At 38.8% G+C, this 259,565-nt stretch overlaps 1 protein-coding gene across 1 annotated transcript; it reads right to left on the reverse strand.

Annotated features, from left to right (window-relative positions):
* Positions 1–25,780: 25,780 nt before the first annotated feature.
* LOC113132990 (NT-3 growth factor receptor-like) lies at positions 25,781–194,575 on the reverse strand. Its single transcript, XM_026311483.1, has 18 exons — positions 194,298–194,575; positions 146,939–147,013; positions 146,558–146,629; positions 130,148–130,219; positions 103,676–103,830; positions 102,526–102,668; positions 101,207–101,351; positions 91,694–91,806; positions 91,087–91,270; positions 89,349–89,372; positions 88,106–88,152; positions 87,678–87,780; positions 56,721–56,909; positions 49,354–49,484; positions 43,160–43,332; positions 39,258–39,501; positions 29,272–29,430; positions 25,781–26,463 (listed from the first exon to the last, which is right to left on the reverse strand). The coding sequence occupies exons 1-18, from the start codon at positions 194,573–194,575 to the stop codon at positions 26,278–26,280; spliced, it is 2,493 nt and encodes an 830-aa protein (XP_026167268.1). The 3' UTR covers positions 25,781–26,277.
* Positions 194,576–259,565: the final 64,990 nt, after the last annotated feature.

Consider the following 259,565-nt stretch of genomic DNA (forward strand, 5'->3'; position numbering starts at 1 on the left):
TTTTTGGTATTGGGGCTTTGAGGTGCAAAAAACTGAGTTCCAAATGCTATTGTAGATGTATTTTCACATTTTCAGTAGTGGTAACTATTTCCTGCAGTGCAGCAGTTTTGTGGATGGTGTCACTACTTACTCCTATAGTTACTGGCTTTTGTCTTTATCATCACTTATTATCTTTCATTTCAGACCCAGCTCCTCCCATTGAGCACAATAGAACATCACGACAAATATTACAAGACTCATGTTTTGATCATATTCATACCATGGACAAAGTGTTACAGACATGTTTTAAGGCTTGTATCTCCCAGGCTGTCCCTTTAACTGCACAGTAAGCATGCCCACAGTTGTAGCATCTCTCTTGTTACAGTAGCAGTTAATTAGGTTGGTCAGGAGGGAGCTTTATTGATCATCCCAGTTAATTGGTCGTTTAACTGCCCTGTCCCACAGGCCTATTCATCAACACAGCTACTGTTTCAGGTTGTGTGTGTTTGTAAATGTGTAAGGCAGTAAGCATGCACAAAAACCACAGGACCAACAACACACTAGCTGCTATCAACCTATTATTATTCACTACTGTAGAAGTAGTATAACCATTGTACAACATCATTTGAAATGGTATGTGAACCTTAAAGGGTAGTTAAAATATGACCAGTTTTTTTAATCAGATCATTAAATTCCTAAATAAACAATAGTCTAACCTCACCATTTTATTGATGAATTGCATCAGATTGCTGTCAGAATTGATAAACAATGTTCAAAACCCAGCAATCTTGGGCCTTTTATTTCAGTAGTGTTAAAATAAATGCTCCAGGAAACTGGTAAGATTTGGATCTCAGAAATGTAAATAAATTTATCTTTGGATTTCTTGATTTTGTCAAAACATGCAAAAAGACATTCTTTTGACCTCACTTTAAATAAGAACTCAAACAGTAATCAGTAAATAAGTTCATATTTGAAAAGCGATGAAAGCACTTATGCCCTGAAAGTGTCTAAAGATCAGAAAACAACCTCACAGTATATGAGATGTGTGTATGGGGGGGGACACAGTAACAGAATCCGCACAACATGCTGCACTACTTTGAGCATTACATTACCGGGGCCAAACAGTCTGCAGGAAAAGGACAAAAACAGAAAACAGAGAGAAGGAAAAGGGGGCGCACAGGGTAGAAGGCAACTCCTCAGAGGCTCAGTATAACCTATATCAGGTTTTTAACAAAACAAAATATGAAACGGGAGTATATAGTATGAAATCTGTGCTGTGATCTCTGCTATGATTTGTGATTTGTAAATTATTTAGTAGTCTGAAAGCCCTTCTACCTACGGTAAGGCCTATTGCCAAGGGGCATAGTGAGTCATGGAAATGTAATTCTGTCTAACCCTAGTGACACAGTCACTGATATGAAGGGAACTGTGAAGTCATTCTTATAATGGTTATCAAGTCATGTCTCACTGCTTAGACAACCATTAGATGTCCCTAATTTTAGTAAGCAATCAACCCTGCAAATGAATGCTTAACTGTTCTATATATCTGTTCAGACAAAGTGAGTACAAATACAGAAATTCTGCTCCCAACTAGGCCCAACGTTGCAATGTGACAACGTGTCCCTAAAAACGTACTAAAATGTAAAAAAATTGAAAAACCTTTCATTTCAACATCAGAGGCCTCCTAAAACAATGTCTGAGAGGTCAAAAAAAATTTTTGCTCTTATTTTCTTAATTTGGGCACCACAGGATTAAGGCCTGTGCATACAGAAATTTGCTCTTGGTCCCAGGGACCTCCCAGAAGTTCGGCAGTTGAGTTTCTCGTGGAGTATGAAATGTCCTCTGTGAGAAAACACAAATTTCTCGCTTCTCGTGGAGTGTGCATCAGGCTTTAGGCTAACATCTTCTAAGCATGAGACTAATTTAGCTGATCTGCAAAGAGACATAAGCTGCATTTTCAACTGAGGACTAGACTGTGGTACATCAACAAATTATAAAGTGAGGAGTTGGTTTGATGATATGGTTAGGGTTAGGCAAGTAGTGATTATGTTTAAGACTAGGGTAAGTCTTCAGGAAAGTAATGTACTGTAAGTCATTGTAAAGTCCCCACAAAGAATAAATACTTGTGTGTGTGTGTGTGCAGGAGAGGGGGTTCAGTTCATGGTAGATTGTGTGTCACTGATACAGAGACTCCCATGAGATGATGTAATGAAAGTGGGAGAAAGGCAGAGATTAAAAAGACTGACAAGGCAGACATAGGCACTGATGGGTGATGGGAGATGAGAAGATAAATAGGCCTATGGTGAATTGATTTAAGGACCACAAAAAGGGAGAGAGCAAAAATTATGGAGCTAGAACAGTGACATTTAAACTTTGGCACTGGAAAATAAACTTTGGCAATGAAAATTAACATTTGGCACAGACACATAATTGGAACTGAAAAATATATTGGCATTCCACAGGTTCCAATCCAAAAAATAGGCCCACTGCGAAAGGTTCCGGTCTGGAGCGGAAGTAAATATAGTAGGCTTGGATAGTGTGATGTTGAATTAGTCCGTGATAACGCCAATAAAAGTTTTTTCTAAATGCAGGTAAGCTCTTTTCGTCAATGTGGATGTTAATACGATAAAATAGATATTCAAATTATCTATAACTGAGAATGAGTTTATTTTTCTAACTCAAATGCAATAGACGAGAGGCTAGTTTACACATAACGTTAGGAATTTGGTTTATCGATTCCTCACAATTAACAATTTTAGTTTGCAAAATAGCAAAGCAGACAAGATCAACTTGCTATGCCTTGTGCTTGGTATATCAACATGCAGATCAGCACAAGAGGCATTTACTCCACGATCCAAAGAATCATGAATCAGTGAACAGCAGGCAGCTGAGTTTTTCTCCCTGGTGCCAGCACGCATCATTGGACATGAAGGTTGGAAAAAAGGCCTCTGTCATTGTCCAGGCTTAGATGACACTACAGTTAAAAGGTATGAACTACAAGTACTAAGTACATGTGTCTGTGTGGAACTTGAAATGGCACTGCTGTTGTACTATATCATTGCAATAATAGCTTTTGTGTAATACCCATACCTCATGTAAAACAAGTCTGTTCTATTATTCGATACCTGTTGGATGCAGACATCACTGATGCAGCAGCTTTCAGAAAATATAAACTCACCAGACCCTTCCAGCTGAAAGACATGATCCACTCCATAGCATTTCACCCTCTACCAGAGTCAAAGAATTTCTGTCTGATTTGGAGACACTAATCCTTCCCAGTCAAGCAATGAAATGGATGTTAAGATGATGTACATTCACATACAATTGTGAATACATGTTCCTCGGCAAGATATAGAGAGAGATAGTTGGAGTACACTCAAGTAAAAATGCCAGTACTTCAAAATTTGTACTCAAGTACAAAGTAGTACCATAATGATATATCATAATTTATTAATTCATACAATTTTCTAAGACTCTACATCTGCAAAAACTACTTTGTAACTACAGCTGTGAAATAAATGTTGTTGTGTCAAAGTACAATATTTCTGTAGTGGGAAAAAAGTAACATAAAAACAACAACATTTTTTGGTTTAAGCAACGAAAGGGTTCCATCACATGTTCTGTTGTGGCTGTGTGTAAGTCAGTGCTATGGATTAAAGTATGAGCATCTAACAAACCACCTCGGAGCAGCATTAAAAATGGACAAAAGAATGAAGAAAGGGCGTGAAGGAAATAGCTGGAAAAAAAATAAAAATCCAGTACTCACAAAGATGTGGAAATCTGTAAACATGGAATGATTGTTTCACCAGAGGAACCATACCTTCGGGCTAGTCCAGATGGAACTGTAGAGTACCCCAAAAAGCTGCTTGAAATTAAATGTCCACTCAAGGCCAAACATCAAACTGTTGCTGAGGCAGTGCGTTCAGTGGATATTGATTTTATTACCCACAACAGAGCCTACCAACTATGCAAACAAAAAAGGCGGTATTCCATGGAAGTAATCACAATTCCCTTTGATGCCAGCTACTGGAGAAAGGTGAAGCATTATCTGCATGTCTTTTTTCGAGACCACCTGCTACCAGCCAACGTCCAGGGTCTGCAGTGTGACAATCCACAGCATCCTGTTGTGACCAGTGATGAGGACTGTTTTTCTCATGAGGACTTATGTGAGAACAGCTTTCAAAAATGTGACAGTGATTAATAGTTAATGCACTTAGTGATAAACTCTGCTTTCTGCCTTACTAATTGCTGTCCTTGTCATGTTAACTAATTAAAGTTAATTAGCACAGGTGGAAATTGTCACTGACAAGTGTGTGGCTGGCTGTTGACTGTTTTGAAGTACTTACAGAAAATGTATGTTTTATTAATCCACTTGTCCACTTTTATTGCTCCACTTGTCAGACCAGGTCTCCAGAAATTCACTCTCCCTATGGCTTCAAGGGATGGACCCTAACTAGCCACCACTCATTGTTTAGTGTTGAAACACACCAGGTGTCCGATAGCACTGCTAGACATAAGCAATAATAAGCACTCAACAAATGTTCACAAATCAGATACTTTTTACTGTTGGTTGGACAAATAAAATGAACAAAATATGGAAATCTCATTTTAATTTAAAACATTCTTCAAATTCATTTCTGTACAATGTAGTTAAGTATACATGTTGAAGTATGTCTGTGAATATTCTCTGTTGTCCAGGTGGAGTTATCTAAAAGCTGAGTCATGGCAACTATGGGAAAGAATTCATGTTTGTTTTCCTGTGGTCTGGTGAGTCTCCCTTAGTGCGTGTGTGAACCAGACCCTCATGTTGTTTGTTCCTAGCCCTGTATTCTTGCTTCTTGCTTTGTTTTGGTTCTTTGTTTAAATAAAGTTTCTTTTTGCACCTGAGGTACCAGAGTGGGCGCATCATTGGTCCTAATATTAATTACAACCCCGAAACATAACAGACAGGGTGCGCTCTCTGTCCTCTATGTCTCTGTCACCTGTCTTCACAGACACGTAAATAAAACAACCTGAATCTCAGTGAATACTTGCCTCAAAGACATGAGCAGTATATACATAGAAAACTTGCAATATCTTCTTTTAAATGAAACAATTCAAGTCAAAAACAAACAATCTCTTTTTGTGTAATCCATATGAAAGTAAGGAGCAGTACGTTTTCTACTGTCTAACCTCATCATAGCTAATGTGATCCCGCATCGCACTGAGTGCACTGTTCATATGGAAATGATCTGAGGTGAGCCAGGTAATTATGTACACGCCACAGAGAAATGGTATAAAACATTAAGCTTCATCATAGAATCTACTCACTTTTTCTGTGTATTTGGATGATGGCATGCCACATGAGTGAAGAAGCATTTTAGATGGTTCTGGACAGTGTTGAAGAGTTTACTTTCTCGTAAGAGGAATAACGGGACACAAACGTTTGCATCTGCATTTCATTGCAGTAATTTCCTCTCAGCCACATTCCTGACTGAAATGCTCATTATGCAGGTCTTTGTTTTCTCAGATGAATCACGTAATTATTCATGATCAGGCACGCCTTCTTGCATATACCCTTTCTACATAAAAGTGTCTTAGAAAATTTAAATCAGTGTATTGTTTTCTGTGAATGAGTAAACAAGACATCACACACATCATTTTGAACCAAAAACTCTAGGCTACAAGATCCAGTTCTCAAAATTCTTGTGAACCAATGTTCTGTATGTGTTTTATGGCTTTACTTCAGTGACTTAAAAAGTTGTTCACTAACCATGTGTGGCACTGTGTGATTAAACTAAGCAGGGAAACAGTTGCCCCCCCATTTAATTTTGATAGAAACATCTAGTTAACTTAAGTTTATCCAACTATCATCTCTATAGCCTGTGTTGCAAAAGGGGTATTCTCAACCCTGCCAACAGGGTGCGCCTGATGCCCTAAGCATCAGTAGCCAACACTAGCCGAAGTTTTGTATTTTCTGCAGGTAAGCTGATTAAAAGCAACATAAAATGTAAAACCAGTAGTAACGTTTTGTAAGTAACTTAGTCTATGTCACATGTTGAGCTAAAGAGGAATGTGGAGAGTTTGAGGATCGATGAAAGCGAGCCACCAAGTGGTGTGAGTAGAATGGCGGACACAAGTTTGTGGGTACCATGAACATAAGATGAGAAGCTGTTTGAGAGTGGAATGAGCTAAAATAACATGAGTAGTGTGATTCAGAGATACACAGCTAAGCTAAAGTGTGCATGTTTGAACCACTTCAGCAAAGGTAAAAGAGAATATAATACAGTACAGGATTTAATTTTAGACATGTTTTGGTAATGAATACAGTTCATAAGAGTAATGCATTGGTGATTAAAATTGTCTTGGAGATGTAGTTAAACAAACAAGTTAAAAGCGTTTCGTCTAAAACTGATATTTTCATGTGAATTGATAAGTGAGTTGAGAAACTGTGATTTCAGTAGCCAACACTAGCCAAAGAAGAACGGTTAGTACGTGGTGAGGAGTTGGCAGACTACATACACAAGTGCACTCCTGCTAATCAATACTTCTTTGTATTTTCTGCAACCTCTGCAAAAATAAATATGTTGCACCGCGAGTGAGTCGGCCCATCATTCATAGACGTGTTACACATGCATAAACACAAATATATTTCACAAATATCAGGGCGTGTCAAAACTTGTCCAGGGCCTCAAAACACCCTTAGACCCCAGAGGGTTAAAGTTACAATTTGAGTTTGTTGAAAAGGGGTTATGTGTAGTACTGGATTGTTAAATAGCTTTTGTGAAGACACAAATTTGTGCTAAAACTGTATAATAATTTAACCACAAAAGACAGTAGTCCAAATACCTGGATTATATTGTCAACATATTACAAACCTAAATTTGTATTGAAGTAGGACCCTACTACTACTGACAGAGCTGGTCAACTGAGCTGTTTTTGAGGCAAGTATTCACTGAGATTCAGGTTGTTTTATTTACGTATCTGTGAAGAGAGGTGACAAAGAGAGAGAAGACAGAGAGTGCACCCTGTCTGCTTTCTTTATTTTACAAAAGCGCAGTGTTTTGTTATTTGGAATGTATAGAAATAAAAGTAGATCCTTTACAGATTCAAATGCTATATTGCAATTATCTGTACGATCAAAACTGGCAAAGTAATTTAAGTTCTTTTTCAGGCATTATCAGGAGAAGATGCCACAAAACCCCCCAAAGGGTTATAATGTTTTAACAGGCAGCACGGTGTTAGTGTTTAGCACTTTTGCCTCACAGCAAGAAGGGCCCGGGTTCACAAGCCATGAGAGACCTTTCTGTGTGAAGTTTGCATGTTCTCCCCATGCTGGCGTAGGTTTTCTCCAGGTACTCTGGTTTCCTCCCACAGTCCAAAAACATGTATGTCAGGTTGATTGGTCACTCTAAATTGCCCATAGGAGTGAGTGTGAGTGTGTGTGGTTGGTTGTCTCTATGTGTGGCCCTGTGATGGACTGATGACCTGTTCAGCGTGTACCCCTGCCTTTCACTCCAGCAGATCCCTATGACCCTAATTAGGAATATGCAGGTATAGATAATTGATGATGGAGGACTCACAGACAGGATTTCTGTTTATTTGCAAGACGATACTGGACGTTTTGGTTATCTGCAGCTTACAATACCAAAAAGACTTGAGATGTTCTGCTGTGAGATGCTTCCCTGTTGATAGACCAGGAGTCTGTCACTGTAAACAGCAAAGCAGAATCCTGTTTGGATGTGTGACTTACCCATCAGACACACAGTGTGAAGCCAGTTGTTTTTCACGGTCTGCCTATGTGCCCACAGGTAGAGGACAAAAACACTGGATATTTGAAACTTTACCTCTTTTTTTAATGCAAATCATGAGGACTTTACCACTTTATATAAAGATTTGTTGTTACAAATCAAACTACTCTTCTGCTATATGATGTCCTCATACTCACCAGCTAATATTATATATATATATTTCACAGTATTTGATTAAAGCTGTCATGCTATGTCAACTGTTTTGTGAATCCAACAATAAAATAGATACTACACACATTTTTCTCATTATAACTGAATGTGCTGAATTTTGCACACAGTAATCAGGTTGGCAGCGGCTACCACATGGAGACTAACAAGCTTGCACAGATTCCATAGTGACTGACCCTCATCCTTAAATTCAGAAACTTCTGCAGGAGTGACAGATCACACACTGGAGAAAGGTACGTTTCAGTTATGGAAGAATAATTCTAAAGCATAACAAGGTGTAAGAATGTAATTCCAATAATAAATTATTTTAATAATTGTAAAACGAAATAACTATATCTTATTCATGCTGGAAGTGTTAATTCAGCAAAATATATGGAAACGATCCTGAGGAAACCTGTCCAACCTGTCCATTCAGTCAACGATTGGTCTGCCTTGTGCATCAGCAAACCCCGGATGTATGTGCAGAACCACACAAGCAGAAATTAGTCTGCTTAGTCTGCCTAGTCTTGTAATGTCTTCCAAAATCACACAGATCCACTATTACATATTTTATCAAGTGGCTGAGCCATGTCAGAATTAGTTGTTAAGAAGAAAACTTCTACAAAATGTATATTTTTTGTGTATTCTTTTTACTATTTTGGTGTAAATAATGTTACACTATGAAAATCTTTTGAATGTTTATACTATTTAAATTAACCAATTGCTGATTGCTCTAATCATGTTAAGCAGTTAAGATACAGTATATTATTTTATGTATTTGTGCTTAGTTTGTGAGACAGTCCATCTTATTCATTGAAATTTGTTAGATATAGATATGTCATTAATGAATTTCTAAAACATTTTTAATCATATAGTTTCCAAAGTATTGGTAATAACAGCATGTCAGACTTATTGATTCAATCCTCTTAGACACAAGGAGTCACTGTCAGCCTGATAAGTTTTTGAATGCCTTCTGTGACACATTCATACACATTTTCCTGCCCCAGGTGCTCACCATGATGGTAGGTCTGGAAACCTGTTCAGCTGTCTTGTGACCTAGTTAGTAAAAAATTTAAAGACAGTATTACCCAGATAATACATTTTGTAACAAGTAGCCAAACACACCCGTCGTCAATAGTTCAACAGTGTCTGCCTTGGCACATAGGAAGAAAGATACAGTATAATCCATATTTACACGCTTTGACTTTAATATCAGCCTATAAATGTGATATTGACAATGAAAGAGCACAGTGTCAAATATTCATGCTACACACTTTGAAATGCATCATGATCAATCTGTTGTTTTTACTTATCTAGCTAAAAATTAGACAAAGCAGCAGACACTTCCTCAAAGAGGTGTGGGGGCCACAAGCTCATTCTTTTAGAGGAACAAGCTAAAACCAAGTCATTTTTTTTAAGTACCAGGGACACATTTTCAGACCTGCCAGAAACTATAATCTGAAAGGTATTTGATCATGAATATATACAGACGTGTTTTGGCGACATCCAGGACCTATTTTTTATTTCCTTACAAGTGTATATGACCAGTATAAATCAATGTTCGATCAAATTGGTACAGGGTTACGGGAAAACATTTGACGTAACTTAGCGGAACAATTCACACAAAACTCGGACTTTGGCATATCCCCTGCCCTCTGCTTCACTGAGACCTGGCTCAGCAAACACATCTCAGACAGTGCACTACGGCTGCCTGGATTCCAGCTTTTCCGAGAGGACTGCTGCACAAAGCACTCAGGGAAAAAGAAGGGAGGTGGAATCTACTATGTAAATGAAAGTTGATGTACGTGACAGTGTTGAAACAGTCATGCAGTCCTCACTTGGAGACGCTCTTCATAAACAGTTTTGTTCACTGCAAACCTGGTGCCATGTGCACTGATGGCCACCCTTGTGCCTGAACATGGTGTTCATTATGGACATGCTGTGACTAGCACACACAACAATAGTTTAACAATAGAACACAGTTCGGGTACAAATCGGGGAGGCTGTTCCTCCCAGTCACGCCCCTCCAGGTTTCACTGTCGCTGCCCACGCGAGCATTGAAGTCCTCCAGCAGAACGATGGAAATTGGAGCACCTTTCAGCACCCCTCCCAGAGACTCCAAAAAGGCCAGGTACCCTGCACTGCTGCTCGGCCCATAGGCCGAAACAACAGTGAGAGACCTGTCCCCAATCCGAAGGCGCAGGGAAGCGACTCTTTCATTCAGGGGGGAAAACTCCAACACGTGGCCTCTGAGCTGAGGAGCTATAAGGAAGCCCACACCAGCTCGCCGCCTCTTACCGCGAGCAACTCCAGAGTAGAAGAGAGTCCAAGCATGAGGCCGTAACCTCATGCTTGCTGTGGAACACCAAAAAACTGTTACTAGGTCCATGAGCAACATGATAGTACAAGTAGGCAAACAATATTAGTCACTAAACTAGGTAGCAACCCATATTTTAGACTCCTAAAAGGATCTAAATCGAAATTTTAGTTTAGTTACATCCACTGAGCTCTGGTAGAGAAAGGCATTTTTATTGACACAAAGGGGAGTGTCACACAGGTCCCACAACAATAACACAAGATGCCTGCAGATACGCCTGTTAATCTGCATAATATGCTCAGCCATTGGCTGATTAAGTTAAAAATGGCAACAGTTGGCCCGACTATTGGTGAATCTCTATTTCAGAACAGAAAGTACTTACCCTGCTCTAATACCTCCGTTGGATCAGAGTTTCAGTCACCATTTCATTCATTATCCAGTTATTCCTTCTCTTAACTTGACATTTGCTCAAAGCTGTTGCCATCAGTTTGGAAACACAGATTTATTCCTGTAAGAAATATGGTGAGAGAGGAGGCAAGAATATGGGGTCATGAAGTTGGCTCTCTTAATAATAATGTCTTCTTGAGTTAGGCCCATATTGAAAAGAATCAAGTGTTGTCCAATGTTGCTGAACCACCCCCCTCTTTACCTGAACCCACACCCCCAACACATTTGCCAAACAAACCAATCAGCAAGGACTACTCTATTCAAATACTAGGCCAAGACAAACAAAAACAAGTTCACTTCTACACACTTCAGATAACCCACACATACAATGCTATAATTTACAATTCAGTTAACTCCTCTAGTTCCATCTATTGAACTACACACTTTTCTTTTTCTCTTTCCAGAGCCATTCAGTGCCTGCTTTAGGCTCTACCCTCTTATACACAGCTCAGGTAACTGAGCCCAGCTTCCTCTGGGCAGAACCTAACTTTCCACCCATGCCTCTCTGCTTTTTACTCTGAAAGGTCATTTCTACATCCTCCCAGGACCACAAGATGTGGTCCCACATTAGTGTGGTCCGTCTTCTGAGGCACTATGAGCTAACTTACTAAATCTTAGTCTAAATTTCCAGCCTCTCCCTGCTTTTTCACCCTCCCATTCAACCCGCGAATCCCCCCTTCCCTCTTTGTTTCATCTTTACATCCATTAAGTTTGCCTCTAGGCATTTAGTAGCCGCTGCAAGATACTAAATTTGGTTGTGTCTCCTGGTATATTGCCTTTAAGTCAGACCAGACTTTTTTCGCTCTGAAAGGATGTGCTGCAGTGACGCCACCCCAGAACACACCCTGAACACAGAAGACATGGTGGGTCCTTATCTCGCTATGCAGATATTGGGGAGATGGTAACATGCCCTAAGTTGTACCTAGCATGAATCTAAGCATGCCTGCCTCCACATCCTACACTTCTCCACAACCTTGTTTATTCCTTTCTACATTGCTGCACCTAAGAGACCACTTTAGCACATTTAACGGCCTCTCTGTGTCTCCTAATCTCCTCAACAATCAATACCCACCTGTCAGCTGCTAATGTGTTAGTCTAAGTAACCTCTGATGCACTTGGACTAAAGCCATTGCATCCATACTGTACATCTTAAAATGTGTCTAAGAATTGCCTGAGCCTGCAAAACTGCCTCCTTTGGTTCTACTTCTTTCCTGTTCCTGTGCAATCTGCAGTACTACTAGGAAAATATTTCTGGACTCATGAAACAAAAGTTGAATTGTCTGGGAAGCATATTTGGCACCATGTATGGGGCAAAAATGGCACAGTTTACTACCATCAAAATCATCATCCCAAAGGTAAAGTATGGCGGAGGGAGTGTCAGGAACTTGCTTTGCTGCCTCAGGCCCTGGACCACTTACTATCATCAAAGGGAAAATTAATTCCCAAGTTTACCAAAATATCCTGAAGTATAATGTCAGGGTGACTGTCTGTTGGCTGAAGCTTTTTAGAGCTTGGATGATGCAGCAGGACAATAACTCTAAGCACCAAAGTAAATCAACCACAGAATGGCTTCAGAAAAATAAAATTGGCTTTTTGGAGTGGTCCAGATAGAGCCCAGAACTTAACCCTATAGAGATGCTGTAGATGTTTAGTTCATACCAGATATCTTACATATGTGTCTGACCTGAAGCAGTTCCATAAAGAAGAATATCCAAAAATTCCTCCTAAATATTGTACAGGTCTGATCCAGAGCCAATGAAAACACTTGCTTCAAATCACTGCTGCCAAAGGAGGTTCAACCAGGTGTTACTCCACTTACATTTTCCACCAGCATTGTGAATGTTTGATGGGTCTGTTCAATAAAGACACAAGAAATTAGAATTGTTGGTGTGTTATCAGTTTAAACACATTATGTTTGTCTATTGTTGTGACTTAGATGATCAGGCCATATTTTATGTCAAATTAATGCTGAAAAGCAATTAATTCAGACCACAAGAGGTTATTTGTGGTTGTGGTCGTAAACACTATTTTTTGTCAGTACAGTCACAAATTTGGCCATAAAACTTGTGAATGTGATGGATAAATTTGCACTTCCTAGATAATGTGTTGCACACAAACTACAGATTTGCCATGACTTGGTATATTTTGGAACAAAATTTAAAAAAAAGAATAAAAGTTACAGTCTCTCCTCCCCCACCATCTGTTTTTCTCCTCTTTTTGCCTAAATCCTATTTGACACTCAAAATGTTAACACCATCTCTTCTGTCAGACTAGTAACATCCTCACTTCTTGTCACCTCTGTTTCATTTCCTTTCCTCATCCCTTCTGTGACTTTCTTTTATTGTTCATCACCTTTTCTCTCATACACAGATACAGACACAAACACACACAAACACACAGTTCTTTGCTGAGCAAATTGGCCCACTTGCCCTGACAAAGGCCCATTTCCCAGAGGTCACTTCTTCTGTCTTTGTTGTCTAGAGAACAACACACTAACATAAACACACATGCACACACTGGCATAATCACCCTCCAAATCTCATTTCTAGGCTAAACCCTCCTAAGCACTTGTCCAAATGACTACAGCCTGTTCTTTAGGTAGGTAGGAAGAGAGAGAGAGAGGGAGAGAGTGAAAGAGAGAGAGAGAACAAATAAGAGAGAAGGGGAAGTGGGCAGGAGAAAAAAAAAAGAGATGAAGATTGAAACAAGAGAATAACAGGGGATAGTAAAATGCCAGCCTGTGAATACAAATTAGCCACAGGAGCTCAAAGCTGCTGTATTAAGATGAAAATACTAGAACGTAAACAACAAATCTACCAAATGATCTGGCAAAATAATAATAATGTGAAACCACCACATTTTCAGAGAATGAAGTCTAACAGACCACTTTGGAGAATGTTTAGTAATCTGCTGTTTTCCCGCTTTTCCAAACCCTGTGGTCCATTTAATCAGTGCACCATGTAAGATTTACACATAATTACTCATATTTTCCATGCAAACACATGCATCAGTTTGGTGGTGGGTCATTGACGGTCTATAGGGAAGCGTATCATCCCAATAGAGCAATATGATCCACACTATTATAAATTATCATATGATTTTGAGATATTAGGTGTTGTCCATTTAAAGTTGACCAATACAAAGTCTCAATCATGTAAAAAGTTACTGCCAAAAGGATTCTGTGATTTCACCAGTGGCACTCGCTTGGCCCTCCAAGGATATTCAATTCAATGTTCAATTCACTTTATTTGTATAGCACAAAATCTTAATGCAATCATCTCAAGGCACATTACAAAATCCAACCTTATGACCAGCACATGGTGACAGTGGAGAGGAAAAATTGCCTTTAACAGAAGAAGAAACCTCCAGCAGAACCAGGCTCAGTTCGGGCGGCCATCTGCTTCGACTGGTTGGGGTGAGTGGATAGAGGAGAGAGAAAAGGAGGAAAGGAGAGAAGACGAGAGAGGAGCTCTGTGCATGATTGGAATCTGCAAGCAGTCTAAGCCTATAGCTGCGCAACTAATAGGGTGGTTCAGGGTCACCAGGAGATGAACTTGATAGCTAAAGGGTCTACCTCCCGTTCTACTTTTAGAAACTCTAGGAACCACAAGTAGACCTGCACTCTGAGAGTGAAGTGCTCTATTGGGATGATACGCTTCCCTGTAGACCATCAATGACTCACCACCAAACTGGTCATGCTTGTTAATGTTACAGCCAACATAACATTAAATTCTGGTGTTCTCTGGCATGATATTCAAGATGTACAGTGCAGACCAATTTGGTCTCATCCTTGCTGGACGGGGAAAATTAAGCATTTTTACAAATACAAAATACATTCCTTCGTTTTGCAAGATTCCTCAAGGTTTCACTCTTGTGTCATTCTATTCAAGCAGGATATCACCTCGATATCAACAATGAGAGGCAGCAGGGTCACACTGCATATGTGACTTTTCAAATGTTCTGCAGCACTGGCTTTTGATTTGCAGACAGGATTTTTCCTTCGCAAATTCAATATTTGAAAAAGTAAGCACTATGTGGGTCAATCTCAAATCTGTATTACCATATGATAGAATGAGTGATCATAAAAAGAAGATATTTATAGAGTAGTACAGTGTGCCGTGAGGGTTTAATTTGCATAAAGAAAGCAGATGTCATGGTTTGAATGTTGTGGATATGTTGCAAAAAGCATGAATGATTCATTATGACACTGTCATCAAGTGCACAGAGCTTAATCTGTTTGGAAAAAACAGGACCATTAACATATGATGATGCATACTTAGAGCAGCACAAGACATACAACATTCAACCATTCAGTGGTTGGAGTATGTAGCACCTGTAATACTAAAAGAATAAAATAAACACTCTATTGTGTTATGGTTAGCATGTGCTCTCAAAGATATGCTGAATTTGCAGGGTGTCTTTTTTATGGCGGTGTGAAATATTAATAGGCAGATTTGAAGTGTCTCAGTATATTCTACCATCAACTTAATCAAAAAATTGGTAACCTGCCTCACCTCGCATCCGATTGGTCAGGAAGGCAGGCCAGCTTTTGAAACCTTTGAAATGCACTTTGGGAAAAGATGACAAGATGTCAACTCCTGCAAATACATGGACATATCTGTAATTTGACATCTTAATATAGCACATTCACATATTAAGAGCATTTGCATTGGTTAGTCTGTGCTGTGGCACAAAGGGATGTGCCGACAGTGTTGTACACCCAAAAACCAATCTGATTTAGATCCGCTCCTTGAAGTGCAGTCAGTGGGGCTGGTGTATTCACAGCGAGGGATCTCTTCTGGCCACTAACTGGAATGATGAGCTAATGACTTTAGCTTTAGAGCTCTGATCTTTAATGTCATTAATGAATTTATTTTCCAGGGGAAGACAGCACTGAAGGATTCATGGATCAAGTGCAATTATTGTGTAACATGGACACTGGGTAATGAAATGTAATTAAAATTGAACATTTAATAGTATTTCCCCAAATCCCTCTTTTATCTGAACATCCTGTAAAACTCCATCCACATTTACTTCTATGCCAAGTGCCAACACAATGGAGGGCAGCTGCCTCAATCCTACTCCCTACCAAGTTTATTCTCTTGTTGACATATTAAATGGCTCGCTATAAAGCCAGAACTGCATATTATTCCTCGCTAATAGAGAAAAATAACAATCTCAGGTTTCTTTTCAGCACTGTAGCCAGTCTGACAAAAAGTCACAGCTCTTTTAAACCCAGTGTTCCCTTAACTCTCAGCAGAGATGACTTTATGAGCTTCTTTACAAATAAAATCATAACTATTAGAGATAAAATTCAGCAGATGCTTCCTGTAGCTGCCACAGATTAATCTTTTACTACAGTACCTCTTGAATCATCTATAAGTCTTCAGTCATGTTTAGACTGCTTCTTTCCCATAGATCTCTCTGAACTAATGTCAACAGTTGCTTCATTTAAATCATCAACATGTCTCTTAGACCCCATCCCAACAAGGCTACTGAAAGACTTCTTTTCCCCCAATGAACACATCTTTATTAGACTTGGGCAATTTGTCTTCAGTAACAGGTTATGTACTCCAGGCTTTTAAGATTGCAGTAATCATTGTCAACTGCCACTGCTGTCAAGATAAGGACATAAAGGGACATACCCTCTTCATACTTCCTTTGCGAGAATTGAAGCATATGCCAGACTGTACAAAGGCTGTTGGATGTGGCAATGTGGTGGCTCCAGCCAGGTAATTTAAATGATGCACAGATGGGCTGGAGGACTTTGTGGAGGGACTTCTGACAGGGACATCGGAGTGGGTCCACTACCATATCCTGGTGGACCTGGAGAAGGTGGTGTAGCTTGTGGAAGACTACCTAGTGGTGCACTGATCCAGTGGCACCACCAACACAAGCAATTGGCAATAGTTGATTCAGGTTGCACACAATTTTTTAATGACTTATGTCTTTTTTTCCTTTTCTGCCCCTCTCTCCTATGGAGTCCCACAAGAATCTGTTCTTGGCCCGTTTTTTTCTGGTATACATTCACCATGTTATCAGGAAACATGGATTGTCTTTTCATTATTTTGCTGATGATTCATATAAATGATGACATTCATAAGCCATATTGTCCTAATAGACACTTTAGAGGTATCAGGTCACTCATTACAACCAATGGCAGGTCAAATGGGTATGAGAAAATGATGCAACATGTGAGGATCCAATTTTATTGGCTAGGCATCCCAGAAGATGTATGGTGTTGGTGTTCAGCCTACTTGGAGTGCCATTTATTTAATCAGCCGGTCATTCCAAAAGTGCCATTGCATCTACTACCATTAATTGAGGTGATCTCATCTTCCAGTTCTAAATTACTCACCCACTAGCAAGGACCCTTTTTCGCATGATGGGCAAGTGATGTGGATTATGAGGTAGCATGAACAGATCAGAATGGAGCTATCTCAAAGCACAGAGAGAGATGGAGGGTGTCTCTCTGCCAAGCGTAGTGAATGACAGGGATGAGCTGGGGGCAAAATTTCAAAAAGCTGGAAAAACATCTCTGCTGTTTTGTGACAGCTCACCTGAGAGAGAGATCACTGACTTGCATCTACACTTTGAGGGTGTGTTAATTCCCTGGCCCAGCTGAACAAAGCTCATACAACACCACATTGTAATGCAGCCAGTTGACAATGTATTCAAGGCTGTATAGACTGCTGGAGCACAAAAGAAAAGTCCAGGCAGAATTGAAGGCGATGATCGAGATGGGAATAGCGTAGGTTTCCAACAGTGCCTGTAGTGCCATTGTTCTGCTGGTAAAGAAAGATCAATCTATTCAGTTCTGTGCAGATTACACACAGGTCAATTAAATAATACAGTTTGATGCTTTTCTCATGCCCTGGGTCGATGAGCCTCTGAGGCCCATTCTTTGTACATGAATTAACAGGTTAGCTGGATCATTTTGTTGGCAATTTGACACGATACTGGATTTGTTGTTTTTTCGAAATTTCCAGTCGTGTTGAGATTGTTGTCATAAAAACAGTCATAAACGGTCCACAAGAAATGTTGAAATAGGATGGATCCACACTAAAAACAACATAACAAAACAGTGCAGAGATTTTAAAATCAATTTATGTCCTCAGTTTGAGTCTGAGGTATAAACAGCAGTTTAGGAGGAAGCCCTAGGTAACTATGGAGACAAACTGAGATAAATGTGAAACAATCAGCACAGCCATGGGTAACTTTTCTTGAGTTTACTGAGGCTCAGCCACTCTAGTGTGGGCTGGTCCAACTGCAGTCCAGCCGACGGGTTTCCAGGAGAGATGTTGGTGTTCCCTGAAGTCTTCAGCTGCAGGCCTGGACTCTGTTGGTCGCCTTTTGTCACTCATCATCTGGCTGCTGCAGGGTTGTGGAGTTTTGTTGATGTGAGACAGTCAGCTGGAGGTGATCTGTTTGAAAGACTCTAAGACTCTAAGAAAGTATTTGTTTTTTCCACAGAGAGAATCCAAAAAACATCCTGAATGTGATTTTGAATTTGATGTTTAGGACTTTAAACTGAATTCACTTCTGGCAGACATCTCTATTGAAGAGATATTCTGTACAGTCAAGCTGCCAGTTTTGAGGTTTTACAAATCCATTAAGTGTGAAGTCTGAGGATTATGACTGTGATGCCACCCCCCTACCCTTAGTGGTAGATAAAGAACAACCAGTAAATGAAAGTACAATGCAAATAAATAATCAGCAACATTCATCAAACATGCTTCCAATGGTGTCTATTCTTGCAGAGGACATGAGCAAAGGGTCTTCAGTAAATACACATATAATCTCTAATGGTTTAGCAACATTTGTCATTAATGATTCTATGGCTTTTCACTGTGAGTACTGATTACTGTCAGCACTGAATGCAGACACTTCTGACCCTGAGATTACTTATGGACAAGGAGCAACAGGACTCCCTCAGTGACACACTAATTTACCAGTTAAGATATCCCTCAAAGTCCAGTCAAAACAAACATGTAGGGAAAAAAATAAAAAAAGGAAAGTTTAGTCATATAGTGCAGAATCTAATTCAAAATACACCTGGACAGGAACAGGTGCAAAAAAAAAAGAGTTACACAAACTGTGATAGCTTCATCAATCCAAATGTCACAGTGCCTTTGGCTGTCTGACATTGTACTCTCTGCATTAGAGGTGCCATCTTTCTTCAGAGGTCAACCCCTTCTGGATCCAAAGTTTTGAGTATAATCCCCATTGTTTCTTGTGAAACAACAAAGCCTTTTTGGATAGCTCGCAAGTGTAACCACCAATAGCCCTGCAGTTGACCACTTCCAGCAAGTTCCTCCTCTATAAGAGGCTATTTGCTCCAAATCTGTGTGGTTCTTTTGTCGGAACAGACACAAATGTTTGCAAAGTCGCTTCAAAGTCCTCATACTGATGATAATGTGGTGATGATGGACCAAAAGCTGGAGTATTTTGCTATGTGTGAAACCTAAATAAAAGTATAACTCTACAAAATGCTACACATCCTCCATAACGCAAACAGTGAGGGACCAATTAGGCTATGACTTTATTCTCAAAAAACTGTGACTTTAGTCTCATAGTGTCTATTTTTTTTCATTTAGTGTGGCCCTAAAATGCCATTATAGCAAATAAAGCACAAAAACCAAACCAAAAACACTGGTGGAGTCTCAGGAGGAAGAGAAAAGTGCTAAAAATGAAGCCCATTAAATAGGGTGAGACCTAGATTACACAGGGGTACTGTAAGTAATTTGCTGATGTTCTTACCTGCTCTGCATACTGTCTTTCCTAAATCCAAATAAACCACACAAAAAACAGGCAGCAAGAGGCAGACATCACATGACATCACATGAGTGAGAGCACTGGATGTGAAAGGTCAGGGTGTCACCACAGAGTCTTTCTGTAGAGACCAAGATATTTTTTATTTCCTGCTTGGATGTGAAGATGGCTCTGTAAACTCTATAAAGTACTTTATAAGCTGATTTCAAAGTCAGTTTTACATACAGAGCAAATTAAAGGTTTCACTCATTTCTTACAGGATAGCAGTATAATAAATAGTGTGCTTTATGTTCTGATAAGTTGTTCTTATTTAAAAGGGAACTAGAACATTTGGCTTGAACCTTAAAACACCAGTAATATAGACAAAAATTATTACAGAGGAATGTTTCCAGGCAGAACAAGGAAGAGGACACTTCTATTTAAAGATGAAGTAACCTTTAATGAATCAGAATCATACACAGAACTGCCTTAAAAGTTCACCACATCTCAGCTTTTTAAAAAGACATATAAGATGTTAAATTATTCTAATACATAGAGTTATAAATGACAGCGTGGAGACAGATATACAACGTTACCCAGAGAGAGAGAGAGAGAGAGAGCAAGAGAGAGAGCTGAAGAACTTACACTGAATTATTATAGATTAATGATGGTTTTAACATATTCAGCCTAAATACATTGTATAAGACACATGATGCATGAAAACACTTAAGGGAGAGAAAGCACATGAACAGGTCAGACTGAACGAAGAGCATAGAAAGTAGAAAGTGAAAACTGAAATGAGAAAAGGAAAAAGAGGGATGAATGTGAAGTCAGATTCTAACAGAGCCAAATACGATGCCATTAGAGGTACTCAGGTCTACAACTAAATTGAAATGTTAAGGTTGTCATTATACAGGACATGTTTTTGCAGTGTGATGAGTTTGAGGTGTTTTGCACATTGATGTCCTCCAGGAAGTTTCCATGTACTAGGCACAGAATGATTATAGTGTTTCAGAAAAGTGTTCTGCACAACCAGAAATGATTGCTGCAGTGATTAATGCTGTACACAGCAGCAAAACAAACTAAAAAATTTATAGGTTATAGGTTTGTAGCCTAGATCTAATTTATTTGTAGTTCCTTTACACCTAGGAGGATTATCTATCTGTCTATCTATCTATGTTATCATTAACTATGACAGCTAACTGACTGGCTGAATGGATGTTTCCACTATTTTACACTGCTATATGTAAGCAGAGCTGTGGGACTGTCCATTCTAAGCCTGTCCTGTATGTTTAAGAAAAACTTAAGCATTGTGATAATCTGTAAAGGGCAACTCCACTATCCAAAAATCCCCTTAAATGAGGTCACCTTGCAGCATCTAGCGAGTTATGTCTATCAATGGTGAGGTTTACCATGTCTGACTGTACTATTTCAGGAAATTAATCTAGGTGAGTCCGAACAGTGGAGTCTAGATTTTGCTCATAATTTGTCACTTTCCATCTAAAGAGATGATATTATACCATCAACAGTACTGAGAGTGTCATTAAATATGACAAAGGAAAGTTTTATTTACTGCTTCTAACTCAGTGAGGATGAGATGAGGTTGTAGTTTCACTTTGTGATTTAGACTGATAACACACAAGGGGTTTTCTTGCTAGGTGCAGCTTAAATAACCAACACTTAAAGTCTGTGAGACATAAAATGAGAATTTCTAATGTATCCACTGTGGGTTATTCTGTAAATATATCTTTTCTGTGATTACATCAAATAAATGAACAGTAGAAAAACCACCATGGGGCACTGTTTTAACTTTTTTGCAATATTCTTATAATGAGAAGTGAGAACCCCACATGGAGAATCTATTAAGTAGATATTCAGGTTGCTAAAAAAGAATTCTCAGTGTGGAGAAGCAAGGTGAAAAAATTGTGGACAGAAAATTATTGTCACTTTGCCTTTTTCCAGCAGCAGTATGTAAACATAAGGAATTCATGTTATGATATTGAAAAGTAATTCTGCAAATACACAGCAGGATGACACAATACAAGGAACACCTGTGAAACAAAGGCCACATAATTTCAGATCAATTCTTCATATATAGAAAATATATTTGTTGAATGGCTAACATGGGTTGCTTTTTATTTACAGGTATTCTTCTTCATGTGTGCACTCTGTATGTACTCAATTTCTGTTTAAAGTGAGAACACAATACAGTAGGATCATTTGGTAACAAGCTGGATTGTAGAGACAGTTTAGGCAACAATGAATGATGGAATGGAAATGTTGCTAATGGTTGAAAGCTACATGATTTTATCTACATGCTCAGAAAGCACTGTATACTTACCTGCATGAAAAACATGAAAACACTGAACAAAATTAACTTTGAATAAAAATGATGCTTAGTTGATTTAAGCACACACCACACTCAGATAGACAGCTAGACTACTCAGACTGTCTTTAAAGACATGAAGCTAGTCAGTTATTTACAATTATGTAGAACTACATGGGATGTGTAATTACATAAGCATTCTGCCTAAATTGAGACGTTTTTAAACTACAAAAGCTACTAATGACCTAGCTAGTTATTCAGTCTAAATATTTAGAAAGATGTTTTACTGATGGATGTAGCAGTAGCAGGAATTGGCAAAGATACACAAATAGAAAACAGATCTAATCAGGAGGAGGACAACATAAAAAGGTTAATGACATTATGGTAGTGGTGATGCATGATTTATGTTTAGAGGGATAAATTGTTGCCAAATAGGGATAAGAGGTAGTTCCTACAAGACATTGAGCAAAAGCAGAGAAGCTAATCTACAGTTAACATCTGTATGGCTAGTACTGTTTGGGGCATACAGCTGCCACTGTGGTAGTCAAATTCTAGTGAATATACCAGTCTAAGATCAATATGTACAGTGGATACTGTATGTACATACTACCTGACCATTATTAAGGCTCTTATAGCTCTATACCACAAGCACAATGTGTACACTTTTGCTAAGCCACGTCCATGGAAAGAGCTACATTTAAGTAAGTGCGTGCATAAACCCATGAATATGCAGAGCAAGGTTCTAATAAAGCTGCTGCTCCTACTGAGCACCTGTAAGATGTTTTTGGTGAAACATAACTTCCTGGAGGACTTTCAGAATAAAAAAAAACAAAAAAACATTCACAGTGAAAAAAAGTACAGTAAATGACACAAAATATTGATCAACCAGATGTGTTTTTACATTCTTGACTTTTCAGTTTTTATGCACAATACACCTTTTCTTTAGTGTGAAAGACAAGAAGCTGTAAGTTGTTGTACATAGGATTCAAAAGTTACTGTAGTTTACATGAGTTTTCTGTGCCCACTAAAACGCCATCTTCATTAGCTTGTGGAATATAATTGTTTAATGTGATTATAGTTAAATCAGAAAAGAGACACTTATAATTACAGTAGGAATGGTATCATAGAGTAGTTCTTGGAAAGATTTAGAAAGAAAGACACTTGAAAAGTGTACACTCTGGGTGAGGTTTCGCAGAAGCACCTCTGCTAAAGTTAACTACTTTATCCTGACATTGTATTGCAATTTATACATGAACATATACTTTTTTGCAAACCCAAGGCTACACAGAAGTGTCTGTAGAATTTAGAAAGTCATTGGGATTGTTGCTAAGTGCATCCCAAAACATCCAAAACTTTTACAACGTGATGACAGGTAAAAAATTGGAGTTTAATTATTTTAGCACAATGGTGCTTTTGAGAAACTAGTTCTTAGACAACAACATCAGATATATGTCAATCAAACATCAGTACACTGAATACATGTGGATATCTCACAGCTATCAGATCACACTAAACCTTTCTAAGTCTTTTCACCCTGAGGGACAGAAACACTGTGGGCCTGTCCTTACCTTAAGACAGATGACACATTTGTACAGTTATGGCTATCATTTAGGACAAACACTGACCATAGGTTTGTCATATTACTGTTGACTATTCTAGCATCAGTTTAATGTGTCAAGCTAAGTGCTGCCTTTCGGTTGTTGCTTTGAGTTTATAAGTAAAAGAAACATACAGTATATACATACAATTTTTATTCAAGGTGCCTGCCGAAATGTTTGAGCTACGGGCTGTTAAATGCAGCTTTTGCTCACCTAGCTAAAGTTTTGCCATTGATAGAATATTAAATCCAAACATGTCCAATCAAAAACCCCATGGTGAGACTGGATAAGTGGCATTGTTTGTAAATCATGATTCTCTGTCTTAATGAGCAGATCTAATAGGTGCGATGGGTTGAGACAGATATCTGGATTCTCACATATATATATATTTATAAGGTTAAAGAATGTTTCTGATTCTACAACAATTTTTGCACTCTAAACAGGTTAATAAAACACTGGGCCAATAACTTTACATATTTTCTCTGCTGTGCTGACTCATTACCATCAAATGATCAACTAAAAGTACAATGAATTGAAATCATGTAATTGTATTTTAAGGTAAGGTAATAAAGTACAATGGAACGAAAGATTATCAAAATATCTGTTGGCTTTCACTTAAGCATATAACAGCACATCAAGATTCTAAAAATAATCAAACTTGAGAAATAAATTAATATATCTCAAGATGTATAGATTTACATTATGTACATTATTTTTTAAAAGTAACAAGATTGTATTTCTTGACTGGTAGTGCCATTCTTCTCCTTTCAGTTTAGTAACGCTTTTGTCATGTCCAGGATCCAATGTCAGTTTGGATCCATCACTCGATACAAAAACCCTTCCTTTAAAGTGGTCACAGTCCTTAAAGGTTTCCTTCCAGCCAGATGTCTGTCTTTTTAATGTGTTTTCCTACCCAGTGGCAGAATATTCCAATGGCTTTAGAGCATGGCAGACATCCACTATTTGATTCAAAGGAATAAATAAATAAATATATATATAGAATATGTTTTAAAAAACCGTAAATGTAATGTCATTTTGGGTAGTTAGACATTCTGGTTAAGCTGTAAATAATACAAAAAGCTTTTTTGTTTACTTTTGTTTTTTTGTTTTTTTTTTTCCAGGGGTTGTATGATTTGAGAGATTTTATTCCTATTTTTGAGTATTTTTGCAATACATATATCTTTAAAGTAGGTTTGTTTGTAAAAAATGAAATATTACAGCTAGTATACATTTTAAGCAGGTAAACAAAATGTAAAAGTGCTCTTATTTTGAAAGACTATTTTTGAGTTCCCAGTGTATAGAAAGAAGTAGGAGGCACTTAGGTCCATATCTATGGTGACAGTCGCTCAGGCAATGCTTCCAGGCTCATGATTGGAAGGTCTGGTCGGGTTCTAGTAAAAGTGAACAGCTCAGTGGCCGGAAGGTATCTATGGAGGCTTTTCAGATGAAAACTTTGGAGCATGCTTACATCGGACTGCACTTTAAAGCACTTAAAAACACAGTGCCTGCTGTACATGCCATATTTGTTAATGCTCGCTCTCCTTTCTTGTTGAACTGCATCCTCGTTTTGAGTGAGGAAAAAAAAAAGTGAAAAAATTGAGTGTGATTTTACAGATGAACATGTGAACAGTGCATTTCCTCAAGGTTTATGCAGAGCTGCCTGGTCCTCCTTTCATTAATTGCTATCTTGAATTGTGGCATTTTTTTTTTTTACATTTTTTCACTGAAGTCTCTATCAGGATAATTCTGATCAATCCGTTCAGTAGTAAGGAGCAATTATGGCTGACAAAGGTTGCATTATGAAAATAATGCGGCGGTCCAGTTCCTCTCTTCATTTTTTTTTTTTTTTTTTTTTTTTTTTTTTAAGAGGCACTCACATCACTTTGGAAAGAAGAATTTCATCAGATGCACACAAGTGTTTCACATTCTACATTGAATAAAAACTGAATTTCAACCCTAACAGATTTAATTTGCAAACATATTTCATACTACAAAATTGGAGGGAAATCAACAAGCCTGTGTATGTCTCATCCAAATGGCTCCTTCACTCTGAGGGAAGTTTGGTTGTAGACCTCACTTTAACCTCCAGGTTGGTTTCACTTCGTACCTAGCCTGAATTGGCTCATTAGGTGGACGATGGAAATGAGAAAGATGAGAGTTTTTACAATGTAAGTCAACTCTTGTGACCCCTCTGATCCACAAACAGGATGTCCACGTTGAAGGACATATGAAGTGTTGCATGAAAGCCTGTGTAGGTATCCTGGATTACACAAGCATCCAAAATTAAAAAAACAAAAAGAAGTGCAGAAATGTCCAAGTCAAATAAGGTCAAATGGCTCTAACTGAGATTGAATTGTCTAGTTGTTCAGTCAAACCAACCCATGCTTTTCTTACCAAGTATGTCCCTTGGTTAGAGTCAGAAAAATATATTCAAAGACAGGATACTTGGCATATAGTGCCAAGCTAAGCCAAACTGTACCAGGCTAGGTCAAACTTCATCAAAAGTTCCACCACAGCTGCGCTGCCCTAGACAGGGTGAAATGAGGATGCATAGGCTAAAAATCATGGTACCTAAATTATTAGGATAGAAAATATCTTCAGCAGACCAGTATAATCACTTCAGTCCAATTTGATGCAGTACATTCAAAATGGAACAAGACTGGACTACACAAACCCAGGCCTAACCATGTATTACAGGTCAGGTCCAAGACATTCCTCTGATTATGCAGTGCAACATTGTGAAGTTTAAAATACATCTCAGAACAGGAATTTAATTACACTGTATGTCAGCCAGTTAGATGCATGGTACAGTCCATTCCTAATCCTGATTTGGTTCCATCACTGACTATGTTGCAAGTACTTGTCTTATTCCATCTAGTCCAAAATAAAACACATCCCATTTCTATCTATTTGTATCCATTTCTATCCCAGTATGTCCAGATAGACTGGTGTGGCTTTCATTAGTGTAAACAGCATCTTCTGAATGTCCTTAATGTTGAGACGCTGTTGTGGCTCTCTCTGCCAGCAGCCTAGCATAATATCATAGACTTCCTTGGGACAAAGCCTGGGCCGCTCCAGTACCCTGCCTTGAGTAATACACTCTATCACCTGCGAAGACAGAGAGACAGGGTTAAAAAACACATGGCATATTATGTTGTTCAAGGAAAACTTTGCTTATGCAATATACATTGCATGTAAAGTGCTAAACTTCATTTGACACATGGCCCACACTGGGCACAGACATTATGACTGGTGATCTAATAAATTTATTAAGCACTGTATATCTACTAAAGTATATTTATTACAGAAGCAGGCCAGCTGGACCAGTGCAAATATTCCTACTTGAATTTTTAACTCTGACATATCTTCTTCTTCTCACATATCCATTGCTACCTGCTGTTATAAAGGGTCTATTATGTTTTCTTATGCTCAGCACTTTTTGAAAGCTTCATTTCCCCACAGTTTTTCTCTGTGCAGTCATTTTAAAAAGCCTTACTGTCACTTTCCATGTGAAGATGTTTTCCCTTGGGCTGTTTGACCAGGAGCTGAGCATATGAAGACAAATACACTCAAAACTATATATTATAGTGACTGGAACAATCCCAGCCACTAATGATCTTGGATGTTTCAATCACTGCTTGTTCTTTGTCTTTATATTCTGTGTAGCTTTCTGAATGATCTCAAAGCAGCGAAAGAAAGTCTATCTACTATTGGGATTTATGAAGTATGATCAAGCTTTTATCAGTGTTTTTCTAATTCAGACTTACTAGTTTGTTTATTTAAATAGTAGATTAGAAAAAAGTATGCATGTTTCTACCGTTCACATATAAACACTGCTTAGTGTTGATTTAACACTGGTGATTTTGCTGTGTAGCCTATACATGTACAGATTGGTACAGTAAAATGTTTGGTATCAGTAAAATGTTTCCAGCCAACATATTTTTTCTTTCTCCCAAAATATCTGATACTATATATCGTATAATATTGCAACGAAGATTGAAACAAAATGGGATTTTTTGAAAAGTATAAATGAAATTTGAAAGTTTAATCCACAGTAGGTTAACCTTGTCATCAGTGGGCCTTGAACACACATGACCCCGTCGTCTGTTCACCGTTTTTATTTCCTTAGACAACTTTTGGTCAGTACTAACGACTGCAGACTGGGAACACCCAATGAGATGCTCTGACCGAGTCATCTAGCCATCACACTGGCCCCTGTCAGAGCCACTCAGATCCTTACACGTTTTTACTGCTTCCAACACATCAACTTTGAAGACTTAATGTTCATCTGCTACTTAATATACCCAACATGCTGGCAGGTGCCACAGTAATAGGATAATCAGTGTTATTCACTTTACCTGTCAGTGGTCATAATGTTATGGCTGATCGGTGTATAATTAGACCATCAAACACGTTCCTTACAAAACACATCTACGTTTGCAATTTAATTGTACAGGAATGTTTTAGGAAAGAGGGTTGTATGACCATCCTCATGAAGTCAAGAGAAAATTTACAAAATATTAAAGTGAAGTAACAAAGATCCACACACAATAATCACAGTTTGCAGCAAACCCTGACCACAGTCAGTTTCTAAGTAGGCCTATGCATTCATTAGTTTATCATGGACTATGGTCTATTCATGTGCAGGGTGCTGCATGTGTGAGTGATAGACATGGTGTAACACATAATGCTACAAAAAACGAAGAGTTAGTGAAAGTTGCGCCTTATCACAGCAGAGATGGACACTTTGAACTGCTACCACTGTATCATGCATCCTGTCTTGTAAAGCATTTCTCCACTCTTCTGGGTTAAAAGGAGATATTACACCTGTTGCAATATCACACCTTTCCAACTTGCTGTACTCGTACTTTAACTGAATATATTAGCCTAAATATAGAGATGTATGTAGTGTTTTTTGCAATCACTGAGGTGAAGCTGGGTAAAATTTATGTATTGGTTACACTCACAAATGTGGCTTTAGACAAACAGAGGCAGACTAAATCACAGGGTTTCGTGAGGTTATAATACAATATTTAGATGTCTGTAATATTTTTTCTGTCTCTGTGCAGGTGAGCATTTCTGTCATTTGTAGTTTTCAAAAATAGACTCTACTAACATTCACATTTTGAAATAAAACAGCAGAAGCCAGAGGGTGCATGAATATGAGAACAGGACCTTTGACATCTGCTAAAGATAAATAGCTATTTCTCCTTTATTCCTAAATTCACTTTTGTTTGAAATTACAACCTGAACACTTTTTTATTTTCCCAGAGCACTAATGAGCCATAATGAAATGGCATTGATTTAAGCATTGCTTAGTGCCCACTGACTCAACTGTTACTTGCATGTGCTGAGCTTTCTGCCTTTCTGGTCTATGTTTTGGAACAAAAAATTCCCATGAAATGAAAAATCAGGGTTGTCTTTACACTCGCTTGACATGGTAATAAATCATTCATTCATTGTATTATTATCTATACCCACTTATTGCTAATTAGGGTCACGGGATCTGCTGGAGCGTGTCTCAGCTCTCTTTGTATGAAAGGCAGGGGTACACCCTGGACAGGTCACCAGTCCATCACAGGGCATTGTAACAAATCCCTTACCTCAATACCTGTGCTTCTAAATGAATACCAAGACCATGTGCTCAGTCAGTTTCACCAGAAAAAGGTCTGGAAACACAATAGTGCTTTTGATAAAATGGTCACAAGGTAACAGGTACCACAATCACACACTGGTCCGCACACACACAGATTAAAAGCATGTGGGACTTAGTTTATCATTCAGATTATGAGGGTGCAACATCTTAAGGGGACAAAAAGCAAGTCCCCATGTGATTAGGGTTAGAGTTAGGGTTACAGCTAACAGCTAACAGTCTAACCCCCTTCTCTCCTCAAATTTTTAATGAAATTGAATTGCCTCATTATTTGCGAGCTGGAACCATGGCTGTTTGCCGTAAGTGAAGATCTCCCATAGAATGACTCCAAAGCTCCACACGTCGCTCTCTGTCGTGAACTTCCTGTACATGATGCTCTCAGGAGGCATCCAGCGTATAGGCAGCATGGTGTGACCCCCCACCTGAAAACACACACATGCACACGCACACAGACACACACACACACACACACACACACACGCAAAAAAAAATAAATCTTAATGATATAGACTGTAATTTATGAAGAAGATATAATCAGCATTTCAGTGAGTTCCACATTTATAAAGGGTCATAGTAGTTAATTAAGACTGGCATTGAGAAACGTTACGAAAAAGTTTGTGCGTATGTGCAAGGTTTGTTTAAATCTGCTTGGATGACTGCAGCATAAAGACCTCCCATTGCAGATAAACAGCTGTGATTGCCCCTGGTTTTCTTTAGGTTGGATTCCTGTGCTCACAATACAATTCAAGGCTGAATTACCAACTGGGTAAAGAAGGCCCAGGAGCCTTAAAAGGCCTAGGTTTACAGCACATAATCAGAAATCTGTATCACCAAATGTAAGAATTGTTTAAATGGTTGATCAGTTGTTGAACATATTGTCACTTTTTAAAAAAAACTTTTTTCAGTTAACTGATTAATCAAGTAATCAATTCAGCCAGAGAGTACTGGTTAGGTTTTGGGGGACATAATGGAATTGACTGAGTTTTTAAAACATTAGCCAAGTCATTATTTTACAATTTATACAAAAAAGAAGTTTGAAAACCCCATCCTTTCGCTTGTTGAAACCCAGACAAATCAATAGCATGACATCTTGTTATGAGTATTATAAATAATGATAATAAGGATATAATAAAAATCCAATGCAACTGACTCAGTTACACAAAATATGTCAGTCTTATCTGTGGAATATGTCACTGGGAGGGTTTTTATTAATTGCATATGACTAATGGTGAGGATATAAGAAGACACTATTAAACCCATAGTGTCTATTATAGGACAGCGTGTAGACAGTTAGTAGAATCATTATTCATCTGCTCTTGCCTACTCTCTAGCTGCTGTGAAATCATAAAGTAGCTTGACTAATTTAATCAAATATGTGCTTCCTAATCAAGACTCACATAATGAATGACCTCCAGCGGGCTGCTGACAAATTGTCCTTCAGGCACCCCTTTTCTCCCATCTTTCTCCATCACCTCTTCACCATTTATACCTGCTTTTAGCCATTTCTCCATTATATAAATAGTTGTTGCCATTTATAGTGAATGAGTAGCACTAAACTCGTTCTCTGTCATTAGCATTTGTGGCCTGTCCTAATTTCTGGCATCAATTTAACTGGTGTTTGTCTAATTTTCCTCTTTATGAGTTTACATGCAAACTACTTTTGTCCAGTACATTTCTGTTGTTGGTCAGCCTGGTGAAGATGGTTTTAAGACAATTCTAATGACCAGCCAAAAAAACTAACCATTTGAAAGTGTAAAAGGACTGACAAACACCAACATAGGCAAGGCAAGGTAATTTGTATAGTACAATTCACACACAGAATAATAATAAAGTACTTTACAGAAATAAAGTTAAACGTACATAGGCCTAAGAATAGAATAGAATAAAAAAAATAAAATATAGAATTCAATAGATTTTAAATAGAATAAAAAATTAACTTAAAATTAAATTAGAAGAGAATCAGTGCAGATAAAACACTTTCAGTTGTCATGTGCAGAGCTAAAAAGAAAAGCTTTTAGCTTGGACTTAAACATTGTAGCTCTTGAATCATCTATAAGACCTCAGTTATGGTTAGACTGCTTCTCTCCCATAGATCTCTCTGAATTCACATCAGTAGTTGCTTCATCTAAATCATCAACGTGTCTCTTAGACCTCCCGACCAGACTGCTTAAAGACACCCTGCCATTAATTAACTCATCTTTATTAGACTTGGTAAATTTATCTCTAGTATCAAGCTACGTAACACAGGCCTTTAAGACTGCAGTAATCAAACAATTAAATTCTTAAATCAAACTCAAAAAGCCTAGTCTTGATCCAGGAGTCTTGGCTAATTATAGACCAATATCCAACTTACCATTTATTTCTAAAATCCTTGAAAAAGCAGCTATCAGGCCACTTACACAGAAATGAACTATTTCAAGATTTTCAATCAGGATTTAGAGCACATCATAGTACAGAAACAGCATTGGTGAAAGTCACCAACGAGCTTCTCTTAGCCTCAGATAATGGACTTGTTTCTATACTTGTCCTCCTAGACCTTAATGCTGCATTTGACACTATTGACCACAGCATCTTATTACAGAGAGTGGAGCATGTGACTGGTATCAGAGGAACAACATTAAAATGGTTCCAATCCTATTTATAGGACAGATAAAGTTTTTTCATGTCCGTGATGAACCTTCCACGTGCACAAAGGTTAGTTATGCAGTTCCACAAGGTTCGGTACTAAGACTGATTCTATTCACCTTGTACATGCTTCCTTTAGGCAATGTTATTAGGAAGCACTCTGTTAATTACCACTGCTACGCAGATGACACTCAGCTGTATCCATCTATGAAACATGTTAACACAAACCAGTTAACCAGACTTCAAGCGTGTCTAACTGACATAAAGGCCTGGATGACCAGTAACTTTCTACTTTTAAATTCAGAGAAAACAGAAGATATTGTATTTGGGCCTAAATACTGCAGAAATAGCTTTTCTAAAATTATAGTTACTTTAGATGGCATAGTCCTGGCCTCCAGCACTACTGTGAGGAACCCTGGAGTTATTTCTGACCAGGACATGTCCTTTAACTCATACATAAAACAAATCTCTAGAACTGCCTTCTTTCACTTGCACAACATTGCCAAAATGAGGAACATCCTGTCTCAAAATGATGCAGAAAAACATACATTTGTTACCTCAAGGCTAGATTACTGTAACTCATTATTATCTGGATGTCCCAGTATCTCCATAAAAAGACTTCAGTTAATCCAGAATACTGCAGCCAGAGTCCTGACAGGAACTAGCAAACGAGATCAAATTTCTCCTACATTAGCTTCTCTTCATTGGCTTCCTATAAAATCCAGAATAGAATTTAAAATCCTTGTTCTCACATACAAATCCCTTCATGATCAAGCTCCTTCATACCTTAAAGAACTCATAGTACCATATTATCCCAATAGAGCACTTCACTCTGAGAGTGCAGGTCTACTTGTGGTTTCCAAAAGTAGAATAGGAGGCAGAGCTCTTAGCTATGAAGCTCCTCTCCTGTGGAACCAGCTCCCAGTCTGGATTCAGGAGGCATACACTCTCTGTACTTTTAAGGCTAGATTTAAAATCTTCCTCTTTGACAAAGCGTATAGTTAGGACTGGCTTCAGGTAACCCTGAACCATCCCTTAGTTATGCTGCTGTAGGGCCTAGACTGCCCGAGGACCATCGGTACCACTGAGCTCCCCTACCCTAACCCTCCCCTCCCTTCCCATCCCCCCATCCCCAAATCAAAGTGATTCAGAAGTGTTTGTTCAGTAAAAAGGGTTATATATAAGGGCACCTAAATGGGAGAATATATAGAAAGAACAGCATCGGTCCAAAAGTCAAACCCTGAGAAAATCTATGGGAGAGTTACTCAAGTGGACACATATCACTTGATCAGACAGATAAGATCTGGTACCAATCCAAGGCAGTACCTTTAATACTCTATTTAGTTATTTATTTATTCTATGTGTCAAAGGCAGCTGTTAGGCATAGGTCTAAAAGGAATTACATAGTTCCCAAACTCTGTAGCTAAAAAAAAAAGTTCCTTAAAAGCTTTAACAGGTTTCAGTACTATAAAGATCCAGACTAGTACACTCATATTGCTGAACCTACAGAGCATTATTACCTCACCACTGAAATGAGTTTGAGCATTTTGAGCATTCTTTAGATATTGTTTCTACACACCCTAAGTATCCAAAAATTAACCAAACCCTACCCATAACAATGTGTCATCATAGAAAGGTTTCAGTTTAACTATACTGTATGATCCGACACTACTTCTTGCACTAGTACAAATATTGCCCTGTTCACAGTTCACTAATAGGGCACCTTTATCTATGCACTAGAACTGAAGCTTTTGCTTTTTGCCCACTGCACAAATTGGAGCTTAGCTCATTCTAAAAAAAATAAAACATAAGAATAAATCTCCCTATCTCATCAAAACATAAAAATCTCATCTTCCTTACCTGCACAGCTCACTACAATTGTCTCAGTCCCACTGTGGTTTGTGTTGGTATCTGTATCATGGTTAAATGTTCAGGCAGCAGCGAACTGTTGCTGACTCTCTTTACACGAATAACAAACTTTATTATCGAAAGACCCAATGATGGAAGAAAAGCTACTAAAAATCAAATATGCTGTCCAGCTCAAATTCTAATCTCACTGTCTCTATAGGCGAATAACTTTTAGTCACAGTGGAAAGTGCTAAATAGAAATGCAATTTCGCACAATTCAAAGTGAATAGTAAATAACACATACTTCTCTTACTCGTTTCAGTTTTTAGTTATTGGTGTGTCCACTCAGTTATATGGTTATGCTACAACCCCAATTCCGAAAAAGTTGGGACGCTGTATAAAATCTACATAAAAACAGAATGCAAGGAAACATATAAAATGTTTAATCTGAGAAAATGTACCATTTTAAGAACAATTTTAAAATAGATGGCAGCAACATGTCTCAACATGAGACCGTAATATCAAAAGGTGTGAGTTTTTTTTCAAAAAAGACAAGAATGAAATCATCATAGATGCTGTAAGTGATGTGTGCGACTATAACGTTACGTAACAAAAGAGAAATAAAAAACATATATTTCAGGGTTTCTCCTGTGAACCCACAACCCTCAGGAGGAGCAAGAGGCCAGTGCATTGCGTATTGGGCAGTGGTTTAAGGCAGGGGCCTCAACGACCTGATCCCTGGACACTGAAACTGGCTCTAGGGACATGGAATGTCACATTGTTATGCACGGGACAACCTGTAACCCATGGGCGGAACGGGTCAAGAAATGTTTACTTTATTGGTGGTGGTATTGGCGAGTTGGGGCAGTTCATTTAAGATTAAATATTTTAATTAAAAAAATAAATAAATAATGTCAGAATATACTTGTTTACTATTTGCTCTATAATCTAGGCTAATAGAGCATTTATTATTTATACTAAGCTTAGGATTTAAATCTGTTATTGCCATTTCCACTGCCAATCTAAGGACCGTTTTCAAGCACCTTTTTCAAACTGAATAAAAGCTGTATTCAAAGACATATTTAATGTGTATTTAATGGCAGCACAGTGGGTTGTGGATAAAGATGTGGTGGTATGGGGAAGGTCAACTTATTTCATAAATATAGGACCCATGGGTTGGAAAAAACCAGACCAGTGCATCACGAGTACCCGGCCTTTAACTGATCACCACTTGGTGGTGAGTTGGATCCACTGGCGGACGAGGAAGCTGGACAGATTCGGCAGACCTAAATGTATTGTAAGGGTCTGTTGGGAATGTTTGGCCGAACACTCTGACAGAGGGGTCTTTGACTCCCACCTGTTGACCTCACCTAGGGACATTGTCAGATGGTGGAAGGAATATTTTGAGGATCTCCTGAATCTCACAACGCGCCTTCCACAGAGGAAGCAGAGGCTGAGGACTTGGTAATATGTTGGAAACAAGTTACCTAAAAAGGTGAAACTATAAAATTGGTGATTATTTTATACCTAATGCTTTATAAGCAGTCAAAACAAAATGGGTAAATTTGACAAAATTTGGGGCCACACTCTTCAGCCTCCCTGGGAAAGTCTATGTCAGAGCACTGGAGTGGAGAATTCAGCCAATAGTAGAACATCGGATCCAGGAGGAACAATGCCGTTTTTGTCCCAGTCGTGGAACACTGGACCAGCTCAATACCCTCTCCAGGGTGCCTGTTCCCAATGCAATGTTGTCACTAGTTATGTTCAGTATTTTTATGGACAGAATTTCTAGGTATAGCCAGGGGGAGAGAGTCCAGTTCAAGTACCACAGGATTCTATCTCTGCTTTTTGCAGATGATGATATCTCGTTGGCTTCATCGAGCCAGGACCTTCAGCATACACTGGGGCGGTTTGCAGCCGAGTGTGAAGTGGCTGGGATGATAATCAGCACCTCCATGTCCGAGGCCATGGTTCTCACCTGGAGAAAGGTGGCTTGCCCTCTCCAGGTTGGAGGAGAGATACTGAATCTGAGTGTCTTTCTTGTCAGCTCTGTGATAAACTAACAATTTGGTCATGATGTCCCCTGTCTCTCACCCAGTGTCAGCTGGGATTAGCTTCAACCCTGTCACCCTGTCACAATACTGGATGTTCCAGAATAAGCGGCAGATGATGGATGGATGGATAAATCAACTGCAGGTGTTTCCACTTTATGTACTCTTCTATAAATAACTATAGTTAAACCTTTGGCCTATACATTGTGACATAGACAGAATCTAATGGTGTATCATCAGATGAGTTTTGGTGATCCAGTCTGAATAAAAAGTCCCAGGTTGATTTTCATTCCCACTCTGACCCTACTTTGGAGCTATTCTGTTTTTTTCTACAACTAATGTCTAAGAGAAATTGTGTGTACATCAAAGCCTGATATATCTCTCTGTGCCATACAGCTTTGTTGTCCATAATCTATTAAAAACTCAGTCCTACACACTGTCCTACTGGTACAAATATTCACTAGGGCATTAAATGTACATTTTTCGTGCTGAAAATAATCCCCCAGCAAATGCACTACTTCCTTTCCACTTTTGAATGTTTGTTAAAAGCCATTTTTTGGAAATACTGCAAAATTATCTGGCCTTTTGTGGCTTTTGGTACTTTCATGATATTTATGGAATATCAATAAAGTTTTTATTAAAATATTTGTTGTTTGCATGGCACAAATAAAAGCTTTAAAACTTGTTAAGCTGAAGATCACATCCCCTGCAGGGAGCACTCTCTGCTCAGGCCATAATTGTGCTCATAATCAAGTGTTTTGGAGAAAAACATAATACTCTATCCTTGATTGTCATAATGTGAAAAGACTAAAAATGACTCAGTCTCCCTGCACTTGCTAGATGTCTACTTTCTGAGTCTCAGTGTGTGTGTTTGTCTTTGTTTACATTCCAAATTTACTTCTTTTTTGTATATTTTACCTTTCAGATCCTGTGCTGACAGCATCCACACTGACAGCCTCACACACTATATATACAGCAAATCTAATCTGAACATCTCAACATTATGCCACATTAAGGTAAAGGTGAGTGTACCTTGAGCAATATAAACAAGGGACAAATAAAAATGAACCATTGAACCAGTTCACTATGGTTAAAATTAAAAGACAGTCAGTCAGCCCTTTCTGCTATTATCTACAAGTGGCCCTGCTGGGACACTGAAACAGCCATTAAAAAGAAAACAGTCCACAGAAACTACTTAGGCGCATGGGGCTCAATGGAGTCATTGACATTTACTGCTAAATAAAAATTATTTCCCACCATGCCAATTATAGTGCTGAGAGTCTCCTGAATCTCCCTCTGAGCCATTGCTGCCATCATCTATGAAGCCAAACATTTCTCAGACAGGCGAGAAACATACTGCCTGACTTTTTCATTTTCTTTATGAGGAATTCAACATCTCATTTGGAGTCCAGTTCTCATTAAACCATTAAAAATTCTTAAAAAAAACAGCTGCCGGCTAAATAAACCAGGTGGCATAGAGTGGGATTCGATGAAACCCTCCCTAATCAAAAGTGCAAGTACTCATAATGAAGAAAGCATCCCTTCTATTTCTGTCATGCTGCTTTGTAAATATTATTTTGGCCATGAGCATAAACCAAAAAATATAGTTTTCAAATATTTTTTAAAATCATTGGACATTCACTTCATACAAGTACTATTAATTTGTCTCCTCAGATTTGATGTGTCTAAGCACTGTAGACAAATCAAATAAACTGAAGGGAGGGACATTATTACTGTAGGAGCACCTGGCTTACACCGATCAGCCATAACGTTATGACCACTGACAGATAAAGTGAATAACACTGATTATCTTGTAATGTGGCACTTGCCAGTGTGTTGGGTGTATTAATCAGCAGATGAACATTAAGTCCTCAAAGTTGATGTGTTGGAGGCATGTAAAACAGGCAAGTGTAAGGATCTGAGTGGCTCTGACATGGGTCAAAGTCTGGTGGCTAGATGACTGGGTCAGAGCACCTCGTTGGGTGTTCCCAGGTGTTCCCAGTCTGCAGTGACCAAAAGTTGTCTAAGGAAGGAAAAATGGTGAACAGACGACAGGGTCATGGATGTTCAAGGCCCACTGATGACAAGGTTAACCTACTGTCGATTAACCTTTCAAACTTTGTTTATAGTTTTCAAAAAATCCCATTTTGTTTGAATCTTTGTTGCAATGTTTGAAATAATGTATATTGGTCTCTACAGCCACATTCAGTGGCTGCAACAGTAATACCACAAGTAGAGTGGGGAGAATGTAGAATTTGTTTAAAAAAAAGATCTCTAACTTGTCCTCATGATTGCAGTTTTCACTCCTTTTGATATGTTTTTCACTGAATAATGGAAAAATGTGTGCTCTTCATAGTAGAACTACGGAAGCAAACAGATTCAACAAAGATGCACAGTGAGCTGCAGAGTGACATAAGTGTCAATCTACTGCTGCATTGACTCCTGTGTACACAGTGTTAGGCAGGTGGTCATAATGTTATGGCTGAGCGGTGTATAAAAGCTACAATGTATATGTGTATATGTAAATAAAGCAAGGCTTGACCTAGCATATAGTCAGTTCTTCTTGGATTATTGGGTTCCCCTGTGGCCAAGCCAGGATGAACAGTAGTGACTAAGTCAAGGCAGGTGTAAGCAATTCTGCATGTCCACAGTTTCATAAACCACAAGATTGAACAGATTCATGTCTGAAGAGATTCTCACCATTTGAGCAGCAGCTTCTCATGGAATATGAGGCAATAAAGCTTAAGAAACATAACATGTGAGGACCTAAAATATACTGTATCTAAAAAAGGAAACAGCCATAGTAATTAAGCATCAAGAAATCACCTTGCACCTTGCAATTCATTGAGTTACTTGTCATTTCCACTGATTAACTTTCGTACACTTTATCTTAAATGTGATGAGTGGAAGGGTTATTTTATCATGAAGATTAACTATAAACACTTCACAAAGCGCATCTATCTATCTATTTATCTGTTTTATCTATATGCAGTTGTCTATTTTTATCTAGGTTATTTTATCTATATGGTATTTTCAGATAGAATAAAGGAACATGCCTTTTGCTAAATATAGCAGTGTTATACAGACCATCTGTGGGACTGTACCCTTTTAGGTACTACTTCTTCACTTCATGGCATTCCACAAGGCTCTATTCTTTGCCCTTTATTATTTTGTCTTATCTCCTGTTAGTAAGATCATTAGATGCTATAATAATAATGTTCACTGCTTTACAACTATATATTCTTTCTCCCTGAGCCGTAGTTTGAACTACTGGCTTTCCAATGTAAATTGGCAATTTCGCCCTCAATATTCCTTATTCTTAAATAATGAGAAGGTTGAATTCTTGCTGATATATCTCCCAAAATTAAATTTAAAGATAGTTGAAATCTCTCTATAGACACATTATTTCATGTGTCTATTCAGTAAAAATCTTAAGTGTCATCTATGATCATTAACTTACAGGGTTGATGGTACCTTAAAATCTGTGTCATGGGAACAGATGCCTGCAATGGGTTAATGTTTCCATATCTCTTTTGGATGCTTTCTCTATGTTTTGAGAATTCTAGATTGTTTATATATAATCTGATTACAATGTAAAAGATAGATTGTTTCTGTGCAGACAAAGAGATATTATAGGAGATTTGTACACTGTAAATTACGTGTTTTAGAAAAAAAAGAAAGAAAACATTGTGTGTAATATATGGAACAAGCAGACATGTGCTTACCCTATAATAATCTGTGCTGTAAATGTCCCTGGACATGCCAAAGTCTCCTATTTTAACCAGAAGCCCATTTCCCACTAAGCAGTTTCTGGTTGCCAGATCTCGGTGCACAAAGTGTTGAGATGCCAAGTAGATCATCCCAGCTGCAATCTGACTTGCAATGTGAAGCATCTGAGACAGACCCAGCTCCCCATTGGTCTGCAGAGGTTGTCCATCCACCAGGATCATGGCATCTGGCCCATGGGCTCTAAAGAACAATGTACAGAGTCAGTAAGTTAGTCAATTAGAACCTCAGTAAATGCATTGTCTCCTAAAGAAGCTGCCTGACTTCATGAAAGCAGTGCTAACATCAGTCAGTATAATGTAACTTGACATTTTTGATGTAAAGGTCCTGACTGATTTTGTGCGTTGTGGCAGATTATTGTAAACTGTTTCCTTCACATGACCGATGACCATTTTCAAAAGCATACACCCAGTTTTATGATTAATGTCTTTCCTTCAGGCAAACATTTATTTCAGCTAATTTTAGTACAATATAAATATCAACTTGTGGACTCAAGGTTTGTAAGCATAGATAATCAATCACAGTAAGTGTTTAGTAAGGTAAATTAGTTTTACTTTTAGCACAGTGTGGTAAGGAATGTTTTTGTTTATTCAGAAACACATGAATTTAGGGTCTGCACAAGCAGTGATTAAATTTACATGATCCTTTTCATAAGTCACAATCCAAAACTAGCACTGGTTATTCATAAGGGGAATTCCTTTCATATAGCTTAACATGGTTTGATCACACTACCCACGCATTTAATGTTGTCTTTCAACTGTATCCCACGGCCTTCTTTCAGGAATTGAACTTGCTCAAGTTTCAAGAAAACGGCTCCTTGGATCTGCTTGAAATCTCATAAGTAAATCTTCACTTTAGAATATTCCCAAGAATGGAATCCCTACACAGACATGTTCTTGAATTTTTTTTTTTTTATTGCCTATGAATGCTGCTGATACGAAGGCTTTCTGTTTAAACTTTACAGTGCAGTTGCTTTAATACTATTTTGTTTTAAATACTATTTTGCACAGTATGATGTCCCATGCAGAATTTCAATCAAAATTCTGTCCAAAATAAGGGATCCTTGTCTATTATGTCTGTCAGTGTACATAAGTCAATATCAAATTACAAACATTGGTTTAATTCTTCAATTGGCAAAAAAGAAAAAACAAAAAACATTGAGCACCTATTTTAATGCAGTGTTTCATAATTTTCTTCCAGACACAGCGTGTCCTGGGCTGGTGTCACTTTTCCTTCCAACTTATTGTTTTAGGTCAGTGTGTTAGGGGTAACTGGATTTTCTAGCTGGAAGATAAGTGTTCTGGTACCAAAGTGTTTTGGTTGCATTACTGAGTTTTGGATTTGAGATTAACTGTTGTGGTGAGCTGTGTACTATGTGACAAGGTTTGAGAAAGTGAAGTTAGTGACCAATTATGAAAAGTATATGTATTTAGAAGCTAAATGTCCCCAGTGATTTACATCACCCACAAATAACTGTCCCACTGGCCCAGTGGATTATACTACATACACAAAATATTGACTGTACTGTATGATGATGTATTAAAAAGTAACCCTCTTACTACAGTTCAGTGTTAGACTTTAGGCTTAATCAGAGTTAGATAGTAGAAAGAACAAAGTTTGAGTTTAGCTGTGATAACGTGTAGTTAAATGCAAAGTTTAGGTAGTATTCACTGCTATTTCTGTGTGTGACTGAAATTGGTGTCTTTTCCGCTTCCCTGAGTGTTAAGTCTCTAATTGAGAAAGTTCAGCAATGCAGGTTAGTGTGTATCAGTTAATTGGTGCGTGTGTGCGTGTGTGTTGGAGGGCAAATGGCACTGGCTATATTAACAGTGTGTCCTGGATGAATTGATGCCAGCACTTTAATGGAAACACAATTACTAAGCTCAAATTAGCATCTGAGGCACAGAGAGACTCACTACAACACTGTCCCATACAAGCATACACACAGACACACACACGCACACACACACACACACACACACACACACGCATAGACTCATACATAAGCACTGGCAGGCTTCACTTCCTAGAGGCAGAGTAAGTACCAATGTTCTATTCTGCAGCGCAAAGCAACCTGGGAGTAAATAACATCTAATCACAGCAGACATAATGCAGCTCATTAGCTTACTGACTGCAATTTACAATTTAGGCATTTAGATTGTGCACTTATCCAGAGCAGTTCGCAGAGAATGGGCAAGTAGGTAGTCTGGCACAGTTTGGGAATATCAAGAGATAAGTGAGGTAAGAACCTCAGTATCAAAAAAGTCTAATGAAATCACTTACGTTTGTTCTTTTACAAGTGGACTAATACTGGTATTAGTGTTAATGTTCAAAGGGTTAAAGCTTGGGTACTAATAGGTGATTATAAATTGGATTCAGTCCTGGGTGGCAACATAACTAGATTCTCAAAGTTATGAAGTATAAGGAACCTCTTATCAAAGTTTTATTTTCTCCTCATTTCTTTAATTAGCAAACAGCAATCGACAAAACAAAATTTAATTTTCACTTTTTTCAGCTGAATGAAAAAACATCAACTGCATATTATATTGTTTGTAGTATAGTAATGTTAATTTGAATTAGATATACTGAAACTTAAGCTGTTGCTGCAAGCAGGAGCTTATATTTATCCAAAGATGTTTTGTTAGGGAAAAGGAACACCACTCTGACATAACTATATGGTGGTGACTAATCACTAGAAAAACTATCCAGATTACAAGTTCAAATGCATTTTAAGAGAACGCTTAGTACTCCATGTGCTTTTGCCTCCACTTAGGTGGTGACAATACAGTGTGAAGGTCTGCAGGCTACATCTGTTCAGTTTCAGTTTCTTATTTAACAGACCGTAAACTCTGATTATTGTGTATACATTTTGTGTTACCTTACTACTAAAATGCAATAGATGTTTTGTAAGGAACATATATTGCATGTGTAATTCTATACCAATATAATGTACAGTAACAACCAGGTAAGATAGGGAAAGTACGGAGGAGGTGAATAATGCTGCACACGCAGGAGACTGGAGTTCTGAGATGACAATTACTTTGAGTTTTCACTGTGAGACTCTGCACATAATAAATCTTTAAGTAAAGAAAGTTTCTTGGCGTCCAGGTTATGTTTTGTTACTCTTTCTAGTTTGATGTTCTACATTTACAAGGACTTTGTGCGCTAGCTTGTCACTCTAGTTTTTGTTAATTGCTTTCACCTTGATTAATGAACCACATTCTCACTTTCTGTGTCTGCATTTTTGTCTTCTGCCTTGAAAACCCTGAGAGTTTAGGATGCTCATGGATGAATAAAACTACACTAAGATGAAAATTCACAGAAGTTTGCATGACTTCAAAAATGACTGTTTACTGATCAAATTGCAATCATGAGAACAATTACAGATATAAACATTACTGTGACTTTTTTATTATATGCCCTGAATGAGTAGTGCCAGTAAGTCAGACATGTTCCCAGTGCATGTTGGACTCTGGCAAACTTTGCCCTGAACAGCAATGCCAGGCTCTGTTCCAGCCCCGAGACTGTGGGAAAGCCCCCTAATATCAGATTGGACACCTGCAATTTGATATTAGCGATAGCACACGACTACGAACCAATGAGACAGAACACACCCCAACAAGGCTCTTACAGGCATGCTGTGGTGTTAGTATCTGATGTCGGGGCCAGAACAAAAAAACAGTAATTAAAAAGAAGGTGGTCATAGACTGGTGACAAGTTTCAAAATAAGGCATCAACATGCAGTAGTTGGTAGAGACTAACGCATGTCTCTGGCTTTGTCATCAAAAACAGATCTATTCAGCTCCTTTTCCATCACCTGTTGCTTGTCTGATGAACTCACCTGAGAAACTTATTGAGATCGCCATGCTTCATGTACTCAAAGACCATGATAAGAGGATCTCCATCCACACACACGCCATAAAACTTCACTATGTGCTCATGCTGGAGATTGGTAAGCAACTCAGCCTCACGCTGGAAATCCTTTCTTGCTGCAAGAGTGGGGTCCTTCAGAGTCTGGAGAGAGAGCGAGAGAGAGATTACATCACCAAATCATGAACAGATCAAGGGTTACACTTTGGTAGCCTTGGTGACAGTCTTGGAACACTACTGTAGTTTGCTATAACCACAAAGATGTGAAGCAAAAGACAGAATAAAGGTTTATTTTTTTAACAATAAAAGCTACAATTTAATATGGTAGACCAGAAAAGAAAATGCACTATTCAGTTTGTTTTGTGGCTTGTCTGTTGATTTCTGGTCAATGACCTTTGACCTCTCTTTGACCTTGAAGTGGTTTTAGTGTTCACAGAAAGTTTCCAGTCTTGTAGCCATAGTGAGATATACTCATACATAAGGTCAAAAAGAACTTTCGTGACCAACTGAAATGCTTCACTATCCTATTTTTTAAATCAGTTTTAAACAAGTGTGAATTTGCATGTACATACAATACACACAAATATATTTACTCCTGCATGGTTTTCCTTTATTTTTCTTGTTTCCCTCCAAATGTATTGTTACTCACAATTTTATTCTTATTTATCCTCCTCATTTCTTCTCCTAACACTATAGTATGCTCTGATTTCTTTTAAAACATCAGAACGTTTGTGGGGATCACAGCACGCTAAAAAATCAACATGCATTTATGATACAGAAAGGATGAATGCACTGAGAGAAAAGCAAAAATATTCTTTCTCAGTGGATGACAATAATAGGTTGAAACACTTGGATTATTGTTAACAACTATAATAGCAGTACCGCTGCCATGGTTACCTTTTTTTGTATATGTCACTCAGCTTTTATTTTGGTCCCTGAACTCCTTCATCATTGTACTTGTGAATGCTAAGGGGTCTTTAGCTGATGTAATATTCCCACCTTGAGCTGCTCTGTTGTTAATGAAGGACCAATACAACATAAGTGAAATACATTTTCATGGCTTTTATTAAGTCTTGTTGTTTTAGTTTTTGGAATGAATACAATGAATACACCTTCACATTTGGGTGAGTAAATGTTGCTATTTTTAGCCATTTCATTACAGTTAGTTGAATCAGACTTATGTTGCATTAATCAAGCTGTTTCTGTTTGCACTGTAATCATTGATAAAGTCGTCAGTTACTGGATTATTTTCTCACTGAAGGCCATGTAACCATTATTAGACAAGGACTGAATTGTATTATATATATTATATGTATAACATGTTATAGATGTTTGTTCTTGATTGGCATCATACATATAGATACTGTATATCACACTAATTGCAGCATTGAGTATGTAAATATGACATTTAAATAAATTCTAGGGGCATTAAACAAATTTTAAAAAAAGAGCATTAATGGCAGTAAGTCTCTCCCACACTGTTAGACACATGTTCTTGCAAGCCTTTTGGTCACACATAATTATTCTGTTGGTGCACTCATGATCTCAATAAGCAACATTTTGAAATGAATCTTTAGTCACATATGTGCTTTTTGGCCTAAACTAAACAACCTGAAACACCAATTGTGAGCTGTTTCCAAACATGGACAGGTTGTATCCATGTGCTTGTTTCTGCAGCTTTCTAAATTTTGAGTGAATTGTGGAAGAAAATAGACTTTGACACATAGATACATAGATACTGTAATGTGGCTGGTTTGTGTGTGTTTGTGCTGCAGATACTCAAAATCCATTTTTGTGGAGCCTTTTATCGCTAACTTCCTGCCCTTCAGTACTGAAAATAAATATTGAAGATTCAAAATCTTTGTGAGCACAGACGTACTGATTTACTTGCAGTAAAAACGTGCAAACCTCCGTGTACTTACAGTATGTGTGGATCTGGAAAAAATTGAAATGTGTGCCCATATGAACAATAAAAATGGTTTTGTTTGTTAAAATCCTTCCACCTGCTCATACTGACTATTAAAATATATATTGTGTGGGCATTTCCACAAACTGTCATTCACCATTCACATTCCAGATGTTGGTGACTTTTCCTACACCCCCAATCACCTGACTCTGCCCTGCCCACCAGCACACCTGCACCCCATTTCTCCACCACAGCCTTCAGTGAACCCAGCCTTATTCCACTCACTGAACCAGCTTTTTTCACCTGTTTGTCCAGCTGACTTGCATCCTCATGCTTTATGCTGCCTCCCCAGCAGACTGCAGCATAAAAGAACACATTTGCTACCATAGTTTGCTAAAACAAGTGTAGCATCTTCTTGCAGAAGTCTAAGGACCTAAGCTGCTGTAGGAGGAAAAGTCTTCGCTGCCCCTTTTCTATATTGTTTTATTGTTGTATTTTATATGTGTGTTCAGTGACCAGTCCAATTTATTGTCCAGGTGCACACCTAGATTTTGTATGATGGCACCTTTTCAAAAATCCACTATCTCCTTGAGAGGTGTTCAGTCGGAGGAGGTTTTTTGCGACTCCAGTCACTGCAGGATTTTATTAGACCTCTGTACTCCTCTTTCTGTCCATTCCTAATACACACAACAAACATAGTATCATCAGAATACTTCTGAATGTGTCAACACTCAGAATTGTACAAGACGTCTGCTGAGTGCAGTGTGTACAGGAATGGAGCCAAAACAATCCTCTTTGAGCTTGTCTCTGAGGATGATTGGTTGGTTGGTATTGAATGCACTTGAAAAATCAAAGAACATAATCCTCACATAACTTGCATGTTCTTCCAGATGAGACAAAACACAGTGAAGCATGTAGAGGACAGCATCATCCACACCAATGTGTTCTCTGTAAGCAAACTGCAGGGGATTTATTGTGTGTTTGGCTTTAGTCTTAGTGAGTGGAGAAACATTCTCTTTAGGACCTTCATAATATGGGATGTGAGAGTGACTGGCTTGTAGTTATTTAGTTTAGCTGGACAGTTTACTTTAGGTACCAGAACAATACAAGATGGTTTCCACAGAGCCAGGACCCTCCCCAACTGTAGACCCCAACTGTAGGCTGACACAGTTGAGCAGCACAGTCGTTATGCAAAAGCCAAAAGCTCCTGTCCTTGATAGTAATGTGACCAGGGTTACACCATCTCTTGTTCACAAATAAAGCCAGTCCCCCACCTTTTGTCTTGCCATGTGCCTCAACATCTCTGTCTGCACGTACCAGGGTGAAGTTAGGCCCAGGTCTCAGTACCAGGGTGAAGTTAGGCCCAGGTCTCAGTAAAACACATCAGGCTACACTCACAAAATGCTCTCTGGGTCTTAACCAGTGCCTCCAGCTCCTCACTTTTGTTCAGCTGAGTTTTGACTCTCCTCATAATGATGGATGGTAGGAAATGTTTATATCTCCATCTAGTAGCCTTTAGTTTAGCTCCAGCTTGGGATCCATGGAGAGACCTCGTCAGTTCAGTTGGAATAGGGTGATATATGCCCCTGAGCACCACCTCTGGTGGCAAATACTTTTACATAGTTTTAGCTAAAACATACTGTATGTCCAGGTGATCCTGTTTAACCTCGTATGAGATAAAATAGACTTAACAAGCTATTGATAAAAGAGAAAAACCAGACCAAACCAAAAATCCAGACTCCTGTCAAATCCCCAATACCTTAATCTGTATAACTTCGTTATTCACATTAAAAGAACTGGGCCAAAGTCTCTATAGGCATCTCAGCATTATCTAAACCACACCTGCATTGCACTGCGTGACTCAGCAGAAGTTAACTGTCTATGCATGAACACGTCCTTGATGAAAACTGTTCTTTACAGATACAATGAGTGTATGTGAGATAGATGGTGTTTGTGCTTTATGCATGACTCAGTTAGAGCAGGTTGTAAGAAAAAATAGCATAAGGCACTAAATCCTACTGGACTGAAAAAGGCTACAACTGTAATCCCTCTGTATCCCCACTCTGACTAAAACCTGTCTTCTGCAGCTCCTCTGTCCTCAGCATATATCTTGTTAATAATGAAATAGTAATAATAAGCCATAGTAAGCTTTATTGGAAGTGTTAATCTCATATTTTGCTTTGATGGTTTGGCATTTTCGTTCACTGTCTTTGCGTACATCACATTTCAGATTTTATCATATTCTATAAGAGAACCTGGTGCTAATTGATAGTGACATGAGGTTTGACAAGCTGGTGAATAAATGTTAAATCTGCCTTTTTTCTTAGATTACTAAGTAATTTTAATTGTTTTCTGATCTTGCCATCCATGCTTTTTTTACCTCAGGACTTGATTATTGCAATGTATTTTATTTTGGAATTAATTATTCTTGTCTTACTCTCCTTCAGTTAGAGGCAAAATGCTACAGCTATCATGCTGAGAAATGTCACAAATTTGCCCACATAACCCTTACTTTAGCCTCACTTCACTGGCTTACTGTGTAGTTTTGTAATAACATTAAACGTTTAATCTTTGTTTTTAGAAAACTGCACAGTCTGGAATCTGGGTATCTTGTAGTGATGGGAAGTCCAGCTCTTTTCAAAGATTTGCTTCTTTTGGCTTGCCTCCCTTAAAAGAGCTGACCCTTATGGCTTCCAAATGGCTCCCAAATTGGTCTTCATTTAGTATCACCCGGAGCCTTCTATTTTAGCCTAATTTAGCAATTATCAATGGTTTGTGTGTTGGTAAGCAATTTTTTATTCAGCGTTTTCATAAAAACCTTATTTTTATAAAATATGTTACCATTGTTTAATATTTTAATCAAACCTTTAAATAAACAACTGAACACAGAGTCACAGCACACTTGCTCTCTCTCCTCCAGCTGCATGGACGGGTGGGCAGGTTGGTTGTTTACCCTGCTCTGATGGATATTTTAATAAATTCTTCACTCAGCTTTTCACTCTCCAATTTAACTTAAATGTAGCCAGATGCTGCTTCTTTTTCATTTTTAAATATCTTTCACGTTTTCTGAATGTGCTCCCATTTAAATCCGGCTCCCATGCCTGCCTCTGTCACTCTGTCCACCTGGCCAGTACCACTTACACTCGTTGTCTTCAGGGCATCCGCCCTGAGAAAATCCTTCAGTGACTGGAGGCAGCATAAAGCAGAAAGATGCAGGGCAGCTGGACAAACTGGTGCAAAAAGCTGGTTCACTGACTGAAGAGTGACTCACTGGAGGCTGTGGTTTATAGTCAAGTCAACAGAAACAGGAGGTTCCAGCCAGTTTCATTAAATACAACCACCACGTGAGAGCTTCACCAGACTTTAGTATCACGAGGGCTTCGAGGTTCCTGCTGTATGTAAGAATCCATGTTCATAATCCATAAAACATTTACATAATCCAAATCTCCTTATTGTCATTAGATTGTCATATTCTTTAAATATTTGAACATAGAAGTATAATATTCAAAACAATTTTAAATTAGAAAGACTTTGGATTATTAGAAGTGTGGACCTTTACATCTTGTGCATCAGTACACATTATAATATATACAACTCAAGAAAAGAACATTAAAAGAACATTTTCACTGTTATGAAATATTATTAGAGGCCTTTTTTGGGAGGACTGTACAATTTGAAATTTGAAGTAAACCCTAGGTAAAACTGCAGGATAGAAAAATGAGTTTGTATGAATGTGTGCATTTCAGTGATAAAGGAAAACTGTTATAACTTTATTTCTTTCCTTCTGTCCACTTTTTTTAAATGCTTAGAATAGAACTCGTATCTGGGCAGACAGTAATTCTAATGTAATACTAAATGTTAAAATAATTTGTTCCTCCACTGATATTAGACCATTTTATTTTGTTTTTCAAATTAAATCAAAATTGTTTAAAGAGACTGCAATAGGACGAATTTTCTGTAGCCCCTCCACAGTCAAGAGCTTCCCTGAGGCAGCAGGTATTTAAACAGCAGGAGCACTGGGGAGGTGGAGTGTTAACACTCACACACTTGCAATATTTCACCAGAGCACTTTAGATATGATTCTAGCATGATTTAAAGAATGTCCAAGAGAGAGACCGGCAAATAGCCACAAAGGTTCCCACTTCGTGTGTAACAATGCTCTTAAATTAGTATATGAGAACACAGACACACTCACACAGACAGACAGACATACACACACACACACACACACACACACAAACAGTGTATCCACCGCTTACCTTTACAGCAACCAGCATCTTGTCCTTGGTGGGGCTGAGGTTGTAACATTCAGCCAGGAAGACCTTGCCAAAGGCTCCTTCTCCAAGCTCCCTCTTCAAAATAATGTCCCGCCGTTTAATATGCTGAACATCTGAAAGAGACAGAGAGGCACTGAGTTATCACCCATTACACCCATCACTTCATAACACAGCCAAATAAAAAGGCTTCCCAATATCGCTTCAAAATGGTCCCAAACTTAGGGAAGCCTGCTCCTTTAATTTCCATAAATCTTTCCACATCACTTAAAATGCTCAGTTCAACCAATTTGCAACCCTTCCTGGAGGAGTACTTGAAAGCATAATCACCAAATCTGGGGTATATCACCCTATTCCAGCTGAGCTGAAAGGTCTCTCTGTGGATGCCGAGCTGGTGTGAAAACTAAAAGCTAAGAGATGGAGATACAAACCATTCCTACCATCCATCATCATGGGGAATGTCAACTCTCCACTGAACAAAAGCGATGAGCTGGAGGCACTGAACGATACAGGCGATCCTTCACCTCAACTGTGATCAGGGTCTACAACACCTTAAACAATGGAACGCTGACAACTACTCTCACTACTGACTTACTTATTAGCTACAAGAATACCTGAACTTTCCTTTGGGGATGAATAAAGCTTATCGTATCTTTTTTTATCTTAAAAACTACAAATATAGATGTTTTCAATCCGTTCTGTAATTGTGTACTGTTACATTTTGATAGACTTGAACTGAGACTTTAAGTTTTTTTCTGCAAAGTAAAAAGATGGAAGGGGTGGGGGTAATGACATAACTAGGGGGTTGCATGAATAGAGTTGAATAAAGTTGTACTGTATTTTGATGTCAGTGTGTGTTTTACTGCTGACGGGTAACTGTCTCCTTTTCTTATTGTTAAAGACTGGTCATTGTTACAGCACTAATTAGCCTGCATGGTATACACACACCATAACAGACACTGTCTATCAGTGTGCCAACAAGTGTGTGCTAAGAATATATTTAGATTCACACCATAATTTATAAGGGTGATTGTGAATGGGGTGTGTATTCATTATGTTTCCATGACAACCTGCAACTCAGCATGACAAACTGCAACTCAGTATTAATTTTAATTAATTTAAATTTTGTTTAAATTCATCAAATTATTTTGATGATTTTATTTTTAAGTATTTATTTATTTTTAATTATTTTTAGCTCAAAGCACAACTCTGCTAGAACTCGACTTTTATTCAAATATCCAAAAACAAGCATTACACACTGACTTAATAAGCTCATGCTAAAGCGAATAGTGTTCACTGTGTTTTCCTGTTAATTACATTATGTACTGTAATATGATCTTAATATTTCAATAAACTATGGTAAAGAGACTGAATAATGCCATGTAATACAGAAACATCAAAGACCCCTAAATAATCAAAAATGGCTTCATAGTGATGTGGCCATTTAAAATGTTTTTGGTTCAACATTTGGTCATGTATATATGAAGTATCTCAGAATCACCCCTAGGAATTAAACCAGATTGTTATCTTAAGATTAATAGCACTTATAGTAGGACTTAAAAAGGTATTTATGAATGTGACATCATTGTTTTACGACACACATCTGCAAAGTAGACAATGTAAAGATGAAATGTATTTTTTCTGACAGTTGAGAGTTAGATTAGATTTAGTGGATTTAGACAGTGGGAAATCTGAAATGATGAAATCAGTTCCACTTCAGGTCAAAGTAAAAAGATTAATTAAGATAACACAATACTTAAAGGCTTTAAACAAAATCAATTTAGTATATAATAGCAATTTTCTGAAAAGCGATTTGAGACGTATGTGGATCCAGGCCTTTTTGCCACTAACACAAAGATCACGATCATAAGCTCTGAACTGCAATGCTACTGTTAAATATAATGCAGTGTAAACATAACACAAAAATCCATCAATAATTTTAGTAAGCTTGGGAGAGCCAAATATGCTACATTCATACACCTTAGACAAAATAGCAGTGAAATGTCAAATTGTAATAACAGTTACAGCCTGATGTGTGTACTAAGGCCGCTAGGGTAAAAAGGGTTAGGTCTATCTACTACACACAAAGCTGCTGAAACCACTGACAGCTTCAAAAACATGTTTACTGCATTGACTGATACTGTCTCTGTGATTTTGCCTTGTTGAAAGCCTCTGTGTTTCATTCTCTGGTTGACTGCCTTTGTGTCATCTACAGGTCACCTTTTCATTATGATTGTGTCAGGGGTGAACTTGATAGTAGAAATCTGACCTTCATGGCTGATCTAACTGCTATTAAAACCCTTCCTTAGCTCGCTCTCACCAAAGCGTTTATTGCTGTTTTCTCAGGCCGTTTGTTGTGAACACAGTATATGGTTCACAATGAATTGTGAACATACTCAATCTGAGAGAGGTGCAGCCTCCTCTCATCACCAGCAGCTCCTCAACATGTAACACCAGTGCTGGTCCACTTCCAAACCTCCATCACTAGAAACTCCAATCATTCAACACAGACAGTAGTGGCTCATTCTCCTCTAATGTTAAGTATAGCTGCAGCTATAGTTAACATATAGCACCTGTGTCAATTTGTCAACTACCTCCCTCTCTGAAAAGGAAGGTAGTGAATCAGAGACTAACTCCATGGTACAGTTCACACATTCATACCTTAAAGCAGCCATCACAAATGCTGGAAAGGAAGTGGCGTTCCACAAATTTAGAATTTTATTTATCGACAGTCACTCTTGAATCATCTGTAAGACCTCAGCACATCATAGTACTGAAACAGCACTATTAAGTCACCAATGATTTTCCCTTAGAGTTAGACAATTAACTCATCTCTGAACTTGTCCTGCTAGACCTTAGTGCTGCATTTGACTCTGTGCTAGGATTCTTTTCACCTCATTCGTGCTTCCCTTAGACAATGTTATTAGGAAGCAATGCATTAATTACCATTGCTATGCAGATGACACTCAGCTGTATCTATCTATGAAACCTGATGACACAAAACAGTTAACCAGACTTCAAGCATGTCTAAAGGACATAAAGCCTGGACGACCAGTAACTTTCTACTTTTAAATTCAGAGAAAACAGAAGTTATTGTATTTGGGCCTAAAAGCCTCAGAAATAACTCATCTAACAATATAGCTACTTTAGACGGTATAGCTTCGGCCTCCAGCACTACTGTGAAAAACCTTGGAATTATTTTTGACCAAGATCTTTCTTTTTCTTTTTGTTCTACTGCCTCTTGTCTTTTTCTCAGTGCCACTGTCTCTAAACCATACAACACTGCTGGTTTCAACACTGTCTTGTGCGCCTCATCCAGGGGGCATCATGTCCCACTGGCAGTAGTCCCTGTAGAAGACCCACGACACACTGGAGGGACTATATCTTGGTATAACACCTTGGTATCCCCCCAGATGAGCTAGAGGTTGTGTCTAGGGAGAAGGAAGTCTGGGCATCTCTGTTTAAGCCACTGCCCCTGTGACTCAACCCCAGATAAAACAGAAAAGGATGGATGGATGATCCAGTTAGCCCTTGTTGCATTTGGAGTAAGATCTCTGAGCATGTAAACATTTAAAATGCTCCTAGAGCTCTTACCGATTCAGTTTAAAATGCTGCTTTTTTTTTCAACAAAATGGAGAATGGTAAAATTTAATTCTGAAGAAACTGGGAACTGTCATGGGAGTCTCATTTATTGGTTGTATATGCTGAACATGCATGAAAATGAACTTTAAACCTCTAGCAGCTCTCACTTAAAGATTGTATGCTCTGACCAAAGTTTCAACAGTTTATCAATGCTGTGCTTTGTTTTTAATGTTGTTGCTGAGCCTGGCCCCTTACCCTATATCACAACTAAATGTCTAAATTAATCCCTCACCGTAATCCTAAACTACACCTGTATGAGGCTATTCAATGATTTATTATGAGGACTGACTACAATGTCCACACAATGTAGCAAGGCTTCATTATGCTTCAAAATTCAAACTGGTCTTTACTATTTCACCCCCACCGCCCAATACACACACATACAAGTTGCAATTAGTGAGATTGTTATTGTTCTGAGCTCTGGGTCTCACATCATCCAGCAGAACACAGGGGTTCTGAAGAAAAAGAGGAAAGCAGAGCAAACTGCACTACAAATGGACAATTCAATTAACATTGCAACAGACAGGGCACTGTAATGCAGTGGCTTGTGCAGTCCTTCCCCACCTGCTCAGTTCAGGTTGACTGCTCAGCACACTTTTGATGAAGGAACACCCATAAACCTCTATTCTTGTTTGAGTACTAAAACAGCAGCAACAATTAATAAATTAAATTTTTTGTGTGGGTATTTTATTGAGTTGAGCAAGTGCAGATAATGAAGTTGATTAATTTATGACCACTGACATGTAAGAAGAAATGCAACTTACACACACACTGACACATCTTCATGTACACATAAATAGCAGCAGTGGAGATATATAGCTGGTGATAATCACACAAGGTGACTCTTGTGGTGGATCAGTATCGCTATTGGCAACAACATCAGTAGTGTGAGGATATGTGTGTGCATTGAAGTAGGGCAGTCAGTCTCTGTGTGTGTGTGTGTATATTCCTTGCATATGGACATTTCATTTTGTCACACACCTTCACCTTTGAGGGTTAAAATTGAGAGTTTTAGGGTTAAGTTTAGGATGAGGCTGAGTTTAGGGTTGGGTTTGACATTTAGTTGTGATGGTTAGGGTTATGGTAAGGGGCTATGGGCTACGGAAAAGTTTTTATCAGTGAGTGTCTTCACAAAGCTAGCACACATGTATGTGTATGTGTGTGTGTGTGTGTGTGTGTGTGCTGCCTCTGAGGGGATTTGCAGAGATTTATGTGGCTATAATGACAAGAAGCTATTTGCTGTGCTGCTGAATCCTATCTGTGTTCGATACATACACACAAAGGGTGGGGAGAGAGGACAGGTCAAATACATACAGAAAAAGAGGGAAAGAGAACGAGCCAAACAAGGCAAAGACAACAAGAAACAGAGATGTAGGTGTTAGAAACAGAAGTAGAATACACCGCTAATCTCACAGCTACTCCTATGAGTCAGACTTTAAGGTGAAGGCTCATGATATTTTATTGCACATATGTATCAAATAAAAGTAAAAAGCTTTGACATTGTCAAGAAGAAGCTATCATAAGAAGTGAAAGAACTTTGACCTTCTTTTAGTCAAAGGCAAGGTATGCATGCATGTATACAGTGTATACAGTATCTGTGTCTGGGAAGGTGGTGCCATATACCTGCCTAAAAATATCTAGAAAGCCATACTAGTGTCTCTCTCTCCTGGTTGGTGTGCCACATGTTTGGATATTCCTCTGCCTCCTTTAGTGATAATGATACCTGTAATAAGTTGCTGAGTGGAATGTAAATGATGATTTGTGGTCTTCAAGTCCAGCAAGATCACATCGCTGCTCATAGCCAAATTTCCTAAAACTGGTGGGAGATCTGAAGTCTATGTTAGTTTAGTAAAAAACAAATCAGCAACAAATGATTTGAAAAAAAAAAAAAAACGAAAAAAAAGGGAGTGAGCCAACTCGGTGGAAACAGGGGGAAAGGTCCTCTCAATTCCCCCACACATGACAGGAAGGAAGAGGAATTCACAGAGGTCGCTGGAGCAGTTGGAGTCCACAGATGGTCTTAAATTACTTTGATGTCTTCATGTACCCAGCTGTTTTGTCCCTCTCACACCTTCTTTTGTTTTTCAAACACATAATAAAATAGTCTCAGACTACTCAAATTGACTTCACGTTTGTCTCTAACCCATTTTACAGCATACACAATCAGTTTCCACTGAGTTGGCTCACTTACGTTTGTTTTCCCTATGAGCAGCGATGTGATCTTGTTGTATTTAAATGACACCCGCTTATGCCAATGGAAGATTGTTTTGTCACTGGCTGTCTAGCTGGTGTCCAGCCAATGATATGTGCTTCATAGACAGGCAACTTTCTGGGGAAAACCTGGTCTGACAGCGAGAGACAGTATCCATCCCACTTTGGATGGTGCAGTTCTCATCTCTAGAAAAATGGCTGGGTTTATTAGACAGCCTAAAGTTTGACAATCCAGAGTGGGGATTAAGACTCGGTCTTAAATGACTCTCTGTAGTTTCTTTAGAGCTTTAACTGAATTTCCCGACTTCCTATCTGACCTAGTACTTAGTACAGATAAAGTCAACACTGCATTTAAATTATTATAAGATGTCTCTATTAGATAGAATGTCTTCTGGAGGTTTCTTCTGTTAAAGGAAGTTTTTCCTCTCTGCAGTCACCAAGTGCTTGCTCACAAGTGATTTCTTGATTTCTATGTAAAGTGTCTAATGACTTTTATTGTGATTGAAGTCATAACTGGCAGATTTATGGCCAGAGTTAGATAAACAAAGTCCAAGTTGTCAAAAAGGATATAAACCAATAAGCACAGAGCACTGCTACCTCAACTAGAGATGACAGCATCGATTGGTGTTCTGGACTCCAGAGATGTCAGTGATTTTGTTTGTAATACATACAACTCACACAGACAAGGTCGCATGGAAGCCACAATATACTCACCTATTAAGAGATCGCTGCACTCCTTATAACACGTAGGCTGACTGTGTTAAGCTGAGCTGTATTTAATTCAAAACACTTCACAGCATTTGAGAATGTGTCTATTTCTATAGATCAGTCCTATGATAGACTAGTACAGGGTGTACCCTGCCTCTCATCCAATGTCAGCTGAAATTAGCTCCAGCTCTCCTTGCAACCTTCTATAGGATAAGAAGTATAGACAATGGATGGATTTCAGGTACCGTCATCTCCACTGAAAATAAAAACATAATGCATTTTTCATCCACCAATGAAGAAGGTAAATCTCCACACTAACTGGCCCGATTTGCACATTTCAAATAGACACCTAATTATCGACCTACAGCCTGTTTCAAGTAGGCCATCTTTAGCTTAATCTTATTTAATGGGAATGCATTTTTTTCTGACCTTTTTCGGTATTTATGTGGATTTTTGTGGATTTATGTGGATTGGACAGTGGTGAAATAAGAATTTGTTGTTAAATACACATTTTTAGTGATCAAGGTCCCATTGACAAATGCAGTCTGGATCAAAAGAAAAAAACAAAACAATAAATTGCATATATTTACTTTTTAATTAAAAACAAATGCATTTAGAAGAACACAAACACCTCCGCAAGGAATATTTTTTTTTCACATCCTGCAACAGAGAATATATATACAATGTGCACCCAACTACTCCTTTTAACATTTCTTGGTATGAAACCTGAAAAGCATCTATAAATATACGACATACAAAATGTGTAGGTTCATCTCCATGTATGTACTTACATGTGGTGGGTTTGTTGCAGTTGTGTCCATGTCTGAAGTACTGTGGGTTTTCTATGACAGGGATCCTGGTCATTCCAATCACCACAGCATCTGATCCAGCATCCAGGGTACAGGGGCTGATAATCCCATGGTTCACATGATGAAGGGGGCTGGCAGAGTCTTCCTCACCACTTATCACTGCTACTGGTCCTAGAAAGACAAAGTGATACAGAATAGATTTGACTGTCACAGACTGAACATCTGTAGATGGAAAAAAAATGCAAGATTTGTGAAAACATATCAGATTGTGTACAGGTAATATTCATAATTCTCAAATGGTTAGTTCATATGAATCCTCTGTTGTGGTTGGAAAAATTCTATGGAAGGTTAAAGAAGGGGACGAATATAATGGCTTAAGGCTTGATCTCAGTTTAGGACCAACAGACAATCAACATTATCCATTAGCAAACCACTATCTAAGCAGCTAGTTAACCAGATGTTTGGCCAATCATCAACACAGCCAAACACTTTCACTGCCACACATCATGATTGCAGTTAATGATTCCCTCAGGGAGTCAGTAGGCTGCTGTGTAGTTACTGTATTTCTCAGTTCTATCAACTAATCATGATTATATTCAGAAACACTCTATGTATAAACATGAAAATTATTTTAACCTGTTAGGCACTGGGCCCTTTTTAGGACTACTGCTCAAAAATGACATAACCGAAACCTTTGCTTATATAAAAACAACTTTTGATCAGAAAGCCACAAATGTAAGACAAAATTTATAATCATCACTTAATAATTTGATATTTATTTCTGCAATTCTTTGGCTGATCAGTGAGTTTTAGTGGTAGACAAATAGGATCTGCTTGGTGTTAGCCTTCATGTCGCATTAGCATGTGTTTTGTGGAATTTCCCATGATGTTTTAGGTTTTGCCCCTTCAGCTTGTTTTCGATGTGTGGCCATGTAACTGCTCGTTGTCTGAATTGTGTTTAGTTTTCCTAAAATTAGTTTTGATGAGCTGGTTATGTGGATGTATAGAATGTGTATATTGCTACAAACGTCTTGCATCTACCATCGTAAAAACACAGACACAACTAAAGGCTAAAGGGTTAATCAGTCTATAATGAGATAAGATTCATGTTTCTTTCTTTCTTCATTTTTATTTATTTATTTCAAGTTTTCCAAACCCAACTAAATAACAGACCTTTAGAAAAATGAACACGGTGTCCAATAATGTAAGCCCAGTGGTTTCTTGGTGGAAGCAGAATACCCCAAAACACAAACTATGCCAGTGTCAGCTTGTAGAGGTAGTAAAAAGAAACACTGCGAAGAGAAAGTATTAATCCTAATCACAGACATCAGCATGATCTTATAATGGCGCAGTAATTTGTAATCAACTCTTTCCTGTGATTTATTTTCTAGTTTTACAGTTTTGATAGGTCAGCAGCAGCTGAGCTTGTCACAGATTTAAATATCGACCGTCACTGACCACACTGTTTATTTTGTTGTAATGTTATTGTCACTCAAATTTCAGATTTAACTCTAGAAAATGAATTAACCTAAATACTAATATACAGTGGGTACGGAAAGTATTCAGACCCCTTTAAATTTTTCACTCTTTGTGTCATTGCAGCCATTTGCCAAAATCAAAAAAGTTCATTTTATTTCTCATTAATGTACACTCAGCACCCCATCTTGACAGAAAAAAACAGAAATGTAGAAATTTCTGCAAATTTATTAAAAAAGAAAAACTGAAATATCACATGGTCATAAGTATTCAGACCCTGTGCTCAGTATTGAGTAGAAGCACCTTTTGAGCTAGTACAGCCATGAGTCTTCTTGGGAATGATGCAACACACCAGTTTTTCACACCTGGATTTGGGGATCCTCTGCCATTCTTCCTTGCAGATCCTCTCCAGTTCTGTCAGGTTGGATGGTGAACGTTGGTGGACAGCCATTTTCAGGTCTCTCCAGAGATGCTCAATTGGGTTTAGTTCAGGGCTCTAGCTGGGCCAATCAAGAACGGTCACAGAGTTGTTCCGAAGCCACTCCGTTGTTATTTTAGCTGTGTGCTTAGGGTCATTGTCCTGTTGAAAGGTGAACCTTCGGCCCAGTCTGAGGTCCTGAGCACTCTGGAAGAGGTTTTCTTCTAGGATATCTCTGTACTTGGCTACATTCATCTTTCCTTCAGTTGCAACCAGTCGTCCTGTCCCTGCAGCTGAAAAACACCCCCACAACATGATGCTCCCACCACCATGTTTCACTGTAGGGATTGTATTGGGCAGGTGATGAGCAGTGCCTGGTTTTCTCCACACATACTGCTTAGAATTAACACCAAAAAGTTCAATCTTGGTCTCATCAGACCAGAGAATCTTATTTCTCATAGTCTGGGAGTCCTTCATGTGTTTTTTGACAAACTCTATGCAGGCTTTCATGTGTCTTGCACTGAGGAGAGGCTTCCGTCGGGCCACTCTACCATAAAGCCCCGACTGGTGGAGGGCTGCAGTGATAGTTGACTTTGTGGAACTTTCTTCCATCTCCCTACTGCATCTCTGGAGCTCAGCCACAGTGGTCTTTGGGTTCTTCTTTACCTCTCTCACCAAGGCTCTTCTCCCACGATTGCTCAGTTTGGCTGGACGGCCAGGTCTAGGAAGAGTTCTGGTCGTCCCAAACTTTTTCCATTTGAGGATTATGGAGGCCACTGTGCTCTTAGGAACCTTGAGTGCTGCAGAAATTCTTTTGTAACCTTGGCCAGATCTGTGCCTTGCCACAATTCTGTCTCTGAGCTCCTTGGGCAGTTCCTTCGAGCTCATGATTCTCATTTGCTCTGACATGCACTGTGAGCTGTAAGATCTTATATAGACAGGTGTGTGCCTTTCCTAATCAAGTCCAATCAGTTTAATTAAACACAGCTGGACTCCAATGAAGGAGCAGAACCATCTCAAGGAGGATCAGAAGAAATGGACAGCATGTGAGTTAAATATGAGTGTCACTGCAAAGGGTCTGAATACTTATGACCATGTGATATTTCAGTTTTTCTTTTTTAATAAATTTGCAAAAATTTCTACATTTCTGGCTTTTTCTGTCAAGATGGGGTGCTGAGTGTACATTAATGAGAAATAAAATGAACTTTTTTGATTTTGGCAAATGGCTGCAATGACACAAAGAGTGAAAAATTTAAAGGGGTCTGAATACTTTCCGTACCCACTGTACCTGTGCGAGCAAGCTGATGCACATCTCCAGGGCTGAAAATGTGTTTTTTTTGTGGAAGTAGAATAACATAATCCATGAGAATAATTATATTCATCATCCAATGTGAGAAATGTTGAAAGTATGATTAATATATTGTCAGTTACGCCACCATTTCAGGACTACTAAAAAAAAAAAATTTATATCCCTAGCACTGTAGACCAATTCCCAGTATCCCAATCCTCTCTGGAACACCATCCATGATAAATACCAAACTGGTTCCCACAGACAGCACTCAACAGAGACCAGCTTTCTTCATGTAACACACAACAATATGATGCAAGTGGTCACCAGTGTGTCTTACATACCGCTGCCAATTAACATTAACGTGCCCTAACATTAAAGCCACTGGTGAGTGAAGTGAATAACATTGGTTATGTTACAGTGGCACTGTAGTGCTGTAGTCTGAGTTGGGTATACTAACAGTTCTTTTGTTCTTAAAGTGGCCCAAGGAAGTACAACCAATGAAATGGTAACAGAATCATGGGTTCAAGGCTCACTGATGGACATGGTGAGCAAAGGCTGGCCTGCCTGGTCTGATCCCTCAGAAGAGCTGAAAAACTTTATGCTGGCTGTGACTGATGTGTCATATCACACACTGAATTGCATCTTGGTCAGAATCACAGATTTTTTGGTGGTGCAAGAGGGACTTACTCTACACAGTATCAGGCAGGTAGATAAGCCACAGCATTGAAACTATCAGTGCTGCGTTTCTTACTAGTTCTCAGACCGCTCAGAAGAATACTTTCAATATCTGGAGCCACAAATGAGCAGTTTTGGCCACCATTCCAATCGCTGAATGTACTTTATTTCTGGGCAAAGCAGCAGTGCAGTTGCTTTACAGTGTTATCAATTATTTATCAACAGCAAAAATGATGAAATCAGAATAGATCTTTAGAAGGATTTTTAGAAAGCTGCAGGGTAGATTTAGCTGTTGAGAAAACATTTGATTAAACTGAAAGCTTTACAGGTGAAAGGCGAGCTTCAGTGGTACATCAGTGGATTGACATTCAGAGGATGAGGTTCGCTTTTAAGAAGTGGTCGGAAGGCAAGCGTTGAGCCTCACAAGCTCAGCAGCAGGTTAGAGGACTGGCAGACTGGAGGGAACCAACAGGCTGAATGGAAATCGATTGTTAAAATAGCATGAATGTACTGTATTTATTGACTAGAGCTAGTGATGTAGCTGTTTGTGGCAGACGACACAAAAATAGCAGAAGCAGAGAAGAGTGAAAGTCATGTTTTCTATAATTAACCTTAACATTGTTAGGTGGATAGTGGTGGTGTCTTGTTCTAGTTTTTTTGTTATGTGGTCAGATAATCAACCAGTAAAATGTTTATGGTTCCCATGCCAACTGTAACTTGCAGAACTCACTGAGCAGACAGACTTCTGTTTTATCTGAACACTAGATCTGCTGTATGCAAACGTCAAGGAGGCCTATACCACTACTGCCTCACCACCACTTGGAAGATCAGATCACAACCTGGTCTTACTGCAGACCTGTTATAATCCCTGTGTACTGAAGCAACCTGCAACAACTGTCACAGTCATGAAATGGACACCTGAGGCAACTGAGTCTCTAAGGGACTGCTTTGAATGCACACCATAACCAGAAAAACGAGGCATTTAAAGATGGAGACAAAGAATGGCTCAAACATTCCAACATGAGCTGAAGAGAAAATAAAGCAGGCTAAGGAGGACTATAAAAACAAAATGGAGAACAGTCTACAATACAACAACATCAGAGAAGTCTTATCTTAGACCATCTCATAAGATAAGAGCATTGTTGAGAGCAAGACTCTGAGGACTTTAAATATCTGAAATATCTTCACATTACAAAAGTCTGACAAGAAGCAGAGTAGCATACACTGCAAAACAGACATATATTTGACAAGAATATACAAATGTTCTACTAAAAACAGGTAATACCACTTACTTTACCACCCAAAGCAGTGCCATCCTCTAGAGCACAAAAAAATGTAAGACTTTACAGTCCCAGACCCAAGAAAATGTTAAAACAAGAGTAACACTTTCTGCACAACAGACGTGAAGAATTTAGTTTCTGTTCTTGTATAAAACATGAAAGCTACAAGATATAAGAAATAAGAATGTTCTATTTCTTTGAATTTGCCCAATTTCAGTGTGCTCTCCTGTAACACTTAAGGCTTTTGACTGTGTAGACATGTACAAACTGCCAAAATATCTGATCCTCTAGCACAAGTCAATTTTCTGACTACAGCCTAAATTTTATTTACTAAAAATAATTCCTATCTTGAAGTGCAGCTTCAAACATGATTGAACTCTGGTCTCCTGCACAAAAGTGCATCGCTGTCCAGCTCCACTAAACCTTGCCTTCCCATACAACAGGCTACATCTCTGGGCACTGGGAAGTCTGCTGGTGTGTTAACACTCCAGCTGACAACTACCAATTTGTTGTCGTCTATTCTCTGATGAATAAAATCAGCCTGCTGTTAATAGGGCTGACACAGTCAACCTTCACAGCTGACAGAAAACAAGAAAGCATTTGGCCGTGAGGTGGTCGTGTGGGAAGGAGGATGGTAATTGAAATGGGAACAGGAGGACATGAAGAGAGTCAAAGAAAGGAAATAGAAGACAACCTATGATAGCATGAATAAAAGGATAAAGTAGAAGGCAGGAAGGAAGGAGGCAGGGTGATTAATTTTAATGTGGGAACTCAGCAGGAATGTCGTACATGAAAAGAGCACCTACAAGGTTTGGGAGCACTGATTTTAATTACATAATTTATCCCAGATGCTACAATTACATTTCTCCTTCCGACTTGGCTAAAATATACTAAAATCTCAGTTAAAGCATTGATCCCAAACATTTCTGCCTAAGTATAGCTTATTTCTTGACTACAGCGTTAACTCATATGAGACTGACTGATATCAGTTTGAAAATCTCACTAAAATACCAAATACGAATATTTTACAAAAAAAAATGTCAGAATGTCCTTTAAAATCTAATTTAATTCTCAGGGAATTAAATACAGCGACTTCAGTTTCTTCAAGTACTTTCAATGACTAAACTTTACCCAGTAGTTTAGTGCCAAAACCAAAACAGTGTCTTTTAGTGCTTGTATCTACCCACATATTTTAGTATGTAACTAGCAGTTTTAGTGCTAAGGCCTGACCAAGTAGTTTTAAGGGCAAAACTAAACCAAATCGTTTTATAGTCAACACAACCAAAGTGTCTTTGCCAGATAACTTTGGGGTTGAAACGTAACAACTTAATTTTAGTGTCTAAATCTAATAGCCAAATACAAAAAAAGAGTCTGATGGAACAGGATGGTTACAGTTGTCTACAGGTAACCTTATCTACGGACAGTATTTAAACAATAAAGACAGTTAAGTTATGATTGGAATTTGCATTGAGTCCCACTTGATGCGTTCTATATGTCAAGTTGTGAGTCTTTTTACACAGTATGAAAATCTGTGATAATAGGACCACAGTCAATAGAAACCATTACGTTCAGAGCCCTATGATTATTGTGGCATCTATACTCAATCTCTCCCCTACCATCCTCTCAGTCTTTTGTCATCATCTTTCCAAAACCTGTAAATCACCTCTGACAGAAACATTCACTCCCACTCTGCCAAACACACAGACACACTTACACAGAAAACATGTCACAACACGTGTGAGTGTGATAGTTCACCTGCTCTCTCTCTCCCTTCAGCTGTCTCTGTAAGCCCTCTCCTTCACTTTCTCACATCATCTTAAAAGATGTAACCTAAGTAGAAGACTGACTACAAACATCCATCACACAGCAACAATCACTTTGCTCTCTCAATGTGTGTGTGTGTGTGTGTGTGTGTGTGGTGTGAGGCGTGTGTGACATGTTTATGTATCGTAGATGCCAGTACCCCATATTGTCATGTCACACACAAACATATATTATTGTTAGTAAAGCTTGCGAAGGGCAAGCTCGCTCTCTCTCTCTGCACTCTGACCATCAGTTCAACATGCCTGACCTTAGTGTAGATCGGATTCTTACATCAAAGTCTTGTTTTGAATTTATTCTTTTGCGCAGTAGTAGCATGTGTATACGATAAGACATCACAGCTACCTTATATTAGGGATAAACACAATTTTCATACTGTGTTTATTCTACTGGAGGTACTTTGCTCTCTATAGAGTGTCGGAGGTACAATGGCCTTGGCAAAGCAATGCCATTGATGAAGACAAGAGCAGCAGAAGTGGGGAAGAAAACTGGGCTATGAGTAATAATGTCCATCCAGTACAGACCAGCACTGTGCAGTCTGTTTCTTGCCTCCATGTCACTCCTCAGTGACATGAGTGTAATGATGTTCACAGAAGCTTGGCTGAGCCACTGTGTTTCTATACTGCTACTGAACTAAGGAACTGCCCTCTGTGCACTGGGCAGACAATGTCAGTGTGGTCATTGAGGCAGAAAATCACTAGGACAGACCCACAGTATTCCCATCTGACCTAAACTTGGAAAAAGAAATATTTTTTTCTGTTTTGAACACCTTCAATTGAAAAGGCTATAATAGATATTAGAAATTTAGATGAACTTTCACAGGTCTCTTTAATTTATATTATTAGGTAACATGTCTGATTGTGTTTGAGAGACAACAGGAGGATCAACACTAAGAATCTCATTCTCTTGAGAGGAGGGTACCTTAATCAGAGCCCTCCTCAATATTATCTTCAGGTGCGTCAGGCACATTCTCCTTTCTTACCTCTATTTTGTTTAGAGCGGGTTCAACTTGTGAACCTCCCAACAACCGGTTTGCTTATACGTGGGCTAGAGAGCAACATTGGGCTACATAATTACATCACTGTATATGTTTGAATATGTCTGTTTTCCCAGCAATGCTAATGTGGATCAGAATAACAGATGACTGTGAACTACTGGGCACTTCAGTATTTCCTTTGTAGTATTACTCCTGGGTTTGCAATCTTACACTGGCATCTGAACATGGTCACACTTGGTCTTATAATCTTCCCCCCAGTTTCTGTTTTCTACATTAGCAGAGATTTGGTGCAGAGAAGTTAGAACCAGTATTAATGGCCAAGAACCTGTCCTTTGACTGTCAAAATGCATAGAACTGGTTCAAAATTAGTCACTGGCTACAAACCAGCACAACCTAAACAAACAAAACACCGATGTGTACTGAACTGAACTGTAAAAATTATGTCAACCATTTATTACTTTATTAATTACTATTAATTACTATAATTTAAATAATATTAAATTTAATAACTTTAAATTAGAATAACTGCTGTAACAATGGAATTTCCCCTTGGGGATTAATAAAGTACTTCTTCTTATTATTATTTTTATTATTATTATTTTGAGATATTGCACAGTGATTTGGGTCAAACTCACCCCAAGGATAATAGGAGAGTTAATGGAAAAACGCTTATTCCTTAACCAGGGATGTGTGGATGTGCAAATATATAGGCACTGCCACAGATAAAAAAAAAAAGGTATGTGTATCTAGTCAAAGAAAAAATCTTAACGCACTATAGAAAGTAGGTTTATACCTTTTTTTAAAGTCCGAAGGCAGGGGTCCAGCAGAATAAATGGGCTACAGAATAAATGGGCTACAGAATAAACATGCTAGACATGCTAAGAATATGTGTAAGAATATAACAACTGCACAACTATTCAGTAAAATAATAACTACTCTCTCAGTTGCATCATTAGACTTAAAAGCAGAATTTTGCATAGTCTGAGGAAGGGAGGAGTAATCTGGTGCCACACATGGAGATGCATAAAATATTTACATAGTAGCAGATGTAGGTACTGTACATAGGCAGGAGAAGTCCCAGAGGAAAAAAACAGTCATCTCTTTATGACTTTTTTTCACAAAGTAAATCCTTAGTCATGCATAATAAACAATGAATGACACTGTATTAATGCAGATAAAACAAAGCTCTAGTGGTGAATCTATAAACAGACTTTATTACAGGCAGTATTTAAACAATAAACTGATCAATGGTCGATTCAGAATCAATACTACTAAGACAATCTATTTCTACTGACAGAAGTGCTAAATTATGCGCACATTATGTGTTAGGCACATACACTACCAAAATAGCCTCATCTCTGTAATGACAGTACTATACACTCTAGAGCCAAACTCAGCTCTTGTGTTCATTTGGACTGGTTGACATACAAACAGATGTGAACCACACAGCAAAACACCAGTGTGAATTTAACACTAAAAACTGTTGACATTCAAAAATTTTGATTTAACACAGCAGATGTTGCTGCACTGTGCTGTACAGTATGTACTTATATTGAACTGTGTATCTGTTTTTATTTTCTATCTTGCATTCAAAGATAGATAGATATTGTCAGATAGATAGATCTTGCATTGTATCTTTCGTGTTCATCCTTTGGATGTGTAAAATAAATGTAAAACATAAATGTTTACTTTTATCTTGGTTTGGTTGTGGTTTGGTTGTTTTCCATCCATTTTCTATACCTTATTCCTACGCTTATTCCTTAACCGGGGTCACAGGGATCTGCTGGAGCCTATCCCAGCTCTCTTTGGGTGGAAGGCAGGGGTACACCCTGGACAGGTCACCAGTCCATCACAGGGCCACATAGAGACACATAAAGACAAACAACCTCACACACTCCTATGGGCAATTTAGAGTCACCGATCAACCTAACATGCATGTTTTTGGACTGTGGGAGGAAACTGGAGTACCCAGAGTAAACCCAGGCAAGCACAGGCAGAACATGCAAACTCCACACAGAAAGGCCGGGTTGCGAACCCAGGACCTTCTCACTATGAGGCAACCACTCAACCACCATGCTGCCTAAAGTTGTTTTCCCTCATGGTAAATCGTAGTAAATTTCCCAAAACAAATTGTTCAACAGAGCAGTACAGGGTGGCAGTAGGGGTGGTTGCCATGGAAATGGTTTCCTATATAAAAATGTGTGAATATCTTTTGATGAATGCATTTAAATCTCAATGTAAACTTCCAGCCTTGTTTTGTTTCATTCAGGAACTAATCAGTTCTCAGGACAATGTCTATTAGTGTGTCTATTAAAAATAACATCCCTACACAAAATCCCCAGTGTTAAACTCTGAAAGTGTTCATTTAACACTAAAAAGTAGGGGTGGGATCCTGTATAAGAAAACATGTCATACAGTAATTGTTTGCCCGACTCAACTTAAAGTCCACTACCACTGAGTGATGTTCAAAAAAACAGCCTTAAAGGAGACATTCTAAAGACTATTTTATCTGTGAACCCCTGCTAACACTAAACAGGACACTATCCAATCTATAACTAGGCAAGCATCCATGAACAGGAGCGAAATGGACAGGTCCTCCAACCTGTGAACCTTAACAGACCTCAGAGGTTAGCCAGACATTGGTCATAATTCATTACTGTTTTTGTTAGAGGATTCAACTTAAAGAACTGATGGAGCACTCAGTGTAGTCAATTTGAAGACATTACAACACACCTTTTGTCCTCCCGGGTCAAATTTACCCAACCTGTTTTGACTGCTTATAAAGCATGAGGCATAAAATTTGTTAGTTTCACCTTTTGTAGTGAACTTGTTTCATCTTGAGTTAATTATATGGAAGAAAACCAAAGTTATCATATATTAACTTTTGAGAATGGGTCAAATTGATCCGAAGACAACAGGAGGGTTAAATAATCTGTGTCATCAGGTGATCAATTTACAACTGTCATTGAATTAGTATTATGATGAAACATCATCATAATACTCATCATTTTCTTGATTCTAAATATCCACTGGTGTTAACGTAGTCATGAGTAATAGGAAAGTACAACAATAGTCAAGGTGGCAGTGAAGTAATCACACTGTTTAATGAAATGCTCTGAAACCCAATTTTGAACAAAGGATTAATATTTTCCCTCTCTGTAGTCTTAGTAATTAGTTTTATGGCTTTGAATTCCCCCGCCTCTTGGCGAGAGCATATAAAAGTTGAGACCATTCTCTGTTTTCACCTTCTTCTTGCTTTTCTTCCTCCACTCTCCTTATTTTTTGCCCGTTTTTGATATTTTTCCCCATCTACTTTTGCTGGTTTTAATTGATTTTCTTAGTTCATTTTCTATTTAGTTGTTTAATAACTTTGCACACAATCTTTAAAATAGTTCATTTTTCGTCAATGCTCAAGTTACCAGTGACAAGTTAGAGAGCAAAGTTTTTTGCGTTTCTCCCGAATCACTGACGGCAGCAACCCAGCAGCTAACGCAGTCAAGGTATCTACGGACCCTTCTGATCCTCTGGGTGACGAAGCGGTGGTTCAGGTTCGTCAACCCGAAGCCCGCCTCTGGAACACCCACAGACTGCACGACATCGTGGGGTACCGCTAGCCAGCCTGGGCGAGACTTCATCAAAAGTAGGGTATACTTGCCTCTCTCTATTCTCTGAATCAGCTGGTGTCTCATTTACTGCCGCACCCAATAATTTTCCAAATTGTCCTCACTAAGTAATTACAGTCGTAGAGTCGGTGATCAAACTACAATGCCACGTTGACTACTAATAATCAAAATCACCTGGAGGTAGATTAGTTAATTTGTTATTCATGTTATTTGCAGTAATATCTGAAACATACGATTTTATCACTTATGTTCAGTTTTAATAAACGGCAGAAACCTCAATCCTTCTCTTCTGGTCTCTGTTGGTTGTGAAGCTATAAGGTCTGAGCTGGACAAACTGATCTCTTTGCAGCCGCTGTGAGACAAGTGCACAGGAACACTCACCAGTGTGGAAACAGCTTTTTCTGATGAAATTTAGCTGTAGCTTGTATACTTTGCAAAATGCATTGCATGTACTTTAACAATGTTTTGCTATTGACTTATTGATCCAGGAATTCAACATCACCAGTATCTTGGCAGTAGGCTATGTATTGTCATCACTTCTGCAGCCCTTGGGACATGCTGTAATTCACAGCCTGGGTAATAACCTTAGGCTATCATGCTTCAAAAACCTGCGTGTACTCATTTATGAGTAAATGTTCCCACCACTACAATATACATGTGTTTATATATTTTCACTGTTCACGTGTTTAAAACATTTTAGTGTTGATTTAACACTGGTGATTTTGCTGGGTATACATGTAGGCTACAAACTGTCAAAATATCTGATCCACCAGCATAAAGACAGTTTTCTAACTACAGCTTAAACAATTTACTTAAAATTTTATTGTGTGTAGTGTGCACTGTCTCTCAGTGAAAATTAAAAATAATCCCTATCTTGAAGTGCAACTTCAAACAGGATTGAACTCTGGTCTCCTGCATGCGCTGTTCAGCTCAGCCAAACCTTCCCTATCACACTGGGGTGTTACTGTAGTAAAAGCTTGAACATTCAAATACTATGTGATATTGAAATATAATCAAACAATCAAATACATACAAGTCGTATCTATGTTTTCAGTTTAGTTGTACAGGAATGTTTTAGGAAAGAGGGTTGGCTGATTGTCCCCACAAAATCAAGGGAAAATGTCCAAAATATCAAAGTAAAGTAACAAAGATCCACAAAAAATAAGTTTACAGCAAACCTTGACCACAGGGCTTTCTATTTACTTCAGTATGCATGCATTATAGTATGGGTTTCAGTATGGTCTGTGCATGAACAGGCTGCTATATGTGTGAGTGTAAACTGAGTGCAGTCTAGAGACATTATAGTGTAACACATGTCATGCTGTGGTACAAATGACAAACAGTCACCACCGCGACAGAGTGTGACACTTTGAACTACTACTGTATACACATTGCATTAAAATGGTAAATATGGTCTTCCTGAGATTAAACAAAACAGGTTTATTATTTCAAATGCTATTACAACTGAATGCATCCCATGTAAATCACAGGCAATTTGAAGAAAATTTAAAAAAACTTTTATAAACATTTTCTTAATAAAAATAGCATTTACACAAAGACAAAAAAAGTTTTCATCCTGTATAATGCCAATAAAATGATAGATAGAAATGCTGAATCATAAGAAAATAAGTGGACACAATGTTTTTATGCTGACAAATCCCCATCAAAATACTTTTTTTTTTTGAAAAAAGAGAAAAGATTGAATATGCTACTATACCAGTGAGAAAAGTGAGATAAATTTAATCTCTGTATATCTAGTTCAAGATCATGTTTGGGATATTATTCAAGAGCTATCATTATGATAGTGTCTTGTACTGTAAATTCTGCAGGAGCTTGCATCCACGCAATCCTCTCTGACATCAGTCCAGTTGGAGTCACTGTTCATGCAATGCGCTGTCAGGCAACACTTCACACACGACAATCCAAATGACTGACTGATCACAAAAGCAAACACTAGTGTTCTATTCAATGCACACAAACAAGATAATGTACACATTTAATATGACAGGTCTGTCAGGGTCATTATGGACTGATACGCTGGGGCAACAAAAAAAACAAACATTCATTTGGCAGGATTGGCGCAACCTCCTACCCCCAAAAATGAAAAGAAGGCATGTCCTAAATGCATTTTACTATCCTACACCATGATCATTATTTTCTCCTCTCCTAACCAAGGACTTACCCATGCCTCACACAATGACAGATTAGAACACAGACATCTAAGGTAATTCACAACCCTGTCCAGTTGGTGGTGAGTGTGCATATTAATTGTGTTGTTTTTGATGTCATGTACATGACCTTGTTTTGTAGCTGATTATTTCTCTACATAGTATCGCAAAATGTTACTGCAGCAGAGTGAAGTTTCTTTCTCAATAATTGTTATGACGTTTGTAAACAAGGTGAAAAAAAGAGTGGTTGATGTATTAGGGGATGAAGGACAAGCAAGTAACATTAATACTGATAATGTTTGCCATCTGTTTGAGGCAAAGACTCTTATCACAGTAGGTAGCCAGATGAGTTCATACTATTTTACCTAAGCATTAGAATACTGAACAAGGAACCAAATGAGCTGTTGCAGTTAGCAACACTAGTACCATCTCCAGAATCATAAAAGACCCACAGTACAAAAAATTATTGGGTCAAATATGTTGTCATACCACTCATCACCATTAATGACAATTAAATTTCAGACTTAAATCAAAAAGTTGCATGTTACTTTCATATTTAGTTAACATTGGCAAACTGACTTCTGAATTTGGGCCACCACTGTCAAAGTGCTGAATATTGAGAACCAAAGAGTCAAGAATAGGGGAAGCTATCACATTATGCCAACTTTTGTCGTAGTTTTCCTTCTTCTCTAAACATAAAACAGCATTTTTTTTAGCATTTAAGATTCCGTAATTATTTTTAGTCTTGTCAAAACATATTCACAACAACATCCCTCATGTGTTTCAGAGCTTTCTGTTATATCACACAGTGTTCCAAAAGTTTAAGAGAATTTTACTGCACCACTTCCTGATTTGACTTGGTACAAAAGAATGAATTCATAAACATGTCCTCATTCTGAAGGTCTAACATTTAAATTGGTTTCCACTAAGATAGCAGTGCAAGAACATACACAAGGGATGGGGGAGTGTGTAAACTGATAGCATGTCATTTATCCAGTATGGGGCTCTGTGCAGCATTGATAGCTTATAATTACTTCACCTTTAACACTTCCCGGTGTCCCTGGAGCAGAGAGAACTAAGCTTGCAGCTGACTCACAGTCTCTCACCCTATTTTCCTCAGTGCTCACTCTCTCTCTCTCAAATCCCCCTGCACATTGCTCAATGTCGCTCACTCTTCTGTCAATGTCCCTGCACTCATGCTATTTCCTCTCCCTCCATATGCTACCTGTCTTTTCCATGTGTCACTCCATCTGTGTGATTTCAAATGCAGGCAGCATGTTCCCATCTGAGGGCCTTTAGCACCAACCTGCCCTCACCGAAATTTTAATTGGTTTGCTGCTTGGGGCTTTGGGGGTGGAGGGTGTTGGAGGTAGGAAGAGGATGTTACAAAAGCTGACAGTAAAGCAACACCACGTAAGACAAGAGAAAACGATTAAACAGAAACAATTATTCTGATTGGCTGATGTGGGCTGCCATAGAAAGTTGTTGACTATTTTCCTCACTGACTGACTGTTACTGGAAGTATTATTAAGTATTTTAATATATATCTGTGCCATCTGTTCTATAAGAGGGGATGGAGATATCCTCACATTAAAACACAAAATTAAGTGTGTTCTTTCTTCCTGAATGATGTGGATTAAAGAAATGAAAACAGTTTTTATCTCCTCTCTCTTCATTTCATGGTGATGAAAACAGGGTGTGTGGCAATCCAAATCAATGTTCCAAGACATTTGGTGTCACATCTCCAAGTTACTCTAGTGACACTATGGACAATGGAAATGTTCGTTTTCTCATACCACACTGATGCTACTCAATGACAATAACTGCAATCTTGTTTTATGATACACAAATTGTTTTTATATGGTGATGACATTCTGGCCTTGGTAAAAGATCCAGATAGATAGTAAAAGATCCTTACCTTACTTGATGCAGTCCAATCCTATTCTAAAGTGTCTGGATATAAAATCAGCTGGACAAAGTCAGAAGCTACACCTATATCCAGAATATGGTGACTAAATTTGGCTTTAGATGGATTCCAAGGGGGATAAAATATTTGATTCCTATGAGATTCCTATGTTAAATCTGGCTCTACTTCTACCATAAATAAGAAGTAACTTCAGTTGTTTTATAAGGGAAATGAATTTAGGACATCTGATGGTCTTCAAGGTTACACCCACTTTTTTATGAGTAACACTGAATAAAAACATAATTTATGTTCTTTTGAAACTCTCCATCGGGCACCATTGGGCTCCTGACCATGATAGGAGCACTCCATCAGTCTGATCTTTTATAATAGGATGGCTCGATAGACACCACTGTGTGTAAAAGCTTGTAGTTAGCCAAACAGCATTTAAAGAACTCTGAGAGCATGAGGAATACGATTCTCTGCTCTGATGAGACTAACACTGAACTGTTTGGACAGAACACTAAGCACTATGTCTGGTGAACACCAGGTACTGCTCATCACCTCTTAACAACACCCCTACAGTAGAGCATGTGTGTGTGTACTTGTATTGCTATCTTTGTGAGTACCATTTTGAGCATATTTCTATCAAAGTAAGGACATTTTGACAAAGTCCTCACTGGTCCTCACTTTCCTGGTCCTCACAAGTTTTGGTTTTAGGATTAGGGTTAGAATTAGGTTTAGGTTAGGATTAGGGTTAGGATGAAGCATTTAGTTGTGATGGTTAGGGTCTAGGGAAAGCATTTTGTCTATGAGTGTCCTCACAACTATAGAAATACAAGTATGTGTGTGTGTGTCAGAGGGGCAAAGGGACAGGGAAACTAGTCAGTACCGAGGTAAGGATGAAATACAGAGAGGCCCTTAAAGAAAAGCCAAAGTAAACAGGTAAGACCACACTGGAGTGGGATCAGGACAGTTCTCTGAGTGTCCCCTGAGCTGCCCAGCCAAATCCCACAGGACATCTGTGAACAGACAAGGACATGGCAGTTCACTAATCCAATCCGATGAAAGCTCAAAAAGGGCCTGCCATGAAGAATGGGACAAGCTGTCCAAATCTAGGTAAAGCTTGTAGAGAAGACTGGAAAACTGTAGTTACCAAAATGGGTTTTTACAAATTAGGGGGTTTAAATTCTGCAAGAGATTAACCTTGCTAACCTTACTATTATGTGTTTTTAAATGTGGATCACTGTGCAAAAAGGCAAATTTATTCCCCTAAAAGGACTACTTACTACTATAGTGTATCTGTATTGCAACCGAAATTCCAAAACACATGGCACACTGTAAAATCTACAGAAAAACAGAATTCAATGATTTGCAAAACTCAAAAACCCATTTTTATTTACAAAAGAATACTGACCATCATATTTTTAAACTGAAAAAGAAAAAAGAAAAAAAAACTTGCAACAGGTCAATAACATGATTGGACATAAAAAGAGCATCGTAGAGTCAGAGTTTGTCAGAAATATGGATGATGTGGTTCAAATGGCACGAGGTTCACCAATCTGTAAAAAACTGTCTCCCCAAATTCTCAAACAATTTTAGAATAATGTTCCTCAACTTAAAATTGCAAAGACTTTAAATATATCATCACCTACAGTACATAATATCATCAAACGATTCTGAGAATTTGGGTGTAATCTCTGTGTGTAAGGGACAAGGCTGAAACACAATACTGCATGTCCGTGATCTTCATGCCCTCAGATGGTGTTGTATTAAAAACAGGCATGATTCCCTGATGGACATCACTGCATGTGCTCAGGAATACTTCCAAAAGTAACTGTCTGTGAACACAGTTCGCCATCCAAAAATGCAAGTTAAAGCTCTATCATGCAAAGAAGAAGCCATATATGAACATGATCTAGAAACACTGCCGTCTTCTCTGGCCCAAAGCTCATGTTAAATGGTCCGTGTCAAAGAGGAAAACTGTTCTGTAGCCAAATGAATCAATGTTTGACTGTCTTTTTAGCAATGATTGGCTCCACATCCTCCGGACTAAAGAGGAAAGGGACATTCTGGCTTGTTATAGGCGTTAAGTTCAACATCCCCATACCATCAGTTGCATCTCTGATGGTATGGGGGTGCATTAGTGCCTATGGAATAGGTAGCTCACACATCTGGAAAGGCACCATCAATGCTGAAAGATATATCCAGGTTTTCATGGAAGGCCTTGCATATTTCAGCAGGACAATGCAAAATCGCATACTGCATCTATGACAACAGCCTAAATATTTAGAAAACTGGATTATTTAATCCAGATGATTCAGTGTGTATTGCTACATAGTAAGTTGTTTAAATCAAATGATTAGATGTGTTGAGTTAAACTGAAGAGAAGCAGAGAGAAGGCAAAGAATGAGCTCCCACTAGAATCCTGTCGCCATTTTTATCTCAGCAATGAAGTTTCAGACTCTGACACATCCCAGTGTTCAGTGTTCTGCTCCATAACTCAGCAGAGAAAGAAAGAGAGAGGATACAGAGATGGACTGCTTATATGTTTCAATCCAGCAGTCATGGTATAATGCATTGGAAAGAAAGATTGGAAATTTTGATTTAATTTTCTTAATATAAACTGAAAATCCTTTTACACTCCACTGACAAGATTTGTTTTTGCTCATGAAAAAAATAGATAAATAGAGACAGCAATGCATTAATGGGATGAATAGCAGCAAAGTGACATTTGCAACAAAATATAAATGAGTTATCTGCCCACCTTGTAAGTATACAGTACATGATGTTCTCAACATCGAGAATGTTGAGATATTTTCGAAAAACAATGGTTAGTGTATGGAAATATACACAGAGGCATTTTAAATTGCTTGCTGGTCCGTGATGGGGCCTTGGGCAATCAATCCATGGCATGTCTCTGTTGGATTGCTTCTCTGTACATAGTTTTTAGTTCCAGAACAAATGATCAGAATTAGTTTAACTGGTGATTAGAGACTGAAGCAACCTTTTTGTCCAACAATTTCCTGCCTGGATTTGTAAAATTTAAGGAATATCAGGAAGAGCTTTCTTACTCAGCTATCAATTACCAATTAGGTACAATGTTTTTTCATATTAAAATTCACACTGAAATTCCTGATCCACAGTGGATGAGTGACCATTTCAACATTCCCTAATTTTTTTAGTGCCACCAACACGCTACAATTACCACTTTAGCTCATGAAGAATTGTCATAAAAAAGAAATGAAGCGGCGTGTCTGCCTCCTCTCTCAGGTTGTCTGAATGACATGAACTCCAAACTATGTTTCAGCTGCAGACTTTATTACCTGCACTTTGAAGTCTGCAGTATATCTCTTGCTTTTGGGTGGCATTTTCACTTGTTTCATTAAGAGTTGTAGTTTAGCGTGAACGTAAGAGTTTTTACTTTTTCAGGGGTAAAATATTATCTTCAATTAATTCAAGAGTGCAAAGAGTGTCATCTAATGCAAGTGAGTACTTGACAAAGTTACTGTAAATATACACATATAAGTCGCTTTGCTGTATAAGTCATAGGACAAGCAAGAGAAGTGCAACTTATAGTGGGTAATGTGGTTCAGCAGTACACATTTCATGGAACAAAACTGTGCAATTGGTTTTGAAGCCGACATGTCCAGAGGTTTCCACTGTAAATTCAAGACAAGAGATTTTGTGTTTGCTGGTTTTCATTTACACAACTTATTAGCCACAGGCCTGTATTAAAATGACAGAATCCCTGAGAGTTTTATAAGGTGCTGCGATGTGCCGGAAGGAACACAACGTGAACTTGTGTTCCTTCTCTCTGGACTCTGCTAATGTTCTTATCAGCTAGTTATGAAGAAAGATGATAACTCTTTATACTAATATCAATGAGCCAGTTTCATCTCCCATAGGGTTTTACCATAAACCACTAACCAATGAGTAGATGCTAGCTGTATGCATGTGTATTTGGTGAATAAAGGGGCTACATTATCATAGTGTAACAAAGCAATATTTAAATCTACATTAAAGAAGAACGGAGCTAAGAGAGTTATTATGTGTAGTCCCATTTTGATGGTAATGAACAGTGAGCATGAAGCGTTTTCCTTTAGGAAATGTGTATAGGAAAAATACCCTCATTTATCTGCTGTGTTTCATATAAAGGAGTACTCTTTCTTTTTTGGTGTTGATTTCACTTCTTGTAATTACCATTTCTCTTAAAGAGAAACTGAATCATTGAAACAGCACAAATATGTAAGAAGATAAGAAAGAATGTCTATATTTAAACATACAGTCTACTTCATGGCTGACTGTATACATATTTATTTATTTATATCACTATATCCTACAAATGTTAAGAAATTATTGATTTTTATTACCAACATCAATTAGATATGTTACTCATATGAAGGTTTGACAATAGCCAGTTTGGCGCAATGCCTATGACAACTGTCTACCCTCTTAGTTTTATTTAGTTGTTATCAATGATTCCCTCAATGAAGTTTTACCAGCTACAAATCCCATTAATAATAATTCTACTCCCATACAGGCATTGTTTGTTCATCCAAAACCCAATATGATTATCAGAGACGCACACATAATACTGAATGTTTCCTTCATTCCAAAAATCATGCTTTACAGAATCACAACACAACTACTGGATTTCTGAGAGTAGAATTTCATTGGGCAGATACCCTGCAGCTTGACAACCTGAGGCAGAGATGAAGGCAGATCAGATTTTATTAGCATTTTTTATTAACATTTTCCTTACTGTTGAGAAAAATAAGGAAAATGCAAACAGTGCCATTGCTTTTTCTTGCAACTGTACTTCAAGTAATACTGTCTTGCGGTAAACTCTCTCGATGTTAACATCTGCTAACATGAATGCAGACTGGGTGGAGATCAACATTAATATTAATCAACATTTTCTCCAAGTAAATGATTCTAATTAAGTATGGAAATCTAAAAATACATTTACGTAACAGAGAGAAAATTGACTTATGCAAACAAAGACAAAAACTAAAACCAAATTATCAGTCTGAGCCGGTGGACACAGAAGTCAGAAACTAGTCCCAGAAATGCAGTGCAGTGTTTGTGTGTGGAGCAGGCCCTGAGGATGCTGTTTTCAATAAAACACTAGAGCAGATGGTTGTATGATCTGGGACAGACTCAGAAATAACAGAAGAGAAGAAGAACAGAAGTGCATGAAAGAAAGCCATAAGAATATCCACCTTTTTTCAAGCTGCTCTGTGGCACCACTTGTCTTCAGAAGAGTCTCCTGTACATTAAGTGTTGGATATTCATATTTCAACGCTAACTGATTTCTATGCCTCTACTAGGACAATTTCAAACTCTAGCTGACCCTAAACAAAACACTCTACTTAAACTGTGACCAGTGAGCGAACACACAGATGTATTGTTTCAGGAAAACCCCATGGACTGGACGTTCTGACCTGTGCACCTCAAAGACCTCAGAGCCAGGCCAGAGACCAGCCATAAGACATCTTAATGCCCTTTAACAGGATCTAACTTGAAGGCGGTATTGGTGTGGGGAGATGTGTGAAAGTCACACACAAACAGATGTATAATTTGTCTGTATTAATCAATATAATTTAATATACTGTAATCATATTAGCCTAACTGGATTATGAGTGTTTGCACCATTCAAGTTATATGTATCTAAATCATCAACCATGTCACCAGGTAATTAATTTGTAACTGTGGACTTAAACATTGTCATTTAGTAGTGTTGATATAGTTGATCATAGTAGTATTTAGTAGTTTTGAAATCAAAACTAAATCAATACTACTAAATACTACTATGATCAACTATATCAACACTACTAAATGTTAACAAATTTCAGGATTTTAAAATCATTTAGTAGTTACGATCAGAACTGAAGCTGATTAACAGATTTATGCAAAAAAAAGTTGAAAAAATAAATTTTTACAGCAGTTTATTTTAGTGGATGTTTTCATTCTGAACGTACCGAAAGGGTAGTGTTTTCGAACAGTGCACAAGGTTTAAGTCCTATCTTGAAGACAGGAAGTGCTTTGTTGAAATTTTTAACTGTCTCAGACCAAATGGCCTTGAAATGTGGGGTTCCCCAGGGGTCCATCATGGGACTCCTACTGTTCAATCTTTACATATTTTTTTTAGGCCAGTTAATATGCAGCAATAATGTGTCCTTCCACTGTGTGGATGCAAAAAAACTTTCTCCAGCTAAACAGAGACAAGACGAAGTAATCATCTTTGGGCCACAGAAATAAAGAGAAAGTGTCAGCAATTGCCTCGAGTCTCTCTCTAAAATCTAGAAACCAGTTTAGTAATCTAGAAGTAACATGGACTCAGACTTGAATTTTAATACCAAGATTAAATTAAATCAATTACATCATCAGCATTTTACCATCTCAAAAACACTGCCAGAATCAAAGGACCATGTCTAAATCAGACTTGAAGGGACTCATCCATGCATTTATCTCCAGCAGGTAAGATTACTGTAATGGCCTGCTCACCGGGCTCTGAAAATGATTGGTAAGGGAGCTGCAGTACATTCAGAACGCTGCTGCTTGGGCCCCAACTACAACCCAGAAGTACATCCACATATCTCCTGTTCTCAGATCTCTGTACAGGCTCCCTGTCACTCAGAGAATAGACTTTAAAACAGCACTACTTGTGTATAAGTCTCTAAATGGCTCAGCACCACAGTCCATTTCTCACATTTTGGTGCTATTTGAAGTATCTTGGACTCTGAGAACATCAGGGACAGGCCTTCTGCTCGTGCCCAGAGAAGCAGCCTTTCAGTTTTGTGCACCTAAAATCTGGAATAGTCTTGATGATGTTAGACAAGCCTCAACTCTGACAATGTTTAATCCAAACTAAAGACTTTTCTTAGTGTTTTATCTGAACTCAGTCACTTTTAATGTAGTTTTGTTTTTAATGTTTATTATAATTGTTGTACTTTTAACTTGTCTTTTATTTCTGTAAGGCACTTTGAATTACTCTGTGCATGAATTATGCTATACAAATAAACTTGCCTTGTCTTACCATATACTATTGTGTCTATAAAGTATCAAGTAGGCACAGAGATGGACAGGGAGACCGATGTTGGCAGACAAAGACATCTCTTAGTTCTGTCTGGACATTAAAAGACTGTTGGATCTAAATGCAGATTAAAGTATGATAAAGATGATCATATTTTCTTTCTGAGGACAAAACAGAGATGTAATTTCCTCCTCAGGCAGAGGATTTACAGAGACTTAATCAAATCATCATTTTTGCTCAACTCCATCTTCTTTAAAAAGCATCCATTTTTAGAGGCAGAGACTCCATATCAACCTACTTCATCTGTGTTTGTGTCACAAGTCAAATCTAAGTGTTATGGGTGTGTGTGTCTGGAAGTGCACACTTACCCTGCATACAGTAATAAGGGTTGGCTGTAAGGCAGCACTAAATGAACAGATGGACGTCATCAACAGATGGTTAAAATTGTGTTTGTTGTGTGTGCCCTTAAGAAATAGGGTCTGTGTGCATGTGTATCTCCAAGTCAGCTTGTTAGATCTTCCAAAAGACACAAGCATTAAGACGGCTTTTACTAAAAAGGTTTTAAAATATATTAATAAGCATGAGAACAAGTGATGGCACAAACAAATAAAGGCCTATAACTAATAAATGATGGTGTAAAAAACATTGATGAGGCTTGAAATGACCTAGAATTCATGGTCAATTTAGTATTTGCGCAGTAGTGCCACTAATATGAAATACAACATACCAACACTGCATAAAGTGGTAGAGTCATAGCCTTGTCAATCACTGATTCCAAGTACACGCACAAAGGCACAAACACACAAACTAAACGAAAGCACCCAACAGCATTTAACCCATAGACACTCTGCCACATATCAAACACATATAACTGCTTCAAGAATTGTTGGTTTTGAGAAATAAGAGTTTTGTGAAATGCAATTTCAGGCCTAGGGAAGTTCAAATAATTTCTCCCCGAGCCAGTACAGGTTTTTCAAATTAAAAAAAAAAAAAAACTATTCCTTTTGTACCTTGTAATGAAGCAGCTGAAGAGTCTTTCACATGCCTTGGAAAAACTATTACCCATTAAAAAGTTTAATTATTCTCCCTTTAAGTATCATTAAGTATCAATTAGTTTTTTAAAACTTGCGAAGGGATGTTTTTATATGAGATCAGCCACTTCAGCCTCTGTAAATGAGCAAACTGTAATGCACCTGTACTTTTCCATGTTCAAGCTTAATAAAGGTGTATATCATAGTTAAAACACGTGCTATTTGTGTCTATATGAAAATTCAGTACAACTGTGCCAGATAAAACTCTGTCTAGTCCTTCCAGAGAAAACCTAATCCATCTTTTCTTTCTTGTATCCCCTTTTGTCTGTACGGATATGAGCCATCACAGACAAGCTGGGTTGGTAAACAGGAGCAGGATTAGAGGGGGGCTTGTGAGAGGCTGCAAGCTGATTTTATTCTTCCATTACTCTACTACAGCTGCTAGTCTCTCTGTGGATGTGTACTGATGCACTGCAGGTCCAGGTGCTCTGTCTACTTCCCCTGAACACACTACATTTCACTGGTGCAGGGTTGTGTAGGGAAGGTTTCACCCAGGTTCTTTGGACATTACAGCTACAGAACTCCTTGAAATTCACAGTTTGTACTATGCATTCCTGTTTCTATTCTAATGCTCTTAATTGTTGTATTGTAGTTTACTCCAGTTTAGCATTTTATAGTTTTACTTTATTGTTTTTATTATTTAGCAATTTATAATTCTGTTTAGAAAAGTGCTATTGAAACTAAAGATTATTATGATATGAAAATAATGGAAAAACATAATGCAATTGTTCACTATTCTTACACTGTGTGACACCCACCAATGGATTGTCACATTTGTTGAGCTAACGTAGCATTTTATGTTATTTTGTGAAGTCCAAATTTATGTTTTGGTAATTGATTTAAGTACTATGATTTTACTGTAAATAAATTACACCACTAGAGATGATCAGAGTAGTAGTCATTTTCCATAAAGTTTCATAAAGGTTTGCTTTATGAATGTGTTAAAAAGTATTGCTGGTTGTGAAACACTGGTGTGCCCGTCTCTCTCTAGACCGGAGCTGTTCCCTGTCATGCTTACAAAGTCTGTCTTTTTGCCCAGATGGATGTTTGTCCATGATCAAATGGAGTTCAGGAACCATCATGCCAAACTCACCTCCTCCTATGTGATGCAAATTGCTTCGCTCACTTTAAGCACAGCAGGTCACTGGTACTGTTCTTGATCTGTCTTAGTTATCAGTCTTGGATTGTAAAACTATAAAATTAGGGAGAAAAATTATTCTGCATTGGCTTGCTACAGCAGTGCATGCCCTGAGGGATGAAACACACGCCACTGTTGGAGATGTGTGGAAAATTGTTGTCTTTCTGAGCTTTCTCCAGACTGGCAAAAACCCATCTACAAGCTTCTGAAACAAAAGGTTCATCCAGAGGAACAGTCTCTATAGGCAGACATGGGGGGACAGAAAGGGAAAGGGTGCACAGTTACCATCTAGGACCCCTGTAGCATGGATAGTGAGACACCAAGAGGGTTTGTGTTGTCGAAATAATAATAAGAAGAAGAAGAAGAAGTAATTAACAGATATGCTGGCAAACCCTCCTGATTTCACCAATCCAGACTGTCATTCATGCTCCACAGGGATGCATCTGGTAAAAAGCTTGGAGCAGTCCTTTACCAGAACCAGAAAGACAAAGGATAATTTGGCAAGACGTGAGGACACTTGCTCTAGCTGAGAGGAATTAATGGCTACAATCAGATAAATTGCAATTCCTTGCACTGAAATCGTCTGTCTGTGAGAAATTCAGTGATTGCCTGTTCTATGCCCCGCGTGTTGCCATCCTCACAGACAATAAGCTCTTGGCATATGTCAGGACTGCAGCCAAATTGAATGCAGTGGGCTTTAGACAGGTGGGAGAACTGTCTGATTTCAGATTTGACATACGGTACCAACCTGTAAAATGATTTTGTTTCCATGTGTCTACTTGACATCAGCAAATATGTCACTAAGTGCATGGAGCAACTGTCGAGAGAAGCTGTCACTGCCATATGGGAAGGTTGCAGCACGGACAAAAGTCAAGTTGGTGCCTGGGTTGCTGCCATGGCTCTCTCACAAGGTGACCACCTTGAACCAAGAAGGGGGAGGGCAATGTGGTAAATTGTGTCAGAGGTCATCCATACACCCTCTGCAGAGTGGGAGTAAAGGTGAACAACGTGCTCTGGAGGCAGCGCAATCTGGACCCCTGAGGTAAACACCTTTGAAGACTGCATTTACATTTGAACTCCAGCCTTGTTTTGTTTCTGTCTGGGACTACGCTATACTACTGACACAGTTTCTAAAAAATTACATCCCTACACAGCAAAATTGCCAGTGTTAATAAAACTGTTAATTTAACACTAAAAAGTGTTTATATGTTTCCACTGTCCATATACAATCAGAGTTTAGTAACACTGGTGGTTTTGCTGTGTAGCCCATACATGTACAAACTACAACTGTCAATACAATGATACGATGTAAGATGTTTCCAGCCAACATATTTTTTTTGCCAAAATATCTGATTCTCCAGCACAAAAGTCAGTTTTCTGACTATAGCCTTAAAACGTTATGTGCAGCATCTCACAGCATAAATAAAAAGGAATTTTCATCTCAATCACAGTGCAGCTTCTAGTGGGATCAAATTTAGGTGAATGACAGCGCAGCACTGTTCACCTCCACCAAAGCCTCCCTAGAGAGCTTTACAAGGTAGAATGTCAATTATTCAAAAAGGAATATAATCAGACAATTAAATCCATTCCTTACAAACCTACATTTGCAATTTAGTTGCAGAGGAACATTTTAGGAAAGAGGGTTGGCTGATTGTCCTCATGAAGTCAAGAGAAAAATGCCTATGCATTCATTAGTTTATTATGGCCTGTACATGGCAGCATGGGGGCTGAGTTGTTAGCATTGTTGCCTCACAGCAAGAAGTGCTAATGTCTGTGTGGAGTTTGCATGTTCTCCCTGTGCTCGTGTGGGTTTTCTCCAGGTACTCTGGTTTCCTCCCACAGTCCAAAAACATGCATGTCAGGTCGATTGGTGACTCTAAATTGCCCATAGGAGTGAGTGTGAGTGTGTGTGGTTGTTTGTCTTTGTGTCTATATGTGGCCCTGTGATGGACTGGTGACCTGTCTAGGGTGTACCCCCGCCTTCCACCTGAAAGAGAGCTGGGACAGGCTACAGCAGTCCCCCGTGACCCTGGTTAAGGAATAAGCGGGTATAGATAATGGATGGATAAAGACAGAACAGCCTGCCAAGTAAACACAGCTTACAACTGCTTTCTGTTTTTCTTTTTTAAAAGAGGATACATCTGCATGCAGGTCACCAAAGTTTAAGCCTGTGACAATTGCATATGATTTTTTCTTCTCAGAGCAAAAAATTGTAAAAACTATATATATATATATATATATATATATATATATGTACACATGCAGTGTTGGTTATGATTTTGATTATTTACTTGAAAATGTAATGAGAAATGGGCATGAGGGCAAAGAGGGCCTTGTAATTTTAGTCCCTCTTTCTCTATATACATGTATATGTCAATCAAATATTAAGTGATTTTATTCCACCTAAGACCAGAAATCTTTTAATGGGCGTTGTGCCGAAAGTGACTATGGTTCTAGAAATCGCCCACAGCCTGTTAAATGCAATGGTGGCACAGCTTTTATCTGCATACAGCTAATTTTATCAGTCAAACCATAATAAAGTTAGAAAATATCACTAGTAGCTATAATCCCCTTTTGGCATTTTACTGGTTATACTGGGTTTTCACTTTGCTCACTTGTTTGAAGTACTGAATTCTACTATTTTACTATGAGCCAATGACAGCAACAGTGCCTGGTAAAAAGCAGGGAAACCTTTCACTGCTATTGTTTTGAAGAATGGGTTTTACACATAAAAACTTGAACCATACACAAGGCATCTGTATGATAACATAGAAGGGGTGTTTAATAGTAAAAGATATTTTTTAAACCGCCGAGTTCAGTATTTCCAGCAAGAAAAATTAAATCTAACAAAGAAAAATGTGATGGTTACTGTGAAGACGGGAGATTTCTCTTTGAGCAAGTTAGCACAATTAATTGGGTGCATCTAGAGTAGTTAAAGTTTATCTTATTTTATCTGATGGTTGTCTTGTTCCCTAACTTCCAAATCAACACATATGTTAGTGTTTACTGACTTTGGTGTTTTGTATGGAAGGATGATACTGTCATCAATGCCTTCTATAATGTTAGAAGTGACTGTGAAAGAAGTTTATATGACCATCGATCTACCACTGCTTAAAACCACTAAGATTTGTTGCTTGTTAGCAATGTCTTGCTAAAGTTGTTCCAGGCAGAGAAGAGTCACAAATGGCCACTAGAGGTGACTGCTGGGGAGAAGGTAACCATATAGACCATATGCTATAGCTTGTTTACGCAGTACAGCAAACCACAAAGGCTGTCTCTGTAACTGACTGTGGGTGCAGTAGCCAGCACAAGCAGTGATGCAGATGAAATTCTATTTGCATGTCTATGTATGCAAACAAAAGGCAGGATTAATATTAAATAATTGCATTCAGCTATATTTTTACAATCTGAGACTAATAAATCAAGGGAGCTGGATGAGATTTTCCCTTGTTACGGCCCGTGTGCTGTTAGTTTGTTTGTGTTGTGTGTTTTTGTTTTCGCCCCTCAAGTGACGACCAGCTGATCGGCACCTCGGTGTTCGCAATCAGTAATCAGCTGCAATCAGCGGAAGATAAAAGGCAGGAGGCCCCACCACTCAGTGCGCCAGGGGATTCCATCCACACGTCAGGACCTTTTGCCTGATGTCTCAGACGTAATGGGACACACGCCTTCCAAAAAGTTCAACTTTTGTCTCGTCAGTCCACAGAGTATTTTCCCAAAGGTCTTGGGGATCATCAAGCTGTTTTCTGGCAAAACTGAGACAAGTCTTTATGTTCTTTTTGCTCAGTAGCGGTTTTCATCTTGGAACTCTGCCATGCAGACCATTTTTGCCCAGTCTCTTTCTTATGGTGGAGTCATGAACAGGGACCTTAACTGAGGCAAGTGAGGCCTGCAGTTCTTTGGATGTTGTTGTTGGGGTCTTTTGTGACTTCTTGGATGAGTTGTCGCTGTGCTCTTGGGGTAATTTTGGTCGGCTGGCCACTCCTGGGAAAGTTCTCCACTGTTCCATGTTCCATGTCACCATTTGTAGATAATGACTCTCTATGTGGTTCCCTGCAGTCCCAAAGCTTTAGAAATGGCAACCAATCTTAGCAGACAGATAAGTACTTGTCGCTGTGCTGATTGTCTCAAACTTATCTCAGTTGGTGACGCTAGTTAAAAGGGCAGTAATCTTACTCCGCCAAACTGTCGTTTATACCTCAGACTTAAATCCAAACACAAAATTGATTTCAAACATATTTTTTCCATCACTGCAAAATCACCTACTGTCTATATCAGCATTTCCAAGATGATTAATTCATCCATAATCTCTGTTCAACTTTCCTTCTCTCTTAACTGACTGGACAATCTGCCATCAAGGGAACTAGCGCACCAAGGTATGAAAAAGTGTTTATGACATTAGTAATTCATAAAGCAAAACATTGAGAGTGGTGTTATGGGGGCCAGTTAAGTACCTCTTCAGTGTGCACTGATCTATAAATTAGCATGAGTAGTCCTTATAAATTCTCAAGTTTCTCCTTCAGTTCACTAAATCCCTGCAGTTGCCGATTTTACCTACCTTTGTGCTACCAAGATGGTACCCATGTTTCAACCCTTTTAGATTGTCTTCATGAGATTAAATAGCAAATAGCAAAACTGAGAGCATTATTTTCACCATATTTTCCGAGCTATAAGTCACAGTGGAGTATAAGTCGCTTTTAGCAAAAACAGCCTCATTGAAGAGAAAAAAAAAAACATATATAAATCGCTCTGGTGTATAGGTTGCATTTCTAATTATAGTCTAAATTAGCCTATGAAGAACGTAGGCTAGGCATAACAACAACCAGAAATGCAATAAAAAATTAATTTATCCATGTCAAGTAATGTTAAACAACTGTGCCAACATCGGGGTGGGGAGAGATGAAACACGGTAGTAACTCAGGAGTCCTCCACAGCTCTGGTTTAAACCTTGACCCTCTAAACCCTTTCCTTAAACCAGCACTTAAGAATGTAGAGGTTTAATGTAGAGGAATGTAGCTGCCTTAAATTTTTCAAATCAATCAATTCAGTCGTAAAGACTTAACCAGCTCATTGTGAACTGGCTGCCCATTTGAAGATTTTAAAGTTATATCGTTTGTTTTTAAAGTGTTAAACGTTCTTGCCCCAGATCTTGTATCTATTCAAAAGTCCAACAGTGTGCCGGGCCACCTGCCAGTGCTGTTTTTAGGCCCTCAGAATGATGTGTACTTGCTGGGGTGATCAGGCATTTACCATTGCTGCCCCCAGAAATTTATTCCATTACTCAATTATCAACTTTTAGATCCACATTATGACTTTTTAAGTTAGTTTTGACATTATTTCTAGAGTTAGGCAACATTATATGTTTTATCTGTGTGATTGTTTGAGATTTTTCTTACTTGTATTTTTATTTGGTTTATGTACTGTGCAAATCACTTTGGTGAACATATTCGTGTTTGTAATGCTACATGTTGTGATGATCATTAAAACCAAGTTGTAGCTCTCCATAAAGACAACAGGTACCTCATCCGACCAGGTCATGAGATCCAAGCACCACTGACACCACTGTCAGCTAGAATCCTTAAAACAGTTCTTTCCCCTCTTCCATACGAAAAGATTAGAGATGGCAAGAACAGCCAAAGCGTACCTCCAACACAAGCAGACCTCCAATATTCATCTTACTCATTCTTCCTACCAGTGGTATTAACTCTACTGACCTCACCTTGTTAAGGTGAAACCTTTTTACCCTTACTCATTTCCTTCATCTTTTTTGATCAATGTACCTATAGCTGTCTTATTGTGCTTTCTTTTCCTTCAGATATTACTCCTGTCCATTCACACACTCACATAAGGTAACAGAGAAAGGTATTGGCATAGCTGAGAGTTTCAGCCTTTTCACCCACAGGTACTTACCTCGCAGTTATTTAAGACGAAAGTCACACCACATTAGTCTGATTAAAGACATGCTAAAAATCTTCAGAAAGACAGATCAAACAGATTGAGAGATATTCTGGTTCCTTACCTTTCAAGCCAAACTTGGAGTGTCGTCCATACTTGTTAATGAGAAGGAAGAGGACCACCAGCATCACACAGGCAAACCCTGCCAGGCCTACTGCTATGGAGACCTATAATGAGGCAAATCAGAACTGTTACATGGTTTCTGTGTTTGCTAATGGTAATTATGTGACAAACACCTTAATGAAAGAAACAACACTGATTTAGCAGAGCAAGGATATTAACAGGCCACAGTCACCAGTGTCGGTTGACCTGGATCCCCTGTGGATCTCTGGTTGTAATTGGCTAAAATGCAGTCTGTTTAATACAATGTTCATCACCAATAGCTGGAGGGCTAGAGTTTTTTTCTGTTCCTGGGTGATCAAAGAAAATTAAAGAAACTCAAACCAGAATCTCATGCAAACACTCAAAACATTTAATATTTCAGTCACTCACCCCAAAAGTATCTTCCTCAGGTTTGTGAGTCTCTGCAGTTGGGGTTACTGGTAGAAAAAAAACAAGGAGAGACAGAAAGGTTTAAAAAAAAATTACAACTACAATTTCATTTCATGTGTTATTAAAAAACATTTACAGTTTTATATGATGTCGACTTGCCAACGGAAATTAATTATTTGAAGGTTGTAAACATTGTCTGCCTTCCCCCTACAGCTACTACCAGGTCCAGAAAACTGAACCTGTAAACATCTTTACTCATATCTTATTAATCAAATGTTATGTAAAAAAAATCCCTCAATTGCTAGGATAATTTTGTTATCAAGCACTGATATAATTGATAATTCATTGGCTAAATATAGAAAAAAATCTCATATAATTCAATACAGCAGCTCAGGAATTGATTCTACTCATAAAAAATACGATACAGTTAAGTTTTGATTGAGACTCTCAGACACTACAGTAATTCAGTCAATGTTTTTTTTTCCACCACCTCATTATTAGATTTATTAATGTTTTATTTCCTCTATATTACATTCATAGGCTGTGGAGACAAAGGAACCTTCCTATGTCTTACAATATCTGCAGTCATATACTGTATAACAAGACTGCACAGTAGAGGCTCTAAAATCATCAAGCATGTCTTTAACACAGTCAACAAAATTTTACATTCAAATACTTACAGTGTCTATATGCCCTTCAGGTCACGCCTGAGGCGTTGTTTTCACATCCTTGAATTTGATTCATGGATTATAGTTTTTTCAGGCATCTGAATCATGAATTACTTTCACGTTTATTTTATTTTTATGTATTCCCAGCATACAATATTTATACAATTACAATTTTTGGACACTAAAATGGAGACAGTGGAGACGCCATTGAAAAACAAAAAAAAAACCCCAACAAATCCCTTATGAGCAAGCACAAGGCTAAAGTGGAGAGGAAAATCTCCCTTTAACGGAAGAAAAAACCTCCAGCAGAACCAGGCTCAGCTTGGGCGACCATCTGCCTCGACCAGTTGGGGTGAGTGGATAGAGGAGAGAAAAGAATCATGCATTCTGCAAGAGTCAAATATTACTCAGGTCACTAGTGTTCTCTCATGTTCTACAATGTGCTATTTTATGACTATAAAAGCTAATCCTGTGAATGGCTGGGCCTTTAACATATGTAGACAATGTCATGATAAAGAGCTAACTGGCAATCATGGGAATAATACTATAATGACAGTCCCATAAAAAGCACTTACCATAATCATAATCTGTTTCTGGACCTGTGAAAAAGAAAAGACAGATCAAGACATGTTGAACAGATAAGTTAAAGTGGAGTACATACAATACATTTTACAGAAAGGGGTAACATGAGATGAAAACACAAATGCCAGAAGCTTAAGATTAAAGTTGAAGAGCAAGTGTAAGATTAGAAACCAAGCATGGGTGTTAGTAATGAAAAGAATCACCAGAAATAGCACTTAACAAGAATATTGCTTCATCTAAGAATAACCCTTATTTATTCTGCACATCTTATTTACACTTAGACTAAATATAAGCTTTGTTTCAGCACATAACTTAACAGACAGCCAAAGGGGTGCAGATAGGAGGGTGAGTTCACACGAGGAAGCTGATCCCCGTGGGAACATAGTGCTGTGACAGAGTGTCAGCCAACAACAAAGCCTGAGAAATGGGCATAAGCAGCCTGAAATCTGTGGTCCAGGTCTGTTGCTCATGTGCCCACAGAAGGCACTTTTGGTGTTGGACAGGGGTCAGAGTGGGGACGCTGAATTGTCTGCAGCTACATAGCACCATACACTGTGTTCTCACATGTCTATCACAGCCAGCACTGCATTTCTCAGCAATTTGTGTTACTGTACCTCTTCTGTGGGATCTGATCAGACAGGCTAGCCATTTCTACCCACACATATGCATGATATCCATCACACTGTCGCCAGTTCACCAGTTGTCCTTCTGTAGACAACTTATGGTAGGTACTGACCACTGCAGACACACCCCACAACACTTGCTGTTTTGGAGATGCTTTACCCAGTCATCAAACCATTACAATTTGGCCTTTGTCAAAGTCACTCAGATCCTTACACCTACAATGTTTCCTACTTCTAACACTTTAACTTCAAGAACTGATTGTGGATTTGTTGCCTAATATACAGTAAATGATTCAAAATAGGATTAGCCCTGCTGGACTTCTTCAGACTGCAGAAACAGCCCGGATTTTTAAGATAACTATGCAGAAACTAAGATAACTGTGGTTTTCATTACTGCAAAGGTATTATTTTCAAATTTCTCAGTGTTTTCTCTCAGTTAGGGTACCGCTGTACTCATTTGAGATGTAACAACATGTTCACATCACTTGACATTCTAACAGACAAGCACTTTGTTCCATGACAAGGTATCTTAAAAAAAAAACAAAAAAACTAGTGGCTGCATTTACATTCATCATACAAGGGAGATGAGGCCTTGTAATTTCTCCTATCTATCCATTATCTACCTCTTATACTAGTGCACCCAGGGTTGTGGTGGGGCTGGAGCCAATCCCAGCTGATGTAACCTCCCTTCTAACTACAGTAGGAGGGAGGTTGCATCCTAACCTTTCAGAATGGTTAGGATAAGGTGCTTTTACACCATGTTCAGGGTCAGTGTGCTGTGAGAAAATTCATAGTCTATCAGAACTTTTGCAGACTGAAGTAGATTTTCATCAAGGATTTCTCTACTCTGTCCATTTGTCTTCTTTCTTTATGAGCTTTCCAGGTCTTGAAGGTGGAACAAACTACAAACTTAAAATTCCATTATATTTTGGTACCAGGTTCTTCTTTGCATTCTGACTATGTTTTGCACAGTGGCCATGGACTGGGTAATTTTTGTGTGTTGTCTGCCAAATAGGGTGAGTTCATGTTTAACAGTCAATTACGTACAGGTCAAACACAGTCTCCTACCATGGTTGACCCCAGCATGCCCCTAAATGTCCAAACTTACCATCGAAGGGCTTGTCGAGGAAGTGTCCGTACACAGTGTTGGTGGCTACACCCAAGTAGTTGGAGGCTTCTAAAGTGTAGTTACCATTGTTGTGGTGTGTTGGGTTTTTAAAGGTTAGGCAGCCCTCTACGTAGTCTTGGTAAATATCCATATCAGGACGTACATACTCAGTGTGGGAAATTTCCTGTGTGGGGAATAACAGAAAAACAACAAATCAACAGGGACATCATGATGTGAAACCTTAAGCAATGCTAATAACTAATGCCATCTACCAATACAACCTTCCAAACATGATGAGATTGGTCATACTTCAAGGTATGAATACATATCACATTATGTGGTTCACAAACTATTTGACATATTTCAGGCCACCATACCTGACTTTACATATCTCATTTACAGCAGTTTGGAGATTATTATAATCTTTACTACACTACATTTATCTTACACCTACGGTGTTAGCAGTAACCACCTAACTCACTGTATTATTGTTTATTAGAATTACAAATATTTTTGAAATACATTTCTGCCTTGAGAATTAATGTACTGTTTTTGATTTGCATTTAAATCCAAAAATCATGTACGCTGATGTATGAATCAAACGCACTTTCTCTTTGTAGAACCATCGCAAGGTTGGGTGGGGAGAACCTCGAACAGTGAACTCTATGCATGTGTCATGGCGACGTTCTGGCTCCTTCAGTTTCACAATGGTTGGAGGAACTGAAGAGACAAAAGAGAAAAGACAGACAGATGAGCACTGTTCACTCTGAAACCCATGACACTATAAAAGGATTTTATTGTACTGCAGTCAAATGTACCGTCACAATGGGGAAGATTATATTTTCTGTCATTACTTTTGATGTATTCTTACAGTACATAAAAGGACCATCAAGGAAGACATAAAATAAGGTGACATAAAATACACATATCATTTTAATCATTTTAATGTGCTGCTCTCATCACAATCTGTTGCAATCAATTTGGAGTGTGTCAGTGTTTCTGTTTTTGTGTTTCTTTATGTTGACTGACAAAACTATCTGAATGCATCGCCTTACCACAGCTGACTGCAGGAAATTCAATATAGCATCAGGAATGCACCACAAATGGAATTTATTACACCGTTCCATATCCTACAAGACATATCTGAGTTGCCTGGATGAATTTTAGAGGCAGATTCTTAAAAATGCTATAAAATAAGCCCTGGATTGAAAGCCATCCTTTTGAGCAAAGCTGGGCTCAAAGGTGCAAACAGGTAGGTAAAATGTGGGGTAAGTCTTTGTACTATTTTATTAAAACTTAAAAAATAAAAATAAAAACTTAAGAAGTCCAGGGTAACACAGAGTAAATGCTAAACACAGGCACCAACCTGGAAACAAAGTCCAAACTAAAACAAAACTAAACAGAACTAAGGCAAGCAGGAATCCACTGGATGACGCTAAGAATCTTTAGTTGGTTTTTCAACACTGTACAGCTTCTGTAGCTTTAGGTATCTCAAACAAGTGACTTAGGAAAGACAATAATTGCTGTTATTACAGCATGGAATAATGTAATCTCTAATCAGTCTCTTAAAGTAAAAACACATCTGTTTATATTTTATTTTATTTCTTTTATGTGCTGTTGCTTTATTTTTCTGCTTCTTAGTTTATTTATGGTCATTCCTTTTTTCCCCCTTTTTCTAGTGATATTTATCTGTAAATGAGCATGAATGCTCAGTCCACCTACCTGTATAAATAAATGGAAAAAAACCCTAACGGGCTCTACCTACTATGTTTTTTTTTTAAATTATTCAACAATGTAGGAATTGTCACAATATGTTATGAACTGCATGCTTGCTTTTCTCCAATGAATCGATAAGCAGTACAACATTGGCTGCAAGCCCAAGACCTAGTTGAATGGGATGTAACCTCAACAGCTAGCTATCTGCTTGATGTCTGAAAAAGTACAGTGATATGGCCAGTGTGGGTGTAAGTATCGATCTATGACACTTATATAGGGAAAGCACAGTCAGTGAGGCAGTGAAGATGTAGTACAGGAGCATAATTTTCAGTGCTGAGGCTGTGAGGTTGTTTTGTGCTCAAAATAACATGAACAGCAAAGACAATACATTACAAGAACACACTCCCATACAAGTGATTTTTTCAAAGCAGACAAGTAACAAGAGAAGACAATATGACAAAAAAAATCATTGTCAAAAACACTGATGATTATTTACTCAAACAGTTCATTATTTGCATTATAAAATGTGACAAAATATCTATGCTGCTATTCTAAAGCTCATGCTGACATATTGATTGGTTTTCCCCAATGTGCAGTCAAAAACCCAAAGTTATGCTGCTAACTGTCATAGAAACTAAGACAAGAAGCAAATACAGAACCACAGAGCTAATAGACCACTGAGCTCAATTTTGGCCTGTATAAAACTTGTAACATGTCTTCATTATATTACAGTTACCAAAATACACAATGGAATGTGCCAAGTAATGAATGAGCTTTAATATGAAAGCTCCCCTTCTATATTGCCCTGTCATGTGGCCCCAAAGTGGGCCACGCCATCATAAATCGTCAAGGCCCCAGGACATGTTCATCCTAAACCTGGTCGCAAAATATATGCTAAGTTGCTTTCCGCCCTCTCTTCACTAACCTGCTAATGCTATCACTTTCATTAATGTTACTTCAAAATAGGGCCTCAGTGTAGGTGTGAGAGTGCAGAGAGCTCTACGGGGTCATAAGAAGGGCACCCACTTAATAATGGTGTTTCATTGAGTTGGGCCCACAACACTGGGAAGGCTCAACAGAGTGTTGCAGCATCCCAGAACCACCCCCCCTCTTTGCCTGTACACACACACCCAAACCAGTGCAGTAGGCCCTAAGCCTACCTTAGAGCAACTAAAGAAAAAGGAAAGAGAAACTAACCTCATACGCTTAACCTGGTACTATTAAATAAGCATTGCTGCTGGCCTGGACAGCCCACTCGGCAGCAGAAAAGCTGATCTGGTAGCATTAAGCTATGGTGGGTTATACCTAACCCTCAATCGCAACAGAAAGGAAATGTACATTGATTTGCATCATTTCTGTACTGGCATTTTAATCAGAAATATATCTGGAATCATAGCAAAAAACACTACTCTTACAAAAGTATGGTAAATATGAACCTGCAGCCAGCAGCTGGTTAGCTTACCTTAGCATAAACAATGGGAATGGGGAAACAGCTGGATGAGCACCATACAAAGTTAAGGCTGCAGTGAGGTTGCCATGGAACCAAGAGAGATAGCGGCAATGTCCCTGACCAAGAACTAGTTGAAGCCACTGAATAAAATGTTTACACACCACACCAACTAGCTTTCCATTACACTTCTCCAATATCCTTTTTTTTTTCAAAACCAGAACAATATTTATTAAGGTTTCTAATACCATAGCATAATATTTGCTCATAACATTACACGATTAAGAAACTCCAAAAACCCAGTGTAAACTAGGTACACCTGTTTATTTACTGTATACACGCATAGTGTGCATGCAGTTACAATTTGTATGTGTATGAAAAAGAAACCCACACTTATAAAGTTGCTGTAGGTACAAATCTATTTTCTGAAGCATCTATATGCAAATCAGTCCAGAGAGAAATAAAAATGCTGCTTTTCTGTCTTTACAGCTTTGAAACATAAGCAGGGTTGATTTAATGAGCAATATTACAAAGATATCAACATTGTACACACTGTATTTCTGCTTTACAGGTCAATTTTGTCAATATTGATTGCATTTCTGCGGCATCTTTTTGTTTTTCTCTTGCAGACAATTTTACTCATGTCAGTTAGCTAAATTAATTGCCAGTGTATTATTATCATAACACCAACAAACCACAGAAGTATTCACCACACCTCAATCAATAAACAATGAAACTGTGTCCAGATGCATAAAGGGACACATGGTTGTAAATAATGAATACGTTGTGTTCAGTCATCAATCATATCAGTCCTACCATTAAAACCATCCAAGCTTCAAATAGTTGTCACTATTCACAAAGAAGAATTTAATCAAATATAGTGAGCTTCTGAATACAGCTGAAGGCAGTTAGCACAGTTTTTGGCTCATGTTCCTTGCCTACAAAATTAAGTTCCAATATAGAGCAGAGTTTACTTAGAGACCTGGTGTTTCAAAGTCAGGCTTCTGGGTATAGTATGATGTGTGTATGATGTGTGGGTGAAGCGCTCGCACTGAAACCAGATTGTTGAGTGTGTTACATTATCCTGAATAGGCTTGAGGTGGTGTATGACATCTGTACATACTGAACACATTTCAAAACAGAGTACATTAATAAGTTAAATGCATCTTGCTTCTGCCAGCTTTATTTTGCTTTTATTGCTTTTCATTTATACCCAATGTTTTTATATTACATTTTTTAACATTATTTTCACTTTTTTAACTGGACTTGATCTGGCCTATTGAGTGACTACAGCCATGGATCATTTATTTTTCAACATGTCTGGGAAAGAAAACACAAGACATTTATTGTGCCAAAACTGCCACATATATCTTCAGGAAATCAGTGTGTTACAAACAAATATTTTCACTCTGGAATCTGAAAAAGGACTTCAGGACACACTCCTGTTCAGATCCAGAGGTAAGAAAGCAAAACCTACTATCAACAAAAAAAATGCTATGGTGACCAAAATGCTACTCTGGACCTGGACGATACAGCGTCTTTCCCAAAACTTTCAAAAGTGGGAATTGATCAGAATGAAGCCACCTGGCTAAATTTGGTGCCACACCAAAGCGTCACAGAATTAGAAAGAAAAATGCCGACACCCCAGAAACGATGTGATGTACCATCACCAAACATACAGCTCAGAAACAGGTTTCTACCACTGACTGACCTAAATTTTAATGATCAAAGAAATGTCTGCTCTGACTGAAAAACAAGTACAAGAAAGTAGTAATTTTCTAAAAAGCAGGAGCCATGAAACTATGCAAAGAGACAGACGAAAAGGGTTTTAAAACAGGACTTCTTTAAACTATTGGAGAAACTTGATAAACTGAAAATCCAGTCAAATCCTTTGATAATTTTCAGTCAGGTTTTAGGCTGCATCACAGCACTGAGACTGCACTTATCAAAGTGACAAATGACATTCATCTGAACATCGACGCTGGCAAAGTCTCTGTCTTAGTACTGCTGGATCTGAGTGCTGCTTTTGACACAGTGGACCATGTGATCCTGTTACAAAGGTTAGAGGGCTGGATAGGCAACTCTGGTACTGACCTTAAATGATTTAAGTCCTATCTTGAAGACATGAAGTACTTTGTTGAAATTGGTAACTGTGTCTCATGAAGCGGACCTAAGGCAGGAATATGTTTACATTCACATTCCAGTTTTACCCTTCGGGAATTTATGGCTCTAAAACTTTTAGTGACCTACTAAGGTACAGCCCTCTCCACCAAATATTGCACTGTGAGGACTCCATTTGACAAAAAGCAGACCACCAGCTCTTACTAATAAAACTCCTCTTAACAAACAGACTCCCCTGCTCACACCCAGCCATAAATACCTTACAACTACTCCCATCCAGAAAAGACCTGAAACATATACAAAGACTTATAAGTTGTTCTTGTTATATTTCTGATTACTAAATATGTAACATATGTGATCAGACTTATACAGAGCATCGCAGTCAGACTACGGTGTGATATAGAAGCTGTGCTATTTATCTGTCTCTCATGCTTGTAGTTAATCCATATACCTATGTTAAGTTTTATGGAGTTTGCCATGTGTTTGAACTTTGCTTGGTGGAAAAAGAAATTATTGTTCCCATTATAAAAACATTCTTAAAAACTTAAAGAAACACTTAAAGAAAAGATTAGTCTTTAAATTCACAGGGGCTGATTACCCGCCCAGCGCGGCAAGACACAAAAACAGTACAAACAGACACACCTAGATTTGCAGAGAGAGATTTCCAGGTTTGAAGACTCCTCAAGACCCTCTTGCTCTGAGGAGAAAGACCCTCAGAAAGAGAGAACCTACAGAACCCACAATGAGGTAAAGACGGCTTTTACTGCCCACACGGAGGAGAGACCCAAAGACATCCTCCCCCATGTGTAGCTGTCCTGTAGCAAACAGCTCACCTCCACCTGACTATCTTACATCTACCAAACTCCCTGGCACAACCCTGCAGCGGCCAGACTGAGAGCGAGGAAAGGCGATGAGCGGACCACAGGCCTGCAGCCGAGGACTTCGGGGAACGCCAACGTCTCTCCTGGAAACCGACAGACTGCATTCGGACCAGCCCACAGCGGAATGGACCAAGCCTCAGTAAATCTGAGGTCAAGCAAGTAAACCATGGCTGTGCTGGTTGTCTCACACTAATCTCAGTTGGTCTCCATAGTTACTTAGAGCTTTCTCCAAAACTGCTGTTTAGACCTCAGACTCAAACGCAGAACATAGATTAATTAAGATTAAGATTTCTTTCCCACCACTGCAAACAACCTGCGGTGCTGTTATGGTTTATTCATTAATTCATCAGGAAGTTTCTCTGATCAGTTGTCTCTCTGTTTCCCCCATATGAAATGGCATGTATCTACCATGTAAATAGCTTAATAAATCTTAAAAAGGCATCTGTGACTGCCATCATTGATTGATTTCACACAGTAAATACGTCACTGAATCAGGGAACTCTCGATTGTAGACTAATATCCTGTATTACTCATTAATTGACTGGTTGATCTGCCATCAAAGGATCTGGTGCCCCAAATTATAAAGATGGTTTATGATATTCATAATTCATAAACCAGACATAATAAACTCATTCGTGTTCAATACATATATATATATTCGCTACAGTCAGACCAAATGGCCTTGACATGTGGCGTCACCCAGGGTTCCATCTCTAGGGGTAATCATGGACTCAGACTTGGATTTTAACAGCCACATTAAAACAATTACAGCATCAGCATTTTACCATCTCAAAAACATTTCCAGAATCAAAGGGATCATGCCTAAAACAGACTTGTGGAGACTCATCCATACATTTCTCTCCAGCATGTTAGATTACTGTGTATAGGCCTCCTCATGCCTCAGCACCACAGTACATCTCTGACATGTTGTTGCCATACGAAGCATCTCAGACTCTGAGAACATCAGAGACAGGCCTTTTGCTGGTGTCCAGAGTCAGGACTAACACAGAGAAGCAGCGTTTCAGTTTTATGCACCTAAAATCTGGAATAGTCTTCCTGATGATGTCAGACAAGCTCCAGTTCTTGCAATGTTTAAGTCCAAGTTAAAAACATTTCTTTTTAGCTCTGCATATGACAGCTGAAAGTGTTTTATCTAGTGCATTCTCCTTCAATTTAAATTTATTTTTTTATTGTATTTAAAATATATATTTTAAATCCATATTTTAATTTTTGCCTATGTACTTTTAACTTGTCTTTCATTTCTGTAAAGCACTTTGAATTACTCTGTGTATGAATTGTACTATATAAATACACTTTCCTTACCTTGCCTATGTCCTTTGCTTATGAACACTTGGCAATTTTTTGAACATCCTATATAGTGTATGTATTTGCTTGAATATTATTATAATAATATTATTATATACAGTCCTCATGGACATTGTGTCAGATTGGAGCCTATGGTTTACAATACGTTTTTGTAAAGCTCTATGGGAAACATTGAGTTTATTCTCAGAATTCCAACCCGTTTAAAGGGCAGACAGAGAGGGTAAACCGAGAGCTGGAAGCAGCCTTGTGCTGTGTTTGTGAATACAACTTGGAGTTTTTTTCTTTACTGAATAGAGTATGCACATAAATCTTTAGCTTCCTCTGCTACAGGTTGGTCACCTTTTGAAGCATACCTACGTTACCAGCCTCCTGTGGGTGAAAAGGACTTGGTGTACTTGGTCCATCATCATATTCTCCGTTGTCGGAAGATCTGGAGGTAGAGGCTGCCCTGTTCTGAACCTCTGCCCGCAACAATTGTCTGACAGATGCCGATTTGCCAGCACATTATATTAATCAGGTCAGAAAGTTTGGCTCTTTACAGTCAACATACTATTCAAAACAATATACAAGAAACTGTCTCCCCAATATCTTGGGACTTTTGTTTTTGAGAAGATTATAAGGCCTTCTACTGCCTAAGACTCCATCAAAATCTATCCGGTCTTCCATGTTTTGCATCTCAAAACCATGGCCTCGAGCTCTCTCTGTTCCCCAGGGCAGCCAGTGAGGCTGTCTAACAAAAGCTCAACACCAATTTGTACGTCTGCCTCTCATTGTAATAATCTTTTTGCGTTTCCCTTTAGACAGTTCTCTCATGTTTAGTATCATTTGGTGATAATCTGTGTCATGATAATCTTGCCTGCTGCTGCCCATACACCTACGCACGCCAACACACTTACCTGCAGTTTCCTCTTCAGAGATTCTCCCAGAAATTTTCCCAGCCCTATCACATTTCCTGGATTCTTTTCTTAGTACAGCCTGTGCACCAACCACATTCCTGAGCATAGAGCCTAATAAAATTCTAAAAATTTGACATTTGAAGTGTTCTGCATTCTTGGTCCAGATTTACCTCATCCTTTAAACATGACAAATTTACATCCTCAGCAGAAACATATGCATCACACATTGTTGAATTTGGGGCTTGTTTTGGGATTTGGTGAGAAATATAATAATGACAAGTAATTACAAAATAAATAATGAGAACTGCTTTTTACATAAATACAAGGACAATGTATGATTTCAAGAAATGTCCACCAATGACCAAATTAATCCGCTGCTCTACAGCCTTCTCCTTACCCTCTTCTTTCTCTCTCCCTGTGTGTGTGTGTGTGTGTGTGCGTGTGTGTGTGCGTGTGTGTGTGTACTGTTTGTGTTTGTGTGTCCACATGTGCCATGGAGGAGATCAAACTAATGAGACGCACCTGCTCCTGATTACTCCATCAGAGGGAGCCCTTTATATACCAGAAGAGAACCAGATCGTACTTTCGCATTCGCCGTTACCCAGACTCTCCGTGGGTCGCCGTTACCCAGACTCTCCGTGGTTCTACCTACCTGTTCCCAAGTCAGCAAGAAAGCATCAAGCAGTTATCAATGTTCCTGTATCCCTCTCCAAGTCCTCTGTTTTCCACAGTTCGATACTGCTCCACTCACCTGAGGTTTCCCTGCCTGATCCAGGTTGTCTCCGAGGTCCAGTAGTTGGTACACTGACCTGCCTTCCAGCCACCATCTCCTGGTTTCCCTTGGTCCTCTGTTTCCCATTGTCCGGTAATCCACTTTTCTCACCGGAAGCTTCCTCTCCTGATCCTGGTTCTCCCCAAGCTCTCGTGCTCCGTGAACTCACCTGCAAATCTCCAGTCTACTCCTGAAAGCAACGTTTCCTGAATTCGATCCCCAAGCCAGACTGATGACATAACCCCACTAGCACTATGAACTGCTGCTATCTCTCTGCTGGTGAAGAATACTCTGTTATCTAAGAATCATCCTATCTGTTAATCAAGCTTCTTCTCTCCACCTTTGGGTCCAGCCTAACTTCAATACCACAAATTGTGACTCCTAGGTTGCCAGAAAGGTTTGTACTGCCAAATGTAAGAGCAACGTAAAGTTATTATCAAGTAAATCTTAATGAGTGTTAGGTTTATTGCATTTTGAAAGCTCATGGTTGGCAGGAAATATATCCTTGAGTGGTGCAGCAAGAAAAGATCTGCACTGACCTTGGCATTAACAACCAGAAACAACCATTTGATGGACTAGACAATTGTCACATTCTGTCAAAATTTAAAATAAATATATTAACTTAGAAGGTTTATGTAAAATAACAATTTGTTTCAAAACGGTAGTCAAAAGTGGAAATGTGACTTTTTAGCAATTGGAGCAGAGCTTGAGGACAATTACTCAGCAAACTAAGAGCTATTTAAAAGCAGAATCGAAATGAACTGAAAAGTTATAATTCGCTTATCTGTGTTGACACATATTCCTTTATAATGTACTGTAGATATGATGCTGGTGTGGCCCTTTTAATTACTGTCACAGGACAATTTATGAGGCCTTCTCTCCAGATGACAACATACATGGAAACAGCCCTTTTTGTAGTGTAGGTCATATGGATATAAATACACCAGTCTCTGATACTTACAATGAACAGTTAGCTGGACAGAAGCGTTGGTCATACCCACAATGTTGGTGGCAGTGCAGGTTAACAGGAAGTTGTTGTCATCTCTGCTCACATTGACCAAAGTAATGTTAATGGAATGAATGGTGTTGTTGTCGTACACTTTCGCCTGGAGGGGAAACAGTAGTAATAATAATAATGTAATAACAGCATTGATTGCACATCCAGGCTGGTGTTGCAGGTGTTGCTGGGGAGAGGTAGGTTAATTGAAGCACAAAGAAGTTATACACATATTGCACAACACAACCTGGACAGATAATATATATACAGTGTATATACCTTTAGCTCAGTATTTATTAATCTTATCAAGTCATTTCAGATTTCAAGTTTGTTCCCCCACAAGAGTTTAAGGCTTGTGATTGTGTTCAGGCACCCTTTTACTAGAAAATAACTGCTTACTGAATCTATTATACTATGTGCTCTGTACAGTATAATCAGCCCTGTTTCCTTTACCCACATGCCCATACCCATATTTTTTTGTCTGCAAGACAGTGATTTTATGTTAAATGGGCTTTATTTGTCACAGATATTTTTATGGTTTGCTGCAACAAATGACCTCTGGTCTATTGCTGCACCACCATTGGCTTTGTGTTTTGTTTTTGTTTTTTTGGGGCCTGGAAACCGGGAGTGACACAGTACATTGACCATAAGCATGCTGGCATGTTAGCTAACCTGCTCATTGAGCAAAGTAACACAATTTCAGCATTACACTCCATTCACATTGATGTTGGCCAAATTAAGTGAACATGAAATCCTTACCTTTTTTCAAACTGGGAGTGTTCACATATGGTTATCCCTGCTGTTAGCCTTGTATTTGCATCTTTTAAAATGCTTAACTGTAGTACTTTTTTACAACAGAAGAAGCCAGAGACAAACAATTGGTGTGCAGTCCTTTTAAATTAGTTAAATGGCATGTATAAATGTTAGTACTGGATTTCAACTACATCTCTATTGTGTTGCATAAATGAAATGCGACTTTTGTCAAGATGGGATATCTTATGATGTGTAAGCACAGACAGGTACCCATTAGCTACTAGCTTAAAAGCTAAACAGAGTCTGAAGTTTAAAACTCCAACAGGTGGAAAGGAGAGAACAGGTGAGGGTGGAAATTGGAAAATTTACAGAAATTCAAACTGGAAATGGACTTTTTAGCATTTCTATTATATTATATCATATTTATTACGCATGTAAACTCCATTTCATAAACTACAGCTTCATCACAACACTCAGCTAATTTACAATGGTTTGTTTCTGCTGGAAATCATATCAGTGATTGATCCTACCTCTTGTGCATTGACAGAGTGCAAGCCATTGACAGGCCAGTCCACTTCAGGTAATGGGGATCCTGAACCATTGCAAATTGCAGTGACTCGATCACCCTCAATGACTGTTAGGTTGCTGTGGCTGACACTGATATCCGGCAGGTCTGGATGAGAGAGGGAGAGAGAGAGAGAGAGATAGAACGTGAAATTTCCTCCCTTTGTAGTTACTATTGGGTTTTTAAAAAGTTAACTAAATAACTATATATAGTATATATATGAAAATGTAATCATCTGGTGTACGCAAATGAGTAACAGAAACTGCTTAGTCTGCTCAAATTATAGCGTAGGGTTTAGGTTAGGTAAGGAAGGGGGCCATGTCATTGTTCTTTCATCTTTAAGGCTTTTATTGGCTAGTCATGTAGTGGAGTACTTCGATGCATGCGATGGAGCATTGTCATACAAAATCATGATCTTCTTGAAAGATTGTCTTTTTCCTGTACCACTGCTTGAAAAAAGTCTGTTCTAAAAACTGTCAGTAGATCTGAGAGTTGATTTTGAGTCCATCTTCAACTCATAGAGGTCCAACTAGCTCATCTTTAATAATACCAGCCCATACCAGTACCCCATCTTCACCTTGAGTCGAACTAGAGCTTTGTGCTCGTTACTGATCCAGCCATGGACTCATTCATATGGTCCATCAAGAGTTACTCTTATCTCATCAGTCCATAAAACCTTTGAAAAATCTGTCTTCAGATATTTCTTGGTCCAGTCTTGACGTTTCAATTTGGTGGTTGGGTTTCAGCCTTCTTTGTTGACTATCTGCGACAAAACATTTTTGATGGCTCGGTGATCACGCCCCAATATCTTACTAATTTTAAGGGTGCAGCATCTCTCTGAAAGACTTTTTACAATTTTTCAATTTTCAGAGAGTCAGTTTTTTTGGCCCATTTTGCCTACAAATACACATCACCTGATATGCTTAAATCCAATAAGCATTCAAGTTTATGCAACTTGGAGTTGGAAAATATTGATAAAAATAATGATATAGTCGAAAAACTCACTTTGCCTTATAATTGTGTACACGGTATAAGTCTTCAGTAGGAATCTACAGACTTGGAGCTGAGAGCCATAGAGTCTAAATATGATGTCTATGTTTCTGTGGTAAACTTACCACAACTGCTAATGTTCATATCGTGCAGCAGTATCTTCCTGTAGCCATCAGTACAGTGTAACTGTTGGCTGCTGAGCCCCGCCTCTCCTCTCTGTTGCCATAGCTGCAGCCAGCGGATTTCACAGCCACAGGAAAACAGCACCTCCTCTAAATGACTGCAGAAATAGATAAATAAATATATACAAGATAAGATTCACTTTCAAACTGCTCTCCACAGGAACCAAGCATGTTTGTCACATCAAAACCCTTATTGGAGGTACAACTTAACAAAGCCAACATGCCAGAGTAACAAAGACATTTAAAGCAACTAGTAATAGCTATCCACATTGAGACAGCTGAGTGATCAGTAGGGGTGGTAGCTCTCTGTGGGCCCTGACTGTTTTATCCCAAAATACAGATCACAGAATTGTGCAGCAAATACGATGAAGACAGAAAAGTACAGCACTTTATCACACTCACACTCACGCACACACACACATATTGGAATCTAGAGAAGCTAGCAGCCTGGTGATTATATAATGCTGCACCCAAGGGGGTCATTTTTCTGTGTGAGAACTGTATTTCCATGATTCTGGTGGAATGACTCAACCTGGTAACTTCACAAATAAAAACTCTGTCATTAGTCAGCTAGCAATTCAAATATTTTTGGAACCTTCTGACAAAAAAAAAATCTTTGACAATGATTTACATGTTTCAAAACAGAATTACATACAAAAATTAGAAATAGACAGTAAATTTAAAATGAAATTAAATCAAAATGAGGTAAACATAATTAGCAAAAAACATATGACAGTCATTATTCACATAGCCACAACAAGCTGCATGTTAGGAAATACAGGCGTACCATGACCAGCAGTTCCAGTGCTCAGCATGTGTTACTCACAGCAGTCTGTGTGTCTACACAGTATTAAGTGTAGGTAACACATATTGTGGGAGTGGTTAATTCACAAGTACACAATAACAGACAGTTTACAGCTATTTTTAATCAAGAGAAAGTGGCAGAGCTGAAAGCTGAAAATCCTATTAGAGCAGCCTCTTTCACCAGAAGGTTCTGCCACAGATCCAACATGCTGACTTGGCCAAGTAGTTTCTGTTGGCAGTCTGAGAAATACCAACACTAATGGGACACATGGCAAAAATGTTGTATGTGTTAACCTAGTCATTTTTTTTTAATTGCCAGTGCTTGAATGAGGCCAGTGCTCACTTGTATGGAGTATACTGTCATTTTTTACCAATATGACTACCTGTAGTACAGGTAGTATTTATTGCATACACTGTTGCCAAATCTCACAAGAGAAACAAGCAACCAGGGGCCTGTTTCAGGAAGCGGGTTCAACAAACTTCGAAGCTAACACTGAACTCTGGGTTGACCAACCCTGACATGGGAAACTCTGTTTTTCTGGTTTCAGGAAACCAGATCAGAATTAGTTAAATCAACCCGGACTTAACTTAACCTGAGTAAAGCACGTGCCTGACAACATATGAAAGCCCACATCAGTGGAACACAGATACAATGACGTCCAACCATGGCAATGGAGAAGAAGACGCATTCCGCATATTTACTTCTTCCAGTGGAACTGGGAGTTTCGTATGCAGAACATAAGCATATATTTAAAAAAAAAAAAAAGCAATACCAATGCCGTAGCAAAAAAAAGTGAGCTGGCTTGGCAGAAAACTGCTGACCGTGTCAATGTGTTTTTTTTCTTTCTGTATTGCAAGTATTTTTTTATTAAAACTTTTTTTTAACACTTTTACAAACATTTTTGTAAACCATTAATTTTTTAAACCATTATTTAACATTACATATCATGGAGCAATGCTGAATGTGGTAATGAAAGGAGCCTTGACTATGCCTATGGTCATTTCGTGTCCTCCTGTGGGCTGAACTGAAATTGTGCTGTGCGTCAGGTACAGGATCAGGATAAGGTGTTTAAAGCTGTGACTGACAGGGGTATCCTTTGTCACCAAGGAGGTAACCATCAAACTCTCCTATAAAAAGGAGAGCATGCAGTTTAACATTTTAATATATGTATAGAGATACATGGATAACAGAACATAGAGAGGTCTGTTAGTACTCATTACGGGCAAATCTGTGGCTTAGTGCACACACATGTGAGTAATGCACAGATCCAGACCACTTTGCTTCATTTGTTATCACATGTGATGCACACAGGACAAAAAAATCTGCATTAGCTGTGATGGAATTATCTTTATGAATTATCTTGAATGGTAAAAGCCTCTATTTACCTGTACATTAATACTGTGAAAGGACGTCCTATTGACATAATCGCCTTCATGATATGAGTCCTATCTATGCAGCCGATCACGCCTGGAAACCCTCAAATATACAAATTGATTTGTGCATAAAGTGTCAAAGATACAAGCCGAATGTGCCAGTTATTGCTTGTAGTGACTGCAATTTTGTAGAATTCCTCTTTGATAAGATGTGTGGGTCTGTGATTGGAAAACACAAAACTGTACAGCAGATGTTTGAGCGCAAGAGTCACATTTCTGGCTGCACGACATGCCTTTGAAATGTGTTCTGCATCACAAATGTTATAAAAGAAATGTCCACTTGTAAAAACACGAAGAGTTACTGAAAGAATTTGTTCTGATTTTACAGCGTGTCCTTGTGAAGTCATATGGGATATGTGAGGGCGGAGGATATTATGAAGATAATGAAGTGAACTGGCAGAAAACGGTATCGCTCATAAAGCTATTCTCCAGCAAAAGAAAAGACGTCCAGACGGGGTTTGATTACCCTCTGGAATTCTGCAAAGCAAAAGGGCATGCCATGTCTCCGCCTCTTCTTCAGTCTGAATCCCAATTGTCTCAGAAACAACTCAGGGTTTATAAAACCTGCCAGCGTGCAAGATTGGTTTACAGAGTAAGTTACCACGGTAACTGACTCTTAATCTGAACCCCCTTTGTGAAACCGAAAACCCAGAGTATCCCTCATCTCAGGGTTAGCGAACTCTGGGTTTTCACTAAACCCGCTTTTACCCCAGGTCTATGAAAACAAGTCCAAAATAAGCGACTGCAGCCTTACACAAACCCAAGCCCAAAACAAGCGTCATTCGCCAAAAAAGAGGTTCAGCACAATGACCATAAGAGGGAGTGCTACTTAACTCAACTTTTAATCGAAATACGAAATACATACACAGTAAACCTCTGAAACAAAAATATGCTGAAATCACATATTTATTATTGCTTTTTAACTGATCTGCTCTGCCTCTGATTGGCTAGTGGGAGCGGGCGGGGGACATGTGGGCGGATCCCGCAAGAGGACAAACTACTCTTCTGGGAGCTGGGAAAAAAACAGCAAAATGCAGGTGGCTGCAGAAGCAAAAACTCAGGTGTGGGAGGAGTTCAGCAAGGCCATAGAACAAAACATTCAGTCAGCCTCAAGGAGATTCTGCTCCAGGAGTATGGGTTCCGAGGCCCGCTGCTGTGGGCTGTCCAGTCCCTGTACAACTGGATTGCACTGTCGGTGTTAAATCAGACTTGTTTCCGGTGCTTCCTGGACTTTGCCTGGGCTGCCCTTTGTCACCAATTCTGTTCATTGTCTTTATGGACAGAATTTTAGGCACAGCCAGAGGTCAGAGGGGGTCCAGTTCGGTGGTAACAGAACTAACCCCATTGTTCTCAGTTGGAAAAGTTGGATTGTCCCTGAAGAGTTTAAGTTTTTCAGGGTCTGTGTCATGACTGAGGGAAGGATAGTGCGTGAAATTGATAGATGAATCGTTGCGTCTGAGTCTGTAGTTATGCCGTTGCTGTACCAGTCCGTAGTCTTGAAGAGGGAGCTAAGCCATAAGGCAAAGGTCTTGATTTACTGGTCGATCTACATTTCTATCCTCATCTATGGATCATGGATACAAGCAGCAGAAATGAGCTCCCCTGCAGGGTGGCTGGTTCCTCCCTTAGAGATAAGCTGAAGAGCTCAGTCATTTAGTAGGGGCTCAATGTAGAGCCACTGCTCCTCCATGTCGAGAGGAGCCAGTTGAGCTTGGCTTGGGTATCTGTCTCAGATGCCCCAAGGGTCCCTCCCTGGGGAGGTGTTCTGGGCATTTCCCACCAGGAGGAGACCTCGGGGACGACCCAGGACAAGGGATTATATCTTTGGCTCTCCTTACCAAAATTAGTAACACCCTGTCTCAAAATGATGTTGCAAAACTAATCCATGCATTTGTTTGTTATAGTGACTATAGTGACTATATGCACAAGGTTGAAGTTTTTCTCAAAAGCATTAGATTAATTTTTCTATTATTTTCAGTGATGACAAGGTTTTAGAATATAAATCAGCCAACAAGTTAAATAGGATGTGGATTCTGCTACTCAGCACAGTTTGCTACAACTGCAAAGTTCATAAGCTCCTCTGTATTTACATTCAGTTGGAAGAAAGACAAGCTGACAAGAATATGAATGTTTTTGTCAAATTGAAGTTTTTTTGGGGAAGCTGTAGAGCCTCAGTCTGAATGTTTTTCTCTAGATAGATATAGTAATTTCCTTGGTTTTGAGTAGAAACATTATTTTAGAGACATTATCATGTCACAGTCACCAACATTTACAAATACACTGAACTTATCAGACTTTTCACTTTTACTTATAGCTCTTGTGTTATACTGATTGATTGATTCATGAATACGCCAAAGCATTGCTCTTCAGGTATCTCTGTTCTGTGTCATCACATACATCATCTCTAGACAGCTATTTCTCCATTGGAACCCATGCTGCCACTATTTGTGGATGATGGGAGATTTGTGACACAGCTACATCTGTAAGATTCACAGAGATGTGAAGGACAGGGAGTAGGAGCGATACGGCACCTCTTTTCACTGCAGTGAAACAAATAGTTACACTTCACTTGACTGTGCTGTTGAGAGGGGAGACAAATTGACAAATAACGTCTGGATGGTTTACTGGGGACAGCTGTAGGTGAAGAGCAATTTTATCACCATTTACACATAAAAACAAACATAAAAAAGCTTGTTTAAAATGCATGCAACACATGCTCACACATAGGGCTCATGCATGAAGCCCAAAAACTAAAAAAAAAAATTGTACTGATTTATGATTGATAAAATTATTATTATTATTATTATTATTATTATTATAAATTATTATTATTATTATTATAAAATTACTTAAACTTCTGCTTTAACCTCTAGCCAGTTGATAAAAAGAGATTTAAACTATACCATGCTTAGTCAAGCTCATTTTACTATGTATTTCTTAGTTTTCTTTGGCCTTTGCCCATGTTTGAATTATTTTTCCATTCACATTTGGAAAAGACTTGACGGCTGAGATGCTATGGGCTTACGCAGTGATGCTACAGTAGTACATTACACAGCACTATTAATGGTGTAGTTCTTTGACGACAGTTTAGGATTATGCTGCCATAGATTTTGTGAGTTAGCTGAATGTTTTGCCTTTGTTTACATATTATCCATGGACGTACAAACAACGATAACTACATGACTGAATTTTATACCAAAGAAAATTTTTACACTTGGGGGCTATCACGAAATTTTGTCTTTTTAACAATGTTTTTGATGCACATCAAAGCCAATGATGTCCTTAGAAAGTGTAAGTCTGAATGAATTTAACAATATGTTTTTGTTTTTAAAATTTGACAGTATAAGTATAAGTCATTTATACTGTTTTTGACACATATTAAAACATTATATTATCATCAGATAACCAATATGTATCGAATTTAAATATATGTGATACATGTATTCAACATGAAGGGTTATTATGTCTAGTATATGAATTATGAATATCATAAACCATCTTAATAATTTGGGGCACCAGATCCTTTTTTTTGTTGGATCAACCAGTCAATTAATTAACCATACAAGATATCAGTCTACAATCTGAGGGAGGGTTCTCCTGATTCTGTGACGTATTTATGTGTGAAATAACATTAATGATGCCATGATGCCAGTCAGTTGTCTTTTTAAGATTTATTCAGCTATTTACAATATATACATGCTATTTACATAGAGAAAGAACTGATCTGAGAAATTAGCTAAATTAACGAATAAAACATTATAACAGTCTAACAGTAGGTTGTTTGCAGTGGTGGAAAAAAAATCTTGAAATTAATTTATGTTCCGTGTTTGAGTCTGAGGTCTAAACATGGTTTAGGAGGAAGTTCTTGTCCTCGGGTTTACTGAGGCTCGGTCTGTTCGTCTGTGGGCTGGTCCGACTGCAGGTTGCCTTTGGTAGTAGGAGAGAGTGGAAGTTCCTCGGAGTTTTGGGCTTCGGGCCTTGATCCGTTCGTCGCCTTTTCTCGCTCTCTGTTCGGCCGCTGCAGGATCGTCTCATGGAGTTGGTTGATGTGAGATGGTCAGCTGTAGGACAGCCACATGCAGGGAGAATGTCTTTGTTCCTCCTCTGCTGGGCAGTAAAACAATCTCTACTTCATGGTTCTCCTGTAGCTCTCTTTCTGAGAGTCTTTCTCCTCAGAGCAAGAGGATCTTGAGAGTCTGGACATCTCTTAACTTTCTCTGAATCTGTCTGGAACTCTGTCCATTTCAGTTCTCTTCAGGGTGTTCAGTTCCCCAGAATTCAGTTTCAAGTGTTCATTCTCAAGTCTGCTTCAAGTTCCAATTCTGGTTCCAGTTCGCTTTTCTCCAGGTGTGTCTGTCTGTGTAATGTGTTTTTGTGTCATCCATCTGGTTTGTCCTTCATTGTGCATAACACGATGTGATTGGTCCAGGAAGTGCTCCATATTTGGTTCAGTCTCCTGACTGTGATGGACAGTCTCACTAATCTCTGTGAATCAAGAGATTACCCTATTCATGTTGTAAGTTTTAAGACCGTTTTTCTAATATGGGAACATAATTTCTTTTTCCACTCAGCACATTTTAAACACATGACAAACTTAATAACTAATCAGTCAGTCAGAATAGTTCAGTAAAAACTTAAATGAAAATCAATAAAACTTCATAGTTATATAGAGATTAACTACAAGCGATAATAACATAAACAATAGCACAGCTTCTATATCACACCGTGGTCTGACAATGATGCTCTGTAGGTCTGGTCACACATGTTACATGTTTATCAACCAAAGCACAAATATAACAAGAACAGGATATAAAGACCAGTTCATAAGTCACTGTATAGGCTTCAGGTCATACCTGAAAAGTGAATAGTCTTTAGGTATTTATGGCAGGAGATGAGCAGGGGGAGTCTGTTTGTTTATCTTAGTGGGTCACAGAGAGTTTCATAGTCATAAATTGTCAGAGGATATCACTCCTGCCTCAATCAGGCATGTGACCATAATTCTCCTGCCTTTGGTTTGCTACAAATAATTAATAATATCAGTCTTTAATCAGTTTCAGTTTCAGTGGTGAGTTTATTGTGTAAAAGAAACAATGATGACAGTCAAATATGTATTTGAAAGATTTATTCAACTATCTACAAAGGAGGGAAAATGGAAGATTGAACAGAGAAACTGGATGAATTTCTGAATTAAAACTCCAAGAAATGCTGGTATAGACAGGTGATTTGCAGTGGTGGAAAGGGGGATTTTGAAACCCTTGAAACCCTATATCACCCTATAGCCTGTGGTCTCCCACAGGATTTCTGGAATCCCTCCGGCCCCTGGCTGCGCCTCGAAATTCTGTCCATAAAAATAATGAACAGAATTGGTCACAAAGGGCAGCCCTGCCGGAGTCCGACATACACTGGGAACAGGTCTGACTTACTGCTGGCATTGTGAACCAAGCTCCTACTCTAGTTGTACAGAGACTGGATAGCCCTTAGCAGAGTGCTATCCAGGCATACTCCTGGAACATCTACCACAGAATGTCACAAGGGACACGGTTGAAGGCCTTCTCCAAGTCCACAAAGCACATGTGAACTGGTTGGGCAAACTCCCATGAACCCTCGAGCACCCTGAAGAAGGTATAGAGCTGGTCCAGTGTTCCACGACTGGGACGAAAACCACATTGTTCCTCCTGGATCCAAGGTTCTACCATAGGCCGGATTCTTCTCTCCAGCACCCTGGCATAGAATTTCACAGGGAGGCCAAGGACTGTGATCCCTCTATTGTTTGGACACACCTTGCATTCCCCCTTCTTAAAAAGAGGGACCTCCACCACCTGGTCTGAGTGGCGTGTCAGCCATGACAGCCCAACAACATCCAGAGACTTGAGATACTCAGGGTGGATCTCATTCCTTTCCGGTGCCTTGCCTTCAGCTTGGGTAATGGGCGGATCAGCCTCTGCTTCCATTATGGAAGACGCATCGGCAGGGTTGAGGAAATCCTTGAAGTATTCCTTCCACCATTCAACAATATCGAGGTCAGCAGCTCCCCGCCTTCACTGTAAACAGTGTTGGCAGAGCACTGCTTCCCCCTCCTGAAGCGCCAGACAGTTTGCCAGAATTTCCTTGAGGCCAACCAATAGTCCTACTCCGTGGCCTCATACTTGACATGGTGTTCGCTATGGACAAGCTGTGAAGGACTAGCACACAAGTCCAACAGAACACCACTCCAATTCCTTCCAATCACACCCCTCCAGGTTTCACTGTCGCTGCAGAATGATGGAGTCCCCAGTTGGAAGCACCTTTCAGCGCCCTTCGCAGAGACTCCAAAAAGAGATTATTGCTGCTCGGCCCATAGGCCAAAACAACTGTGATAATCATAATTTCAAATAACATAACAAATGAAAGTCAATATAAATCGCACAGCTACATGAATTGACCATAAGCATGAGTAACAGATAAACAATAACACTGTTTATGTCTAACATCATATTCTGGTAGCTATGCTTTCAGTGCTTTAAGTTTGTTGCAGATTTACTGTGACTTTCCTTCAAATATTTTAGAATGAATGCACTATACGATCTTAAAAGGAAAGGCTACTCTGATGATGTATTCCCTCAGACATGAAACTTAGACCAAGGTCTTACACAGTAAGTGTTAATTGTCACATACAGAAAGATAGCTGGAGGAATTAGTACACAGTTCACTTAAGTTGTCAGTTCATATCTAGAAACACTGGTGAAGAGACAAGGGAATGTGATCAGATCCTTAGTGCTATCACAAACAGCAGGGAGCATTCGACGGTATAAAAATCACATTGGTCCTCAGAATGTATAGTCATACATGTGCAAGAACACACACACAGAGCAGAGATGGAGCACCCAGCAGGCATGGTGTGATGAATGCTAGCTGCCTACTTTGTGCGTGTGTTGGTATGTTTGCTAAGGGGAAGGGACAAAAGTAATGAACATTTGTTGATCTGATGGCACACACACACACACACACACACACACACACATAGCCACAGTCCTCTTTTTGCACCCAACCACAAGATCAATAAGTTCATTATTGTAGCCAAAGTCACAGGTTTGATAAATAGAACAAACTAGATTTGCCTGCAGAAAAAAGCCTAAGGACTAAAACAGCCTGAATTACACTGAATATAAAAGATGACTGAGGTGGAGCCAAACAACAAAATATGGTTATTCAAAACATTCAAAATCTTTACTTTCCCACTAAAATCCAGAAAATTGATTTCCAAGAAAATATGTGTTATATTAAGATGAAGCTGTTAAGCACACCATCTAGTAACTTTCTCTCTCTCTCTATCTCTCTCACACACACACATTTTTCACACTTCAGAACAACCTGCAACAAATTCTTCTCAGGATCACAGCGATCGTGTTTGATTGTTCTCAGACTATTGGCTTGTCTTCACTAGCTCTCATTAGCATGTCTGGTGTGGCACTACTTGATTTTAGAATTTCATGGCAGCCAAAGAACAGTAGGATTATAAAATGACAAAAGGAAATCGCATTTCAATTATGAAGGCATCATTATTATCTGAGAAGGATCAGTTATGATTAAGCTGTATCCTGACATCTACACTCTGATAACAAATCTCTTATGCATCTTTACCAGTTATAAAAAATTAATCATCTGGCTTAATCTGTTTTATTTGTATAGCAGCAAATCGCAATGAAAATCATCTCATGGCACTTTACATATATATTACATACATATATATTTAGAATTTAATGGAGATTCTGGAAGCGGGTGAACATCGTCACTACATGGCTTTGCTTATGCACATGCCTGTATACTAAATGTGAATGTGAATGAGCTGCATGTCATGTTTTTGTTTCTTCTTTTTTTTTTTACATTTGACCTAAATTTCATGGTTCTGCAGAGCTTGTTGCTCAACATGTCTGCACTGTGGCCAGATTTAGGCTGCAAACAAAGTCAAACTGTTAAAGCAGAACAGCTATAATTGATGCAGCACAGGCTCAAATATAACTCTAACCCACTCGTGTGGGCACCCGAAGTTGCTCCTGGTGGCTGTTCCATTGGTGTGTGAATATGTGTACAAATGGGTGAACAGGCAAAAAGTGTTAACCACTCCAAGTGTGAATGAGTGAATAGAAAAGCAGTATAAGAGTCAATTTACCAAGTCATTTTAATCTGTAATAAACAGAAGTTTACTCCTGTAGTGTAAAAATTATTCTTTAATTTGGATTTTGTTTATTATCAATCAAGTCTGTTTAAGATGTGCATTTTTTTCTTGTTTGAATGAAATGTTTAAATGCTGATTTTACTGTTTATATAATCAGTGTGTAATCATTTGATGTAGCTACTTGTTGTTATGAACTAGGTTTTAAAAAAATGAAGTAGCACCACAGAAATATCTTGGGTCTAGACTCGATAAGGTGGATGATGAGTAAAACACACACATTCAATTTGACGTGAAAACAATGGCATTGCATGTGTTTTTCCTTCAACGATAATGGGTCTCTAACCTCCATCCATCCATCCATATTCCTAACCAGGTTCATGGGGGATCTGCTGCAGCCTATCTCAGCTCTCTTTGGGTGAAAGGCAGGGGTACACCCTGGACAGATGGGACTCTAACCTTCCAAAGTGTTTTCCTTACTAGTAGTAGTAGTCAGTTAGTGTAATACCTGAGTTCAGGATACTTACCATAACTCTTTATTTAGCGTTTGAGTTCACAGTAGTGTTTCCTTGGTCCTCATCTCAACTCAGTGAAATCAATTGTTTGTTCTAAGTTAACTGCACAGTTAAATTCATTCACACCCATTTCGTTAAACATAACACATTTCTCTGATTGTTTTTCTTTTCCATTTTACAGTTATAAAAGTAAGTATGAGCTAACATCGTTCGATCTTACACAGGAAAAATTACACTCACTAAAGAATAGTAATCAAAAACACAGCAAATTCTGGTCTTCCTGTAAATCCTCTTGCGAGCAGGAGTTTCCTGAACCCAGTAATTATTTCTGTACAAATTCATTTGGACTTTTAACATGCAATCAGAATTTCTTCCTGGCTTTGCATGCATGTTTTGACTCAGCTTCGTTTTACCTTTTCCCCTCCCGCTTTCTAGCACTTCATGCATCATCCCTCTGTTGGATTTTCTCTGTTAGTGAGGCTACAGCATAAACTCATATAATTTATACCTCAAATAATTTATATCTAAAATTGTGGGGGGGCTACAAGTGTAAACAGCCCAGTGTAATTGAGTTATTACAAATATAAAGAAAATAAATCTTCATATAGAAGTTGGTATTTAAACATAAACCCTATAGTTAGTTAATATATAATATATAATAATATATAATATATAATATATAACTAACTAGTTAGTTAATATATATATATATATATATATATATATTAACTAACATATATTAAGTAACATGCTGCTCTCAAAACTATCAACTGGTGATTCATTCACCATTATACTTGTTTTTATGTGTCACCCTGAAAACAAAACCTAATTAAAGTAGTTTAATTGGGGGATTCTTTAAGGCCTTAAAATCACATTCTTATCCACAGGTGATCCAAATTTATCTGACCATAAACAACAAACATAATCTTTGCTCCTCTGACACAAACTTAATTAACTTCCTCATCTACCTGGTCAATAAATTACTTATTCCACTTTGTAGTTCAGATAACTACTCTCTCATCATTACAGAAAACATAACCTCTCATTAAATTTGTGGGGACAGATAGACAAAATAGATGTGGGAGACGGGAGTGAAAGACTAGGAAATGTTTACCTTTCCCAATTAATTTATGGTGCTCCTGTTGAATATTTTTTGTGTCACTTTTATTGGATAGTCTTTAGCAGTGTCAGAATGTGCAGTGCATAAACTGTGAGCCAAATGATTTGTGTTTTGTAGGTCTTTAAATCACACATTCAGTGATTGATACTGGAGCTCAAGTACAACATCACTTAATCAATAAAACCTGAAAACAAATAATATCTGTACTATTTGAGCGCCATAAATAACTAGTTTATACAACCTTAAACCTAAAACAATGAACTTTATGAGATGAAATGAGATAAGATAAACTTTATTCATCCCTGAAGGGAAATTCAGGTAGTCTTGTAGTTAATTTGTCAGTCAGTAGTGAGAATAGTTAGTAGTCAGTTGTCATCTGACATTGGCTAAAGTGTTGGAGAGCCTGATGGCAGTGGGGATGAAGGGGCTCCTGTATTGTTTAGTCCTGCAGCACAGTGAGGTGAGTTGTCCACAGATGTTGACTGGATAAGGTTTAGACCTTTGAAAATCTATTACCATCTCCTTGGTTTTAGAGGTGTAAGAGAGTTTTTGTGACTCCAGTCAGTTTTATCAGACCCCTGTACTCTTGTACTTTATTTAGCAGATTTTCAAACAAAAAGTAGAAAACAGGTACAATAGACTGAGAAACAGTGCGGAAATGCTATCTAAAGTATAAGCAAAATTTCATCTGCTGGGGAGCACATGAATGTGCAGGGCAAATACCAAGACAAACTGCCTGTTAAATCTGGACATTTTTTCAAATCAATTTTATTTTAAGTGGACATTATGGTAACATTTTGTCCATATCCATATTCAGGGGATGACAAACATAGTCATGAAAAATGTTTTGGTGAAGCTGAAGTTGACCAAATTTGATTTGCACTACAGCTACAGTTTTATGCTGAGACTTCATGTAGTGTGGCCTGATGTTTATTAGGGGATCCCAACTTTAGGTTCAGGTGTGCACTGATGAACCACTAATGTGCTCACATTATTAAAATTAACATGTTAACAGCTGGATGTTTGATGTTGAAGTGTGCTGACAGGAGACAGAATCTGTGCTTTAGGGAAAGGACCTGTGCCTTAATGTAGACCAGCTGTACACTCAGTTTGCAGCATGTAGCTTACAACTGATAGCTAAACTAAACTAACAAACGAATCCTGCAGTAATGAAGCCAGTCTTGTTCAGTTTGTGTTTAAATAGTTTTAGAGAGCTGCTGTTTCAACTATATGATCATTTTAAAAGATGTAGTTTGTGTAGCTTTTGAATTATATTGTGTTGTACTGACAGGCATTTCTGTTATTTTGTTCACTCCAATCCTATCCATGAGGATAGGCTAAATAACAGAAACATCAATGGAATGGTGTCATCCTTCTGTTCTGTTATGTTTTGTAGCATTAATATTAAGATTGGTTTCTTAATTCAGAAATGACATATTACAAGTTATTACAGTGAAATTTCAATTGGATGTTAGAACATAGAACTTGATGCCTCCTATTCTACATATCCAAGATGGCCTCACACACACCCCTGTGTCTGTTTGCTCTGATCTGCTCTGTGATCCAGGTGTGATTTTAATGTGTTTTTAAGTGTCCATGTGTTTAATGTGCTTTGTTGTTGCTTAAGGCTGAAACTTTTTAATGGATACTCAAGTGGGCAGTTGAGAAAATAAGTAGACTGTTGAAGGATTACTGGTGTGTCATACTACTGCTACTGTTTTTCACCCTTGGCTGTCACTTCTAGCACTAGCTCCAGTTTTTGGCCTTGACTGCTAATTTTCACCACTAGCTTGGGCACCAGCTTTGACCCTTCTCATCATCAGAACCAACCCCAGCCTTAACCTTCACTGCTAGCTTCCACCAGCTGTTTGGACACTTGCTTTGGTCTACACTAGTGTGTTCCACAAAGATCAGCTCCTGCCTCAGCCTACATTGCTAGCTTCCACAACTAGGACCAGCTTCAGTCTTAGCCTATACTGCTAGTTGGCCTGTAGTGCTAGCTTTGGCCTACACTGCTAGCTTCCACCACCAGGACCGGCTTCAGCCTTGACCTACATGGCTAGCTCCCACTACAAGAGGCTCCAGCCTTGACTTGCACTGCTAGCTTGGGCCTACACTGATAGCCTCCACAACCAGGACAGGCTCCAGTCTTGGTCTACACTGCTAGCTTCCACCAAACCAGCTCCAGATTTGCCTTTTATTGTCAGCCTCCACAAAGCTGTGTTTTTCGTCGGCTTCAGAGTGAATACAGCACTTTTCATGTGTTTGCTTTCTATGGTTATCATTTACCACGAGGATAGTAAACTTTGTATGAATACAACTAACTTCTCAATTAGCCATACCTATTCTTAGTCAAGTGGAACTGTTCAGATGGGTAGTAACTATGGAGACTTTCAACTTATTTTCATGATACACAAAACCTATATACAGCAGCAGTCATAAGTCTTCAGATTTAAAATTAATAATATTTTCCATCTTTTTATAATCATCCTTCATTAAAGACAAATATGAAATGTTAAATTCCATATTTACCTGCTGTGAGTGATATGTAAATCTGAGTGTCATCTGCATAGTCATGGTACTGAGTTATGAGTTTTGGTAATGAGCATATAACTCAGTATCTGGCCTCTCCACCAACAGCTTCCAGCCCTTTACTATTGATGAAGTTCACAAAGAACTTGAAATTCTTGATATTAAAAAGAGAAAAAGAATATGGTCCAGGTCTTATAGATTCCTTTTTTTTTTTTTTAAATACAGCTGACTTATAGCAGAACCCCTTACATATACAATACAATTACAATAACATTTTTAATATTACTTTGTCTGAACATGGAAATTCCTAAAATCTGGAAATCTGCTTTTGTATTTCCATTTTTTTTCCATCCATTTCCATATTTAAACTACTTTTTTAAATAACTACAGACCAGTTTCAAAAATGTCTATTTTATCTAAAATCTTACAAAGTCTGATTAATAAACAACTAAGGATTTTTTAGATTCACATACACAGTTTTAACCACATATCAATCAGGATACAGGAAAAAACATAGCACTTTTACAGCAGCATTAAAGATTGTAAACAACATTTGTTCTGCCCTTGACAGAAAGCAACAATGTCCTTCTATTTTCATTGATGTGTCAAAAGCATTTGACTCAGTAGATCATCTTATACTGAAACAGCGTCTTAGGCTCTTGGAGCAAGCAGTCGATTGGGTTTCTGACTACCTTTCTGACAGAACTCAAAGTGTTAAATGTGAAAATCTCTGGTCAGATGTTCTGCCAGTTACTAGAGGTGTGTCACAAGGCTCTATTCTTGGCCCACTCCTTTTCACTATGTAATAAATAATGTGGGGCTTGATGTTACAAATGCAAATTGTCGTTTTTATGCTGATGACATGGTTATTTATTCTTTTGCATCAACGCTTGTTGAAAGCTGCAAACTACTTACAGTGACTTTCAACATTTTTAATACTTTCTCTGAATTGAAATTCTCTTAATGCAAACAAAACCAAAGTTATGTTGTTCTCTAAAGTAAGACGCTGCAGAATTTTCCTCCACGGTCTTCTCGGTTTGCTCCCTTCATAACTGAGTGTATATCGTCAGCAGAAGTCTGATGGACATTGCACTCTTAGAACATCTATACACTGACTGTTCCCAGTGTCAGGGCAGAGAGTGGAAAAATGTCTTTCCACTGTTGTGCTCCTTCAGATTGGAACAGTTTACAGAGAACCTTAAAACTCCAAAATCTTGCCTCTTTGTTTCATTTTAACTCTATTTTGAAGGACCTGGAGATGCAGTCACTAACCTGCCTTTGCTTCTACACATCATTCAGAGATATTGAATTCCTTTAGTTGCTTCATCTTTTTTATTCTCTTTAATGTTGGTGTGTTATTGTAACTTGTATGAAATGTCTTATCTATGGGTTGTGTTGCTGCTGCTGTCTTGGCCAGGACTCCCTTGAAAAAGAGATCAGTGAATCTCAATGGGACTTTCCTGGTTAAATAAAGGTTAAATGAAAAAAATTAAAATTCAATGTGTTTTGCCACTGCTGATTTTACGTTAATCTTGCACTATTCATTTCTAGTCTGTGTCATAGTGAAAGTGATATAGAAACAAAACAAGTCCAGCCAAGTTGGACTTTTACATAAATATGACCAGAGTGCTTATTTAGACACAAGACCAGCTAAGTAAGGGGATGCATGTCTGAAAGAGGCTTTAAAGAAAAACACTTCCATCTAGTTGCATATCTTAGAAAGCATTAGATGTGATAGCAAATGAAGAAGCTAAAGACAATGCCTTGCCATTTACATCTATGTTATAACATAATGCTTGTTAGCATGTTATTAAAAGACTGATATGTGAAGTGTATAAATATGACAGCAGTTGACTGAGGTAATTTTCAATTTCAGAGAAATCCATGGAGCATACAATAGGAAAGGCAAGTTTATTTATATAGCACAATTCATACACAGAGTAATTCAAAGTGTTTTACAGAAATAAAAGTCAAGTTAAAAGTACATATGTAAAAATCAAGAAACAGCAAATATTAGAAAATTAACTTGAAATAAAATTAAAGGAGAATGATACCATACAAAGCTCAAAAGAGCTCACACCCATACATTCTTTCACCTGCAGTCACACTGTGAAGTGCAGACCTATTTTGAGCCAGAATACATCCTTGATGGCATGATAACTCATTTACAAAGAGATGCTGTACGCTCCAGTGCATGTGTAGCAAATAAAGTAATCGCTATTTGAACTTTGTGTGGATGTTTGTGATAAGGCTTTATTTGGCCAGTCCGTGGACTACACCTGTACCAGAAGACTTTGATACACAACATGAATCAAGCACAGCCTCACCTTAAGGACTGATGTGTCTGGAAAACATTTTGAATTTTTAGATTTGGGTATGATTGTCTACACTGACACTGAAAGATGTATGCACGTAACATAATAGGTGGACTCAACAGAGCTGCTTTTTGGAGTATTTTGTCAAATAGTTTCTAAACCAAGCTGACATTCTTCCAGCCCAAGCTTCTCTGAGCATCTAACACGCATAAGTACACAGTCTCATCTAAATGCAGTGCAAACCGAGGTGTTGCTGTTTTTTTATCAGATAGGAACAAATATAGATGTTGAATGCATAAATCATCTTTCTGTGTTTCGAATCCATTCAGCCACATCCACACCATCTGAATTTTATGCATATTTTATTGATATCTCAAAACAAGTAGATATACACTGAGGAAAAGGTTTGTTTGTCATATGTTTGGAACTAGAACTGGTAAACTGTCCAGAATGTACCCCTGCCTTTCACCTGAAGAGTGCTGGGATAGTCTTCAGCAGATCCCCGTGACACTAGTAAGGAATACGCGAGTATAGGTAATGGATGGATGTCTGGAACTATAATTATTTAAGTCAAATTCTAATTTGTCTGACTTCACACTTTTGACATATTGTATTGGAGTTGCTGCCTGACTGTTTTTCAATCTAACATCCCACTGTGTCATAATATCAAGTTTATTGCATGTGATGATGGATTTTGCATGTTGTACGGTATGTAATATAAACTGTGTCACTGGACAGTCTTTGCTGAATTTGTGTGTGTGTCACTTGCTTAAACTGAGACTGTTTGTGGAGGAAGTGTGCAGAGCATATGTGGGTGGTTTTTGTTTTCCATTAGGCTCATCATGGTGTTGAGTCAGTCATTGACAGTATTGCTGTGCAACAACAGTGAATGACTATCTATAACCAGGAGCCATAGCTGGACCAACAGGGGTGATTATGGGATGAGTAAAGGGAAATATGTGCTTTACTAACGCAAATAAATCACACTGGGCATGACCAGTGTGATCCCTTAAGCAAGGTCCTTAACACTACTAGCCTACAAGATGAGCGATATAAACACAGGAGTGATACCGGCTCGGACGTCGCCTGGGTCAACGAGGTCCACTAGGGAACCAGGGCAACCTGATGAGAAATGGGCTATTGGAACACGACACTCATGGACGAGGGCTGAGAGTAGAGAACTGTTGGAATGCTACTACATGAGTAACCACAGGGAGAGGGGTTACATGAAGAGGATGTGGAACCCATAGAAACTTTGAAACAAACCATCTAGACTAGCACCGAAACAACTAGTCGCTCAGTGTTCCAACATCCGCTAACAGCATCTGCTATCACAACTAGAGATTGAAGAGATACAACACAAATGCTGCGGCAAGGGGGAGCCAGGACACGAGGTCAGGGGGAAAACAATAACATCCCCAACCAAGATTGGGTACCAAGCCCCAATAACAAACCCCCACACACTCAAGACATGAGCAGCTGACCTGAGATTGAAGGTCATGAGTAAGATGGACACCTGGAACCTCTGCTGCCGGTTACCAAGCCTAAGTGAAGTACCCTCAGAAAGTCTACTAGAAGCTGTAAATGCAGCATTATGAACAATCCCCACTGAGACCAACAGACTGATATACATCACGGCAACAGTGATCCTTGAGATGCTTGGTCACAAGACAAACAAGCCACTAAGGAGCAGTATCCTGCATGGAGAAGGAGGTTGGAGACAAAAATAAGGGCAACACAGAGAGATGTTAGCCAACTATCAGAACTGCAGAGAGGTGGGATGAAGAAAGAGTTGGGTAACAAGTACAACAACAAGCTGTCCATACCAGAGGCCCTGGAGACTGCCAAGCAATAACTCACAACCTTGGTTCAGGTCAGTTCATATTAGAGCAATATCTTTGTGTGCTTTTTACTTCTCTAAGTTATTTCTGCCTGATTTCTCTGTGATGGAGGAAAAGACTTAAACTGGCCTAATGAGACTGACGTTAGGTGCTGTCTGGCGTTTTTCTCATGTTTTCTTCTGTGTTATGTCATCAGCTAACCATAACACTCCATCTATGATAAAATGTACATCAAATTTTATTGGAGCAGCAAGAGAATCACAAAGCTGTTGTTAAGTGCTGTGTTACCATAACAACTACTCATCTATTCTCTATTCATAATGACATGGGAAACAAAAATCAATGTCACTTTTTTGGACACATATTTTTTGTTTTATTTTTATTCTTCATGCAACAGTTCATTAGTTCTTTTTACAGCTGGATTTTTTGTGCCATAGTACATATAGTATTGAAAATGGCTAACCTGGAGCACAATGTAGCAGAACCATCTGAAACAAACAATTAACCCAGGATTGAATCTACCGATCTACACAACACATGAAGTGTAATGTCCCAATTTACTAATAATTAAAAAGGAAATGTTTTGTAATTTTTAGAAGCTGTCCTGAAGAAATACTATTTATGTCCAACCATCCATCCATCATCTATACCTGCTTATTCCTGTTTAGGATCATGGGGATCTGCTGGAGCCTAAGTTTTAAGATTTTAAGTGTTTAAAACAACACTCACACAATGTGTGTTTGCCAAACTCTCAGTCAGGTAGGGTAGATGGATTTTTTGTTCAATTCACTTAATTCATTCTAAATTTAACTTAATAATAAATTAATAAATACAATGAAATTAAAACAAACCTGTTCAATTCCACAGAGTAACAGCAGTCTTCTCTTATATGGTGTGTAAGGGCATGGTGCCCTGTACATGGTACCTTGCAGTCCAGTATGGATGCATAGTAGAACAGATCAGTCTTTATTCTGACTTAATATACTATTACTGCTATAAAAAAGAATCATTTAAAAATAAATTCTCTGTAAAAGTTCAGTAGACCACACACAGACTGTGGTGGACACATGATTCACAGCAGAGCCTGACATTAAATATGTTTCTCCTGACTAACTATTAAGTTATAAAGACTAAATACAAAAATAAAAATCAACTTTGCACATTTGTGTAAAGGCATTTAAATATTTAAAACTCTAGTTACATTTTTGAAACACAGGAAGAAAGACTGGTAACAATTCACTTTGTGTTTATACAAACAGTTGCAACAGTAGGTATAGTTCAGGGCTGTAGGTCCCCTGTTGGTTTTTTTTTAAAAAAAAACATGAACATTTTTTTATTTTCATTTATATTGTGGAAAAAAAGAGCTCATAAGAAATTGTTCTATGTACTTTATATTTTTTCAACATAACCAGAAATGTGGGTCCACTGTTAGTAGGTTTCCAATGATAGACCACTGTTGCTCCAGTAGACATTTATGTGTGTGTCTTACACTGCACAGTGCTGAAAATAGCCCCAGCAGCCTGAACCAACTCATAGCTTGAAATATCACACTATTAGCAACCCAGCAGCCCTGCTTTAAATATCCTAGCCAGAATAGCTGGCAGCACCTTCACAGGCTCATGTTGGCAGAACATGTTATAACACACAAGCAGTGCAGTTCTGTCTAATTACCCACAGTTGGAGTCACATCAAAAACTGACATTCCTGAAATATCACTGGTTCCTGTGAACCACTAAATACCTGAACCAGGTAGAATCTTTCTGCAGGTTTAAACACAGCATGTTTCCAAAACAATACATAAAGCAGTAGTCTGTAGAAGGTTTTATTATTGCGTCACCCTTTACCAAATATTAAATTCAATGACATTTGCAGTATTGCATGTACAGTATGTATTTGTTTTTAGAACCATTATTACATTATGTTCAAAATTATGTTAGGTGCTTTAGGTCTGCTCACTTTAATTCATTAATTTTATGTTAGCATTAAACTATATGCTAACATAATATGCTGTTAACAACTCATTATAATTATTTTATGATAAAATACTAATACTTTAGTTGTGATGGCATATTTTTCAGTTGTGATAGAAATGCTTTGGTTGTGAGTGCATGTTAATTTTTTGCCATATCTGAATTTGGAAATATGAGGGTGTCGATGATGCTGAGTATTTCAGTATTGAATATCACATTAATGAAGCTATTAAAATGAGAACAACAGAAAACATCTCAGGCTTTCAAGTTAACATGTCCAGCATATCTGTCAGCCTGGATATGTTACTCCTATGTAAGAACGTAGGTGAAAGTTTAATATGGTGCTGAGTCATGAAGAGACTTATACACAAGCAGTGCTGTTTTAAAGTCCATTCTCTGAGCGACAGGAAGCCAGTGGAGAGATCTGAGATCAGGAGTAATGTGGTTGTACTTCCTGGTTCCCAAGCAGCAGCATTCTGAAAATACTGTACCTGTGAGCATTACAATTTTCTAATCTGCTGGAGATAATTGCATGGGTGTGCCTGGTTTAGCCATGTTCCCTTTGATTCTGGCAATGCTTTTGAGATGGCAAAATGCTCATGATGTAATTGATTTAATGTGGCTGTTAAAATTCAAGTCTGAGTCAATGATTACCCCTAAATTTCTAACCTGATTTTTAGATTACAGAGTAAGAGACTCTTTGTTTCTGTGGCCAAAAGATGATTACTTTAGTCTTGTCTCTGTTTAGTATTAGAAAGTTGTTTTGCATCTACACAGTGACACAGTGAATCCACTGGTCCATATTCACCTGCTGTGAATGAAATGTAAATCTGAGTGCCATCTGCGTAGTTTTGGTTCAATTCTGCTGGGATATCTTCCCAGGCTTTCTGTAGATGTTGCCAAAGCTGTTGTGCATTTGTTGGTTGGATGCTTCAACCCTACAATCTAATTTATCCCAGAGAAGTTCTATGGAATTGAGGTTAGGTAACTGAGGAGGCCATACCATGATTGATAACACTCCATCCTTCTCTTTCTAATGAATTACTTCATAACCTGGATCTGTGTCTGTGTTTGTTGTCTTGCTGCAGGACACACACCCACACACACACACACACACATATTCCATTAGTATATCCACTTGTTAAGTGCATGTTCACATAAGAATGAGATATTGTATACCCCACCTTCTGTTCCCTGTTCATTGCGTTGCGGTTACTGAGCAGTTCATGAATCTATCTCACAGCTGACACATAAATACACACAATTGTACATTAAAACCTAGAGGCAGTATTTGGAGTGTAGAGGTAGTTAGTCCAGACTAATATAAAACTATACTTGTGGGAAATGAAACAAATGTGTCTTGTGTTCAGTTCAGTCTTTGGGTAGGCTACCCAGTAGGGTAGGGACAGTTGGTGCTCAGTCCTGTAAATTTTATATACACTCTTGAGGCAGTATGTCATGGAAGTAGTTGTGCATGTACTATGACCACATGAGCTCTTCGGAAGTATAGGGTGGATGGGTTGGTCAACAAGTCCGTAATTTTGACATAAAAGACCACTGTTCACATCATGTCTCCAAGACTGGTTTTGTTTAAAGATGATCACAAGGTGGACAGCACAGTGGCTGAGTGGTTAGTGTTGCCCCACAGCATGAAGGGTTCGGTCCGCAACCTGTTAGGGACCTTTCTATGTGGAGTTTGCATGTACTCCCAGTACTTGTGTGGGTTTCCTCCCACAGTCCAAAAACGTGTATGTCAGGTTGATTGGATTGTCCATAGGAGTGAATGTGAGTGTGTGAGGTTGTTTGTCTTTCTGTGGCCTTGCGATGGACTGGTGACCTGTCCAGGGTGTTCTTTTCCAGGGTGCCTTCCACCCAAAAAGAGCTAGGATAGGCTCCAGCAGATCCCTGTGACCCTGGTTAGGAATAAGTGGGTATAGATAATGGATGGATGGATGATCACAAGGTTTACCTTTACCTTTACCCTATACTAGACAAGTGGCAAGTTAAAGGACAAACCAACACAATGTGTCTTAGAAAGGTTTTGGACCACTATGTGCTGCAAGAACAGCTTTAGTGCACCTTAGCACTAATTTTGTGGATTACGGTGTCTTGCCCAAGTGCACTTCAACATGTATTCAAGAGGATTCAATTTATTTTTTATTTGTATACCAAATCACAATACAATCATCTCAAGGCACTTTATAATGATGGAACAGCTGACCCTGTGATTAGCTGAAAAAAAAAAACTCTTGAGCCACAGCTGCACTGTTTATGACCTGAAATCACAGGACAGAATGTTGAATTATGTGTCATGACATAACACAACTGTGGCCCTGCAATGGACTGGTGACCTGTCCAGGGTGTACCAAGAGAGCTGGGATAGGCTCCAGCAGATCCCCGTGACCTTGGATAGGAATAAGCGGGTATAGAAAATGGATGGATAATGGACATAACATGACATAAAAGCATATGGCATGATCTAATAGGATATGATGCAATGAAAGGATAACAATCAATCCAGTTTTCCTTCCACATTGTCATCTCTGAACATTGCAAAATAAAAACCATTTTGATACCACTTAATTTGGGCTTTTCTTAGATTCACTTTATTCTTTGTTGATCCTATCTCTTGAAGTCAGTCCATATTCTGATGAATAAGACCTACACTGTGCATTTCATCATGCTGTAATCCAACTACAGTCTCAACCACATCTTTGCAGTAAAAGCTGCCCACCCTCTGTCTCTGCCTCTGATGCTCCTCATGGTTCCCTGGCATCATGCCCAAGCATAAAAATCATTTCAGCCCAGTGCATTCTGTTGCTGTTCTCACTGACTGTTTGAAAAAGCACTAATTTAGACCATGAATGCTGAAAAGTAGAAAAAGACAGCACATTTTAACAAGCCACTGTGATATTCACAGAATAAAGCATTTATGTTGCTTCAGTTTAGTCTAGACATCATTTTCGATGCTAGCTTCTACAGACATCCATCCATTTTCTATACCCGCTTAGTCCTTAACCAAGGTCACGCGGATCTACTGGAGCCTATCCCAGCTCTTTTTGGGTGGAAGGCAGGGGTACACCCTGGACAGGTCCCCAGTCCATCACAGGGCCACATATAGACACACAAAGACAAACAACCACACACACTCACTCCTATGGGCAATTTAGAGTCACCAATCAACCTGACATACATGTTTTTGGACTGTGGGAGGAAACCAGAGTACCTGGAGAAAACCCATGCAAGCACAGGGAAAACATGCAAACTCCACACAGAAAGGCTGGGTTGCGAACCCACGACCTTGTTGCTGTGAGGCAACAGTGCTAACCACTCATATAGCATATGCTAACTTATATGAGATGAAATGTTGAAAAAAGAATATTAACAGAAGCAGAAGTGCTATTGTTCTGACCAGAGACCCGCTATGCATTGTGATACCAGGACATACTACTCAGCAACATGAAATGCTATCATAAGTTAATTATCAATAAAAACACAATGACCATGACTGTGATGACCCTCTCCCCTGCCTTAGGGGATCATCTGATTGACGGACTGCACCTGAGAGATGGGAGAGGTTAAGGGTATAAATTACTTCACCCTTGACAGAATGTGGGTATGGCCTGGCTGATGAGAAGCATGGCTCTCATTTGTTAGTTTATTCTTGGTTTTCACCCAGACATCACTCCATTCATCCATACAGACATCAGACTGATGAAGCTGCTCAGATGAGTACTGAAACGTTTCGACCTAAAAACTGGAAGTCCCTCTGCCATGACTCAACCTCTAGATTCATCCATACATGCTTTACACACTGAAGCTTTACATATTGCCACATGCATGCTGACTGTTGTGCACAAGTAAATAAGTTGATAACTTTTGATCTATGTGTGTGGGGACTCCCTTCTTTGTTGCAAACCTGAGTAAAATTGGTAAGAATAAACTCACAACAGCAACGTTATTTTCAAACTTTGAAATTAGGACACAATAATCACAAGATGACAAGACAATGCATTTCCCTGGAAGCTTTGAAATGTAAATGAAGAGTAGCATGTATCCTAACTGAGAATTTCTATGGCCACTAGGGACAAGTAAGGATATCCTCATCCTTTGTATTTTCATGTTTGATATAAAGACTTGCTATCATGAACATGAACAACAAGTTATTATTGGTGTTGTTTCGATAATGACTTACTGACTCAGGTGTGTTAAACTAGACCCACTGATGGACTTTATGATATGAGCTGAAATGTCAGTGGATATAAATCCATTAATAACATATATAAAAATGCATACATGTTGCCACCTGGTATTTCAAGGCCTTAAAATACCATACTGCATTATCTAATTCAGGAGGTCACTAAGATAGTAAAGGAGTGCCAGTGTTAATTTTGGGAAATGTCTGTGGAGGATTACTGAACAGTATTACTGTTTAAAGTCACTGTTATTCAGATTTACTGTTGGAAAATCACAGAGCTCTGCTACAAGTGAGGGTGTCGATGATGCTGAGTATTTTAGTACTGAATATTACATTAATGAAGCTATTAAAATGAGAACAACAGAAAACATCTCAGGCTTTCAAGTTAGCATGTCCAGCATATCTGTCTGTCTGGATATGTTACTCCTGTGTAAGAAGGTAGGTGGAACTTTAATATGTCTGTCTAGCATGGCCTCATGCATCTCTGACATGGTTTGTTCTGGAAAGAATTATGATCTGACAATAATTAGAGATAAAAATGAAGACAGTGTTCTGTTGGTGTTTTTTTTCTAATGAATCAATTTCAATTAAATCCTAACATAATGTAATTTAGTCAGAGTCAAGAGGATCAGTTGAACATGCAAAAATGTGCATGCCATTTACAGGAAACAAATAAGTTCAACAAATAAATGCACAATTACTCAAACACTTATGTGCAACTCATCACCTCAGTTTATTATGTATTCCTCCGGATGGGATGTCACTTTGAGACATACATACAATACAGACACTTGATTAACTTGATAATGTGGTCCATTTAATTGCTATAAAGTTAGTTTTATCTTATTTTGCAGTTGAACAAATAAACAACTGGATGAGAATGTAGTGATTGTAGTCTACAAGCTCCACAACACAAAACGCACTGATCTCTTCTTTGTGTTTGAACAAATGCTCCCTTCTGGGCTCTGACTTCAGATCAACCATCTATTAACACTGTTCTATTTTTAGATTCAGCCCTGAAGAGAATCTCTATTGATCCTCCTAAGCTGCTTTTTAAACTCTGTGCTGATACACAAGACCTTTTGATTACATATGATATATACTCTACTAACACCCCCTCATTTCTGTGCCGTACCTAAGAGTAACCACAATTACAGTTGCGGCAAACTGTGAGTCCACACAGAAAAAAAACAAGTTGTGTCTTGAGCCACCCACATACAGGTCAACATGCCTTGCGTGATTTACTGCACCACTACTTCACTCACTTTCTCAGCTCACAGGTTTTTAAATAAACCAGAAATTGGAAAAATCTGCAGCATTTTATATATTTTCAGGTAAGAGGAATCTTTAAGATAAAGAAGTTTTTTTACGATAACTTAAGCTCATTTAAGTTTTTGTCAGTGAGTGAACCACTCTGGTCTGACCAAGGTAATTTTCTTGTTGCTATATAACATTTACCATCAGCAACAGTGACTGGAGAACAGTGTGGGGCATGATGGTGGCAGCTGTAATTTAAATACAAGGGTAAACTTACAGTTCGAAGAGCTGCAGTTGTTCAAAGATCTGCCAGGACAGTGTGGTCAACATGGGGTTCTTCGACAGGTTTCTGGGGGAGAGAATGAGATGGAGAGGTCAGACAGATGTCAGAACTTTAACTTCAAAATTACAGGAGCTTGCTTGGAGATGTTAGTTTTTGGTGTTTATTGATACGTATATTTGACCAATAAAAGTTCAAAGAAAAACGTAGTGCACTGCCTTGACTTCTCTTCCTCTGCAAACACTGTTCTTTTAGCTAATTCTTTTGAGGTTCTTTTCACTATGCTCTTGCCTCTTACCATCCACATACCCAGGTAAATATCAAACGAAGATCTTCCTGTTACGGTTTTGTTTTGTTTCAGCTAAATAACAGTGATAGAATATCATACAATACATAAATACTACTATGTGTAAAAGTTCATGGAATAATCGGCTGTGCGTACAATCTCTGATAAGATTAAATTTATTCACTTCACCACTTGAATCCTTTTAAAATCCTAATTCTAACTTTTGTGTAGATGTAATTTTATATGTTTGAGATTTTGGATTATAAGTGCAGGCATTAAGGTTTGCATCCCTGTGACATCATTAACAAAGCATGTTATAATGTCACCATCAGGCAGACTTAACAAAACAAGAAATCACACACGTCTGACACACACAGACCTGCGGGGAATTGTACAGTGACAGGAACACACAGCTACAAAACCACATGGGCATTAAAATTTGTACACAGTCATGTCTCATTCCCTCATAACCACTTCTCCTTTGCAGTGCCACACAACACAAACACAGGTGTCTATCTCCATGGCAACATAAAACCATCTATGAAGAGGCTCTCAGGCTGCTGTCTGGGGGAAGGGAACCCAAACCACCTCAATATTATCCAAACTAAAATAATGAAAGCCTCCTGCTGTGTGTGTGTGTGTGTGTGCGTGCGTGCGTGCGTGTGTGTGTGTGTGTGTGTGTCATACCTGTGTTGTTACTAAACAACCTTATATTTCCTACTAGATTTGACAGTTTGATTACATTACACAGACTCCAGCTCCTGGTTATATGTATATGCAGTGAATATGCAATGTACCTACATGCTCCACTGTCACATTGCTGCTGAGCTAGTCATCTCATCAGTTATGTTGTTGATTCGATTATTACTGTCTTGAAGAATCTCCAAAGACTATCTGGGGACCTTCAATTTGAAAAGTGTACTCCAGAAAAACACCATGAGTTTTTCCATAATGTTGAAGTCTCCTCCAAGTCTGTACTATGTTGCAGAGACAATGTAGGGAAGTCGGAAAGTGCTGCGAGATGGATACATGAGTGCACTAACCTTTCGTGGCCTACTACATTGTGATCATGACTTTTTAACATAAGGTCACTAGAATAAATAAGTTGTGATCACAAAATAACAGGTTGATATTTAGAGAAAATCAGATCATTAACATGGGTTTGTTTACCAAAAATCAAAACTTAGATGTTAGCAACCATAACACACTTTCAGCTTTTGTGTTTGGGGTTTTGTTTTTCGTCCACAGAACAGTCAATTGTCTTGTCATCCTCCTGGAAAAGAAAGTCCCAGTAGGGTGACTACTTCTACTTCGAGAAAATCATCAGTTTCCAGGTCACGGTGAATTAAAAGCTGCAAACTGAAAATAAAGTAAAAAAATATCAGGTTAGTGCTGATTAGTTTTTTGTCATTGTTTTTTCTCATGACAGGAACTTTTTAAATCATTTCCACACATGGACACATATTTAATTGGAGCAGAAGCTGCAATATTCTTTTCCATTAGTGCTTTTGTTTGGTGACACACAACTGGAGCAGTTAAAACTGATTGCTGTCGTTTTCAGCTGAGAGGTTAGAGAGGGGAGCTGGACTGGTGCGAGACAAGGGACAGACAGAAATAGAAAACCAGAGAGTAAAAAAAGCTTAAACAAGTAGAGGGAGGAAAGGAAGACAAAGAGAGGGAGATGTATGGTGAGGATGAAAAAAGAGACTCATGGGACAACAGCAAAAAAAACACATTCCTTCCAGAGTCACCTTCAAACTTGTTCAAGAGGAGAGTAGCAGATAATAAGCACGCACACACAAACAGTGACAAATTGTCTCACAACATTAGTACATCATGGGGACACAAGGAGGAATGTCCTCTCTGTGTCTGGGGAATGAAATAATTCTTTGATTGCATCTGACTCAGTGAAAGAGACCTGGAACACTGCAGTGTCTCAGTTTCGATATTATATAGTACTTACACTAGACTATATTTTTCTTTACATGCAGCTCATAGATACACACAGCTGTACAGAGTTATTTAAGACTGTTTAAGCTCATTGGTTTGATTTTACCACCCAAGGTTCAGTCTGTCTGCTCTCATCAACAATATTAGCAAGAGTCATATAAATTTCATTCAGGCATCTATGATGAAGTAAGACTTAATTTCAGTTGCCATCCTCTGAATGTGGCTTATTAAACAGTGCCATAACTTCATTTTCACATCTCTTGATTAAAATGAAAACACAAGAGTTCCATTTGGTGTGTGGGAGTGATAAGCATGTCTGTGGTAAGTCACACAATCCTCTGGAACAGGAACAAGCCAGAGAAAAAAAAAAATTCATTAGCCCACGCATCTATTACAAACAACTGGAATGCAATGACTGTGATAACATTCATAGATCCAGTGTGTTATTTCCAAAACATTTGTTAATTTGTTCTTAGGCTGACTACAATCAGATTGACTATAAACATATGACTGAATTTAATAACTTGAGCAAGGTAGACGTGCGCATCTGCACTCAGGTTTTCTTCCTTGTCTCAGAAACATTTCAGCACATTAAGAAATGAACATGCCAATGTAAGATTCCAATCCTGGTTGATTTTGTGACATCTGTGTTTACTGGTGGTTAAAACAAGTGTGTTTTATCCTGTCAGAAGCACAACAGAAACTGGTTTTTCAGCACAGCCAGGCAAACTGTGGAAAGAGATTATTCAACACCATGTTGTTTTAAATAAAAAAGGCACTGAAGGCAGAAGATATTTAACAACGTCAAAGTGTTTTCTGACCAAAGAGGACTCACTAGATGCTTTCCATCTCAATGCGTCTCTGATGAAATCATTCCTGCATGATGTCTACATGTTGTACTTATTTGCTCAAACCCTACTAACAAATGGCTACAAGTAAATACTGAGTGCAGTTGTTGATGATGTGATGTAACATAAGTCCTGTAATATAACTACAGCTGGGCTTATAGTGCCTAAGAGCCCAAGCAATCTCCAAGCCATCAAAGAGCCCCTATAACCCAAAGAGCATGTGAGTCATTGTTTAACAGGTTTGTAGTTAGTGTCAGTAGATCCCTCAGCTGGGCAGGTGTTAGGAATATGATTTGCATAGCTAAAGTAGTGTTAGAAACATTAGAGCTGTCTTTGATGCTTGTCAAATGGAGAAGGCTGCTGTCCATGGTGCTGACACTCAGTTATTGTGTGCAATATGAGTGGCGCTGCAGTGGACCTCTGGTGCAGGAGTATTTTTGAACCTTTATGTTTTGCAATTAAGTGGTCATTGGATTATTATGAAGATAATTACAAATAATTCTAATGGAACCATGAATGTCTTAATAATAAATCCTGCAATAGCATTAGCTGATTGGCATGAGTGGTTTCATTCTTGCTAGCGTCTGACTAGTAACATCATACAGGCATTTGACACCATTTACTTACCCTTCTTTTGCTGTTTCCTTCACATTAACACCATTTTCTGCTGCAACTCCTTTAACCACTCCAAACTCATCCTTATGTACTCAGCTGTTGCTGTTGTTGAGTGTTAGTTTGCATTTGGGGGCAGTGAGCTGTACCAGCAGAATCCCTGTTGTTCTTTATATTTCTGTGGGAGTTCACTCAGTTCAACCAAGAGATCCTTTTTCAGCAAGTAGCTCTTTGCCATAAAGACTCAACTCTTTAACATAGGTGTGTCTGAATAAAGTGGCTGTATATAAGACACAGTAACACTTTGGCAGCAAATCATTGTTTTCATTATCTACAAATCTTGTGGTTACCTGATCAGCAGTCCAAAGCAAATAATCAGTTTACTGATCATACATTAATTAAAAATTAACACAAAACTGTTTCTAATTCATTTTCTGCTATATCTCCTTTCAGATGGTGTGTCGTTTTGCTCAGTTGCCTCCTCGTGCCAATACTAAGCAAGTTCAATAAAAATCTGTTAAGATTATTATTATTATGTAATTATTATTTTTTAGCATGATTTGCATGTGAAGAAGAAAAGTGAAGCCAATATTTGTGCTGATGCCAGCTGGTCAGATGTGAATTAGATTTTGGATGCAGTTCTCTTTATTGAAAAGCTGGTCAGATGCAGAGCGAGGCCCTAAGTGTGCCAAGAGCATAGCTTCAATTTCCTCTGCCCTCCATGGCTATAAATGTACACAGTCATGGCACTGAAAAGCAGTCTGGATGAAAGCATCCACTAAATGGCACACATACTGTAGGCTGTGTATAGGAGCTACAGTAACAGTCCCAGAGCTCATTGCCATTCCACTGACACTCAGTCTTTTCTACCTGCAAAAGGTGTCCTTTGTAAAGGTCAATCTGAGTACAGTAAGCCTGAAAAAGACATTGTCATATTTAAAACTCCATGTGCACTAAATTTAAGAATTATGCGTGTGTGGGTGTGTGTGTGTGTGTGTGTGTGTGTGTGTGTTATTACTGTACCATTTAGAATGTACAGAGATGGAAATGAGACATGGCCATGTTTGCTCTGTGGGTTCTGCATGTATGTATGTAAATGTGTACATACATTATGACACTGTGCGCGCATGTAAATGTGTCTTAGAATCCAATATGCATGTGAAGGTCAATGTAGTGATACTTTCTCTCTCATACACTCCCACACACATATACACATTATCAAATGCTAACATGGTATTGTACATACTATGCGTTTTGTCTTCACACAGTTCCTCTCTGTTAAGTGCATATTAAGAGATTGTATATGGACTTCATTATGAAATATTGCCAGAGGTTCTGTGCAATGTCCTAGTTTGAGTTTGTGCTGCACTATAGTGACACTTTAGCATTTCAAAATTTTGCATTTTATGTTGCCAGTTAAGAGACAGTTTTTGAGGACAATATTCAAATTGAATCAGCAGAGATATGCTCAAGCTCCAGAAACACTGTATGCTACATTACATTATTCTGGCATCTTTTATGAGATCCTCCCAATCTGGTTAATGTCAACATCTTCCAAACTCCATTTCTAGTTTTATAACACATGTTTTCTGTTGTAAATTTAAAGTGTCAAGCCAATTTTGAGAAAAATCTGATGTTTTCATAGTTGAAGCAGCAATTTACACTTGCTTGTGAGATTAATTCTGTTATCAAACATTAAAAATCTAATGTAGAATTCCATGCAATATTATTTCAATTGGATTTACAGTGACAGTTAAAACAGCTTTTTTAGCATCCATGTCGTTATCATTGTAAATGTGTGTTTGAATGTATTTTATAGCCCCGACAACTGTAGAAACAGCTGTCCAGGGTGCTGATGCTGATCCTGGAAGTGTGAGACTGTCCCCTCAAGACAGCGTATTATTTATCTAATAATAGTTATATTTATGTGCCCATACTGAATGTTTTGGTGCTTGTCAGGGTTGTCAGGTGGAAGCGTTAGGATGGATGGGTCAGCAGAATGTGTGATATGAGAGAATGCTATTTCTACCTTCACTTCAAGTTTACCTAAGTTGTTTTATTCCTATGCCTAACCAAACTAATTAGAGCACAGCTGGAAGATCAACTCATAGAACAGAACATGTAAAGGTCACATGGAACCATTTTGGGGTATAAAACACATTGCCATTTCTGCATTTCCTCTTAATTTCCTTGACATTATAGTTAGGAAATGTTGTGGACATCAACTTGTTTTTCCTGGTGTGAGTAGCTGTAATATAAAGCTAAAACAATTCCTGGCTCCATGATTCTTGGCTCTGTCCATTGCTCCACATCAGCTCAGTGCAGCCCAAAAAGAAATCATCACAGACCCAATAACAGAGCTACATAATGATGGGTGTGACACATAATAAAAGAAAGAAGATGACAAGACAAAGAAAAAGCAGATGCAGAGCTGAGCTGAGTCATCTGTATGTTAAAAAAGAGGATTTAAGTTGATTAGAAGACATATAAAAGGATATCTGGATTATGGGTTGTATTAACATAGTGAAGATTTTTTATAATGTTTATGGAATGTATCTTCAATAAACCTATGATGTATGTCTACTGTGTCTGGTGATCACATTATTAGGTGTGACTGAAGTCATTGAAGACTGACCGACTATAAAGGCATTTACACTGTAAACAGCCCTGCAATAAAACACAAGGGGCTGTGTTTGTGTCAGCATGTAGCTTCAGTTCAGGCAGTTCAGTTGGGCAAGATGCTTATCAGACACATGAAATAAAGTCATAAATGCCAAATGATGTCTTGTGGAAAGTCCTGCAATGTTTTGTTAGTGCCTTCTCTGTTGGTCCACCAACTGTGTCACTGCTCTCACCTGATTCAAATGAGTGAGACTGATTCTTTTTTCACTCAGATAAAGCTGGACTGAATGTGAATGAAAAGACACTACTTGGTTAGATTGTACATGCTTGTTTTTGAATTTGAATGAGCTGTGATAATGGATGCTTCTTCTGTCAGGCTCACTGCAGGTCTTATTTTGTTTTACTGGTACTTTTGTTCATATTAAAATCCATAATGAAAATTTGAGCTGTTGAATGTATGTTGAACTGTTTATATGTTGTATAACTGGGAATACTGTATATAAGAAATGCCTGCTACAAAAAATAATAAAAAATAAAGAGAATAATTAATTGACTAATCTCATTTTGCAACATTATAGTGTTTTTTTTTCTTTGTCCTCCTCAAGTCAAAGCAGAAAATGTTTTCCCAGCATGTTAAATGACAATTTAAAATTTCATCACCAGTATCTGTTTGCCCCAGTCTGCCTGTAAAGTACTTCTTTTTGAGTCTGACTCTCCACAGGAGGCTCCTACAACTACTCCTTAAAACAAAACACACACACTGCTCCAAAATCAAAGACATTTTTATCCCAAGTGTGCCTTCTGTTTCCTATACTTCTATCTACTGCTGATATATACATGCATCTAAACACACCTTATGCCTCACAAACATTACCACCCACAAGAATATGATCCTGTGACCTGTAGTTCTGCAAATATATCAACACTGTTGGTCTCTGTGATGATTGAGCTGCTCACAACAACTTCTAGAATGTTGGATCTTGGTGAGTAAACACCTGTAGATTCATAACACAGCAGCAGAAATGATGCAGTGCAAAATTTCTACAGTGCCTAATTTGACAGGCATAATTTTACAGCAGTAATCTCATTTAAATTTCTGTACACAATCAGTCATGATTTAAGTGTAAATGCTGTTCTGTATTTTTTCCATTAAACTGGATAGTTCTGGAAAGTTAAATGTTACTGTATCTTCTATACAGCAGAGTGACAAGAGGTGATAAATGATCAAAACCAGTATACCAGTCACACTGCATGCACAACAAGCAATATGCACCATGATTTTAGCAGATTATATTCATGTTTGTCCTTCTGCTCAGAACTAACTCCATGGCACAGGTGCACACACCACACTTCACTGAACTCCTACTCACTTTTCAACAGCTTCCTCCCACAGTCCAAAGACATGTAGTTTGGGGTTAGGTTAATTGGTGACTCTAAATTGCCTGTAGGTGTGAATGCAAGTCTGAGCGTTTGTCTTTATGTGTCAGCCCTGTGACAGACTGGTGATCTGTCCATGGTGTATCCTGCCTCTCACCCCATGTCAGTTGGGATTAGCTCTAGATCCTCACTACACCCAAACTGCTTCACACTCCATTGTGTACTTATTTCATTTAGTTATTGATTTTCAACCCATCTGTAATATTAACTGCAAAGTTTTTGTTTAAAATTAAATGTTTGACACATACTGTACATGTACATAAATCGAAGGGTCTGAAAACATTCTGAAGAGAAGGTACTGCATACATAGTATTCAGCCAGGTATGGAATAACAAACTTTATCCAGACTAAATTTTACAGAGACAGAGCTGTTGTGGACACAGTTAGTTAAGTATTTTTGACTGACAAGTCAAAGCCATAGGCTGCACTGCATCACACCCACACCGACACAGTCTGAATGACTGACACTTTTCATTACTCTGGCAACACATTTCGTTTCACAGATCAGTCAGTTGTTCTGAACAAAGCCCATACTAATCAGGAGTGTGTGGTATTGTCAGTGAACAGTTTCATCTTTGACAGCCATTCAAGATGATAAGCATAGGCAATTCCATAATTTATGCAGTAACAGGAGTAAATGGGGAGATAAAAGTAAAAGAGAGCTGCAATAATGAGAAGTCATGGAGTTTTTGATAATAATGGTGGTGCCAGTGGTGATCGTGGAATACATATAAAATGTTTTTCAAATACAAAATGGTTTGAGAACTGACAGTGTTTTTCAAAATGTGTAAACTGTAGTGAAAACTGTAAGAACTTTTGGGTGGATTGCAATGGACTATTCTGACTTTCTGACTTTAGGCTTTAATTCAGTACTTTGGGTTGTGACCAAGACTAAAGCCACCGGGGGCAGATTTGGGATTCAGTGTCTTGCCCAAAAACACTTCAACATGTGGACTATTGAAGACAGGGATCAAACCACCCAACCCTTAGGTTCATTGCCTGCGCCAGGGTAATGCTCTTTTTTTTCAGCTGCTCCCATTCAGGGTTGCTCGCACTCAGTGCAGCCACTGTAGATTTAAAGTAAAATTTACTCTTGGTTATTATTGAAAACAGTAGGCTATATTCATTTGTTCTTATTGCAGTGTAAAATGGTTGTCTTAATAGAATTTTCTGGGGAAAAAATGAATAAATGAAAAATACACAATTACAACAAACACTAAAGTTAAAGTATTCATTACCTTGATGGCAGGAAACAGAAATGTCTGGTGAAACATTAATATTAACCTATTTATTTCAATGTCACTTTATTTAGAGAAAATATACTGTGGGCATTTTCATTCACTGTAAATCATTTCAAGCTGATCTTAGAAAAATAAGTTCTACTGCTGCATTGAAAAATTTATTAATTTCTGTTCATTTGTCCTTGTTGTTTTATGAGTTTCTAGGTTTTGATGCTTTGTCAATTAAATAGTGTGTTCTTCTTCCTGCTTTAAAATGACAGCTACAGACAACATCGCAGTCACTTGGCTCAAAGTCTGTTCTCTTCAGTGCAATTGTCCACGTCTTCAGCTTACTTTCTAGGAATATATCCACACATAAAGTGAATCAGAAAAACAATAATGGTTTGCAATTCTACATTATTTGTAGCTCATGTTTTAAAACAGATACGTAACAGTTAAGTCATGTTAGCACCTTGAAACAATGGTGGACAATTCAAGACAACATTTAGGAATCATCATTTAGGAATCTGAATATTTTATTTTATATTTTGTTTATACATTACCTGGCTTGTTTTCTCAATCAAATGTCAATATAGATGTTCATGTGCAAATAGGAAAAATCTAGAAGATCTGTTTCCTTTCAAGCTGCATGTGAAATCTCTATTTTGTTCACTGGTTGTCATGTAATTTGAAGTAATCTTATCTGCCATCCAGATCCTTGGTTACATTACAGGTTTGTGTAGCACAATGACAAAGCAGATGACAGAACTCAGACCTAGCATAGCGGGAGAAGCAGAAACCAGAATGGTCCAAAGATTTGAACAGAAGCACAACAAAATGCAGTCAGTTGGAAGCTATTCTATATCATACCCAGTGCAGGCTGAACTCCTCAGCAGGCAGCACTAAAAGCTAAACAGAAATATATATATATATATATATATATATATATATATATATATGTGTGTGTGTGTGTGTGTGTGTGTGTGTGGGTGTGTATATCTTTCTTCCTCTCTCTCTTCTTCCCTCTTGTCCTGAGAGGAATAATGATGAGGGCCATAATCTCAGCAGCTATGAATAATAAACACTGTTACATCACCAGCTGAAAGGAGTGGATGGATACAGAAGGAGCTAGAATTAAAGGAGAATATATAAGTACAACAGGAAGACACAAATAGACAAGCACACAGATGGTAGTTTTCATTGACTCATCTCTCATTGCCAATACTACTCCAACAAGCTTCGTTATAAATAAACTTATAATACCACTAATTTTACCTTGAACATTCAGACATTTAGCTATGTTTACCCTTAATAACTTTTCATCACCAATTTTGTTGTACAGTGCAGGTTGATGTTTTTTGTACCTCTGTCAAAACATGCCTTCAAATATGACATAGAAAAAAAAAAACACTATACAACAAAACTGAGTAAAGCTGCAAAATCACTAAAGTAAGTAATTCATGTTTAAGTATCTAGGATTTTCATACTGAAGTGTATCTTATAATATTTATTTTAAAAATAAACAGGTCACAAAAAATAAAACACAAAAAAATAAAAACACAAAAAATACAGGCCCCAAAGTACAACCTAAAGGCAACAAAAGTGAGCACACTTGTGATCAATGCAAGTAGATGAGGATACTTGTGAAGAGCATTGCATGAAGTTCCTTCTAATGCTATGGTCTCCACCTCCCTAGCCTCAGCTCCAAATCAACAGTCCTTAGAGCTCCACTAGCCATCTCTGGACCCTAAGAATATACCTTTGTTTCTCCCACAACCACTACTCAACTTTCACAGCCCATCTCTTCGCTATTAGGATACCATACTCACCCCCCTCAGACCATGGGAGGGTAGAAGCTAAGTCAAACAACAAATGCTATACGATAATGACTCTTTTCTTCTTCTCAACTTCTCTTCTTGGGAAAAAAGAATACCACAAAACTGCCCTTTAAAGTGGCCCTAAAGTTGTGCAAAAGTGATAAAATGACCACTAATGTGCCCCCACAGTGATGCAAACCCAATAGAATACCCCCAGATACAGTTTTGTTGCCAGTTTGTATTTGTACTCTTTGTAGTCAACCATTCCAGTCCTTGTGTAAATTAGTGTTCTCTCTTGTGTATGACCAGGATACCTCTCTTTGCCAAAACTCTTTCTGGACTATGGACTATTTGGGGGAAACCACTCTTTCTTGTCATTACTTTTTTTTTTTACAGAGATGTTTGCAAAATGAAAAGTAAATAATTTTTGATTCTGAGATTTTGTTATATTATGCAATAAAATGTTAATGTTAATTAGATGTTGCCTTTTTGCCAAAGATGAGTTTTCTATTGATGGAGACCAGTGAATGTATTAGGTGCACTTTATAATTTTTTTCCCTCCCTCCCTCTGCCACTGACTGGGCTCATCTCAAAACATCTAACCTGGACTCAAATAATACCTTTACTGGACCTGTTCCTTGCACCAACACCATTTGAATCTCCGCACCTCGATCGTGACGCCTCTCAGTACCAGTTGGGACTGAAGTCATCCATCGCAGGTCAAACCCATTATCTTTCCTGGCGCAGCGTCCTCTGATAGACCTAGAAAGGCATCAGGAGGTTGCTCCACCAGAAGTTTCCTTGTTACATGTACAGTGACAATAAAGATTTCTGTCTTTCTCTCTCTTCAAATCAAGTATGCTAATCCTGCAAGTCTATTCGCTATTCCCACTGTTACTACACATCGACCCCCTGCCTCTCTCATCTGGCCCACCCCCCAAGACACCTTGCCACATTATTACTGTTCCTTTATCAACCCATGCAAACTCTGCCTGCTTACAACATTAATTTATGCATCTAGTTTTTAAATACTTGCTCTCTGGCGACACTTTATTGGCATCTGACATTATTCAAAGAGAACATGAACTTGACCTGTACTTGACTATTATATTAGATTTTAATATAATGTATCAAAGTTGTTTTAGCCTTCTTACTGTGTTTTTCACAAAATTTGTCACTGCCAAGGAAAACACCTTAGATCTAGTTTTAACTAGAAATGTATCTCCAGACTCACTTTCTCTTCTCTAACCCCCACCGTCTCCAGTCACTCTCTTATTCACATTCTCATATTAAAGTGACTCTGTCAATGTCATGAAAGCAACTGCGTCAACAAAAACCACCTTCTTCGTCTCTCCTGGCATGCATCCCTATCCAACCTCTAGATCCTATTCCAGCTCACCTCTTCAAAGAACTTCGCCCCCTCACATTACTCATATATTTAATCTCTCTTTGACCACTGGAGCAGTCCTGTTTCAAAATCACCATTATTATCCCATTTCTTAAACAACCCCACCTCGATCCACAATGCATCAGCATTTACCAACCAATCACCAATCCATCCTTCCTCTTGAAATTATCTTTAATCAGTTTTCTTCCATCCATCTTAACACAGCCTGACTGATTTTACTACATTTAGACAATGACCTCACTTCAGTTCTACTTCAACATAGGCACTGCATTCAACACGGCTGACCACCACATTCTTCTTGGTAACTCTGACTCACCTCAGGTCATCCTAACTGTGATGCACAAAACCACAAACTGCAACTTCAACATCAGTTTTAATAGCCACCCATCCTCTCCCACAGTCTTGCATTGTTGTGTGCCATAAGGTCTTATATAGAACTTTTCTACATTAAAGTGAACTCAGAGTGCGTTATACTATTTTCCCATTTACCCATTTGTGCACATAGTGTCGCATACACTAGCATTACCATGCAAGGAGAGATGTCCTGGCAATGAGGCAGTCACACACAATCATTCACACACACACACACACACACACCATTGGAAGGGTCACAAGGAGCAACTTGGAGATCAGTGTCTTGCCCAAGGACACTTCAATATGTAGATTATAGAAGCCAGGTATTGAACCCCCAAACCTTTGGTTAGTGGCAACTTGCACTACCTCCTGAACTGCAGATGGCCCACAACACAGCCCTTCACTAGCTGCCTATACATTTCAGAGAGGACATCAAAGTCCTATATCTAACATACAAAATTGTTCATGCTATTGTCCACTATTATCTAAACAGACCACCACTACATTCCCAACCATCCCATCAAACAGGCAACCTCCATCCCCCGTGTAAATAAAAAGTCAGCTGGCTACTCTGCTTTCTCCCACCATGACCGAACACTGGAATCAGTGCTAATAAACATAAAACCCACCATCTCAATCCAGTCCCTCAACTCTTTTCAGATGCCTTTGGTCTCTGTCTTACTTTAGTATTTCTGGTCTTTTGAACTTCTAGCTTTTGTTTTTAATCTTGCTGTTTAGTTTAATGACTGTTTTTTTATTGATTGTCTTTTTTAAAATTATGCCTGTACCCTGTTTGTAAACTGCACTTGAAATGATGTTGAAATTAAAATTTGAAATTGAATTTATAACATACACAAATCAGCATACTTATGGTTTTCATATTTTTTCATTCAGAATTCACAGTGTTCCATTCAGTTTTCCTAAACTGAATATTATTCTTCACACTGCACACAAAAGCCCAAGCTGAAGTTATTAGAAACTACCCACAAATGCAACAACCTTATCCACCGTTAGAGCCATGGGTAATTAAATGTGGAACTGGTGAGAGGGGCAGAATTGGCCATTTTTTCCATGATTAACACAATTGCAATCAAGTTCAATAAATACAGGTCTGTTTGAAGAGGGCATACACATATAAATTCCACATACCCATACCCATACACAGAGAGAGAAACAAACACCATCTGCCTACTTCCTGCTGTTCATGAAGTCTCAGGAGTTCTAAAATGGCCTCCCCCATGTAGAGCAGGCTGAAGCCCTGACTGCCCACTGTTTCCTCCTTGGAGACAGTTGCTATGCCAGAATATACAAAATGCCAAGAAGTAGAAGAACAAATGGTTGGTTGATTTTCTCATATGTATGCACCCTAACTGTAGCATGGTATTTTACATTCATGATGACTGGAATATAATTCTTACAAAGTACATTTGCCTGTATATTCTGCTTTAGTGGAGCATTTGTGTATATGAGGAGCTCTTTATATACAAAGCTTAGTAAATAAATCATTCACTATAAAGAAATTATTCACTACATTCTGTTTAGCCATTCTATACACATTATTCCTATAGTAATACCCTACCCTACTATTCATAAACAAGTGCTACAATCATTATTGGAAACAGGCAAAACATAGAATATATTCTTCTTAGGGTCAATTTTTAATTTACTGCCAGCTGTTGATAACTACTTCTGTGACCTGCCAATTTGTCAGTGAAGGTCATGCAAATTTCCACTTATGCCCTAGATTAGGCCTTCAGCGTGCTATTCTCAGATAGGGTTATGACTCTAAATACCATAGGGTGAAACCAGAAAAGTGGCACATTGAAACCCAACTTTTAACTTTGTCATATTTTACTTTTAGTATTTAGGCAATATCAGTAATATTCCCGGAACAAATATCTGATACTATAACCTGCTGAAAATAATTTTCACTGCAGCCTAACATTCTAAGGACCTGGCTTGCTTAAATCTTGCTTTGTCCTGCTGTTAGAAAGGCAGAAGGGATTGCATAATCTAAAATCTAATCTAAAATGTGGGCATTTTCAAAAACTTCAAACACACATCTAAAAAATTAAAGAGCAGTCTCTATCATTGCATCACACTGCGTCATCCTGAAAACATATGTCATCGTATCGTGTCAACATATCAGAAGTAATTGCTTTAATGTTGGTCCTTGCTGGCTGCAGTGTTCTAAGTAAAGACAGTATGAGACTATTTAGGTGCAGTATGTAGGTATAAATCTGTCACGCAAATTTAGCAGTCCAGTCAGATTTACTATTCATATGTCTTTGTTGAGGCTTAAGCTGTTGTTTCATTTGTACAGAAAAACAGAGATGCAATCATGACTTTAAATCTAGTGGGAAATTACTCCATATAGTAACTGTGAGCCTTGTACTTAAAAAGTATCATCGTAAAAGGAGAAGACCTCTACAATTCCCACCTGATGCCCATGTTCTAAACTCACACTTTTTTTACTCCTCTGGTTTGTCCTGGGACTTACACAGCGAAGCAACTTTTATGTGTATATTTACACTAATCTTGTCGAGTAGGCACTAGTGTTACATGGCACTCTTGACTCAACTGAAAATAATATCGTACCTCCAAAAAAGTAAGTTGGCGCAGTTGTTTAACGTTACTTAACACGGATGAATGAATATTGTAATGCACTTCTGCTTGTTGTTATGCCTAGACTACATTCTTCATAGGCTAATTTAGACTATATTTAGTATAATTAGAAATGAGACTTATACACCGAAGCGACTTATATATGTTTTTTTTCTGTTCAACAAGGCTAAAAGCGACTCATGTTTTGGTGCAACTTATAACCCAGAAAATTCTGTACTTATTTTTTGATCATCTGGCACATTGCAGTATGGCTTAGGGCATCTATGCATTTGGTTATTCTTTGAATATTCTTTTGAGAATGAGAATGTTATAAAATGTTATAAATGTTATAAAATGTTATAAACTAGTCTCAATTTACCTGATGATACACTAGGGCACATTAAAAAAAATCATAGCATGAATATACATCATGCTGAGACACTAACTGGCTGCTTAATAACTCTTACTCTTAATAAGGGGTTTACAGCTTTCAAGTACTTAATTAATATACTGTATACGCAGAAGGGCAATAGAATCCAGTAGTTTTGGGAGTATTTGAAACTAAAATATTTTTAAAAATCACAAAATATTTAGACCTATGCTGGAAAAGTTCAAGTGTACAAATATTGATCTTTTTACAATCAGATAAAAAATATCTCCCAAATTACCTTTACTATAACTATTATTTTGTTCCTTTTTACAAATGTTGTTGTAGCATAGGTTAACTTCCAGCATACTAAGGAATCAAAATTGCAGTACTGACAGTGTCATTGCCTTGTCCAAGGCCCTCTAATGTTTTGTTTTGCAAGTAGCCTTAGCCATTTGCCTCTAAAATGGAAAAACTAACAGCTGCTGTTGCCAGTTTTTTAAAAGTACCGGGCTTTTGATTGTCGTGTCGGATGCAGTTGGATACAGTGCTCATGACTCTTCCAGTGACATCACTCCCTGTCCAATCAGTGGCCCGCAGTCTGTTGACGTCACATTTTAGTATTGACTCAGTTCGCTTGGAACCTTGTCCGAGGAAGTACTAAAAAAGTACCTGCTACCAGGTATGATTCCCTAATGGAAAACTCAAAAAACAGAGTCGAGTTGAGCTGAGTAGTGCTAGTGGAAAAGCCCCATAAGGTACCTTTTTTATTGATAACTTTATTGACTTGCCACAAACCACTGCTGTTTCCATGTGTGAGCATATATGCCTGTATGGCCCTTCTTTCTTTGTGCCAAAAATGTTTTGTGTGTCTGTACTCACATGTAGCGCAGCTGGGGGTTCTTGGAGAAAACACGAGCCTGGATTGTATGCAGGTTGCTCCTCGTAATAGTTCTGTAATATGCAAATACACACACAAACACACACACACACACAAAGAAGAGAGAACAAGATCTTTGATGAATAACTTTCAGCTCAATTACTCTGAATAGATCAGTAGGGGCCTACTACATCTACTAGTAGGGTGAGGAGACTTTTCATTTAATTCATTTAGGTGCTGCAGTTTGACAATTACAGTGTTGCAATTTGTTATATGTTTATATTTTCCTTACAGTATTCCAACATTTAAAGTTATTTATCTTATTAAACTGTGTGATACAATGCTGCACGAACAGACACACTGAGGAATGTGTTACTACTTACAGCCTCTGTAATCCAGTGTAAAGCTCCATGTCCACATCTCTCAAGGTCTGCAGACCAGTCCAGTTCTCAATATGTCTGAAAGGAAGAACAGACGAGACCTATTATTTGTGCTGAAAGTAGTAATTCTTTTAATTACTAATTAATTTCTGATCATTTTCTTGATTAGACTTGTATTGTATCAACAGTTCAAAAAACCAGAAATAGTTAATTTATGATAAAAGTACAACAAAGTAGCAAATGCTCGCACTGTGAATCACTGTCACTTATCTGTCAATTACCTAGTCAGATACTTCACTAATCATTGTATTTCTGTTTAACTTTGTCAAAGTGTGTTTATACTATTACACTGAGGTAAAAAAGTGTGTCATGTCAGTACATATTCAAGTACAGATATTGTTTACAGGACTACACAGACCAAATGTAATAAAGTGTATTTGTTCTATGCCCATTGGACTCATGCCCTGGGTCTGCATGGGCCCAGTGTTTGTCTGCTAACACACAGTAGGTGGATATAAAAGCAATGGTGGGCTACATGTCAAGAACAATTTCAGCATCCATCCTTATTTGTATGCCTTTTTGCAAAGACAAAGACTGGGCCAGCAAGCAGCAAGTGGGGCGCCTACAGTTACAACTGTCCTCTAAGAACTTTGATTAAAGGGCAAACATTAAAAGCAATGCACAAGTAATGTAAAAAGTGATAATTAACATGGTGGTTGCAATGGTCATTTAATTGCTTTCAGTGACACAACAATGCAAACAATGTAAATATGTGTTTAATCAAATGTTATTGTGTTTTTCCCCAGATTTAATCCTCATGTAGATGTGGTGTTAATTCACTGCCTTGGGTTGTAGGCCATGAAAGTTTGTAGCATGGCCTTGTGGGAGGCCAGAAGCAGAAACTGGATAGTGGCTTATTTTGGTTCAAGCAGTGGATGGCATCAAATCAAACACACAAATCACTTCTCAGTGAACATCTGTTTCCCCCAGAGGCTTCCTTGTGGCTCTTACTGTGCATGTGTGTAAATGTGTAAACTGATCTCCATGTGGTTGTTTATGTTGGTTATAAAGGTATGGATTGAAGGATCAGTTAGAGGCATTGTTTGCCCATCTGTCTTCATGGAATCAATCCATAACCAAAGCACCAGTGCATATTTTTCCCTTTCTCTTTAAAAGTCATGGCTTATTTGTTTGCCACATATACACAAACTTGCAACAAACATGCAAACTACATACCACCAACAATCTTCCAACACACAACAATTAATCAATCAATACGCTGTTTTAGACTGCTCCCCTTGTGCTCACTGTAGTAATAACTTCCTTTAAAGGATTATGACCATTTAGAGGCCTGATGCTCTGGGATAAAACTACACCCACTGTCCAAATGAGACAGTCTGTAGAAGATTTATTGTGGCATCACAGATATCTCAAATGGGCTAATGGTATATTCAGGTCAACTTATTAATTTTAAGCCAGGAACATCCAAGCTTTTGCAGCAGCTCATTTCAGTGACATAATTCTATAACCAGCAGTTAACCTTTTTTTTGCTTTCTTCAGGCTTTGTGCCTGCCTGCTCACAGTTAGAGCATAGCTGGTGACCATAGAGGAGCATTTAGCAGCTAAAGTAATTCCCCTTTAGGCGTTAGTAGAGATCAAAAAGAGAGCTAAAAGAAAGGATGACTGTTGTTCTCTGTCCAAAGTTGGATGTGGAAATATTCTGTGGCTGCAAATAATGATAATTTTCATCATTTTATTCCCTGATGATTTTCAGGATTAATCAGTTTACTAGTTGTAAATTCTTTTAAGAAATACACTCAGAGAACAAACTCAAAGAACTCCTTGTACAATTTTACTTGTACAAGGAGTAAACTGTCACTAAGCACACGGAGTGCAGAGTGAGAGATCACTGGCTAGGCACAGCCAGGAACATCTTTTTAATGGTACAGAATGGGGTAATGTGAAAACCAAAGAACAAGAGGCTCCCCCCAGCTTCAAAATACAGTATATAATGTCATAAGGTCCTGAGAAGAAACAGAGGAGTCACTCTCACCTAAAAGATATATAGTGGTATTATACTGACAGTCCTTATCAGTAAGTCAAAATCAGAACAAGCTGCTCTCCCTAAAAGAAAAGTTATGCTTGCACAATGACCTATTGTCATTGTCAACATAACTTATTCAAGCAGTGCTTCAGTTATTAGAGTAAGGATTAGATTAAAAAACTGTAAAAACCACATGGCAACAAAGTTGTTTTTGTTAGACCATCAATGTAAAACCCAAGCACCCAAAGATATTCAGTTTAAAATCCTAAAACAGAATAGCAAGTCCCCACAACTTAAGAGCTGGAATAGTGAGCTTTTTTCTTTTAAAATAACCACAAAGAAAAACAAAAGGAAAAAAAACTCTTGATTGATCTTTCTTGGTCAGTAGCCCTTCACAATAATAAGTTTCATTCATCAAACACCAGCAGTTAACCTTTGTTTTGCTTTCTTCAGGCTTTGTGCTTGATAAAATAATAGATACTACATTATAGTGTAAAGTTTCTGTTTTAATTCCAGTAGGTTTTAATGAATATAGATTGAACTGGGTGGGAACTGCACATTGATGGGCTGAGCTCATTTTTACCTGAGACAGTTGTCCAACCCTCTGAAAATCTGTTGTTCAAATAATTAAATGACAGATCGTCTAAATGCCAGTCACACACACCACCAATCCCAATGAAAGCACACACACATACACAGAAGTACAACTCAGTAGATATAATTATACAGCAGATACACATACAAACATATTATAAATTCAACTCTCTAAAGGATTACCACTGAGTTACCATTGTAGAAGGGCTAGTGTCAGAAAAAGGAGGTTTGCTTGGTAATAAATTAAATACATCTTGCTTGCAGTTTCCTTTTTTGCAAAGATTACAGCCTTGAATGAACTCGCTCCAGGATACTTGAAATACAGCTCACAATAAGAAGCAGCGTTAGTCTGAGCAAATCAAACTCATGCTGAGTTTTTATATATGACATTCCATGTCCCTAGAGCCAGTTTCAGAGTCCAGGGATTGGGTCATCGAGGCCCCTGCCTTTGACTACTGCCTGATCCACATTACACCGGCCCCATATGGATCCTCCTGCGGGTGGTGGGCCCACAGAAGGGCAGGCCCACATCCGCATTTTGGGCTTTGCCCAGCCAGGCCCCATAGCGGGAGGCCCAGCTCCAGGGCGGTGCCCCGGCTTTGCCATACCAGGCGATGTCATGGTCCTTGTTATTATCCTCTTTATAAGGGGCAATTGAATCCATCGAGCCAGTACCTTCAGCGTGCATTGGGGCAGTCTGCAACCGAGTGTGAAGCGGCTGGCATGAAAATCAACACCTCCAAGTCTGAGGCCATGGTTCTCAACCAGAAAAAGGTGGCGTACCATCTCCAGGTCAGGGGAGAGACCGGCAGCAACAATGCAGTCGATGTATCCGTCTGCTGTGGTGAAGAAGGCGAAAGGCGAAGCTCTATAAACTATATGTACACTATTTTTATTTTCTTATGGTACAGATGGCAAATAATGCTTATGTCAAAGTTGTATCCTGAAATATTAATGGATGTGGGAATCCTGTGAAAAGGACAAAGGTACTTTTTATATCTAACATAAACAGGCTCGCGTAGCATTCATTCAAGGAACATACCTGGAGGATGATGAGGCTAAAAAATTTAAGAGACTGGGTTGGACTGGTATAGTACGGCTCCTTTTCCAGCAAGCAAAATGAAGTTCTTATACTGGTACATAAATGGTTTAACATTTCAGTGCTGAAGGAATTTAGAGACACTAATGGCAGACTTATATGTGTTGAAGCCAACATAAATTGCATGGAATTGACTCTATGTAAGATCTATGTCCCCAACTAAGAAGATCCATCTTTCTTTCATGCAGTTAATAACATACTGGAGAATGCACAAGAACAAATAGTTTTGATGGGAAATTTTAATCAGATTTTAGATGTGGTACTTGATAGAAGTAGATATTCAGGAGCTTCAGCACCAAAGGATAGAGCCGCCATTCACATGCTGATGGAGGACCATGGTCTACTTGATATATGGCGACAAAATCCCACTGAAGAATTGATATTAATCTGATCTATCAGAGCTTGACTAACACGGTCATTGACAGCAATATTAATGCCACTTCTTTGTCATACCATGTACCTATAGAACTCTGTGTTAATGTATACTCAGACAGGCTTAGACGAGGTACATGGAGAATGAATACATCTTTGCTGCAGGATGAAGTATTTACTAAAGGACTGTAAATTGTAATCGTAACTAATTAGAATGGAAAGGTTTTGGCGGACCATTATTCTAAAAACTTATTTAAAAATATTTGCAAATGTAAATTTCAGTTTAACAGAATTTTTAATAAAAAAGCAGAATATGCTTTGTTTAGACTTAAAACTACATTTTATGAGTCAGGAGAGAAAATTGGCAGAATGTTGGCCAGACAGCTAAAAGAGAAGCTAAAAGCTCTGCACACTTATGTGGGTTCTCCAGTGACATCCTCCAAGGCAATTAACAATGTTTTTAAAAAATTATATGAAAATCTATATAGATCATTTTGGCACTCCAAACGATTTATCATTGCAGGAATTTTTCACAAATGTAAAACTTCCAAACCTTCCAAACCAATCTCCTGAGCAGACTGCTCTTTTTGATGAACCTGTGACTCAGGAAGAGGTGATAAAAGCCTAAGCTTAACGCTAACCCAACAGCTATGAAAAGAAGGAAATCACCTGGAAGTGATGGGTTCCTGGTTGAATACTACAAAGAATACTAAGATATAATTACATCAATACTGACAGATGTTTTTCAGGAGGCTTTTCAGATTGGTTTGCTTCCACCATCTTTTAATAAAACACTTACGTATTTCACTGATCCCTAAGAAAGAGAGGGATCATACCTACTAATTTTGGACGGAATTGCTTTATTAATGTAGATAGTAAGATACTAGCCAAAGTACTAGGCTTAAGGCCTGAAACAGTTTTACCAATCATTATACAGACAGATCAAATAGCCTTTATAAAAGGTAGATCTTCTACTGATAATTTAAGAAGGCTTATACATTTACATTTACATTTACTTTACTATCTCATAGTAGCCACTGGTCTTTTTAATATGCAGTCTGTCTTTTTATAGTCTTTTATAGTCTAGTCTTTTTTATAGTCAACCCTGTCAAGATATGGTTTTATGGTGGCCATGGTTTTAATAAATGGATAAACATACTGTATGGCAATCCCAGAGCTGCTGTCATGACTAACTGTCTCATTTCACCATTTTTTTTAAATTTTCAGAGGAACATGGCAGGGATACGCACTTTCACCACTTTTATTTATAACTGCCTTGGAGCTGTAGTGGCCATTAAAGGAGTGAATGGTGGTGGGAGTGTGCATAACTTAATGCTTTATGCAGATGATATTCTTTTTTTTAATCAGTGATCCCAAAAATTCCTTACCCAAATCTGGTTACCAAATTAACTTGACTAAGTCTGAAGCAATGCCAATATCCAAACACTGACAAATAATAACACAGTATAATTTTAGATGGGTTCCAAAAGGCATGATATACACTACCAGTCAAATGTTTGGACACTTTCTTATCAATTCGATGGTAAAGTGACTCCAAACTTTTGACTGGTACTGGACTGAGTATCAAGTTAAGCCCGAACTTAAGCGAGATAACCACAATGAACTTTGATCCACTGTTTCAAAAAATTAAGACAAACCTGGGCAAATGAGGCCAGTTAAATCTGAGCTTGTCCTCATTTGGGAATGCACCCTGGTCAACCCATTTTGGCATAAGGTATTGGAATACTTAGTCTTCAGCAGAAATAACTTTGCCAGTATCTGCATGTTTATGCCTTTTGGCAGATAAAACAGAAACACCAACCTTGACCCTGACCCACCTTGTCTGCCCTATGCCGTACCATCTGAGCTGTTTTTTTACCATGTTTATGAATAAAATTGAAACTTACAATAAAAAATAAATATATAAAAACACCACTACTGGTAATGCACAGTTTAATGTAGTTATATTAGTATGAAATACAGATATCCAAAAATAGAAAACCGATAACTGAGAATCAGTTAGGGACTTTTTATTTATTTATTTTCTTACTTATTTAATCACACTGATATGTAAGAATGGTAATGCTGGTTGGTTCTTTGCTGCAACAATGAAGTCCAGAGCAAAACAGCCCAACAACTATTATCCAGTCAGGCATGAAATATCATGACTTCTAATGACAAGATTACTACATCACTTATGACACCCACTTGAATAAAATAAGGTTATGCCCAGTGCAACTTATTGTCATATGTTTAAACATCACTGCTTGGAACCAAAGAAAAAAATTTCCTAACTAACTAAAGGTCCAGCATGTAGTTTGACTATAAACTTTAAGTCTAGTTCAAAAAATAACATTTAAAGATCCAACTGATAATTAGAGTGAAAAGGTAACTGATGAAATGAAACCAGTCCTGCCCCAGCAGACATGCTCTTTTCTTCAATCAGACAGATTGCAAGTTTTCATTTTTCATGTTGTTTTAAAATGTATCTTTATGTGTTGCCATGGGAGAGTAATGATTCTGAACCCCGGACAGGATCTATTAATGAATAAAATCTAATCAGTCACTCTCAATCACAATCACATTTTTTTCTCTGTGTGTCCTCTTCCTGACAGCAGAAAAGGAACAATAACAAAGGGCAGCTACAATCTCTCAAGATGTAGGCAAAATGGCAAACTTTTAAAGACAGAAATTAAATCAGTTGCCATATTAGATCCCTGCTAATATTCCCTCTACAACATCATTTGAAAATAAGTTAAATGTATTATGAATTACACTGGTTTACTGAGAAATCTGTCTATTGCTCTAGCTAACAATAACATATGCAATGTTCAATGGAAACTGATCAGTTTTACCTGTGACAACCACCTCCACTCACTCTGCATCACAACTAGTGACTGTTGATGAAGCATTTTTGGGAAACACTAAACCAAAAATCCCTTACAGGATTACAACAGAATTACTTAACACATGAGACAGATGAAACATCCATTTTACAGCTTTCTGATACTGCTTCTGAAAACAGGATGCTCAGACAAATGTTACCATCCAGATTCTACTGCCTGATTGTGCCAAGCAAACAAGCGTATTTGAAATGAGCTAAATTCTAGTTGTGCTGCTTAAAGCATTAAAAAAGAACACATGTCCCTTTTATTCTGGACACTTCCCAAGCCTCAAAGTAGACAATTTTTATTGGAACTGCTGTCTGTCTTCCCCATGAAAACTGATATCCATCCCAGGATGATAGAATTAAAACATCAGGACATAACATCAGGACAACGTCAGCATGACACCAATAAATGCATTCATTTATGCACTCATCTTGTACCATGATGTACAGATTTCTTATTGTGAAACAAATCATTTAGTTTCCATCATAGCAATTATATACAACACACATCAAGTGATCCACACAGCATTTGTAAAATTGAATGTAATCCATTGGGCCAAAAAAACTGGACAGGATAAAAAAATCTGTCAATATAGATCTTGTATTTACAACATTTAGTTTGAAAACATTATTTTAAAAAAAAGATCTCCAGTAGACAACTGTATACTGTTACGCCTGGAAATGTCCCAGAGCATGAAAACAGTAAAACTCCCCTTCACTGGATAAATACTGAATTGATTCTTCAGCTTTATAATGAAATGTGATGTGCAGAGAGAATGGGGAGTGTAACACAGAGCTAAAGGAAAAATGGAGGGGAAACATCAGAGAACAGTGGTAGTCCATAGCTCACAGACAGCACAAATTTGCTGAGTAAGACTCTAATACTACTAATGATATTAACAGTTTGGCATTATTTTATTGTATTGTTACCAGTAAATCACATGGAAAGTTCAAGAAACAATTAGCTAGTCCTGCTATCAAATGTGACATTAACATTTTGCACTTTGAGAACCCTGATGAAGACTAGAGGCAAGGAGGTGAGAGGTCAAAGTAGTTAAATACTGGCATGAGATGGCAGTATGGAGTATTACATATTGTGTGTCGCAATTCATCATGCATCCTTTGAAGGAAACTCTGAACTGAAGGATTCAGGATTTTCCTTTGTGTCCCCAACTGTTTCTACCACTACTGTTCAATCGTCACCTTTCACCTAGCACTCTTGACAGCTCCAGATATACCCGAGTACTACAAATACTAACAGTACTAAGAACAGTTATCACTAAGGATGGACCCAGTAATTTTCATTTTTTTATTTTGTTTTATATACTATTGAAGGAAGATTGAGACGGGTGTGTGTTCACTGCTGTGTGTGTGCACTTTGGGTGGTAATGCAATGTCCCCATTGTGGGACTAATAAGGGTAATAACTTAACTTATCTATTCAAGTGAGTTGAAATGCATAACCTACACTGTAAAGAGAGTGAACCAGATCAGCCAGATCCAAAGATTTTGCACTTGTGTCTGATATAGTGGCTTTTCATCACCAGCGTGAAAAGAATACTGATATAATAGTTGTCACAACTCACTTTGAGGTTAGTTCAGGGAGAGACCCAAATGCAGACAAGAGTGAGATGCAGGGATGTTTTATTATGGGACAGGGGTTGAAGAAATTGAGGGAAACTCAGTGTTGACAACACAAAATGATGGGTAAGAAACAACACAAACCTGACACAGGGCACAAAAAAGGGAGAACAGAAACATTATTCAGGGCATTAAACACGAAATGGGAGACATCCATAGACAAGAGTGCAAAACAATCCAGCAATCAAAACTAGGGGAAGGAAATAACCTGTAGGGAGGGAGGAAGAGTAGCAACAAGTTACTGACCAGATCAAAAGTAATATTTTAAAGTAAAGTTCTTATTATATCAGTTCATATCTAGGCAAAGCTGGGGAAACAGGCAAGGCAGTAAGCAGAATCAGAATCCAGGTCAAAAGGTCAATAAGTAAGCAGGATAACCACTTTGCAGGTAATAGGTATAAAGTCTGTAGCTTTGCAGAGTTCTGTTAACAATGTGACCAGGACTTGCTGCAAAGTGCTGGCTTTTATACTGGGTGGATGATTACAGAGGTTTAAGAAACAGGTGACTGTAGGCAGAGCTGGCTGGAGCAGGTAAAGCTGGAGCAGAGACTGTGATGGGGCAGGAAGGTGAAAGTGTATCAAAATAAAAGTCTTCACAGGACATGCCAGTAAATCATCACAACAGTTGGTGATTTGTAAGATAATTTGTAAGCTAAAGCAAATTTAGAAAATGATTTGTGGCCAAAAAATATCAATCTGTGCTGCTGTAAATTCATAATTATATGATGTTTTTTGGTTTAATTAGAAAATTGTGTGCTTCAAGTCAGGCCTCACCTAAAACCTCTTTCTCAAATCATAATGTGGTGTTAAAGATATGATAAGATAAGAAGTGTTTCTACAAATAACCCAAAACAATGTAATATGCTTTAGTTATAAGGAGTAGATATTTTAAAATACACTGGGTGCTCCATGTTACCTAGTGTTGAAATCAGAAAGCAGAATGAAAAACCATCTTAAATGGAAGAATTTTAAACAGATCTGTTTTTTGATGCATGTTTATTTGATACACTTCTACAGCCTGTCTACTCTGCCTCCTCCTCTCTCTTTCTCCCCGTCTCCCCCTCCCCCTCTCCTCCCTTTACTTCCTGATCTTGGCAGTGTGTGAAGAGTCAGACCTCTCACCCACACAAACCATCAATGTTTGCCTGCCAGGACACAGAAAGAACTGCAAAATTACAGCGGCCTCCTACGCACTCTGCCTCCAAAGTGTAAGAACCAGTTAGATGGAGGTGAAGAGGCAGAAAGCAATGATGCTGGTTGAAAGAAAGATGGAAAAAAGGAGCGAGTGAGAAGCCTACATGTGGTTTGAAATTGCAGACCAGCATTACTACAGAGAACCAGTGCTCTACTGAAGCATTTCAATCACACTTAGGAGGTATTACTGCTTGGATGTCATGGAAACAGTCATATAAATCTTACACATACATCTGTCATTGTTGTATAGGCTCAATTATATTAAAAGTCCCTTAATATCTGAGCAAACTGGGCAAAAATATACAATGATTCCATACACATTCAAATGGGAGGAGATCAGAGGGCAGAGCAAGAACATACTAGATTAAATTATATGATCCAACTGCACAGCATGTAAATATCTCCTCAAACTGGGGCACATGATCCCTAGGATGGGTGCGAAGATTTTGTTAGTATTCGATGTACATCATCACTATTTGCTGCAGCCATATTGTGTGACATAGCACTGCAGCTATCAACTAACTGCAGATGTAGCCATTCAAAATGTCACACGTTATCACCACAGTATATATGCGGCGAAAGATGGATCCGGCTAAGGTTAAAGATGTCACTGAATGGCCATCAGCCATAAACCAAAAACTGTTTCAACAGTTCCTGGGGTTCACAAGTTTCTACAGACATTTTATTAACAACTATTCTTGCCTTGCTGTGCAACGCACATCCTCCAAGGTCTAGTCCCATTGGTCTTCTGAAATTGACAACGTGTTCCAACAACAAAAAGAAAGATTCACTACAACACCTGTACTTGTCCAACCACACCCAACTTGGCAGTTTGTGATGTTGGAGTGGGTGCAGTACTTTCCCAGTACTCAGTAATCCCAGTAGTCTCTGTACTGTCAGGGATCTGTTCCTGTTTGTTTGTCTGTGTGTGTGTATGTGAAATAATCCGGAGTGGATCAGAGCTTCACTACCTGCTCTCATTCAAGCTGAGTGAAGGGATAGCTCCTGACCAGGGATCATCGCCAGATTGTACTTCTGCCTTCATGGAAGCCTCTAGTTGTTCTGCTCCACACTCATCTCAGCTTTGCCCCGGGCAACTCTTCTGGAATTCTGTCAGTACTGATTCCACAATGCTCAGACTTCCTCTCTCCTTTTTCCTGGTTCCTCATTGCAACTGATCCTCACACCAGCTAATTCCAGTACAATATGTCTCAGAGACTTTCAACACAATTAAAACCCAGTAAAAATCTCCCTCTTGTTGATTCATTCACCATGGGGCTTTTTCCTTACTTCAGTTTTGAAGTACACATTCATTGTAGTATGGGCTACAGTATTGTCTGTGCATGCGCAGACTGCTGTACGTGTGTGTCAGGTGAGCGCCACCTGCAGACATTATAGTGTAACTCATGCTGTGCTGTGGGACTAATACTAACCAGTCGTGGTAAAAGTGGCAGAGTATGACACTGTATGTTAATGAAGGTTAATGTTGGTGTTATTTTTACATTTAATGAGATTGGGTGTTAATAATGTTATCTATTAAGTTTGCGGTCAACTGTGCCTGTTGTGTTAACGTTTCTGACAGAGCACTTTCTTTTAGGCAAGCCATCATATTTACAGGACAGCACTCATCCTGACTGTGCCCCCTCATTGAAGCTGGTAAGAGAGATAGGACAGACAGGAAAGACTGTTAGCAACACACATCAAATCAGGAAAAGCAAATGTAATGGCCAGGTACAACTGAGTGCAGCAGTGCAGAACACAGAAAATGGGAGCAAGCACAGAGAATAAGGCACAGGAGCCAGACAGTCCAGGCATGAATATTACTGAGGCTCTTATGGAGGCTGTAGAGACTGTTCAGGAGACAGGCACATCTGAAGTGTGCTCCAAAACAAAAGCTGGTCACCAGAGACTGAGAAGAATGAAACAATGAGAAGAAAGTCAGGTTTTATACAGATTTGCCAAGTTTTATTACATTTATGGTGTTCTTTAACTTCATTGTAGGCTTCCTTCACTAACCTTGTGCTCTCTCTCTCCCCTAGTTTGTGCTCTCTCCCTCTCCCTCTGTTCTCTCTCTCTCTACCTTCTGCAGGTGTCCCTGGTCCTGGAGCTGTATATTGCTGATGTGCAGTTACTGGCCCCACCAACCTGCACAGTGTTTATTTGTTGTTTATTGTTGCTGTTCTTTTCTCTCTCCTCTATCCACTCACCCCAACCGGTCGAGGCAGATGGCCGCCCAAACTGAGCCTGGTTCTGCTGGAGGTTTCTTCTGTTAAAGGGAGTTTTTCCTCTCCACTATTGCCAAGTGCTTGCTCTTAAGGGATTTGTTGGGTTCTTTTGTTTTTTTGTAAAGTGCCTTGAAATGATTTAATTGTGATTTGGTGCTATACAAATAAAACTGAATTGAATTGGATTGAATTCCTTACTGACAGTGTTAAAATTTCACACACCTGGTGTTGGTACTGATAAGACTCCATTACAACATCCACAGTCTCCAAAACCTTTTCTTGTGTTATACATGTTTTGTATGTGAGGCTAAAGGAGTTAATATTTTGGCCAAAGAGTCTTGTCCAATGTTCCACATGACAATCTGCTTTCCTGTTGTACTTTTTAATTAAATATAACAGGGGTTGATAATTGTGTAGTATGACAATAAGATGGAAGATTTTTATCACAAGAACAGAGAATTCAGTAAGGAATTACACAAAGTTGTTTTAATTCTCTGCTTACATTTTGGCATTTAAGACCATTGTCAGATATTGTTGTAAATTGAATTTTATATTGTCATATCCCTATAGTACAACAAAACAAAATAGAATACACTGTGTAAGTACAATAAACTATTAATACTTAGTATTCTAGTACTGAAACAGCATGAGTATTCAACTTTCACTTCATTGAAACCTATTACTTTGAAATGCTCATTTTATGTGTATTAATCAATTAGACTAGAATAGTCTAAAAGCCTGCATTACTCCAAGTAGAAGTCAGTATCACTTACACACACAACAGTACCATTTGCTTGCAGTTATTAGGCATGCATTTCATATCTATACATAAAAGAAAAAACCATCTAAGAAGTCAGTCCTCACTGTGACAAAGCACCACACAGTGACTCACTTTGTATAGTTGCTTGCACACACCTGTAATTGACTGCTGGGCTTGGGTTTTTTGTTTGTTTGTTTGTTTTTTGCTTTTAGAGACTTCAGTCACAACACCTGTGGACTTGAAAATAGTAGGCATGTGAATGTTTGAGCTGTTCCATTAGATTCCTCCGAGCAGAATCAGCCATCAACACATTATTTGAAGCTTATGCTATCATGTGCACAAAATGAACATTTAACTTCCACTACACCATTACCACAGCATTCACAATGTACTATCCCATCAGGTGTAGCCCCTACATGGGGCACTTCTGGATTTATTACAGAACTCATGGTTTCAGATGTGATGTTGGTGAAGTTGGTTGAAACCATTTGTTAGCAATAAAAACAATAAAAAAGTGCCTGCAGTTCATGATCACATTCTCAGGTGGTTGCTTTACTTGTAAAGCCTGTGATTAAAGGGTAAGAAATATTTTTAATGAGATCTGGTGATGGATTCTCAGGTGGTGTGGAACAAACAGCTTTCATGTATGAGGCTGTAACTCTGCCAGTGCTAAATCTATACCAAGTTTTGCTTTTAGACTGTTCTTCTGTCTGCTGTTCTATTGTGCTAGCCTTTGAGTAATTAGTTCTACAGTGTAGAAGTAATTCCTTGCTTGCTATAGAAATGCACTGCTCATCAAATATTTTGCTCAAAAGGGTGGCCGGTATCACTGCTTGACATTGGAGCACAGAACTCAGTATAGTCTTCTTAATGACAGAGAGCAAGGCTGGTTTATCACCATGGAAAGCAGCAATCTCAGCATCTGTCGCCCTTGACACATCAGGTACCTTTGGTTTTTCCTTATACTTTGTTGGTTTCCCTTCTGACAATGTTTGTCATTTTTGAGTGAAAGTCAATGTTTTCCACTTCAAGGTACTTTTCCTTTGGTTGCGCACTTAGTAATCAATATGCAGGTTTTCTGCCACAGTGTGGGACTCATGGAGTGAAACAACTGCCCTAATGGTCTACTGCTCCAACATGGCTGCATGTCTCATCTAATCTTGCAATGCACATGCAGTGCACAGCCAAGATAATGCTATCTTTCTCAGCAATAACCCATGGATGCAGAGATGGGGCACTAATTTATGGTTGGTTTTCAAATGGGTAAATTCAAGAAAACAGAGGGTTTGCAATCAAGATTTCAAACACAATACATGATTCAGCACTTACTTAACTTACAGTGACAAGAAACACTGCAAAACCCATCCCCTGCTGAGCCATCAGATTTCTTTGTGTAGTAACTGGACACCACATCCAGCTGACGACTCCTCCAGTGGAACCTTGAATATCCTGTGTTGTTTGGCTTTAGATCAGATGCTTTTTATGATTTTCATGACGAGAGTCATCACATGATCAAAGCCTGTCACTTTTGCGCATATCGCCTGTTGGTGAAGGATGCACTGGTAAATTTCATACAATGAAGCCTGTATGTTGGCCGGTTATGGCGGGAGTCCCATCTGTAGTCACTGACAACAGCTTTTCCAATGGTACCCCTTTCTCCACGAAGAACCTCTTCCCTGCAATGTAGATGTCAACTCCTCTCATTGTAGTCATGCAAATATAAACAATATTGAACAATGACCCCATACAACTTCAGAGTTCATAAGTACATGATAATAATAATTTTATATTTTAAAAATATGGTGATGGTGCTGCAGTGTCATGACGCTTTCCAGAACAGTGCAGAATCCAACATGGCAGCGCGCAGCTAAACAAGCAAATCAGATAGAATTCACAAATTGAAAAGAAAGTGATAGATTAACATATTATATTATACTGTGGAGGAGCTTGAAGACTACATCGAGGAGTGCTTCCAAATAGTAGTTATGAAGAAAGAAAGTTGAACACTTCGCCCCCTTTTTGAAAAGGAACAAACCTGCAGCTTCGCCAGGAGCCATTTCATCGCCAGGCGGGGAAATGATCGACATATTACAGTCCACCAATAAAATTTTATCCAGACTAGACTAGCCATGTTATCCTTAGTGGAAACATTCCCGAAGAATTTCAGGCCTTGAAAAGTCTCTGGAGTTCAGTCAGAAACAAGTAATCAACCTGTTTCTGACAATGATAAGGATCTCAGAAGAAAATAAATCGATCATTGGGCCCGAGGTATGAGAGATAATTTGGTCATATCAGGCATCCCAGAGCAGGTGGAGGAAGATCTGGAGGTCACGGTGAAAAACTTTACTTTAAAGCAGTCGAATCTCCCGGAAGAAAAACATCTAAATTTTTCGGATTGAAAACCATAACATTCCACCAGGCACATCACTTGGGTTGGAAGAAGCCGGCTGGGCAGCGATCAAGACTGATTTTAAATAGAAGGAGCTGGTGAAATGATTACACCTTTGAACATGGCAACAAATCTGGCAGATTCCTAGCTCATCAACTGAAATTAAATAGAAAGAACAACTATGTCCTCTATTAACATTTCAGCTGGGAATATCATATATGATCCTAAAGAAATAAGTAGCACCTTTAGAAACTTTCATAGTAACCTGTATTCGTCACAGATTAATCCAGATAAGGCAGACATTGTTTCATTCCTGAATGGTGTAGATTTGCCAAGACTAAATGATGAACAGATCATAACTCTGCATTCACCCATCACAGTGGCTGAACTCCAGGGAGCCCTCCAACTACTGCCAAACAAAAAAGCGCCAGGGCCAGATGGTTTCCTCGCTGAATTCCATAAGGAACTATGGACAATGGTGGCCGCAATATTTTATAGAATGGTGACAGACATTAAACACTTTCAGACATGAATTCAGCAAACATTATCCTGCTCCTGCTCAGGTAAAGACCCTGTACTTCCATTCAGTTATCTTCCTATATCATGCTATTTTTATCGAGCCTCTAGCTATTCTCTCCTATTCAACAAAATAAAAATATCTTTGGAATTCAAATAGAACATGTACATCATAAAATAAGCCTTAATGCTGATGGTGTATAATTAATGCATGAAAAACCCAAATGCACAACTTATAAAGGACAAAATCCTCTACGGAACGCACTATGCAGAATGGTTCAGAATGGGTCTTAGGAACTCAAATGTATGCATGCACTGCAAAGATGAAACATCTGACATCTACATACACGTTATGTGGCTATATACACCTGTCTGGTGACCAGTCAGGAAGCTGGCTCCTGGGAGGACGCCTTGTTTTTCTTCCTTTGGTAAGCCCTATTTCATCTACCTTTCTCCTTCAGCTCAATACAAAGACTTAGGGCCTTGGGGCCAGATGGATGGGAGGGGTTGATGGGCATGGCTGCTCTAGGGTGGCTCTGCATATTAGACATGGAGGGCATGGGCAGGAGTGTAGCAGATCTCCACTGTCAGAAAGCAGTAGGAGATCCATGCCAGGCTGCCTCCTCATTTTAATTGCACCTTAGGTCTTCATGCACCTTACACTCACCTGACCACACATTTCATGCATTTCATGCACCCAACACAACACAGGCACAACTCTCTCAGCAGTTAGGGGAGGGGGTTGGAGGACTCTCTATCAGCGAGACGCACCTGGTACACACCTCTCTGCAGCTGGGGCCCAGGTGGCACGGTGGTGGCCTCCTGCTCTTGCTGTGTATAACATTTGGTATCAAACTCGCACACACTCACACACACAGTCTCACATATACATATTTTATGGTAGTTGTCATCTCTGTGTATCACTGCTGACATGTTAAACTGTATTATTAACATTATTATTATTACTATTATTATTACTGACAATGCAGTGAATTGTATTGGTGACACAGTATAGGCATTGTTATTGTTTATATTTTATATGCATCACTGTAGTAGTTATTGTTTTCTATTGTCTGTCTTTTTCTAGCTTCTCTATCTACTCTCTCTTTATGCCGAATCCTTCTGTCCCCCGACTCCCTGACTTGTCCTGTGACTGGCATCATCAGAATAGTCAAGATCCATTCAACAAGAGGAGTTGGTTCAACACCTCTTGGAAAAGCATCTTTGTTGGCTCAACAAGGCATCCTGATCCTCAATACTGTATGCCAAGCAGCTGGGCAGGACAGGAATATAATCAAAAATATAATAAAAAATAAATTATATTCACCATTATCGTTTTCAAATCTACATCAAAGCAAGTTTTTTGGAAATAGCTCTATGTATATTAGTGCTAGAACACATGGGCAACTCACGTGATCCCTACAGGCAACCAGGTGCCCATGTGCACCATTTTGGAAACAACTGGGGCAATGCAGCAAACTCCTATTTCTTTATTAAGGCTATTGTAACAACTATTTCACTTCTGCTGAAATTAGTGTTTGTAAGTCAATGTAATTTCACACTTCTAGTTGTTCAAAACATTATTTTTATACTACATATGTCTAACTCCTTTGCTGTCAAAATAAGGCCAATATTACAATTGCAGTGGGTTATTTCTTAAAGTCTGGTAAATATATAAGGCTAGGTATTCAATACTGTATGTTTGTTTTTTTAAATACTCTTACCGCAACTATACTAATACCAATGAAAGAAGAAACAGCATTTCTACTAAACTGTTTGCTACTTATGAATAAACTAAAGAATTTCATATTCTGGTTCTTTGGTTTCTTTGGTCAAGAGTTTTGAGCACTGCACTATGGTAGACTCAAATGACTGTAGAAGGGGTGGACATAGCAAGCCCGCGTCCAGCTTTGAATCCATATAGGATGTAGTTGCTGGCTCCATCAAGCCCTGGCTACCATTGACTTCCATTGAAAAATCAGCACGATATTTGCTCCGTAATGCAAGATATTAAGGTAAATAACTGACCAATCATGTGCCTCCTTTAATTTACATCACTTTGTTCCATCCCTACGTAGGGATGACTGACAGGTTTGACTGACAGATAGCTTTACCCATACACATTATGGACTTAGGCTACCTGCCCCGCTGTGGTAGGAATGGATTTGCTGCTCTCTCCAGGGGATGTGTACATTCAACAAGCTCGCTGCTGATTGGCTCAGTAGTTGCCATGGGAACGTTCTCTAGACACTGGCTTATTGTCCACATATAGTACTTTTGGCTCCTCAAAAACAACATGGTGACATCCATGACAGCTGAGAATAGCGAGAATAGCATATTTGAGTTTTGGTTTATTGATACTGAAAACCAATTTCATGAAAAAAAAAAAACTCCATTTACCAGCTGTACTCATTGTCTAAATGCATTTTCTCGATTTAGCACCATACATGCCAAAAAAAGAAGTGGGCACTAACTCAAATCTAAACTTGACACCTATGAGTGATGTCACACACTACATCCATGGTTTTCTGCAATCTGTTATTTCAATTCAGATTTAGTTAATATAGTAGATCAGTCCCAGCACACAGTGTTCCCAGTGGGTATATGCAGTGTATAAATCCCTCAAATCAGATACAGATCTATCAATTAGATGGGAGGGGGGGGGTCAAAGTTGAAGTGTAGAGGGAGTCAGAAAATATGCCAAGAGGAAGTAGAGTGGTTTTGGTAGAATGATCAGATGCTAGTGTGAAATTGTCTGTAGTCTCTGCATAGCACAGAGATGGGGATGGAGAATGATGGAAAAATTAAATCAATATGTTGAGAGTAGTTTAGTTGGGTGTCCAGATCATATTCAACCTCCTAAACACTTCTCTAATAGTTATTAAATATTAATTCCAAGTGTGTAACTTCTATATGAGCTTGTTGCTCTCTGATAGTCTGAATGCTGTTGAGTATTATTTTTCTGCCGATGCAATGACCAGCTCAAGCAGCACTGCGACATTATGGGATTTTCCTGTGGTAGCTTAGTGGCCAACTCAGATTGCCTAATCTACAGGGAGGAGGAGCAAACAGGTGTGAAAAAGAAGCCTGAAGGGAGCACCCTAGCATCCAAATTGTTACAGAGTATGCCATATAATTGCAACATCCAAGGTTAGATTCTACTTGGGGACCCTTGTTCCATGTCACAATCCCTTTCTCTTCTTCCTCATTTTTTGTCTGTGATTTTGCAATATGCTAGAATAAACTCAAAAATGCCTAAAAGTTATATCCTCCTGAGAACCGAGGAAAATAAGTATCTTCCAATTTCTTCTTTTTTGTAATTTCCTACCTATTTTTGGTTTAAAAAAACATGTTACAATTTAGACTTTTTAAATTTATTTTTATTTTTAATTTTATAGCATGTCCACTATAGTGGACCATAGGACCATTTTTGTGTGAACAAACTGTCCACTACAAGGGACACAAGTCAGTGGGCTGGGTCTCAGGAGGATATTAAAAATGATGAGAATACATGTATCACAATTACATCTGTTTCTGCAGTGGATGCAATCTGTTACCAATCTGACAATTTAACAAGGGCAAACTAAATATTTGGAACAGATGTCTGTGGAGATTCTCAGTCGTCCAGGTGGAGTTATCTAGAGGTTGAGTCATGGCAACTGGACTTCTAGTTTTTAGGTCGAAACATTTCACTATTCATCCAAGTAGCTTTATCAGTCTAAGGGAAAGCTGGGAAAGCTTTCTTTAAGTGAAAGCCAATTTATCTTTCAGGTTGGTTTCACTCCACCCCTAGCCCAAATAGGCCCATTTGGTGAGCTATGTAAATCGGGTGTGAGTTGTTAGACCAAGCTTCCTGAGTTGGTTTCACTTCACACCTGGCATGAATAGGCTCGTTAGGTGAACAAAAGAAGTGAGCTCAGGTGAGCTACCTCCTGGAGGCCAAGCGAAAGGAGGCCACACACTTGAAGACAGCCCTCAAAGCCTGTGATTACCTTAAGTGGGCTTTCAACAAGGCAACATCCACATCAGTAAGAAAAACAAGAGACACAGCTGAGCCTTGAGATCCACAGAGGAAAAAACCTGGTCATTCCCTGTGTAGCAGGTGTTTCAGAGAGGCTTAAACAGATTTTTGGGAAACCACTTCACTTTAAAGCCACCAACATATTGAGACAGAGATTGGTTCACCCTAAAGACCGGACATCAAAATAAAAGAGGAGCAATGTAGTGTATGCCGTCAAGTGTAAGGAAAAATGCTCAGAACTCTACATCAGAGAAACCAAACAACCAGGAGGATGGCCCAGCACAGGAGGAGCAGCTCCTCAGGACCACAGTCAGCTGTGCACCTCCATTTAAAAGAGACAGGACACTCATTTGAAGACAGTGATGTACATATTTTGGACAGAGAATATAGGTGGTTTGAGAGAGGAGTCAGGGAAGCTGTCTATGTCCAAGTGGAAAAACCCACCCTTAACAGGGGTTGAGGGCTCAGACATAACTTGTCTTCAATCTACCAGGCTGCTCTCTCATCTGTTTCCAGGAAATTAAGAAACACATCAAATATCTTCCAGGGAGGACACACTCTGCAGCCAGTTGGTGAATCAGAGGGGTCACAAGAGTCTACCATTAGATCCTAACGACGCTCACCTGAGCTCACTTCTTTTGTTCACCTAACAAGCCTATTCATGCCAGGTGTGAAGTGTAACCAACCCAGGAAGCTGGGTCTAATGACTCTCACCCAATTTACACAGCTCACCTAATTGGCTTATTTGGGCTAGGGGTGGAGTGAAACCAACCTGAAAGATAAACTGGAGTTTCCTTACCAGCTTTCTGTCAGACTGATAAAGCTACTCAGATGAGTAGTGAAATGTTTTGACCTAAAAAAAGTCCAGTTGCCATGATTCAACCTCTAGATTTGGAGCAGATGTGCTGAAACACTGGAATGAGTTTTAGTCTTCCACCAGTGCCTTTTTTCATTTGAAAATTAAATTTAGCACTTTCAAACAGGAAAATGTTAAAAATTCAAACTGTAAATTAAAAATTTACAATCTATAAGACCATTCAAAGTACTTCAGAGAGCACTTCACACATTCACTACAATACGCTTAACCTATTGTTGTCCTTGATCTATCAGTAAACTAAGCTCAGAACTATGGTGATCACAACTGTGCTATTCATGACTATGCTATTTCATTTACACAAAAAAACCACTGGATTCATAATTCACCACTTGAGGTGACTTAAAAGCAGATTAGCCAATCAAATGGCCCAAAGGAGAAGGGTTTTTGAATAAATAGAGTTAAAAGCAAATATAAATAGAAAGGTTGACTAGATATTGACATTTCTCTTATTGTTCCTCTTTCTCCATCCCTCCACCTTTCCTTGACATTATACTGTTACTACCTCAACACATTTTGACTGCAACAAGTCTCTATTTATGCAGCCATGCCTTTCATTTTTCGAAGCGCAGAGAGACTGTTCTGTGGAGAATGGTGACTAAATATGTTCATAACTACTGCAAGTAGCTAACTTAGATTGACAGGAGAACAATACACACTTTTGTACAGATATTTTCAGAACACTCATTCTTTGAAGGTGTGTTGTCTCTCTTTACATTCACTTTACTCTTTACATTCTTTACATCTCTGTTGTCCTCATATTCCCAAAATGTCCTCAAATTCACAATGAACCTCACACTTTAAAGCCATACCAATACACACACACACACGCACACACACATTTTTTCACCTACATTGACTTTTGAAATCACATTTATTATTCCCCCAATTTGGGAAAATATGTAAAAGAACAAGACGTTTGGTGTTTGAAGCAATTATTTCAATTAATAATGAAAAGCATTAAATTATAGAGAAAGTGTGTGATGTATGAGGAAGATGGTTTGGAGCTTCTTTTATATACTATCAAAGAACAACTGTACTTCTCTAATGGTCTATTCATGCACACACATACACACACAGGATTTGTTCCTTTAGCAGAGAGTAACAGTGTGGAGATTGGAGGATTCTGCAGGGAATTCCCACACAGTGGAAAGCTTGGGGGAAATGTGTGTGTAAAACAGAGAGGGGGAAAGAATGAGGACAGTAGCATCTCTGCAGTGCAGCTTTCATCTTCTCTCAATGGATATAAACTAACTCTAGCTTTGTCTCTGTTTCTAAGTGGGACTAAATTGGTTTCTGCCAAAAGAAGTCAATGAATGCAGCACAAGTTAGTGATTGCTGGTATTGTCAAGCCAAAGTAATCAGCTGTCAATAGGCTGAAATACTATTGCCAAAATTGTAACATAGTATCTACTCTTACATAACATTCTAGAGATGGGTGGCTTTCCACAAACTTCACAGGTTCACTGAATAGTTTCAGAAGTAGTTTTCAGGTCTTAATCTTGCTTGCATACACTGATACCAGATTTTGCAGTGATTGCAGTACAATTGCAATTGCATTTTTAGAATACCCATTATGACTACCAGCATTCACATACTTTGTAAATACAAAGACACTGTACCAATTCAAATACTATAAGAAAATTCTGTGCATGTTTCATGTGTTCCCGCCCAAAAGCAGAAACGGACATATCTGGTTCCCCTTGACTGTTAGTATTGTTTTCAGTACTTTTTCTCTTTTCTCTTATGATGCCATGATCCCTGCTAAGACATTTTATGCTGGTTTTCACTTTGTAAGATGTGTAGCTCATTGCCCTTATCTCACGGAAAATTCACAGTGATTCCCAAGACTTTTAGAAACTTCAGTACAGTTTTAATGTGATTCATTTTGTATCACAACTTAAGTTTACTTACACTTACTTTTGTCAGTATCAGCTACAACATTTTATTGGCAGTGCAAAGGCTTAGAGTAAGGTGACTAATGTTTGAATCTAGTTGCCAGATTTCATTCATGTTTCAAAAAGTGGTTGTGGACAAATCACAACCTTCTAGTCATTCCTCATCTGAAAACAAAGAGCACGCATTTCCCCAGTGCAAATAATCTTCAGAGAAAAAACACAACATGCCCTGACTGTGGAGAAAACCATATTTCTGACATTACCAGGAAAACAATAGTGAGACTAATAGATAAAATAGCTCTGCAAGTGATTTTCACAGAGAAATTCTTAAATTCTTAAAATAAAGAGCCCGCAGGTAAAAAGGCTCAGCTGAATTACTCTTACTTAAAATTCAGGATAACAATCAAGATTTATTTTGTCCAGCAGACCTGGACAAATGCAAGGCCTAAAGCCAAGGTATCCATGGCAACCACTTTGCACACACATAAGTATTCCATCATCCTGTGGACTTACTTTGTATTCAGCAGCGGGAGGCACACGCACAGGAGCTGTCCAGTGCTGAACCTATGTGTTTTACCATTAACAAGTCTTTACCAATTCCAGCTGGAAGGAAAATGAGGGAATTCTCATGGTCACATGACTTAAAAAAATGAGCAATAACCAAATCACTGCATAGCGACAGGAAAAACAGGTGTAGGGTGGCCTCATCTGACATCAGACACAGGCATCCAAGGGAATTATGTGCATCAACATCATTACTCAGACCCTCTTCACAAGTATAGCATTAAAAAATGGTTATATATAAAAACAAGAGTGACCACAAGGTATCAGTGGCACTATCTTAGAACTACAAAACCTGATTATGCAGCATTTAATTACTTACTAAGTAATTACTGGTACCATTCAAAACTCTTTCTGGCAAACTGTCTATATCCAGACAGTTCTCTCTATGTGGCCCTGTGATGGACTGATGACCTGTCCAGGGTGTACCCCTGCCTTTCACCCAAAGAGAGCTGTTATAGGCTCCAGCAGATCCCCCCGACCCTAAATAGGAATAAGCGGATATTGAGAGTGAATGGATGAATTTCTTCCCCCACATGGAGCCTTTAACCTTTGTTTATCCGCCACTTTAGACCTTTTTCCTGAGGCCTTTATTTTGGTTCTCTCCTGTTTGTCTCTCATGTACACAAAGACTGACACATACATTTAACAAACATATGTGCATATAGAATAGACTGGCAACCTGTCAAGGGTGTGGGAAGCAGGTATAGATAATGGATGGATGGAGGCATATACAGTATGCCATAACACACATACACGAAGACAGCTCACCATTTAGCAAAATCTTCACTATTTTGTGCCTGGTTATGCTCCCAGTATTGGCAGTCTAGTTAATGCTGTGTAATTAATGTTGCTGTGTAATAAATAGTTTAATTGAGTTTTGCTGAAAGTTGTCTAATGCCAACTGCCAAACTCTTTCAATTAATCATTATTCTATTGGTGTTAAATCAGATTGTAAATGAACTACAAAAAATGTAAATACTAATATTTATATATTTTAATTTTAATTAACAATTAAGATTTCAAATTGGTAAAATAGTTAATAAGGAGTAAAAAAAAAACAAAGCTGAGATACAGGCATATTCAATTTTATGTTCACTCACAGAATAGCACTTATTTAGCATTTATTTATTGACTGAGTTTGATTTAAATTACACCCACTGGCCATGTGGAGCCTAGACAGTGAGAAACCTGCTAATTTGTAATGAATGCAGTGCTTGACATACAGTTGAAACAAAAAACATAATGATGATTTACTTGTTCCTGGTGCTGTTGTAGTGGTGGCTCTAACATTTGTGAAACAAATGAGTTTGAGTGTGGAACAAAAAATATAATTTGACTTTAAGGTTGGATATTTGTTACAATACAACAATGCTGTTTTTTTAACCATAGATTCAACAATTTCCTTTCTTGCACGATATGTGGCAATCACTTGACATCATCACTTGTCCATCCAGTTCATAAAAATCCATTGGAAAGTACTCTGGGATTTAGCCAAATTGGTTTTCGTGCTATTTTATATTGGTATATTATAAGTGACGACTGCTCTGGCTATATGTATGAACTGCTTTAGACAGGACAACTGCTACAAATTGTAGCAAAGAATCAGAATCAGCTCTATGTAATGTATCTTAACAAAAATGCAGTAGTGAATCTCCTGACAGACAGCAGATAGGCTAACAGGCTAATAAGCTAACAGATATCTCAGTATCTGACTGTGGAACATGAACAAATCTGGCTAACCACCTGAGTTTATAATAGTATTATGGGTTGTAATGCTTTCTTCTATATGCAAGTAGTTTGGTAACATAGGAAAGCTGAGTTGATAGAAGAGAGTTAATGATTTTCTTGGTACAGAGGTGCAGCATATGGCTGGTTCCTGGAGGTAGTATGTGCCAGATCTGGAGACAGCTTGGAAATACTTTGAGGGCTCCTGTTGATTTCTGTCATCTTTATCTCTCTCTCTTAACTCCTCCTCTCTTGCCTCATTTTAACTCACATCTGTTTGTATCATCTCCCCCAGTATTCCCCCCAGTTTACTTCCCTATATTTTCTCATACTATTAGCTGGTACTCTTTAAAAGTACTGTAGTAATGTGGTTTTGCCTTTTAATTGTAATTAAATAGTTACAGTGGTGCTATTCCAGTCAACTTGTGATGGGTTTGATTTTAGCTATATACTATAGGCTCCTGCAATTTAAATCTCAAGAAATGGAAACTTTTAAGTGCAACTAAATTATTTTGTAGAGGATGGTAGAGGGAATGGATGCAACTGAAATAAAAAATTCAGTACTTTCAGGGACTCAGCTCTGAAATACCAAATTGGAAAAGAAGCAGAGTTAAAGCTTGTAAAATGGATTAAAGGGCCACTGTTGTGAATAATCATATTTATAAATCTTCTGTTTTACTTTGCCCTCTCTGCACAAATAAGAATTTCAAAATATCACAAGGAAATGTTTTAATTATATTATTATAGAATATTTAGTTAAAGTTATTTGACCTTACTGTATATACCAAAATTCACTGGCCTCACTACAACCATATATGACCTATCTGAGGCACATTCTGTATGTGTACAAAGCTGTTAGGAAACAAAAACCTTCTTCACGCTTTTACAGAATATTTACTACAAACAGCCACTATTGCTTCTAATGCTAATGTGTGTTATGCAAGGAAAGACATATTGAACATTATTATTAATTTAACATTTTGCCCCAGAAAAGTTTGGCTATCCTGGGATGTAAGCTAGCAACTTTGCTTCATTCCAATGGATTCTGTCATTTTCTGTCATGGTTTGTCCAATTATTTTTTTAAGCATATCATATAAACATAACTTGGTTCTAGATGATTTAATCTCTTTGGAGTTCGGCTGCTGGGAAGCAGTGTTACTTTTTCTACCCATTGTTTTTAGGCCTACCAACTTACTGTCAGAGCAGGAGTAATGGAAGAAGAGGAGTGTGATAGAGTTTCAGACTGAAAATACTGATATAGTGTATGTGGTGAAAAAGTTCCACAGAGCGAGGATGGTGCTACAGGTTGTATCATCAGTCACTCACTGGTTGAGGAATGTTCAAAGGATTCCATAAGAGACACCAGACATTATGTTCACTTAATGATGGAAGACGTGCTGTTTAATTCTTAATGCAGCTCTGTGTGTAATTTCTCTCTGCAGAGACGAACAGCAGCTGACGCTCTGAGGCTGTTCATCTTGTACCGAGATATTAATCCACTCCGATATGAACATGTCACTGCATCATCAACCATTCCCTATCCTACGTATAGCTGTGCAGAAGATTTACTGCATGAGCATTCATTGTTGGTGCCTCTGATGCTGTAAATGTATTAATTAAGAATGATGGAAAAATCAGTTACAATGAGCTGTTTCCTTTTTTCACTGACTACTTCTGAAACAGTGACTGTCAATGCAAGGTTTTGACTTTTTCTCCATAACTGCCTGAATGTTTGTGAGCAATGCATTTTTCTATACATTCTTCACCTCACTGTCCATTGCTTTTTAAAGATAAAATACTGTCTTGAATTGTTGATCAGTCAGTCATTTGGTCTAAAACTTGAATCCAGAGCAAGAAATCTCAACTACTATTCAGCAAATGAACACAAATGATGAGGCTTATGAGGCTCTATGTGGTCTCTACATACTATTTTTCTTGACTTTTTTTTCTGGGATAGCGTTATATACAAAGTCAATGTGTAAAATTAGCTAAATGTTGCTTCACGCATGCATGAATTAAGGTGAGATCCAAGTAGAAGATTTTTTTAGTGTTCTTGGTTTCCAAAAAAGAAACAGCTCTCTTTTTCTCCTGATGAAAAGGTAGTAGTGCAGTCATGTTAAGAATGCAAAATATACATCCCTTATACCTTCTGGCTAGCCATTTATGTGGAGATCTCTCTCTCTCTGCACATCCTCTTTCGCTTGTTTTGCAGTGATGTAGATGACGGTCTGTGGACTAACACATGACATACGCATGTGAACATAAATCCATCCATCCATGCATCCATCCATCCATCCATCCATCCATCTTCTATACCCGCTTTGTCCTGAACCAGGGTCGCAGGGATCTGCTGGAGCCTATCCCAGCTCTCTCTCGGGTGGAAGGCAGGGGTACACCCTGGACAGGTCACCACTCCATCGCAGGTCCACATAGACAGACAACCTCACACACTCACACTCACTCCTATGGGCAATTTAGATTCACCAATCAACCTGACATACATGTTTTTGGACTGTGGGAGGAAACCGGAGTACCCGGAGTAAACCCACGCAAGCACAGGGAGAACATGTGAACATAAATAAATAAATAATTCAACTCGATTGGTTGGTCCAAATTTCTATTGCTGGACCTGTTGACATTATTCAAAAGTCTAATCCAAGCAGAAAAGAAAACTGTGATTGAAACATCTTTGAACATAAACTGCTACTTATGGGGCTTTTCCACTAACGCTACTTGGCTTGACTTGACTCAGTTTTGGGGGTTTTCCATTAGGGGATAGTACCAGGTAGCAGGTACTTTTTTAGTACCTGCTCAGCTGAGGTTCCATGCAAGCCAAGCCGATACTAAAATGTGACGTCAATAGACTATGGGCCAGTGATTGGGCAGGGAGTGATGCCACTAGAGGAGTCATTAGCATTATGTCCAATCACGTCCAATATAAGAAACAAAAACCCGGCATTTTTCAAAAAAACAGCAACAGCGACCATTTGTTTTCCATTTTTATAGTCTAGCGAGGCAAATGGCTAACACTACTTGCAGAACAACAAAGTGATCCTACGAGGAGGTGCGGGCGTTTCAGTTTCGTGCTACGGTGCTAGGACAGCCACACCCATGTTGAGGTGGTACTCAATCAGAATGGAAAATGACCAAAATCAAGTTGAGTCGAGTAGAGTCAAGTAGGGCTAAAACTGTATAATGGAAAAGGGCATTACTGTACCAAGGAGAACCTTGTTTAGATTTACCAAGGGAATAGCTTCGCGCTAATGTGTACTGTGCCATTTCAATCTGTGAGTATTCACTATCTGATTTATTAAGACAGTCAGCCCCTGGACACTGTCTAACATAAGACCCACTCTGCAAGCAAAAGACAGCTCAAAGATGCACTTCTCAGATGGGATATCTATATAATCACTAGGTTCATGAAAGAAATAATGCAGTGATATTTATTGCAAACTAATAACAATATATGTCTAATATGTACTATATTATGAGGTAATATATATATTCATGTCAAAGCAGCTGAGTGGTTAGCACTGTTGCCTCACAGCAAGAAGGTCCTGGGTTCGCAACCCGGCCTCTCTGTGTGGAGTTTGCATGTTCTCCCCATGCTTGTGTAGGTTTACTCCAGGTACTTCAGTTTCCTCCCACAGTCCAAAACATGCATGTCAGGTTGATTAGTGACTCTAAATTGCCCATAAATGTGAGTGTGTGGTTGTTTGTCTCTATGTGGCCCTGTGATGGACTGGTGACCTGTCCAGGGTGTACCCCTGCCTTCCACCAAAAGAGAGCTGGGATAGGCTCCAGCAGATCCCTGTGACCCTGGTTAAAGGAATAAGCGGGTATAGATGATGGATGGAGGTCAAAGCAGGTGGATATGGTGTTGACATGGATTTTAAATGCAGCTTTTAGTTGCATCTTTAAATTTAGTTGCATCTTGAAATTCTAATTTAGGTTTAATGAACCCAAACTATACTTCACCCTCTACTATTCTGTCGTGTGGGCGAATTATTGAAACACGCAAAGCACAAATAATATTAGCCAACAAGAAATTCCAGATATATATAAATATGTATATATATGGAGAGTGGCTCCAACAGATCCCGGGAACAACATCAGAGCTCTCAGTTCAGAAGAGCGCAGTGCTAGGAACAGCTAAGATACTGCGAAGAACCCTCAAACTCCCAGGCCTTTGGTAGAGGACCCGCGATTGAGGAAGACACACACACCACCCGTAGGGGTGAAAAGGGAAATTTAATAGGTTTTATATATAAGCGTTTTATATATATATATATAAAAAAAAAAAATTCCAGACACACCACCCATAGGGGTGAGACGGGAATTTTTTTTTTTTATATGTATGTATATATATATATATATATATATATATACATTTCATTGAACGCCATGTTGTCATGTCAACAGCACAGATAAAGAGAACCTTCCTAACACACCTTTTAGAAAATCCAACTCAGTTATTAGCCAGTCAGTGTTAACACACTTTTACACAAAATGGAGAACTCTGGAACAACTTAATTATGTCAATTGGTAACATACAAATTAATTATGTTCTTTCAAATTGAGTTAACAAGATAGATCACCACAACTGATTTAAAGCATTTCAAACATTACATTACCTCAACTCCTATTCAAGTACACGTTTATCAGAGTATATGTGTAGATCCTGGAATTCACAAGTGAGACTGATCAAAACTATAGTCATGCTTAATACATTACTGAGTACATACACAGAAAATATATTTGCTTGCATTAATGCTACATGCATTTGAAAGTCTGAGGCCTGCTGCATGCTGGATGTGAACCGAGGCTGGTTCAGCTGTTTTACAGCCAGGTTCAGCCTGGATCTAAATGCACTGGAAGCTAATGTGGGCTGGGAGCCAGACAGAGTGAGAGAGAGCTGGTTGCAGACAGTGGTCTGTGTGACCAGCTTATCAACACAACAGGGGCTCTGGCTGAACAAATTGCCTTCTCTGTCCACTGTGATTAGACTGCAACCAACAAACACACATGCATACACAGTCATACAGTTACTCTTAAGATGATGTGTCAGTAGTCAGAGACTAGTTTCAGCAAGATTTCTGACATAATTTTCTTCAGTCGAGAAGGGTCCTTTATGTGAGTTTATATGTGCCTGTCCCTGAGTATACACATGAACTATCACTATGACTACTATAGTACTAGATTCTGATATAAACATCTTGTAATCCAATCACTAATAATTTAAGACTGAAGGTGTGTATGCTATTTTGTACTGATATCCAATATCATCCTTGCCAATTTTCAGGCCAGAAACAAATTCTATATAACTAATCTATATATTAATTATATTAGATAATTTTTAGCTGAGAAAATCTATGCTGCATACATTACATGTTCAAGGTATGAAATAAAATCATTCCAGATTAAAGCTAGACGGTCATCTTTATGAACAAATTCCAGCTGTTTCATGAACAACTTGACTCAGTTAATAATTTAGTTTAAAAAACTGAGCCAAAATGAACTAAAATTATTTGACTGCAATCTAATTGTATACCATTAAAATATTGTAGTTTTTAAATGACTCGAATGTGACAAGTCATCAGCTTGTTTTCTGTCTATTGGTCTGATAACAGCCATTATCTATTATCATTTTATTATAAATTTAGTTTTCTCATAGTTTACCATAATAAACTTTAAATGCTTATTTATTTATTTATTTATTTTATTTATTTAACAATACTTATTGTTTTTTAGCCGTGTTTTTGGTCTACACCAACTCTGGATCTTGGACAACATATAAGTGACCCTTTTGCATAATCATCATAAGAGTAAAAGAATTTCTAGGCAGGAAATGATTTCGTGAACAGGTGTGGGCAAAACAATGCAAAGTTTCAGTTAACTTTATGTGATTAAGTATTAACTCTCCTTTTTGTTTTTTGTTTTGTTTTGTTTTGTTTTTTTTTTTGTTTTTGTCTAGCCAAATGAAATTTCAGTTACTTTAAATCTAAATTAGCTGTAATTAAATATAATGTGGTAGAATCTCTCCAGAGATGCTGTTTTACACTTCTTCACTGAACTTAGGTTTTTATTTACACATGTTTATAAGGGGTTGTGCTTGTGTGTGAAAAAAAAAAAAACTTGTATCTGAATCTTTATGGAAAATGTGTAAATTTTTGAGGAAAACTCGACACTTTTAAGGTACAAAACCAGTAAGTTATTCATGGACATCACACTAAAGGTTGAAGAGCAAAAATATGTTGAGATTTAGTCTAAAGATGAGGAGTACCATTCCCCATACACTGTCTTTTCATATGTCCCTCCCTCTCACACACCTCTGAAGAAATGTTTGTATGGATGAGTCCAGACTATATTTTCTCTGTAATTCTATATTCAATAGCCATGTGTGACTAAAAATAAAGGAATTTCTATATGAGTTAGACAATATATTTCCTTGGTAGTGGATGGTGTAACAACGAAAATGTCATCTTTTACTTTACAAAGCACAGAGCCATGCTTAATGGATTCATGTTTAATGAATCTTTGAAAGAATTTTACACTTTTGATTACACTGTAAAATTTTAGTTGAATACACTACCAACTACTTGAGTGGTTTCCAGGGAGGGTGATAACCATCTTTCTGGTGCTGACATAAGGTTGTGTGTGCAGTGGCATGAAAGGAACAACTGATCAACAACATCCCTAAATGCATCATTTATCCATTATCTATATCCGCTTATTCATATTTAGGGTTATGGGGATCTGCTAGAGCCTATCCCAGCTCTCGTGAAGGGCAGGGGGACACCCTGGACAGGTCTCCAGTCCATCACAGGGCCGCACATATAGATGAACAACGACACACACTCACACTCACGCCTATGGGCAATTTAGAGTCACCAATCAACCTGACTTACATGTTTTTGGAGTGTAGGAGTACACTCAGTTTCCTTTCAAGTCTCAGTTTTGTTCTGGTAGAAAAGCTGGGTTCAGTCTTGAAGTTTTATTTGTCTTTTAACTCCATTAATTATTTGACACTGGGAACAGAACAGAAACAGTCACATGGCAGCAGCACATGTTGCACACACATCATGGTGTAACCTCTTTAATTATATTATTAAATATCTCCAACACTAAGACCAACCAGAATCTATGTATTCTACATCCTAAACACGTGCAGCATTAATGTGATGATGATGTGTAAGAATGTGGCACTAGTAAGTGCAAAATAGCAATAGATTTTGCTATCTTGGCGTCCTGCATATTGTTTCTTCAGCAGAACTTCAGCTTTACATTTTTATCACTAATTTAATTTTATTATGTAGTGTAATAGATAAAACGCTAAGTAAACGTGAGAAAAAAAATCTGAATCAAACTGATTTTTTCACATTTTTACTGAAAAAATGTTTTGAACATAGAAAGATGAAGAAATTTCCCTTGTTTCAATTTCATGTCTCTGGAAGTGTTTACTGCCTTTAGTTTTATTGCTCTTTCCTCTTTTTACACATTTATCTCTAGGTGTTTTCTAAATCTTCAGTAGTGTGATGGACAAAGTGGCATCTCATATTCTATACTTAAGTAGAAGTACAGATACTTGTGTGAAAAAAGAAGAAGTACTGATGCAACTCCTTTTCTCAAGTAAAAGTAAGAAAGTACAGGGTCTGAAATGTAATCAAATAAAAAAGTAAAAAGCAAAAGTATTTTTTTGCCGTCAGTGATACATAATACGTCTTTTGATAACTCCACAAAACTAATAGTTTAGAAAAGGAAAGGAAATTCCTCTTCTTTTATTAACAACCTGCACAATGCCGGTACAAAACACAACGCATTCACCATGAAGCATTCATTCCGACACTGAACAGTTATATTAAATATGACCATGGATGGGGAATGTCTGGCTTTTCCAAATCTGCTACATCGTCATTGGACTCGGCAATACTCCCTGGATCCCTTTCTTCGTCCTGGTCACACTGCACGTTTTCTCTCTACAGTGGGTACGGAAAGTATTCAGACCCCTTTAAATTTTTCACTCTTTGTGTCATTGCAGCCATTTGCCAAAATCAAAAAAGTTCATTTTATTTCTCATTAATGTACACTCAGCACCCCATCTTGACAGAAAAAAACAGAAATGTAGAAATTTTTGCAAATTTATTAAAAACGAAAAACTGAAGTATCACATGGTCATAAGTATTCAGACCCTTTGCAGTGACACTCATATTTAACTCACATGCTGTCCATTTCTTCTGATCCTCTTTGAGATGGTTCTGCTCCTTCATTGGAGTCCAGCTGTGTTTAATTAAACTGATTGGACTTGATTAGGAAAGGCACACACCTGTCTATATAAGACCTTACAGCTCACAGTGCATGTCAGAGCAAATGAGAATCATGAGGTCGAAGGAACTGCCCAAGGAGCTCAGAGACAGAATTGTGGCAAGGCACAGATCTGGCCAAGGTTACAAAAGAATTTCTGCAGCACTCAAGGTTCCTAAGAGCACAGTGGCCTCCATAATCCTCAAATGGAAAAAGTTTGGGACGACCAGAACTCTTCCTAGACCTGGCCGTCCAGCCAAACTGAGCAATCGTGGGAGAAGAGCCTTGGTGAGAGGTAAAGAAGAACCCAAAGATCACTGTGGCTGAGCTCCAGAGATGCAGTAGGGAGATGGGAGAAAGTTCCACAAAGTCAACTATCACTGCAGCCCTCCACCAGTCGGGGCTTTATGGCTTTATTAACCCTGACCTAAACCCAATTGAGCATCTCTGGAGAGACCTGAAAATGGCTGTCCACCAACGTTCACCATCCAACCTGACAGAACTGGAGAGGATCTGCAAGGAAGAATGGCAGAGGATCCCCAAATCCAGGTGTGAAAAACTTGTTGCATCATTCCCAAGAAGACTCATGGCTGTACTAGCTCAAAAGGTGCTTCTACTCAATACTGAGCACAGGGTCTGAATACTTATGACCATGTGATATTTCAGTTTTTCTTTTTTAATAAATTTGCAAAAATTTCTGCATTTCTGTTTTTTTCTGTCAAGATGGGGTGCTGAGTGTACATTAATGAGAAATAAAATGAACTTTTTTGATTTTGGCAAATGGCTGCAATGACACAAAGAGTGAAAAATTTAAAAGGGTCTGAATACTTTCCGTACCCACTGTACACTCACTTGAATTGAATGCCACTAACTTTGTGCTCTCTCTCCCCTAGTTTGTGCTCTCTCCCTCTCTCTCTGTACCTTCTGCAGGTGTCCTTGGTCCTGTTGTTTATTGTTTATTGTTGCTGTTCTTTTCTCTCTCCTCTATCCACTCACCCCAACCGGTCGAGGCAGATGGTCGCCCAAACTGAGCCCGGTTCTGCTGGAGGTTTTTTCTTCCGTTAACGGGAGTTCTTCCTCTCCACAGTTGTCAAGTGCTTGCTCATAAGGGATTTGTTGGGTTTTTTTGTTTTTTGTAAAGTGCCTTGATACGATTGTACTGTGATTTGGTGCTATGCAATTAAAACTGAACTGAATGAAAGAGGGTTGGATGATTGTCTCTATGAAGTCAAGGGAAAATGAATCTCTGTTTTGTCGTTAGACTTGAAAGCAGAACTTTGCTTGATTTGTGGGAGGAGGGGAAGGAATCTGGTGTCGCACACGTAGACGCATAAAGTATTAAGATGGTTGCTGATGTTGGTACACAGGCAGGAAACGTCCCAGAGGAGTAAAACAGTCAACTGTTTGCACCGTTTTTCACAGACAAAGTAAATCCTTAGCTATGAATATTAAACAAGGAAAGACTGTGTTAATGCAGATAAAGCTCTAGGCTGCTTAAAGCTGCGACTCCTTGAACACAACAAACGGATCAATGATTGATTCAGAATCGACAGCCTACAAATAAGACAATCTGTTTTTACTGATGGACATGCTAGATGATTGAGCAACAAAACAAGACACAAAACCCAAACATTGTAAGAGAGCAGAGCACAGCAGAGCTTATAAACTGACGTGAACTAATGTTCTGTACAATATTGAGCTGTGTGTCAGTGTTTCTGTGTTTATTTTCTGTCTTACATTACTTTCCAACATTGCCAAAATCTCAGCAGTAGGGTATCTGATGTCATCGCCCTCCCCCACCTCTCGGGGCACGCTGTAAGTCACAGCCTGGGTAGTAATGTTAGACTCTTATCATATGGAAGAAAATGTACACACTTCAAAAATATGCAACTTCTCATTTATGATTATTTGTAAATGTTTCCAGTCCTACTATACATATATATATGTATATATAAAAAAAAAAAAAAAAACTCCCCTTCTCACCCCTATGGGTGGTGTGTGTCTTCCTCAATCTCGGGTCCTCTACCAGAGGCCTGGGAGTTTGAGGGTTCTTCGCAGTATCTTAGCTGTTCCTAGCACTGCGCTCTTCTGGACTGAGATCTCTGATGTTGTTCCTGGGATCTGTTGGAGCCACTCTCCCAGTTTGGGGGTCACAGCCCCGAGGGTGCAGATGACCACGGGGACCACTGTTGCCTTCACCTTCCACATCTTTTCTAGCTCTTCTTTAAGCCCTTGGTATTTCTCCAGCTTCTCATGTTCCTTCTTTCTGATGTTGCCGTCACTTGGGATCGCTACATCTACCACTACGGCTTTCTTCTGTTGTTTGTCCACCACTACTATGTCCGGTTGGTTAGCCATCACCTGTTTGTCGGTCTGTATCTGGAAGTCCCACAGGATCTTAGCTCGGTCATTCTCCCTCACCTTTGGAGGTGTGTCCCATTTTTTTGACCTCGGGACCTCCAGCCCATACTCGGCACAGATGTTGCTGTACACTATGCCGGCCACTTGGTTATGGCGTTCCATGTACACTCTGCCTGCTAGCATCTTACAACCTGCTGTTATGTGCTGGATTGTCTCAGGGGCATCTTTGCACAGCCTGCACCTGGGGTCCTGCCTGGTGTGGTAGACCCCAGCCTCTATCGATCTTGTGCTCAGGGCCTGTTCTTGTGCTGCTATGATCAGTGCCTCTGTGCTGTCTTTCAGACCAGCTTTTTCCAGCCACCGGTAGGACTTTTTGATATCAGCCACTTCTTGTATCTGTCGGTGGTACATGCCGTGCAGGGGTTTGTCCTGCCATGATGGTTCTTCCTCTGCATCGGGCTTCTGTTGCCTGAGATATTCACTAAGTATTCCATCGCTTGGGGCCATCTTCCTGATGTACTCATGGATCTTGGCTGTTTCATCTTGGATGGTGGCTCTGACGCTCAGCAGTCCCCGGCCTCCTTCCTTCCTATATATATATATGTATATATGTGTATATATATATATGTATATATGTATATATATATATATATATATATGTATATATATGTGTGTATATATGTATATGTATACAAAAAAAAAAATAAATTCCCGTCTCACCCCTATGGGTGGTGTGTCTTCCTCAATCTCGGGTCCTCTACCAGAGGCCTGGGAGTTTGAGGGTTCTTCGCAGTATCTTAGCTGTTCCTAGCACTGCGCTCTTCTGGACTGAGATCTCTGATGTTGTTCCTGGGATCTGTTGGAGCCACTCTCCCAGTTTGGGGGTCACAGCCCCGAGGGTGCCGATTACCACGGGGACCACTGTTGCCTTCACCTTCCACATCTTTTCTAGCTCTTCTTTAAGCCCTTGGTATTTCTCCAGCTTCTCATGTTCCTTCTTTCTGATGTTGCTGTCACTTGGGATTGCTACATCTACCACTACGGCTTTCTTCTGTTGTTTGTCCACCACTACTATGTCTGGTTGGTTAGCCATCACCTGTTTGTCGGTCTGTATCTGGAAGTCCCACAGGATCTTAGCTCGGTCATTCTCCCTCACCTTTGGAGGTGTGTCCCATTTTGACCTTGGGACCTCCAGCCCATACTCGGCACAGATGTTCCTGTACACTATGCCGGCCACTTGGTTATGGCGTTCCATGTACGCTCTGCCTGCTAGCATCTTACAACCTGCTGTTATGTGCTGGATTGTCTCAGGGGCATCTTTGCACAGCCTGCACCTGGGGTCCTGCCTGGTGTGGTAGATCCCGGCCTCTATCGATCTTGTGCTCAGGGCCTGTTCTTGTGCCGCTACGATCAGTGCCTCTGTGCTGTCTTTCAGTCCAGCTTTTTCCAGCCACTGGTAGGACTTTTCGATATCAGCCACTTCTTGTATCTGTCGGTGGTACATGCCGTGCAGGGGTTTGTCCTGCCATGATGGTTCTTGCTCTTCGTCCTCTGCATCGGGCTTCTGTTGCCTGAGATATTCACTAAGTATTCCATCGCTTGGGGCCATCTTCCTGATGTACTCATGGATCTTGGCCGCTTCATCTTGGATGGTGGCTCTGACACTCACCAGTCCCCGGCCTCCTTCCTTCCTCTTAGCGTACAGTCTCAGGATGCTGGATTTGGGGTGAAGTCCTCCATGCATTGTGAGGAGCTTCCTTGTCTTGACATCAGTGGCTTCTATGTCCTCTTTTGGCCAGCTTATTATGCCAGCGGGGTATCTGATGACCGGCAGGGCGTAGGTGTTGATGGCTTTGGACCTTGTTCTTCCCATTTAGCTGACTTCTTAGGACTTGCCTTACCCTCTGTAGGTATTTGGCTGTGGCTGCTTTCCTTGCGGCTTCTTCCTGGTTCCCATTTGCCTGTGGGATTCCAAGGTACTTGTAGCTGCCCTTAACATCCGCTATGCTGCCTTCTGGGAGTTCAACTCCTTCAGTCCTGACAACTCTCCCTCTCTTTGTTATCATTCGACCACACTTGTCCAGTCCGAATGACATTCCAATGTCGTTGCTGTATATCCTGGTGGTATGGATCAGTGAGTCGATGTCTCGTTCAGTCCTGGCATACAGCTTGATGTCATCCATGTACAGGAGGTGGCTGATGGTTGCCCCATTTCGCAGTCGGTATCCGAAGCCAGTCTTAGTGATGATCTGGCTGAGGGGGTTCAGGCCTATGCAGCGGGGACAGAGCATCTCCTTGGTAGATGCCGCACTTGATGGAGACTTGTGCTATTGGCTTGAGGTTGGCTACTAGGGTTGTTTTCCACAGTCCCATTGAGTTCCTTATGAAGGTTCTTAGGGTCCTATTGATGTTGTACAGCTCCAGGCATTCCAGGATCCATGTGTGAGGCATTGAGTCATAGGCTTTCTTGTAGTCAATCCAGGCGGTGCACAGGTTGGTCTGCCTGGTCTTACAGTCTCGAGCGACCGCTTTATCCACCAGTAGTTGGTGTTTTGCTCCCCTGGTGTCCTTACCTATTCCTTTCTGGGCCCCGCTCATGTATTGAGCCATGTGCCTACTCATCTTAGCCGCTATGATGCCCGACAGGAGCTTCCAGGTTGTGCAGAGGCAGGTTATCGGACGGTAGTTGGATGGGACTGCTCCCTTTTGGGGGTCCTTCAGGATCAGGACTGTCCTGCCTTCAGTTAGCCACTCTGGGTGAGTCCCATCCATTAGCAGCTGGTTCATTTGAGCTGCCAGGCGTTCATGGAGGGTAGTTAGCTTCTTTAGCCAGTAGGTGTGGATCATGTCAGGCCCTGGTGCTGTCCAGTTCTTCATGTTGGAGACCCTTTCTCGGATATCTGCCGTTGCGATGGTTACTGGTTCTTGTTCAGGGAGGTTGCTGTGGTCTGCTCTCAGGTCTGCCAGCCACTGGGCACTGGTGTTATGTGATGCCTCCCTCTCCCATATGTCTTTCCAGTATTGTTCAGTCTCCAGCCTTGGTGGGTCTGCCCTCGTGTTACTGCCCTCCCACTGAGAGTACACCTTGGATGGTTCGGTGGAGAACATCCTGTTTATTCTCCGTGCTTCTATTTCTCTGGTGTACCTCTTCAGGCGTGTGGCCAGGGCTGTGAGTCGTTGTTTGGCAGTCTCCAGGGCCTCTGGTATGGACAGCCTGCTGTATTTCTTACCCAACTTCATCCCCCTTCTCTGCAGTTCTGATAGTTGGCTGACTTCTCTCCGTGTTGCCCTTATTTTTGCCTCTAACCTCCTTCTCCAGGCAGGGTACTGCTCCTTGGTGGTGGAATGTATTCTGTGGCCAATATATATATGTGTGTATATATGTATATGTATATGTATATGTATATATATATATATATATATATATATATGTATTCATGGTGCGTGGGTCCACCAGAATATCTGGGATTTCTTTTAGAGGAGCAGATTCCAGGTCGACGGATTCGGCGACTTAGAAAGACCTGCACTCATTCTGGATTCAAGTTCTCTTCGGCATATTAAAAGAAAAACGTTTAAACCCGTCAGCAGTCCAGGTATGAACGCTTTCAGGGTTACACTATTGTTAACCCTTACCTCAACCGACTTTGCTTATATATATATATATATATATATATATATATATATAGACATATATATATATATATATATATATATATATATATATATATATATATATATATATGTGTGTGTGTGTGTGTGTTTATATGTTTTCACTATTCACATATTAATACATTTTAGTGTTGATGTAACACTGGTGATTTTCCTGTGTATACATGTTCAAACTGCCAAAATCCAGCACAAAACTTAAAGATTTATTATGTGCAAAGTCACACAGTGAAAATTAAAAAGTTAGAGGAACAGGTAAACTTTGCATGTTTTCCAGTCTATGTCTTGCCAGAAGTCAGTGCAAGGGAGGTTAGTCTGAGAGTAGGTTGGTTTGTCTTCCCCTTCCCAGTCAGAGCCCTTATGTGGATGGTCAGCCCTAGAGTTGAGATCAGCTTCAGGTGGAGGTGGCCTTGGTGGAGGATAGGCACTGGGCATATGGAGGAGACCAAGTCCTATTTTGAGTTTACATCTCTGCTTCTGCTTTTGTTCCCCACTTAACCCTTTTATTTTCCAAGATAATACTGGCGATTTTTCTGCCCTTACTTCTGCTTCTCTTTACATATTCAGAAAAGACTGCAAGCCTATCCTCCTGCTCTCTTTCTTTTACTTCTTAGTCACTTCCTTGTCTCATTCATTCTTACCATCTTAAATATTCTTTATGAAAAAGTATCTCATTTTAGATGTCTCACTGTGATGGACTGGTGACTTGTCCAGGGTGTACCGCTGCCTTCCACCCGAAAGAGAGCTGGGATAGGCTCCAGCAGATCCCTGTGACCCTGGTTAAGGAATAAGCGGGTATAGAAAATGGATGGACGTCTCATCTGAGCCAGGCATGACACACCCTGCCATACCCTGTTGTACTGTACACTGCAGCACAATGCTTATTGATCCCATTTTATTCAAATAAGACAAACCCATTTTGTTCCGTTTAGTTTCTCAACCTACATTTTACTAGAGCAAACGTTTTCACTGCCACAGTGAAGGGCATGGGTGGTTGGATGGATGGATGGGTTAATGGATTGATGATGAATAGATTTCTGGTAAACATGTTACCTATGTAGAGTAAATCACAGAGTGATCATTCGCCCTCTTACACTTCCAGAACATTTCAAAAACTTCCCAATTAGACATGACCTAATTATCCAAACAACTTTTTCATTGAGGTGTAAATAAACCACACAAGCTTTTCTACAAGTTTCTATTTTGCCTTGTGCAGGCTTTTTTCCCCCTTTTTCTCCTTCTTTATTAAATATACGAATCACCACATCAATACATGAAAAAATAGATCTATTAATTACCCACACAGAGCAAGAAGCAGTAGTAGGAGTAGTAGTGGGAAGTGATTCATTGCTGTGCTCACATCTGTGCAATAAAGTCATGAATAGATGCACATGTTCAGATTAGAGAATCTTCCACCAACAATCCACACACTGCACATCTGTCTATACAGTGAAGGAAAAGAGCACTGTAGGGTAAGGGATATTGCCAGTTTATTACAACATCAAGTTTGCATAGTTTGCCCATTATTTCTCTGAGATCTGGGAACATTGCTACAATGAAGTCTGAACTGGCTATAAACAAAATGAGTGACAAAAGACAACAGTTTAGTTCTGTGATTGTGTTTGCTCTATATCAACACCAAAAACTGATCTAAGGGGCGCATTTAGTACAAGCCCACTTTGCAGCCAGTGCTTTTATCCTTATGAAAACACATCAGTTCACTGACCTTATATGTTGAACTGATCCATAATTTCAGAAACTATTGACATTCTAAGACAGTGTTTAATGCATTACTGAAAAAAAATATTGACAGCCTCCTCATTTTCATAATTGACAGTATTTTAATATTGACATCTGCATAGAATTGATCCTCACTCATTGACATTCTGTCATAATGTGTTTCATAAACAGCTGTGTTACCTATATCAAGAAAAAAAAGAATACACACGGTTTTGTTTTCAGTGTTTTAGGAGGACTGTTTGGCCTTGGTAAGCAGCTACTGGATAAAAACTATTTAAGGTGATTCAGTTGCAATATGTTCACTGCAAATGATAAATGCTATTTTGCATATATAATAGCCACTAACAGTATAAGATATGATTGCAGGGTTTTAATGTGTTATTTATCTCCAAAAAAAATCTTGAATCATACTTACCCTTGTAAATAGTAACTCTATTAAGTAAACTGTGAGTTAAGAATTGTCTGCCAAATCTGGCAAGTGTCATCAGATTGATTCAAAAGTTGCTGATTCCTTATTCCTGATGCATAAACATAACTGAAAAAAAATTTACCTGTGACATCATCTTTACCTAGTGATAGAAAAGAAATATACAGTATGTGAAACAAATGTTCTTCTAACTGGAGGCGAAATGTGCATTCATGTAAAAAGCCCACATTCGTGATAAGCTGAGAACGGGCCTTTAAGTCAAGGTACATTAGTAGGTCTAAAATGTGCTGCCAGCAGTGGGAAAAAATACTACTATAGATAAATCTAGCTATTTAATGTTAACAAGTTTGCAATTCATTTTTGCCTACAAATCAAAGCAAATACAAAACAAAGATATACATACATTATATTACTGCAAAATAATGTGCATGTCCAGAGTGGGGCAAATAAATGAAGGTGGCACAATGGGACAAAGGCTTCTTGTGATTTCAATCAAAAACACTACAGCATCATCTTTATACTCAAAGTGTGGAAGGTTTTATTGGTTTCTTTCTTTAATTTGCAATTCATTTTATAATTGGTAATTCAATATGCAAGGTGGCAAATTGATACTAAATTTACTTTGAATGTTTTTGTTTGAAATTTTAAATAAAACATAAATAAATTGCATGTCATATTGCCATGCCTATTTAGTTTCTTTACACTCTTTAAGTATGGAAGGGTTTTGTTTTTTGGCTTCTTATTTAATTTGCAATTCATTTTACAAGCATTGTCACCATGCTGTTTTTGGTGTCAAAATTCAAATTGAAAGCCAAACTGTCACCCTGTCATGACGGCAGGTCCATGTGTGCATCTGCTGTGACCCACTCCTATCCTGTGTCTGGTTGGCTAAGCATAAACTTGAAACAAGGCAACAAGTCTTAGACAGTCAGTAGAGGAAATTTTTGAGCCTTTAGTGGCGAAGTTGGCAGCAGTGGATCTTCCAAGCAGCTGCAGAAGCTCTTTACAAACAAAAGAAACTGTAACATTACCTTTTCCTCCAGAAGCATAGTATTGTGTCAGCTGCTGGCACACCTTCATATGGAGCGAGTTAGATTTGGGACAGGTTAAATAATTAAGATTGTTTCAGACATAGCTATGCGGGATATTGCATGTAGCCATTACAAGACCTTAACCGATGGCAGATGACAATTAATTACTGACTACTCTCACTACTGACTTACAAATTAACTACAAGACTAATCTACCTTCGGGGATGAATAAAGTCTTCACTGACATCTTGAAACTCCTTGTAGACTATTGTTGTGAAATGACCTTAAACCGCTTCTGATATGTGGGAAAGTAAACCAAACCATCCATCCATCCATCCATCTTCTATACCCGCTTTTTTCCTGAAAGCCAGGGTCACGGGGATCTGCTGGAGCCTATCCCAGCTCTCTCTTGGGTGAAAGGGGTACACCCTGGACAGGTCACCAGTCCATCGCCAAGACAGACAACTTCACACACTCACACTCACTCCTACAGGCAATTTTAGTTTCACCAATCAACATAACATGCATGTTTTTGGACTGTGGGAGGAAACCGGAGTACCCGGAGTAAACCCATGCAAGCACGGGGAGAACATGCAAACTCCACACAGAAAAGCCGGGTTGCGAACCCCCTGATATATTTGGTTCAGTATCAGGAGTTCCACAAGGCCCAGTCCTGGGCGCAATTCTTTTCCTCCTTCACACTCATACACTTGGCTTTTTCTGTCACTGCCATGTTGATGACACCCACCTGTACTTGTCACTCCTCCCAACTGTTAGTTAGGAGGAGGCACCAATCCTTTCCAGGAAAATAACCTCAGCGAATGTCAAGGCACACTGTAATACTTAACCTGGACAAGACTGTGCTACGTTAGAGGATATGACACCTGCATCAAGACGTCCATCACTGACAACACTGTGGCGATGTCAACTACTGTACCTACTAGTGTTGCACAATGTACTGATACTAGAATCGAGACTTGAATGACAGTTTAAATAAGAGTTCTTTTTTACGTTCTCCATGGCACTGACACTGTCAAAGTATTTTTTCTTTGTTTTGTGTTTATTAAGGTCCATGTTCTGTCATCTATTATTCCATAACTTTTTTCCTGATGGCTTAGTTTTTTCTGACACTTAGGCACGTATTGATATCAAAGTCATCATTTTAGTATCGTGCCAACACTACTACCAGCATAACTGAAGTTGTCTCAGTAAAATGAACTGAACCATTCATTTTGAAAAAAAAAACCAAAAAAAAAGTATTCAGATCACTGTTAGGGGACTGAACAGGATTAATGACAGAAGAGCTGTTTTAAAGGGAAACTACCACTTGTGTCACCACTGCAGCATAAACAAACAAACTGAACTTGTTATGTATATTAAGCAGTGACCATTAGAGAGAGGTCACAATGACAAATACAAGTATTAACCCTGGAACTGCAGCACCTCACTGAACATTCTAACTGCTAAATGTCACATCTTAATGGAGGCACAAAATACAGCACGGTAATTTGTTTCAGTCAGAAAAAGAAAAAAAAGAAAGCATGTGTGTATGTGTGTGGACAGGTTGCTGTCCATGTAAGCAGTTCCAATTTTAAACAGCCTAGTACCTTCCCTCATGCTGTCCATTTCTTCCTTACTTCCTTTCTCTCTTCTTATTTGTTGTTTTCTTCTCATTTTTATTTCTACTCTTGCTCTTGAACCCACTACACACAGGTTTTCTTCTAATGCACTCTATCTTTCTGTGTTTCATGACACTCTCCCTCTTTTTTTCTCCAGTCATTAAATAAAGACAAAGCTTCCTTATCACAGGGCCTCTCATTTTTGGGTTTTCTGCTCATTTCACTAAAGTCTCTGTGACTAGCGTAAGAAACAAGCACTTAGTATAGCAGCAGCCCGTGTTTCTCTGTCCTACACACAGTGGTGGGTGGAAACAGGAGTTGGGAATGACTGCCACAGCAGCTTCGTTTTTTCTTCAAAAACTCTTGGAGTAAAATAGTTCAATAATGAAGTAAGGTTTTGTCCTCACAAACTAAGTCTATCACACATAGGGTCTCTCTAGCTTTTCAATTTTTTCTTGTTTTTCTCTGCACCCATGTTAATGATTTTTTTGAAAATCTGATTCTTCTCCAGGCTTTGCGATGGACTGGTGACCTGCCCAGGGTGTACTCCTGCCTTTCACCCAAAGAGAGTTGGGATAGGCTCCAGCAGATCCCCGTGACCCTAATTAGGAATGAGCGTGTATACATAATGAATGAATGATGAATGATTCTTCTCCATGCAACAATTTTACAGTTAGAGTTGCTTTATTCTTTTCTGTGTGAGCCCAGTGCACTGTGATGCGATGCCTTGCGTGACACAGTATCAGACAGCAGGAGTGAAAAACCTTTTCAAGAACAAAGAAATCCTTTTTTTGAAGAAAGACTTTTTTTTACCAACTAAAACATTTGAGAAGGACTTTGGAAAAAGTGCCAACTGCCAAACTTAACACAGCAGTGTAAAGACTACATGATGTACGCAAAGGCTTGTTTACAGGACAGTAATAAAAGACTACCGTACAACCCCAAGAAAATGGTTATTAGCTTTTCAGACTATTTTTTACTATTTTTTTAAAAAATCACTTTATCATACAAACTTGAATCTCGCTGCAGAAAATTAATCCATTGCATCGATCATGTCGTCTGCCTTTTTTGTTTATTGTCAGTCGTGCATTATCTTTACTATTATAATTAATTTAATAATAATTAATTTTGTAATTTTTGCAGAAGAATGAAATTATTATATTTTCAGTCAGTTTACTAATTCATTATTTAGATACTAATTTTCATTCATAAATAAAATACCATAAATTTTCTTCTGCAATTGATGCAAATTCTACTAAGCCTAAGTTCCCCATGTGTTATAAGTCACCGCGCAGAAACACGAAGGTTTTTGTTTCACTGTCATCAGAAACAAGGCTGAATTCACACAAAATAAGAAAACGTGTACAAGGCCAAGGCTGAGATGCTGAGGGAATTTTACTTTTCAAGGAGTCAGTGACAGCTCAGATCTAAAGCTTTCACACTCAGACTGCCAGTGTTGGTGAGATGCAAAATGCAGTGGGAGATAGAAAAGTGACAGCGTGTGTGTGTGTGTGTGTGTGTGTGTTTGTAATATTTTGCTAAATAAGAGAATATGGAACAGAGAGCACAAGGATATAATGGCAACCAGCCCCAATTCTTTCCACAACAAAGATCTGATGGACTATACCCTCTAAGTGCTGGGTGTGGAAAATTCCTCACAGCAAACATACATTCATGCACACACACTTCTACATGGCGGCTAAAAGGAAATTAATATAAAAACAGTTGATCTTTTATCCTGACATGCTGTCAAGATTGTTTTCTAATTTCATGCCACCAAAGCCCAGCTATACAATAAAGTGAACTCAACCTCAGACAACACTCAGACATTATTATGGTGCAATCACGCTGTTATTTCTCATTAGCTCATGCTACTGGAAATGCATATTTTGGTGTCAGATTTTGTTTTTTGGTCATAACCAAACTATTAATAACATGCTGTTAGTATTTAAATATGATTAATTTATACTTTATACAAGTTTCACTTGTACTTTGTCAGTAGAAACATTTTTAGTAATTCTACAAACAGTGCAGACAGACACCCACCTGATTTGTATAACTTAGACTGCTTTGATGTTTTCATTGTGGCTTGAATATACAACACTTTTCTAAACAAAGTTACTTTTTTAACAAATCTGAAATTATGCTACAGACACTCAAGAGAATAAAATGCCAGAAGAGTAGCTGAACAAGTGAAAATGCCACTAGTGACACTCTGTGACATGAAATAAAAAATGCAACTTGGGACAAGACGGTGTAATAACTTTGGACCTTCTGATCAAAATAACTGTGCCACTGTGAGTGCAGCATGTTGCTCCGGCTGGTGTAATGTCACAGTATGTTGGAAAGTGGATCTGATACCTGAATAATGGGAATCATTAGACCTTGAGCTAACATGTTTTATCAGATACAGTAACTCTAACTTTGGAGAGCAATGCCACCAGCTTCAGTGCTATTAACATCTGCTGGTTGAACACACTTTGATTTGTATGTGAATCATGACTGCTTTTATCATCCAATGAAGCGGCTACTTGGAGATATCTGGGCTCATTACTTCTCAGGCTGCGCTGTTCTCTGCCATCACAGGATAAAAAAAATAAGGTATTGAGCAAGATACTGCAGCAAGTGAGATATAATACTTCAAGGGAAAAGAATCATACAGTGCTTATTCTGCTTTGCTTAAGAAGTTGGTCTCTTAAATCATCTTACAATGCTCATTCCCAGCAAAAAGGCCAATGAAGGCTTTTCCAGTGTACAGTGTTTATGTATATGAAGTGATTCAAATGATGTACAAGTAATTTTGGTGAAAGCCAAACTGACCAAGAAAGGACTGCCTGTTTCCAGAAATGTATCTTGAGTTACTTAAACGACATTTATGCAGTGTTTTCAAATGAATTTCCCATCATTGTGAGGTACCTAAATTCACAGTCTCTCAGTTAAAAACATTTTTGGCTTGTACAGATGGCCAGGATCATGGTTTACTCTGCTCTTTAACAAAGTAATCTGCTGCGTTGAGATCACAGCATTGCATCTCATTCAATATTTGACCCTTTTAGACATTTCAAATTAAGATAACATTTAAATGCACAATGAGGAACCTTCACACTGAATGGTAAGCTTTTTAAGGGAGGACTTTTACCTAATTTACCCGTTTAAAGCACGGATATCTCCTTTTTGCCGAACTGGGGAAGCATTTCTCATGATACTAACCCATAGAGGATTCCCTTTATTCTGCATATAAAGTGGAAGGTGTGCTCAATTTCTAGGCAAATCTATTGATTTAAAAAAACAAAAAAAAGTCAGCAAACAAAATCCGTGTACCCACAGTTGTGATGTATCTACACAAGCAGCTCTCGAAAACACATAGCAGGGTTGTTAGAGGTTTGATGTGAAGCAGCAGTAAGCACTTACATGGAGGTGATGTTCTGGAAAAGGTCCTCGATGCTCCCAGTATTGTTCCCGACGCTCCCGGCGCCCTGGAAGGACAGCAACGGGAAGAATTTACTGTTGTCGGATTTATTGCAGTAGATCTCTGTGGGCAAGCAGGTGCAGGTGGGCGGACAGTCCAGCAAGGAGCTCAGGTAGTTGTGAAAGAAGAGACTGAGCAGAAAAAACACCTTCCAGCAGCACCATATCCTGGGAGAGCGACGGACGCAGAATGCGCCAGATAACGCACCGAATCCATCCATGCTGTCACGATTCAAATCCCCAGATTCTCAACTTTGCAGCACAGCAGCAGTAAAAAAAAAAAAAAAAAAAACCCACTAAAATCCTCCTGCTCAAAGTCAGCTCCGCGCTTATCTGGGTGTATGAAACCGTAACCGGTGTTGTCACCTTATTTGTCTCAACTAGAGTCCAAATGTTAAAATTAAAAAACACATTTCTCTGCATTTCCGTGAGAATCCATACGTATGAGTTTGTGACATGTAGATTTGTCAGTGATTTTGCTGATGCCAGTCACGCCTCTCCTGTTCGATTAAAAACACCGCTGAGGAGAATAAGGAGGAAAAATCCGAAAATATTCCAGGTAGGCAATAATGGCATTAAGGGGTCTGAGGTCTGGTTCTCTTTCTCTTCTTTTCCTCTCTCTGCATCGTTTTATGTCATTCCTCCATATCTCTTCCCACTCTCCCCCTCTCTCTCCCTCTGTCTCTAGCACTGTTGCTGGTACCAGGCGCTGGGAATGGTGGAGAGACACAGAAAGAGATGGGGATGCAGAGAGAGAGAAAGGCTGCATCCTCCGAGCGTCAAGACCCACCTACTGGGCAGAGTGCAAACTGACACGGATGCGCGCTCACCCAGCGGTAGCATCATTGTGAACATTGGCCAAAATCAGTCTGCCTGGTTTCACACTTCATTTCAGAGACAGTTCTAATATTCCGTTTTTGTGGACACTGTTAATCCTAAAGGATAAATCTTAAAGCAGTAATAATCGATTTTTGACCACCTGCGAGCAGAGGAACAACCTGTAAACCTGTTTCTGTTTTCGAATGCCATTTTGTCAGTCAGTTTTACCAGAGCATCTTGTTTACTACCACCCTCAAGTCAAAAATCTCTTAGTCTATAACCAAAAAGGCAAAAGACAGGGCAATTATCATTAAATACCCAAAAACTTCAAAATCTATACGCATTTAGATTTTGAGATTTATCAAAGTCATCAGGGTTGTCTCTTCTATGCAATAATTTCATATTGTGAGCTGCAATAATATATATTATATATAATACACTGGGAAAAGTTACATGAATTTGTTCTCTAGGATTGTATTGAAAGATGCTAAAAGTTACACAAAACTGCCCTATTGGTTGTCTTTGTGTGTGATTTTTCGCCTCAGGATACAACTGCTGCTACTTTTTAAAAGCTCCAGTTAAATATAGGTAGAATAAAGGAACACTACTACATTACCAAGCATTGAAGCATTGATGCTGTTTGAAGGACACTGTAGGCTCAGCAAATAGATGCTTGGTTTGGAGATGGGATCTGCTCGATACGCACACACACCCACGTTTCCATGCTGGATGGGAGAAACTTTTTGTTCATCACTTGCGGTGACCAGCCTTTCTAAAGGTGCTATATAGGTCTGACAAAAAGCAGGTACACTACCCCCAGTTTTGTTATTATATACACATCTTAAAGTCATTCAACTTCAAAACAATCAGACAGTCAACATGGTCAGTAGAGCTTTACAACATATGCATTATGTTTTGCTATGGCAATGTGAAAGTAAACAAAAATTGCAAGACCACTGAGTTGGTTTTCTCCACAATATTTATGCTGCATTTTCCTTTTGTAAGTCAAAATACTATTATAAACATAGGATTTCAGGTTCTGCCAGTCATAGTTTTTAAGTGCTTCTGGTTCAGCTTTCAAACATTCAGAGTCGCTCTTTCCTGATACAATACAAGATACGATTAATCAATTCATGTGCCTTTCCACCTCCTGCACTTCTGTGCACCTCTCAGGATGTTTTCTTTCTCTGGGTAGCGTTGGTCAGAAAAACAAATTCAAAGAATAAGAAAGAGCTTTAGCTGGATTTCCAATTCAAAGTTTTGACTCCTATACCTGTATTAATGCCAGCACCTAAAGTACAAGTAAAATTATTTTATTTCATTTTACCCAGAAATAACTAAGTACATACTAATCATTAAGTGGGACTGCTTTGCTGCTTCTGGACCTGGACCTTGATATTGTGGAGGGGACAGTGAATTACCAGTAGGATCCTGTAGGATAATGCCAGGGTGGCTGTCCACAAACTGAAGTTCAGAAGAAACTTTGTGATGCAGCAGGACAATGACACCTAAAAATCAAAATAAATCTACTGCAGAATGGCTTCAGAGACATAGGATCAACCTTGCCCAGTCAGAGCCCAGACCTCAACCCTATACAGATGCTGTGGAAATATCATGACTTTGTTTTATCAGCTTAGAAATAGTTTGTTGTTTGTTGATATTTGTGACTTAGATGAAGATCAGATCATATTTCATGACTAATTTATGCAGAAAACCAGAAAACTGTAAACAGTGCCATTACTTTTACTGTATCTTTATTTATTTAACCTTTATTTTTCAAGGAGGGTCCAAACCTCTCTTGTAAGGGAGATCTGGCCAAGATAAGCAGCACCAATTACAAAACACAGATACAAAAAAAAAAAAAAGAAAACCCGAATCAGAAGACCTGAAGAGTGTCAAAAGACTTGCAAACACATTATGAAAAACATGTACGTGTTATAGAACTAACTACAAGATCCCTCAATTTGGATTCTCACTTATGGACTAGATTCCTTATCGATTCTCATTGGGTTAGGGAATAAATTATAATACAAGTAGGTTTGTTTGCATTAATTCTTTAATATAAAAAATGGACAGTTCATTGTGGTTAAATTGTACTTGTTTAACATAATCTAAAACCTTTGACTTATTGAAAGTTTAAATAATGTAAATCAATGAGATGATTTTGTGAATCACCTGTAAAAAGATGTTTAATCATTTTTGAGCAGATCAAGCTAATGCTGGACATCAGCTTGTTAACACTACTTTTTTAACGGAGAAATCCATTGTTAAGCAGTTTAATGAGATTAGAACATTGAACAGAATTAAAACAATGCCATGCAGTAGAGTTGGTTCTTTAAATAGTTGCACAGTTGCAACGCATGACACGTGACAACATCAACATGCCAGATGTAGTACATCCGAATTCCATTCACATTACCAATCTTCTTCTTTTCCTTTCAGCTGCTCTCTTCAGTGGTTGCCACAGCAAATCGTCTGCCTCCATTTAACCCTATCCTCTGTATCCTCCTCAACCACACCAACTACCCTCATGTCCTGCTTCACTACATCCAAGAACCTCCTCTTTGGTCTTCCTCTAGGCCTCCTTCCTTGCAGCTCTAACCTCAGTATCCTTTTACCAATGTATTCATTGTCCCTCCTCTGAACTTGTCCAAACCAACTCAATCTGGCTTCCCTGGCTTTTTCTCCAAAATATCTAACATGAGCTGTCCCTCCTCTGATGTACTCATTCCTGATCTTACTCATCCTCGTCACTCCTTGCTCTGGACTGTTGACCCTAGGTACTAAAAATCCTCCACCTTCTTCACCTCTACTCCCTGTAACCTCACCGTTCTACTTGAGTCCCTCTCATTTACACACATGTACTCTGTTTCACTGTGGCTAACCTTCATTCCACTCTTTTCCAGAGCAAACCTCCACCCCTCTAGATTTTCCTCCACTTGCTCCCTGCTCTCACTACAGATGACAATGTCATCGGCAGACATCATGGTCCACGGAGATTCCTGTCTAACCTCATTTGTCAGCCTGTCCATTACCACAGCAAACAAGAAGGGGCTCAAAGCCGATCCTTGGTGCAGTACCACCTCCACCTTGAACTCCTCTGTCACACCTACAGCACACCTCACCACTGTCTTACAGCTCTCATACATGTCCTGCACCACTCGAACATACTTCTCTGCCACTCCAGACGTTCTCATACAAAACCACAGCTCCTCTCTCGGCACCCTGTCATATGCTTTTTCCAAATCTACAAAGACACAATGCAGCTCCTTCTGGCCTTCTCTTTACTTCTCCATCAGCATTCTCAAAGCAAATATTGCATCTGTGCTACGCTTTCTTGGCATGAAACCATACTGCTGCTCCTCACAAATGCTCACTTCTGACCTCAGCCTAGCCTCCACTACTCTTTCCCATAACTTCATTGTGTGACTCATCAGCTTTATTCCTCTGTAGTTTCCACAACTCTGCACGTCTCCCTTGTTCTTAAAAATGAGCACCAGTACACTTCTCCTCCATTCCTCAGGCATCCTCTCACTCTCAAAGATCTTAAGTAGCCAAGTCAAAAACTCTACTGCCACCTCTCCTAAATACTTCCATCCCTACACAGGTATGTCGTCAGGACCGACTGCCTTTCCACTCTTCATCCTCTTCAACGTCTTCCTCACTTCATCCTTACTGATCTTTGCTACTTCCTGCTCCACAACAGTCACCGCTTCTACTCTGTGCTCTCTGACATTTTCCTCATTCATCAACTCTTCAAAGTATTCCTTCAATCTTTCCATCACACATGTGGCACCTGTCAAACTACCAATATTCATACTACATAGAACGTACTGTTTTAACGGTGGGGAAGTACATACTTACTCAAATAGCTAGTATGTGATTTCAGACGCAGCCCTAGTGTCATCTTTTCTAGTAAAATACAACCAAAGTTTGGAGCGCTTCAATGTCATATTGGACCAAAATATGGAGCATGCGCGTGACGGCATCACGCAACATATTGATATCAGTGGAACCGATAAGCAGGATTGTTAAACAAGCAGCGTAACAATTCCTAGGAATCGAACTGTTCTCTTCAGGATCCGGTTCCCAATAGTTCTTGATTCCCATCCCTACTTTTTGGGTAGCCAGAGCAAGCCATGATACCCAAGAATACAACTCACAATGATGTGTCAAAGGTTTATAATTTGTAATAAACCTCAGAGAAGAAGGACAGGCAGTGCACAGACATTGAGCAGGAGCATTCATATAGAAAAGACGTCTGAAATCCAGCACAGGTAAAAAGGTAGCTGTGACAAGCCGCTGTTTAACAATACAGTCCTATCATACACAATGCTAAAAAACTCAAGGTCACCACCTATCCAACATTATGTTGTAAAATAAACTTGACAGGGATTTAAAAAAAAAAAAGCATAAAACATTGACATAAATAACACAGTGAACTTGAGACATGCAGAATAACCAGATTTCTTCAGTACAAAGACTAAAAACATTAACAACGAAACTCAGTAAAATGACAACAACAAAAAAAATAAATACCTATCCTAATTTTATGGTCAGCCACATTTGACACACAGTTAGATTGGAATAAAATTGATGTGGTATCATGAATACCCTTATAATAATACATAAAACTCTGTTTTGGCTTCTGTTTCATTTGGTGTACTTTAAAGAAACACTGGACACCTACCAAACACGTTTCACCTTCTCACTGCTTACTGCATTTAATTTTTCTCTCTTTCATGAATTGTACCTTGATGGAGGCCTAAAATTAGCTTTGTTAAGGTTAAAAGGTACAATTAACTTCCTGCACAAACCTATACTTTTGAAGCCTATACTATGTTTACTTAACATTAACTTGTGAAGTCAGTATTTCAGATAATGATCTTCAATCCATCGTGATATAAAATTAACACTTTAAATCTAGTTAGCTCTAAATAATACTGAATCAAATTCACTACATATTCTCTGAAAGCAATGATTTAGTAATGTTTTCTTAGTTTGCATAAACTCCTTCACACTGAATTGCATGCAGCTAAAACTGCAATAAAACATTTGAGGTCTCCTCATAGATTCTGCAATTATTTAGAGCTAACTACCGCTAAACTCTTTCACACCAAATTGCATGAAACTAGCTTAAAATTAGTAAAATAACTGAGGTCTCCTCTCAGCTTAGTTAATTAAAGTTAGCTAGCTATTCTGCAAACCTGAGGTAATTAAACTAATATGAGGATGGAATACTGATTCTACTGGTTTGCCATATAAATATACTTACCTCGCTTCTCCTGTTTGCTAGTTTTTTGCTAGAAGCATGTGAGTCCATTTCCATTACAAACTAAGGACCAAGGAGGCTAACATGCACCTTCAGAATACCTTCTGTATTCATTTAAAACTGTTTCCCTTATGGGGACCTGAATTTTGGTCCCTACTATGCAAGAGGTCCCCACTTTTTTTTTTTGTCCCTGTGATGATTACCAGTACACACACACACAATTTATAAAAATGACACATAAATGTAATTTCATGTAAAACCTCTTCCCAAGCAATATTTCAGCTGTTGGTTTTTGTTGATTTCTGCATAGCATGGAATCAACCAGCAGAAAATTGGTTATGTATTGGTTATATTATATATAAATGTGGTAAAGAAACTAAAAATCAGTCTCTATTTAGGTCATTGTTATATGGTTTCAATATTGCCATAAAAACAGCTCTGTTTTTTTTTTTTTTTTTTTTGTTTGTTTTTTGCCCAGGCTGCAGAATTTCTAAATTTGTTATTTTAGAAAGGAAAAATACAATATTGAATATCCCACATTAAAGATAATTCAATTTTCTTTACACTGACTTTTATTTGTGGACTTTACTAATACCATTCAGCCACACATTCTAGCACAAAAACTGATGCATGATCTTAGCATTAATTTTAACCATGTGTGCTGGATCTTTTTAACAAACAGGTCTCAGAGGGTGAGAGTCAGTGGCATACTGTCTGAGTGTCCCCTCTTCTAATAGCTATTGTCATAGATGTGTGCTGTCCTCTATACTAATTACTGTCGAAACCAGCATGCAAATAGGCACATCCTTAAATTTGCAGATGACACCATTATCATCAGTCTGCTGCACAAGGATGAGGAGGAGCACGGGCCAGTGGTAGATTCTGTCATATGGTGTGATTCAGCCCACCTACAGCTGAACACTCAGAAAACCAAAGACATGGTCATTGATTTTAGAAAACTATCTTCCCATTCTTCTCATCCTTTGACCAACATGCTTTATAATTAAAGGTATGGAAATTGAGCTGGTGGAACAATATAAAAGTGCAAACTTTGGATATGTGACACATTTCATTCACACATCTCATTTATTTGTATAGCACAAAATTACAATAAAATCATCTTTAGGGCATGTAATGTGGAAAGCCAACGAATCCCTTATGATCAAGTAATTGGCAACTGTTGACAACAAACACCCTTTAAACGAAGAAACCTCCAGCAGAACAGGGCTCAATTTGGGCGGCCATCTGCCTCGACTGATTGGTAGAGTAGCTTCAGAAAGTATTTCGACCTTTTTAATTTTTGTGCATTTCACTGGATTTTATTTTTAGAAAAGATAAGTTTGGGTAGTCTTGTAGTGAATGTATTAAGAGTAGTCGGTAAAAGTCCAGTTGTCATCTTCCATTGACTTAGGTGTTGTAGAGCCTGATGGCACTGGGGATGAAAGATCTCCTGTATCTTTCAGTCCTGCAACATAGTGAAGTGAGTCGTCCACTGAAGCTCAATGTGACCACTCATCATAAACATAATAAATGCAGTGTTTTAGGAGCCTGACAGAGAATGGAAACCAAAAGTTGGGTTACCTCAGCCGCTACTTCTTCAGTTTTGACCACTGTTTAAAAAATCTTTTATTTGAGTTGCCAAAATTTGCAATACTGAATCACTGAACTATACCTTATATAGGCCTATGTATGTATAAGGATTCTGTATGGTCTTTGGTTCCAAAAACAAAGATAGAAGACTAGAAATGGTGACTGAATTCTGAAATACTAAACGCACAAAAAAAGGTGTGGCGTGGCAACAATCGGGTAGGGGAATCAGATGAGTCTTGAGAATTAAAGGCACAGAGAGTCAGGAGCTTAGGAGTTTAGGGTGAAAGGACTAAATGTGCAAACTGGGAGGAGGAAAAAAGACTGGGCTCTTATAATGAGATAGTGAGAATGTGAATAAGGTGTATTTAGTTACCTGCCACAAAAAAGGCCAGTCCTGCCTCTTGCCACGCCAGTGTTCTGCAACACAAAGCACAGGTTACACACAAATAACCCTGGACAGAATCTTCACAGGCTAAATTCAACACCACATATTACAATCCAGAAGTGTGTACTCAGATTTTGTTTATAGATTTTGTGGTTGCTCTAAATAGTGTACAAAAACACACTGGTAAGATATTTTATTGTTTAGAATTTTGCAGAAAAAATCTATAGTAATAATTGTCAGTTATAGAGGCAAAGAAGCAAAAGTGCTTCTTTTAATACCAGTGCTGCAAATATATATCTGTAATTAAATCATCTAATTTCACAAAAAATGTTTTGTTTAGCACCATTTCCTTTTTCTAAGTCTTTGTCCCCATCAAAGTTGATCAGGTGATATTAACTCTCCATAACAGTTTTATTTATTTTTGTTTAAAGTTTGAGTTTAAAATCCCATTGTGTGTAACCGTACCTGATTGCTGGGTACTTTTCCATGTTGAACTTAGTAAGGTTTCCATATCTCAGAAATTAATTGTTGAGTAACATGTAACCAAAACTGTAAACTTAGGAATTTATTTGTAACAAACATCAAATCTAACACTGGATATTTCCTTCAAGTAATGGACATCAGAGCTGCTCATACACACCAGTGCTGTTTTGGATGCTGTCAGTGGGGAAAACCTGAAGACTAACAGAAAATAAGTACTATATGCATCTGCTTTTAATGTCACACTGTATTCAGCATTATTTTTTTTCTCCTGCTGTCCCTAATATATCGCACTGCACTGCTAGTGCAGCTATAATTCTACTGTGCTTTTTGGCTAAAAGGGTTTAGTCCCACCCGTTCAGATGACATCAATCAGATGTTAACGTCATGACTTCTTAATGTACCTATGACCATAATGCATTATGGATGAACCATTGATTCATAATGGCTAGTAAATGCACTGCATGTGACCAGGCTGTGGTTTTATGATAGATGGATTTGTCTTTCTCTCTGTCTCTTTATGTCTGTTGTCTGTCCCTCTCTCTCTTCCTCTTTCCAGTGTGTACAGCTATCTTTGTGAGGACATTCACTGACATAATCCAATCCTTAGTCCTTTCCTCTAACTTTAACATCACAACTAAATGTCTAAAAGTCTTACTCTAACCTAAACATGCAGCCAATTGTTTAAAAAGTGTAATCTGGATCAGAATGAGCCAGTTTTGCTAATCCCATCTTTTGCCATCCAGGATCAGATAATTCATATTATTTGTGTGCCAGTTTTTCAAAGCGACATCAGATTGAATCAACCAGCCAATAGAAATTTTTCAAGATTACCAAATCCAGATAATTAGTTCTCTAAACTGGACTCTGTCTCAATAAACAAAACTAGCTATGTATACAATAACAGGAAAAACAGACAATGTGGGGTCACCTCATCTGACCCACAACAAATAACCACAATATACATCACAAATGTGAATTTTTATAACATTTGTTTTAAATCCGAAAAGCGTTCATGTCCAATTAAAAAAAGCTAAATGAAAACAAAACAAAAACATTGTGGTCTTCAGTTGTGGATAGATCTGCTCTTTTAAGGTCCATTTTGAGGAGCCAGCTCTCAGGTCTGTCTCTGTTGTGTTGTAGTTGGGTAAAAGTGAATTTTTGCTCTGCCACACACAGGCATCATCATCAGCCCGAGCTACTTTTAAGGGGAACCACAGGGCGCAGCAACATAATACTTGCCTGTATTGTCCCGCACAGCATTGCTACCAGGCACAGTGTCCCCCTCTGTGGTGATGTGTATGATGCACCTCAGTTGAAGACCCTGAACAACCTGCAGCATCCTCAAAGAATGAAGGACAGACTGGATGTACAATAAGGGAGGCCTTTGTTCGACACTACTTTGGACTGGCTGATCCAGTAATTGTGTAATTTTTGTTACTTTAGTATAATGGCAGGCTTTATGGGTAGCCTAATGTCTACTCCCATTACTTTATTGCTGTAAAGAATAAACAAATGAAGTGCAAAATATAAGCGTGTAAATATAACGATACAAATTATGCATCTAAAGTTTTATTACATTTTGTTCTTGTAATCTACCCTGAAACTACCACACTGCCAGGATCAGAATAAGCCTGTTTTTTCAGAACAGAGTTTTCTCTTTCCTGAATGCGATCACTGGCAGTTGCATGATGGCCACTGACAAAATCAGCTCTTTGACAACTTCATGCCAGATAGATTACTATGACAACAGAGAACAAGGACAGAGAAAGCTAAGGAATACTGTGAAAATATGGGAAAGATTGACTCTACCCTGCCATGGTTAAATACAGAGGCAATTAAATGAGCAAAATGGGTGACTGATAAAGAGGAATGCTGCTCACAACCTCAGTGCTGCTGACAACTCTTCAAGATGACTGACAAGTGCTGGGGTGGAAACAAGATGGGCTGTGAGGGTTGAGGGCGGAGCTTGTACCACACTGTCATGAGAAGAAAAGCTGAACAGAATAGCTTTATAGCAGACAGAAAGAATACAGAGTTCCATTATTTCACAGAGACAGAGACAAAATTACAAGTCAAGGCCTTAGTATAACTGTGGCAGGACTGTTGACACAACTGCAAAAAACATTAGGATTTAAAGACACTAGTTACACTATCACTGTCTCATCATTTGAGACACTACAATCACTGCCAGGTGAAAAGAATAACATTTATTACAACATAACATCTTTTTACAGTGATACCTGTCCACCTGTCCGTGTGTGAGGTACTATATATTAGTCATGACATCTAATTTGCCTGACCACAGTTTGCACTATTGATGTATTACAACACCAAGTACAGTACACTATCAAGTACAGGACTATGGTCTGTGCATGCAGACGGTGATGTACATGTGAGTGTAAGCAGAGCTACAGGTATTATAGTGTAATACATGCTGTGCTGCGGTACAAGTGATGAAACGTTGTGGTCAAAGTGGCCACATAGTTTTTTTCCTCCAGGACTTTTCCTGCCTGTGTACCTGTACCTTTATGCACCTGAGAGAGTAGCTAATTTTTTATTTAGTAGCTGTGCAATTGGGTAACACTTTGATGGTCCATCTATTGAGACTCTACAAGCAATTGGTAGATATTCAGTTGCATGCCAATAGTGTATCAGTGTATATGCAACAAAAACTTAACACACGAGTAACATGTGTTCAGCTAACTGCCATTAAACTGTAAGGTGCATTTTAAGTAGATATGTATATGCATGTATCAGTTGAATATTAACAGAAAACAGAAAGACACGTAACATGTATTCAACTGACTCAGTAGATTACAACTGCATTTCAAATTGTTAAAAGATTTTACTAAATGTGCCAGCTGACTCATTATGTTTTTTGGTAACAAGTTGTCAAGAGCATGATAGTGTGTTTTCACTCACAAGGTGTCTCAAACATGAAAACATACTCAACTCTCTTTTGATATCATTTGTCAAATAAAATTTACATTATTTGACAATCAATACATGAGCAACTAATGTGTAGATGTATATCTGTTGCTTTTCAACTGATCAATAAATGACTGTCGACAGACTATCAGTCAGCATTCTCCACTAAACATTCATTCATTATCTCATTCATTCATTATCTATACCCACTTAGGTTCACAGAGATTTTCTGGAGCCTATGCCAGCTCTCTTTGGGTGAAAGGCAGGGGTACACCCTAGACAGGTCACCAGTCCATCGCAGTTCTCCACTAAACATTTGCAGATAATAGTACTTGAAAGAAGAAAAAAAACTGAACACACAGCCATGGTCCTAGTACAGTGTACAAGCATTTTGCAGCCATTCTGTAGCAGTAGGGTTGTCATCAGCTTATACATTTGTAATAACATTTTTATAGCTCCTTTAGTGACAGCTGCACTCTCTATCATTAACTTTAAACTGTTTGAATAACATTATCAATAATTCAATTCAATTTTATTTGTATAGAGCCAAATCACAATACAGTCATCTCAAGGCACAACCCAACAAATCACTTATGAGCACAGGGCAACAGTGGAGAGCAAAAACTCCCTTTAATGGAAGAAAAAACCTCCAGCAGAACCAGGCTCAGTTTGGGCGGCCATCTGCCTCGACCGGTTGGGATGAGTGGGGCCAGTAACTGCACATCAGCGATATACAGCTCCAGGATCAGGGACACCTGTAGAAGGTACAGGGAGAGAGAGAGGACAGAGAGAGAGGGAGAGAGAGCACAAACTAGGGGAGAGAGAGAGCACAAAGTTAGTGACATTCAATGGTGGAATATACATGTGAGGAGGGAGGAGAGGGGAGGGGAAGGGAGTAACTAATGACAACATTTCAATTTCTATTTTAGTATTATTAGAGTGCACCATGTGATCATGGCATTTTAACTAAAAGGCTTATGTTTATGAGATTGATGTATTAGTGATGATATCACTTCCAGGATACCAGAAGAACCAAATGTAAACAGCCTATTTTAATTTTTCTGCTCCGATTTTTTACACTCCTTGCTCCATATAAAAGCGACTCAATAATGCTTTTCCTTTTATCATTTATTTTATATTTAAGAGCATTTAAATTATTTTTGTACATTCACTGGCAGCAACATACAACAAGCACAAGGCCCTGATCTTTCCTAATCCAGTATAAACACAATAACCTGTAGCATGAAGTTTAATAAATACTGACAGGCCTTCCACTGTGGTGCAAAAACAGAAAATAATTTATTTACTTTACCCTGCCTACATATATCCCTCCTTTTATTCCATTCCACCACCTACCCTGCCAGGCACTCTGCAGCCTAAGTTTGTGCTTCAGATGGTGGGTCAAATCCATGAAGACCTATAGTGTTTACTGATAGTGGTGCAGCCTAGAAAGAGTGGGAGCGTAAAATGTACTAGACATCATATAGAAAGGGAAAAGAGAAAGAAAAAGATGGAGGGGATAGACGACGCACTCATCAGAGGTTCTAAAACAAGAAGCATACACATCAGGGCTCACCAAGACACATAGCTCTGAGCAATATACCGTGTTCCAGTAGGGCAAAATGTTTTATTCTTCCTTGGCCTTTTTGACTGGCTTTAGAGTTCTTCATCTCTTCCTATTGGATTAAATTCTAAAAATTTAAAAAAAGCAATTTCAGACTGTTTGTGGGTCTCACAAAAATGTAATCATTATTCTTTTTCAGTCAGTGGTGCCAAATGACCTGCACCATACTTGTGACTGACCATTGTACCACTTGATGTTATCATGTAGCTCACTAGTTGAACAGTCAATTTTACAAAATTTTGAAAATAAAATTTACGTCTTGTGTGTTCTACCAACAACACAGCAAATAAATGTTTTGGAGAATACAAAGAAAACTATCATTTCATGTCTTTGTGTGTTTTATGATTAATAAATCTTGCAAAAGAATTTCTGAGTCTGATGTTAGCCTTAGTCTTTTTATTTTGCTTTTAGCTGTACAGTGCTGTAAAGACGTATTTGCTCCCTTACTGATTTTTTTTTTGCATATTTGCCACAATTAAATGATTCAGATCATCAACTAATTTTAGTATTACACAAAGATAACCTGAGTAAATGATGATTAAATGATGATTTCATTTATTAAGAGAAAATAGGTGTCCAAACCTTCCTAAAATTTGTTTGATGATCTTAATCATTTAAATGTGACAAACATTCAAAAAAAAAAAAAAAAATTCAGAAAGGGGGCCAATACTTTTTTACAGCGCTGTATGTCATGAGACAAAATAGTTTACATCCTGTTCAGATACAGTTTTGCTCTGTGTTTGGGGCAAATATAGACGTTACAATCTTAAGACAGAAATTACATTAGTGGTTCAGAAATACATTTTTAAAGCACATTTTACATTAGGAATATCCAAACTGCAATTTTGAACACGGTGTTTTAGAGTGCAAAAGATTAGGGCAATATCACATACTTAGACACACACACACACAAACCTCAGAAAAACCACAATGTTTTTAATAGAAGTCCATTTCCTTTTAAAGTAGCAGTAAAACATGAATTTCCTGCTTGTCATGGGACTTCAAATGTCCTTGGGGCCCTCTGTGGCTCTGCTCCAATTCTCCTATTGACTGCAGCCTGCTAAAAAGCTAAACACATCAGGGCGTGGCCAGAAACCACATGCATCTAAAACCACCAGCAACTGCCTGGGCACATTTTGATGTAGAGGTGGTTTAATGTACTGTGGGCCATAGCCTAAAAGGTGGTGTTTGTTTTCTTTCACACTGGCAGTTTTACCAAGACAGACCTTGGAATTGCAGAAACCTGTCTGTTTATTCATAGTGCACATACCAAAACTCTTAGTATATCAATCAGTTGTAGTGTACTGACTTTGTAAAGAGATTAATGGTAACTACAGACCGCCATAGGATTTTATTTCATTGCCACATGTGTATAATACAGCCTCAAGAAGCTTGTAGAATGGGCCTGAGTTACAATGGCTGCATTGCTTCATGTGAATCCCTTCTTACCATGATACCATCACTCTGAAATAGGGCAGATCTGAACTCATCAGACAACATGACTTTTTTTCTATTGATCCAACATCCAGTCTTTATGCTCCCTGGTAAACTAGTGTTTTTTGACTAGCCTCACTAACAAGTGGTTTTCTTATGGCCACACAACTGTGTTAGTGTTTTAATGCAACCAAAAGGGGGTTACAATCCAGTGTCTTCATGTGCCGGTCCCAAGTCCGGGTCAATGCAGAAGGTTGTGTCAGGAAGGGCATCCAACGTAAAATTTAAGCCAAATCAAACATGCAAATCATAAATACGACTTCCATACTGGATACTGGTGCTGTTGACCTACAGGGTGCCAGTGGAAATTGGACTACTGTTGGTCGAAGAAGGAGCAGAGGAAGGCATGTTTGAGTGTAGGTCTTTGACAGGGGAAACTAGAGAGTTGGCTGATATGATGGAGAGAAGAAAGGTGGATATCTTGTGTGTTCAGGAGACCAGGTGGAAAGGTAGCAAGGCTCATTGATTAAGAGCAGGGTTCAAGCTGTTTTATCATGGTGTGGATGGAAAGAGGAATGGAGTAGGAGTTATCCTGAAAGAGGATTTTGCTAGGAATGTTCTGGAGGTGAAGAGAGTGTCAGATAGGGTGATGAGTCTGAAGCTGGAAGTTGAAGGTGTGATGTTGAATGTTGTCAGTGGTTATGCCCCACAGGTAGGATGTGACTTAGAAGAGAAGGAGAAATTCTGGAGGGAGATGGATGAGGTGATCCAGGGTATCCCTAGTGGTGAGAGAGTGGTGATTGGGGCAGACTTTAATGGACATCTTGGTGAGGGAAACAGAGGTGACGAGGAAGTGATGGGTAAGTTTGGTATGCAGGACAGGAATGCAGAAGGACAGATGGTGGTAGACTTCGCAAAAAGGATGGAAATGGCTGTAGTGAACACATTTTTCCAGAAAAGGGAGGAGCATAGGGTGACATATAAGAGTGGAGGCAGGAGCACACAAGCTGATTACATCTTGTGCAGAAGTTACAACCTGAAAGAAATCAGTGACTGCAAAGTAGTGGCTGGGGAGAGTGTAGGATGGTGGTGTGTAGGATGACTCTGGTGGTGAGAAAGATGAAGAGGACAAGGGCAGAGCAGAGGACCAAGTGGTGGAAGTTGAAAAAGGAAGAGTTTTGTGTGGCTTTCAGGGAGGAGCTGAAACAGGCTCTGGGAGTTCAGGAGGTTCTTCCAGATGACTGGACAGCTACAGCTAAAGTGATCAGGGAGACAGGTAGGAGGGTACTTGGTGTGTCATATGGAAAGAGGAAAGCAGATAAGGAGACTTGGTGGTGGAATGAGGAAGTTCAGGAGTGTGCAAAGAGGAAAAGGTTAGCTAAGAAGAAGTGGGACACTGAGGTTAGAGCTGCCAGGAAGGAGGCCTAGAGGAGGACCAAAGAGGGAGGTTCTTGGATGTAGTGAAGGAGGACATGAGGATAGTTGGTGTGGGTGTGGAGGATACAGAGGATAGGGTTGAATGGAGGCGGATGATTCGCTGTGTTGACCCCTGAAGGGAGCAGCTGAAAGGAGAAGAAGAAGTCTTTAGAAACTATATTTCAAAAAATATATATATACTGTATATCTATATATATATACACATATTTTTTTCTCTTTTTTGAAAGATAGTTTCTAAAGTTGATGTATCTATGATACCACATACCCTCAGAGTGGATCATATCCACTCTACTCTCTCACGTGAGACCTGCACACCTTGGTCTGAACAGCAGCCACACTGACTTCACCTGTTGTCAGTAGTGTCTGAAACATCATCAGGACATGTGCAGGGTATTTGTTCATGACCTGCATTCATGTGTTATTTTGTGGACTAATTATTGTGTGTGGATTTAAGTGTCAGATCAGTGACACTCCTGAACTGACTGGAGTCTGTGTGTACTACTCACAGTGAACATATGCACTGTGCTTAGCACCTGGCTGTGCAGGGCTAATGTTATTATGAGATTATAAGGAGAAAATTAAGTACTTTGTAATAATGACAAAAACATATTTTAGGCAGCATGGTGACTTAGTGGTTACCACTGCCTTTCACCCACAGAGAGCTTGGATAGGCTCCAGCAGATCCCTGTGACCCTAATTAGGAATAAGCGGGTATAGATAATAAATGAATGAACCATATTTCAACATGAACGTATCTCATAAAACAAGTATCTTCTTATAACAAGATAATTGGCTAGAGTTGAGGCTGAGTCAAGCAATGATTATTGTATGGCCACAGTATACAAATAGACACTCTGAGAATTTTTAACACTGGAGATTTTCTTGTGTAGGGATATAATTTTTAAGAAACTGTCTGTAGTTAGTATAGCCCGTGATGGGAACAAAACAAAGCTGGAGGTTTTCATTAAAATTTATATGCAGCCTTTATGAATTTCCCACCTTTAAAACAGAAAACCATGCCCATAACCAGGATCAAAAGTGGACTTTTTGAGTAACAGTTTGATTACTGCACTCTTAAAAGCCCAAGGTACAGCTGGAGAAATTCAAAACGTCATACTTTTTTCACTGCGGTGGTGTTGCAGTGATTTTAATGAATTCATAATCAGTACTACTAAGACAATCTAATTCTACTGACAGAAGCGCTAGATGATTGTCTGTTCTGGCCCAAACTATGTTAGTCTTTAAGAATTTATTATCAATCAGAAAAGTAGCAGACAAGAAGTATAACAGCAACAAAATAACAAGACACAAAACCTAAAACACTGTAAGAGAACAGAACTGCTGTTAAACTGACGTGTACTGTGCTGTACAGTATTGAGGTGTGGACTTCATGAGGACAATCAGCCAACCCTCTTTCGTAAAACATTCCTAAAACAACTAAACTGTAAATGTAGATATGTTCTGTAAGGAACATGTTTGATTGATTATATTTTGACATGACATTTTTTGAATGAATGACGCCGCGTTTCCCTACAGTAACAGCCAAGTGTGAAAGGGAAGGTTTGACTGAGGTGAACAACGCTGCGCTTTCACACAGAAGACCAGAGTTCGATCCCATTTGAAGCTGCAGTTAAAAGATTAAGATAGGGATTACTTTTAATTTTAGCTGTGAGATGCTGCACATAATAAATCTTTAAATATATAAAGTCAGCCTGTGATCCACACAGTCATAATCATTAGAAAAATCATATTTTCTACACAAACTAATTATAAAAGCAGAAGATAACTTGCAAGAGTTTAAGCTGAGTCAGGCAAAAGATAACCATATGGAATGTACACTTCTCATACATGATCCCACAACTACTTTTTAATGTCAAACTAACCCTCTCAGAGTTTGTTTAACACTGGTGATTTTGCTTTGTGGGGATGTAATTTTTAAGAGACTGTCAGTTAGTGTAGTCCCAGAGCAGGATGGGGCTTTATATTCTAATGTAAATGCAGTCATCAAAAGTTATTCACATATCTCCATGGTAATGGAGATTAACTTTTTGTTTGTTGAACTTTGGGGATTTTGGATTTACCACAAGTGAGAAAAGACGTAAAGATACAGCACAGTATAGACAGACAGCTGCAGCTGTATAGCTGAGGGTTAATTATTAGTATTAAAAAATACCTTTATTACTTTTATTCTACACAGGCAATGTACATATGAATGTAAGAGAAAATAAACACAAGACATACTGACATATAGCTAAATACTGTATAGCACAGTAGTTCACGTCAGTTTATATGCTCTGCTCTGCTCTGCTTAATGTTTTAGGGTTTGTGTCTGTTTGTTTTGTTGTTCTATCATCTAGCAAGTTGGTCAGTAAAAATAGATTGTCTTAGTATTGATACTGAATTGATCATTGATCAGTTTGTTATGTTTGTTAGTAACTTATAGTATTGTGTTCCATGTTTAATAGATCTTTCATTAGATACATGATAATTGACTGGGAATGTGGGTATGCGCTCACCTTTCTACTGTCTTTCTGCTCATCTGTTTGGGGACTAACTTCTGTTCTTGTCTCAAATTTATTTTGTCTATACCCACTTATTCCTTAACCAGGGTCACGGGGATCTGCTAGAGCCTATCCCAGCTCTCTTTGGGTGAAAGGCAGGGGTACACCCTGGACAGGCAACAGTGCTAACCACTCAGCCACAATTTTTATTTTTTCTTGAGCTGGTCCCGCTGATGGGCAGACTTTTATTTTAAGCTGCTAAACACGTGGGCTTTTTTAATGATTTGTTTTGAAAAGCTGTGTGCATGTTAGTGCAATTGATTTCTCCAGAAGACATCCCACAGCAAGGTCAAACCTTTAAAACATAAAAACATTGAAAATCTAAACTTCTGATCCCTCAGGTAGTGTTTAATATGAATGGTAAACTAAGGCCTAAAACAGAGCCTTTTGCTATGCCAGAAACATCATTACACGAAAACTAAATAAATATACCGATTGTATTGTTGTATCACACTGTCTCTACTAGATCTGAACCAACTATAGTCCTCAAATAATGCACAATTTAAATTGTAATATTTTATTAATGGTTAAAAGAGCTCATGGTCATTGATTAAAGACCAACCTACATGATGACTGACCACTAAGCAAACTTTGCATGGACATGTAATCATTCGCAAACTATGTAACTTGACTTTACTATACTCTAGTAGTAGGAGTAGGTAGCAGTGAGCCTGGTCTGTGTTTGATTGTAATGCAGCACAGATCATTCAATTATTCCATTAGCTAATGTTCCAGAACCAATAGGTTTTCTTTAGAGCTTGAAGGCAGCATGTCGGTGCCAAACTGTTAGCCTGTATATTAAAGTATTAGATAGAAAGTCCATGAGCTTTCCCGATCTTTAACCAAAGTACTTAAACCGCACGTGGGATTGCAGATGATTCTGACATCCACTGAGCACTCAGGTACAAGCCAAGTTAATACAGATACATTACTTATATAGTGTTCAATTTGCATTTGTTTCCTATCTGTTAATATCTTTGGTAAGTATGATCGTGGTCAATGGCAGGCAGCGATCAGTCACAAGTCTCAAGTCATAATATGTTATATTTTGAAAATTGGCTTTAAAACTTAAGGGGAACAATGTATTAGCCGTGTTTTTATAAAAGCTACGTCAATATTCTGTAATAAAACAAAAAACTTTCATTTGTGCAGGTGGTTATAACTGATCTGTAATGTGTTATCTTCAGGCAGTCTCTGGCAACTGTAGTAGTTATGACACAAGCAAAGGTACAGTAAATGCTTCCTTTGCATGTGATGTATTATATTTGTCATGAGTTGGGTTTTCTTAGTTCCGATATTGGACTCTTGGTTTGGTTAGTTTCCTGCTTTTCACCTATGTTGATTATAGGTAGCTTTGTGTCTCGTTTGTTCATTAGTATGATTAGTTAATTAGTCTTCAGTTCTGTCAATATATACCCCCTGTGTTTCCTTTGTTCTCTGTCAGAGCATTGATGCATGTGATGCATGTTTGCAGCAGAAGGAGTTTTTATTTTGTGTCCAAGCGGTTCTGTTTCTGTCTGCCTGCCTGTCCGCCAAGTGGCGGAGATAGGAAATAAAGAATTGTCTGTCCTGCACTCGGCTCCTCACCTCTCCTCCTTCCTTCAGCACCACATCAGCGTTTCATGACAATATTAAGCTACAGAGTCCTTATTAAGAGGTGAATGGATGGGTCAGAAAACACAGGACTTTCCCACAGAAGAGCGTTAAATTCCAGTGTGAAGCTTTGCATTTTATCCACAACTGTAACTCCATGATCATTATTGTAAATGGATTTTTATCAGTTTAGTTGTATTTTTGCATTCGTGAGTGGGATGTCACTGTTTAACCTATGGAGCAAATGGAAAAACCAAAGGTTCAACTGGCCTGATCAGGTCAGTCATGGGCCAGAAAGTGGTACAATGGCATTCTATTCTGGGCAAAGTTATATTTAGTTTTCCCATAGCCTCCCAGAGTCTGTGTAATGGAATATAATCAAATAAATACCAGTCTTCCCAGTAATATCCTGAAAATGGATGGTCTGCATAATTTGGTGTTAAATTACTTTTGTCTCCCATTATTTTTAACTCACACTGGATCTACTTTTAAAGTAACTCCTTCAGACTGAAGAACCTACTTGGATGAGTAGTGAAACATTTTGACCTAAAAACTAGAAGCCCAGTTGCCATGCCTCAGCCTCTAGATAATTTGAAACAAATATAAAGTTTAAGTTTAAAATATACAAACGTAAATACACACACATAAACAATCCATGAAATTAATTCAGTGACTTAGTCTGCAAAATGCTCTCATGAGTATGAAGGTCCTTTAAATCAAACGTTCAGCATGTGCCAGGGCAGGAGCTGCCTCTTATCTAAACATCTCTTCTTCTGAAGGTGACCAAGTATGGTTTTAACAACCATGTCATTGTCGATCGCTGGCTGTTTGATGACCATAGGGTTACTGGTTTATCAAAGTTTCACAAATACATTATTTTTCATTTGATTTGGATGACATTCTTTTCTTTCAGTAGACCATATATGACAGAGTTATAGTTTAAAACAGACAATTATTCTGAGATCTTTTTATCCAGGCCATACCTCTGTGAAGCAGTCCACTATAATAGGGCTTATCCACTACTCAGCTCGACTCAACTCAGTTTTTGAGGTTTTCCATTAGGGGATAGTACGTGGTACCAGTTACTTTTTCATTGCCTGCTCAGTCGAGGTTCCAATCGAGCCAAGCCAATACTAAAATTATTAAAACTACCAACCTATAGCTCCAGCCTACACTAGATCTACTGCTTGAATTCTTTTAAATGTTCCCAGAGCGTGGTAAGGATTTAGTAAAACCACTTTCTGTTTTTAAGCACCCTGTGCATTGAGTGAGCTTCAAGATGACATTATTTTAGAAAGTTTTGAAGAAAACATTTTTTAATATACATAACTCTGGACCTGAGGTGGAATATGTGTTATATACTGTATAATATTGGTCCTCTTATTTCCCTTGTGTTGTCTTCATGCTTTTTGTAAATTACTGTGTGATGTGAAAATGTCAGTGTTGCCATCTTGACCAGGACTCCCTCGAAAAAGAGATCGTGCATCTTAGTGGAACCTTCCTGGTGAAATAACAGATGTTTTTCAGCAAGTCACATTAATGAACATCTCTCATACTCTCATACACATTGCTATGTTTAATCTCAAATCTTGAATCCAGTAAACATCATTTTCATAGTATTTTTTGTTTTTGTTACTTTTAAATTATTTCACTAACGTGTGAGATGTTCTGTCTATATGCAGCACCATATCCTGAATTGCCAGTATGCTGCACCATGTCCAGAATTTCAAGGATTACCAAATCTTCAAGCAGTCTCACCTAGCGCAATTTAGCTGCTTTCTTGTCTTCTGTAATCTATTTTAAAATGTTTGGGCAGATGCCAAGACCAAATGATCCTGTACAATAAATAAACCAAGTGAGTAAGTAAACAGCTCTTCAGTCAGGTGTTTTGCTTTTTCAATCTCAATCTTAACCAGACTTCACACCATTTAGTGAACACGTTACTTACGTGTACTTTACCTTTACCACACACAGAGAGGTACATGCATGCAAAGAGGTATACAGCTTCACTCGTGCAACAGTAGCACACACAGTACTGGCCAGAGCAACACTCACACACCAGCTGACAGGTGCAGTGGAGCACACACACAGCAAGGGTGGCAGGGCTGAAGTGCTACAGAGAGAATTTCTCTGTCTCTACATGTTTGCTTTGTTCTTACTGTACAGTGTTGCGACTACTTCCGACTGCTGGCGACACTCCTCCACCCTCTCCTGTAAAGCTAGAAGAACATCTCCTAACTCCCTGGTGTATTAAATGCAATTGAAGTGTGAAGAGGTCCTGCTGCAGATTGTGCCATAGCACTTTAGTCCACCTTAAAAGAGCATTCCTTCAGGAAGAGATCCCCTTTACTGAGTTACTGAACATACATTCCCCTCCAAAGGTACTGGAATAGTGAGGCCAATTCCTTTATTTTTGCTGTAGACTGAAACCATTTGGGTTTGACAAGATGAAAATTTGAAAAGATGAATATGAGACAAGAGATTTTAGCTTTTTATTTCCACGTATTTACATCTGGATCTGATAGAAGATTGCATTTTTTGTTTGAACTCACGCATTTTTCATGTGAGCAAAACTATTGGAACATGTGACTGACAGGTGTGTTTTGTTGTCTGGTGTGTCCTATTACATTGACTATTCAAACAATAAATCGTGCTGAACTTCTATGCTCAGTTTCTGAGTTGGGTTTTGTCTGTGCAGACTGCATTTAGAGTTAGAGGTGTAACCAACATGAAATCCATAGAGCTGTTGCATGAAAATTGTGAAGCTGATAGATGATGGAAAATCAATCAGTGCCACTGCACAAACATTGGCCATAGCCAGTACAACTATTTGGAATCTCCTGAAGTACACCACTGGTATACCACTGGTGAACTAAGTAACATACGTCGAGAAGTCGACGAGACGACGGAAAACAGCAGCAGCTGATGACAGAAACATTGTGAGAGCTGTAAAGAAAGACCCTAAATCTACTGTCGTGACATCAGCAACAACCTCCAAAAAGCAGCAGTGACGATTTCACTATCTACTGTTTGCAGAAGACTTCATGAACAAAAGTACAGAGGGTACACCAGAAGGTGCAAACCACTCATTAGCAAGAAGAATAGCAAGGCCAGGATGGAATTTGCAAAAAGCTACAGAGACAAACCTCAAAAATTCAAAGTTTTATGGACTGATGAGACAAAGATTAATCTTTACCAAAGTGATAGAAAGGCTATGTTTAAGGTCAGTAGGCTATGCATAAACCGTGATAGAAATGTGATGTAAAATGTTTGATTTTTATAGGAATTTGGAATATTTCTGCACATAAACAACTTTAGAATGTAGTAGCTCTAGGCTAGCTGTTTCCATTGGTTGTGCTAACCAAGGTATATAATATCGTACCTATCTTTGTATTATATTTAAAGACAAAATAACAGGGACCAGTGTGTTTATCCTTTATTTATCATTTATTGAATTGCATTTAGTTAAGAAAAACTTTTTTTTTGAATTGCTCCCTATCAGGATCAATTTGTCCACATGATCAATTTGGCATGAGTTTTACACTGGATGCCCTTCCTGACACAACCTTAGTGTCTGAGGCTAGCCACTTCTGGTCTTCCAAGTTGGTCTTCCATCCAAGTACGAACCAGGCACAGCCCTGTTTAGCTTCCGAGATCAAACACTATTGGGCACTCGCGCTCAGGTGCGGCTACTGTGTTATATCTGACTTCATTCCATTTTTATGACACTCTTAAAATGTGTGTGATAAAGGGACATTATGGTCATAATTGTGTTAAATTCAGTTGCCTTAGTCAATAAGATATATATAAAATGAAGCTTAGAATAAAGTATAAAATTAACATTGCATATTGCATAGGAATATGTAACTTACCAGCACATGCCCCTGGAGCACTCCTCCTCCGCATGTGCCTCCATACATGTTTTATTATCTGTTATTTGTGCTTGTGGCTGATTCACATACTTTCATGACTTTTATTGACTTTCATTTGTTATGTTGTTATTGAGTTATGGCTCTAATTTATTTGCTATGTGTGTCATGGAAGTGATCTAAAACTGGCTTTGTGGAAAAAGATAAAATATTATTTTCATTTCAGAAAACAATGTCAGATTAACACCACTCCACCAATGGCGCTCAGACCAATTGAGCTGCAATATTGCAATCAGGTGACTGTGAACCAGTCACTAGCAAGGACCTAATTAGACCAATCAGATTGTCCCAACAATGATGATGGACCAATCAGATGAATTCCTCGCCCAGCGAGGCAGAAAACAAAAGCCAGAAGAGAACACAAGACACAGACGAAGCAGAGAATCGGTGACAACTCACCTCAAGCTGACACTAAGTTCAACCTCAGAAGTTGAGTGGGAATATTAACAAGAGGCAATATCAGAGTCAAAGCAGAGTCAAAGTTCAGCAACCAGATGAAGAGAGCAATTGGACGCCTTAGGCCCATATCCAAAAGACTTCCAAGGAACGCTGATGCACCTCCTGGAAAACCCACCGGCCGGAATGCAACCGGAATGCAACTGGACCAGCCCACAGCGGGACGGCCTGTACCTCATTAAACCTGATCCTGACAGTCAAATTAGTGGCTCTGCTGGTTGTCTCAAACTTACTTCAGTGGTCTCTCTAGCTTACCTTTCTCCTAAACTGCTGTTTAGACCTCACACTCAAATTCGAACATAAACTGATTTCAAAATCCCTTTTTCCACCACTGAAAAATCACCCACTGTTAATACAGCATTTTAATAAAGTCTTATTTACTAGTTCATTCCATTTTTCCTGTTTAATTTTCCTTCTGATCTCTCTCCTTTGTAAATACCTGAATTCATTTTTAAAATATTTTACACACTAAACTCGTCACTGGATATGAGAACTCCTACTCAGGTTAAAGACTAATACTGGTTATTGTTTACTAACTGGCTGGTCCATCATCAAGGGATCTGGTGCCCTGAAATTATGAAGGTTGTTTATGATATTCATAATTCATAAACCAGACATTATAAAAATGTTTCCCACAGGATCTTAGCCTCATCATTCTCAACCACCTTTGGGGACATTTCCCATTTTGATTTTAGGACCTCCAGCTCATACTTGGCACAGATGTTCCTGTACACTATGCCAGCCACTTCGTTGTGGAGTTCCATGAATGCCCTGCCTGCTAGCATCTTACATTCTATTGTTATGTGTTGGATTGTCTCAGGAGCCTCTTGCCCAGCAAGGGCTTTTCTATACTGCTCATTCTTACCAAGAGTCACAAACATCACTTTCTAAGTTTAATGGGTGTGTTAAATATCAAAATGCCAAAATGTGAAAGCCCACCATTCATTTCCCAAAACATATATCAATACAAATGCAAATATACATAAGGACAAAAACTTATAGAGCAGAGAGCAAGTGCTTAAATTTTCAGAATCTGATTTATTGCCTATATAAGATGTGTTGTCTTATTGTTTGTCTTTGTCTTTATAAATTTGTATGGTGTCTTCATAAATCTTAGTATTCTGTGTGTGTGTGTGTGTGTGTGTGTGTATATATATATATATATATATATATATATATATATACTTCTGTCTTTCTGAGGACCAATTTGAGCATAATAGTGGAGTGAGGACTCGGTTTTAGCAACAGTTATATTTAAATCTCTGGTCCCAGCATTCTCACTCTTGATATGATTTTCACTGCAATGCTTGGGTATCTATTGGAACTAATCTTAACAGTTGCTTCACCTAAACTATCACCATGTCTTTAATGCCATCCTAACTAGACTTCTCAAAGATGTCCTGCCATTAATTAACTCATCTTTCATAAACCTCGTCAGTCTATCTCTAATAACAGGTCCTAATAATTTTAAATCCTTCTCCTCACATTCAAAGCCCTTCATGATCAAGCTCCTTCAAACTTTAAAGACCTCATAGTACCAGATCATCCCAATAATGCACTTCACTCCCAGAGTGCAGGTCAGAGTGGGGTTTTGCCTGATGTAGTAGACCCCAGCCTCTATTGATCTTGTACTTAGAGCTTGTTCCTGTGCTGCAATGATTAGTGCCTCTGTGCCGTCTTTCAGGCCAGCTTTGTCCAGCCACTGGTTTGATTTTTTGATATCAGCCACTTCTTCTATCTGCTGGTGGTACATACCGGGGTTTGTCCTTCCATAATGGTTTTTCCTTTTCTGCCTCCTTGGGTTTCTGCTGCCTGAGGTATTCAGTAAGCACACCATTTCTCACCACATTCAAAGCCCTTCATGATCAAGCTCATTCATACCTTAAAGACCTCATAGTACCATATCATCCAAATAGTGCACTTCACTCTCAGAGTGCAGGTCTACTTGTGGTTCCCAGAGTTTCCAAAAGTAGAATGGGAGGCAGAGCCTTTAGCTATCCAGCTCCTCTCCTGTGGAACCGGCTCCCAGTCTGGGTTCAGGAGGCAGACACTCTCTATACTTTTAAGTTTAGACTAGCTGAGGACTCCCCATCATGCACCATGCTCCTGTCTCCTCTTCCCTCCCTCCTCTCTCCTCCCCCCTCACATGTATATACCACCATTGAATGTCATAGAAACTCTGCTCTCTCTCTCTCGCTCTCTTTCTCTGTAGTTTCTGCATGTATCCTTGGTCCTGGAGCTGTATATTCCTGATGTGCAGTTACTGGCCCCACCAACCTGCACATTGTTTATTTGTTGTTTATTGTTGCTGTTCTTTTCTCTCTGCTCTATCCACTCACCCCAACCAGTCGAGGCAGATGACCGCCCAAACTGAGCCCAGTTCTGCTGGAGGTTTCTTCTGTCAACAAGAGCTTATGCATAACAAGTGCTTACTGCATTAGTATGTGCTATATTTTATATCATTTGTGGACTTGGACCACAGCTCAATACAGCACAGCAAACCTCCATAATATAGTTTGTTCCTTTATGAATTACCTTGTGGTTGCTGAGGGGTTATGGCTGGAAACAGAGGAGTACAAAAAGAGGAAAAGGAGGAGAATGAAGCCTGGAGGATTAAAAGAATGAAAACCAACCTAGCATAGATTAAAGACATTACAAGAAAGGATGTGGTCTGTGAATAGAGAGAGAGAGCTAGATGTTGAAGACAATAATGGCAATTAGGAGGTAGCGGAGGAACAGGCAAAACTAGGACAGGAAGGATGAGAGAAAAGAAATGGAATATGTATGTGTGTGATTTTTTTTCAGTAGATCTCACAGAGAATATATGTCTGGCTGGTGGTCTGGTCCATAAAAACCCTGTTAATGGCTGAAGGCCGATGGGTTTTACTGCCAGGGGCACAGCCCAGTCAGTAATCGTATTTTTATATGTCTGTATCTGTGTGTTATTTTTGATTGAACAAATAATAAGAACCAAAGTCCATTAGGCGCTAAATGGATCTGTCCCTCTGCCTTTTTTGGGTCTCAGAGAGTGAAATAATGGGTGGAATACAAATATATTTGTTAGGCATATGGCCCCAAGTAATGGTGTGCTTATTGAATATCTCAGGCAGCAGAAACCCAAGGAGGCAGAAAAGGAAAAACCATTATGGAAGGACAAACCCCGGTATGTACCACCAGCAGATAGAAGAAGTGGCTGATATCAAAAAATCAAACCAGTGGCTGGACAAAGCTGGCCTGAAAGATGGCACAGAGGCACTAATCATTGCAGCACAGGAACAAGCTCTAAGTACAAGATCAATAGAGGCTGGGGTCTACTACATCAGGCAAAACCCCACTCTGACCTGCACTCTGGGAGTGAAGTGCATTATTGGGATGATCTGGTACTATGAGGTCTTTAAAGTTTGAAGGAGCTTGATCATGAAGGGCTTTGAATGTGAGGAGAAGGATTTAAAATTATTAGGACCTGTTATTAGAGATAGACTGACGAGGTTTATGAAAGATGAGTTAATTAATGGCAGGACATCTTTGAGAAGTCTAGTTAGGATGGCATTAAAGACATGGTGATAGTTTAGGTGAAGCAACTGTTAAGATTAGTTCCAATAGATACCCAAGCATTGCAGTGAAAATCATATCAAGAGTGAGAATGCTGGGACCAGAGATTTAAAAATAACTGTTGCTAAAACCGAGTCCTCACTCCACTATTATGCTCAAATTGGTCCTCAGAAAGACAGAAGTATATATATATATATATATATATATATATATACACACACACACACACACACACACACACACACACAGACACACACACAGAATACTAAGATTTATGAAGACACCATACAAATTTATAAAGACAAAGACAAACAATAAGACAACACATCTTATATAGGCAATAAATCAGATTCTGATAATTGTAGTGACATTTTAGATCAATTTTTTGTCCTTATGTTTATTTGCTTTTGTATTAATATGTTTTTGGGAAATGAGGGGTGGGCTTTCACATTTTGGCATTTTGATATTTAACACACCCATTAAACTTATAAAGTGATGTTTGTGACTCTTGGTAAGAATGAGCAGTATAGAAAATGGATGTTGCAGTTGTAAAATTACAATGTTTATAGTAAATTTCAATGGAGTTTGAAAGAAAAAGCTCTGTGGCAGTGTGGGGGAGATAATAAAATGTTTGGGAACCACTAACCTACATTATTAAGATAAGACCATATAGGGATCCTCAATCCCCTAAGTAGTTCAAGTAAATATCTTACGCTTTTTACTGTTTAAAAATTTGTGTATATAGAAGGCAAGAGGTGCTCCCCATGGCACAAACTGGCATCAAATCACAATTATGGTTTAAGTGCCTTTTGTTGTTGTTTCAACAATGTACAGTCAATACAGTGCATAGTGAAGCGAAACAACATTTCTATAGGGACCATGGTGCTACATAACTCAATACAAACTCTACAACATTTGTGTGCACAAAAACTGCATCAGATGGAGAAGACCGTGCATACGAGCAGTACAGACAGTACGTTAGACACTGTATAAGACAAAGGGTTATATTTAGGACAGTGCAGCACTTATTACACGGAAATGTAGTGAGTAAGGTGCATAACATGGTTGTGCAATACATTAATAATATGTGATGAAATGTAACATGCCACACTGCATGGCAGCCATCCTTTCCTCTACAGGAATACAAGTTCAGTCCTGTCGAAGTTGAACTTTGGGAAAGAATTGGTCTGTCTTGGGCATAACACTGCTAAGTAAAGCAAAGTAAGTGTATGACAGTACTTGTTTACAGGAAGCCCTGCCACCAGACTAAGTGGCTCTGACAAGCAGTTCCATGTAACCTAGTAGGCACAACCCATCAGGTAGTATGTCAATAGAAAGACTGCAGAGAGATACAACCTTAGCTGAGACATGATGGTTCACAGTAGACAGGCTCAGTAGTCTTAGGGCAGAAGAAAATAAGTGCTCTAGCAGTGTGAAGTGTGATCCTTGTCAATTCAAAGAGGGTTGCCTGATGTTGTTGCACAGTGAAGATTTATCGGTAGAAATTTGGTATCATTAGCACTTTAAAAATTTTAGAGTTATTTGTGGGGTAAAGGCAGTAGTTCATGTAGGAACATGCATTAGTTTACACTACACTGCCATACGTCTGTTGCGCCAGTACACGGTGGGGCACTTCCTGACACACCAACTCTTTAACAAACAACAACTTATGATCAGAAAACAGGTAAGACAAAATTCGTAATCATTGCTTCATAATGCGACATTTATCTCTGCAATTTTTTGGCTGGTCATTCAGTGAGTTTTAATGGTAGAGAAATAGGATTTGTACTGTTGGAATCTGCTCAGTGTTAGCTTTCAGACAATACATAGCATGTCGCATTAGCATAAAATTTGAATTATTTATTATTATATTTAATTTTAAATATTAAGTTTTATGACATTGTTCACAACATTTTTTAGGTCTGCCACCATTAGCTTGTTTTCGATATGTACCCGTTTAACTGCTCGTTGTTTGAACTGTGTTTTATTTTCCTAACATTGGTTTTGTTGAACTTTTAGTAGACTTTCCACTGGTTATGTGATGTAGAGCATGTGTATATTGCTAAAAATGTCTTGAGTCTTGTGTTAAAACAAAGTCAAATGTGACTGGTAGCTTAAAGCACTTGCTCCTTGCCTTCTGGCACATTCACTGGTGATGATAATAAATGTCCAATTCTATGATCTCAGTGTAATTTCCTGGTGGACCACAGAGTTGTTGCACCCCTTGTCTCTGTTGTCCCATGGTGGGAGGCCTACCTACACACCTATTCCACTCTGAAATGCTACAAAAGTTATAAAACAAAATTCAAATGGGATAACAAAAACCTGCTACAATCATCATTTTTGAGTCCAGAAACAATTATTTCCTCAAATTTGACACTGTCAGTCCTTTTTAAAGTAATAACTCAATCTTCCACTTTTCTCACAGAGGTTTCCCTTATCTCAACATAATAATGGGCAACCACACCCTACTTTTTATCCATTAATGTGTTCAGTTTCTGCTGATTTTTAGTTTGCAGTTTTTTCTTAATTTAAATGGACCTCTCCTCTTTTTTGTTTTTTTAGCTAATTGACCAAAGTGCAGAGTGAGGCGTAAACCAATCCTGGAAAACCTGATTATCTGTGGTTATTTTATCTTTTAAGTCATCAGTGCAAGGCATTTTATCCCCTCTGTTATTGGTTAGAACAAGATAGCCAGTTATGTTATATTGATGCCTGCAGTCCTCCTTATGCCCCACCAGAAAGCACACACACATTTAAATCATATACCTTCCAATGTCTCATAGCATGCACACACATATGCACACTCCCAAACCAACTTTATAACTCTCCCCATTCAGCTATGTTAATGGAAGCAGACCACAAATCCAGCAATGTTTTAAATCCCACTGTTAAGTTCTAACTGTTCACTAATGCTTTCTCCCAATTTGCTAATGCTCCTTTGGCCACAAAGCCCATGAGTCAGCAACCCTCAACATCCCTCTCCAAACACACACACACACACAGGCTACTATGGCCCATTAAGTGGCATTAGAGCCTCATTCTCCCAGGTTATTCTGACTTCATGGCACCGCAGTAGCATTCCACAGTCACCCTGTAAGACTCTAACTCTCACCACACCTTTTACAAGCCACCACTAATGTACTGGTCACAATAGTACAACATGCTGTACAGCATCATCAGGAGACCTCTATAGCTCCCTAAATTTGTCACTGTGTAATTTATGATTTTCTCTTCTGCATCACTACAATCCAAAATATTTCAAATAGATTTCTTTTCTTTCAGTCTGAGAGACAGTCTCAGAGGCTGCAATGTTCATTACACCAAACAGGACAATGCTTAAAGAAATTCTGGTAGTAGAATTAAATGTATAAAGTTACTGTTGATAATAGAGTAACAGACACTGAGTCAAGAAGAGTTCTCTGAAGTGCATATATATTCTCAAATATGTCCTGTGTACAAGAGATATTTTTGATAGTTGCTGTTCTTTTCTCTCTCCTCTATCCACTCACCCCAACCGGTCGAGGCAGATGGCCGCCCAAACTGAGCCTGGTTCTGCTGGAGGTTTTTTCTTCCGTTAAAGGGAGTTTTTCCTCTCCACTGTCGCCAAGTGCTTGCTCATAAGGGATTTGTTGGGTTTTTTGTTTTTGTAAAGTGCCTTGAGATGATTTGTATTGTGATTTGGCGCTATACAAATAAAATTGAATTGAATTGAATAGTGCTAGAAAGAAAAGTCAAAATCAAAATGGGCAACATCAGCGGGCATGAGAGATTTGTGTGAAAAATGGATATGAATATATGGTGATTTTGGCAAAAATCAATCAATATTTATAGAGAACTTCTTGTACTCATGATTGTTTTGCATCTGAGAGAAAATTGTAAGGAGAGATCTGGCAGTCACTTAGATGCCTGCAATAAAGCGCTCCAAAGCCATTTTTTTTAAATCTTACTACTAAACTTCTTGAATCAAACACTTTGATAACAACTGTATACTTAGGCCAAACTAAATGTCAAGCACAATTTTCAAAGCAAATAAAATTGTATTCATGCAGTTATTGAAGACAAGGATGATTTGTGATCCACTAAAAATGGTCAGTAACATGATCTAAGCGGCACCAGTCATATATTTATAAAAAAAATTTACTTGAAGAATAAGGTTGGTGATGTTCTTTTTCCAGCCTTTCAGTCATTTTTAAAATGGGTGTGCAGAGGTGTCCATCAATGCTGGAAAAAGACAGGCAGGAAGGTTGGGACAGCTTTCTTCCCCCGTTTTTTTCCCAGTTACTATCAATCTAGCGATCCCAAACATACATTTGGGTCCATATCGTGTTACCCCTCAATTTACTAATAATCAACCCACAATGCTGGAGCCAGAGTTCTGACAGGAAATAGCAATATTTCTCCTTTTTTAACCCTCTGGAGTTTAAGGGTATTTTGGGGCCCTGGACAAGTTTTGACATGCCCTGATATTTGTGCTTTTTTCAGTTGCTTTTAAACATATTAATGGCTAAAGTCTGAACACTGTAAACAAAACTGGGCTACAATAATATATGAGCAGCATGTTTATATATGATTGTGTTTTTGAGAAAACAGTGTTTATGCGTAGCGTGCCATCATCCAAAGGCACAGAAAAAGTGAGTAAATTCTCTGATGAAGTTTGATGTTTTATGCCATTTCTCAGGGGTGTGTACATAAGTACCTGGCTCACCTCAGATTATTTTCATATGAACAGTGCGCTAAGTGCGAGGAGGGATCACATTAGCTATAATGAGGTGAGACAGGAGGAAACGTGCAGCTCCTTACATTCATAGGGATTAAATAAAAAGTGATGATTTTTTTTTACTTAAATTGTTTCATTTAACAGAAGACATTTCAAACTTTCTAGCCATATATTTTTTATTTTTATAAGACAAGTATTCACTGAGATTCTGGTTGTTTTATTTACGTGTCTGTGAAGAGAGATGACAGAGAAGACAGAGAGCACACCGTCTGCTTTCTTTATTTTACAAAAGCACAACATTTTGTTGTTATTATGAGTATATACAAATCAAACTAGACCCCTTACAGATTCTAATGATCTATCTATCAGACCACTTACACAGGAATGAACTATTTGAAGATTTCCAATCAGGATTTAGAGCACATCATAGTACAGAAACAGCACTGTTGAAAGTTACCAACGATCTTCTCTTAGCCTCAGATAATGGACTTGTTTCGAAACTTGTCCTCCTAGACCTTAGTGCAGCATTCGACACCATTGACCACAACATCTTATTACAGAGACTGGAGCATGTGATTGGTATCAGAGGAACAGCGTTAAAGTGGTTCCAATCCTATTTATCGGACAGATTCCAGTTTGTTCATGTCCATGATGAACCTTCCACACGAACAAAAGTTAGTTATGGAGTTCCACGAGGTTCTGTGCTAGGACCGATTCTGTTCACCCTGTACATGCTTCCTTTAGGATATATCATTAGGAAGCACTCTATTAATTACCACTGCTATGCGGATGACACTCAGTTATATCTATCTATTAAACCTGTTAACACAAACCAGTTAACCAGACTTCAAGCCTGTCTAACTGACATAAAGGCTTGGATGACCAGTAACTTTTTACTTTTAAACTCGGAGAAAACAGAAGTCATTATATTTGGGCCTAAAAATCTCAGAAATAACTTTTCTAAAATTATAGCTACTCTAGATGGCATGGCCCTGGCCTCCAGCACTACTGTAAAAAACCTTGGAGTTATTTTTGACCAGGACATGTCCTTTAACTCACACATAAAACAAATTTCTAGAACTGCATTCTTTCACCTGCGCAACATTTCCAAAATTAGGAACATCCTGTCTCAAAATGATGCAGAAAAACTAGTCCATGGGTTGTTTCCTCAAGGCTAGATTACTGTAACTCATTACTATCTGGATGTCCTAATATCTTAATAAAAAGCCTCCAATTAATCCAGAATGCCGCAGCCAGAGTCCTGACAAGAACTAGCAAGAGAGATCATATTTCTCCTATATTGGCTTCTCTTCATTGGCTCCCTGTAAAATATAGAATAGAATTTAAAATCCTTCTTCTCACATACAAATCCCTTCATAATCAAGCTCCTTCATACCTTAAAGACCTCATAGTACCATATTATCCCAATAGACCACTTCGCTCTCAGAGTGCAGGCCTACTTGTGGTTCCCAGAGTTCTCAAAAGCAGAATGGGAGGCAGAGCCTTTAGCTATCAAGCTCCTCTCCTGTGGAACCAGCTCTCAGCCTGGGTTCAGGAGGCAGACACTCTCTGTACTTTTAAGGCTAGACTTAAAACCTTCCTCTTTGACAAAGTGTATAGTTAGGGCTGGCTTCAGGCAACCCTGAGCCATCCCTTAGTTAGTTATGCTGCTATAGGCCTAGACTGCCCGAGGACCATCGGTGCACTGAGCTCCCCTACCCTACCCCCCCCCCTTCTCTCCCACCTCATGTATATTCCACCATTGAATGTTACTAACCTTGTGCTCTCTCTCTCCCCTAGTTTGTGCTCTCTCCCTCCCTCTCTCTCTCTGTACCTTCTGCAGGTGTCCCTGGTCCTGGAGCTGTTTATTGCTGATGTGCAGTTACTGGCCCCACCAACTTGCAGTGTCTATTTGTTGTTTATTGTTGCTGTTCTTTTCTCTCTGCTCTATCCACTCACCCCAACCGGTCGAGGCAGATGGCCGCCCAAACTGAGCCCGGTTCTGCTGGAGGTTTTTTTCTTCCGTTAAAGGGAGTTTTTTCCTCTCCACTGTCGCCAAGTGCTTGCTCATAAGGGAATTGTTGGGTTTTTAGTTTTAGTTTTTGTAAAGTGCCTTGAGATGATTTGTATTGTGATTTGGCGCTATACAAATAAAATTGAATTGAATTGAATTGAATTTATTGCTCTTATCTGTACGATCAAAGCTGACAGAGTAATTAAAGTTCTTTTCCGCATTATCAAGAGAAGAGGGCACAAAATACGCCGGCAGATTTGTCGACTCCAGAGAGAGGGTTAACTTCTCTTCATAGCATCAATAGAGCATTTCACTCTCAGAGTGCAGGTGTGGTTCCTATAGTTTTCAAAAGTAAAATGGGTGTCAGGCCCTTTAGCAATCAAGCTCCTCTCCTCTGGAATCAGGTCCCAGTCTGGGTTCATGAGGCAAAAATCCTTTCTACTGTTAAGGTTATATAACACTTATAGTTAGGGCTGACTCAGAAGACCCTGACCTATCCCTTAGTTATTGTGCTGTAGGCCTAGACTGTCTGAGGACTCCCCATCATGCATCAAGGTTCTCTCTCCTCTTCCCCCTTTCTATCCTTCTCTCTTCCCTCTCCTTTCCTCATCCCTCACATGTATTCACTCTGTACCTTCTGCAGGTATCTCTGGTCCTGGACCTGTATATTGCTGATGTGAAGTTATTGGCCACACCAACCTGCACAATGTTTAATTGTTCTTTATTGCTTTTCTTTTCTCTCTCCTCTATCCACTCATCCCAACCGGTTGATGCAGGTGGCCACCCAAACTGAGCCAGACTCTGCTCGAAGTTTCTTTCATTAAAGGGAGTTTTTCCTCTCCACTGTTGCCAAGTGCTTGCTCTTAAGGGATTTGTTGGGTCTTGTGCAAGGTACAGGTCTCCATGGTTCTGTCTTGCCTTGTCAAGTAGGTTTTTTACAGTCTGGATTGCTTTTTCACTTTGTCCGTTGGATTGTGAGAATCCTGGGCTTGATGCTGTGTGTTTGAACTCCCACTCGTGTGCAAACTGTTTAACCTGTTAACATTTCTAAAGGCTCTCTTGTCAAACTCAAAGCCTTATTGTTGCTGAGATTCCCAATGCCACTGAACACCCCCTTCTAAACACTTTCTGAGTGGTGCATTTACATAAGGGCTGCTTTGTCATGTGGCATGTCCATTATCACTTTGACCTTTTTGTGGGCTGGCTTTAGACCCTCTGCACTCAGAATGTATCAGATGATTGGTATCTCTGTCATTCCAATCTTGCACTTGTCCTTGTTCAGTTTAAGGTTGATGCTTCCTATTCCTCCAGCCTCTGTGTAATACATTTCTGGAACAGCTCAGGAGCAAATGAGACATCAAAGTGAAGGTGTTTGAACTAGTATCTGCTAAATGGTATGTTGATCTTTCTATTTGTTTTTGGACCATCATTTCCAGTTTACCTTTTTGTCCTTCAGTGCTGCGGGCATTGTTCTGGGTGGGCGAACCACTGGAGTTACATCTGGATCTGTGAATGTGATGCAGCCCAGGTACTCAACCAAGCCCGGTGAACACATTTTGGTACTCCTACAGAATGAGTGTTTTTTTTTTTGGGGGGGGGGGGGGGTCATTTGGCTTTTTTTGTTAGCTTTTTTTAACTTAGCTTTTTCACTGCTACTTCATTTTCTTCAAGCAACACTTTCATTGGCCTCTGTGTAGCTTCATTAGCTCTGCAGATATCAATTTCTTAGTAGTCTTGCTCTCACCTGATGCTCTCACCACACACGATATGGTCTTTTATTAGTGACCTTCCAGATTCATGAACACCAGTTTTCCTCCAGATTTCCTTCCAACCATAGGCCATTTGGGGGCTTTAGTTGCTTCATTGTTTACTTCTGACACCATGTCTTGTATATTATGTTGATTTATGTAGTTGAAGGACTAACATAGAAGACAGGAAGCACAAATGAAGTGGGCAATACAGATACAGAAGGGAAGGAGTGTAAGTGATGGAGTGGAATAGAGCAGAATGAACGAGAAGAAGAAATTTAAGGTAAATTATAGTACTAATGGCCAATCACCATCCTCTCTTCCACATACATCACAGCATGTGTGTGGGTTTGTGTGTGTATGTGTGTGTTTGTTTAATGGATAGGCCACAGGGCTTTGTCCCTTAATAAAGTCATTAGAAGGACATCTTCCCAGCTAAGGAGATAATATTTGTAATACAAGCACACATAGGCTTCTTGTTCATTCTGCTTAAGGCAAACTGCAGCAACTGGTGAAGAAAAAGTAATGATGAAAGGGCTCATCTGTGAACACCACTGATCTTTATTGACAATATAACACTGTCATGTTTTCAAGATACCAACACTGATTGATTGATTTGTTCTATATGAATTCAGTATTTTCTAGCAGGATAATACCTCTCTGATGGGTGAAGTTTATTTTTAATCTTTTAAAAAATGTACAATATGGATATTCCTTCTCTGGTCAATCAGGTTCTCAACCAGATGATAAGCTTGCAGCTTGTGACTTTTGCCCTTGTCTGAAGAAGGAAGTCTTTTGATAAATATATTGTTCACATTCATACCACATTTTACATGATACATTCTTCGTTGTAATTTCTACAAGTTTGATACATATTTGTCATTATCTCAATTACATCTTCGTTTTTTTATATTGAACACAGGATACAAATTGAAAGTTGAAAACAAATGGATTCATGAGATAATAACAAAATCATACTTAAGCATAACAAAATGCCTTTTAAATGTGCTACACATATATTTTAAAAAACAAGTTTTTGTTTCTTTAACTGTACATCTGTAAAAACAAAACTAAAACTAAAAATATATACTATTAATCTGAAAATTGTGCATGATGAGTTGTGACTTGAGGCCATTCAATAATTACAGTATCATTCCTAAACATCTGGTTAGATGTTGATATGTACTGAGGGAAATAGAACCAGTTTTTTCACAGTTAACCCCTTTGGCCCCACAGTTTGCTTCCAGCCTGTTCTTGATTTGATTTCAAACTGCTGTAAACACTAATCATTTAATGCAGTGAACTGTTAACTCATGAGGCACTCCTTAAAAGCTCTGAGGCTGTGCGGGGACTTTTTAAAGATTATTTTATTCCCAAATTCAGTTTGGGACAATTTAGCTTCAAATGTAAAAAAAGAAGATTGTTTAGGGCACTAGGCACCCCAGGTGTAGGGGAGATGGCATCATTTGTTTTTGCTTCAAAAAGTCAGGTTTTATCAGGTTTTATTTTGTTAAAGCTTTTTTTGCCTGCAAGGTAGCTGTGTTCTATAGCAAAAGAAATAAACATTTGTTATATTTGTTTCATTGATTGGGCTCCACCTGCAGCCCTTTCCTTTTGTTTCTTCAAATCATCGTCTTCCAAACAATAAATGGTGGAAAAACCATCTGATTATACCACTGTTATGTTGCTTCCAAGATAATATGTACATTGTGTTAATTTATTAGGTACCCCAACAATACTGCAATAAATTCTACAACAATGTCCAATTTTTGAACATTGGATTATATAGAGCTGCTAGTCTTATCTGAGCTTTACTGATAAAAATATGAAGGCTTATATTAATTACAGTTTTAATGTTTGTACACAAGCAGCAGTACAATCTACCATGAAAACAAAATGATTAAAAACGAATCATTCTGGAAATAATGCTAATGGAGTGGGTTAGGGTTAAATGGAACATGGTGCACACATTAAGTGAGGGAGGGTCATCTGTTTCTTTTTTTGACAGCATCTGGTTTCTCCATCTGGACAAACAGACAGTTGAGACCAACTGCTAGTGTTGACCTGTACTGCCTGCTCTGTTACAAGTGCAATAAAGATTCAGTAACTTGTAACTACCTGTGGTATACCTACATGGAGGACAGTGGCTCATTTATTTGCCTAAATTTCTTTTTTTCCAAAAAATAATTCCTCATTTGATGACACAAACAAAAGAGAAAATGAAGAAAATTTGCCAACAAAGTTGCCCATAGTGCCACAGTTCTCCAATCATGCTATTTTTTGTGTTCTGCTCACTGCATTACTTTTCCACAAAGTTCCAGAAAGAGCCTGAGTGAACCTTGTAGATTCTGAGAGGAACACTGTTAGAGGGATGAAAAGCTTTCTTCCACAAAGTATTCCCTGATTTAATGTTTAGTTGTGGCAATGGAGAGAGTGCTGCCTATTGTCCTCAGTCTGCTGGAAATCAGGTGTGGAACCCTTAATGGATCAGGCCTTGGCTCCATATTTTGTACATGATCATATATAAGCGATAGTCATAGACTTCATTAAAATGATCATGTTATCATCATCATATCAAATATTTTCTCATCAAAATTGAATACTTTTATTTTTGTGAAATGCAAAATGCATAAAAACAAGCAACAAAGAAATGTAGAAACACATATAAAACCCTTCATTCTTGTGTTTTGTGCCTTGTTCTGTTTATATGCCAATGCTGAAAATAAAATAGTAGTGGAGAGATGGATGTGAAGTCTGCCAGCAGTCTCAGGGTGTGTCTGAAGGTCATGTGTAGTAAAGTGCAGGACCTTAAGGCCATGACCCCCGGCATATGTCAGGGCTGCTGCTGTGAGAGAGACGCTGACATTCTGTTAGGATCACGAATGGAACATCAAAAAAGGAGCAGCGCTGAGCTACTTTTGCATGGGAACCCTCAGCCCTTGACCTCCATCATCTGTCAGGAAGCTCTAGGTTTCAACTATCCTGTTTCAATTGTAAGACTGTGCCAAACTGATGGTGGCACAGGGAGGGATTCATCGCATAAATTTACTATCACCAAAGTCTGAGAAATAAAATAAAAGAGACATAGCATGTTTATAGGTGATTAAGTCTTGAAAATAAGATGGTTTATCACATACTAAAATTAATAGCCACTAATTTATTTCCTCTTAAAAGCTTGAGAGTAATTTGGCTCAAGATATAGAGCTTGTCATTACCTAACCCTAGGTTTGGTGGTACAAAGCTTGGCTCATCTGGTTTAAAAGTGTCAGTATGCCTTTGAGCAAGAGAGTGTTGCTCCCAGTGGTCATTGTCATTGGAGTGTGTGAAATGTGATGAACTTTGTAGGAGTAAGTGTAGTCAGTAGATCAGTGTATATCCAACATCACAGAGGATTTTGGCAATATAACACAGCCCCTTGTGGGAACTTTTTCTGCAATGTGCTGTGACATTATACAGTAACACATTGCGTTGACTATCACGCGGCTATCCAATGGCGTTGTAATTATTATTAAGTCAGCGACGCACATTAGCAATAGCAAATAGCTTCCTGCAGTTAGTGTCCAGTGTTTATGTTTGCAGTCTGGATATGTGTATGAGTCCACTCATATTGTCAGACTCATTGCATCAAGGACATATCATGTGATATATATCATGATACCATATCATGTGACAATCCCCCTGCAACTCGTCATCCCTCCCTAAATGTAGCCAATACCATTTTAACACTTACTATGTCCATTTACCATTTATGTAAAATATTACCAAATGTTAAGTGCCTCCCTGCCCGACACCCCCCAAAAAAGGTTAAAGAACTTAAGGAGTTGGCTTTGTAACATGCATCGACTTTAAAACAGTAAAGTACTCTTCAAGGTGGTCAAATGTCATATACATTTCCAGTTGTTTATTAAAGGTACTCTAAGCCTAGAGGGTCTAGTGAGACTGAATAGAAACTCACACTAGTGCTATTGCAGGGAGGGCATAATACATGCTTGAGTAGCTGATAGCATATCATGAGGTGCTTACAGACTGAAGGAAGCTTTTTATATTTTTTAGAACCAGAGTATACCTTGCCATTTTTTGTGCAGGATCTGTACTTCAATTCAATTCAATTCAATTCAGTTTTATTTGTATAGTGCCAAATCACAATACAAATCATCTCAAGGCACTTTACAAAAACAAATCTCAAAATTCAATTCAATTCAATACTTAGATCCCTGTTTTAAAGGACCTTATTAAGCTCCTACTACAGAGTAGCTTAGATACTTTTCAGTAGAGTAGGAACCATAAGTGACATGCATAAGTGACATGCATAAAACTACATACATACAAAGACTAAGCAGCACGGGCAACCAGCATTTTTAAAAGAACAACAGTTTTCGCATGGAAAAAACCTCACACAAATGGACCAATGCCAATGTCCGAGCTGCCTACAGGAGGGGAAAAAAAATTCAGAGAGATCGTGAAGGATCAAAGCAAAATGTGAATGTTGCTAGTATATGAGAGGGCTCCTAGCTACCAACATAACATTACAGCAGAGGATGAGTCCTTACCAAGCCAAAACACAGCTTCCAAAGCAAATTCAAGAAAATATGATGAGGCATATACCAATCAGCCATAACATTATGACCACTGACAGATGATGTGAATAACACTGATTGTCTTGTTACTGTGACACCTGCCAGTGTGTTGGGTATCACAACTAGAGTGTGAAGAATGTTGAATTTGTTTAAAAAAATGATCTGTAACTTGTCCTCATGATCCCTCGACAACAAGATGGATTACATCAGACTGTGGAGGGCCTCTCAACGCAGAGTAAGAAACTGCTGTGTCTTAATTTTTACTGAGTCTTGGTTGAATGAGACCATTATTAACGCCGTAATCCAGCTCGAAGGGCCAAGGTTACACAAAGCGGACAAAATAGCCACACTAGCCGGTAAGCAAAGAGGCGGTGGTCTGGTTGTGTACATCAACTCATGGTGCCATGCTAATGTGGAGGAGGCTATGGCAGAGCTCTACAGCATCACTGGGCAGCAGAAGGACTATCCCGACGCCTTTCTCATAACAGCTGGCGACTTTATTCGGGAAAGTCTTACATCTGTTCTGCCCCAATTTTTCCAACATGTGGACTTTGCAACAAGGGGAGAAAACACACTAGATCTAGTGTATACAAACACTAAGGGCTCCTACAGAGCTGGGGCATTGCCACATGTTGGTAACGTTGACCACCTAGCTGTTATGCTCACACCAGCTTACATACCTAGGGCAAAACAAGACAAGCGTAAGGTAAGAGAAGTTTGAATACGACCACAAGAAGTGAGTTCGGCACTGCAAGATTGCTTTGAAACTACTCAGTGGGGCATTTTTAGAGAGGCAGCAACAAATGATAATGTCACTGACCTACAGGAATATACAGTTTCCATCACTGACTACATCAATAAATGTATTGATGACTTGACAGTGGTCAAAACCATTAAGAGGCGAGACAACCACAAACCGTAGCTAACTGGGGAAGTTAATTCTCTGCTCAGAGCCCCGAACATTACAAGAAAAAACCTGTCATGGGGGATCAGAGAGGGGAAGAGGCTATACGCACAAAAACTAACAGCTAATCTATGTGCGATAAAGATCCACGCCGTCTGTGGCAGGGATTTCAGAACATCACTGACTACAAGCCCCGTCGCCCAACAATATGCCATATTAACCGCTCTTCTACGCACGGTTTGAGGTTAACAACACCATTCAGGCGCAGATTCTCCTGCTATCACCCAGTGACCAGGTACTCCAGCTGTCAACAGGTGAAGTGAGGAAGGCCTTCGCCAGCGTCAGTCTACACAAAGCGGCAGGGCTCGATAACATCCCTGGACATATGTTAAAGGACTGTGCAGAGCAACTGAAGAATTGTGCCCACTTGCCTAAAAAGTGCCACCATTTTTCCTGTTCCAAAGAAGTCGAACCCTGCTGGCCTAAACGATTTTCGCCCTGTGGCCCTTATTCCAATTGTGGCCAAATGTTTGGAGAGGCTGGTCTTGAAACACATTAAGAACAGCTTCCCAACAAACCTAGACCCCCTACAGTTTGCATACAGGGAAAACCCTTCCACTGAGGATGCCATTCCACCATACTCCATCTTGTGCTGTCACATCTGGAGAGGAAGAACACCTATACCAGAGACCTTTTCATCGACTTTAGCTCAGATTTTAATAGAATCATTCCACAGCAGTTGGTGGAAAAGCTGAGGCTACTAGGTATGGACACTGCAACCTGCTACCGGGTACTAAGCCTCCTGACTAAGTGGCAGCAGACAGTCAAGGCGGGTAGTCAGACATCAAGACCCATCTCAGGGGTGTGTCCTGAGCCCGCTGCTCTTTGGCCTGCTCATACATGACTGTACAGCTAGATCCAGCACCAACCACATTGTTAAGTTCGCGGACAATACAGCAGTGGTTGGTCTTATCATGGATAATGATGAGTCCGCTGATAGAGAGGAGGTGGAGCAGCTTGCAGGGTGGTGTAGATCCCACAACCTCACCATAAATGTGGACAAAACAAAAGAAACGATGATAGATTTCAGGAAATCTGGCAAAGATCACCACACACATCTTACCATAAATGGCGCTGCTGTGGAGAGGGTCAGCAATGTTAAGTTCCTGGGTGTATACCTTGCTGATGACCTGTCCTTTTCCATCAACTCCATAGCACAAAAGCATCTCTACTCTCTCCGGAGACTTAGAAAGGTAGGACTTCTTAGACCTCACCTCAATACATTTTACAGGGGCCCCATTGAAAAGCATCCTGACTTCCATCTGGAAAGAGGTACAACAGGAGCATCAGCTGCAGATCTAGCAGGCTGATGAACAGCTTCTTTGCACAAGCTGTGCCCTCTCCCCACTCACACTATTGTGAGACCCACAATGGATTGCACCCTTACACTCATGTTCAACCACGAGAGACTGTTGCTCAATGAATGGGATGGTTACAACTGTTATCACTATTATTATTTTTATTTATTATTATGTATTATTTTTTGCACTGTTAGAAGCTGGTGAAAAACAGTATTTTGTTTCAGCCTGTGTATTTTATAAATACTATGTGTGAAATTACAATAAAGAATCTTGAATCCTGAACCATGAAATGTGTCTTGTCTCTTGTCTGATGGTATTAAAATCTATGAGAAGAGATAACAAATGAAACAATACAAAATAGAAAATACTATGTATGGAAATATTGTTATCTTGTGCACTACTCATTACAAACTTTATGAGAAACCAGGAAGTTGATACAGAAATGGAGATAAACCAGTGTAGATCAGAACGTTGTTCCAGTCAGGAGCAGTAACATTATGCTCAGCTGCAGGTTATGGTTTCTTGACTGTCAATATATGAAGTCCCAGTTGTTAGCACTGAGTCCACTTAGTCATGTTGGAAACAGCAATATAATACTGATAGTGCTGACCCTGTGACTGAATGATGTCTGCCCTTTGCCACTGCAATGTGCTTCAATTACAAACCACTGTCTGTGCTTGTCTTGAGTTCCCTTCATAGTCATACATAAACCCACACTAACTTTTATCTTTCTAACTTAAATCTAATTCTGACCCGAACACTAAAACCAAGTTTTAAGCTTCAAACAGCCCTTTCAAGGTGTGAGGACTAGCAAAGTTATCTCACAATGATGATAATGACCTAAAATTTATACACACCACCACAGAAATCCATATATGCATGCACGCACGCACACACACACACACACACACATGTTCTGATGACCATGGTGCTTTATTACCAAATGTGGTTTCTGAACTTCATTATTGATCAAGTTCACTCTTAAAGTCTCTCTCCCCATCTCTACCACTCGTACTTCCTTTTCTCTCTCTCTCTCTCTCATAAACACACACATTCACACACACACACACACACATATATGCATGCACACACACACAGTCATAGCAGTCAACAGTGGCTCTGCTCCAGAGTTGCTCAATGCTGCTTAAATATTCATACGGATAATTTATGAACTGCGGTTAAAAGGTATTTCATCAGTAAACCTGCTTGTTTTAATGTGTGTGTCAGGAGATAGTGAGATGTATAAAGACAATATGTATTGTACGTGCCATAAATATATAGGTATAATGACAGAATATTTTTTGCATCTCATTATCAGAAGAGCTGACAGTTATCTGTTCCTGCTTTAATGCACTTATTCAAAATGCAGGTTGAGAAAAAAGCTGAAGTGGAAAATGAGGCAAATATGGAAACGACACCTGGAGAGGAGGTAAGAGGAAGAGGGGAGAACTAAATGTGGCTGGAAATGAAAACCTAAAAAAACTGGAAGAATGTTCTACACAGACAGATAGACACACACTAGATAGGTAGATAGATCGATGAGTTCAATCTCCTACCAAACACTGAGCTGGCTTTTTTAACTAGCTTATTCGGTTGCTTGGTGTTTTTGTCCTTCAAGCTGCCTCCCAAGTACTCTGCTGCATAGCAGAGTGTACTGGCAAACATGGTGTGGTAAAACATGGTCAGCATGTGTACACACACATCAAAGGACCTCAGCGTCTGCAGAAAAAACATCTTCCTGCATCTTCCTGTAAAGGGCATCCATGTTAGGGGACCAGTCAAGCACATAATCCCAGGTACTTGTAAGTGTGCACTGACTCAATGTCCTCCCCATGTATGGAAACTGGTTGATGGGGTAGCCTCATTCTTCTGAAGTCCACCACCATCTCCTTGGTTTTGACTGTGTTCAGGTGGAGACAGCACTTACTGCCCCAGTCCCTTAAGGCATCCACAAGGTCCCTGTACTCTTGTTCCTGACCACTCCTAATACAAGCCACAATAGCTGAGCTGTATTTAAAGTCCAATGTGTAGAGTGTGAAAGGTAAAGTGCTAAAACCCCCCTGATGAGTACCTGTGCTGCTCCTGACTATCCCAGATACACAGCTCCCAAGCCTGACATATTGAGATCACTCTGTCAGGTAGTGTGGTATCCAGGAGTGATCTACCCCCATACCCTCCAACTTGTCTTTCTGCATGTGTGTTTCTTCCTGTGAACACGAACCTATTCAGCAGTCTGTTTTAGAACATAATGCTCCCTCCCATTAAAAAAGACTTTGAAGGTAGCTTTCCTAGTACTGGCCAATAGCACAGTAAAGATCTTAGTAACCTAATGTGTCACATACTCCTGACACCGTAAAGACATTCATTCACTACGACTGAAGAATTTTGAGTATGGGCAGTTAAGTCAACAATCAACTTAACATGCATGTTTTTAGACAGTGGGAGGAAACCGGAGTACCCAGAGTAAACCCACGCAAGCACAGGGAGAACATGCAAACTCCACACAGAAAGGGAGGGTTGCGAACCCAGGACCTTGTTGCTGTGAGGCAACAGTGCTAACCACTCTCACTGAGATTCAGGTTGTTTTATTTATGTGTCTGTGAAGAGAGGTGACAGAGAGAGTGCACCATGTCTGCTTTCTTTATTTTACAAAAGGACAGTGTTTTGTTGTTATGAGTGTATACAAATAAAAGTAGACCCTTTACAAATCCGAATGATGTATTGCTCTTATCTGTTTGATGAGTAATTTAAGTTCTTTTCAGCGTTATCATGAGACAAAACGCGTCAGCACATTTGTTGACCCCAGAGGGTTAAACAACTGAAGAAACTGTGCTGTACAAATGTACTTTTACATCTTTTTTGTTTCAATGCATAAACCAAACCCAGGCATTATATTTCCTAAACCTAACGAAGACGTTTTAATGCCTAAACATAAGCAAGAGTTCTTTCCTAAACCTAACAGACGTTTTAATGCCTAAACCTAACCAAGACATTTTATTGCCGAAACCTAACCTAACATGTTATAATGCCTATATATAACCTTGTCATGCTTAAACTTAAGGATGTAATTTACGTAATGTACGTAATGACGACAATGAAGATCTGTAGGATGAAAACAACCTTCTGAACCAACCTGTATGTTCCAGTAGGTGAGTAGGGACCTACTGACTCATAACTATAGTTAGAAGAGGAGCTCGGACGAGCTAGTCAGTCAGTGGATGAAGTTCTGAGGGACTGGGGCTATAATAATGCAGGATGTCCAACCAGTTTCCTATGGCTTAAGAGCTCTCGCAGATGCACAAAAAACTACTCGAAGAAGAGCTGTGAATCTTTTAACACAACTCCTTCCAGTCTCACAAGAAAAACTGAACCAGATTAACACAGCAACAGCAGAGGATGAAGAACTGCAGTTAATGATGAAAGCAGTTCAGTCAGTATGGCCAGAGCAGATTAGTCAAGTTCTGGCAAAAATAAAGAAATACTGGACATTCAGAGAAGAGCTCAGCTGCTCTCAAGGACTGGCTTTCAAAACCTCCAGACTTGTCATCCCACAAATAGTAAGAGCTGAAATGCATCAGAAGATTCATGAAGCCCATCTGGGCTTGTTTATCAAATGTAAAGAGAACTAGAGATCTACTATTTCGGCCCAGCGTGTCAAAACAAATTGAGGAAGTTGTTTTGAACTGTGCCATGTGTAACACTTTTAAAAAGTAATTTGAAAGAACTACTGCTGTGCCACAGCATTCCAGACAGAGTATGGGTAAAACTAGGTGTGGATCTGTTTCTGTGTGTATATTACTATTTAAAGTACTTACCAACTGCCCCAAACAGCAAGTAAGCATGTTATAATAGCTCTCAAATCCATGTTTGGAGGACAAGGGATTCCAGAAGAAGTCATGTCACAAAATGGACAACAGTTTGCAAGTGAAGAGTTTAAACAGCAGAAGTGCAAAAATAATGAAAAGAGAGACAGCTGAAACAGAAACATCATTTTGACCGTGGAGCCACAGGAGAGAGAAACAGTCAGGTTTAAAGTCTTAAACACTTGGCAGCCAGATGTGATGAAGCAGAGGCATGTTCAGCCAAGGTCTTTTGTGATTCCAAACACCTGATGGCAGTACCTTTTAGAGAAAGAAGAAGAGTAGAGAGGACAATTTTCCAGTACATATAACATAATGTGTTCTCTTATTGTATATATGTTTAGTTGAAAAGTGCTGTTTCATAAATGTTGCTCAATTGTGTAATGCTATGTAGATTTAAAGTATACTCGTTTAGAAGAACAATCTCTAAATTGAATGTAAATGCCTTAACAAGGTTTACATTAACATTCGGTGAAGATACAGATATAAACTGTTATGGTTGGATGAACAAAATATGAACAATATATGATATGTAGTGAGATACAAGACCGATTAGGGGCACTGTTTCAATCATTTTCCATGTGGAGTGACCTGTAATCTGCAGAGAACAAGAGTTCATTTAGCATACAGCTTAATGTTTGTGTCAGTCCTTCATCCACATATATCACCCTAAATATATGACAAAACAGAATTTAAAAAAAACTTTCTAGTCAGAAAGTTTCTAAATTGGCAGCTCAGGCTTGGTCTTAATTTTTGTCAAACCATCCGGATTAACAATCCCCATAGCTATTTTGAGCTTCTTATAACTATACTCATACACTACCACACTCCATACACACACATATACAGCCCATTGTGACCTGTGCTTCCACCTTTCAGCCATGTCAGCACTGACTCCCTGCGCTGTGCTTCACAGGTTATTTGTTTCTCCATACTTCATATCCCTGAGATCATATCAACAGTAATACACATATGGGTGTGTACGCACACACACATTCACATATATGCATACATATAACCACTCTTTTTATTCGTGCACAAACATGCATACAGCATGCACGTGCAAGCCCCTACATCCCATGTATCACTCACACAGTGTAGGCCCTGGAGCTTTGTTACAACTGGACCACTATCCAAATTATTAAAAGGCTCTGTTTGTGTGTGTGTGTGTGTAGGTGTGTGTGTGTTGCAGGGCTTCAGGGGGTCATTCAATTTTAATTTGAAATGGGATTTCTCTGTGTCTCTGTCTGTTCAGCAAAACAAAAGCAACAGAACAGGAAAAAAGACCTGAACTCAATTATGCTTCCATGGTCTTTGGGGTCTAAATTTCATGGTGTCTTTGACTACAGACCTCATTAAAGTCTCACAGCAGCATAGTTAGCAATCCCAACCGTGGTGTTTCTCTTTTAAAACTGTTTCCCAAGAAAATTTGTTTTGTTGATCTTTTTTTTCTTTATGAGCTTTATGTACCTGGTTCTGTCTTTTATAACAAACTTTTACCTTTTTTCTGAGTAAAAATTAGAAATTGTAATGATATATGATAAAAACAAAACAACATAAAATGTTTGGTAAATATATAAACTCAGACTACACTAGACAATCAAGGAAATATCCCAAAGTATCAAGGTTAAATAATCATAAATGGTTTAGTTTAAAAAAGAAAAAAATCTTTGCTTTTTAAGAAATTGAGAAGGTGATGATTTTTCATTGCAAAAGCCGAAGCTGGATTCTAGAGGAGTTTGTAGAGCTTAAAGTCAGGTAACTGAAAGTCTTCTACTTTTCCTTTTTTTTCTCATATGCCTTTAATATTTTTACTTTCACTTTTTCCATTCGTGAATGATGATTGAATATCTCATATTCATGAACTGAGTAGCAGTAACATAACTGGTGAAAATCTGAGTTACAGTTGGGAATTTCTTAAAATAAATGTTTTAATTTCATTAACATCTCTTTGGCCTCTAGAAAAGAAAATATGAGACAAATATAGAAATGATTCAAAATCTATCCACAGGGACACTTTTTGGTGAGACTTCTTACTATTTATCAAGAAATACTGACCATCATGTCACAGCACACATTAAATAACTATTCAATAAGAAACATCGTCACACAAACATGACCGTCTCAACCACTATAGGACTCATAATTTCAGATCCCATCTTATGATAGTTTATTAAATTTTAAAATGAAAATGGATCTACCACTGAATGCAATAAACAAAGATTTATGGCTACTTAGACAGTGCATGTACTGATCCAGATAAATTGTCACCATCAATGGCCTATGGTTTGTGTGTCCCACTGATCTGTGACCTATTTTTTGCAGGATTAACCACTGGCATGGCCACAGTCACCATAATTTAGCACCAGCAGGGAGTGTGGTGTAATGCCAGGAAATGGACCAGGAAGGGGACTCAGGAAGACTGCATTTTTAACACTTTCTAACATTTTTCTAGAAAAACACTGTAGCAATATTGACCTATGTAAACACTCACACAGAATAATGATAGTGGGGCTGCTATTTAAGGCACCAATCTGGCAATCATGAACAATTGAGGGTCAGTGTTTTGTTAGGACACCTTGACTTATGACACCAGTGCTCAATTTACTATCCTTACAATTTATGGATGACCTGGAAGCTTCACAATATCACTAGTGTCTGCCATATCTGGCTGCAAGGGCTCAAATTACTTCTGATACACAGAGCACTCTTACCACTCTGACTCGAATATACAGCAGCCTAATATTATTACATGACTAATGGCAAACAGGAGCTTTTTGGGGTCAGTGGGATCTGGGAATCTGAGTCTGGGGCCACACATCAATCAGTAAATGCTGCAATAGAATAATATGCTATACAAATAGATTATTATTAATATTATTATTTCAAACATGTCATTAACTGTTCTAAGAGGTCTTGGCTCCTTTACTGTGTATGAAAAATTAAAACAAAGCTGCAGAGATCTGTTGCAGATTATTATCCTTTGGACAGCTTTTGCAATTAGTGGCGGCATATTCTGTTAACTTTCACGATTTGGCCGCCAAGAGCGGGTGGAATGATAAGGAGTATTTCATAAAGAGTTGAACTAAGAGTTAAAAGACGAATCAGCATTCAGGGAGGACAGCAGTTTAGATGCTTAGATTTGTGTGTATGTGGCAGTACTGCAACAGGGTAGTGCTTGCAGATGTCAAAACACTGTTCAGTAATTTTTTTTCTAATACGGATTTTCTTAATTGATTAAAAGTGTACACACTGGAGAAGAAAAACTCCTGTTTTTATAAATAATTCACACACTGCAGTGATTCCATCAGTAGCTTCCTGTTTTAATGGATATTGTTGACAAGGCCTGTAATTAAATTTTGAGGTGACCATCACTGGTTTAGATTTTTTTGTGTGTGTGTTATTATTAGACTAACATCACATTTATCTTATGCACTCAGAGTCTTAAGGAATTCCTGTAGAGTTGGGAAGCTGCAGCTTTTGTTTTCTAACAAAAATGTGTGTATCAAAATGTACCGTGTGTGTACTGTCTATCCTCCTCCAAAATTAGCTCACATCAGTTTTCACTGATAAGTATACGGCAGCTGATCAGGGTTACAAAACCTGGGAAACAGGGTCAGATCCAATTCATTTCATTCAATTTAACATTTTGATGCCTTCATAGGTTTAAATGCCTCCACGTTTTTAGTCCAAAAGACGTATTATGCTTGAAAAAAAGCCATAAAACCATTGTGCTTCACTTGTCAGTCCTCATTAAAAAGTTTTAATTCTGTTTGTTCTCCAGTTGTTTTCACCATTTATTTGCCTCACAGGGACAAACAGATAGTAGATTTAAATTCTGCAGACTCCTGTGAAGAAAATAAGGCCACAACCAAGAATGTCTGTCAGGTTTTAGAAAGTCAATCGGTACAAAAGCCAATGGTAGACACGACTGACAAATCTGCTAAGAAACCACCCAACTTCTAATGACGGTAAAATCAGTCAATTGCATTGTTTGTCAGTGATGACTGGCATATATTGTAGCCAATGAAATAACTTTACATAATGTAACACAGTATACTTTGCTGAGGGGTGGGGGTTTAAATCCCCCTGCATTCTAACAGGACTGTTGAAATGACAACGTTGGTGACACACGGACATCAAGGGGGCACAGCATACAGGAGGAGTCATATTTCACTTGCAAATAGCATGATGTCACTCAGAAAAACGTTACACTGCTATATGGGACTTCTTGGATGACGATTGTGACAATGACTCAGCACCATAAGAAGATACTGTATAGCTAAAGCATGGTTTATGCTTGATGAATCTGTGAGGTTCATGCGTCCAAATCGTGTCATTTTGGCAGACATGGGATTTTTCGTCATGGACACCCAAAATTGTTATGATTCCAACATGTAGCTATGTGCTCCACTTTGCTGACTGTTTCCTGAGGCAAGGACATCAGTGACAGCAAGTCTCTCTTGCAATTTTACAGGGTAAGTGTGAGTACCTGAGTGATTAATGTATGGTCGAATGCGTTGCAACATGTCATCAAGTCTATAGGGAGACATCCAAAAATGCTTGAAATATTCTTTGTCTATCCCACTCATTGGTCTCAAACTTGTTATATTCCCCCTTGTCTTGCCTTTTTTGATTTAACAGACGAGTGGACTATCTTCTCTTCCTTCTCTGTCTCAGCCTGATTAATAAACCTAAAAGTTCCTTCTCTTCGTTGAAATCATTCATGGTGTATTGGGGTGGACCTATACAGTTTGACATCACCCATAGCGTTATGCACCACGAGAATAAAGCCAATTTAGTTGCCATTTTTGGCTGTTACAGACTTTGCCATGTCGCTTTTATGGAGCCAGAAGTATCATATTTGGAAAATAAGGCAGACAGGACATTCCCATGGCGACCACTGAGCCAATAAGCAGTGAGCTTGTTGAACGTACACCCTCATATATATATATATATATATATATGGAACTGAATTGGAACAAAAGCCAGCTAGCCTAGCCCCGTTAGCAGGTGTGGAGACACAGAGCTCAGGGTGTGTTAGCTGTCTGATGGTAGCTCTGGAGCAGCCTGGAGAATTAGCCTGGGTGACTGTCCAGTGGAAACATACTGCTAAGCAGAAGCCCACGGCTCATCGCCTGCCTGTTCACATTTCTAACTGATTTTCCGATTCTCAGCAGCACACCTGCTGAGAAACAGACTCCATAGTTAGAAACATGAAGCTAGAGATTCCAGCGACCATAGTCAAATGTTTCCTGGGGCCAGAATGGGCGTCATCGAGTCAAATCTGATGCTGCTGCCCTACAATCGTAAATAGGGTAAGATTGTTATTGATATCGGTGGAAATGACATTCGATTACACCAATTGGAGCTAAGTAAAATTAATGTCGGACTCCCTACTTTTCTCTGGGCCTTTCCCCAATCTGACCAGAAATGACATATTTAGCTGCATGTCGTCATTCCGTCACTGGCTCTCTAGGTGGTGTCCAGCAAACGATCTGGGCTTCATAGACAATTGGACCACTTTCAAGGGAAAACCTGGTCAGATAGCAACGGACGGCATCCATCCCTCTTTGAGTGGTGTGGCTTTCATCTCTAGAAACGTGGCCGAGTTTGTTAGCCAACCTCAAGTTTGACAATCCAGAACAGGACCAGGACGCAGAGACTCAGTCTTAAACCCCATAGAGACTGTGGCTGCTCCTTGACCATGTAAATTATATAAGTGATATAGATCAAAAGCTAACACAAGAAAAAACCTAATAAAAATGAAGACTACTCCTCTTACTAAACAGAAAAACAGTCAAATGTGGATTATTAAATATCTTTTTTTTTTTTTTTGTCTAAATCTCTGTTAGTAAATGATTTGATTAGTGATCACCAAATTGACTTACTGAAACCTGGCTGCAGCTGGATGAATATATCAGTCTAAATTAACAATATCTGCTTACAGCGAGGAGAAGCCCAGCCACAAACGTTCTTTCGTCCTGATTCCACGCGTCTCATTTCCATGCGGAAAGCATACGCCAGCCTGAACAGCCCTTACAGTGCTAGCGACACTACCATTGGCTTGTGGCAGAATAAGGCTATTCTGAAGAAGGGTTGGATGCTAAATTACATCGGTGAATACCTGAATCACTACGCTTTTATTATGTCAGCATGGTTGGATTTTTTTATATATAATATTTATGTAAAGATGTACCCAACTAACACAGGAATTGCATCTGCTTACGGTAAATGTAAAATCTGTTCTCTGAAATATTCACTCAAACCTCAAGACTGTTAGACAACTATATACCTAAAAGTATATAGGTTTATTGTCATGTAGGATGGTGACTAGTAAAGGGAATCGGACCCAAGATACATTCAGAGATAGTTTATTCACACAGGAAAGTTTACATACCAGGCTGAAGTATGTACAGGGATGTCCAGGAAAACAAAGACCAAGCACACAGGGACTAGCTTCAGGGAAGCTGGAGTCCACGGACAAGGAACAGGTAAGGTTGCAGGCAGCATAACACAGAACACATGCGAACTATGCAGTAGCCATAACAGTATGATCTGGCAACTAGGCGAGGCAGACAACAGGACTACACCCACCACTGATGACTGATTAAGATCAGGTGAGGCCAATCACCTAGTTGAAAAATCCACATACACACAAAGAGTGAGGGAGAACACAGGGAACCAGGTAAGCACAGGTGAAAGCATTCAACATAACTAAACACAAAACTACCTGGGATTAACCCAGGCAAAGGAGGAAGGAGCAAGAGAAGAGCAAGTGCCAGGCAGGAGGAACTCACTAGCAGCACTACAGTTGTATTGGGTGTTTTTGTCTGTTTTGCACTTTAAAATACAATTTTTGCGAGTAGTTCATCTAGTTTTGTTGATTTGTATAAAGACATATTGTGTTTTACGATTCTAAACATCTATAAAGTCACTTGGTTACATTGTGCCATTTAGAAGTGCACAATACAAACAATGGCACAATAAGGCCAGCCTATATATAGTCAATGCAGAAAGTTTGCTAACTGGGCTAGATCCAATCAGACGCCACAACTGGCTACTACGTCAGGTCAGGTCTCTGGACTTCTTAACAGGTTGGCCTAAACCTCAGTAATCCCATCTGGCAGACAAGTATAAGCTGAAACCTTGCTAGCCTCAATTTGTCTCCCTAATCTAACTAATAGTTCTTAGGATACATTAATCCTGTCACCATATTATCATGTTCTCCTCTCCCTCCGACATTTAAAGGTAGCTCCAAAAACATTGTGTTATAGGTTATTTGTTATGTACATTAAGGTTTGTGAAATTTAAATTAATAAGTGTTTATTCTGTCATTATAATTCGATTTTCTGAACATCTGTCTTTACTAATTAACACAGTTTCCATGTCCGTTATTGCTGTGGCCATTCAGGTATGGCAGTACTTCACTAAAATGACTAAATTTAGATAGCCACCTAATGGGTGCTAGTTACTCCATGAAAGGAGATGTGTTGGCGCCTGACACCACCGTCGCCCTGCAGCAGCAAACTTGGATCTGAACCTGGTGATGCAACATTGCCTTTCAGCTGGTCAAGGGCACAGAGAAGGAAACAATTAAGTGGGAAAACAAGAACACATGGCTCCATCCATCCATTATCTATACCCACTTATTTCTCAACCAGGGTCACAGGGATCTGCTGGAGCCTATCCCAGCTCTCTTTTGGGGGGAAGGCAGGGGTACATCCTGGACAGGTCACCAGTCCATCACAGGGCCACTTATAGACACAAAGATAAACAACCACACACACTCACACTCACTTCTATGGGCAATTTAGAGTCACCAATCAACCTAACATGCATGTTAGCACAGGGAGAACATGCATGTTAGGTTGAGACTCCACACAGAAAGGCCTGGGTTGCTAACCCAGGACCTTCTTACTGTGAGGCAACAGTGCTAACCACTCATCCACTGTGCTGCCCTCACATGGCTCTTCACCAAAAATAAAAAACTAATCTGCAGACAGCTTTTTTTATTTTGCTGTGGTGAAAAAGAAGTTAGCTAAATAATGCTCAGCTTTTTTGTCCAAGTGATGTGTCGCTTTTGAAGTGGTGTGAAAAATGAGAAACAAAAGATGAGAGAAAACCCCTTTCAATATCAACAAAATAGCTATAATCACATTCCATCATACTACCAGGGGAACACATGCTGTGTCCATTTTCTAACTTTATTACTGTTTGATTCTGACAAAACCAACTCGACCGGTCATGTTTGAGAAACTGTGTGTTCCCATGGACCACTATCACTTTCTGGCAGACATTCACTTTTCAGCACAACACTAGAAAACAGGGCTTCACTGAAAGCCACTGTGTAATTTGACCCTGCTTAATATGACTTACTCCTGATATTGACATACCTTTTTCAATCTTCCTGTGCCACTCATAGCATCCAGGCCAGTAAGCATTGCTGGGAGATATACAAATATTTTGATTTTCAAGTTACTGAGGTCCAGAGGGGGACTTTACCTACAATAGTACAAAACATATGAAAAAGGGGGTAATGTGGATATCACAGAAAAGTAACAGGGTCTGAGGTGGACTCAAATGCTCTTCAGATTCCTTTTATTGTTGCCTCCATGTTCTTACATTCAATTTAATTCAATTCAATTTATTTGAATCACAATACAATACAATACAATCATCTCAAGGCACTTTACAAAGAACAAAAAAACCCAACAAATCCCTTATGAGCAGCACTTGGAGACAGTGGAGAGGAAAAACTCCCTTTAACGGAAGAAAAAACCTCCAGAGGAACCAGGCTCAGTTTGGGCGGCCATTTGCCTCGACCGGTTGAGGTGAGTGGATAGAGGAGACAATACACAACAATAAACAACAAATAGACACTGCAGGTTGGTGGTGCCAGTAACTGCAATATACAGCTCCAGGACCAGGGACACCAGAAGATACAGAGAGAGAGAGAGAGAGAGAGGGAGAGAGCACAAACTAGGGGAGAAAGAGAGCACAAGGTTAGTGACATTCAATGGTGGAATATACATGTGAGAGGGGAGGAGAGGAGGGTGGGGAAGGGAAAGGTTAGGGTAGGGGAGCTCAGTGCACCGATGGTCCTCAGACAGTCTAGGCCTATAGCGGCATAACTAAGGGATGGTTCAGGGTTACCTGAACCCAGCTCTAACTATACGCTTTGTCAAAGAGGAAGGTTTTAAGTCTAGCCTTAAAAGTACAGGGTGTCTGCCTCCTGAACCCAGACTGGGAGCTGGTTCCACAGGAGAGAAGCTTGATAGCTTAAGACTCTACCTCCTGTTCTACTTTTGGAAACTCTGGGAACCACAAGTAGACCTGCACTCTGAGAGTGAAGTGGTCTATTGGGATAATATGGTACTATGAGGTCTTTAAGGTATGAAGGAGCTTGACCATGAAGGGCTTTGTATGTGAGAAGAAGGATTTTAAATTCTATTCTGGATTTTACAGGGAGCCAATGAAGAGAAGCTAATATAGGAGAAATATGATCTCTCTTGCTAGTTCCTGTCAGGACTCTGGCTGCAGCATTCTGGATTAACTGGAGGCTTTTTATGGAGATACTGGGACATCCAGATAGTAATGAGTTACAGTAATCTAGCCCTGAAGTAACAAATGCATGGACTAGTTTTTCTGTGTCATTTTGAGCCAAGTTGTTCCTAATTTTGGCAATGTTGTGCAAGTGAAAGAAGGCAGTTCTAGAGATTTGTTTTATGTGTGAGTTAAAGGACATGCCCTGGTCAAAAATAACAAGGTCTTTCACAGCAGTGATGGAGGTCAGGGCTATACTATCTAAAGTAGCTACATCTTTAGAAAAGCTGTTTCTGAGGTTTTAGGCCCAAATACAATAACTTCTGTTTTCTCTGAATTTCAAAGTAGAAAGATACTGGTCATCCAGGCCTTTATGTCAGTTAGACACACTTGAAGTCTAGCTATAAAATTAAGCTGCCTTACCAACATCACAGTGCTTCACAGAGCATTTCTTTATATATTTCGTCCATAAAGTGAATCCTACAGGCCACTTTACCTGGATGAGGTGTGTTCAGTCAATGAGAAACTGAAATTCACCTCTCTCTACAAATGACCAGGGGTGGAAGCGCTGTAGGGATGATAAAAGCATTATGGAAGAAAGCACTGGATGTGCAAAATACCTTACACATCATTGTTGATGTACAATTGAGAACACTATGCCATCACAATATGAGTTTCTCTGGGTAAGAAGCCAAGGTCTGTCCTTCCAACCAGCAACAGATCTCTACAGTCCTGCCATCCAAGGAATATTGACCATCAGGAATCCCACAGTGCTAATTGGGGGAAACGATGAGTTCTACAATGAGCCTACAGTGGGATACAGGAGAATCTTACATGAGAAGGAGCATGTTTACATGAGGATCACACAAGCTGCAACATCAGATTTAGCTTTGTGGGGTATAATGATCACCATGCAGGAGCTGCAAGCTGTCAAGAGCCTGCCACCATCTGTGAAATCTGTGGTGACATTTGAGAAAGGTGGGTACCAACTGAAAAATAAGACTACTCAATCAGAGAGGCTAAGTTTAGCTAAATTTAAAGACTGAAGACATATGCTGTAATACTCCACCCCAACTATGTTAGCTATGAAGAGGGGGTATGTGATATTATGCGTTACTATTTGCAAGTTAGATTAATGTCCTGAGAGGAAGTAAAATGGGATGATAACTTGGGTTGGTTAATTTAGAGCATTGCCATATAAGGTCAATAGATTGCAGTGTGAATAAAGAAAACATATCCACCCACTTGCTGTGGCCTGATATATCTGCCATGGGTCTGGTTCATGCTGTTCAATAAAGTATGTATTATCTCCTTATGGCAACAGGAGAATATAGCCACTGTGGTAAAGATTGACCATCCACAGCTGCATCATGTACAACCAGTGCCACTCTCAAAAATATGAGAGTGGCCATGGCATGAAGCCCAGCTGAAAACCTTGCTGTGAACCAGAGTTTAGCTCTCTCTACTGTCACCAGACCTGGAACAGAGCCAGGAGCCCTGCCTGCAAGGCCCAGGTAGAGATGAGGTTGGTGTGGAGAGATGCCGATCACTTGTCGCTGAGCGCTCTCTTGCGGCCAGACCAGAGATTGGCTTGTCGAGACAACCTGTGAGAATGGGGGGGGATTAAAAGAGGACCTAAATATTATTTGTAGATATGAACAGAAATACACTTTCATTACGGAGGACTTTTCTTTGTCACTCGATTTCCTGTGAGGAGAGTGATGCTGCATCATTACCTGTTCACTCTCTAAGTCTGGGCTGACATTGGTCAGGACTTGAAGATCTGTGTGTTGCTGCTGCCTCTCTGTGGCTTAAGTTAGAACAACAAAAAGGCGATTTTTATGACAAAAATGATCATCTAGATGTTGTTTATGACGAAAAATGATAGACCTGTTAATTGTTGATGGTAAAAGTATTGAAAATGTAAGAAAGATAATGACAGTAATGGAAATTACTATGTTGATGATTAATTTAATAATGTTTATGAGAAGAATTGTTGCTATGGTTGTGATGGTGCGTGGCCCTTGTGTCTGCCGGTGCAATATATCCTCCATATTTCACCTAATGAGAGCTAGACAATGCTCCACTGTGAATAAAATAGACAGATGGAGTATTGACTACAGCACACCGGGGAAGTCACTGCAGAAAAAAGAGAACCCAGAAGCAGCACACACTGAGACCTTGCATGCCACAGGGCCTTTGCAAGTATTGTACATGATTATTTCCCACAAATGCAAGGACAGTATTTGCTGTAAGGAATGAGTTCTGTAAAGTGAAATTAAACAAATTGTGAAAATATCTAACATGTCACATCTGTCTTCTTGAAATAACACCTCACACTGATTATATTGACCAGCAGATGTCGCCGAAGAACAATGTGTCAAGCTTTTAGTAAGAAGAGCTGTGGTCCACTTCAGAGGGCCACACTGGAGGCTAGGTTTCATGTACTGTAATTATGCATCTTCCACAAGGCTATTTTGGGAGCTTATTGTACAACCACAAATTATAATCAAAGATTAATAATGTACCAATCAATCAATTAATACATTCATTTATTGGTGACATTACAATAACACACAACACTACACTACAGCTTAATAAAACCTCGAAAATGTTTTGCAACTAAAGAAAAGATTGCATACAGTAACAAACTACCAAAGAGTGCAGGGAAAATACAGATATTGAAAATCACTCTAGTTAGGAATAATGAACTGTCTCATGTTTTTCCACAAAAAAATTTTACTAGTCAAAACTTTTGTTATGGAAAAGTTCAGGATCTTTGGATGTGTGAATATTGTTCATTGTCAAAGAATAAGTGGTCAACATGAGATATCTTCTAGTCATATCTTCTATTCACATTTGTGTGTGTGTGTGTGTATGTTGAAGGTTACTAGACTGGCATTGGCTTCCCAAAATATTTGTGATGTCACAAACCATGCTTGTACATGCAAGTATTCAAGGTCTAATTTGAGCTCATGGAAACTTTCCATGTAGTCTCAAACCCTACGCATACATTTACTAGGTAAAAGAGGGCAACAAAGATAAGTAAAATATAAGCAAATTGTTTTTAACTGAAGAGGCTTTAATCAACCTTATAATACATTTCTGCATCCTTTATTCTACTCTGTGAACCTCTGTGTTTGGTTTTACTTGTATTGTGGGAACCAAAGCCTGTTAATACATTCAGAGTTGTGAGTACAAAATCCTGTTTACGTATTCAAATTGTGGGAATTCAGTCTTCCTCCTGGACACCAGTGGCTGCTCGCCACCTTGTAAATCACTAATTTTAGGATGACAACTTGGTTTAAGATAGGAATGAAGTTAGGTTTACACTGATATTGTAGATAGAGGTAAGTCAAGCAGTTAGAGTTAGGTTAATGTTAGGGTTAGGTCTTAGGATTAGGTTAAGGTGAGGCGAGGGTCAATTTAAAGTAAAGGGTAGGGTAAGGAAAGTTAAGGTTTAGGGTAAGTTAAAGTTTAGGGTACGGAAATGAATGTAGTCAATGTAAACTGCCCACAGGAAATGAAACAAATGTGTGTATGTGCTTGTGTGTGCATTTGTGCATCTGTGTTTTTTTGGGTTGGTAGGGGGCTGGCCTGAGTTCTACGTGCTAAGTCAGACAAGCTTGTCAACATTCCTTACTCCTGTGCTTTGACTGCATGGAATGCATCTGGATCATGTGATCAGGTGAAAAATGTATACTGGATCATTTTAAAACCTCTCATTAGTTCTCATTAATTTAACCACTGATCTTTAAAAGCTGTTTGAATTTGCCTTTCAGTGAAAATCACTGTAATTAAATGGTAATAAATAATGTCACAAGGTGCTATTTTAGTTGCATCTATAAGGAAAAGGAGAAATAATACAAATAGCACAGCATAAGATTACTGTCCCATGTTCCATGAGAAATGAAGGATTTATCCTATTGGAGCATGCTTTATCTATAGGCCAGTCACTAAGCTTCTTCACAAAAATATTTATAAAACATTATATTGGCTCAGTGCATTTGTTCTAAAACAAAATGTGAATCACTCTCTCTCTCTCTCTCTCTCCACATATACATACACACACACACACACACACACACACACATATATATATATATATGTAACCAAGTGGAAATCTTTTAATTGCAGCCAGTTTGGGTATGGGAAAAAATAACAGTAACTCTTTCAGTGTACACATGAGCATGTGAGTATTGTACTATTGAAGGATGGACTTGAAAAAATCAGATCCTTTTTATGTACTTTGTATTTGGAAATGAATTTAGGAAGACAGCCTTATATTAGTAATGACTAAAGATCTTTATTAGATTTAAAAAAATAATAATAATTATTACTAAAAACATAAAAAAGATGCTTGACTTGTTGACCTTCATTCATCATTATTGTTTTTCCAAAAAGGTCATGACTAATTAAAAATGGAAACACCACTAATGCCACACTTATGAGAGCAAGACTGATGAAAAGTTTTTGGGAAAAACGTTTTTGGGGCTTGTGTCATTTTGATTAACTCGTATGGCTTTTCAGACTTCCAGGCAGACACACTGGTATGCAGAACCTACTGTGATGAGCAGACCTGATTCACATCCTATTGTACACATCCTAGTGTGTGGGTTTGTGTGTGCATGTATGCCTATATGTGTATGTGAGAACCGCCCTGTATTGTTATACAAGAGGCCAGCCAGAAATGAATGAGGCCACCTGAGAGATAAAAACTTGTCCTTCAGGGTCAAAACCTGTCACACCCGAGCCAACAAAACAAACCTACTTTGACTGGAGGCGGGGACATACCACACATAACAAACATACATGAGCAGGATTTGATCTAACACACCTTGCAAAGAGAGGCGTGTGACTTAAAAAATAAAACAAAAATCTTTATGAAGTCCTGCCTCACACGAGTATGCCAGACATTGTCACTGGAATGGAATTAGTGGTTTAGATTTTAAGCAGTAAGTCTAGTTTTCGGCTTCAGTAGGCTGAATTGTGGAGTGGGAATAAAAACAAGGGAGGTAAAGGGAAATAAACCCACATCATGTAAAGAAAACGTAAAAAGAGTAGAAGAGGAAGGGAGAGAAGATTAGATTGAAACAGTAACAGGTTGGCTGACTAACTCGACTGGTTCACATAGCTGGCATTCCTGCTCACATACACACCTCTCTGTATCTCTCTTTCATTCTCTCACTTACACATCCCCAGAGGAAAAAGCAGAAAAGTTCAAGATCAAGTTGAGGTGTGAGTCAGGTTTGCATTCATTAAGAATGACTTGGCTGGTTGCCTCGGTGTGGCATATAGAACTATATACTGATATTAGCAGTTGATATAATATTTGGGTGCTAATTGTAATAGCAAGAACAATTATATATATCTGTCCAAAAATTGTTCTTTTTCAGTATCTCATTTATTAATCAATGCAATGAGAGAAACTCCAATATTAAAGTCATTAACCTGGATTAACCTGCAAGGAGACCTAAAACTTAATTTAACTAATGTTATTACAGTAACTATGGGTCCCTATCTTCCTACTCACCATGCATTGTGTACTGTAGGTATTATCACCTTAAAAGGGGCACTTTGACCAATTTTACAACTATAAGTCAGTTTGCTTTTCATGATTAGTCCTGTTCAAACTGAGAAATACTAAGCATTGTCCAGAAAAAATAACACAGTCATGGTGACGTCATCAGACGTCAGCCTTCTTATCTAGGCTTTAAGAATAAAAATCCATTACAAACTAGATGGAGTTTCATAAACAGATGTTTACCAGGCAGGACCAGTAGCATATTAAAAATACTGTATTACTGGGTGTATTGGAGAAATATATCCAAATTTACTATTGGAGTTTGAGTCATACTAGAGACTAAGTTAGGAAATCTCTGCCTCTGCTACTTTGATTTTGACCACTCTTTAAGCTATCTCTTGTTGAGGTGCCCAGGTCAAACAATGAGAACAACCCTGGTACCATTCTAGCCGGAGACTTTATTGTGTTACACCTCCCTTTTTCATACCCTAACATCCTGACTGTGACAAAACAACCCAATAAAAGTGAAAAAGTCTGAAACAAAAAGTATTTTGTGTCTGTGGTGAGTTCCTAATGTTAAAAACGAATTCTAAATCATTTTACTGAAATGCTTTTCAGGTGCAATGCAACTGGCAGACTTAACATGTAAGCTTCAATATTTTTAATAATTTAGCTTGTGGTAATTTTATTAAATAGACATTTATGTTTGAATAGATTTAAACACATAAAGTATGAGATACAGTAAAGTTTTTAATACTGACTTGTGACACAGGGTCTTTCAGTATTAGACATAAATGTCTGAACTTCCTTAAGACCCTTATTATTTGAGTGCATATTATGTTGACATTTTGAGAAAAGAACAGCAGTGTGTATTTCCAGAAACAAAGTCCTTGTTATTCTAGATAATAAATAGAACACCATAAACAGTCCTCAGACGGACTGTTTTCAGCAGAAACTAGTTTATTTGCAAACTGCCTGCAGTATGTTCAGGGGATATTTCACAGTTCAGAACTGCAGTTCCTGTAAAGGTACTTTTGTTAGAAAACCTAAATGTCATGTTTCAGTGCTGCTAATTAACTAAATGCCATGCAAATCCAGTGTACTGGGTGGAGGCAGAAATGTGGGTAAAACCATCTGTATAGTTTGCTACCATCAGAGAGTACTGAATAATGTGCTTTTGCCACCTTTTAAAGTCATTCAGTCTATTTTGACAAAAGGCTCTAAATAACATGCTATCGATTCATATTGTCAACTGGTTGCTAATGTTGACTGCATGCATAATCTTAACTTTTGGGGTAGTCTACCCTGATATGTTGTGTGGGTATTTCATTAAGAACAATCACCAGGCCAAAATGCTGGCCATCATGGGAGACCTATGCATACCAGCAGACCAGAAGGTGCATATCACTGATTGTTGTTATAATTAGACAACCTCTGGCAGATGTAGTAATTATGACAATAATAGTCATAAGAGCAAGAAAATGCATGACTTTGGCATGAAAAACAGCTATTTATTTTGTAGTTTGTTTCATATAAGTTTAATAGTTGTAACTTTAGTATGACCTAATCAACAATCATTCTAAACAGAAACAAACCCCATAACTAACCAATTTGTTTGTGCCTAAACTTAACTTAAAGTAGTTTTGTGCTTAAACCTTATATGCTCCATGTTCTTTATCGTAACAATGGAGACAAAGATACAGCATAAGATCCTTTCTACTGAAGAGAAAGACACTTACAACACAAAGACATACAAACACACACACCTACACAGAGATCAAAATTTTAACTGGGGTGCATGAGATCACACTGCAAATCCAAGTCCTCCCTTTTCCAGCTCTCCTCACATTCCGACATTCCACCATCACTGAGAGAGCAGGAGGAGGGATCAGAAGTTGGGAAACCGGTGGCAAGGCTGTAAGTGAAGTGGAGCAAGAGGGAAGTGAAGGTGATAAAGGAGGGAAGACTGTCAAGGCAGGTGAGGAAGAGGTGTGTGAAAGAGGGCTCAATAGAACATGTTGAAGCCCTGAAAGAAGGAAGAATGTTTTGATTAAAAAAATTATTTACTTATTTCTTGGAACCTTACAGTGTATTTTTTTTTAATCAGGAAGGCTGTTGTTGGTAATTATAGCCTCTTGCACAAGTATGTAGGGGTCCTGCCCCAGTACAGGCTGGTACTGAAAATTACTAGGAACGGGTTAGTACTGTGGATAAATCTGAAGAAGGAGGGGAGGAAGAAAAATTGAGCTGGATGCAGAAAACAAAGAGGTGAAAGCTCAAATAAAACATGCACAAGTGAAACTGTGTTCCATCTTTAACCATTTCCACACATTGCTGTGAATCATCTTCAGAATGAAAGTATGAATTATAACAGATGATAACAGGCTGCTGTGATATTGATATTAGATTATATTAGATAACACTTTATTGATCCTCTGGCAGGGAAATTCAGCAAAAAATTACAATAAAAAAAATAAATGAAAATATGGAAAAACACAACAACATAATAATAATAATGATAAGAAGAATATAAAAGAATGTTTGAGTAAAATAGTAAGGCGAGCCAGATGCAAGTGGCAGAGATCATTCCACAGCATCATTATTTGGTTGAAGTCTGGGCTCTGAATGAACCACTCCAAATGCAGATTTTGTGTCTATGAAGCCATTCTGTAGCAGATTTACTTTGATGTTTAGGATTATTTTCCTTCTGCATCGTCCAGCTTCTTCTTCTCAGCTTTCAGACAGCTACCCTGATATTATCCTATAGGATACCTTGGTAAACCTGGGAATTCATTGTTGCTTCTGTAATGGCAAGCAGTCCAGGTCCAGAGGCAGCAAAACAGTCCCAAATCATAATACTCCTTCCACAGTAATTCACTGTTTGGCGTGTCAGG

The sequence above is a fragment of the Mastacembelus armatus genome, chromosome 6 (genome assembly GCF_900324485.2).
Source record: "Mastacembelus armatus chromosome 6, fMasArm1.2, whole genome shotgun sequence".
In the NCBI taxonomy this organism is placed as follows: Eukaryota; Metazoa; Chordata; class Actinopteri; order Synbranchiformes; family Mastacembelidae; genus Mastacembelus; species Mastacembelus armatus.

Excerpts from the sequence above, each read along its gene's own strand:
- LOC113132990 (XM_026311483.1), bottom strand. The coding sequence starts at position 194,575 with ATGGATGGATTCGGTGCGTTATCTGGCGCATTCTGCGTCCGTCGCTCT. Across the intron at positions 102,669-103,675 it reads TATGAACATTAGCAGTTGTG|ACCTGCCGGATATCAGTGTC; the intron begins GTAAGTTTACCA and ends TCTCTCATCCAG. Across the intron at positions 87,781-88,105 it reads CTGAGGAAGATACTTTTGGG|GTCTCCATAGCAGTAGGCCT; the intron begins GTGAGTGACTGA and ends GCCTCATTATAG.